The 276,733-nt window shown below is 45.8% G+C and overlaps 10 protein-coding genes across 12 annotated transcripts; 6 read left to right on the top strand and 4 right to left on the bottom strand.

Annotated features, from left to right (window-relative positions):
• Positions 1 to 2,915: 2,915 nt before the first annotated feature.
• BHLHA9 (basic helix-loop-helix family member a9) lies at positions 2,916 to 3,629 on the top strand. The gene has a single exon (XM_036394905.1). It carries the CDS (start codon positions 2,916 to 2,918, stop codon positions 3,627 to 3,629), a length of 714 nt encoding a protein of 237 aa, XP_036250798.1.
• A 2,671-nt stretch (positions 3,630 to 6,300) lies between these two features.
• TRARG1 (trafficking regulator of GLUT4 (SLC2A4) 1) lies at positions 6,301 to 17,481 on the top strand. Its single transcript, XM_036395009.2, has 3 exons — positions 6,301 to 6,759; positions 11,614 to 11,746; positions 12,271 to 17,481. The coding sequence occupies exons 1-3, from the start codon at positions 6,370 to 6,372 to the stop codon at positions 12,276 to 12,278; spliced, it is 531 nt and encodes a 176-aa protein (XP_036250902.1). The 5' UTR covers positions 6,301 to 6,369; the 3' UTR covers positions 12,279 to 17,481.
• A 6,071-nt stretch (positions 17,482 to 23,552) lies between these two features.
• On the bottom strand, positions 23,553 to 52,535 carry GOSR1 (golgi SNAP receptor complex member 1). 2 transcript variants are annotated; one of them, XM_036395158.2, is made up of 9 exons: positions 52,490 to 52,535; positions 52,007 to 52,121; positions 50,306 to 50,393; positions 50,001 to 50,108; positions 48,837 to 48,928; positions 48,604 to 48,678; positions 34,716 to 34,745; positions 29,110 to 29,192; positions 23,553 to 27,559 (listed from the first exon to the last, which is right to left on the bottom strand). In XM_036395158.2, exons 1-9 carry the CDS (start codon positions 52,518 to 52,520, stop codon positions 27,435 to 27,437), a joined length of 747 nt encoding a protein of 248 aa, XP_036251051.2. In that variant the 5' UTR covers positions 52,521 to 52,535; the 3' UTR covers positions 23,553 to 27,434. The 2 variants fall into 2 exon arrangements, with proteins under 2 accessions (XP_036251051.2, XP_036251052.2); XM_036395159.2 differs by having other exon boundaries at positions 52,013 to 52,121.
• Positions 52,536 to 52,913: 378 nt separating this feature from the next.
• On the bottom strand, positions 52,914 to 78,583 carry CPD (carboxypeptidase D). Its single transcript, XM_036395052.1, has 21 exons — positions 77,886 to 78,583; positions 75,554 to 75,801; positions 68,879 to 69,021; positions 67,999 to 68,168; positions 67,076 to 67,443; positions 66,126 to 66,317; positions 65,124 to 65,291; positions 64,022 to 64,131; positions 63,478 to 63,580; positions 62,894 to 63,036; positions 62,196 to 62,365; positions 61,307 to 61,618; positions 59,977 to 60,172; positions 59,610 to 59,745; positions 58,753 to 58,902; positions 58,254 to 58,349; positions 58,097 to 58,161; positions 57,814 to 57,945; positions 57,295 to 57,480; positions 56,895 to 56,994; positions 52,914 to 55,856 (listed from the first exon to the last, which is right to left on the bottom strand). The coding sequence occupies exons 1-21, from the start codon at positions 78,581 to 78,583 to the stop codon at positions 55,630 to 55,632; spliced, it is 4,113 nt and encodes a 1,370-aa protein (XP_036250945.1). The 3' UTR covers positions 52,914 to 55,629.
• Positions 78,584 to 90,037: 11,454 nt separating this feature from the next.
• On the top strand, positions 90,038 to 93,563 carry TMIGD1 (transmembrane and immunoglobulin domain containing 1). Its single transcript, XM_036395249.1, has 5 exons — positions 90,038 to 90,116; positions 91,023 to 91,301; positions 92,093 to 92,371; positions 93,156 to 93,259; positions 93,531 to 93,563. The coding sequence occupies exons 1-5, from the start codon at positions 90,038 to 90,040 to the stop codon at positions 93,561 to 93,563; spliced, it is 774 nt and encodes a 257-aa protein (XP_036251142.1).
• A 1,868-nt stretch (positions 93,564 to 95,431) lies between these two features.
• On the top strand, positions 95,432 to 111,509 carry BLMH (bleomycin hydrolase). Its single transcript, XM_036395247.2, has 12 exons — positions 95,432 to 95,535; positions 95,981 to 96,178; positions 96,562 to 96,671; positions 97,303 to 97,444; positions 98,691 to 98,779; positions 100,074 to 100,166; positions 103,672 to 103,827; positions 104,323 to 104,481; positions 104,579 to 104,646; positions 105,027 to 105,144; positions 106,803 to 106,872; positions 110,525 to 111,509. Exons 1-12 carry the CDS (start codon positions 95,523 to 95,525, stop codon positions 110,674 to 110,676), a joined length of 1,368 nt encoding a protein of 455 aa, XP_036251140.1. The 5' UTR covers positions 95,432 to 95,522; the 3' UTR covers positions 110,677 to 111,509.
• An 11,322-nt stretch (positions 111,510 to 122,831) lies between these two features.
• SLC6A4 (solute carrier family 6 member 4) lies at positions 122,832 to 133,667 on the top strand. The gene is made up of 13 exons (XM_036395389.2): positions 122,832 to 123,288; positions 123,977 to 124,111; positions 124,714 to 124,933; positions 125,330 to 125,468; positions 125,838 to 125,972; positions 127,662 to 127,765; positions 128,457 to 128,584; positions 128,873 to 128,985; positions 129,707 to 129,838; positions 130,829 to 130,928; positions 131,278 to 131,378; positions 132,742 to 132,909; positions 133,577 to 133,667. The coding sequence occupies exons 1-13, from the start codon at positions 122,832 to 122,834 to the stop codon at positions 133,649 to 133,651; spliced, it is 2,007 nt and encodes a 668-aa protein (XP_036251282.1). The 3' UTR covers positions 133,652 to 133,667.
• A 3,571-nt stretch (positions 133,668 to 137,238) lies between these two features.
• NSRP1 (nuclear speckle splicing regulatory protein 1) lies at positions 137,239 to 148,673 on the bottom strand. The gene is given in 8 exon segments (XM_036395296.1): positions 137,239 to 138,166; positions 138,169 to 138,842; positions 140,720 to 140,828; positions 141,397 to 141,604; positions 142,103 to 142,234; positions 142,397 to 142,453; positions 147,426 to 147,513; positions 148,641 to 148,673. Coding segments are annotated over 8 exon segments (1,638 nt in total). The 5' UTR covers positions 148,661 to 148,673; the 3' UTR covers positions 137,239 to 137,816.
• A 993-nt stretch (positions 148,674 to 149,666) lies between these two features.
• Positions 149,667 to 185,284, bottom strand: EFCAB5 (EF-hand calcium binding domain 5). Its single transcript, XM_036395413.2, has 20 exons — positions 185,251 to 185,284; positions 184,234 to 184,308; positions 177,759 to 178,334; positions 173,834 to 173,990; positions 173,504 to 173,567; positions 171,662 to 171,732; positions 168,036 to 168,191; positions 163,256 to 163,355; positions 161,925 to 162,572; positions 160,617 to 160,828; positions 159,231 to 159,387; positions 156,873 to 157,162; positions 156,065 to 156,237; positions 155,112 to 155,340; positions 154,280 to 154,432; positions 153,030 to 153,127; positions 152,015 to 152,268; positions 151,442 to 151,671; positions 151,156 to 151,252; positions 149,667 to 149,845 (listed from the first exon to the last, which is right to left on the bottom strand). The coding sequence occupies exons 3-20, from the start codon at positions 178,322 to 178,324 to the stop codon at positions 149,718 to 149,720; spliced, it is 3,783 nt and encodes a 1,260-aa protein (XP_036251306.1). The 5' UTR covers positions 178,325 to 178,334; positions 184,234 to 184,308; positions 185,251 to 185,284; the 3' UTR covers positions 149,667 to 149,717.
• Positions 185,052 to 276,241, top strand: SSH2 (slingshot protein phosphatase 2). 2 transcript variants are annotated; one of them, XM_036395002.2, is made up of 15 exons: positions 185,052 to 185,281; positions 213,978 to 214,021; positions 243,579 to 243,682; positions 248,333 to 248,397; positions 253,004 to 253,125; positions 255,485 to 255,553; positions 256,312 to 256,377; positions 257,401 to 257,595; positions 259,186 to 259,279; positions 259,375 to 259,503; positions 261,569 to 261,615; positions 262,985 to 263,131; positions 263,711 to 263,911; positions 268,050 to 268,893; positions 270,133 to 276,241. In XM_036395002.2, the coding sequence occupies exons 1-15, from the start codon at positions 185,219 to 185,221 to the stop codon at positions 272,086 to 272,088; spliced, it is 4,146 nt and encodes a 1,381-aa protein (XP_036250895.1). In that variant the 5' UTR covers positions 185,052 to 185,218; the 3' UTR covers positions 272,089 to 276,241. The 2 variants fall into 2 exon arrangements, with proteins under 2 accessions (XP_036250895.1, XP_036250896.1); XM_036395003.2 differs by lacking the exons at positions 185,052 to 185,281; positions 213,978 to 214,021 and adding an exon at positions 225,398 to 225,483.
• Positions 276,242 to 276,733: the final 492 nt, after the last annotated feature.

The raw sequence follows: 276,733 nt of genomic DNA, 5'->3' as shown, positions 1-276,733 counted from the left end.
ACTTTGGGATTCTGTGAAGGCCCGGGTGAGCCTTTTGCCCACTGCCTGCCGCATGTGCTGTGTTTGAGCACGTGCCCATGGCTCACTCCTGCCCCACAGGATGTGGCTTTCTGACCTGTGCCAGGGCAGGGCTGTTCCCTCCTGCTGGAGCAGGGATCTCACCCACAGGCGCCTCCAGGCCTCCCAGTGCCCGTCCCTGCCTCCTCCTGTGCCCTGCAGCGTGGCTGCCTGGGCATGGATGAGTCACCAGCCCGTGTCTCGTGTGCCACCTGGCCGTGCCCCAGCAGGAACAAAGCACCCTATTTATCTGCCCGCGGGCAGTGTCGCAAGAGCCGCCTCCAGGAACGGGCACCTCCCTGCCTGTCCCGCCTCTCATCCCTCCCCTGCCTTGCTCTGGCACATCCATTCCCCCTGGTGCAGCCTTCCCAAGGAGGGTGGATGGTGGTGGAACAGTGCCAGGAGCTGGGCAGCCCCCCCAGCCCATCAGGGTTTGACCTCCAGTGAGCTCCCAGATGGCTCCAGCAGCTCCCACATGGAAGCATCAGCAGTTTGGGGCTGCTGGATGGATGTGGCAGCCAGTCCAGGGCTCCCTGCAGGAGCTGAGGCTCAGCAGCAGTGTCAGGGGTGCACACCCCAAACACAGCTCTCATGGATGAGGGACCCATGAGAGCTGTGACATCGGGCAGGTGCCCAGCACTCAGCAGTGCTCCAGTCCAGAGTGACACAGCTGGGAGGTGGGGAGTGCCCGAGGGCCAAACCCCTTCCTGGAGGCTGGGGACGGCCATGAATGGCCTGATCTATGTGTGGCGACAGATAATTATTGCTCTTTCATCGTCTGTCAGGCAGACGGGCCCAGCAGAGCCTCACAACACGTTTCTGCTCCCCATCTCAGCCCATAAATCTCTCCAGCACACGGTGATAAATCAGCAGGGGCTGGGGGAGCCGGGCGGGGTGGGCGTTCCCGCTGACCTCCCAGCCTGTAATGGGCACCTGGGTCGGAAGCGCCCAGGACGAGGTGGGGATGGCCCAGGGATGTGCTAATTACAGGTGGCATCAGACACTCTGTGATTTATGGTCTGGTCTTGCCCCTTCTGAGAGCTGGGGCTGCATCCCTACAGCCAAGGCTGCCCAGAGACCCAGAAGCCCTGGCAGTGCTTCCCAAGGAGCTCCCAGGGGCTGTGGGTGGGATGGGGGCAGCTTTGGGACTGCTGCCCCTGCCCCGGCACCACCCAGCTGGGACTGGCTTTGTGCCCAGCTCAGCCAGCTCTGTGTCTGCTCTGGACTGCCCCTCCTGAGCTCCAACACCAGCCAAAACATCCCCATGGCAGGGATCTGTCCTGCTCAGCTGGGTTTTAGACAGGCACGTCTCTAGGTGGGTCTGACATCCATGTCCTGCTGGCACTCAAACGTTCCAAACACCCCCTGGCTCCCAAGCTGAGCTCACTGGGTAAATCAGTGATTGGGGAGCCTCCATGCCTGGCAGAGAGACTGGGAGGTGAGAGGGATGCTGGGGGAGAACAAGGGGGTTATAGTGAGCACAGGTGAGTGCTCGAAGATATTTGCAAGCTTCACCTGCCTTTGAAGTCCTGCTGCCTCATCCTTCCCTGTCCCCAAGGCCCTGGCTCCTGATTTATTGGGTTCCTGGAGCAGAGGCACCTAAATTAGCTCCAGCTTCAAAGAGCCAGGAGAGGAGAGGGGCAATAGACAAATAACCCCCCACTAACTGTGGTTATTGATCAAACATGAGCTGGGATGATCAGATAGCAAGGGATGGATCAAGGAGGGAGGGGCACGTTCTCCCAGGGCTCTGCTTTTGCACCATACAACCCCAACAATCTGTCAGAAGCACTTCTGGGCCATTTTTCAAAACATTACCCCTGGCACAGGAAGGCATTTAGCAACTGCTCGCTAATGAGATGATGTGCAAACACACGTGGCTGTCCCCCACTGCTCAGGGGTTGGGGACCTGGCCCTGCCCATGGCCTCCAGACCTACTGCACCTGGCCAGCCCCTCATCCCACCAGCTCGGGATGCAGGAAACAAGGAGCTGCTTTCAGCACCGTCCTCCCCAAGTTAAGTGCCGGGCAGGCCCGGGAGCGCCGGCCCAGACAGCTCTGCCCCCAGGCTGCTGGGAAGGGACCGGAAGGCTCCGGAGGCAGGCAGCACTTTGGCTCTTTTATCACCTGCCCTGATCCCCCCTGCCACATTCCTGCTTCCTGCTCCGCAGGGCAGAGGCGTGCCAAGCCCTGCGCATTCCTGCGGGGGTCTGCTCCTGCTCAGGACCCACCTCAGAGCTCCTCTGCTCCTGCTCAGGACCCACCTCCCCCTGTCCCCACGGCTGCTCTCAGCTCACCAGGACTGTGTTTTCTGCACCAAGCACAAGACTTGCTGCTTTCCTCAGCAATGGCACCATTTCGTGCTTCACTTCCCCTTAGCTGAGAAATAACAGAGGTGCTCAGGACCCGTGAGCAGGGGGAAGGAAGAGCCAGGCTGGTGATGCCCCACAGGGCTCTCTCTGCCTCACAGCACCGCGGAGAGCCCTGGCATGACCTGTGGCAGGGTGAGCCACCTCTGGCCAGCGGAGGAGAGGGCAGAGCAGCACGGGGGAACTCCTGCAGTGCCCAAATTCTCAGCAGACACTGAAGCAGCGTGTGCTTGGTGGAGGTGCTTCCCCCGGGGGCCTGCAGCATCCCACCTGGGCAGCCCAGCGCTGGTGCCTCACGCTCAGAGCAGGGGGCAGGCAGGGCTCTGTCCCTGTGCCTCACCTGCGGCAGGTGAGGAGGGTCGGGGCGGACACGTGACGAGCCCCGCTGAAGGTTTTTAGAGGCGGATTCCTGTCCCTGCAGGAGTGTCACCCACACCCCTCAGGAGGCAGGACCGCAGCAGCGCCTCTCCCGCTGCCCCTCGCCGCTGCCATGGCCGGAGCAGCCGTGGGGAAAGGGCGGCCGGAGCCCGACAGCTCCGAGGAGGAGCTGGACGCTAGGGACGCACCCCAGGCGTGCTACAGGCAGAGTTTGTGGGTGTCCCAAGGCAGGGGAGCAGACGCCAGCCCGGGGGACACGGACGGGGCGAAGGTGAGGAAGAGGAGCAGGCCGGTGCGCTCCAAGGCCAGGAGGATGGCTGCCAACGTCAGGGAGCGTAAGAGGATTCTGGACTACAACCAAGCCTTCAACGCCCTGCGGCTGGCCCTCAAGCACGACCTGGGCGGCAAAAGGCTCTCTAAAATCGCAACGCTCCGGCGAGCCATCAACCGGATCGCGGCTCTGTCGCTGTCCCTGCGCGGCGCCGGGTGCTGCTGGCCCTGCGCCCACCCCGAGTGCCGCGCCCGGGCCGGGCTCCCTGCGCAGGAGCCGGGGCTGAGGGGCAGCCGCCCCCAGCTGCCCTGGGAGCCCCTTCCTGCCGGGGCACGGTGCCCTCCGTCCCCTCTCAGCGCGGCGTTTTCCCCTCAGCGGCAGCTCCATCACCACGAGAGCCCCAAGGAGAATCGCGCCTGTGGCTCCGGCGGGATCCCGCACCCCGGCCAGCAGCGATTCACGGGCAGCCCGCAAGAGCCCCTGGCCGGGGCTGTCTCCTGGCAGCCGGGCTACTGCCAGGGCTGGGGACAGCAGCGGTGCCTCCCCTCGCACTGACCTGCAGGGCCGGGAAGGTAACAGAGCCGAGGGACACATGGGGAGAGCCGGAGGGACCGCAGGGTGAGGGAGGGAAGCGCTGCTGGATGCGCAGCTCAGCTGCGGTGCTGGCGGGCTCCGAGAGCCCCCGACACGCGGTACAGGACCCTGCTGCGTGCCTCCCGTCTGCGGGAAGGCGGGAATTCCTCTGGAAGTGCCGGCTCCGTGTTCCTTGTCGCGGGGTCTCACTGCTGCTGATCGCCGCTGTTATTTATTCCCTCTTGCTTGCTCTGCGAGAAAACACGAGTTGCAAACCCAGCAGCAGGGCAGTGGCTGTTAATATGTGTGGGATGGACAGATGGGCCGTGGGGATGACGCTAAAGCCCCCGGCTGGCGGGTGGCGCGGCTGCCGCCGGTGAAGGAGGGGAGCAGGAGCAGGCAAAGGTTACTGCCCTGGCGCTTTTGACGCTAAGCTCATTGGTACAGACGTTTGTGCCTGGCAGATTTGCGAGGCCGGGAGGGGAGACAGATGTCGGCTTTCATAAACCCACCCATCCAATTGGGGTTTCCTTCTGATGCCAGGGAAGTGGCTCTGCTGGGACGGGCCAACAGCACCATCCCGGGTGGAGGGGAGGAAGGGGGAATTTTACTGAAAAGGTCCCTTTTGTCCCTTCCCTCTGGCTTGGAGAGCTTGGACCAGCTTCGAGGGCTCCCTCCTGCCCAAGGCTCAGCAAACTGGAATTGCTGCAGGAATCAGGCAGGGATTTACAGCCACACACGCCGCAGCTGGCAGGGTTTTGGGCAGGACATTTTGCACCGTGGGGTTCCCACAGTGCTGAGCCCTGCAGAGCTCCTCCAGCCCCTCTGCTCCCACCATTCCAGGGGCAGCCTGAGCTCTCTCCCTGCCCAGGGACACGTGCTGGAACAACCATCCCAACCTGCTGCTGTTGAGTACCTGGATCTCCTCCTCCTTCCTTAATCCCTGGTGGGACAGGGGAGCTGGTCCAGGAGCAGAGGAAAACTGATGGCAGCCAGGAGAGAGAGCTCTTTGCTCAGCAAAGGAGCTTCTTTGAAGTGCTGATGGTGTGAGGCATCCTGGCTCCAGCCTCGGACAGGTGCTCCCCTCGCCAGAAGAAGGCCGGCAGCCACATCCTCTGAAGGAATCCTGCTCCTCCCTGCAGCTCTGGGGGGTTCTCCCTGGAGCAGAGCACGGCCCTGCCCTGCCCTGGCAGCAGCCATCACAAGGGGAGTGAGAGCACAGCAACAGCAGCGTGCAAAGAATGTTTCAGTGACTCCCTGACTCAGGAAGGAACCCTCCTCCCCCCTCCCGAATTTGCATCTCCCTGTTTTTCCCACACCAGCTTTGGTGGTCAGCCCAAGTGAGGCAGATGGAAACAGATGGTCCCAGAGGCAGGAGTGGAAGGGAACCAAAACCCCGTGAGACCCCCCCCGAGCAGGGTCACCCCACTGCTCTCAGATCCACATTCTCAAACTGCAGCTCCTAATTCTGTTTGGAGGCTGTGGGATGGGATAAGGCTCCGGGCAGGGCTGGGCAGCAGGTCCTGGCTGGCAGGAGGCTCTTGGGCACCTCTCGGGGAGGCAGAAGGTGCTGGGTGTGCCCCGTAGATGGCACTCACTGCCAGGGAAACCCCTGGCAAATTTGGAACTGAAGCATAATACACAATGGGTGCAAAACATCCATTTTTTCCGGGCATCCAGGCTCTGAGGGTTGTTTTAGCCCTGCCCTCCCTCCTACCCCTCACATCATCCCTGCTCCCAAGGATGGAGAAGATGGAACTCACACTGCACAGGCACCCTTTCTGCTCTGCAGATCCTGTGTAGGGCCGGGGTGTGCCACTGATCTGGTGTCCCTGTCCCCAGCTGTGGAGTCACCACGGTCACCCACACACAGTGAGGGCAGGGCGAGCTCAGCACAGCGTGCCCAGAGCCTCTCCCAGCCCTGTGCCCGGGGACGATGCTTTCCCAGAGCTGCTGGAGCCAGAGGTGCCACGGGGACCCACACCCTGCCCAGACCCCTTCGGGCAGCCCTGCCCGACCCAGGGCAGCTCCAGCCCCTCTCCGCAGCGACGAGGGGCTCGTGGGTCTGCCCCGTGTCGCATGTCCCCACCTGCCTGCGGAAAGGCTGGCAGCCAGCAGGGACAGACAGCAGGGGCAGCAGGGACAGACAGCAGGGGCAGCAGGGGCAGACAGCAGGGGCAGCAGGGACAGACAGCAGGGGCAGCAGGGACAGACAGCAGGGGCAGCAGGGCTCTGTGTGCCCCGCACGGCGCTGCCCTCGGCGCCCCCCGCGCCTCCGGGGCTGGAGGCGGCCCCGAGCCCCGTGGGCACGGGCGGAGCCCGCTCGGGGCTGGGCTCTCACGTCCCGCTGCAGCGGAGCGGAGCCCGTGCGAGCCCCTGGGAAGAGCTGGGGGTCGGTGGGGCGGGCGGAGCCCTGGGCTGGGCCGGGCTGAAGGCGGCGGGGACTCCCCGGCTCTCTCTGCGCTCCGCCCGCCGCATCCCCGCCAGCGTCCCCGGGGGCCGCGGCGCCGCACGCAGCGGGGCGGGCGGGGGCCGAGCGCGGGAAGGGGGCGAGGGCAGGGGGGGCCGGGGACACCCCGGGGGCGGCGCGCGCCCCGATCCTGCCCCGGGGGCCGAGCCGGAGGAGGGGCCAGCCCGGCTCGGCCTCCCGCGGGGCGGCGGGCCCCGAGCGCAGAGCGGCGGCGGCGGGGCGCTGCCGGAGCCCGCTCCGCTCCGCCGGGCCATGGCCAGCACCGGCTCCGCGCCCGGGGGCCCGGGCCCGGGCTCGGGCACGGCGCTGCCCACCCGCTTCCAGGAGACGGAGAAGCTGCTGTCGGCGACGGAGGGCCGGGAGGAGAAGGGCCTCCGCGGCTCCAAATCCTTCACGGCTGCCTTGCCCGGCGAGACGGAGCGCAACGGGCACGGGCTCGGCTACAAGTCGGTGTCGGTCGGGCACCTGGAGGCGCCGCCGCTGTCGCCGTCCCGGCTGAGCCTGGGCAGAGCCTCGTCCACGGCCACCAGCACGGCGGCCCCGGAGCAGGGCCGCCCTCGGGACTACCTGGTGCTCGCCATCTTCTCCTGCTTCTGCCCCGTCTGGCCCATCAACATCGTGGCCCTCGTCTTCTCCATCATGGTGAGTGCGGGACCCGCCGGGCGCTCGGACCCGCCCGGTTCGCTCCGGCTTCCCCCGCCGCCCCGACGGCCGCCCCGGAGCTGTCCGCGGTGCTGCAGCCCCGGCACCGGCACCGGGAGCCGCTCCGCTCCCGCAGCGCTCGGCCGGGCTGTGCCGCCCCGCTCGGCTCCCGCAGCGCGCTCCGGTGCGGGGCCGGGGGGCGCGGGCGGGCGGAGGCGGGCGGGGAGCGGCGCCGAGCCCGGGGCAGCGCTCGGGGAGGCGGCGGGATGGAGATGGAGATGGAAAAGGAGATGGAGATGGAAAAGGAGGCGGCGGGATGGAGATGGAGAGGGGGTGGGATTCCAGGGCAGGGCTCCGGGAAGCGCGGTCCCTGTCCCCAGGCAGCGCTCCAGGACTCCGCGGGCTTCCCCGGGAAGGAGCTGCGGGCGAGGCACTGACCAGGGACCTCCCTCCGCCCCTCCGAGCCCAGCCCTGCAGCACTGGGGAGACCCTGGCTGGAGGCTGCTGCCTGGCCTCAGGCACTTCAAAGGGACAGGCTGCACCTGCAGCTCCTTTAGTCGCCCCGGAGAAGCAATTTTCCTCCATTAAACATCCCCCACAGCTCAGCAAATACACCAAGAGCCGAGCAGGGGAGAATGAAGCCAGCCCGGCCTCCCACCCATCTCGGGTACAGGTGGCTCAGACAGCACAGCCCTACAAGCAGAGCCACCCCCTTCCCCAGCAGATGCTGCTCTCTTGTACACACCCAGCACCTCCTATGCCTTTGATTTGCAACAAAGGCAAATCTTTTCTTTGAAAACCAGCTCCATTACCTGCTTACCACACAGAAATGCACCGAGGGGCACCTGCAGCCACCGCTTCCCCCCAAAAACCACCAACAACTTGAAGGCAGGCACGGGCACTTGCCACAAAAAGCCCTCTAGGGAGACCAATTTCCATTTTGAGGAGGAATCATCGTTTCTGCCAGTGCCAGCTGTCATCTGCGTAGTACAGTTGTGTGGCACAGCCTGTTTAGGCAGCAGCCAGGGAAGCCAGCCAGCCTCGTCTGGCTTTGCACTGCAAGGAGAGGGAAAGCAGCTGGGTGTTGCATATCCATGGTAATAAACAAGGGCTCTCACGGGGATTTGCCAGCCACATTGGCCTTCATGCAAAACAGATCCTCACACTGTCCCTTGCAGGCGTCAGGGCCTTGGGCCACACCAGGGGGAGAGTTAACAGTGGGAAAAGAGCAGGAGCTGGTTCTTCCTGCCAGGCTGAGAGGGGCTGGGGTGTGGTGGCTGTCACACCCAAGGGAGGCAGGAGCAGCAAGGCAATAAGGTTATTGGGCTGCCCTCTGCTCCCAAGGGCACTGGCAGCATTGCCCAGGGCTCACCCGGAGCTGGGGAAGGGGGGCAGGAGGTGCATTCAGCTGAGGACGAGGTTAATGGCACACAGAGCACACCAGCAGCCACTGCACATCCTCTGGCCCCTGCACTCTCTGTCCTGTGGGTTAATTTATTCCAGCCCTCTCTAGTCCTGCACCATCACCTCCTCCACACACCCACCTGCCAGCCAGGGACCTGGCTGAGGATGAGGAGGGATCCATCCTCCCCTCCCTGAGGAACCAGGGAACATCTGGAGCAGCTCTCAGGGCACGGGTTGATGTTTCACCTGCTTGCAGCAGGGAGGAACTGAGCTTCCCAGTGACTCCCCAGGCTCAGGTTTTCTGTCAGAGTAAAGCCCAGGTGTGCCTGATCATGCCCAGATCTGAGCAGGAACCAGGTTTTTGTGATTCCCATCGCCTGGGGAACCAGGAGGACCTTTCCACAATGTGCTGACATTCCTTTAGCTCTGCAATTGTGCAATTGTGCTTTTCTTTTCTTTTTTTCTTTCCTCAGTCAAAGCTTGTGCACATGAAAGCTTTTTTTTTTTTTTTTTTTTTTTTTTTTTCCTGGGTAATAAGCAGCGTCCAGAGAGGAAAGTAAATGAATGCTTTTGAGCTTAGTGTCTCATAAATCATTTTTCAAAAGCTGCTCTCAGATCCCAACAGGGCCTATGGCCAGAGGTGGAAAAAAACCCTGCTCTACCCCCCCACCCCCCCAGCCCGCCCCTGCTAACACTGATTTCATGGAAATTAATTACCTGGAGGCTTCTCCACAGACTCTTGGATGTGTTTTTCTCCCCAAGTGATGATCTGGCTGCTCTAAAGGGTTGAGGTCACTCCCCAAGAGAGGGCAGTGGGACTGGTGGACAAGCATGTGTCCATGCCCTGGAGTGCAGGGCAAGGCTGGCAACCACACACCCACCCTGCATTCCTGCCCTGAATCCTTTCCTCTTGCCACCAAAGTGCAGCCACCTCGGGGAAAGAATAGAGGAGCCACATCCCAGAGCCCAAAACTCCAAATAAATGAAGGAAAATGAAAAAATCCAGCCAGAACCACCACGTAGTAACATCAAGGGCACTTCTGCACAGCACTTGGTATCCAAAATAAATTCTGTCATTGTCAGAAGATGTGGGAGAAGTCAGACTGTCCTCACCCATCACAGTCATCTGCCTCGCTCTGGAGTTGACTGATGCCTCTCTTGGAATGTTTCCTTCAACAGAAACACCAAGTGTCCAGGATTAATGATTTATTCTGGGTAATTGGTGGAGGACGGCAAAGAGCATCCAAAGCCAGTTCATCAATTGGGAAGGACTGCAGGAAGAGGATGGGATGATTTGTCTTCCCCATCCCTGGGACTAGCACAGGAAAGTAATTGCCTTCATTTGCAACAAGGCCACTTAGGGAAAAAACCCATTTTGGGCAGTAACAGGAACAGACAGCAGTGGGAAACAGGTGAAATTAATAAGTCCTGAGTCACCCAGCCTCACCTGGCCCACAGGGGCTGCAGAGCAGCACCCACTCCCCAGCACCTGCAGATTTTCCAGCTCTGGGCTGGAGCAGGGAGTCCCCTGGCACTCACACAGTGACTCACTCCCCCAGAGCCCTCGAGCTTTTTGGAGATGTTCTGCCTTGGTGCGCCTCGATTAATAAACAAGATGTTAATGTTTTTATGTGGAAAGCAAAACAGGGGATTAGTGATACTAGAGAGCTATAATCAAACTGTTCCACTCTGATTAATAATATATGTACAGTACCAAATTCTTGCTAAACACCCCATGCCAATGCTGATGTGTTTCTCATAATTGTTGAGGATAAATGAGCAGTAATCACTTCCAGAAGCTGTAGTGATAAATATATATATTGAATTTTGCCTGGAAGACAGCTAAAACTGCATATTTTTTTTAGATTGCATATTTGCAATCTAACCCACACCCCGCCAAAATATTGTTGCAAAATTTGTTACAAAAATCAGAGACTGAAAATTGAAATCCCCAGAGCTGGAGCTGTCAGTGAGCGGGGCAGGGATCCTGGGCTCCTGCATCCTCCCCATCTCTCACCACCAACCCATGAGGCTTCATTTTGTCACCTCCTGTTCTGGGATGAAAATAGCTCTTGGCTGCATCCCTTTGCTTTCAGAGTGGGTCTGGCAGAGCTGCTGGTGAGACCAGGAGGAGCAAGGTCCTGAGCACTCCTGTGTCACTGCTGGGGACAGCGATGCCCAGGGTGGCTCCCGAGCGGGGCAGGACGTGGGCAGGGGGGCAGAGGAAGCAGCCACCCCCCTGTCTGAGGCTCTGCTGTGTTATTTTCGTGGTGATAGAAACTCAGAGGAGCACATGGAAACCTCCAAAGCTGTGTTTTTCCTACGGAGCAGCTGCCCATGCACAGCCTGGGCTGGGGATGTTTTGGTGCTGCCAGAGGCAGAAGAATTAAAGCAGGATGAATGGGAAATGGGGCAGCAACATCAAGTGTTGGTTCAGATTCTCTGTGATGTTTTATGATTATTACTGGAGCTGCCCTAGACCTCCCTGCTCTTGTTATTTTTATTTTTTTAACATGAGGCAGGAGATCATTTCCATCACAGCTATTTCTGATACACATTTTTTGAAAAGAAACTGGGGTTGCCTTAATCCACTTCCACCTTTAACTCATTTTAACTAGTACACTTGTTTTTTGTTTATTTTTAATGGAGAATTTCCCCGGTTTTAGCAGCCATGCTCCAAAGGGAGGAGCTGTCACACAGGGCTGTGGCTGCTGCCCCACAGCTTGCCCCAGACCCTCCTGTTCTCCAAGGCAGCTTGGCTGGAGATGGATGGGCCAGGGGAAGAAGCCTTTAACCCATGTCAAACTGTTACATACATGAAAGCAGCCACAAAGGAGGAATATCTGCTTCAAAGCAGTTAAATCATCAATGAAACCCCGCTCCCAGTGAAGTTTGGGAGGTTTTGCCCAACTCCTCCCCTGGACCAAGGATGCTGGGCCTCCCTTCTCCCCCTGTCCCACCTTGCTTCCCTTTCCCCTCACTCCAAGCTTTCCCAACCAGGTGAAAACGTCACCAAGAGGCTTTAAACCCCCTCACCCACTTTTCCTCCCTCCAAACCCCCTTCCCAATGGGTTTTGGGGGTGGCAGGAGGGCACTGCACAAATCTGGGGAGGATTTTTGGTCCCACGGGCCGGGCTGGCAGCAATGCTGACGCACGGTGAGTAATTCCACCACAAACCCTCTCACAGCTGCCCTTCTGCTAAGTGCTGGGTGCTGCCCCAGCCAAGGGCAGGGTGCCCAGGAGATCCTTTCCAGCAGGAGCAGGAGGCCCTGCCCCCAGCAGTGATGCTTCTCCCTCACCAGGAATCCTCATTTTTTTTGCTCGGGAACCAAGTGATTGCCAATTAAAGGAGCAGGAAAGAAAATGGGGCTCAGTTTGGGGTTCTGCAGCCAGGGAGTCACCCCTGGAGCTGCTGCCCCTCTCAAGGGACTCTTTTTGTGTCTCCCCAGTCGAGGAACAGCGGCCAGCAGGGGGACACGGACGGCGCCCGGCGGCTCGGACGCATGGCCAGGCTGCTCAGCATCGTCTCCATCGTGCTGGGGACCATCATCATCGTGCTCTACATTTCACTCAGCATTGGAGGTAACCCTTCCCTCTCCTTCCCTCAGCCCAGCTCCAGCAGGAGCCTCACCTGGCTCCCAGCTCCAGCCCAGGGCATAGGACAGACCTGCCCCTCATTCCCAGCCTGAGTGCAGTGGGAGGGCGCTGACTCCAGCTTGGTTTGGCCATCACCAGCTGCTCAAACATGTAAAAAACACCTCAGAGAATGGGCTCCTTCCAGCAGAAACACACATTGCCCAAATGGCCAGCATGGAAAGCCCTCCCTGTGCTGTCCAAAGTGCCCTGGTGACCACACAAGGTCTCCCTGGTGAAAGGCAAAGCCTGTGGTTGGGTTTAGAAGAGTGGAGTGCTGTAAAAACAGAAAGGTTTCAGGACACAAATCAACCTGCCCAGAAATACAATCCCAAAATGTCTTGGGAACCTCCCAAACACAGCATGATCAGCACAGCTCAGGCAAAAAGGGACCTCAGAAGCACTCAGAAGGAGAGTAAGGGGAGCATCTGCTGCCTGCTGGAAGCTGCCCTAAGCCGCTCTTTCTTTTACAGCTTCCTAGAAGACGTTTCAGCATGCAAATACCTTGAAGAGGAGGAAGACAACTTTCCTTTTGGGGTTTTTACTTTCAGCCTTGCAACAAAACAAAAAAAAATTGTCACAGTGTAGGTGGGCAGCCCTAGACAGTCTGCTCTGGAGCGCCGTCGGAAGGAACGCATGCGTCAATTCACCGCCTCCTGGGAATGAGCCTGGGCCAGGGACGGGATCAAAATCACCCTGAGGAGCAATGGGAGAGGCCACTGAGGAGAGGAGAGGAGAAGGGGGAAATCCACTACCTCATTCGTGCAAGAGGAGGAGAGAGTCTCCAGAAGGAAGCTGGTTTTGGAAGGAAAACACAAGGCGAGAACGGGACGTTTTTGAGGAGTCCTCCTGAGAATTTTGGCACAAGTCACTGGATTTTTTGGGGGGTTGTTGGTTTTTAAATCGTCAAATTCTGTCTCTACAAAAAAAAAAAAAAAAACCAAAACAAAACAACAAAAACAAAGCTCAAACTGCCATCAGGAGCTGAGAGCTGTTCCAGGGAGAAGGAGGAGGGAGAGCAGAGCTGCAGCAGGACCACGGCTCTGCTCCGAACGAAACGCAGCCGCCAAAGCTGGAGGATGTGGTGGGTGCTTTTGTATTTTTGATGAAAAAAAAAAAAAAAGAAAAAAAGAAAAAAAAGAGACAATGACCATTTGCATGCCTTTGGGAATGTTCTCCATGTCTGTTCCTACGAGCTCTTTTATCACTTAGGGCAGATCTCAGAGCTGGCAGAGGAGGATGTTGCTGCATGAGAACCCCGGACTCCTCCTCACCCCCATCCCAAGGTGGGCTTTTTAAAGGAAGGCAAAATCAGGCGTTCCCTGTGAACCCCCGCATTTCTCTGTGCACCCAGAGGGAGGTTGGCACCCCTGGCACTGAGACAAGAGCCTGGCTGATGCCCAGCAGCAGCACCAAGGCACGGAGAGCCCCTTCTACCCGCTCGCCCCCCGATGCCACGGCACGCAGAGGCTTCAGCGTGATCCAGCCCCCAGCACTGCCAGTGCTCACCCCCCCAACCCTCTGGGGCTTCAGCTTAGGGCCTTCCAGGAGATTTTCAGGGGCATGGAGGAGTTTTAGACTCCTGCTCCTCTCCTTGCACCCCTCACACAGCTCTGAAAATCTCCGGTGTCCCCGGAGCTGCCTGGGGGCAGTTCCAGGAGTTGTTGTATTATTTTTTAATGTTTTGTATTTACCACAACAGGAAAACAGACTCTGCTCCTCCCACTCTGTCTGTAGGTACCACAGGCCCTGCCATGTCTTCCACAGCACCTGGCTCCCCCAGCCCATCCCTGTGGCACCCAATCCCCCTGGAGGCTCCATCCAGCCCCAGCCCCTCTCCTCACTGCTGTGGGGACTCCCTGGGGTTGGCCCTCTACCCACCCACCCACCCAGACTATGCAAAGCTCCATTGCCTGTTGTTTCAGCCAGGCTTTGTGACTTCTGGCCACGTCCATTGGCTCCCTGAGTCTCTTTGATCCAAACTTTGGGGACACACGACCAAGAGCTGCACTGCCTGACCCTTCTGTTGTGTCACAACCTGTGACCTGAGAGCATGGACTGACTGAGAAATGCTGTCCTGCAGGGCATTTCTGCTCCCTAACACCCATCTCCTGAAAAACACCCCAAATTTAGAGCAAATTCAATGCTTCCCAGGGCTTGTCTACATGGGGAATCCACCAAAAGAAACCTCACAACATGGTAACTGCTTGGCACTGCCTCCTGCCCCGGGCCCTGAGTGGGCACATGGCTCAGCACAGGGCAGGGGTGGGGTGTAAATCCACGCTGTAGTTACTCTGTAGTAACTAATGTGCAAAGCCACAGGCATCTCTGTGAAAATTCTCCTGTCACCTTCTTGATTGCTCCTCTTTCAAGTGTTTTTTTTTTCCTGTAGATGTTGTTTGAATGCAGGGGGTGAGGAAGCCAAATCCCCCAGACACGCTGTCAACATTTTTCTCTCCACTGAAAGGGATGCCAGGGGCTCACAGCAATAGCACATCACTACAGCACTTTCTTGGGCTCCATTCCCATCCACCCCTTTGCCAGCACTCCATCACAAACTGCTGGCATCTAAAATGGACCAAATCTGCAACTTTTCTTTTGCAATTTATCTTTTGTGAGTTCAGCAAACAGGGACTGCTGAGCATTGCTGGGTGGGAGCTCCCTCCTCCATCCTCTGTCCAGGAACTGCCTCTTTTCCCCCTGAGCCCTTCAGAAACCCTCCCTTGGACGGTCAAACTTTCATTTTATGGCTATTGAAATCCCATCAAAGCCCCCAAATCTTTCCTTCTTTAACTCTTGGACTCAAAAGCTGCTTGCTGGGGAACATGTGGGGGTTTTTTGGAGCTACATAAGGGCAGTGCTGCCTGTCCCTGATTCCCTGCCCTCTGCCCCTGGAGCTGCTGGAATTCAGCTGATGGGAAGAGCCCAGGAAGCTCCTCCTTGGGCAGGAAGGGCCCTTTTTTCAGGGAAAAGTGCTGGAGGCAGTTCTAGGACTTGAGAGCTCTGAGCATTTATTAAGTAAGGATTTAAATGCTCTTTTATCATTTTATAAAGCCTTTCATCTAAAGTGCTTCCCTGCATCCAAAGGATTAAACCCTGCCACCCCCCACGAGGTGGGTTCACATTACTGCTCTAATTGCAGGGATGGCAAATGCTCAGGCACTGAGCAGCTCCCAAACCCACCCCCTTTTCTTCCTCCTCCTTAGCAGAACCATCTATGAACACAGATTTCCTTGGAATCTGGGGTTTGTTTTTTTTTTTTTTTTCAGTGGGATCTAAACAAACTCTGGTTCCAAATGGGATTCTGCAGCCAGAGGAGGGAGGGGGTTTGTGGGGCAGCTGCTCCTTGCCAGGACAATCCCAGGCCAGGGCAGCACAGAGCAGTGGAGGCACCAGGATTCCCCTGGATGCAGGAGGAGGCAGAAGATTTCCCCAGAAACCCCAGGGTGATGATTTGATGATTTACTTGTGCCTCCTGCCTCGTTGGACAGCTCAGGTGATGCTTCTCACCTCGCTGTTAAGTCTAACAAAAGAGAAGAACTTTGACACTTAAATCCCTTTCATTCTAAAATCTTCCTGACTAGATACAATTGTAATACACCCTTGAACTCAGCTTTTTTTTTTTTTTTCTTCTTCTTATCCTGCATATAAATCCAGAGGAAAGCCTCTACAGTTATCCCTGACAAAATATTTACTCTGCTTGTAACCTGCCCCTGCAGTGCTGGAGGAATAAACTCTCCAGGGGCAGCCACAAAGTCCCTTCCCTGCTCCCCCACCACCTTCTCCACACATTTTGCAGCCTGTTTTGCAAAGTTTTTGCCACTTTGCTTTCCCCATCCCCCAGGGTTTTATCCCAGCCCAGCTCCCTCTTTGGCTCTTTTTGGGAGGAATTTGCTCATATTTGTGAAGGAGGGGCTACAGAGCCCCCAGCACTCACCTGGGCAGGGTCACAGCTAAAACAGGCACAAAATCCTGGCCAAATTCTCCTCCCTGGTGAAGGAAAGGTGAGAGCAGGGTGACAACCCAGCCCAGGGAAGCTGAGCTGGTAGGAGGAGAACTCTGAAGGGATGGAGAAGATGGGAAATGTCTCTAAATGTGAGCCGGAGTGGGAGTCACCATCAAGTGTCAGGTCCTGGTGGGATGGAAATCCAGGGGAAGGATTGGAAAGAATGGAAATCCAGGGGAAGGAGTGGAAAGAATGGAAATCCAGGGGAAGGATTGGAAAGAATGGAGATCCAGGGGAAGGATTGGAAAGAATGGAGATCCAGAGGAAGGATTGGAAAAAATGGAGATCCAGAGGAAGGATTGGGAAAAATGGAGATCCAGAGGAAAGATTGGAAAGAATGGAGATCCAGGGGAAGGATCCTCCCAGCAGAGCCTGGGGCTGCTGGCACCTCCCTGGCACTGCTGTCCCTGGTTTCTCTGCCAGGCTTTGGGGCAGAGCTGGGCTCATGGGGTGCCACAGAAGAGCTGCATCAAGGCTGGATTGAAGCTTTAAGCTGCACCAGCCACAAACTTTTCTTGGTTTTGCAGCAGCCCCAGTGAGCCAGGGTCAGGGGAGGTCTGGCCTGAGTCAGTGGGGTCACAGCAGAGCCCTGCAGGCACCAGAGGGATCTGAGCCCCACCAGGGGAAACAAAGCCACCAAAGGACCTCAGAGTTGGCTGTGTTGGGATGGGTTTGCTTTTTCTGGCTGGTGTTTCACCCTGTTCCAGTTTCCTGCTCTGTCCCTGCTCTTTGCTGGTTTTACCGCGCCGTCCCTCAGCATCCCACCCCCAAATTTTCTGTTTAAGGATGGATTTGCTTTTTCTGGCTGGTGTTTCACCCTGTTCCAGTTTCCCCTCGTGGTTTTACCACGTTGTCCCCTCAGCATCCCCATCCCCAGAGCTCTCCTGAGCCCCTCAGCTCTTCCTGCCCCTCCTGTCACCCAGGCAGGTCCTGCTGCAATGAGCTCTCACCTCTGGGCTCAGGGAGGGCTCGGGGAGCTCTGACCCCCCTCCAGCCCACACAGAATTCTCCATGCAGACAAGGGGAGCAGGTCCTGCCTTTTCTATTGAATGGAATCTCAATTTCTGTTCCCTCCGAGCCCGGGGAGAGGCTGCACCCGCTGGGCTGGCCCCACCCTTGCCCTGCTTTGTTACTGTCACAGAGCCGCAGCCAGGGTTGCCCTGCAAGCTGAAATTATTCCGATTTAAGCTCGTTTTCCTTTCAGTATACAGCCTTTAATTTTGGCAAAAACCAGTCAGGTTTGGACTGAAAACCTCCCCTGCTTGGGCACAGTCCCAGGGGGTGTGGGGGGATAGCAGCCTTTTCAAAGTGGGAATATTTGGAAAGCATTTGCTGACACCAGTAGGTAGCAAAATCCCAACCTATAAATTCCCATCCAGGATAAGAAACATCAGAAAGGGAACGTGTGCAGGACTCACCAAGGCAGCCCTGACACCACCTGGGAGCCCTTGGAAGGTGCCAGGGTTTGATCCTTGGCAGGGAAGTGCAGGGTCCATCCCCCCACTGGGAGAGCCACAGCTCACACACAGCATGACCACACCAGGAATTGCAGCTGGGTGCTTCTCTTTGCTGACAAATGTTTCTTTTTCTGCAGGATGGTATGGTATATCTTATATACTTTCTTTGTATTTCTTGGCATGAGAAAAAAAAAAATTAAAATGTAACATGCATGGTCAAAGCTGAACTGGTTTCTTCTGTCTAAATGAGGAAAAAAAAAATAGTCCAAGCTACTCATTCAGTGATTGCTTCACACTCTGAGAGCAACCAGTTGGTATTTTGGGTGCAGTGGGTTGCAAATAATCCGTGCAGGCAAACAGCCTCCCCTTGTAACAGCCCCTAAACCAGGGCTCTTGATGCTCAGAGCCCAGAGAGCAGCTGCTCAAACCTCCCAGGGCCAGCAGCCAGGGTTCATCACTCACCCATGCAGGGCCAGGCTGACACCACACTGCAGCTACTCCTGTTTTACACCAAGGCTGGGTTTGCACAAAGCCTCTGCTCCTCAGCATCTCCCCACCCAGAGGCATCCCTGTCTGCACAGCTGGGGCTGCAGGGCAGCTCTCAAGAGCCACACTTATCTGTCCTGGTGGAGACACAAAATGCAGATATTCAGAAAGCCCAGTGTGAGTTACTCCCCATGATTCAGCAAAGCAAAGAGGGTTTGGGTTGGTGGCACCTGCGGGCAACAAAAGGCACAGGGGGCTCTTGGTGGGGAGAACTTTGAAGGAACAGATGCCATTTGCATCCCAGCACAGGAGTCTGAGGCTGCTTTAAACCATCTTCAGCCTTTTGTGCATTGCTGAAAGCATTCAGCAAGCCAGAAGGCTGAGCAGGGAAAAAAAGGGAAAAAAAAAAGGAAAAAAAAAAAAAAAAAAAAGGCTTTGTCCTGGAGCGGGGGATGAGGAGGAGGAGGAGGATTGGAGGAGGATTTGAATCACACAGCAACCCCCGGGCTGGGCAGAGATTCCCCTCCAGTGCTGAGATTCCCCCGAGCACCCTGACCATGTCACCAGCTGCAGCCCCAGACTTCAAAGGGCAGCCTGGGCTCTGATGTTTCACTGGAACAAGGCAGAGCTGAGTTCTTCAGCTCCTGTTTTATTAATACCCTGCTCTGATGGGCTCATGTATAATAGATCCACACAGGAACAGCAGGAGGTTCATGTCCAATTTCCACGTTGCTTACGTTCTCTGCTGAGCACTCTGGGCTCTCCCTTCACCTCCCTGGGTTTCTCTTCTCTGATGAATCTGAATGAATTTGGGGTTCAGGCAGAGGACAGAAAATTGGCCACCAGTTTCCATGACTTTGTTCCAGTCAGGAGCTAGGAATTAAAAACACAGGGAGAACATTTCCATTTTCTCTCTGGCTCCTAATGCTGGCTGCTGTTGGGAATGAGCAGCTCAGGGATTCCTTGGGCTCTCTCAGAGCCTCTCAGGAAGTCATTTGGGAGGTGATGGAGCCCTGGGCTCAGCAGCCGCAGGGGGAGAGCTCAGGGCTGCAGAGAGGAGCAGTACATGAACATCCTGGCTCTGGTGTGCAGAGGGGCAACCCCCAGCATAGGGCCAAAATGAAAAATTGCACCCCAAATTCTCTCTGCTCACAGAACAGCTTCTTAGCTGCAAAGATTTGTAAAAGATGAAATCAGGACGTATTGTGGACATCTTCAATATTTGAAGCAGCTCACGAAACACACTCCTGGTCGATAACAACAGAAGAGCAGAGAAAAAATGAATTTGTCTTTGTGAGGGTGCTGAAAGGCTCCATCTCCCTATTTCCCTACCCAGATCCAGCCTCTCCTTTTCAGACAGGAGCTGTTCTGCAGCTCTGCATCTTGCACCCAGCCCAAAGCTGTCCCTGCTCCCCAGTGAACACAGTGGGAATGACAAAGCCACAGCTCCACATCCCCACAGAGCCCCTGGACCAGGAATCCAGCTCTGCATGGAATCAGTGGGGCTGGAGAACCCCTCTGGAGACCATCCAGCCCCTCTGAGACCATCCAACTCCTCTGGAGACCATCCAACTCCTCTGGAGACCATCCAGCCCCTCTGAGATCCTCCAACCCAACCCCTCTGAGATCACCCAACCCCTCTGGGATCCTCCAACCCAACCCCTCTGAGATCACCCAACCCTTCCGAGATCCTCCAACCCTTCTGAGATCCTCCAGCCCAGCCCTGCCACGCTCACCACGTCCCCAGGTGCCACCTCTTTGTGCCTTTGAGGCTCCCAGGGATGGGGATTCCACAAGATCCCACATGGTGGATGTTTCTGTGACATCTCAGAGGAATTCTTTAGTCAGACAAGTTTGGTAGACTTTGCACAAGCTTGGGTTAGGTGGTGAGGATTTCGGGTTTGTGTGTTGGAGGAGAGCCTGGTGTGCCCAGGTGAGTGGGAATTGCAGCAGCAGATCTGCTTTAAGTCAGGGCTTTTGCTTTATTGCTGGATCCTTCAGAAGATGAAACATCTCAGAACACCTAAAATAGAGAAATGGGGATTTCTCCATGAGCTCAGCTACCTCGTTTATGGGCTAAAAAAGCCCAACCAACTGACAACTGCTGGCCCTCATTGTTTCCAGCTTAGCTGTGATGTGAGATGCTATTCTTGGTCAAGAGCTGCCAGTGCTTCTGAAGCTTGTGAAGTTGTTTGCTTTAATAGCACACAGCATGAAGCAAAGCAAAGACTTCCCAGCAAAATGCTCCTTCTGCTGAGCTCACTGCATCTCCCTGCCTCCTGGAAATGTTTAATTACAGCCTGAGGATTCCAAAGCCTTTTCTATCAATTATTTGATCTCAGGCACAATTTCATAAAACCCTTGCTTTGTCCTCCTTCCCAGCAAGGATCAATGCAGATGGATCATTTCATCAGCTCCAGATGGGCAGAAAAACAGGCCAGTCCCTGACACCCTGTGCTGTAATTCCTCACTGGTCTGGAGCAGCTGGCCCGGGTATGCAGCAAACAGCAGGAAAACAAAAGAAGCTCCTGTCTTAAAGCAATGCTCTATTTCTACTTTGATTTTTGACTGCAAAACAGAGTGGGTATAAGCTGAATTGTCTTAAAAAATGAGTTAACAGCTCTTCTTCCTTTGCCCAGAACTCCCAGACCAGCAGCACTCACCTCCCAGGGGCTGCAGAAGGAGCTTGGCTGCTGAGCTAAGGAGCCCCATTTCCTCAGCAGGAGTGGGAGAGGCTCATTCCCCTGGGGTGTGGCTGTGGTTAGACCTGAGGATGCTGGTGGTGCTGCAGGATGGGCAACCCTGCCTGCCTGCCATGGCAAAGCTGGCTCCAGGTTTCCCAAGACACACACACACCCCTGAGTGAATGGAAAGGACCAATCCAAAATCCCCACAGCAGAATCCCTCCTTTGCCCTCCCAGGGTGGCACAACTCGGTCTGAAATCACCCTGAACTGTTACAAGAACTGCTCATCCCACTGTGTTTGTTGGTTTTTATTTTAAAACAATTTCACCTAAGCCAAAGCGTAGGCTTGGAAATTATTTACATTTGCTGAAATGTTTGGAAACACAGGAAGAGCTGGCCAGCAGATCCTGCTGTATGGAACACACAAGCTGGAGGTGCAGTTGCTCCCAGTACAAAGACCTATTTGTGCAGAGAGGGCAGACACACACCAGGAATGGTCCCTGCTGGAGCCCAAGCCCTCTCCTGCCTCCTTCCAAACTTATTTCTTTACATAAGCACTGCATGCTTTTATAGACCTGAGTCACAAACCTCCCCACTTCAGTAATATTTTGAAGTAAATTTAGCCCTGGTGATACATGCCTGACCTAGAGGGAACTGCATTTCTAGCACAGCAGGGAAATATCCCCATGTCCCCCCTCCTGCACTTGGGTGTTGTCCCACATCAAGGCTGACCAAGCCCTAGGGTCATTCCAGCCTCCCCTGACACTGAAGTGGGGGACACAGAAGATCCCACCAGCTTCCCACCAGTTTCCAGTGGGGACAAGCTCCTTGCAGGGTCCTGTCACTTTTTAATGTAATAAATTGTGGCTGTGTGTTAAAGCTGGACCTGCCAGGGCCACCCGATCAGCACTTTCCCAGCTACTCACAATTTCTTTTTACACCTGCAACATTCCTGAGCATCCTGCAGAGCCTTTAGAAAAGGCTCCCTTTAAAAAGCTGAAGTTTCAGCAGCATTTCACCCTGGAAGAAGCCAACTCAGCACAGCTCTGGAGCAGGAGGCTCTGTAGCAGATGACATGCCCAGGCACAGGCACCACGAACATCTTGGGGAAGTTTCCACTGTACAGCTGGCAGCTCAATGGGGCTTTGCAACCTGCAGAGAGGAGCTTCTATTTTCAGTGCAGCTTTAGGAAGACAAAGGATGAAGAATATTGTCCCCCACTTCCAAGAACTCTGCATCAGACGGAGGGGTATGGGCAAGGGAGATAAAGAAAAGAAATAAAACATTGAAACCCTCCCTGTTTGCAGCATTTGTGGGAGAGCCCCACGCTGTGCTTGTGCACCTCAGGGGTTATCAGTGAATTTCCTTCAGGTTTGCCTTTGATTGATAAGCTCCAATCACCCTGGACAACCCTTCTGGAGCTCAAAGGATGCATTTTTAAGAAAGAAACGAAAATTATGAAACAAACAAACAAAAAATTCCATGTATTTGAAATGTCTGAACAGGAATGAAGGGAGAATTGGACGGGCAGTGCAGGGAGCAGACAAAGCAGCACAAGATGTAAGATCCGAAGAGCCCCGATGGCAGGAGACCTCTCCAAACCCACAGGGTGCCGAAACCAAGAGAACCAGAAAACAACCCGCAAGGAGAGGGTGGCAAACGCTGCTTCAGGGGTGCAGAGGCTCTGATTTCCAGCCAGGCGCCTCCCGCCTCGCTCTGGAATCTGGGTTAGCAAAGCCTCAGGGTCCCCTTAGGAACAAAGAACAGGGGAAGGGCTGCGCCAGGCGGGGATGGAGCGGGGCAGAGCCGCAGCGAGGGGAGGATGGAGGCGACAGCAGGCTCCGAGTGCTAATGAGCACAGCCCAGCTGCCAAGGCACGGCGCTGGCAGCACGGATTTTCTACCTGGAGATGGTGGATAAAAAGGCTGGCATTCGGGAAACGGCAACACCAACTGTAAACATTGAGGTTTTCTATTAAAACACTCCAAAATCGAGTTCACGGCGCTGTACACCGCCCACGCTCGGTGAAAGGGAGGAAACAAAGGCACTGGTGTGAATTTCTAATGGAGGGCTCTGCTCCCTTTCAGCAGGAAAGCTGCTGGGGGAAGGCTCATCCATAATGCAGGAACAGCCACTGCGCCCAGCCTGCCAGCAAGGACAGCGCTTCCCAACGCGAACCACACTGCTCTGGGAGGGGGATGGTTAAAAATATATATCCTATGCCTGTGCCACTATAAATTATTGACTGTACAGGGAGCAGGAAAAAAGGATTCAGTGCCATTAATAATTTATTTTCTAATCCAAACGAAGATGGAATTTTATGCACCACTTATTACCAGCGCCGCAACTGGAAAAACTCACTGCACTCCCACTGTCTGGAACCAGAACTGCCTTTCCATTTTCAGAAGTTTTTTTGAAGTTTCTCCCTTTAGCTTGAGACATACAGTCAAAGCCTTCCTTGGGAGAGCATCTGGTCACTCCTGAATATTTAGCAGGCATTAAGGATACAGAGATGTATCCCTGCTTTAAGGCAGCGTTTACAGGCACAGCACGACAGCTCTGCAAGGAGAAATCCCTCTCTTCACTCCCAGGTACCACACCACCAGGCAGCTCTGCTGCTCTGAGAATACCAGGTCTGGAGTGGCACTGAAAGATATAGCATCGATTGCAAAAGCATCAGGCACAGGTGGATCCTCCAGGCACAATGCTGCCTGGCTGGAATAACGAGGGAGGTGGACCAGAGCACAGTGGGGCTGGAAAACCTCAGGGTAACAGGGTCCCCTCCGTCCTGAAAACAGAAATTCACAGAGAGAGATCTTCTTTTTAACACTTACCTCTAAAGAAAACCATCCCTGTTCCGCCTGGTGAAGAAACCAAAAAAATAAATCCAGGGCAAACCACCACGAGTATAATCAGCCCCCTCCCAGGCAGGAGAAACACAGCCCCCAAACCATTTTGGGTCAGGAAAGGTTCCATCACACCTGATATTTGATATAAAACCTGAGAACACACTGATTTGTATGTCCAGGGACAATTCCAAAGGGGTGGGATGAATCCCCTCTGCATCTTCCCTGAAGTTTAGGTAGGCAGAGATTGTCAAGGGGAGAGAGAAGCAAGCACCTTTCTTAGAATTCTAATTTATTATTAAATTACATATCAAAGCCTTTTTTTAAAATTTAATACATACAGAGAATGCACAATAGGTGAGAACAAAAATAATTACAGTTACAATAGAAGTTTCAAGAACGTGTATGATAAAGAAAAAAAAAATCAGAAAGTGCAATCAGAAACTCATTTACAAGGTATGGGATGTTTTGTGAGAAAGGGCTTTGTTTTGGGTGTAGAGTGTTTATTGAACTGCTTTCCTCACTCCTTACCACACAGGCCAACAGCTGCTTCTGTACTCAGAACTCGGACATCACCACTGGCTCAAATGTGCAGTGCCAGGAGAGGTGCAGGGCACAGAGGGCACGGGAGATGTAACCTGGGATGTGGCTCAGTTGTGGCTCACTGTGCCTCTCACTGCATTCTCCTGTCCTGCACATTCCACAATCCAACTCTGCTATAAGGAATTTCAGAACTTTCAGAATTTCCTCCTTCAGCACTGACAGCTGTTACCCTCTCCTTCCTGTCTCAAACGAAAGCTTTGGGACAAAACCAGTAAAAACAGGAAAAGGTTATGCCTCAGGTGATCTTGGGAAACAAGTTGCTACATTTAGAGAGTTAAAACTCTCATTTAGTTATGACTAAATGAGCTGCACCATCAGAAGGGGTGGAGCAGCCTCAGCTCCCTGTGCAGCAGTTCTGGGAAAGCAGCACCTCAGGGGACAGAGCAGGACAGCAGTGAACATTGCACCTGATACTTGCACATCACTAAAAATCTACTTTTGCTCTTTCGTTTTCAACATCCAGCAAGGAACTGACTCTTCTCACATTAATCCTAAGACAATGCAATGAAAGGACTTGTGAGCTACAAATGAAAATTCTTATTGATTACTCAGTAATCCAGCAGTAATTTATATCTCACTTTGATATGCAAAACTCCTGAAATTAATACTGGTTAAGAAAAAAACGTTGCCCAGGAAGGTCAAAGCCCTGCCAGTGCCCTGGGGAGAAGCCACAGCTGTGGACACAGTTCTGGGTGTTGCTCAAATGCCACTGCTCTGCTGCAGCACCAGAAACTGAAGATCTGTTGAACAGGTAAAAAATAACCTAAAGAACAGGGATAAAAATATTCCCACTCGTGTGAAGTGCGGCATCAACGTTACCAACACCATCCTTTGTGTTCCAGTGCCTGGCCAGGTTTGGAGAAGCTGCTTATCTGCTGGGAAGAATGAAGCAGAAATTGAAAAAAGAGCGTCTGTGTGTGTGAGACACATCCTGTAAAATACCCTGGATTTCCCCCCTTCATCTCAGTGCTCAGCAATGATTTTCTTAGCACGCTTCTGTTGGGTTGAGTTAGGAAACCGCCACTTTGGCAGGAATTGCAGGAATGAGAATTCTTTAACCACATCTTTTCTCCTCAGAGCAGGAGGAACCACACAGAATGAAAAACTCCAAGAACACATTTAGCAACAGGAGACACACAAACCTGTATTTTGGGATTTGAGGCAGAATGCTACAATGCACTGTGTTCATTTTCCAGTCCACTGTTCTGACCATAGGTCCAGGCTGTTGGAGATGAATTATGAGGCTGATTCTCCTGAAATTGGAAGCCTTTCCCTGGGCCAGATGCAAACACATCCCTCCAGGGAGCACAGCACAACACCCGCTCAACTCTGCCAGATGATGATGAAGGGAAAACTCCAAAGACAATTAAATGTATTCTTCAACACAAAACTGACTCAAAACCAGCACAAACAAAAACCATGGAGGGGCTGCCAACACCGAAACCATTTCCAGTAAAGCTTTATCAGAGATAATTCAGCATATTTCCATTATTTTATACTAAAATATATCAGTTCCTCCATAACATTTTCATAACATGAAAAATCAATTATGTTTACATATTTATTATAATCTACATATTTTCCATAGCAGCTTTTTCACAATAAGATTAAATATATGCACCAAATAATCAGTTAAGTCCAATAAAAAGACTTGTTATAAGATTAAATAAATGAATTTATTTATGGTACTGAAGATCTTATATTGCCAACTATAGAGCAACCAAATCCTACAAATCCTAAACAGATGCACAAGTGCTGATCAGGGTCCCTTAGGGTGGAGGAGGAATCAAAGAAAAGGCAACAGGGAGAGTTTGGTCTCCCAACACACAGATCCATTAATAACCCTCCTTTATCCATCAAGCTTTTTCGTGAACCCCCTTAATAAACACTTAATCTCCAAATGGGAACATTCCCAAATCAACCAAATAATCACCCTTTATTTCCAATACAAGCCCCACAGTTTTACACATCTTAATTCCAAATGCTTCCAAATCCCAATAGCAGGATGGCTGATCAGAAGCCCTTGTTGACTTTTTAGCACAGAGTTATTAAGTCTGCAAAGAAGCCTTTAAATCCAGACATTCTGGGTGTAACAGTGTGGGTTTGCACACTACACAAGTCTCTATTCCCTCCAACTCACAGGCACTATAAAATGAAGTAAAAAATTGTGTCCATCCTGCTGGACTCTGCTCCAGAGGAGAACCTGGGGACTGTGTGACATTTGTGGGTGATGGAATACATGGAATCTGTTAGGAGCACTCTAAGTGGATTGTGAAAAGAGTTAATCAAGTTCTTAGAAAGGTATTTCAGTGCCAAGGCTTGAATTTATTGGGTTATGATATGACAGATGGAAAAGTGTTGTTGAGAGAGCAGAAAAAGCTGCGATCTGGGAAGCTGCAGTACCAAAGCCACTGCAGATGTCAGCTTTGTTTACAGACAAACAACAGGGTTCTTTTTGCCTGTCCAGACCAAGAAAAAGTTTTTCCCCCCAGATAATGGTAAATAACACTTGTTTCACTATTCATCCAGTCAGCTCTTTGCTAGGAGGAGTTATGTCCAAAACCTTTGCTCACAGACACCTTTGCCTCAGCAATAACCATCATCATTTTCATTTCCAATCAACAGTTTAGATCATATCCTTCTTACCTGCACTATCAGAATAACTTCACCTAAATTACAGTATAGGCTTTGTAAACTGCTTATTGTGTCTTTATAAAGATCTTTATGATGCCAGCCAAAATGAAAGTATTTGCACCCAAAAGATTCCTTCAGGTCAACTCATGTTTGGTCACTTTTCAGATGACTGAACACTTGAGTAAACAGCTGCTGGGACACTGTGCTCCCTTTTTACACTGTGGGACTTTGTCAGCCCCTTTAAAGCCACAAGAAATCTTATGATCTCCCTCAGAGGGTACTTTCATATTCATGTTCTGTGCAAAAAGTGAACAGAACCCCCCTTTTTTTTTATTAACTTTGAGGAATTTGTGTGAAGCACAGTTTTCACAGCATGAATTATGCAGAAATAACTAGAATCTCAACCAGGAGTTAAGAAGAATTACAGAACATGTATTTAGTAGTAAAGCAACCTGAAGGCTTAAAGCTGCAATATTCATCTCTCAGGGTGAAATTCAGTACTGGGCTGGGATTAGAGGGAAGGGCCTTCCTGCTGAGCTTCCACACAAGGCAAACTTAATCCTCTCCCACTCCCCAGCCAGCACCAAACCTCCCCAGCACTGCTGAGCACTGGAACTGTTCCCCCAGTCCTGGTTAAGCATCCCATGGGCACTTACCTTGCAGTGAGAAAGGGAATTAAAGACAAACAAATCCCACCAAATTTAACCCAAAGGGAGGTGAACAGCAAGGGAGGAGAAACACTGCAGCTTCAGCCCAAGCCCAGTGTCAGTGGCTACCATCAGAAGCTCCAGACATCCACGCTGACAGCCCCAGCCACCAGCAGGCTGTGCAAGTCTGATGCTTCCCCCAAGTCACTTTTCCTTGGCTGGGAGGAGGGAAGGTGGTGATGAGGTTTGGCAGAGTCCAGGGGGAAGCAGCCATCAATGGAAGGCGTAGAGGAGCAGCAGGATGGTGCAGACGCCGATGACGCCGCCCAGGATGAGGGAATCGCGGCGCTTCCGGAGGTTGATCCTTTGGATCAGGCTGTTCACTGCTGGAAAACGGTCTGGGAGGGCTCTGAGTCAAGGGCACAGCACAAACAGGGATCCACCAACAAGCCCCAAAGGCTCGAAGGGGAAATGCCAACACTGGCACTACTCCCAAGCTGGGGGCAGCAGGAGCAGTAAAGGCTGGTGGACAGGGAGCAGGATTACAACAACTGCACTTCACTGACTGCAGACTAGCAGAGAAAAGGGAACAGCCCAGAGCTCACAGTTACACACAATTCGCTACCTGATCACCTCTGTCACCCTGATTTTTTAAGATTTTCTAAGCCTTCTGATGTTTACATTCTTGTAGCAAACTTTCTCACACACTTTCTGTAAATAACTTATTTTTTTGCATTCTTTTATGGAGAAGGAGAAATTTGATGGACTCTTGGTTTGTCCGTGTCATTGGAGAGGTGGCACTTTCACCCTCCAATGCACTGTCACTTTTGGAAAACTATAAATGTTGGAGTCAGAAAATAAACTTCCCTCTTCTTCACCTTGAGAGCAGTGGTGTGTGCACTTGTGTTGTTTCGTGTCCTATAGCAGCAACCTCAATTACCAGCATTTTAATCTCCAGCATGTGAGGCTTAGTTACTTTTATTAATTGTGTTCAAATGAGAATGAAAAAAAAAATGGGGTGGTTATATAAAACATCTGTGGAATTTCTTCAGTGAGATTCTGTTACTGGTGAAGAGAAAAACCAAAGGAATTTCTTCAATGGGATTCTGCTACTGCTGAAGAGAACAACCAAAGGCATTTGACTGAGAAAATCCTGCACATTGCATGACCCACACACTGTGCAAGCTCTGTAAAACCACAAGGGTGTAAATCTATCTCTTAATGTACAAAATACAACTGCCAACAAGACAATCAGAGCTTCGTGTCTTTGGAATCGAGAATCTTTTTTAAGGCCAAAGCTTCTTGAGATTTTATTGGAATGTTCTTGCCAGCTGCTAAGATCTGTAATGAAATTTCTGGGTTACCAAGATGCATCTTCCAGGATGTCATGTGTCTGACCAAACAGTGCTGACATTGTCCATTGACAGAGGGGAAGGAGTAAGTGGGAAAACCACAAACGTGCCTGACTTGTCAGCGTGGCACAATCCTCAGCCCTGAGACAGAATATGCACAGAAACCAACAAGCCAAAATCTCACAAGAGTGTAAGAGGATGCTCAGACCCTGACTTCTCTTAGCTGTAAACCACAAGAGGCAGTGATGAACACCGAGCTTCAGCTGTTTTGAAAGCAAAAAGCAAAAATGAAACTGTACTTCTAGAACAGCATACAGCAGGGAAGGCCATGAAAAGCTGTTGCAGACCTCTACCTGAAAATTAAATTCTGTTAATTTATATGCAGTGCCAAAATTTGACCAAAACCAATTTTTCACCCCATTTCCCATTAAGATGCTTCAGTCAGGTTATCAGGTGAGCCTGATAAAAACCTGGCCTGTTTGTCACTGCTGACAGCACAGGACACAGAGGCACTGACACTGCTGATGACAGAGTGAAATATTGTACCACAACTCTTCTTAGGCACAGGCAGCACCAATATTTAGGAAAAAGGATACTTGCCAAGGTATTCATCTTGCTTTGTATTGACTTCAACATCCCTCTCTGAGAAGTCATATTTTCTTTTGTTGCCATGGCAATGCTGGGGAAAGAAAGAGGATCAAGTTGTTGGTGCTAAGAATAATCCACAGCTCCCACAAGAGGAGAACAAGCAGGGAATGCTTCTTCAGAGGACAATGAATGGGGTGAAGCAACATGAATGAAACCACAATTTTTTCATTAATCTCTCTCTTTTAGAGTTAAATGATTTCAGTTTTAGATAAACTGTTAACAGTGTGAAACACTGAGATTTCTTGAAACAGGCAAGGTTTGACTTTTCTCCTCCAGCCCCAATGAAAACTGGTATTACCTTACAAGCAACATAGGAATTATGCTCTCATGGCTTAAGCTTTAAATTTAGAAGTTTGTTTCATCCCAAATGATGCTTCCATCACAGCACAGAAAAAAATCAGTTTCTGAAATCTGGTCCTAATTAAGAATATCCCCCATGGTATATAAGTTTTCATTTTCTTTGTTTCTTTACCAATAAAAAACTGAATTTCTCATTTAAAATGCTTTGGAGGTCAGAAAAAAAGCAACTCTGTTCTTAAAAACAAGATATTAAATGAAGATTATAAAGAATTGTTCAGCTGACAAAGCTTGAAGACACAGTGCCTGAGAAAGAAAAATATGGCAAATACTGCTCTCCTTGCTGGCATGTGTTTCAAAAACACATAAAGCAGGACAGAAATACAACAAGGCTTCATAATAACTCAGAAAAGTCACCTCTACTGCTGTTGACTTCATCTACAGGAATAACAATGATTAAAATAAGTCCTTGGATGAGTTTATGAGTCTTAAATGTGGAGGGGAAATGTTCTGGAGGAGTAAAAGTTAAGTGGAAAAAACACAACAGAAAAATATAAAAGGAAACTAAAGCTGTCATTTCAGAGGCAGGAAAATGTGAAATGCTGCTTTTACCTGATACAAACATACAATTTTTCAACGCAGGTATTTTAGTCCTCTAAAGTAAAAAACAACAAACTCACAAAACCACTGAAAATTTGCTGTTAAGAAGAGCACTCAGGGAATTCTGAATTACTAATAATCAAGTTAGGAATTTTTTTTTCTATCTGCACACAGGAAAGTTTGTTCAGTAACCTACAGACTCCTATCTCCCACCCCCACACTGACTTGATATTTGTCCAGATGAGTTTTTAATACAGTGTCTCTCAAAGCACTTCTGAATTAAGTCCCATATTTTTGTAAGATGCATCCAATGACTCATTAAAACATCCATTCATTTACAGAAGTGAAAACACAAAATGATTTCCAGTATATAAAGTGCTCTGAGCCACCTCCAAAATGCCTTTAGAAATAATTACTCAGAGAACACAAGGTTCCTGCTTTGACATCTGGGGAGTGAAACTGTCCATTCCATATGAAAAGGCAGGATGTAAAGGGTTAAGAGATTGACACCAATTTAATTTTTTTTTTATCCAGTATTTTCAAGAATTTAGCTCAAAGGGCTGGGTTTTACTGCAGAGCTCTGAAGGAAAAAAACCTGGGGTAATTACCATTTTTAATATGATATGGTCTAGTAATGAAATGTAATTGTGATATTCATGAACAAGAGTTTAACTGGATTCCAGCTACTATTAACACATCAAAATTCAACCAAAAAGCAATGTTGTTCACATATAATTTGATTATTCAACCCTTGAGCTGGTTTATCTAAGCCTTCAGATCTGTAAAGGAGATTATTAAATCTAAGAAGCAGCAGAAATCAGAGTTCCTGGGGACCAGTCCAGAGATTGGTTTTGTATCTTGAGCACTGCAGATTCCTCATATCCTCCATCAGACAGTTTTGGTTCCATTCCCACCCCTGACATATGTTCATTGACTTGCTGCTGCCATTGCCTCAGTGACAAATGCAGATTTTAAAAAAAATGAATCCCATTCTTGCCATTCACAAGATTGGCCCCATTTAGTCACACCCAGATCTCAGCACCTGGTTCTGCTGGCTCCGGAACTCGTGTGGACCTTTCCCATCAAAAGATGAACATTTCTTACTGGAACAGAGATGACCCCAATTCCACATTTCCCTTGGAAGCCAGCAGGAACTATTCTCAGTGCTGCACTGGCTGGAACTACCAGAGCTGGGTGTAAACCAAGTTTCTAAAACCAGATGGTATCTGGCCTGCTCTCTATATTTAATATTAAAGCCCTGCTCAAGCACAATGCTCAGCATTGCTGCACTACTGGAGAAATCTCTCCCAGCTAAGCCCAAGGTCAGAGCCATAAAACCCCCACCTATCTGTTCCCCAGAGCAGCAGGAGAATCTCAAATTCCTGGGCTTGCAGTCATATTTCCCTCAGAAGTTCTGCCACATTCCAAGTTTGCCCTTGATTGTTCAGCAGTGCCGTGGGTATGAGCGTGGCCAAACTTCCCTCCAAAGCAAACCCAGCTGATATTTGTACTTAGTTTGCTCTTTTCACTGGCATAAAACCCTCAGGGTTATTAACACTTCCAGGCATCATCTCAGATGGACAAGTCCAACATGCACAAATACACTTTTAATGCTGCCTGACTTGGAAGCAAAGGGTTTTGAGTTAAATTAGTGTTTAAGCTCTCATTTCACCCCACACTGCAGCCACATCCATCCAGTGTCACTGAGGGAAATGTAGCAAAAAATCAACTCCTGGCTTCACCCATTGAGACACATCAGTCAAATCTACACTGCTGGAGAACTGAAACAAAACTCTGAAGAAAGAAGTTGTGTTATTAAAAATCAAATAATTCACGTATTACTGGAACTCCTGCTTCATTTTGCATGCCATGAATCATACTTGCTCATTGAAATTCATGACAAGGTCTATGATTAGGGAATGGACTCTGTGACTGTGCATAGAAATGAAAGCTCTGGGTTTAAATTGGTAAAAATTCTGATTGCATCACTTATTCTTTGTCTGGAGATACATTTCTATATTTGTATCTCTAAATATACACGTATGTGTGTGCATCAATGCATACCTGCACTCACAGCCTGGCAAATTCCTTTATATATCCCTTTATATTCCTTTATTTATTCCATTGTTTCCTTTGATGAAGCCTAAGGTGAAAACAGAAGAAACATTCCCCCAGGAATGTAAGTGATTTTGCCTGGACAAGGTGGTTGTGAAATGAGAGAAATCTCCAAACGTGGTTCATGCCTTTAAAAAGTCAACACTCAGTGCATCTGAGCTTTTCCCTTTTATTAAATCCTAATTATTACCTAAAGAGATAGACCAAATACATAAGGAGATCATTTTTAAAAATAAAATTTATGGCTTTGGTCTGGCTTCAGTCCAATCTGCCAATATACAAACATTGATGGATTAGGTCTCAGAAACAGAATTACAACAAAATCCTAAGAACTTGTCACTCTCTACAGGCAAAACTATAAAAAATATTCCAACTGAGCCAACATAAAAACACAAGTTGTTAGAAAACAAGAAATAAATGGTCTGCTATTTTGGAGGAGTGATAATGTTTGAAAATGAAAACCTGAGAACTCCAAACATATTAAGCAAAATCTCTGCTTATATTTAAATCTGGCCAAGAGAAGTGAAGGCTGTTCCAAAAGAACTGCAGTACAAAGTATCACATCCCACTCGCTTCTGGAGAGAAATATGCTGCAGTAAGAACCCATGGCACGTAATTCATTTAAAAATTGATTAAAAGTTTAGTAATAATGACACATCTGGAGTGACAGCCCTGCTCAGAGCTTTGGTTACTGAATCATTTCAGCTCAGGTGCCCATGCACTCCCTGGCACGGATGTTTGCTCTGTGGAGAGCAAGATTCACACTCCTCACTCCTCTGGCTGACAGCAGATCAGAGCAAGGGCTCACAATTAGTGGCTGTAGCTCGTCAACAAAAGCCTCTGCACACACAGAAATGTGCTTCTCAATGTTTGGAATCAGTGCTTAGTAACAAAGCCTAAGGAAGTAAAAGTGTGAAGGAAATAAAACCCGATTTCCTGACTGGCTTAATTAAAAAATGACTAATGAACTGCAGCAGATGTAAACCTTGAAGACAGAGCAGTAGCCAGAATGAGCTAATTACATCTCAAGGAATCTGTCCTCAAACAGCTTCTTCTGCACAATTCCCTCTTTTATTTGGGTTACAATAGATAAAACAATGGGTGAGTTGGGTAAACTCCCATCTGGTAAATTCACTTGGAAGGCAGCAGGATTTGCCATCAATTAATGTCACACCCAAACACTTGCCATTACTGGGGACCACAAGAAAAAAAAAAGAACTCAACAACAATTCACCCTGGTTTTAACAGAGGCAGAATTCAACTCAGATATAAGTGGAATTACATTTCCTACTCCATGTTGTTACCAAACAAGCTCTTTTTGTACCAAAAAACTGTAGAACATTTTTGGCAACAACTCAAGCAAGAATTTACTCCAGATAACAAATTGTGCAAGGTTGAGAGCTTGGAGCTCCTCTGATGACACAGAATCCAGAAGCCAGGCCAATGACATAATTACATGTAATTTTGCAGGATATTAAGAGTAATAAATCACCATATGCTGCTTAATGTTCTGCTTACTTGGAGCTGGCAGCAAAAAAGAAATTCACCAAACACTGAACATTTTTGAGATGGAAAATTAGGGTTACAAGCATGGCAATACAGGAGAGGAAAGGACTAGAACACAAAACAAATACAGCTGGGCTAAGCTGGAGAAATATTTCTGTGAGGCTGTGGTGAAATTGCACCACATTTTCAGGTATTATTGCACTCATCCCTGCACACTGATGTGGTTTAACACACTCTTCCTCCATGTTAATTATCCTGAGCCCACTGTGTCTACTTAAACCAGCCCTTAATGGACACAGCCTTGCTGCACCTCTAATTATTCTTCTTGATCATTTATGTCAGTACATGCATTGTCTGAAAGCATATCTTACTTGCTTTCTTACCTTTTTTTTTCTCTTTTGTTTTAAAGCAATACTCTAAAATTTAAAACCATTAAATTGGGCATTATTACAGTTTGAGTTATTGGTCTGCAAAAGGTTGGCTTGGAAAGGGCACAGATAATAAAATTTGTGTTGCTGCAGTTCTACAATGTCTAGATTAGTTAGAGAAGGTATCATTTAAGTATCCAAACAATGTAAGGAAAGATAAATGTACAACAGCAATAACCTCTCAAGCAGTTGTGGTAAAAGCCCTCACCCATATCAGCTGCACACTGGGTGCTGAATATTCTGAATACATTGAAAGGTTACAGAAATCAGGTTTTACAGGAGTGTCACTGTGACCAGAAATGTCTTGACTACAGGAATAGCCCTCAACAGCTCAGCCTGGGATTCACTCTGCTCCAAAGGTGATTCACCTTTGAGCAGAAATCCAAATTTTCTAAGCTAGGGTGAATAAAATATTTAAGCAACATTCCTATGTCAATATTGAATAGAAAAAACCCAAACCAAACCCAGCAGCAATCCATTGTAATACTGCCAAGGAGCTGGAAACAATGCAGTTACAGTATAAATATAGGGACTGATATATTTAGACACAATTTAATGGAAATGCTGATTGTATGGAAAATAATGACAATTTTTACATTCATTCCTACCTTATTGTTTCTTCTATCAGTCGATCTGAGCTGAAAGCCAAAGGAAAGAAAAAAAAAAAAAACCAAGTTAAAGAAAGTAACAAGCACAAAGTACTACTTTAGATCACTAATCAATGATCCCCATCATCATCATAATAAATTTGCTCTTAGAATGTTTTATTTCTGGATGTTGTTATATTTTACTACTACATAGGTTTGGTTTATATAGAGTTTGGAGAAGATGCACTGGAGGAGCATTTCCTAAGTGTAGCAAGAGCAGCTGCTCAGGAGAACACATAAAACACTGAGAAGACAAGAGAAGGGAAATAGCACTGTGATTTATGGAGGACTGTTTGGAAAGGAGTACTAGAGAAAGGAGCAGCTAATTTTATTGCTTTTTAATCCTGCCCACCCCTTCGAAAAATATCATTAATGATTAAAAAGCTGAGATTGGGTCCATCTCAGAGCCCTGCTCAGGATCAGCTCCCCAAACCCTGGCTGATGCTGGCAGAGCCCTTTGGGGGAACAGCAGCTGGATGAGAGCTGAGCTGATGGACTCAGCACACCCCCCGTGCCACACGCAGCCCTGGTGGCAGTGGCCCTGTCCTGCCTGTCACACATTGATCCAGCCCTGTGCAGCATCCCTGGGAAAGGGCAGCATCCAGCACAGCACAGAGAGGACATTTCACTAAAAAACCCAACACACACCATTAAAAAGAGTAACAAGGACCTTGGAGGAATGCAGCTATTTCTCCTTTTCTGTACTCAACTTTCACACAGCGTTTCCATCACTGCTTTGCAGGCAGTTGTGAAATGTCACAAAAACCCCTCTTGTCACAGCAATCAATATCTCCAGTGTAACCCTGTCATGGAACAGGTGCCTGCATCATTCCCACAGTTCACCCCTACAACTGCTCTGTTTATCTCACAGATTCACACAAATTCTTGGAGAATAATGGTAAAAAAAATCCAGTTTGCAGTTTGAGGAGGAAATCAGCCTGACAGAAAAGCAGCTTGATGCTGTACTGGCTACTGCTTTCAGTAGTAAATCAGAATTGATTGCTTCCAAACTCCAAGATGCCAACAGGGCATGGCCACCTCCATCCTCCACCCTCCTCATTCCAAGTGTTTTGCCAACCCCCAGAGCAGCACAGCTCTGCCTCTGACTCAGCCTGAGCTGCCTGATTTGGAACTTTTCTCCTTCCCACAGGAATTCTGGAGATCCCCCCACAGCTCCAGCTGGAGGAACGTGCTGGGCCACGTGTGTGACCTGCTGGGGAGGGGGACAGGCAAACACAATGACTTTATTCCTCTGTGAAGAGAACTGAAAACACCAAGGTTGCTATTTCAGGCTGTCCATGGCTTGAAATACAGACACAGAACAGAGCACTAAAAATATTTTGCTCAATTTTAAGCTGCCAGGGACTCGACTGGGGCAGCAAACAGAGCCACACTCTCTAAGATTCACATCAGCTGTGAGCATGTTGGTTTAAACAAATAAAATCAGTTTTATTCACTGTGTGGTGTTTATTACACTGGCACAGAGAGGGGAAACACCCAAGCTGTGTACACAGAGCAGTCTCACAGCATCTCCCCATGTCCCCAAGGCAGGCAGAACAGGAAAGCGATGCATTAAAGATTTCTGTAATCACTGAGTCTCCCAGAGACACAATCCAGCTGAGAATGTGCCTTTCATAGATAGTCTCTAACAGACAAGTGTGTTATGTGGGCAGGGCATAATCAGAATAAACTGCAAAACCATTAGAAAACAGCCTCAAAAGCAAGAGCAGTGCAAAAGAATGAATCATTTTAGAAAAGGTTAAATTATTTAAGAAAAAAATTTATCAATGAAAAAGTATTAAAAACCTTGCTGGTAACAGGTTACACTTAAAAAAAAAATTCTGTGGAGGAAGATGTTAGAAGAGCCCTATTAAAAAACCTACCTTAGAAAAATCATTACCAGCTCTTTGTCCATTTAACTGATGAAATGATAGAATTTTTATGCTGATGAACTGAAGATGACAGAGAAGCTGAACACTTTTACAGACCTCAAGTGAACTAGGATGTCCTCCAAGGCTTTTAGAGCACCCAAATTAGGCTTGCCAGTTTGCAGCAGGGACACTCACTGCTTTTTATGCTAGAGAAAGCTGTAGATGGGCAGTTTTATTCCTTAGTCAGACACATAAACACAAAAAGTGACTTAAAAGCTTCAGATTACACGACACTGCTTTATTTTGCTATGTGTATGTATGTTTATACGCACACAAAAATAAACTCTGGGAATGTGGCTACCTGTAAAATGATTATAAAAGTCATAAAAATGTATAAACCAGTAAACACCAGTTCTGAACACCAACACAAACAGGCATGAGCTGCAAATGCCAACACAGGGCATTTAGCAGGCATCTGCAACCTCAAGATCAACTGATGTGGAGTCACCCCAAATATTTAAAAGGATGAGAGGCACAGGAATTTTCTTCAGAATGAAGATGTGTAGGTGAGGGCAGGCTAAAGGAAGCACAGCTTTATTAGCACAGCTTGCAGAGTGTTCTTCCCAGCACAAGAAGAATCAGCTCTTGGGAGGGTTTCCAAACTCATCCCTCCTTCCAATGTGAGCAAACCCCCCAGGAATGGCCGTGACAGTCCCTGACACTCTGGTAAAGGCAGGCACTGTGAGCAGGGACATTTCAGGGATTCTGCTCTGCAGGTTTGGGTTCCTTGGCAAATACAGATTGTAAAGTTCACTCACACCCAAACAGAAGCATCTGTTTCATTCATTTTACAGCTCATAACCACAAAAATAAGTCAGATTTAAGGAAGATCAAGAACACAAAGTACAACAGGGCCCAGAGACACAAGGGAAGTTTGCAGATCTCTGACTATTAATAACCTGTTCTCCACAAATAGAAGCTGTTCTCACAATTAAAAATAATGTTCATTTCCCAGAATAAAAAACTAACATTGAACAAGGCAATTGTGCTTAACTTACATATTCCAAACACTACAAAAAGAAGCTCTTAAATTAAAATCTATTGACTTTGTTCTTCTGCTGTCCAAGCAAAGACAACAAATCCAGTGGACATTTCCTTATGAACATCCAAGCAAAAGATGGTTCTGGGCATTATTAATCTGACTTGCCATCTGTTTCAATAAACTCTGCATTTTCACCTGTCCAGACAGACAAAGCTTTTTAAAAATCCTACAGGAAAGAAAGGCTGGAAGCTGCTGAGGCAATCACCTCCTGTAAGGAATGGCACAAGCCCAGCAGCCATGCATATGGAACAGCCAGGCCTCTGTGCAACTGCTGTCTGCAGAGCATGGCACAGCTTGTCCTTTAAATATGCAGACAGGTAAATTAATCTGAAGGAGAAATTAATTGAAATATGCCCCCATAACAGAAAAGAGTCCTGCTCGCAATATCAGGCTTTTACAACTAAAAGAAAGCATTTTATGTTGTTTGTAAGGCAAATCTCTGTGTCTGTACTTCAGTAAAATTCATTAATACAGATGAATACTTAGTTGAGTAAAACTCATCTGCACACAACTCATCTCACAACATGCTTTAAACCCTTCAGATGAAATTAAGGGCAATATTATCACATAGAATAATTTAAAAGGGAGAGGGAAAACCCTGTAGAATAAACTAATATAGCACTTGATAACTATTTTCTTCCTTTCAGAAAGAGTAACTACAGAAATAATAATTTTACTTTGTTCTTTCTGTAACTGCAAGATAAATCACTAAGTGTCTGCTCTCTCAAACTGCCTCCAATAAATCTTTCAGATTTTCACAGTCCTGGATCACCAGGCAATGTGGAGCTTCCAGGAATGCAAATCCTGCAAAACACACTCTAATACAGATATACAGGTATGAGGCAAATCTGATTTATACACTCAGTTATCTCCATCATCATAATAACAGGATAATAATGAAAAAAACCACTGTGCACACACACAAAACTTCCATCTCCAACTCATTTTTTCTGCTTGCCATCAACATTCCTTATAATATTAAAAATTCATAAAGTCATTAAGCTCTTTAAAAACTTAAGCAGAAGAATGTAAAGCAGAACACTTTTTTTCCCTCCCTGTGATTTTCCAGATTTTGTAAGACTTGTCCCAAGTTTGATTCAATTTAGTTCCAAAGTTGCTGAAGAAGACAAGAATTGGTGTAGAAGTGTATTTATTGACTAAGACCAGTGTATTTGACCATGAAGCATGCATCTCCCACTTCCAGCATGAGAAAACCTGGCTGGCCAAAAACAAAGGCATGAGGCATTTTCAGGGATGAACACTTTCCCCACAGAAACCACTCCAAAAGCAAAGAAAGGTCCCAATACTGACCCAAACTGCTCTCTTTTGTTGGTTTTCTGTGAGTGCTAATTCAAGCACAAATCAGGATGCTAAGGAAATGCAATTTTGCCACATTGTGTGTTGCAGAAGGCAACAATCAAACACAAAACCCAGCACAAATGTGAGCATTAATCAGTGTATAAATTTGCTGAACATCATCACACCTACAAACTCTGAACACCTCAGTGAGCTTATTTCTGCACATCTCAGAAATCACTTTCTGTAAGAATGAGGAATAGCTGCAAAATTGGAAAAGAAAAAAAGCACAATATCACATTGCTTTTCATCAACGCAAGCAGTTTGTTAAATCTAGAATGAAAGGCACTGGAACAGAATCCATTGCTCTAGGCAAGAGTAAACCAACATTGGCTGGTGCTGAATTTCTTTCCAGATGGAAAGAAATTGTACATGAGGGCAAAAAATACACAGAAGGCATCTCTTTTCACTGTAGGGAAAAATCTGCCAAAGGATTTCCAGGAAAATAATCTGGTGAAACCTCCTCCAACTGCAACCCTGTAACACAAATTCAGCTAAAAATCCAACTTCTAGCTACATCACTGAGTAAATACCTCACCAGCTCATCAATTCCAGCCATTTGGATTTTAGATACACCAAGAGAAGCACCTTCTTTGCACCTAACACCTGTAAACACATAACCACTACAAAGATTAGTTGTTCTAACTCAGTTTAAAGGAGGCAAATGAGTACCAAGGGATTTTCTCCATTAAAACAGGGATCCACCTTCACAGGTCTGACAACAACATCTGTTTCTCCTGGATTTCCAAAAGGTAGAGCCTGCACCTCCACTGAACTCCATGGAGTTGTGTGGGAATTATCAGAGTGGAAGAACTGTTTCTCTAAAAGAGGAATTAGCCAAGAAAGCTCTTTGGCATGCAGACGAACTGGGAAAGAGCCTGAGAGCCCCAAGAGGGTGAGCAGCATCAATACTTCTTCCCTTAGAGCAAATCTATAAGGGAATAAGAGCTTCTCAATAACCTGCAGTGTTCAGTTTACCCAAAGAAGTCAGGTAAAAACTTGAAAAATGAGAGCAGCTCCTGCTGTGCACATGAAGGGCAGCAGCTGGTTGAGCACAGACCAGTGCCAGGGTGGCACCACCAGGGTGGTGGGAGAAGTTCTTGGAGAGCCTGACCCTCCCCTATAATTGCTCCATATTACCCATAGGAACAAAGTGAAATGAAGTGAGCAGGGCAGGCCTTACTGTAAGTCATTATCAGCAACCACAAGTGTCAGAACAATTCCAGTAACTTCCTAATGGACTCCATCGGCATTTCCTCAAATTTTACATCTGCACGCTCTGCCAGCAGCCAGGGCAGGGCTGCCTGCATTATTCCCCTGGTTTAAAACATGGAATTTGGATAGGACCTTGAACTAAAGGGAAAACCCCTCCAAAGGAAGCAGCCCAGGCTCTGCTGTGTGCCACTGACCTGACTGCAATGGAGCTCTCCCAGGATAACCTGTCACGGCTGATTTGTTGGGCACACACAGACAGGAGATGCTCAGCTTACAACAAACACAAGCTGTTTGTAATCTGTGCTGTAACAGAATAGATTGGATCACTTTTCTAGCTCAGTGTTTTTTGACTAAAGCTTGGCAAAGCTAAAGAACCATTCTACTATTCACACATTCCTAAGTGACAGGAAACCACAAGGGGGAATGTCTTCTGCAAGAGACCCATCACATAAAAACCTTCATAATTAATATCTTTTTAATTTCCAGTCCAGCTAACATAGAAATGAAGTGAGAGTTATCCTTAGGATGACAACTCAACTTCAATGCAGTATGAAACCCTAAAATCCACGCTGACACACACGTGTTCTGCTCCCTAACTGCATTTTCACCCGCTGTGGTTTTGAGGGTTTTTTTTTGGAGAAGCTCTGTGGCTTTCATGCAGGACTTGGCTGAGGTACCTGATTTACAACTCTCTACCTGCCTGTTAATTAAGTTGCAGAAAATGATTCTTAAAGCTGCACAGTTAACTATGCAACATAACAAACACTTGTGGTTCAAAATGTAAAGTGCACACAACATTTCAACTGTCCACAAGCCAAACCCAGGATGCAATTCATTAATGGGTAAAGATCTCAGCATTTTTCTTCTGACCCAATTTCCCAGGGTTCTCAGGGCTTTTTATCTGAGACTGAACGAGATGCATTCTTCCAGAAGTGCAACTAGACTTGATATAAACAAGTCTCTCAAGTGAGAGGAAAACACTCTGCATCTTTCAAATCACGACAGAACTGAAGTCCTTGAAAAGTTCTGAACAGAACTCTATTATTAGGATAAAATAGGGATGCTTTAAGGGTAATTTGGATCTAGTTCTGCTTAGCATCATGGATTTGATGGAACACAAAGGAATCTGCACAGCAATCATTCAGTAGCCAAGAATGAGAACCTAATTCTGATGCATTAGGAGAGGTTGAAATTAAATAAAAACTCAAGAATGACATTTATGCAGTAGTGTGGTAACTTTCCAGAGATACACTCTGCATATGAGAAAATGGAAATAATCACTATTTAACATATCCATACACATCAAATTGAGTTCAACAGCTTGTTTTTACTGGAGGATCCAATAGCAAATAATGAGCAAGCACTTCTGGCCCTAAAGAATAATGAAGTACACAGCCACACTGACAAAAAAATGACATGCTGCATTAGAATATAAAAGTGATTCTGAGATTGCACAAAAGGAATTCTATAAAACTCCACAATTGTTGGTTCTGTTGAAAAGCTGCACCTGCTTTTCAGAACCAGCCCATGCAGGAAGGATTTCAGCACTCCTGAAAGCCCTAATTTCAATAGACCTTAGAGGGGGGAAGCTGCCCTAGTTAAGAAACAACGTTGAAAGGAAAGCTAAAAACAAATAAAACATGCATCAGTGACTTGTTTATTTCTGAAAGGAACAAAAAAACTTCAGAAGAAACCACAGAGACCTGAAGTCTGAAGTGTGGTTTTATAGCCTTCCCTTTCCCCAGGTTAAGACCAAAGTGCTGTTTCTAAGGGGAAGCCCAGAATCAAGAACCAGAGCAGAGTTTTTGTCCCAGCCACTTTTTTTTTCCCATTATATATTCAGGCAATCTTTCACTCTGTGAGGGTTTGCTCTTTAGCTCCTGCAGACATTCATAAAGACCTACAAGAGTTTCCACAGCCACTCTCTCTGGGGTGCATGGAATTTCATCCCCAAACCATCACTTTTTATACAGATGAAAAGTAAAAATGAGCTTGAAGCTCTTAATGTCAATGTGGTTACATCCTTTGTCACCTGGATAATTCAGTTTTGTACTGGAATTAACACAGGAAATTCCCAAACTAAGTTTTATGCTGTGTCTGGTGGGTTGGATGTTGGTTTTTTTTTTTCATCTGGTGTCCCAATCACTTTAGACATATTGAGGTATAAAAGTGTCACAACAGTCATCAGTGTCAGGGAAATTACTGATTACAGTATTGTTAGAGCAATCCAACTATCAGGAAAGCATGCAAATCATCACTGAGACAGAGAAGCTTTGGTTTAGTCGTTTGGGGTAGAGGTTTTTTTTTAAGTCCTAAATGCAGCGAAGGAAGATTAAAAGAAATAGTTGATTTTACCTTAATGAAGCTCAAACTATTTTTAGAGGAAAAAAACCACCCTCTTAAATCTTGAATTGCTTGGCTGATTTTCATGATCTTTTATTAAGTTATTTATAAATAATAATAATACCCAAGAGAGCATCTTCCTCCATTGCCTGGAAGCTTTGAACCTCCCCAAATTCTCATTAAACTACTTCAATAACTTGCTCATACAGTCACATAATTATGTATAGTGAAGTTTCTCCTTTCCCAGAAGACATGAATTGTCTCCCTCTCCGAACATTATTTACTATTAAATAAGAAAACAGCAAATTATTCTCAGTCTGGGGCAGCAGTTGAGCAGATGATGTGCTCGAGTGTCATATTCAGTCTGGGACTGTGGCAGGGGAAGCTGATCCAGCCACTTCCAGAGTGGCCTCTCCCTCTGCCAGGAGTCTCCAGGAGACAGAGGCTCTGCCAGCAGCCTGGGAGATAAAACCCATTCAAGCCCAGACAGAGATAAGGCTAAAGGAAAGAATCACTGATGCAATCAAGAAAACTCTGCAGCAACAGAATAGGAGACAGAGCAGAAAGACAGACTAGAATTGTATTTTGAAACAGGATTACAGGACAAGCTGTTGTGCATCCTTAAGTAAGCCTTTGCAACACCAAAAATCCTCCTTTGCTCAAATCCCTTCTTTGAAAAGCATTTTCTTTGTGCTGCTGCTCAGACAGAGCACAGAGCCCTGCCCCAAAGCCTGAGTTATTCAGTGGTAGAGCAGTGAGGTGATTACCACAGCCATCCAGCACTGGCACACGCTTTTAATGCAGCAATTTCTCAAACTTATTCCAGAAACAAAGAAAACAAGCCAACAGTGTTTGGGAAAACAGCAGCACACCATTGCCAGAGCTCTTGCAATTAATGGCCAGCAGAGAGATGTTTTAACCTAGATTCCCCAATCCCTCCTTGCACTGTAAATTCCAGTTCAATGGGCAGAGTGCTGCAGCCCCTCTCCAGCCCTGCCCAGCAGGGCTGCACCAAACAGCACCAGATCCAAACCCTCCAAATCAGGCCCATGCAGGGCTCCTCTGTCCTCCCAGGGCAGAGCTGCTTGGGTTTTTTTCGTAACTGCTACAGAACAAAGATCACTCATTCCCAAGTGCTGCTTCAGTTAAAATCCACATTCAAATGAAGAGAATGGAACCACAAGAACACTGCATTCTGCTCTGACAGGAACAAAAAATCAGCTTAATTAAGAGGCAAGTTTGGTAATTAAAAAAAAATAAAATAATAAAGCCCTTACTGGGCCTGACTAAAGTGGAGCTCAGCAGTTGTGAGGCTGCAGAGCAGGCAGGCAGCAGGCACCCAGGGAAGAGCTGATCACATTCCTCCCTCCCTGCTGCTTCCCCAAGCACCTCGGGATGGAAAAAGGAATTGGTGAATGAGCTGGTCCTCCTGCATTCTCTGCTCCCAGGAGAAGATGAAGGAGGTGAAGGGCTGAACTGTGTGCCAGCTGGGGCAGTCACTGCACAGGAGCTGTGTGTGCTCTGCAACTGGAAATTAGGGAGGGGATGGGGAGGGAGGCAAGCACAGTTCTCTGGTCTGAACCCAACCCTGATGTTCCACTGGAATCCACAGGAACCTGAGCAGCAACAGCACAGTGAATGGAAACCAGGGCATGCAGAGCAGAGAACAGGGAGAACAAAAGAAAAAGAAATTCTATTAAGGTAGGAAACTGGCAGATTTCTCCCAAAAAATCAAATCACCTGTAATCAAAAACCCTGCAAGATGTCTCTGGCATTTTGTTGAGCTGATTTCTCTCTGCAAATCAGTGCTGAAGTGAAAATTTGTCAGGAAAGACAATATTTAGAGGAAAAACAGTCAGTAAGTCACTCCTCCATTAAGATCTTGCCTGTACCACCACCAAAGTCTGGAAGCAGTTTTCCTGGTGATTATTCTCTACTCAGTGTGCCCATTTCTGCCCAAACAACAGCAGGAAATTTGAAACAGTTCTGCTGATAACAAAATCCCATAATGAAAGCAATAAAAACGTTCACTACTCCAGAGTACTCCACATACATGAAGCACTGCACAAACATTAATTTCCCCTCATCATCTCAGGTATGTATTATTAATTAGCACCATTACACAACTGCTGCAGGTTCCTGTTGTTTCTTTTGCTCACTTCTCCTATTCCTCTTTTCTCTTTCCCATGCAGCACAAGTCCCTCTGATTTGTTTGCCCTCCTCTTTTTCCTCCTTCAAAAAAAAGTTCCTCACCCACTTACTCTGGCACTTTGACCTTCTCTGTGCCAGTTTTGAGTATTTTAAGACACACAGGGGTGTCTGAACTCTTACAGCAGGTTCATCTCATCTACCTGCATCACTCACACATGAGACTCCAACTAAGAGGATTTATAAAAATTTTTACTGGATAGATTCACAGGCTGCATAGCAACACTCAGCAGAAACATGCAGTCACCTAACAACAATTAAAACCACAGCTAATGAGATCTGCACCACACAGGCACCTGCTTCAGCACCAGCCACTTCTTTTAGCAAGGGATAAATGACTAATTTCTGAGTGCTGGAGCTGAGTAATAAAGTAATAATCACACAGTTGCCCCACAATAACAGAACTGGTGTGTTTTCACCCAGTTTTACAAGGAATTCATTATGGGAAATAACACCTGTAATTTCAATCTAAACTTCTGAAGATTTCTTCAATTTTTACACAAACTCATCAGTACCCCCTGCTATCACTCACCTACAACACAAGGGAGATTTTCACTTGCATACACACACAATATTGCAAATTTCATCAAGGACATTAATTCCTTCTTTGCTGACTTAGACTATAACTCATCAATAACTGCAGAATTTCTCAGGGCAGACTCTAAGTTAACAGAATTGTTTCCTCTGAGGCAGCACTTTTCAGAGCAGTTTTTAAAATGCTAAGCTAGATCTATTAATAAAAATTGTTTTCTTTAGATGGAAAACAGCATTAGAAGAAAAAGGATGACTTGTTTGTACCCCTGGCCAAATGCACACAAACAGAGAAGATAAAATACCTTTAGGGAATGGCACAGACCCAAGAAAACAAGATTTCAAAAATGATCAGCAAACATGACCACACTAGATTGGGTATTTCTTTAAGCATCTGACATGCCAAGAAATCTGAGGTATCGGGTAAAAATATTAACAGGGCATCAGTACTCACCAACATCTGTCTGCCAACCTTATTTTAATTAACAGGAGTGAATTTTTTATTTAAGAAATTAGGTGTTATTGTTCATCTCTCCTGTGCTTGGTAAAGCTATTCTGGAATTACCTGTCTAGAACTCAGACAGGAAACTGAGTGACTTGGACACTTCATGCCTCCTATCCACAGCCAGCAGAACTTGTGGACAAATCTCCTTTCCCAACAAAAAGCTGATTGATAAAATGGACTGAGCAGCAGTGAAGCTTTTGAAGGGAGAAGAACATGAGGTGTTTTGTCTCAGCCTCCCTGGCGTGGGGAGCAGCAGCACAGGGCCCCTGTGCCCCCTGCCCGAGGGGGACTCCAAGGTGGAAATGGCACTGCTGCCAGCAGCACTGACACAGCAGGCAGCCCCTCCCTGGGAAAGGGAGGCCAAATGGACCAGGATCCTCATGGCTTAATGGAGAGCCAGGCACTGGCAGGGCTTGCTCAGTGCTTTTTGCCATTCCCTGCTGCCTAATGTGTGTTGGAACCTTTGATTCATCAGCATCTGGTACTCACGGATTTTTTTTTCACTTCCTCTCCTTTTTTAGGATTCCCTACACGTGTAGCATCAAGAGGATCTCATTTGTGGTGCTCACAATGTGACACAAAAATGAAAGAGGCGGATTTAGGCAAAAAGCAGAAGTTTCTTGTCTCTCCTGTTGCTCCCCAGTGAGACACCCCACAAACAATCCCAGCCTGCAGCTTTTTGAAGAGAATTCATGGAAAACACAGCCCAGAGCAAAGCCCAGTTTGTGTTTATCCTGTCTCACATGGTTGTGCATGAAGGAAAAGGCTGACAGAAGAGTCTGGCACTCAGCACTGGGGCAGCAGCTCACACATTCTGTTATCAGATCATGCAATAAATATGTAATAGGGCAAAGTAGTTAATATAATAAATTAGGCAGGGTCAAGACCAAGCGAATGCTGCAATATCTGACATGAATATGTAATTCCTGTGGCATCATTACACTGCTTTGGAGAATATAATATTACATTGTAAAGTTTATATTCCTGTGTCTGTTTTTCAAGTTCTTTTCATAGATTTCACTCCACTGAAAACATTTGGATTTTTATTCCCGTGTCTTCATGTAAATATATTTATTCATCATCTGCTTCTGTCAATTAGTCTGGCACCAGGATTTACTGCACTACAAATATTCAGCATCATGACTCACACAAAGCTTGTCAATTTATGTTTGGTGTAATTTGCCAGATCCTGGTGATTTCTTGGGACCTTTTCTTAGTTTTTACAGCATTTTGGCATGAATAGCTCATTGACTGCTTTTCTGAAGACAAATATGTTGAAACTCTCTAATAATTTCCTCTGCCAGTATCTTTTTCTGAGCTGATTTTCAATTCAAAAGTTTTGCAAGCTTTGATTTCCTGCCAATGTTGTCTTCTCCTTTTACACTGGATTTCTTCACAGCCCTTACAGTTATCTCCACCTTGCAGAGTATTCCATGATTAGTTTTGGCCCTGTTTACTAAAGATCCCCAACTCACACTTATTTCTGGTTTTCTTTTCCTCAGTGTTGTGGTGGATTTTTTTCAAGTCTTAACATTTTCAAATAATCACCCAGATGGTTTTAAACTATTTCTAAAACTGCCTTAACTTTATTGTTCATGCACTTTAATCCTGTAAACATTCTGCAAAGTTTAGTTTATTTAAAAAACCAAATAATCAATGCCTCAATAAATGTTAGCCTCAAATTCTGAAGACATCTGCCAGAAAATGCTTACAAAATGCTGTAAGTTTTCTGCTCTTCATTTTTGCAAACTTTTCAAAGTAATGGACTCAGGGCAGTATCAGTTTCTTAGAAGGGTATTTTACAACTCCAGAAATATTTTACCATTCTATTTCAATATCATGCTTAATAGAAGTCCTAATTCAAGCTTTCAGTCAATTAATTTTTAAGTTTTAAATACATTACAGAAAACTGAGGATGAATTGGTGATAAGCTACAACTGAAAAAAAAAAATAATTTAATTTCCTGTAGAAGTTTCTTGTGTTGTTTTGGCTATAAGCTTAAACATAAGAAAGCCACATGTAATTATTTATTTATTTGTTTTTTTAAATGCAAGCCTGCCCTCTCGTGTGAGCCTGAGATTTAGCACAACTACAGGCAAAGAGAGGCAGGAAAAGCAGAACCATCTCCTGACTCTCTAAAAACCACAAACCCTCCAGTTCTTTGCTCTCACCGGTGCTCTTTTTGCTGAACGAGGACACACAAAGCAGCTACTCATAACTTAATGTCCTCTCTGCAACAGGAATACCAACAAAGTGCTTTCTATTTGGCTTGTTATCTGCTAACCTAGAATCAATTTACAAATATTCAAGTGCATAGGTAATTTAGGAATTCATCTCTTCCATCACTTTTTGTCTAGAGACAAAAGGAGAAAAGGTTTTTCTCTGTCTGACTGACAAAAAAAAGAAAGGAGAGGGAAACCCAGCCAAATCATGAGAGTTTCTATTTAGTTTCTTAAGCTTTACCCCAGTCAGAATGAAAGGCCTCCACTCCCTTGGGAGGAGGAGGTTTGAGTCAGGAGTGATTTGCAAAAGCCCCTGAAAACAACACAAAACTGGCACTGACAAGATCCTAAAGCCCCAGTCACTGACACTACCATGAGCATTGTCCACCCCACACAGCTCACACTCAGCACAAGCCATAAACATCAAACCAGCTGAGTGACATTCAGATGTTTCACCCCCAGAGGAGTCAGGCAGTAAAGAGGAAACAACACCTACTTGCGGAGGTGCTCGTGCTCCTTCAGGAACAGCTCTGTCCTCCTGTTGTTCACGCCAGAGCCGCTTTTATACGACCTAAAATCCAACAGAACAGAACCTCACTGAGAACTGTGACTTCAAGGAACTTCTTCTGCTTTACTCAGAGCACAGACATGTGAGCTATGCCAAGCATTCTCTGCACTTTCTCCTCTTGAGCACAGTCCCACACCTTTGCTGCAGCAAACACAACTTACTCGATGTCTTTCCGTACTGATCCCAACAGATTCTCCCTTTCTCGTATTGCCAAGAAGTTTGCTTTGGTTTTGTGGAATTCGTGTGTGTAATCCTGTAATAACAAACAGTTATCCCAAAATTAGGGTCCTGAGCAACACAATGCACCCACAGGAGATCCAGCCACCTTTAAAATTGCCAACTGTTCTCTAATACAAAGTGCAAGACCAATTCAGGAATTTAACAGCAAAAATGCTGGAAGTTAATCCAAAATATTCTTAAAATTCACTACTCTTAGAGTAGCTGCTAAATTGGATGGCTGCAGCTACAGCTGTGGAGGGAAATCCACTGCAATTTCTTCTCCCAGTTTCAGATATCCCCACCTTTCTGATTAATTGGCTTGTGTTGAAATTTCCCATCAGAATCCCTAACAAAACCTACTTCTTTGGTGTGGTGAAGATGTTCTTGAGTTTATTCTGTTGGTACACCAGATTAATAAAAGAAGTCTTTTCTGAACAATAAAGATGACTGCTATTTTTAAGATGCAATTTTACATTTTAAACCATTTCAGGCAGGTGGTACTTCTCCAAACACAATTTAACTGGCAGTTGGTGTGCACCAAAACCACTGTAACCATTCATACAAATGCTACTGCTTTTCACACTGTGTATGGACTACACAGATTCCAAGCAGAAATCAAACTGTACATGAGCAGCCAAATAAAATATGCATTTTAAGAGTACTATACCATGAAAACATGGTTAATTTATAGCACTGACTGGTAGCTTTAACCATCACATTTCCTTCATCTCCCTTGAGAAGCTTAGGAGCTTTTACAATCATGTTTTTTGAAGTGTGTGACGTTCCCTTGCACATTGTTACATGACAAGCCACACAGACAAGGTAATTCATTACATTTCCCCTTTTGCTATATAAAACCCACCCACACAAGGCAGCACCCTTTACTGCTCTTTCTCAGCTAAGTTCTAGTCACCAACATGACATAAAAAGCACAATTTTTTCAACTCCGAGTTCAGCAGGTGCCTGGAGAGAAGCGAGATGGAATCAGCGGCATTCACACCTCCTGGTGAGACACTCCAGCGTGCAGTGATACCAGCAGAGATAATAATAATAATTATTTTAGCCAAAGAAAGAGCACAGAGGCAGGGAGGAGGCCCCTTGGTTACCTGCAGGATGTCCCTGTGGCGCTGCAGCGTGTGCATCAGCGCCGCGTTCAGCGATGGCACGCCCGCACTGTTGGAGTACTCTGCCATCTTGTCATTTATCCCAGTCAGCTGCAGGAGGAAAAACACCCCAGAAAATGAGAAATGGCTTATTCTTGCAAGAAAACTACAATGCATAAGCTGAAGGAGGCAGCTAGACATGCACACCTTGTTTAATACCCACACTGGGATTTCCTAATATGCGTCACAGAAATCCGGATTGGGATACTGCCTAAATGATGAAATCAACCCAAAGTAACTCAAGTTACCTTTCCCAGAAGTTGTTCAATTTCCACAGCCATGGTTTCAAACATTCTGTCCTGGCTTGATCCATTTAGTAGAGGAGTTGTGTCAGAGCTAAGGAGAAGAGGAGGAGCAGTTACTGAAAAGTTGCATCATTTCATGAGCGCCAGAAATAAGGAAACTCCAGTGAGAAGGGTTGGAAAGCTCCACTATACCCAGGTTTGCTAGAGATTAAATAAGCTCTGAAAAATTACATTTTCTTATTCTGCTTGGCTTTAACTCTTATCTGAGCAGAAGACACAGTATCACCTGCAGGAAATAAATACCACCTCTCCTGGGAAGAAATGCCTGACACCACGCACCTGTCTGGTACCAGTGTCCTTTTCCCCCCAGCTTTTAACTTGATTTATTTATTTACTGGCAGGAGAGAGCACTGCACTTTTAGCATGTTACTCCAGCAACACAATCACACCTTAATAACACAGTGTTAAGACAACCTGTGACCTATTAAGCAATCACTGTCCCACAGAGCAACACAGGCCTCACCATTTATCACAATTAGCTTCACACACCTTCCCTGCTTGCTTGTAAACTGAAACCACAAGGAAAAGTCACATCTCAGACCAGCCTGCGGATCTGTGGCAACTAACACCCCTCAGAGACTACTCATGGCTCTGGTATTCTGCCTTGAGCAAGAGAGTAAGTTTGGCACAGGACAGCAAAAATAATGAAAACAACTGGACTACATGGCAAGTAACAGCACAGAGACAGAAACAAAAGTGAAACTAGAGCTGTTCAAGAGTAACATTATCATTGCTGAGGTGCTCTCAGGCTTCCAGAACTGTAAATTGAGGGACAATTATAAAATAGATTCAGTTACTAAATTAAATAAAATAGAAAAATATCAACACACATACCTAAAGCAGCAACACTCACAACTGACACAGTTAATAAGCAAAGAAATGGCTGCAAATGGACAGAGAGGTTGATAATTCCTGCTGTTAATAATTCCACCTCTGGCTCACAAGATACACCTGAAGAGTTTTACCACATTAATTCTTCAGTCAAACATAAATGTAATTAAAGCAAACAGAAACTACCCGTGTATATATACAGAGACCACCTGTATATACACATATCTAAAAACATGTGCAGCTCTTATTATTCTCATTAACACTGTCCCTGTCCATGGCGGAGGGGTTGGAACAAAATGATCTTTGAGGTCTCTTCCAACCCAAGCTGGGTTGGAAGCTGAGTGATTATTACTCACCTCAGCAGAAAGACAGGAAGAAATAGCCACTGGTTGTGAAGAGAGGGCTTGCTCCCTGCACAGCTGCTCAGTGCTCCAGTTCCCTTAAAACTGGGATTACCAACAGCACACCAGCCCACCTGGGAGGTGTAAAGCTAAATTCCCCTAATACTGAAGTCCCTGAAAACCTCCTGTTAGTTTAATACAAGAAAAACTCGGAATTAAGCCAGCATAACAAGCATTAAAAAGCTCACTGATCCCACACAGAACAAAATCCAGCTTTCCCCAGTGACCTGTCACCCACAGCCTGACTCACACACCAAAATCACATCCAGAGCAACACCAGCAGCGAGAAGCGCTGAAAGCTCCCCAAGAATCCAAGCCTTGAGAGCCACAGGTGGAACCAGCACTGAGCAAACGATAAAACCGCACCAAGCACCACAGGCAGCGTTTAAAACATAAAGAAACGGGCTAGTACCTATACCTGTCGCGTCTTCCGTCTCGGGAGCTGCTGTAGCTGGTGCAGAGCTTGCTGAAGGAGACCAGCTTCAGGTCCAGCTCGTTCTCCAGCTGCCTCGCTTGCTTCCGGAGATCTGCAGGGCCCGGGGGACAGTCACGGACCCGCCCGGGGACCCCGCACCTCCGCGGCTCCCGTCCCCACAGCAAGAGAAACCCACAGGGGAGAGGGGACCCTCGTGGCCGGGGCAGCCCTCACGCCGATGGGAAGGCGCGGCTGGGCGCCCCCAGCCCCTCACCCGCAGCCCGGGAGGGTCCGGCGGGGCCGCGGGCTTCATTCAGCAGGCACCGGCGCCTCATGGCTGACAGGCCGGCACCGCCCGCGCCCGCTGCCCGCCCGGGAGAGAGCAGAGGGGCCCCGGCGGCGGTCCCGCCCTGCCGTGCCCGGGCCGTGCCCCGGGGGCCCCGCAGCCGCCCCGTGCCCTCCATCCCCCGCCCCACTCGCCTTCCCAGTAGTTGCTGCTCCCCGCCGCCATCTTTGTTGTCCAACGTCAGCGCGGGCCGGGCGGGGCAGAGCGGCCGGGGGGAGCGGGGCGGGCCGGGCCGGGCGGGCCTCCCGCGGCAGCGCCGCGCAGCGGCCGGGCGGGGAAATACCGTGGCCGGGCAGGGAAGCGTCGCTGCCGGTCCCCGTCCCGATCCCGCTCCTCCAGCCCCGATCCCCATCCCAATCCCGCTCCTCCAGCCCCGATGCCCGTCAAAATCCCGCTCCTCCAGCCCCGATCCCCATCCCAACCCGCTCCTCCAGCCCCGATCCCCATCACAACGCCGCTCCTCCAGCCCCTGCCCCATCCCAATCCTGCTCCCCCAGACCCGCTCCCGCTCCCCCAGACCCGCTCCCCGCATTGTAAGGAAGAACGAGAGAACGCACGTGGACATCAAAATAGTTTTATACAGATTATTGATCTCGGTATACAGGTAAAAAACAGGCGGCGGCGGCCGAGGGCAGAGCCAGGCCCAGCCCTGCGCCGCCCCCTCTCCTCCCGCTGCCCGGAACGGCGATTCAAGTCCCTTTGAAAATTACATTTATTTATCTGAAGGCACAAGTGCACGGAGCCACAGCGACAGGGACGGTGCCCGCGGGGACCGGCTCCTCTCGGCCCGGGGCACGGCTGGATGGACGGACAGACGGACGGACCGAGGGCACGGGAGCCGCTCCTGCCTTCCCAAAGTGCCCAGGAACAGCCCCAGGGCTGGCCAAGCTCCAAGCGAGCCAGAGCCAGGCACCTCCCTTGGTCCTGCTGCGTAGAAAAGTCTCACATTTTGCAAAATATCTCAAATCCACTCACCTTAAATATACACACCTACTCCCCACAGCTAATTCTGAATGCATTCTGAGGGAAAGGGCCAGTTCCTAACAGGACTTATTGCTACAGGGACAAAGCAGGGCCAGCTCTGTCCATTACCTGCTGCCAGAGCAAACAAAGCCCAAACGCAGCCCTAAGAGCCATTTGCAAACTCGACTTTAAATAAAACCTACTGTGTCTCTTGTTAAAGGAGGAGCAGTTCAGAGATGAGGCAGGATTAATGCTACTGTGTGCTGGTGTCCTGCAGCCCGTTACAGGTGGAAAAGGGACAAAAAGTGACCAAACCCCATTCTTTGCTCAGCACAGAGATGTTCATGGCTGCTGCACAAGGCAGCAGAGCAGTTCTGCCACAGCAGATGTGGGACAGGAGCACGGGGAGTGCTCAGCATCGTCATCTCCCTGTTGCCAGAACTCCTCCCCAGCCACAGAGGGGAGGTGGAAACACCTTGTGTTTCCTGCAATGGAATTCCCTGTGGAACAGGGAAAGAGGTGCACTGATGTCTCAGGGTTCTCTCTGAATGATGGCCATGAGGTGATGACACAGCACAGCTGCAGCCCCACGTGGCTCTGGAAGGGCATTTCCACAGGAAGGGGTGAAGAAACAGCTTCTGCCCCAGGTGATGTGGCCCATGGGACTTGAGTGGGGCTGTTCCTCCAGAGGAGATCAGTCAGAGCCCTGCAGAGCAGACCCCATTAGATTCTTGGGTGCAACCCCTCCACCCACAGACACCATGTGCAGGTTTCACCAGTGGACAGCCCCAGAGCAGCTCAGGGCAAACTTGAGGCCTAAGGCTCCTGCACCCCAGAAATCAGGTCAGTGGGGCAAGAATTAAAAAAGAAAATGAGCAAGAAAGTAAGTGCCTATTCTAACCCCAGCCTTCTGCCTCTGCAGAAAGCACAGGAACATCAGAGATACATAAAGGCTTTGGAAATCAAACATTTCAACCATTCTTTCCTTCTGGACACCCCTTCTATTCCCCACAAATCTCACATGTGTCTTGGGAAAGTGTACTGCAGCTCCTCTTTCCAACCTCCTGCCAAGTGCTACACAAGAGGATTTGGCTGCTTTTCCCTTCTCCCTCAGCCCTTCCTCACTCCCTGCACCACAGCTGCAGCCACACACACAGGTGGAGCTCCTGCTCCACACTCCAGGGGTGCTGCAGGAGCAGAACAGAACCAAGCCAGCAGAAAATTTGCTGCCTGCCATCACCAGAGCTTGGTGATTAAATGGTACTAGGTGGACAGTGGCAAATGGTGCAGGTTTTCTTCAGAATTTAGCACCAAAGTTGGGCCATGGATACTCCCATGACCTCTCCCTGCTGCTGCAGTAATCCTCAAATACAAAGCAGTGGTCAGATTTCACTGTTTCCTCCTGAATAGTGGTAGATTTGAGCAAAATTGATCAGGTTTTCTACAGATCAGTTAATCAATTTGCTTAGAACAACCTTCCAGCTGCTCTTTCAGGCACTGAGCTATTGGAACATGAACATGAGACCCCAAAGCCAAGCCTATGACACAAACAAAACACAACTAGGGTGATGGGGATAAAGTTTCTTTGCTCCCCAGAAGTGAGGAACAGCAGCATGGCAGAGCTGGCAGGCAGTGGAGCTCTGTCAGGGCTCACTGGAGCTCTGACTCTCTCCAGCTCCCATCAAGAGCAATGTCATCTCCCCCAGCCTTCAGGAGGGGGAAAGTAGTGACACATTAGAGGTGCTCCACAACCACTGCAGGTCACAGCAACCCACGGTGGGAAAAGCTCCAAGGGAACAGCTGAGAAACAAAGGATTTTTTTCTGTTTTGGGCTTTTTCTGAGGGCTGCTCTGCAGAATGTGGAGTCACGTGAAGGACCTGGGTTCCCCCAAGCATGTAGTGGAAAATATGAAATCAAAACAGGTAGAGAGACCTTTTTTGGAGTGTTAAGACCATGACCCCGCACAGGTCTTTGGGCACTTCCCCACCATCTGCTCCCTGTGCTGAGATGCTGGGGAAATGCTAAGAGCTCTGCTGGCCACCCTATTAAAGCTGCCTTTCAAACCACATCATATAAGCCTCCAGATCTTGACCCAAAAATGTAACAAACCACGTCCCTACCTCAGAAACAGCCTCCACCACCCACTGAGTGCCTGTACACAGGAACAGAGCAAACAGAGGGAAGCTGGGAGCTGCCACCCACCCCTCTGGAGGACACATCCTGAAGCTAACATTTCAAAACTGAACCACAGGGATCGCCCCCCACCACCGGGTCTGGTCCATGGGAACCTCCTCTCCTGCCCTAGAGGTGTCAGTGTTTGCTGGAGTACAGTGTTTCTTCCTCAGTGTCTGTTTCATCCTGGAACTCGTGGCTCAGGAGGGATTTCTTGGAGCCAGTGGACATCATGCGGATTTCGTCCTCGTAGTCGTCGTGGTGCTGCCGGAGGCGGTGGAAGCCATCCTTGTGTCTGTTGGACTTGATGGAGCACACACACCAGATGATACAGGCAGTGAGCACCAGGGCAGACATGCTGGCACCTGCCAGAGAGAGGACACCAAAGTTAATGCCACTTTCCCCCACGCTGTGCCTTTCACATTCTCTGAAAAATTCCTTCGCCCAGAGGTTTTCTCCTGAGAAGCTGAAAGGCAGCAAGAGAGGCCTCAGAGAAAAGGAAAACAATTCTTATCTCATTGGCTTCTCTTGTGTTGTGGTCACGTAAAATGTGTTTAGAAATTGTTTACCCAAAGGTGATTGCCTGATTAGATTCCAGCGTGACTTGTTTTGACTCATTGGCCAATTATGGCCAAGCTGTGTTGGGACTCTAGAAAGAGTCACGAGCTTCATTATTATCTTTTAGCATTCAGTATCTTTTCTGTATTCTTTAGTATAGTATAGTATTCTTTAATATAATACAGTATAATAAAGTAATAAATTAGCCTTCTGAGAACATGGAGTCAGATGCATCATCCCTGCCTTCATCAGGGCTCTTTAATTACAATACCATGCCAGAGGCTCCCAGGCTTGCCAGCATCCCTCCTCCCTCCTGCAGTCACAATCACTTTCTTCACTTCATTGTGACCCTGCTCCTTCCTCCTAGGCCATGGAGGACAGGAGAGCAGCTCCCAGAACAGGACACACTCCTTCTGTTTGAAATCTAGGAGATTATCACCAAGGTCTATTACAGACCACTGGGTATGAACTCCCACACACCCCTCCCCAGCAGCTGCCACCTTGAGAAAATAAAATAATCTCTTCATGCTTACCTGTTGTCAACTAAAAAAAGCCTTGAAGAAGCAAGATCTCCCATGCACACAAGCTCTCCCCATTCCAGATATCTCAAAGTACATTTTGGACCCTCCAAATCCCTGCAAAACATTTCATTTCCTCCCTCCCTCCTACCAAGCAGAACCAAGGGCTGTTGGATGAGTTTGCAAGGACAAGAGTGTTTTCAGAAGGGATAGCAGGAGATGGCTTAAACCTGCAGGCTGCTTTCCCAGTTCAGTGGAGAGTCTCTGTCAGCATCAACTGGTACAGAAAGCAAAGCTCAAAGCTTTGATAAAAAAACATCACTGTACCTGCCACAGTTATAACCAGCTCTCTTGGCAGTCCAAAAATCCTGTTTTCTGTGTCAAACACAATGAACACAGAGCTTGGTGCATCATCACGTACAAAGACCTGCAGAAAGACATGAGAGGGTAGATCATCTCAGAGCTTGGGGATCCAGACAAGAGAGACACTTGTCACCTGCCTGGTCCTGCCCTGATCAAAGAAAAGTGCCATGCAAAGAAAAGGCACTCCCAAAACCACCCTGCTGTGCTGAAAAGTTGTTCTCCATCCATCCTGTCAAGGCAGAAAACAGCTCCTGATGGCAGCTAATCAGCAGCTAAACACAGGCACAGCCAGGCAGAGCCCAAACAGGGAAGATTTTATCTGAAAGGGAATGGGGGAACATCTCCAACGCGGACATTCACATACCTTGACATGTTTCTGCTGGTACCCACTGGCTGTTGCATCAATGCTGTGAAAACCTGGAGCCAGGAGCACATGGAAATAGCCACCTTCCTTGGTGTACACCCTCAAGCCTTCATTCAGAACAATGGCAGCTTTAGCAATTGCCCTGCCACTCTTGTCTTGGACAACACCATGCACTCCCTTGTGGACCTGAAACAAAGCATTTCGAACACTTCACATTCAGATCCAAGCTTGCAGTGCTTTTGTAACTAAAATGAGATCTCTAAAATACAGCCCACTTGCCATCCCTGACCCTCACAATAAGTAACAGTGCAAGGCAACACAGCACAGATGTTTAATTCTTGTGCTAAACATCTGTGCCTTGGTCACTTGCTGCTTTCCTCACACAGCCCAAGTCATGAACATCTGTAATTACACAGCACCAACCAAACCACAAAACTCTCCATGCTGTTCTCTTCCTCTCCCCCCTCCCCACCCCTTCACTCCCTGCCAGAATTTCCTCCCAAAGCCTGCAGAGCTCACCTCCACAAGCATGCTAAGGAGAGATTTCCTGTGGTCTGCCCACAGGCCAGGAAGCTGTCCAGCACTGGGGAAGTAGCAGCAGCCGGTATAAACAGTGATCTCAGGACACTGACCAAATGTCACGCTGAAATCCTGCAAAAAACAAAACCACGCTTACAAGGAAAGAGGTAATAAAAAAGCTTTTCAAAGTGCAGCTGGAGGGGGAGAAGCTTTGTCCAGACATCCAGGACAAACATGCTTTTTTATTAGCAGAGATGAGAAGCCCTGTGCCATGCAGCAGTACCTTCATACTTCCCAGGTGACTGTGCCATTCTGAGCCACGGATCACTCCACCAGGAATAGTCTCATCTGTGAGAGCAAAAACACAGCTGTCAGCCAGAGCCTGCCCAGCAGAGTCTGCCACAAGCTGGCAGGGGGTTAAAGGATTCAGCCAAACATACCTGACTTATTTGGACAGCCTGGCTGGCCCAAATGCATCACTGGGTGGTTGTTTGCATACACAGATGCCAAATGCTTTAGTGTTTCTTTGTTCTCCACTGCAACAGGAAAAGTGAGACTTTGAGCATGCAACTCTTGTTCCCTGCAGGGGCAGATTCCCATTTTAGCCCCCTGATCCTGTACTAAACAGAGACACATGTTGTTTCATAAGCATTCCTATTTCCTCTAACAATAAGGGGCAGTATCAAAAGCAGACTTTATACTGGTTCTGGAAAAGGAAAGGTTGAAATACTGCTGTAGGCATAGAAATTGTAAATGTTCTGATCCCTAAGTGAACTCTGTGAGGTTTTATAGATTTACTTACAGCCTGTCAACTCCACACACAAAGGGCTGAACACAAAGGAGGCTACAGAACACCATGAGCACAAAAAGCCCTTACAGCACATGGCCACATGAACCTCTGCAGAGACAGCCTGAGGGGAACCAGGCAGTTGGTCACACCTGACTGTGTTGGCTTGTCATAGGGGTAAGTGACAAGCAGAGATCCTCCATCCAGAGCAACAGAGAGGCTGAAATCATGCTTCAGGATCAAGTTCTCCACAATGGCTTTGGTCTCAGGCTCTCGTGCTGCTGAGTACCGGGTGTAATTGCCTATAAATCAGAACAACAAATAGAAAAGGGAACTAAGAACAGTTTCCTCTGCTGTTTGAGAGGCCAGAAGTACATCCTTTATGTCTGAAATTAGGTCTGCTGCAGGTATGAAAAGGCCTCTGTTAGGTCTCAGCAGATGCAGCTGACTGATCAAGTAAAGCGCCCAGTCCACACTGTGCATGGGGGGGATTCATCTGCAAAGCTAAACAAATGTGCAGCACCACAAATTCCCCAAGCTAGTTCCTTTTGTGTTGCAGAAGGTATTTCATGTGTGTTTTCTCACAGCAATGTCACAGAATTGACATTTTCCTAAGGAAGGAGTTAGGATGATCCCAGCCAAACTTGGGCAGAGAACATTTCCTCCTCAGGAAGGGTGGGCTGATACAGTGCTATGGATACAGTTACATGGAAACCAGAAAAACATGGAAAAAGGAGACTCCTTCTGGGCAGCATGAACAGAGGGCATTTTTTCAGAGATGAAAGAAATCCATTAAGAGTAAGAATACATCAGGTATTATCTGACCTCTCTCCTATTCCTAAATAACTCTGCTTTGTCTCTTGCACATAAGAGACTGCAAACTGCTGTCTGTAAAGAAGATCCAAGCTCTGGAAGCTTCCCAGCAGCTGTGCTGCCTGGAGCACTGCCTTCTTTCCAGGCAGACCCTGTAACCCAATGACCCCAGCCAACCAAGGGGCAGTTGTTTTACTTGTGAAATCTGTGTCCAGATCTCTGCCATGAGCGTTGGTCTGGCCGATCTTCGAGGTGCAGCCTCTCTCCTGCGCGATCTCGCGCCCGTCTGGGTTCAGGGATGGCACAATCACAATGCGGGTCCGGTCTATCAGCTGAGCAAAAGGAGAAACAGCACCAAGTGCAATTAGCAGGGTTCATTTCCCTGCATCTTAAGCTAGGAGCTGCAGTTTGAGTTTCTCATCCTGTGGATCACACACCTCCCTGTTACACACAGAACCACCACAAGCCCCACACCAGTTTTGGCAGGAGTTTCCCCCAGTGAGCACTGTCATCTCAGGCTACAGCTGGAAGGCTCCAAGGAGGTCTTTGGATTGGCCTCTCACCTTTGTGATAGCATCATTCTTCTTGTAGTTCATGCAAAGAAATTCTGCCAGTGTCAGGAGCAGCTCTGTCCCAACGGGAGCGTTTCCGTGAATCCCAGCAACAAAGCGGATCTTGGGCTCCTCAGGCTCAGACTCGTTGGGCTTGTTGGAGATTTCAAGGGACCAGATCTGGCGGAACTCCACACTCTGACCCAAACTGCCAAGAGATGGGAAATGGGAGTGTCAGCTCAGCAAGAGAGCTGCAACTCCAGCCTGACCCCATGGAGAAATCCCAGAGTGGAAAGGATCTGTTGCCAGCCTCCAGCCGGAGGCTGCAAAGGCAAGAGAAACACAACCAGATCAGGGGGGCAGATTTGCAGCAGCCCTGAACAGAATTCACCCTGAACATCAGTTTGAACACCAGCATCTGGGGAAGGGTATCCAGGTCCAGATGTACAGAATATCCAATGCTCCATACATCTCCATACAGCCTATGAGATCATGATAAATGTGGAACTGTTGGATCCTCTGTGCTGCCAGTGGTGGGTTTTGTTTTGTTTCTTTTTTCCCTTCAAGCAGAATACATTTGGACATCAAACTCATTTACAAAGCAGGACAAAAGAGGCCTGTTCCCAGTACTGCAGTAGCTGTTGCTACAGCCATGCAGCTAAGTTGGCAAACTGAGTGCAGGGAAAGCAGGGAACAGGCTCAGGGCTGATGCAACTGCAGGGACAATAGAGGCTACAGATCAGCAAAGCAGCCTTGGCACCAGCAGGGACAGCACATGAGCACATTGTGCCTGGTTACAACAAGCAAATGAGGCCCTGGGACAAAGGGATTTGTGCTTTCTAAAGCTGACAGAGGGTAAGCGTTACAGGTCACAAAGGAAAGCAGAGGATGGCAGCAGCTGGTCTTCTGCAGGAGGGCACAGACCTTGGCCCAGGGCAAGCTCACACAAAAGTGTCTTGCACTACTGAAATAAAATCTGGAGGCACACAATGAAAAAAAGGCCATCTGAGATTTGTAAGTCAAAGCTGGTCATTTTTGCTGGGGACTCTTCAGCAGTGTGGATGGCAGAAAGTATTTAAAGAACAGACAAAGTAGTAAGGAACAGAGATATTTGCAGAATATTGGCAGTCCCAAATATCCCTGGGGAACTAAATCAGGGAAAAACACATGGATGCACCTATGAGGCTCTGCAGCTATTGCTCTGCTACCATGTCCTTACACATGGGGCTCCCTCCACCTCAGAGAGCACAGGGAAGGGAGGGGTGAGCTCCCCATCTCTGCACTGTGTTCATGACTAACAACTTCCCAACGTCCCTAGGCCAGGTTGCTGCTCTGTGTTCACCTGGTGAGGTTTGTGATGTGTGGGTAGTTGAGGTAGAGGCCTCGGAGGAACTCGGAGAGGTCCTTGTAGGGCCGGTATCTGTAGGGAGTCACATCCCTGGAGGAGGTGAGCAGGAGCCGCTCCAGACCATTCTCAGCAGAGAGATCTTTGATCAGGGTCTCAAACTCCTTCTCGTTGGGGTTGCTGGTGTCTGGGGTGTTCAAGACCAGCACCTTCCCCTCTTCCACTTTGCTGTCTGTCCGTGAAAGGGTGAAGTTGACCTGCACTCCACCTTTGCTGTCAACTTCCACCACCTTACTGAGTGGATCATACCTGCCCAGGGAAGAGAAGGCACAAGAAAACATCAGGCATTTGAAACCTTGGACAACAAGCCAGCCCTGTTCCTGACTACACACCCACAGGGGATTGCTACTGCTCCCCTGCCCACAGTAAGAGGCACAGAAATGAGGAGCAAGAACAGCTCAAAGGGATGTGGGGAATGGCAGGAGGACAGGGAACAACTCAGGCCCCAACATGGCAATGAGCTGCTTTTGGCTCAGGTGTTCAGGGTTACATGGCACACTAGCAAGACAACAAGTCAAGCTACTTTAACACAGAATTTTGGCAGCAGTGAGGTGATCAAGTCACTTCTGTGGGCAGCTGCCTGGAAAAGAATTTCCCCTAAAGACAACAAGTTATCCACTCTTAACAAGGGAGGACTGGGATTGTACCCCAGTGCCAGGTGAGCAGTCTGACACCATGGCAGCCTCACACTGCTGTCTCTGCACAGGCCAGAGGGCAGCAGAAACACCCATGCCCACGTGTGCTGTAGGCAGGCAGAGGTGCTGGAACATTCCTGAGTGGGAAGTCAGTCATGCAGCAGTTTGCTCCTCGTCTGGGGCTTGCTCACCCTCGGGCAGATGCTGTGATTTTGTACGTCCCTGGGACCAGCAGGCGCCAGAAGTCTCCATCCTTGTAGGTGGTCACGGGGTGGTTGATGTCAGCCACGCTGATGGTGGCATTGAGGATGCCCCTCTTGTCCACAGCATCCAGCACAAAGCCCCAGACACCCTGGTGAACCTGCACAAAGGAGCTCTGCTGAGTGCCAGCCCCTGCTCTGCCTCCCACCCCTCACATTTTCAGCATTCCCAGAGAAGCAAGATGTTCCAAAAGGGTTCAGGTTGGACTGGCCAGCAGCTGGCATGGACAAAGATCACCCGATGAGTACAATGAGCAATTGTTTAGCTCAGGGTGTCAGCATGGCACTCTCTGCTCCACACCTTTGTTTGCACACCCCAGGTGTGCAGCACCAGCTCCACTTAGATAGGAATAGAATATGAGGGACATTCCAGCCTCGGGAAACTCAAGGTAGTGCTACATAAAAAGCCCCCACCTGCATCCTCTGGATGCTATTTCCATACAGACTTTTGGTATGTTGAGAAGAGAGAGAAGTTGAGACAGGCCCTGATGGGGGTGATTTCTGTAAAGCAGGTAGCCAGGCTGGCCAGGAAGCAGCCAGGAGAGCTGGCCAGATCACCCTGTTCATTCTGACTTGTTTAAAGCAAACCCCAGAGGGAGCTGGCCTGGCCTGAGGTCAAGGCACCTCACCTGTTTCATGAACTGCAGCAGTGAGCGCCGGTTCTGTGCCCAGTACTTTGGCAGCTCCTCAGCCTTGGGGTATTTCACACAGCCCAGCTCAATGGTCACTTCAAAGCAGTTTGTATGTAAGTAATTCCAGTCTTGCATCCCACCTACAACAAGAATGTAAAAGATGTTTTGACTTCTTAAGTACCACAGCTCAAAAAAAAAAAAAAAAAAAAGTCAGATATCAGAGAAAGATGAAGCACAGACTTGAAGGTAAAAGGCTTTTACAGGGCAGGATTCAAGCTTCAAAGGGATGCCAAAAGAGCAGACAAATAAGCTTCCTTCTTGTAAATACCTTTCATGCTAATAAAGTGCTGTAAAATTTTATGAAGCCATTTTGCTAATAGCCAGAGAAACTACACAATAAATTCCTTCCCCTGGGAATAACTTTATTAGGGTACATTATTTAAGAGGTTATAAAAGAAACCTGAGTCCCATTAATCTGAGCTGACCAGTGCAGAGTTCCTGACTGAGCAGACTAAATTATTTAAGCTGCACATGCATTAAGTTGAAGACAAACAGTACAGGAGATTTCAGGTGTGCTTTACCTGGAACGTTGTACCACTGAGCCCCGTTAGTGATGCCATGTGGGAAGTACTCAGTGGGGTACATATCCTTACAAGGGCTTCCCTGGTACATCTTTGCATTTTCCTATAAAACAAGATGCAACATTTGAAGGTGAGCCTGCACTCCACAGCTACAGGCACTCTTGTTCTACCCTTAGTCACACATTCAGGGTTACCAAACACAGATATGTGTCTACCACTGCAGCACTGACTGCACCCACACCCAATCCCAGCCCAGATATCCTTGCTCTCTCCTCCCAGCCCATGAGCAGCATTTTCCATCACCCTTCCAAGTGCCTGCCCAGAGCTCTCCTCCCTCAGTGCCTGCAGACAGAGCATGCTGGGCATCACTCACGGAATGGGAGCTTCCTGCAGGATCCTCCTGCTGTGCCTGCAACACCAGGGGCTCACCCACAGTGCCTGCACCCACCTCCACCAGCTGCCCAGGAGGCTCCCTGGAAGCTGAAAAGGAGTTTCCCAGAAGTCAACCTAGCAGGATGTGCCCATTTTCCTGTTAGTGCTTTACCTTGGAGTAGGCAAGTGCCAGCTTCTGGAACACAGCATCATCTGGGGATTTACTGTAGATGGCTATTCCTTGTTCATCATCATCGAAGGGGTAATTAACCACCAGGGAACCTGCAGGCAAAGCAAGCTTTGGCTCATACTTGGGTGCTTGCCCAGTATGCCTCAGCATAACAGTGGAAATTTTTCTCCAGCAAGTGCCAAGCCTTCTGTTTCTCAAGACTTGGCATTAAACAAAGCATTAAGCCCAGTGGATAGAAGAGACAGAAGCACAGGAAGAGATAACACCACACCTCGTCAGGAAGGAGAGCCAAAGCCACAACAACATCAAGCTTTGGCTCTTACATGAAGGAGGGCTGAACACAACCACATAATAATTGCTTTCACAGAAATGTGGAAGCAAGGGGAAGAATTTCCCAGAACATGCATGGTGCTTTTGACCCAAATGATGCCGTTTTTCAGCTTTCTGGAGTTTGTTGCTGAAGGTTTCCCCAAGGAAGCTGTACTAATAGCACCACAAAGCCCCAGACACCACTGCAGCTGGAGACCTGCCAGCCCCCTCACACCCACGCATGACACTTCTGCGCTACAAACCAAACACAATGGCAACACAGCATCCACCTGCAAGTTACCACAGCTACAAGCCAGCACACAAACTGTCTAGGGAGTAAGCTATAATACACAGAGATTTAATTTAGAACACTCCAAAAGGATAATTAAATTACTGCAAATTTCATAGTTCCGCCATGCGATTCAAGGCAGGGAACCCTCAGGACTGCATTCACTCCATAAATGCTGCAAAGCCCTTAACAGCCACAGCTCTATATCCCATTCCCAGGCCATCTGCTGAGCAATTGCTGACAAGAGAGTCCATCCCCATCTCTCAGATGCTCCCTTCAGAGAAGTGGTTGGGATCTTCCCAGCAGCCGCCTCAAGTCCCTACAGACGTGTCTGGGGACACAATTTTCACCCACTGCTGTTTCCAGTTTCTGCTCCATCTTGCAGCACAAGAGCTCCCCAGTGCACACCTAGAACACCCTGGAGACATCCCTGCAAACTCCCACACAGCCCAGCACAGAGGAAGGGGCTTGGTTTGGATGTGGTACCTCCGTGCAGGTTTGCTGAGAGCACAAAGGGGTAAGACTGGAGCCAGGCCATGACAGCACGAGTTTCTGGCTGGGGAGGGTCTGTCACATGGACAAACTGATCTGGAAAGTTCCTGTTCAGGTCATAGTTGTTGCTGTTGTTTCTGCCAACGGTACCTCCTTTGTCTCCTGAAAATGAAACACAAGTTCAAGCCCTGTGAAGAGGCTTCAACCTCTTATTACAGAGTTTACAAGCAGTTGTTGGTGAAGAGAGCAGAGAGCACAGCAGTGCTGGCCCCCTGCACCCTGGCCCTCCCCAGCAAGTGGCCTGCTCTCTGCAGCAATGCCTGGGGGCCCTTCCAGTGGGTGTTTGCTCAGGCTCTCAGGGCAGTCAGACCAGCAGAAAGGCACTGAACCATGAACAATCTCTGCAGCCGGATGTCACGACCACAGAAACCTCAGAGCTCACCTTCTCAAACCAGCCAGACAAGTTCTTTGTTAAACCCAGGCAGAGCTCTGCTTCCAGAAAGCGATTCTGGACAGGCTCTGTTCTGCCAATCTGCAAGAGCCACGTAGTTCTAAGACTTCCCTGAAGGATGTTTTTGCCAGTTTCAAGCTCATGGTGAAAGTCTGTGTTATCCTTGGACAAGTGCTCTGCAGACAGCCTGGCTCCCACACTGCTTTTACTAAGAGAATGGACCAAAGCACAGCAAGCAAGAGCTGTGTCAAAGAAATGTCTTTTTTCAAAAAAAGCCCTGGATTAGCCACAAACCATCAGGGGACCCAAACAGGGGCAGCTCACAGCGCTGCTGAAGTGTAAGAGCTCTCCCCAACAGCTTCCAGCATCCATCAATCAGCATCCACCCACTCATCCCACAGCACACACCAAGTCCCTTCCCAGCCTCCCTGTGTGGAAAGCACTCCTGCTCCAGCAAGGCTTCCAGATTTCCCAGGGACTCCATGAACCCAAAGGCTTGTTCTGAGAGCTAGGAACCCCACAGATTTTGGCACAGACAGCAGTACCTTCCTGGGACTTCTCATAGCCATCAGGGTTCATGGATGGCATGATGTGGATCCGTGTGCTCTGGACCAAGTCAGTCACTTCAGGATCTGTGCCAAAGTTCTTGCAGAGGTACTCGATGAGGTTCAGGAGAAGCTCTCGCCCCACAACTTCATTCCCGTGCATGTTACCGATGTACTTGAACTCTGGCTCACCTGCAGACACATGGTTACACCACAGAAACAATTATAACCACTATGTTACAGCTTGGAGACACCTCACCACCCTGAGCATTACTCTTGCAAGCTTTGCTGGAGGGCATTTACCTAAAACTCACATTTCTGCTCCCACAATCCCAAAAATAACAATGTCTCATGGAAGTCTCTTTATCCTTCTTCCCTAGAGCTCCATGACCAGCACAGATGTCCCCAGCAAGGCTCTAACACCCACTGCACTCACACTTTTTATAAAGGATACTACAAGGAGCAGCTCAGTCTCTTAGGAGAGGCGCCAGCACTGCCTCTCCCAGTGTAAAGGGTCACTTGCACTTGTGCCACAGACAGCTATTATGAAAAATCCTTTCCTTAGGATTTTTCCTCCTGAGAAGCTGAGAGGGCTCAGGAACAAAATGTAAACAATGGTTATCTGCTGCTGTGGAATGCAACAGGTGGATCAGTGATTGGTCTCATGTGGTTGTTTCTAATTAATGGCCAATCACAGTCAGCTGGCTTAGACTCTCTGTCTGAGACACAAGGCTTTGTTATTCATTTTTTCTTTTTCTATTCTTAGCTAGCCTTCTGATGAAATCCTTTCTTCTATTCTTTTAGTATAGTTTTAAAGTAATATATATAATGAAACAATAAATCAAGCATTCTGAAACATGGAGTCAGATCCTCCTCTCTTCCCTCATCCTCAGACCCCTGTGAACACTGTCACACACTTGTGCCTTGCTAAGGAGGATTTCCCACATCACCTGCTTCATGGACACCAGGGTTGTCAGAGATCTCCATGACGTAGAGCTCCCTCAGCTCCACGGACTTGCCCACGGAGTAGAGGCGGGTGATGCTGGGGTACTCGTTGGCGTAGCGCCGCAGGAAGATCTCCATGTCTGAGAAGTGGTGGTGCCTGAAGTCCACAGGCTGGATGGGCTCATGGGCAGGGGTTGGGTTTGGAGCCTCAGCCTGCACAGGGGTGGGGGTGATGGCAGTGACAGGGGCAGGAGCTGCCGTGAGCTGGGTGACATTAGGAGCTGGTGGCATCACAGTCGGCTGCAAGGAGAAGTTCACTTCTGTGGCATCTCCCTCCTTCACCTCGATGTTCTCTTTGGTCACTGGTGTGTAGCTGTGGAATAAACAACTGGCTTCAGCATGGAGGCTCTGCAGAGCAGAGGCCAGAACTCCCTGCAGTCCCTCCATCACTCCAGCCTGCTCCCCCCAGCCCAAATGCACTGGGATGTTAATGACTGAGAGATTCACAGGGACCAAGCTGATGGGACTCATCCCTCTGCCACCAAACCCAGCTCCACTGCTGGCCTTGCAAGAGTCCACAGGCTCAGCAGGGAAGAAGCCCCAAGTGTATCATAGAAGGCAAGTTACACATCCACACCCAGGCTTGGGACAACACAAACTCCTGTTGGGGTAACCCTACTCCACTTCCTCCCTTTGCACAGAAGTTGCAATTTGATACAAGCAGTCAAACAGAAGTTGACAGGAATTCTGTGCACTCAACAGCACCCTGCTGCAGGAGCAAACACAGCTGCAGCTCTGAGCTGGAACCATTTACTGCTGCAGCTTCCAGCCAAGCCCCTTAAATACATAAGGTGTTTTGGAGGGGGAAATCAAGAGAAGGAACAGGAGCAGCTGGCAGTGTGGGCACAGGCTGCCACAGAGACATTACCCCATCACAAAAGCAGTCACGTTGTAGGTCCCAGGCACCAGCAGCCGGTGGTAATCACCAAACCTCCCTGCTGTGATGTTGTGAGCAATACCAGCAACAGCGATGGTGGCGTTGTCCAGGCCAGCTCCTGTGACTGCATCCTTCACAAAGCCCTTCACACCAATGTGCACCTGAGGAAAACAATGACACGGTCTGGCTGAAGACAGGCAACATTAGGGGACCTGTGTCCTAAGGCAGCAATGCCCCTTCACCCTGCCCCAAATGTAGCAGAGCAGGGCAGCTGCCAGGCAAAGGCACCCAAGGGCTCAGGACTCAGTGTTCAGCCAGACAGGAATTCCAGCATGGACTGGGAAGGCAGCAGGATCTCAGAATTTACCCTCCCTAACAAACTCCCTAATTCATCAACATGGGCAAACTGCAATATGAACACAGCAGCTTTACAGGCCAAATTCAGGTGCCTCTGATCCCAGCCTAAACTGTTACCTACTCAACTCATACAGCATCTGGAGACAGCCTGGCAGAGGGCTCTGCAAGCCAGGCTCTCAGCAGTGAGGATGCTTGTGAACACCACTGGAGATTCATGGCCCTGAGACCAGCCAGTACTTTGCATGACTTACGGAGACCTGCACCAATCAGTCCCTCTAACACTGCACCCCACAAGAGCAAAGCTCTGTCATTGTGGGGCATGTGGGAGCTGGGGCAGAGCCACAGAGAAACACAGCAGCTTTGTAGCCACCAACCTCCAAACAAAGCTGCAGCATCTGTGTTAGCTCACACAGCACACAAAGCCACGAGGGCACCTGAACATGGTGCTCTCAGCCCAGGATTGGCTGCACAGGTTTCACAGCTGCCACCCCACACCCAGCCCAGCCCTCACTACCTTCTCAATGAAAGCCAGGAGAGATTCTCGGTTGTTCTCCCACTCCTTTGGAAGCTCAGAAGTTGGTGGGTATTTGCAGCAGGACAGCTCCAATGTGATCTCAAAGCAGTTGGCCCACACGTAGTTGTAATCCTGCATCCCACCTGAGGAAAGGAGGCAGAGATGTCCCAAGAGCAATGCACACACATCCCACCACAGGATGCCATTTCTCCTGTCCTTCAGCCCCACACAGCATCTCCCCAGGATGCTGCCCCAGCTCCAGAGTGAGCAGCCTAAGGAGAAAAGTCAGGTCACATTATGATGACACCCTGTGCTGTAACTGGAACACTGGGCCACTCAAATCAACCAGGCAGCTCAAAGTGACAGTCCTTTTGTCCCACTGCTCCACCAGCTGAACTCATCAGCACAGCTCTTGGGAGTTCACAGAGGTTCATTTTACATTTCCAGACATGACAAACCCAGTGTGCCAGGGCAGGCACACCAGATTCTGAGCATTCCAGCTGCCAAGTCCTTCCCTGAGCATTCTAAGCTACCTCAAGATTTGTGAGGTCTGCCTGCAAGAGAGGTTACTTCACTCAAAATGAGTTTGAGGTCTTTGATAGAAAAGAATACCAGACTATCAACTTGGAAGCTGGCAGCTCAAATCTGCACACTGGAATCAGTTTCAAGGCCAACTGTTCTCCCAAAAGCCTCTTAGCAAAACAGGTGTCAGACTCGCCCTCCTAAACCCCACCACATGACAGTAGCCAGATGACCACATGAAAGGATTGCTCCCACCACCCATTCAGGCAGTTGTGTCGGTAAGGAAAGACACATCACACCATGTTTCTTGCATGCTGACAAAGTCTTCTGGCTTGCACAAACTTATTTGGTTATAACACAGACAGACTGGTGGGTCACAGCCTTGGCCACCACTTCCTAGACAGCTCCAACCCAACCTGTACAGCAGCACCTGCAACCTCCACACCAACAGAGTGACTCCCACCAGGGTCACCTGGACACAGGGGCCCAGAGTCACGTCTGGATGAGTTGAGGGAGTTGAACTGACCCTCAGAAGTCCCTCTCTCAGAGAACAGCAATGCATTTTCTGCACAGGAGGCAGATGTCAAGCCAGGAGAAAGAAAGCAGAGAGCTGTGGCAGATATCACAGCACCAGCCTGCAGAGCCCCAGCAGGAAGGTCTGTTAGAAATGCAGATTTTGTGCACCCATCCTTTGCTTGGCCCACTGAAGCACTGCATCAGGGCTCTGCCAATAGACCTCATTTCCTTTGAGCAGTTTCCTAATCATCCACAAGCCCCTTGAAGTGAGGGACCCTCCGTGGCACTGGCCAATCAACCAGCCAGAATGGATCAATATCCTGATGCAAATGCACTGCCTGGCACTGGCAGGGGCTGTGTTAATTCCTGGGCAGGAAGAGCTGAAAACCAGCAGCACTTGACCAAGCAGAGGAGGCTTCTAGCAGAGATGGTGGCCCAAAAGGTCACAGTCCACTGCTCTGAATTCAACAGCCCCACTGCAGCTGGGTAAAGCAGGGATGGACTCACAGCATAAAGTAGGATTTAGAACAGGCCCCTGGGAAGATGTGTGGGATGGGACCACAAAGATGTCCCAGTTCCTCTCAGTTCTCCTGGGAGTGTGCTGCTAAGGGAACATGGAGCTTTTATTGTAACAAATCAAATGTCGCTTGCAGCCAGCAGGAGAGCACTGCAGCTTGTGCACGGGCTGACATCAAAACAGGAAAGAGACTTTCCTGCCCAGCACAGGGGGTCACAACGTGCTGCAGGACTTTCTAACTCTCCAACTCAGTTCAAGGGGTTAGAGAAACAAGGACTGTGGGTCTGATCCACCCTCAGCTTCATTCAGCTCCTGTAACCAGGCTCAGAACAGGCAGGCACAGCAGGCTCCTCTCTCACCAGTAAACACCACGCCGAGCCAAACGATTTGCCAGCCCGTAACCATCTGCTCCTAGCAGGACGTTAATGCACTTGAAAACATCCAAAAACGTAAACCAGAGCCATTATGAAACATATTTAGTGCTTCATCTGCCATTCAAGCAAATTTAGGACAGATGCTCACCCATAATAGAGCAGCAACGGACTAAATTAGAGCTTGCTACATCAATTCTGGTAAAATTGTCTCTTGGAGAAAGTAGTACACTGCATTCTTGAAAATTTGGATTGTATCCACTGCACATATTTGGCCTTCACACAGCTCTGTTGCAGAGCAGGACAGTTATTTTTACAGCATGTGGAATTACGTATTTTCCCACATACCATCTGCACAGCCTCCCCTGACTGTGCAGAGACCCAGAGGGGTAAAGAGAGATCAGTACTCAGCCTGCCATGAGCAGGGCACTGCACTCATGGAGCAGAGCAGAAAATACACACCTGAGGGAGAAAACTGCCAGACTACAGAGCTTCTACTCTGTTTGGGTAATATCTGGGATAACCCCTTGGATTTACTTCAGCATTTTAACCACGGGGTGTCTTTTAGCCCACACTGTGAAAAGTTTCAGCCTCCCCACGAAGCACCATTCCCCTTTTATCAGTGAGCAGCTTAGTGGCACAGCAGGTCACAGAAATGCTCAGAACAAACCTCTCTCCTGCTCTGACCCACTCCCTGAGCATCAGGGCTGCACTTCAGGCAGGGATCCCAGGCTCCAGCAGCACAAACACTGCAGAGCTCACACTGACAGGGGGGCCTCTGCTCCCTGCCAAGCTCAAAGCAGGAGAATGCAGCTCTCCAGAGTCAAGCCTGAGGATCCAGATACCATAAATACTCCACATGCCAGGAGAAGCCTGCCAGGCCAGCAAAGAAGGGCTCTATTTTCAAACTGCACTATGGAGAAAACTAATTCCAGCTCTCACTGGAACAGACACCAGCAGATCAGGAACCTGCAGCTAAGTTAAAGCAGAAAAACAATCATGTCTGCTCTGCAGAGAGAGCAGATGGCACCAAGCAAGCTGGAGACATGATTCACTATGTGGCACAAGTTGCTGACTCTGCTCAGAACCGATTATCTCATAGCATGGGACTGAGTGAGCACCAGCAGCAGCACCAAGCAGGCACAAGAATGTTCTGGTCCATTAGCCTGCAATCATTAAAACTCAGAGGAGGTGAGGTTTGGGCCTCCAACTACAGCAGCTGCAAGACCCAGAGCAGCCCAGCCCAGCAGCCTTTTCTCAAAGACAAGGGCAGAGACTCCCCAGGAGCTGCACCAGCAGAGCCCTGCCCAGCAGCTCATGACAGGTGTGAAAGACGCCTTAAGACATTCAAACCATCAAGCCAATACTTCTCTCAAGAAGAAAAAGAATTGCAGCAAGACTTTCATGAAAATTCAAACACAAATACAGCAAATTGTGCAGAAAGACATGGCTGAGAGCTTCTAGAAGAGCTCACTCTGTCTGAGTGCCCTCTGCCATGCCCAGGAAACAGAGGCCACCACAGTGATGCCACACTGTTCTCAGCACTTGTTTTAACTGCACTGAGCTGGATGCCACTCAAAGCTGGTTGGAAGCTCAGTGTGGCTGGTAACCACAATCAAAACAACCAGTAAGCACACAGGTAACCAAAATCCACTTTCAACCTGAGAAGCGCCTCCCAGTGACACCAGAAACACCTCAAACACCTGGACATCAGAGAGACAAACTAGCAAGAAAATATATTTTAGGAAGGGACTGCATGTAAAAACAAACCTTCCAAGGCTGCCCACAAAATATGCTCAATGCTGAATTTAGTTACTGATCTGGATCTCTGAACAACACAAAGGCAAAGCACATCCTGCCCATAGCTGAGAGTGGCTTCTCAACTGCTCTCCATACCCCAGCCCAACTCTGCATGTATTCCCTTGATCTGAACCAGCCACTTGGTAGTTAAAACCCTCAGAGGTTAAAAAGGAAGAGAAAGAGCATGCACACCAGAGATAGCCTCCAAAAGCATCCCAGTCACCAGTGTGCTTATCTACAGCAGCTGGAATGCAGGAGCCAAATTCAGCTGTCTGGCAGAGATCCATCTTCCTCTGTGCACACTTGACCTCAGCAATTACTCCCATGGTTTGTACTTGCCACCTCGATCTGACACATGTAAGAGGCTGTTTGCAAGCTCAAATGGAAGTTAATGGAGCCTGGCACCAGCATAAAACTGAACTGGTAACTGTGGGACAATGAATCCCGTGGCAGTTTGCTCTCCAGCATGTTTGATTTCACATGATAAAATGTGGCAGGAAAATTTCCACCTGTTGAAACACCGTGTTCTCATTTCTTTGTTTTTCCTGGCTTTAGTTCACTTGAAGCCTGCAGGAATCTCTCCTGGCACAACCTGATCTGGAGGCCTCGAGCACGTGCCCTGCACTGCTCACAGAACCAGGAGCTCTGGTTATCCACCTCTAGAGCTCAGCTCAGGGACTGGGATCTCCCCAGCCTCACTTCACCACACATTTCAATTCTGCAATCCCTGGGAAAGGCCTCCTGATCCAAGCACGAGCCTCTGCAGTCCTTGGCACAGAGCTGAGCAACTCAGATGACTCAAAACAGCCTCTGATGGTTTTGCTGCTTCTGTCACAGCACTTACAACTGACTCCCCTCTGCCTGCTCTTCGTCCACTACTAAAAATAAACATTAAAACCTACAGCCCCAAAGGGGTGAACTGACACAACATCAAATTACATGCATGGTATTGGTCAGTTCACCCATGCTCTCCCTAGGTTACATGTTACATGAACCCCTTGGCTCTGGGGGAACTGCTGCTGTCACCCTGAGCAATGTTCCACTCTCAGAGTCCAGTCAGTGCATCCTCCCTGCAATCTCTGCCCATGAGTGCCCTACAGCCATCAGTGCTGAGCCCCAGCCACAGGCTTGTCACAGAGACAGGGTTTATTTCTGCAGAGACTGGGTGCTGGAGGCTATTGGATAGATAGAAACCACAGTGACAGCAGAACAGAGAAATCTGGTCTGCAGTTCACACCTTTTATTTCCTGTGAAAAGAAAACGATGCCATTTCTTTGTACTGAAGGCAAAGCAAAGGCAGCCTTCAAGGTTCACACATCAGTGCCACAGCCACCAACCAGTCTCACAGCCAAAAAGGAGGATGAAAAAGCAGCAGAATCCCTGCAGTGAAAAATGCAGCGCTTTGGGGTCAGGAGAACACAGACCCAAAGCTCTGGAATAACTTTCCTTTCAGAGCACACCCACCCCACTGCATTACAAGGACAGAGCTGCAGTAAAGAAACTTCCCATCCAAGGTGTTTGCCCAGAACAGCCACCACAACAAGGCAGCACAGATCATCCAGGATATCCTGTTCCCTCACAAGCCAAGTCACCAGATTACACAAACTTTCCTCCTGCTGGACTTCTCACAGCAGCAGAATGAACCTTGAGCCTGCAAACAGCAGGGTAGAGGGAAGGAGACAGCTGGTAGAGAAAGAGATCAAACCACATCTTATTTGAACACAACATCTTATTTGCCCAGTGAAATCCTGGGGGATGATTCAACCCCTGCTAAAATTCAAGCCTTCCTCTTCCAGCTCAGAGATGATGTGTTGAGGCCCTATAATGGATCCCTCTCCAGCCTTCCCAAGCAGGCTGGATGCAGAATTAACACAGGACTCTGCTGCAAAGCCTGTGTTCCAGAATGACACTGTCTTACCAGAAATCATTAAGCTGCAAGCTCTCTGAAGGATAAACAGCATTGCCCATCACTGCCTGCTCAGCACTTCTGCATCACCCCTCAGCCACAGCAGAAGGGAAAAAAAAGCAGAGCAGCAAGACAACTGCTTGAGATCATTTCTGCAACTTTTTTGCTGTGTTCTCACCACAGAAGCTGCCGCCCTGCCTGTACAACATCCACCAAGGAGCCACAGCAATGGCTGGAGTAACCTGGGAGCTCTCTCTCCCATGAGAACTTCTCCTCACGTGAATTATTATTTAAATTTTCATCCAAACCAACACACACACAGCAACCCACTGTGAGGCTGAGCCAGGCCTGTAACCTCCACCTGCACAGGCAGAGTGGTGGCACCAGGAGGTCATTTGCTCCTGTTCAGCTCACTACCATGTGCAGCTGCTTCATGGAGGGATCAGGAGCTCTCCTAGAGGCCCCTGCAGGGCAAGTCTCAGATCCCTTCTAGATCTCCCACACTGCTGGATAAGAACAGGTCAGGCAGGCTGTCACCTCCCACACAGGCCTATGAGCAGAGCAGTCCATGGAAAAGCTGCCAAGAACTCCTTGGTTAGCTCGGAACACGTATCTAAATTTTACACAGTTTTACAGTAGGTTATTCTATAATCACAAAATTACAAGCTCAGAGGTTAAAAGAGCTCACAGAACATTGGTATTGGTTTAATACCGTTAAGAATCATTTCCTCTTTCCTGTATCAAAATTTAGCAACTGTCAAGAGACCTACAAGAATTCATTTGGCAAATGAAGCCTCCCACGTGCAGGACAACTCTCCACTACATAAGAGGGTCAGAAAGAACCCTTCAGTTTGCTGTGATCTCTTCCCTACAAACACCTCCCAAGCTGTTACTCATCAGCTAGTGTTCCCACAATGCCACCTCTCTTAATTTCAAGCTGCTAGAACACATTCAAAGCTAAAAACATCACTTAACCCCCAGAGCTTTCCTCTGTGATAATCACCACTGGTCTGGATGGGAGTTCTGAGGTGAGCACAGCTTACCTTCCACGTCGTACCACTGGGCACCATTTGTGATGCCATCTGGGAAGGTCTCTCCCTCCTCTCCAGGGCAGTTGGGTTTGCCAGTTCTCATGATGGGGTGATGTGAAGCATAAGCTTTTGCCAAATATTTGAAGACTTCATCATCAGCTGATTTACTGTAAACTCCTGTGAGCCTGTGCGTGGGCGAGTCATCGTAGGGGTAGCTTGCCACGACAGAGCCACCGTGGAGATTGCCAGAGAGCAGAAACCTGGGGTTGGGAAGGAAAGGGAAGGGACAAAAAGTCAGACTGGAAATATTGCAACAGGAAGTTGGCTACAGCCACCCAACCAGTTATTCTGCTGCTTCCCCACCCAAACCACGCTCTCTGGAGCCCCCAAAGTCTGGTTTGGATTAATGAGGCAAAATGCACACACTGGAAGTGGAATCAGTTCTGAACAGGTTTTTTTTTCTGCAGCCTAAGAGCAAGCCCCCAGACTTGGTGACAGACACAGCAATGTACTCTTGTTAAGCTCTGAGGACACCTGGTATGTGCAACAGAATTAACTCACAATAAAATCTGGATGTGAAACAGAGTTGTTAAAATCTCAAGTCAAAAAATATAGCAGGGCATGCCCCACATCCCACTTCAGTCTGATCACAGGCTGCACAAGCATTTCAATGAATCCCAAAGGTAATTTTCTCTGTTCTCCTCTTCCACCAAACACAGCACTGAGGGGAAAAAGAACTCTCCTGTGCATTTGCTCAAATGGGATTTGGTTTCCAAGCAGAGGTAATGTGACCAATACCTCTACCTTGCTTAAAATAGTGCACACAAATTGCATTACACCCACTATCTCCCTTTTCAATCAAACAGTTCTGTTTACCCATTCATTTTTCTATCAGCAGTTATGTTAGTCTAACAATTACACCAGTATTAACTGGTGCTGCCAGGCAGAGGGACACACAAAGCACCACGTTCTTCCTGTTTCACCCTGTCTGAGGGTGATAGCAAATACAAGTGGGATAGCAAATCCCACCTCACAAACTAAGAGAAAAAAAAATTAAAAAGCTCAAGGAGTTTTCAAAATTATACAAAGAATGCACATGAGTTTACCCAGTAACTAGTTTTGAGCTGAACCAACTCTGGAGGGATTTCAGTGCAAAGTGCTGCACCAGAGCTGTCCTAAAGGATTCTCAGGACAAGCAGTTACTTCTGAAGTTTCTGCAATTCCTTTGCAGCACCCCCCTCATGGGCACTGCCATCCACCAAGTGTTAATGAAGATCATTTGTTCACATAAATGTTATTTCCTAAACATGAGCAAACACTATAGGATGCTGAATGTTTTTTGTGCTGGTTGGAGTCAACCAACAGCCCTATAGTGCACTGTCACCCCCCTCTTCATCTCTTTCTATCCCTACTTTGGGAAGAGGGCCACAGTTCGCTGCAGTGCATTGTGCTTTCTCTGCACAATTTCCCACAGTTGGCTGCATTGACCTTTGTAATCTGGACCTTACAGAGCTCTCTGAAGAGCACATGGCAAATGAAGAATCAGTGCCCAGCTTGGCCACTGCCTTTTCTGAGGCTGCCCCAGATCCTCACACCAGAGCTGGGCTTTAAGGGCACCATCTCCTCTCCTGGGCTGCTGCACTCCAGGCACAGCAGCTTCCCCCTGGGCTACCCCTCAGGATGGAGAGAGACAAACGGGTCAGCAGGGATGCTCAAGGCTCAGCCCCACGTGCTTCAACTGAACACATAGGGAAGGCAGCTGTAGAAACAGGGCCTGTCTTTGGCAATGCTGCTGCACAGAGCATTATTGCTAAATCCAGGGAATTTCCCGTGCAACACAAAGATGAGGGGAAGAAGCCCTGTCCAACACAACTTTGTTAACATGGTCTTAACCCCAAATATTTCCAGCATCCCACAGCTTGTGGAGTAAGCATTATTGGCCCTAAGAGCAAGACCCACTGACAAGCTCACAGCGAAGCAGGTGAGAAGTTTCCAGCCACAAACTCGGCGAGATAAGAGACCTGCAGATGGCCATGGAGGCCGGGACACCTGGGTGTGTGCAGGGCACACGGGGCTGCTGCAGGTCCCTGGCAGCTGCACAAAACCTGGGGCCACCAAATGCTCTCCCCAGCGCAGGATGGTCCCGGCTGCAAGGGAGCAGGCTGGGGATAAACAGGTGGGGAAATTACTTCTCCTTCCCCCACCCAGGCCTTGCTGGGAAGCACTGGAAGGGCTGGAAGCTGGCTGACACCCTCGGGGAGTGAATCCGAGGGTCTCCCATGGCTCGGAGCGGAGCGCCGCGCAGAAGGGGAGCGAACAGAGGGGGAGCCGGGGCAGCGCTCACCTGTTGCGGCGCATCCAGTCGATGAGCGCCTTCACCTCGGGCACGGGCTCCAGGTTGGGCTCGGCGTCCCCGAACTGGTCAGGGAAGCTGCGGTTGAGGTCGCGGCCGCGGCTGTTCTCCCGCCCGCCCTCGGCGCCGCCGCCGCCGCCGCAATCGCCTTCCCGGGCGCGCTCAAAGCCGTCGGGGTTGAGGCTGGGCAGCAGGTACAGGTCGGTGGTGTTGAGCAGGCGGACGATGCGCTCATCGCCGCCGGCCCAGCCCAGCACCAGCTCCCAGGCCAGGCGCAGCAGCAGCGGCCGTGCCAGCGGCTCGTCCCCGTGCATGTTCCCCACGAGCTTCACCTGCGGCCGCCCGGGCAGGGCCGCGCCGCCGGGCGGCTCGTCGGGCCGCTCGGGGCCCAGCCCAGCCGTGAGGCGCAGCACCCACAGCGGCCGCTTCTCCACCGACTGCCCGATGCTGAAGAGCCGCACCAGGCCCGGGGGGGCCGTGGCCTCCAGCGCCCGCAGCGCCTCGCCCAGCTCGGCCGAGTGCAGGTACCGCAGCGCCTCGCCGGGCGCCGCCGCCGCCGCCTCCGCTTTCTTGATGTGGGGGGAGCGGGCCGGGCTCTGCAGCGAGGGCGGCGGCGGCAGCAGCAGCAGCGCGCAGAGGAGCGGCAGCAGCCGCGGCATCGCCCGCAGCCCCCGCGCCGCGCTCGCCATGGCCCCGCGCACGCCCCGGTCCCGCGGCGCCGCTCCGGCTCCGGGCCGAGGGGGGCGGTGGCGCTGCCCCGGGGGGCGGGATCTGTCCCCGTGCTCGCCAATCAGCGGCGGCCAGGGGGAGGAGCCGCCCGGGCGTGGCGGTGAGCGACCAATGAGAGGCGGCGGAGGCGTTACGTCACGGGTGGGTGTTACCGTGCGCCGCGCGCCCCCTGCGGGCCCCGGGCCGGCTCCGGTGCGGGGCTCAGCGGGAGCGGAGCGGAGTCACTCGGGCTCCGGGGGATTCCCAGGGCACGGGGGTTCTGCCCTCCCTCGGGACAATGCGGCCTCTCTCTCTTGGCGCTCGCTGTTTGCCCTCACGAACGCCCTTGCATGAGCTGTTCCACGGCGCTCACCGCTGCGGGAGAGGCGGATCAGCCAACACGGGGTTAGTGCGCTCAGGAGCACAAACAGCAGCACCGGGCGATGCCCCGGTGCCTTGGAGGGGTCACGACAGGCCCCACGTCTCCAGCGGATGAAACCGGAACACAAACCAGGAGCTGGAGAGGAAGGACGGGACTTCGGCTGGGCACGGTGACAAGTTGTGGGTCATGGGGCACAAGGTGTTGCTGCTGGTGCCTCCGTCTTCCCCAGCCCTGAGCGAGCTGCCTGCTCAGATCGGACCTCTGGGGATTAAAGACATTCTAACAGTGTGATGTTTGCATTGCATGTGGCTCTGACTGCACAGCCATGAGTACTTTGGGGCCTTCTCCATCAAATTCCCTTTGTGAGGCAGGTGAGATGATAAGGACTAAAGGCAGGACACCTTGCTCTGCAAGCATCACTTTGCAGTCCATAAAACAATGGAAGTGTCCATTTCCAACAGCAGTTTCCTGCCAATTCCTGTTTAACTTTTCAGTAGTATCTCATGTACGCATCTGCTTCCCAGCTCTGGCATTTCCTGTAGGAAACACCAGCGTCAAATCTAGCACATAAAACTGATTTTCAGGGGAATCATCAGTGGTATGACTCCTTCATCTCATGGCTTTCCAGCATCCTTTGTGCAAGAGATCAGATGATGCAAACTCATGTATGAGCCAAGCATGGTACAGTATCAGAAGGGCCCCAAGGAAAGGAAAACAGGGGTTATCCATCAAAAAGATACCCCAGATAAAATTGAACTGGAAAAGCCAAAAGACCTTGGTCATTGGGATGTTCTTAAACCAAAAAGGAGAAGGAATGTCAAGAAAGAATGGGCTCTCTTGGAAGTGATCACCATTATATAGCTTTAAGTCCTCAGTCTACAAATGGATTGCTCTGGATTTACCCAGAGTAACTGAGCTCATTTCCCTTTTTAGCTGATAAAAGCCCAGTTGTCTGGAACTCCTGCAGGCCAATTGTAAAAGCAGCATGTGGCAGAGGCTGATGAGTCACCAGCTCATTTGCTCAGCAGCCAAGAACAACAAACTCTTCACATTTCCTTGGGCCAGCCCAGGACAGTTCTGACTTCCACATCCCCGGGTGAGCAAATATGCAGGATCTGCCTCCTCCTTCTCTTCCTCCTCCCTTTCCTCTTCCTCTCCCTCCTACTCCTCATCTCTGCCTTGTGCCAGTGCTGTGGCACTCAAAAGGTGGTTACTCAGGAGCTGGGGTTTTTGCCTCACCACACTCCACAGTGCTTCCAACCATGGAGCAGGAATGTGATTTTCTCCTGAAGATCAGCAGCAAACGGTCCCCCATGAACTGGAAAGATGGAGCAGCTCAGTCCTTGCAGATTCCTCACAGAGGGAGCGAGGGATGACCCCACAGCAGGGAAGTTAAAGCTGCTAATATTGTTTGGCAGCACTTCACAAGATCAAATCACTGCTTGGTTTTCCAGCAGAGAGCACTTCCAAGAAATCCCACTGGTGATGAAAGTTCCTAGGTAGACAAAAATATCTGAGGTCCAGGCTGTAGTGCAGCCACAGCAGAACAGAGTGTTGAAAGAGAAGCAGCTCTGGGAATTCTGCTCAGGAATGTCCTGTACTTGCCATCAGCATGAAGCAGGCAGCAGGTTTAGCATCCTCCCTAGTCACGAGTGTGGCTTCAGCTTTCTACAGGATTTCCTGCCCTTGAGCTCCTGCCAAGGTGATCCCAGGGATCTCAGCCGGTTTCCAGCACTCCCAGATGACTTTGCTCCCCTTCCATGGGTGGGTACCCAGCAGGTGGCATCCATGTCCAACACTTGTGCTGGAGCCTCACCTTCCTGAGGGTTTCTCTTCCACTTTATGGATCCCAGCATCTGTTTCTTCGTTAATGCCTCTTTTCCATTAGATTTTATTTTAAAATTTCAAAATATTCATTGATGTAGTGTTTCTTTAGTTATTCTTATTCCATCCCAAGGATAAAGTTCACTCATCATTCCCCTGTGTTCAGTGGCATGGCACATGAACCTTTATATAAAGATCATCAGAAAATAGATTTACTAACAAATTTATGAAAAAATACTTGAGTTCTGTCGATCTCATCAGCGAAAAATATGCTGGATCGAGGCTGGGAGAAATCAGGGCACATCACACCTCCATAATGTTTTTAAAAAACATTGGAAATATAGGCTTTGTGGGATAGACAGAGCTAGGGGATAGACATATAGGATAGTGTATGGGGCAAGGCTTGGGGGGCTGACCCCTGGCCTCTGGCTCATCACTCGACGACTTGGACCGAAACTTCTGGATGGAGGGGATGGGAGGCTGAGTGATTGACAGAGAGCCAGGGTGGGGGTTTGGGGATGATGTCATCCCAGGAGAGGGATAACACAGGTAAAAGGAGGGGGGTACAGTTTGGGATAAACCATTTGGGAAAAATATGGGGATACAAAACAAAATTACTTCAAAGTACTACAAAGTATAAAAATGCACTACTGCAGGTTTGGGCAGCACCAAATAAAATGTAATAAAATGCTTTAAAAATAGAAAAATTAAGAATAAAAATTAAATAAAATTAAAGTAACAAAATTAATTTAAAATAAATGAAAAACAAAATAAAAACTGTAAAGTGCTGTAAAGTGCCGTAAAAGTTCCATAAAAGGTAGTGCTGTAATGCAAGACCCTCAAACACCAGCACAATCACCAGCTTGAGTGGGTCTGGGCAACACCAAAAAAAATAAAAAGCTTTAAAAATAATAAAATTTAAAAAAAAAGTTTTAAAAATAGAAAAATTAAAAATAAAAATTAAAATGAAAAAATAAAATAAAAGCTTTAAAAATAGAAAAATTAAAAATTAAATAAGAAATAAAATTTAAAAAATAAAATAAAAAGCTTTAAAAATAGAAAAATTAAAAATAAAAATTGAATAAAAATAAAATAAAATTAAATTAAAAGCTTTAAAAATAAAACAATTAAAAATAAAAATGAAAAAATAAGATTAGAAAAATAAAAAGCTTTAAAAATAGAAAAATTAAAAATAGAAATTAAATTTAAAAAAATTAGAAAAATAAAATAAAAAGCTTTAAAAATAGAAAAATTTAAGATAAAAATTAAATTAAAAAATCTTTAAAAATAGAAAAATTAAAAATAAAAATTAAATAAAAAATAAAATAAAAAGCTTTAAAAATAGAAAAATTTAAGATCAAAATTAAATAAAAAAATCTTTAAAAATAGAAAAATTAAAAATAAAAATTAAATAAATAATAAAATAAAAAGCTTTAAAAATAGATAAATTAAAAATAAAGATTAAATAAAAATTAAAAATAAAATCAAAAAAATAAAATTAAAAGCTTTAAAAATAGATAAATTAAAAATAAAAATTAAATAAAAAATAAAATTAAAAAAACAAAATAAAAAGCTTTAAAAATATATTAAAAATTAAATAAGAAATTACATTAGAAAAATAAAATAAAAAGCTTTAAAAATAGAAAAATTAAAAATAAAAACTAAATAAAAAATAAAATTAAAAAAGTTAAATAAATGCTTTAAAAATAAAACAATTAAAAGTAAAAAATAAAAAATAAAATTAGAAAAACAAAATAAAAAGCTTAAAAAATAGAAAAATTAAAAATAAAAACTAAATAAAATATAAAATTAGAAAAATAAAAAAAGACCGTCAAAAAAAGAAAAATTAAGAATTAAAAATTAAATAAAAAATAAAATAAAAAGCTTTAAAAATAGATAAATTAAAAATAAAGGTTAAATAAAAATAAAATTAATAAAATAAAAAGCTTTAAAAATAGAAAAATTAAAAATAAAAACTAAATAAAAAATAAAATTAAAAAAGTTAAATAAATGCTTTAAAAATAAAACAATTAAAAATAAAAAATAAAAAATAAAATTAGAAAAACAAAATAAAAAGCTTAAAAAATAGAAAAATTAAAAATAAAAACTAAATAAAATATAAAATTAGAAAAATAAAAAAAGAGCATCAAAAAAAGAAAAATTAAGAATTAAAAATTAAATAAAAAATAAAATAAAAAGCTTTAAAAATAGGTAAATTAAAAATAAAGGTTAAATAAAAATAAAATTAATAAAATAAAAAAAAGCTTTAAAAATAGAAAAATTAAAAATAAAAACTAAATAAAAAATAAAATTAAAAAAATTAAATAAATGCTTTAAAAATAAAACAATTAAAAGTAAAAAATAATAAAAAATTAGAAAAATAAAAGCTTTAAAAATAGAAAAATTAAAAATAAAACTTAAATAAAAAATAAAATTAAAAAAAACCAATAAAAATTAAATAAAAACCGTAAATGATCCATAAAGGATAGTGCCGTAAAGCGCGACTGTCGTAAAACTGCCGTAAATCGCGACTGTCGTAAAAGGTGTCGTAAAGCGCGACTGTCGTAAAAGGTGCCGTAAAGCAACACTGTCGCAAAACTGCCGTAAAGCGCGACTGTCGTAAACGGTGCCGTAAAGCGCGACTGTCGCAAAACTGCCGTAAAGCGCGACTGTCGCAAAAGGTGCCGTAAAGCGCGACTGTCGTAAAAGGTGCCGTAAAGCGCGACTGTCGCAAAAGGTGCCGTAAAGCGCGACTGTCGCAAAACTGCCGTAAAGCGCGACTGTCGTAAAAGGTGCCGTAAAGCGCGACTGTCGCAAAACTGCCGTAAAGCGCGACTGTCGCAAAAGCGGCCGTAAAGCGCGACTGTCGCAAAACTGCCGTAAAGCGCGACTGTCGCAAAGCTGCCGTAAAGCGCGACTGTCGTAAAAGGTGCCGTAAAGCGCGACTGTCGCAAAAGGTGCCGTAAAGCGCGACTGTCGTAAAAGGTGCCGTAAAGCGCGACTGTCGCAAAACTGCCGTAAAGCGCGACTGTCGCAAAAGGTGCCGTAAAGCGCGACTGTCGCAAAACTGCCGTAAAGCGCGACTGTCGCAAAGCTGCCGTAAAGCGCGACTGTCGTAAAAGGTGCCGTAAAGCGCGACTGTCGCAAAAGGTGCCGTAAAGCGCGACTGTCGTAAAAGGTGCCGTAAAGCGCGACTGTCGCAAAACTGCCGTAAAGCGCGACTGTCGCAAAAGCGGCCGTAAAGCGCGACTGTCGCAAAAGGTGCCGTAAAGCGCGACTGTCGTAAAAGGTGCCGTAAAGCGCGACTGTCGCAAAACTGCCGTAAAGCGCGACTGTCGTAAAAGGTGCCGTAAAGCGCGACTGTCGCAAAAGGTGCCGTAAAGCGCGACTGTCGTAAAAGGTGCCGTAAAGCGCGACTGTCGCAAAACTGCCGTAAAGCGCGACTGTCGCAAAAGGTGCCGTAAAGCGCGACTGTCGTGAAAGGTGCCGTAAAGCGCGACTGTCGCAAAACTGCCGTAAAGCGCGACTGTCGTAAAAGGTGCCGTAAAGCGCGACTGTCGCAAAACTGCCGTAAAGCGCGACTGTCGCAAAAGCGGCCGTAAAGCGCGACTGTCGTAAAACTGCCGTAAAGCGCGACTGTCGCAAAGCTGCCGTAAAGCGCGACTGTCGTAAAAGGTGCCGTAAAGCGCGACTGTCGCAAAAGGTGCCGTAAAGCGCGACTGTCGTAAAAGGTGCCGTAAAGCAACACTGTCGCAAAACTGCCGTAAAGCGCGACTGTCGCAAAAGCGGCCGTAAAGCGCGACTGTCGCAAAAGGTGCCGTAAAGCGCGACTGTCGCAAAAGGTGCCGTAAAGCGCGACTGTCGCAAAGCTGCCGTAAATCGCGACTGTCGCAAAAGGTGCCGTAAAGCGCGACTGTCGTAAAACTGCTGTAAAGCGCGACTGTCGCAAACGGTGCCGTAAAGCGCGACTGTCGTAAAACGTGCCGTAAAGCGCGACTGTCGTAAAACTGCCGTAAAGCACGACTGTCATGCTTTATGGCATCACGTTTATGGAACTTTAACAGTACTTTACAGCACTTTACGGATTTGATTTTGTTTTTCATTATTTTTTAATTAATTTTATATTTTAATTTTATTTTTATTTAATTGTTATTTTTAATTTTTCTATTTTTACAGCTTTTTAATTTTTTTAATTTTATTTTTATCTTTAATTTTTAGTTTTAATTTTTCTGTTTTTAAAGGTTTTTATTTTATTGTTTTATTTTATTTTTTATTTAATTTTTAGTTTTAATTTTTCTATTTTTAAAGCATTTATTTTATTTTTTAAATTTTTTTATTTAATGTTTAGTTTTGATTTTTCTCTTTTTAAAGAATTTATTTTCTTTTTTAAATTTTATTTTTATTTAATTTTTATTTTTAATTTTTCTATTTTTAAAGCTTTTTATTTCTTATTTTATTTTTTATTTTAATTTTTGTTTTGGTTTTGATCTTTTTATTTTTAAAGCATTTATTTTATTTTTTTTAATTTAATTTTTATTTTTGATTTTTCTATTTGTAAAGCTTTTTATTTTATTTTTTAATTTTATTTTTTATTTAATTTTTTGTTTTAATTTTTTTATTTTTAAAGCATTTATTTTATTTTTTTATTTAATTTTTTATTTAATTTTTTGGTTTGATTTTTTTATTTTTAAAGCATTTATTTTATTTTGTTAATTTAATTTTTAATTTAATTTGGTTTGATTTTTTTATTTTTAAAGCATTTTTTTAATTTAATTTTTATTTTTGATTTTTCTATTTTTAAAGCTTTTTCATTTTTTAATTTTATTTTTTATTTAATTTTTAGTTTTGATTTTTCTATTTTTAAACCTTTTTATTTTTTTAATTTTGTTTTTTATTTAATTTTTAGTTTTGGTTTTTCTATTTTTAAAGCTTTTTATTTTTTTAATTTTATTTTTTATTTAATTTTTATTTTTGATTTTTCCATTTTTAAAGCTTTTTTTTATTAATTAATTTTTATTTTTGATTTTTCCATTTTTAAAGCTTTTTTTAAATTTTTTTATTTTTTATTTCATTTTTATTTTTAATTTTTCTATTTATAAAGCTTTTTATTTTATTTTATTTGGTGCTGTTCAGACCAACTCAAGCTGGTGATTGTGGTGGTGTTTGAGGGTCTTGCAGTTACCCTGATTAATAGGTAGAGATGATGTTTGGAGGCCACAGTGTTACAGGTAGGGGTTAAACAGTTTTTTAGGGTCTTTCAGGTGATTTTTCAGGGATTTTTAAGGATATTTTAAGGTTTTTTTTTCAGGAGTTTTTTAGGAATTCTCTGGAAATGTTTAGGATACCTTTAGGGCTTTTTCAGGGCTTTTAAAATAATTTTTAGGGTGTTTTAATGACTGTCTTACCGGGGCGCCCCAGCCACCCAAGGCACCCCGTGCCGGCGCCGCGGCGCTCCAGCCCAGCCTCCCGTCAGCGCCGCCCGTGGTTGCTTCCCCTCTCCTGCCGCCGCCGCTGCATGGCGGGCCAAGCCGCGCCTTCCCCACCGCACCCTCCCGCTTCAGAGCTGCTGGATGGCGTGGCTCCGCCGCCTCCTGCAACCACGGACGTCCCGGCGTTTCCTTCCACGGCTGCAGCCGCAGCCCCATTCCCGCAGCTCTGCCGCCTCCCGCACCCCCCGGCCCGCCCGCCGCCATGATGACTACCTGCGCAGCGGTAGTGATGGAACCCATGCATGCGCAGTTGCTACAACCCCAGCACCAATGATATCACTCCGCGCCGACTCATGGAACCACAGCGCTGCTTCTGGGACCAGCCGCACGCATGCGCAGTTCTATCTCCACGGCCCCGCTGCCACCCCCCACTGCTTTCGCCGCAGCTTTGATACAGCGTGGTCCTGGTTCCAAGCTGCTGCATGCCGCTGTCCGGCCACAGCCGCCATCCCTGTGCCCTGTCACGCCACTTCTGCTGCCACTGCGTCTGTACACGGCACCACAGCAGGTGCTTTGATTTCTTTTGCTTTTTCTAGAATGACTTTTCTGTGGTCATCAATTTTCAACAATTTGATATATTAAACTTTCTACAAACACCCCCTTCTTTGGCCAATAAATAGTCTAAAGCCAACCTATTCTGATACCCAACAGTTTTTGCTTGGCTTAGCTGACTTGATATTAACTCCAATGCCTGGGCAGCTCAGATAGTGCTGAGTAAGTTCAAGCAGCATTCCCGGACAGCCTCGGTTCCAGCCCGGTTATCTGGCAAGGAGAGGCACTGGATTTGGTGTTACAGTCATCCTCTAACAATGGAAATGTTGCAAAATACGTAGCACCACATATTAAGATGGGATTAGAAGTGGGGAACCACAAAGAGTAGGAAGACAGGAGCAGCCTTAGAGCAGAGCCTCAGGCACTATTGCAGAAACATGTTTTCTGTAGCAGGGTTACAGCCACGTTACAGCCTTTGTTTGCTTGACAAAACCATAGATACAACCCTGGGTTTCCACATGTCTGTGCAGATCCTGCCATGCCCCCGACTCCAGGAGCAACCATCAACCCTCACAACTGCTGAGGATAAATCAAGATCTCATCTCCACTCTCATCAAGAGTGTGGAGGATTAGGAATTGTGCTTCCTGCTCCTGCAGGCACTGAGGAGATCCACACAGAACCCAACTGCTGGGAAGTCTGGAGTTGGAGGTTAAGAGACCCGCTGGAAAAAAAACTTCTGCTCAATCTCTATCATGTTCTAAATCTTCTCTGCTCAGGTTTCTAAGGCTTGGATTACACCCAGGAATAGACTGGTGCTTATTAATTAATTCCTTTGAGGCTGTTCAGAGTCATATTTAACAACAGTCTTATTCTGGGTTTGTTGGTGCAGCGTTGCCATAAGGATGACAAGCAGGAACCGGTGTGGTGGATTACTGACTCCAGCCCATGGTCTGTCTAATCCAGCCTTGGCAGTGCAGATCCAAGTACCTCAAATGTGAGGGTTGCATCCTTTGCTGTGGAGAGTTATGGAGTTCTTGCCTCCTTGAAGAGGTTCCTCCCAGTCTGAGTCATTAGTGGCTGCTTTGCATTCTGGAACATTAGGTTTATGTCCCTCCAAAAAACATAATGGAAAGGTGGAGAACGCAACCCACAAAACTCTAGACCTCAGTAATTAGACACCCACAAGATTAGTTACACCCTGTATGAAAAGAAAAGTGTAAAAAGCCATTGCGAAAGTAATTCTTACCTGGTCTAAACAGCTGCCTTTCAGTGCCTCTGGCCAGGTAACACCTTGATTTTCTAGTCCCTCTTCCTTCAGCAGATCCTGAGCCCATTGCAAATGAGGACAGTGCCATTGCTCCAGATGAACCTCAGCTCACCTCTCTGCCTGTCATGGACCTGCTGGGACAGAATCTGACCCAGGTCCCCAGGTTGGTGCTGGGTCTCACATCATAACAAACCCTTCCAGAACAGCTGTTGTCTGGCAATCTTCTCCCCTACTGTCATTTCCAAATTAAAAGAAATACTCCCAAACTCCACCCTTTCCTTCTCTACATCCTCACTTACTCCAAACCACCTCCTTCTTCTCCAGAGTCTCAATCAATGCAGTGCAGTGACCAGAGGGAGCACAGACTTCACTTTCCTGCCTTTGGCTCACCTTGTGGTGGGAGCACATGAGCCATTTCCCAGTCCATTCCTTTGAATTCCTCTCTATTTCAACTCAGTTTAATTCCAAACCACAGGGATCACTTTACTCCTAGGAAGAGCATTTGGACTAAAATTTGTACTGGATTGTAAGCCAACATTTAGTTGAATTCTACAAGGACAGGACAGTTTTTTAGAAAGGGGACTGAGAGCTCTCTCTTCAAGGGACTTTTGTACACATATACTTTTTAACCAAGAATGACTCCCTATTGGTTTTAATGGTAAACCCGTAAACACAGAAAGAATTCTTTTAAGAAAAGAAAAGGTGACCCTTGTTTTCAGCAGCCCCACAAATAAGCAGCGCTGTGTGCTCCTGTGCTGTGTGTGCAGGCAGCAGCCCCAGAGCAGGAGCCCTCCCTGCCCATTTCTGTGTCACTGAGCTGGGACACGGCGTCCACAGGCCAAGAAAACACCAAGGACACATCCCAGGCTCCTCCTGCTCATGAAATGCATTTTATGGCTCTGCTGAGCCCATTCCTGATGAGTGATGTGCCTGCAAGGACACTGGCAGCAGTGACAGCACGTTTGGAGGCTGCAAGGACCCCGTGCTTTGTGACCATGTCACCATCACCCTGCTGAGGTGCAAACAGCAACCTCAGACAGATTTCCACATAGCCAGGTGCTTCAGTTGTGCCCTGGACACACAGCCCAGGCACAGCTGTCCCAGCAGAGGGAACAGCAGGGACAGACCCCCTTGCTCTGGGCTGGGGGGGACCCAGGGCAGAGCTAAGCACAAGAGCAGCCTGGGGGTACACACTGGTGAGCAGGACAGTGTCTGCTCTCTCCTCTGCCAACATGCAGTTCAAAGTCTGAATCAGTGAATTTTCTCATTTTCCACTCAAAGGAGGACATGGCAATGGGGCTTTGGGCAGAAAGGGACAAATTGGAGTCTACTCCTGCTCTAGGATTCTCTAGGATAAAATCCCTGTGGCTTGAAATAGTGCTGTGAACACACAGAAAGCTGAGGGGAAAAAAAGGTATTATTTTTGGCTGAAAGTCTTTATGGCTGATGCAGGAACTCTCTCATTAGTTACTCATTGCCTCAGAAAGTCTCATAAAACAGCCAGCAGAGCCCAGCAAATACTTCAGTCTTGTGGGAGCTCAGAAATCCAGGAATTGAACGAGGCCTTGAACCCATTTTATAGACTTACTTCTTACTAAACGATCATAAAATATTAAAATTCAGACCCTATAAATAAGGAGGGAAAAGAACAGTGCATTTCCCAGCAGAAGCAGCCTCTCCAGAGACTCTTCTCAAGGTAAGTCCAGTGCTACCTGATCCAGAGATGGGTTCCCCTGCCTGACAGGTGATCAGGGACAACAGACTCATGTAATGGAGATTAGAGACATAAAACCCCTTGAATCTGCTCTGAACTGGAAAATGCCCTGCAACAATGGACCCAGTTTATTCCCTGGTGACCCTGTGCCTTCTGTGGGGCTCTCCCCGGGGTGTCTGATGGCTGCAGGGATTAACCCCTGCAAGCCCTGGGCAGAGGCAGCAGTGCTGTGACCCTCTCTCCCACAGAGCCAGATCTGCTCAGAGATGGCGCAGAGACGCAGCCTTGCCCTCCCTCACGGAGTGCCCGTCCTTGCTCTTTCCTTCCTGGCATGTGTGGCCACAGGTAAGCAATGGAAAAACCCATCCTGGCTTTGTCCAGGCCCCATCACACCAGTTATTGAAACTGCCCAGGGCTGGGTGATGTGCCACAGCAGCATTTTGAGTGTTCTGGAGATCATCCCCAGAGGACTGTCTGAAAACTGACCTCTGAAAGTAGCAGAGAAAGGAATGGAGAAATGTCAGTGTTTTCCAGGATTATTGTAGCAGGGATGATGAGGCCACAGTTCCAAACCTGCTCTAAGCAGTGGTAAGTGTGATAGGTTTGGAACACCTTCAGACAGGGACCTTCAGACTTCTTTATATTCACAGGACCTTAATACCTTTATAATCTGAGCAATATTTTAATTTATTATTCTATGGCCCAGGCTGCAGTAGCGAGTTTCATCCCATTACAATAATTTATTTCCCATACTGGCTGTTCATTTAGTATGTCCTGAGGTTTGTACCTTTGACAAATTGCAGCTCTGCAACAGCCAGGATACAGCTGAGGAGCTGATTAACTCATTTATACTCCCAAGGGCATCCTGCTCCAACTGAAAAACAGAGTATCAAAGAGTGAGCACAGTGGTGCTGCAGCAGTGATTGGCAGCAGGAGGGTGATGGGATGGGAATGACCTTTGGCTGGGTGTCACAAGTTCTGGCTTCAGACATTTTGTTGTCTCAGGTCAGGCATTGGTGTTCTGGTAGTCAGCTGCAAAAGGCTGATTTTTATTTTAAATAATTGTGGAGGGAGCTTTGAGATGAAGACAGGTTTTTGTCTCAAAAACTAACATTCCACCTGAAAACAGATTGAAACCTGAAAGTCTCATCCCTCCTCCAAGGTCGAAGCACGGAGAAGCGAGCGTGGCAGCTTTTGTGGGAAGAGTATGGCTTAGGATGCTTAAATGTCCTTGTCCTCCTTCTTCTGCAGGTGTGGAACTGTCTGTGAATAACCACGCTGCTGACTTCACCCTGTCTACAGGGCTCAGCCCTGCCATCTCCCTCTCGTGCCTCGTGCACAACAGCAGCCAGGCCGAGGAGCTGCTCTGGTACCGCGGGGCTGGGCAAGTGGATCTGAAGGATGGCAATAAAGTGAACATCAGCAACATCTGCATCTCCCCGGTCAATGAGTCTGACAACGGGGTCACCTTCACGTGCAGGCTGGCACGGGACAAGGCTGTGCAGGTGTCTGTGACCCTGGATGTGCAGTGTGAGTCCCCGTGGTGGGTTCCTGTGTGGAATGGCTGGGGTGGGATGGAGTCCTGGGCAGAGCAGCTCTGTCTGGGCGGTGTTTTGCACCCTTGTACGCTGTCTTCACCAAGAAAAAATGCGTTTAGGAGGAGATAACTCACGTGATAAGACACTCCCTTCCTACAGTGGTGCTTATGGCTGATCTAAGGGCTCTTTTATAGGAGTGGGTGGGTACCTTAAGAAAGATACTCTGGATATGTCCCTGCCTCCACCTAGGTTATTTCCCAAGGATACAAGTCAGGGCAGAGGAAATACTGGAGTGAAAGTCTCTGCCAATGACTGCCCTCCTCACTCCCAGGGATCAGGAAAGGCTGCACTACTGTGATCTGTTAGACCACTGAACAAGGAGCACAAGGGATGTGAGAAGGGAACTTATTTTGTGTTAAATGTGGGCATTCTATGAGGCTGGAGCAAGGTGGGGTCAGTCTCTTCTCCCAGGTAAAAACTGATAAGAGGAAATAGCTTCAAGTTCTACCAGAGGAGGCTTAGATTGGGTATTAAGGAAAATTCCTTTACTGAAAGGGTTATCAAGTCCTGGCACAGGCTGCCCAGAGCAGCAGTGCAGACACCATCCCTGCAGGGATTTAAAAGATGTGTAGATGGGGCACACGGGGACATGGTTTTGTGGTGGCCCTGCAGTGCTGGGTTAATGGCTGGACTCAATTTGAGAAGGCTTTTCCAACCTAAATGGTTCTGTGATTCTATGAGCAGCATTATTAATGTCCTGTTGAATTGCATTCCTGTGAACAGTCCCTCCCCAGCTGAGTGGAGAGGAGACCCTCCAGGTGGAAGAAGAGAAAGATGTTACTCTGACCTGCAACTCCAAATCCAACCCTCAAGGCCAAAGCACCTGGTTAAAGGACAACCAGAGCCTGACCCTGCAGCAAAGTCACCACAAGCTGTACCAGACCAGTGAGGTCTTTCAGCTCTCCATCAGCAAAGTGCAGAAGTCTGACAATGGGACCTACACCTGCCTGGTGGAATCACGCCTGGGAAATGGGACAAGGGATTTCCACCTCATAGTTGAAGGTAGCAAGGCTGCTGCTGATTAATAAGCTTTGCAAATAACTCTCTGTTCTCTTTTGTAATGACAACAGTCCATTTATATTATGCAGTGTAAGTTGAGTGTGGTAAATTCCCTGTGTGGATTTCTGAGGGCACAGCAACAGCAAGGAGCTCTCCCTGCACCTGTGCCTGGGACCACAGCACAGGAAGGGCCTCTCCTGCTCTACCTGTTGTTCAAAAGCATTTGGCAAGTGTGACCTGGGGCAGGATCATCCCACTGCTGCTCTTCCCACGCTGACAGGGCACACTCAAAGCACCTCAGGTCTTGTGTGAAGCATCTTACTGTGACCACAGGATTCTGTCATGCCCAAATTGCTGCTGAAGGCATGAGAAGTTGTGCTCCAGAGGTGACTCCAGGGGCTGGGTGCTCAGGGCTCACACTGGTGGCACTAAATCACCTCTGTCCAGACCCCTTTGATTTCTGTCCTCCTGGCAAAGGGAGGGAAGCAATGTTACCTGTGTCAGTGGTACCTCTGGGCTGCCTTATTTCTGAGCATAACAGTGCCTGGGGGATCTTCTTCAGGAGCTGATGTTTCAATCCTTCTACAGTTCACTAAAACGCAGGCTCAGCTCCCTCCTCTCCAGGGGACTAACACACAGGGTCAGTCTGTGGACAGCAGGAAGAGCAACAGTTAATTCAGCAGTGACAGCTGTGGGAAAAGAAATGTCTTTCCACAATTCTGTGAAATGTTCTGGGTTATGTGACTGCACAAATTTCTCACATATCCAACTTCTTCTTTCCTGACAGATAAAAAACCTGTTTTTCCCAAGGAGGCTGTTATTGCTGCTGTCGTGGTGGTTACAATCACAATACTTTTTGGAATTGTGGCTCGAAAAGATAAATTTCTTAAGGTATGGAAAGCTCTAGTTTCATAGGAAAAAAACAGTATCGTTTGCTGCAGTGCCCTGGTTTTTTTCCTACCTTTTCTATTCTATTTCATAATGTTGCTTTTCACTGTTAGAAAACTGCTACAAACTACCTCCTGCTTTAGAATTACCAGTAGATAAATCAAGTATTAGATATTTCATGTGGAAGGCATTATGTACTTGCAACATTGTAACAATATCCCCACTGACAGGAAACGTGAATGATGACAGGACTGCTTTTTTCTTTTCTTTTCAGTGCTTCAAGAAACCAAAAGAAACAGCTCTGTAAGTATTTGACTGCTTATTCACACTTATTCCAAATGAATTCCTTCTTTAAAATTAAGTTCACTCAGCATAATAAACCCACCGTGCTCTTGCTCTGGCTGGTGAACATCAGCCCTGTCCCAGCAGAGAGGGGTCCCTGGGAACAGGACAGGACACACACAAATCCTGCCCTTCCCCGGCCATCCCAGGGCTCTGGCTGCCCCTGTGTGTAACCATTGGAAGGGAAAAATCCCTAATGTCATATCCTCAGCCTGCTGGCAGCTTTCTGGAGCTGAACACAGCCCTGATGAATTCAACTTACTTGTGGTTCTTTTTTTCTAGGAGGTGATTTTTCGTTTCTTCTGTTCATTTTGCTGCAGGTAAAGAACACCCAGAAAACATCATTTCTAGTGGTCACCCAAAGCCACTGCGTGAGATGATGAGACAAAGCACTGAAACTGCTTTTTTGGGATAAAGTTTATATGTTTTTTCAAAATATAAGTGGTTCTTTACATCTGTTGATTCTAAGCTGCTGCTTAGAGGGTCAGAACTGTTAGAACTGATCACTGGGAACCTTTAATTGGAGCACCCTTCAGGTGGGCGGGCTGCATGAGATGATGCCAGCTCTTTCCCTCCAAGCTTATTCCAACAAGGAATGCATGTGCAGTCAGGCATGTGGTTTGTGGATCAGTCTGCAGAGCAATCTCTACTGCATTGTGATGCTGATGCACACAATAAAGCGAGGTGTTGGGCTGACAGCTGCTTTCTGTGCTGCAGTGCCCTTCCACAGGGCGTTGGGGTGGTAGCCACCAACTCTCTGCCCCTTCCCAATGATCCTGTGGGCATCTCAGCTACTCTTGCCAGGGCAAAAGCTGCCAGGCACTCAGCACTGCTGCTGCACGTCCCATCTCCATGGCTCACCAGGGTCTGGGGCAGCCCCGAGCATTTGATGGCACATGGTGAAGTTCCAGTGTGATTGCTCCAGTGCCATGATGGGTGGAAAACATCTCCATCCATCTCTTCCCCCAACAAATGTGCCACTCAAGCACTTTTCTCAAGGTCCTGGCAAGCTGTTGAGGCCTCATCATGCCTTGGAATAGTCCATTACTAATCCTGTCAATAAATACTGCCTGCTGTAAATCAGTTTGAGACAGTGAAGCACCAGCACTCTTCTCAGAGGAGCGGGCAGTTCCTCAAGAGGAAAATTCAGCAGCTTGATCTGGAATGTGATCCAGACCCTGTCCTTGACTCACCAGTGCTCAGGGAGGTCCCTCAAGGTGCCACAGCGGTGCCACCTCATGTTCCTGGGCACTTGGCCTCAACACCACCAGCTGTGGAGAGCTGTGCCAAACCCTCCTGTTGATCTGCCACAGCACAGGGGGTGACACCGTGCGGACAGAGCTGGGGACAGCGGGATGGGGGTGCTCCGGATGGGTGCCACTCACCCAGGGTGACACCAGCCCTGCAGAGCCTGGCACTGACACGAGCTTGTGCCACAAACAGCCCCCAGCACTGACCCTCTGTGGGGCGGGGAGGCCACGGACTGCAGGAAGCGTGGAAGGTTCTGGAGCCGGGCCCTGTGAGGGGCCAGTGTGAGCGATCTGTGCAAGGGGTCGCTGTGAGGGGCTGGCAAAAGGAGCGGGTGAGAGGGGTCCGTGTGAGGGGCCGGTGTGAGCCATCTGTGTGAGGGGTCCCCGTGAGGGGACAGTGTGAGCGATCCCTGTGAGGGGCTCGCTGTGAGGGGTCGTTATCAGGGATCGCCGCCAGGGATCGCCGCCAGGCACCAATATCTAGCGCCAGCGTGGGTGTTCTCTGTGAGGGGCCGCCCCACCGGCACTAAACGTGTCCCTCGCCTCTCGCCGTCCGCCCTCCCGCCGCCGCTCCCCCCCTCGCCCCCGGCCGCGGCCCCGGGCCCCTCTTCCGGCTTCCGGTGCCGGCGCTATAAGAGCCGCTTCCGCCTCGGGATCGTGCTGCCGGTGCCGCCATGAACGCCCGCGGTGAGGGGGGGCCGGGGGGGGTCCGTCCGTGAGGGGCGGGTGCGGCGGAGGGGGCACAGCGGTACCACAGCGATGGCGGGCGGGTACCGGGGAGCGGGGGATCTTGTCCATGGCGGGGATGGGGGCGGGGGGGGCGGCTCATCGCTACCTTAGCAGCGGGTCAGGGGACGGAAATTCCCGGGGTAGCGAGGGGGTTACCGGCCATTACCGGGGGATGGGAGACTCATGGGCACCTCAGCAATTAGTCGGGCGGTGGGAGAGAAATTACTGGGGGCAGCGAGGCATTCCGGGACCTTACCGGGGCTGTGGGCAGGGAAAACGTGCCCATTGTTACGGGACGAGAGCCTCTCCGTTATCAGCGGCGGATGGGAGAGGCGGGGGGGTGTGTGCGTTACCGGGTGCGGTGCCCGTGCCCCGGCGGTGACCCTGCCCCGCTGTCCCGCAGGGCTGAGCACGGAGAAGGCCGTGGCCTTCACTCGGCGGCTGCGGGCCGAGCCGCAGTTCCTGCTGGCCCAGAACGTGGCCACATGCAACGACCCGCTGGAGGTGTGCCTGCAGCGGCAGGTGGTGCAGGACACGGTGCAGGTGTTCCAGCACGCCGTGCCCGCCGAGGGCAAGCCCGTCACCAACCAGAAGAACTCCGGTGAGGGCGGTCGGGGCCGGGGGCGGTGTTTGGGGGCTGACTCCTAACGCTCCTGGGATTGTGCTCCTGGGAGCGGCTGCTGCTCCAGAGCCCTTTGTCCGGGCTTCTGGGAAAAGTCATTGTCTCAAAATTCCTGCAGCATCCCCTTGAGTTAATAACACACGTTAGACCTGGAGCGTTTGCCTCTTTCTTCTGCATGGTGTAACTGAGAGATGTGCTTGCAATGAAAGATTTCAGAACACCTTCAGAGCTCTTTGGTGTTGCAGAAGCCCAGCCAAAGGCTCGAGGCAGAACTGTGTCATGAATCTCGTGGTTAAAGGAATTGTTGTGCAGCTCCTGAGCACAGGTGTTCCAGTTTAATTCCTGTTCCTTTGATCTCTCAGGGAGATGCTGGATCTTTTCCTGCCTCAACGCAATGCGTCTTCCTTTCATGAAGAAATACAACATTGAAGAGTTTGAGTTCAGCCAGTCCTATCTCTTTTTCTGGGATAAGGTACAGTTGGATAGATTGTTGTAGGATTGCTTATGCAATCAGGTGTTAGTGTTGGGACAGAGCTTCTTTTAGGCTGCATTGTTTTATCGTGTATGAGAAGAAACTTCAAAAGTTCCTTAAAAACGTGTTTTGAATGCAGGTGGTCAAGCACAGTGGGACTTTCAGCTTGAGAAGAAAGTTGTCAAGATGCTGATGTTTTGGAGTATTAGAAGTCTTTTTTTTCAAGAGTTCTGTATGTTTCAGCAGTTACTTGTTGGTAGTTCAGGGGAAACATGACTGTAGCTCTGAGGTTTCAGTTGTGCTCGTGAGCTGTGTGCCTGCTCCTCCCCCTAAGGGAAATTAAACAAATCTAGTGCTAGTTTGGGTCAGGCTTCATTGCATAACTTCTGTTCCCCATTTTCTGTTCCCCTATCCTCAAGCTCTGTGTGAAGTCACTCCTAAATGTTTGCTCTAACAAAGAATTTTATAGGGTAGCCCCTGGAATGCTAGAGGGGAAAATGAGGACTTCGTTGGATGAGCGGAAAGTTGCTTCATCTATTCTGTGCTTGCAAAGAACTGAATACTCAGCAATTAATTAATGCATAATATATCAGACTTAAAAAGGTTGGGGTTGTTTATCTGTGTGTTTCAGGTTGAGCGTTGTTACTACTTTTTAAATGCCTTTGTGGAAACAGCTCAGAAGAAGGAGCCAGTGGAAGGAAGACTGGTGCAGTTCCTGCTCTCCAACCCCACCAATGATGGTGGACAGTGGGATATGCTGGTCAACATTATTGGTGAGAGAACTGGTCACAGGGAGCCCTTCCTGAAACTGCAGCCTGCTTTGAGAAATGGGGAATGGAATAGAATAAAAAATTGAGCTTGAGACCTGTGAATTGGCTAAGGAACATGATGCCATTAACCACTGTATTTTTTTTAATCAAAGACTTTTTTTGGGGCCAGATTATAAATATTGGGCTGAAATCTTGTCTGGCATCACTTTTGCATAGTCCTGTTGATGATAAAAACTCAGATGATCAACAAATAATTAGATAGCCCTGACTTTCAGTTTAATAACAGGGTTCAATCCCCTTTTCTTCATCCAGTCATCAACTCAACCTCATTTATTTATAGCCATGTACAGTTTTTAGAGCACATGGTAAGGGAAAAGCCACTGCTGGACCAGGGTGTGTTTACAAAGCAAAACTACTTGGAATTGCAGCCTGAAGTTGGTGTAAAGATCAGTGAGAAGGAATTGATGTGGAATGTGGCACTGCTGGTCTTACAGAGCTCCAGGAGGAACGGATCCCACGCTGCTGGAGATACTTAATTACACCAGCACTCGCTCTCATTTGTGTTGTGAAACAATGTGACACCTTTGTAAATCAACAAGGCAATAATACAAACTTAGAATCACAAAAGGAATTTGTTTCTTTGAAGCCTGGAGGTTCCTTTTTTCCTCTTCCCATTGCTATAAATACTTAATCAGGGCAGAGATTTTGGCTGCTGCTGTTACATCCAGAGCCTTGCATGGTGAGATCTGTGAGTGGCACCCTAAGGCAGGAAGCCATGAGCTGCTGCTGGTGTTTTATAAATGTTGAGCAGGAAAGGAGACTGGGAAGTCAGTTTTAACCTTAGATAATTTACATGGAGTGATTCACAGGAGGCCCAGTTCTTTAGAAGGTATTTCAGGAGATTAATTTTAAAGTAATGAAGGTTTGTTTTTTTGTTTTTTTTTTTTCCTGGTGAAAAGGACTTTTTAAAGCACTAATTAATTCAGAACTTTTAACTGTTGAGTTAAATAATACTGAGTAGTTCAGGGATTCCACTTACTGGGATCCCTGTGGAATGCATCTCAGAGGTCAAAATTCAGTCACAAATTAATAAGTAAACTTTGGGTACTTGTAACCTTTAAATAAGAGCCTTTCTGTTATAATCTCTGCACAAACCCAAACTCTCTTTATCATTCATATAGGTATGAACAGTAGGAGCATCTACTGTGTGAAAAAGCCTATTGTTAACCTGTAGTTGTATTTCTTTTAGAGAAGTATGGTGTTGTCCCCAAGAAATACTTCCCAGAGTCTCACACCACAGAGGCTACCAGAAGGATGAATGAGATCTTGAATCATAAGGTAAAATTGATTTAGATGATAAAATTTAGGGGAGGGGATGGGAATGAACCTGCTCCAAATGTTCCTAACCACCTGATCCTTACTGGCCAAAGTGTTAAGTGCATTCAGCAACTTAAATTTATTTACAAGCAGTCTAAAGTCTCAGCAAAGTCTGATGTTAATCTTGAAACATGGAGCAGGAAGGTGAGATCATGGAAGAGGTCCATGGTCAGGCTTTAGTAGCTTGAAAGTACCTTTTGTGGTTTTAGTAGCAGTTATTCCTAATCCTCAGATTTCCAAAGATTTCTTGACATGTGGCTGCTAAAATCTGTTTCTGCAAAGCCAGCACATGGTGTCTTAAGTGTCTCTTTCCCACCCTTTCAGTATCTCATCTCCCTGTATGCCAAGGTTTCTAGAAATGACTGCCAAATGTGGTGAAAAAGATGGAGGAAAATAAATGTATTTTAAAAACACTGCATGTTAAGAATCAGCTTTCAGTATAGAAGTGCACAGCTTTGTCTGAAGGAAGGTGTTAACTGACTCCCTGAACAGCAGAAATGAATTAGCCTGGGAAGAGGCTGGTGTAGGTAGCTAGATGAAAAAGGCAATTAAAACATTTTTTACAGTTTGCTGCATTTTTTCCAGTTCATATGCTGCATGCTCAGGGAAAACTGCCTGCTGAAATCCACATTAAAAAATGCAAAATACCTGGTGGAATGAGCTTGGACATTTTCAGTGTTGTTAATGTTGTTCTAATCCTGAGCATGGCAAAGCAGCTGGTCCCGAGGGAGCCCCATCACCATTCCTGGCCTTATGGATGGTGACACTAATGGGAAGCTTGTGCTGCTCTGACTGCAGCTGTGCATGCAGTGGGGAAATGCCCCTTTCTTTTTATCAGCCAAGAGATCAATTATGCATTAGAATTGCAAAATAAATGTGACAGTGTGAGGAAAGTGTGTTCTGTGAGTCACAGACGTGCTGGTGTGTGTGGATGTTGTGGCATCACTTGTGGGACTGAGGGAAATCAAGCTTTAAGAGCTTAATGGCTGCAAGCCTCACATCAGTGGTAGGAAATGGTAATTGAATTGTGACTATTTGTTAATTTTTTGGTTGTATTTTACTTCAACAGCATTCAATTATCTTGTTATTTTTTTAATGACTCAATCTCTAATAAAGCTTCTGAAGGTATTTTCATTATGAAAACATGTTATGAAGAGTAAAATAGGTGTTGAAAACAAGCAGATGGGAAGTCCTGAAAATGATCAGATGACACCTTTCATACCCTTTATAACAAAGTGACTTTCTCTTTAAACAGATGAGAGAATACTGTTTGAGGCTAAGAAATATGGTGGAGAGTGGAGGAAGCAAAGGAGAACTTTGTGCTGCCATGGACATGATGATAGAAGAGGTAAATAAAGTGGTGTGACATGAATCTTGGATCACAGGGCTGGAATGGAGCAGATTCCTTACTTTCATTGTGTGGCTGTTGGATCAGCCAAAACAAGTGCCTCTTGTTGCTTAACAAAATGGTTTTGGAGCTGTTCAAGTGAATTTGTTTTGCAGTGGCTTGTTGCTTACTTCATCCTGAGTTTTTCTAATCCTTCCAGACAAATACTTTGAATCCATAGGTTTCAGAATGATGATATTTTACAGACATTTGCCCCTTGCTGTAGGAAAAGCAGCATTTTGTCCCTTGGGAGATCAAAAGGTTGGCCTGTCTGGCTCTTAGAAACAACAGGAAAGGTTGAAATTTGCATTCTGATGGCTTTGAATGCAAATCTTGTAGCACAAGTGTTGTGCAAGGATTCCCCACAAGAGAGCAGAAAAGAACCACAGAAGGGAGGTGCCTGCACAGGGCTGAGCCCAGCTGAGGGCTCGTCCTGGGGGCAGCAGAGCAATGAATTGCAGCAGGGGTTTGGCTGTGAGCTGACTCCATCGCTGTCAGTGTGTCTGCACTCCCTGAACCGCCTCCTGCTCACACAAACCCACATCATTTTTCTCATTCTGTGCTGCTCATACTTGATTCTTAAACTGCCAAAAATAACTTAAACTTGGGGCTGTTTTAGTGTGACCGAGTACACGCACTTAAAAAAGAATGTATGTAATTTTTTTTCTCAGACATACATTTAACCACTGGGTCACTTGGCATTGTATGTCCTTAGATGAGTCAAGAAATCAAATGTTTTTGTGTTGTGTGTTAGCTTTTTCTGCAATCCACTGAACATCACTGTTAGGCAGTACCTACCTTGGGCTATCTCTGTAGAGTTTTAGTTCCATAGTAATGTGTTGTTTTAGGTTTTGAAACGTCATCTTTGCACTTCATGTAAAATTCTGTAGCTTCTTTTTATCTAATTTTAAGGTCAGGGTAAAAGAAGAAAAGTGATTTGTGTTCCTTGGCTTTCATCAAAACTGTTGTGAAGTTCATGCCTTAAGAATGCTGTGCTTTGAGCCTACCCCAGAATGTTGCAAATTTGCACTTAGTTCAAAGGTGAATTAATGTAATTCACATGCAGTGTGTGTCCGAAAGCCCTTGGGGATTCTGCAGCAAACACCAAAAGCTTCCTAGAGATGGTCATTCTTAGGGCAGGCACACACAGTTCACTGCTAAATGTTTCCTCATTTATTTAGAGCTTCTTGCCCTCTGACAAGAGGTGCTGGAACTGACATGAAAGGTTCTTCACTGATTGCAGTTTGTCTGTTCTGTAAATGGTTGTGCTTCATTCTCTGAGGTTAACACAGCCTTTCCTCCTGCAGTAGGAAAGGTGGTTTGCATGTGTTTGGATGTGTATGAGTGGTGTTGCCTCTGTATTTGTGTGGCAAAGCAGAGCTTGGTTTTGTTCTGGGAGGTTCTATTTGCATAGCAAATCTTGGCTTGCTCCTGCTGGGAGCAGCAGCACTCGAGCTGAAATGGGGCAATTGTTGTGGAACATGGGATTAAATATTCACTCCAGAACTGTATAAACATTCTTATCAAACCAGTGCACAGTGGGTCAGAAGCTGAAATCAGTGCAGTTCATGCAACAGAATTTTTCTTCCTTTGCTGTTCTCTTTGTAGACTCTTCCTTATCAGGAGTGTCCTCGTTTTCCCCTCCTCATTTGTTTTGGGCTTTAGCACAGGCCATTCTATCCTTGCCTTATCTTGCTTCTAGTTGTCACTAGGGCAATGTAAGTCACCTTTTAGTTTAAATATGCCCGTTTTATTTATTGGTAGAGGAAACTTGTGAGATATGAAGAGAGGGCCTGTGTTGGGTGTGGTAGCAAAACAATTGAGGGAGGCCATTCCAGGCTCCAGTGCCTCTGTTCACTGGAGGCTTCTGTCTCCATCATTCTCCTTCCCTCTGGCTTGGTTGCTGCTCTCCTTTTAGGCATTTTTCTGCTTATTTTGTGTTCATGGCCTCATCTCTCAGTGCTTGCAGTTATCTGAGGTAATGTGGGTGTAGCCACAGCAAATGGTACCTTTTGTGCAGTCTGTGCAAAATTAAATATTTATAGTAGTTCAGGGGTTTATATTTGCTCTTTACCATATTTACTGAGAAATGTGTGAGTTCCTGCAGTAGGAGCCTTATGCCCACACCCTTGTTTCAACCTGTAATTAATCTTTTCACTTGTTTTCTTAAATTGCTCGGAGCAAGAACACCTTTATTTAGCAGGAGCATTGCACTCCTTTTGCTGCCAGCACAAAGAGCACATTAACATACAGCCAGTTCCTATGGATCAGCTCCAGAAAGAGTTAAATCAGCTTTGGGAAAGGTATTGTGTCTGTTCTGCTGTGTAAGTGTGAAGACTGCCAGGCTGGGAAGGCTGGCACAGACCACAGGAGCTGGATCCCAGTGCAGAAGGTGCAGCTGAGATTTGATTCCCTCTCCTCTTATTCTAAATAACCTGATGGTTCCTTGCAAGGAAGAGGCTTGTCCTCAGGACATGGACAGAGCTGAAGATCAGTGTCAGCTGAAATAAAACAGATTCAAACCTGTTTAACTGTGATTAAATTCTCTGTCCCCAGAGTACCTGTGGCAGGTCCTGCTCTGTATCTTTAAAGACACTCCTGTGGTTACACTGCCAGTGTTGGCACATTTTCTGATAAGCCCTGTGAGAAAGTACAGTAGTGGTTCTGAAGTGCAGCTTTATATTCTGATGTACAGGGAGGCTGATGACTTGAAATCTGGTCAACTTTTTGTGCTAAAAATCCAAAGATAGCTGTCAGCTGCAAAGGATGTCACAGGCAGCAGGCAGGGAGATGGGATTAAATTGCATAACCTGCCAGCTGAGCCCTAAACAGATGTTAAATGTATTAGATGAGGAGAATATTCTGGGGTTTTGAAAATAAGCAAAGGTCCATCTTTGAAATCCAAATGAACATTACAATAGAAAATGAAAGAGTACAGGGGAAACACTGGGATAAAATGCCCATGTTAAAAGGTCTGGTTTGTCTCTGCATGGGGCAAACTACCTGGTGGAACAGTGATGCTGTTCTTAAGCCTTCAGAGAATAAATTTGATAAAGTTTCTCTGGCAGTGTTGGAGGAGCTTCAGAATTACTGATGAAATGTGTAACAAGGCTGGGAAGTGTCCTGTTTTTGCTTTGGGCTGCTGCATTCCTAGGATAACCTGGAATCAGTAAGCTTCTGTTTTGCCTGGTGGTTTACCTGAGAACATGGAATGTGAGGATGGAGAAAGAAGCTCTGTTGATTTTCCTGAGGCCTTTCAGATTGGTTTTGAACTGCTGAAACACCAAGATTTCAGGAGCTGAATGCAGATAATTGATGTGTGTGTGTGTTCAAAAGTGGCCGTTAAGATCCCATTTCTCCAGCTGGTTCTCACATGGAGTAATGCATGCTCCAGTGGCATTGCTGTGGTAGGAGAGGCACAGCTGCATGTCCCAGCAGGCTCACAGCTGTTTGCTTCTCTGGGCAGGTATTCAGAATAGTGAGCACTTGCCTGGGCAGCCCTCCGGAGACTTTCTGCTGGGAGTTCCGGGACAAGGAGAAGAACTACCACAAGTACGGCCCCATGACCCCGGTGCAGTTCTACAATGAGCATGTGAAGCCTTACTTCAACATGGAGGACAAGGTTGGGCATGCTGAAAACTTTCCAAGGCCTTCTTTATTTTGCTGCTAAGCCATTTATTTTCCACTGTTGCCAGCGTCTGCAGCACCTGGGATGGGCACAGCTTGCCCAAGTCAGTGTGTTTATTCTCCCTGTTGTGCTGTTTGTGCTCTACCCCTCAATTATCTGGGATCTTGTGTTGCAGTCCACAAGGGTTTTGTAATGATAAAATATGCAGTGATCTAATCAGTTGTAATAGGTCATAAGGCAGACATTAGAGAAGGAATAACACACAGAGCTGCTCTGCCACAGTTACGAGGTGAACTTGTGAAACAAAGCAAAAAAAACCCCAACAAACACAACCTTAAGAAACCTCTTATTTCAGCCAAGTGGCTTGTTTGCCAATGGGGCAGACAGCTGGCTGGGACAAAAGCCATTCCCTGAAATCCTTCTAGGTCCAATCTTCAAGGACTTCACCTATGTTTTATCTTATTTTATGACATCTTGGTTTTTTGGCAGATTTGTCTAGTGAATGATCCTCGACCCCAGAACCCCTACAACAGGCTCTACACAGTGGAGTACCTGGGCAACATGGCTGGAGGGAGGAAAACTCTCTACAACAACCAGCCTGTGGAGGTCCTGAAGAAATTGGCTGCAGCATCTATTAAGGATGGCGAGGTGGGTTTGGTTTCTCTTTGTGGGTGGCACAGTGCAGCCCATGCCATGTAAAGCTCCTGGGATTTGGCCCAGGCATGACCCTTCCTTCTCTTTGCAGGCTGTGTGGTTTGGCTGTGATGTGGCAAAGCACTTCTATGGCAAGCTGGGAATCAATGACCTGAATATGTGAGTAGAGAATCAAACCAGGCTGTCATTTGGGATCCTCAGTGAGGACATGAACAGTGCTTTAGTTCTTTCTACATACTTTGGATTATAAACCCCAAAAGAGTATGTTTAAGTAATTCAGCAGCAGAATTTTTTTTTACTTGTTAGTTAAATCTGAATCCTCTTAAGATGCACTATGAGTAGCTGTAAATATTCTTACTTATTTAAATGTCTAATATATGGTGAGAGAAACTCCTAAAGGGATCAGGTTCTGCATTTATTCTGACATTAAAATTGGTTGAACTCGTATGATCCTGGCACAGGACAGTCTCCTGATTCCCTGACTTAGTCAGAACTCCCCCTGCATCCTTTCTCATGTGGTTTATTTGTCTTTCTGCTAGATTTAATCATGAGCTGGTGTTTGGTGTCTCCATCAAGAATATGAACAAAGCCGAACGATTGATCTTTGGGGAGTCCCTGATGACCCATGCCATGGTCCTGACAGCTGTCACTGAGAAGGTAGAGTCTCCCTCCTGGAGTTGTGGTGCTGGCAGGGATGTGTTGGAATATCCTGGGAGCTTCTTTGTGTCCTGGGCTCGCTCAGAGTGTGCCACAACCCCCTGGTGCACAAGGCTGGTTGTTTATTCCCTTTGTGTTGTTTGTGTCTGAGTGTTCAGAACTATAAATATTTAACAAGGAGGAAGAATTTTAGGCATATCAAAGGACTTTTTTCCTTTTACCCACAAACTTGGATTGAACAACCACTGCATGGTTAGTCCAGTCTGGTTTAGAGCCTGAAGCTCCTGTTAAAATGCTGGCAGGAGGCGTTTTGCAGCAGGGTTAATCTCCTGCAGTTCCCTGGCATGTGATCTCTGACCTCTAATTAGGGAAGGGAAATGGTGTCCAGCATAGCTCTGTGGCAAACAGCAGAGCTGAGATGAATCCACAGCTAGATCTGCTCCTGGCACCATAACAAAGCACATAATGAAGTAAAAAGAAGCATTCAAAAACTTACAACTTGAGGTTATCTGCAAAGTTGATGTTTCCATTTATTTCCAGAAGCTGTCATTATTAAAGTTTCTTTGAAGTGATCTCTTCCTGTCCAGCTTGACCTTGGCTTGAGAAATTGCAGCTTGCACAGCACTGAAAGAGTTTGCCTTAGCTGTGGAGTTTTGAGACTTGAGATGGAACTGCTGAGTCATAAGAATGTTCCAATTTCTTTTTACAGCTCAATTTTTTCCTGTTTTCTGCATTCTGAGCTCTTAATGTTTCCACTGTGTATCAGATTGCACAAACACCTCTGTAAATATCGAACTGAAAAACAAGGAAAACTTTGTAGTTGGTACCTAAAAACCTTAACCTGAAGGTGCTTTGAGAATCTGTGTTGTAAAATGTAATATTTTGGATTTACTTACTTTTTATAAAAAAGGCTTTGAAGACTTAAAAAAATCATATTAAAATTTTACAACATCAAGAATTGATGTGATTAAATGCACCTTTAGTTAAAAAGTTACTGTACATGAATGTGCCTTTCCCAATTTCTGAGAGCATCCAGAGTTGACATCCTTGGTCTGGGAGCTCTCCAGTGTCCCATCTTAAGGACTGTTCTCCCTTCTCAAGGGAGAATAGAAGCATTACAACAATAATCCATTCAATATTAAAAAGGGATTTATGGGGTGTTTTTCAGGCTAGTCTTTTGTATTAAAATATTTTAATTGCACAGCACCAGACTTGGAGCTGTGTCTTTCAGCTGGATTCTTCAAGGGTTTGCATTTGCTCTTACCAATGCTGTTCTGAATTCTGACAGTTCCTTCTTCCTTTCCTCTGATTCCCAGTTCAGGCAAGTTGTGCATCCTGTTTAATTTCCCTCACTCTCTGATGGGGGACAGGGACAGCAGCTGAAATTCTGTGAGTCAGTTAAGTCCAAACTAGAATTTAGTTACATTTCAGCTGCCTGATGAAATAAATATTGATTGCAGACTCTTCTTCCCCACATTTTATCTAAGTAGGTAGATGAGTATTTTATAAAATGGCATTTCTGTAGCCATTAGCAAGAAACCATTGGGACTCTGAGGAGTGGAGCTCTGTGTGTTCCTGGTGCTGGGTTTGGAAGGGGTTGCCTGCTCAGGTGTGGCCTCTCCTTCACCACTGACTGTCATGGGCTTATTTTGGCACAGGATGGGCAAGAAGATGCATTTGAAAAATGGAGAGTGGAAAACTCCTGGGGTGAAGACCGTGGCAATAAAGGTAATTTATAGTCATGAGAGCAGAAAGCTGAATGTTTGGAAATAAGGATGTGGCAAGGACAATGAGGCAGCTCTTCCTACGTGGAGTGGAGGGGAACTCCATGATTTTATTATCTCCTGAGTGAGACAGGCCAGATGTGGGCTCAGCCATGGCACAGCCTCAGTGGTGAGTGTGCCAGGCCAGACTCTGTGTCCCCAGGAATAAGTCACTGCTGGCCTGTCACTGTTTCTAAGTGACTGTTTCTGCTGCACATTAATCCCAAATGTTGTGCTTGTAAGATTTGGTGTGGCAGAACTTTCCCAGGATGTCTTGGCTTTCTTCTGGGAATAGATTATTTTTGGAGAACTCTGTTTTAGAATGTGGTCTTATTTATAAGCTTCTCAATAACATGAACAACTCAGAGGAAAACATAGAATATTCTAGGAAGTGTCTTAATTTATGTTGTGCCCTCTTGGTCTTGCAGTAGTTTCTGTTCTGAGTTAACTGTATCCATTCACAGCAAAGTATTCCAATAAAAATCTTCAGACTTGACAAAACAATGAAACTGTTGCTGTCCAGCCTTCAAGGCTCAGCAATATGACAGCAGTGAAATGTTCTTTGCAATGTGGGATTAATTGAAGAAGCCAAATCAATGCTGAGGGGTAACATCAATGGCTCAGGGCAGCAGCTGAACCCTGACACTGCTACAGGTGGTGCCTGCTGGGCTGGGACTGAGCTGTGGCACTTCTGTGCTGCAGCATCCAAACCCACACTCACCTCTCAAGAATGAGGTCTAGAGCTGTGGAAGGAGGAGCTGGTTGTTCCTTTGAAATAAAACAAATAAAACAGGAGCCCAGAGTGACTTGAATAACCCTGCCCTATCTTGTCCCCATGGCATCTGTGTGACTTTGCAGGGTGAGTCACTGTCCCTTATGTGCCTTATGTACCAGGGGACACCCTGCTCTCTGGAAAGTCTTGCTCCCTGACTGTGCTTTGTTTTGCTCTGGGAGTTCCCTGGAAAAGAGCCTTGACAGAAAATCCCATCAGAATTAGGAAGCTTGCCTCTATTTCAGACTGCTTTTTTTCTAGGGAGCTGAATCCCTAAATGATTTTCTTGGGTATGACCAAATGAGCTGCCCTGGAGCAAAAGGCAATGGGACAGGTCCTCCAGGGCTGCTTCCCAAACACTGGGAGAGGTAACTGAGAGTCACAGAACCATTTAGGATGTGGAAAAACCCTTTTAAGGTCCAAAAGAGTCCAACTGTTCACCCAGCACTGCCAAGTCCCCACTGAACCATGGTTCCCAAATGTCACATCTACACAGTATTTGAATCCCTTCAGGGACTGTGACTCAACTTGATGGGGTTTCTTCTCCTTCCTGCCCTGATTTTCCACTCTGCAGTGTCCAGTAGTAGCTGTGTAGGAGGGTGAGGACTCAGAGTTTGCCTGAGCTGTCTTGCAGTGCCACTGAGTCTGTGTCTCACTGTGATAAGAGTTAAGATTTTTATCTTATCTGCCTTGTTAAGGAATTGGGAAGCTGTGCTTGGGTAAGTCCAGCACCAGAAACCAGAGTCCACATCAGTGAGGAGTCAGCCAAGAATGATGCTAAACTTGGCACATCCCAGCTGGGGCCCAGCTGGGTGTGGGGATGGGAGTGAGCCCCAGCTCCCAGGATTTCCTGCACAGGGTGACCAAGGGTCCAGCCTGCAGCAGAGCACCAGGGACTGCACTGGAGCCATTAAACAATGAGCAAAGAAATTACTTTTTTGTGAGGAAAGAGCAGGCTTTTTTCATGTGGGGTTCCCTGTTTTCCCAAGTGCAGTCCAGGGTGCCAGGTGCCACCTGTTTCCCCTGACAGGAATGGTGCAAGACTGGAAAGATTGGGACTCCTGGTTTGGGAATGATGGGATGGAGTCAGTTATATGTTCACACTCCAGAGTGGGCAGAACTGAAATCTTGTGGTACTGCTTGTCCTGGAGAAAGGGAACCCCTGTGACCCAGCCCAGCTTTGCCTCTCCTAAATATTTAGTAATTACATTTATCTGTTGTATAAGTGTTTCTGGAACCCTGTGTGTTCTTCCTCAAGGAATGAGCACAGCTGCTGACAAACAACGCTTGTTTTCTGAGGTAAAAAAGTCACTTTCCAATCAAATATTTCCTTCTAATTTTACTGGCTGTTTTTCAGCCACACAGGCAAGTTTAATTATTCTGAGTAGTCCTTTGTTCTGGAGACACACAGGACGTTATTACCTAACTTTGAACCCAGCTTATCCCATCGGACATCTTTTTTTAAAAGCAAGGAAGAGGAGAGTACTAAATCACACTGTGGAGAGGGGTCCATCTGCTTGTTTTGGCATGAAAAGAGCTTTTTTAGGATGCATCTCCAGCTAGAAGTCAGCAGCCTTTGGGCTTTTCATGTCTTGTATTGGCTGTTGCTCTCCTGCAGGAAGGCATTTCAAGGATTTAACTGGAGGCACCCTGTGTGTGTGTGTGCATCTCTCATCCCAAAGTGCCCTGGGACAGAGGCACTGTTCATTTCCTCTCCCTGGGCAGGAGTTACAGCTCCAAGGCCCTTTGGGGAGTTTCAGGGGGCTCCCAGGTGTGTGTAGGGGGTGTGTGTGTGGGTCTGCACTGCCCAGGCCTCCCCAAAGCTGAGTTATTTGCATGTTCTGCAGTCGTGCTCGGCGCTTCCTCCGGCTCAGACGCCGCGATCCCAATCGGCTCCGAGGGACAGGATGTCAGAGGCAGAGTTCATTAATCCTCTCAGGGTGCAATTACTTGTTGGCTCTTGGGAGTGAGAGGTTTTTGTGTGTCCCAAGAACTCATATCCTGAAGAGAGGATAATCAAGGCAGCTCCCTTTGGCAGTGTTTCCAAAATGGCTTCTAGCTCGGGTTACAGTTGATAGGGGTTTTAATTTATGGGATTATCTGATCTCTTGCTTTAGAAACAAGATGGTGGAGATAGATGCATTTATTGTCCATATTCTTTGGACATTTTCTTGTTTCATTTGATTGTGTGATGATACAATAGAAGGACATGAGAAACTTTATTACATAAAGCCTTCTCATCTCTCTCCTAAATGCTTCCTTTCTCACAGCCACTCTTATTCCCATTTCACCTGGAATAGCTTGTTTCCAGTGGTAGCTCTCTGCTAAAACCTCTGAAGTGACTTCCTTCACTTCCAGTTCAAGGGTGTTCACTGTCATTTTCATATTAAGGGAGACAATTAGGATTTGCTTCAGCCTTAGTGTGATTTAAATGGCTTTGAGAAAAGCAGTGGCTGCCTCTTACTCCAAAAACTAAACCAAGAAAGTTTTCTTGGAACAGGTTGATATTCACCTGAAAAATTCTAAAGCCTCAAATAGAGTCAAATAATGTTACATTCTGTCTTAAAGCTTTGTAATTCCCTTGAGTATTCTCAATGCCCATTTTAACAGAGCAAACATAAATTATGGATGTTCTGGCTCTTGTTTTTCCTGGTGGGCTTCTTGCCTGACCTTTGGGTGCACACAAAGTACATCCTGTATGTTAACTTCCTCGAGATATTTTTTGCTGTGTTTTGAGAGATAACCAGCATGACCAGGCCCTGTTTAATGCATCACTCAGAGGTGAGGCTTGTCTGCGGCAGCTTTCCTGCAGTGGCTCTGAGCTGTGATGCTGTTTTCCCCCCAGGTTACCTGATCATGACCGATGACTGGTTCTCCGAGTACGTGTACGAGGTGGTGGTGGACAAGAAGCACGTGCCCGAGGAGATCCTGGCCGTGATGCAGCAGGAGCCCATCGTGCTGCCAGCCTGGGACCCCATGGGGGCTTTGGCCAAGTGAAGCAGGGAGCATTTGCCTCCCCATGGCCATCAGAAGTAGCTGCAATAGAGAATTCCAGTCGTCGGAAGCCATAGCCAAACAATAACGAGACCGAGCCCTCGGCCTGGTCCCTATTCCTGAAATGTAAGTTAAGGATCCTTGGGAAATAGCGCTTCACTGATCCCAGCTCTCAGACAGGCTGCTCCAAAACTCACAAGGGAAAAGGAAAAAAACCTCACAATGAAAGCAGATGATAAGTGCTGTCAATGGCAGTTTGATTTTACCTTAAATTTTTAATGCGAATCAGCGTAGTAATGTAGTAAAATTACCTTGACTGATGTTTTCCCTAGGAAAAATGGGCATTAAAGGCCCTTTAGAATTAATAGTTAGGTGATTGTTAGAGCAAACATATTGAGATAATTAACCAATTATGGTCTGGCTTGTCCTAGAAAAACTCCCCAAAAATATTTTATATATTTACAGTTTTAGTTTTGCTGAAGTTTTGGAGGGGATGTATGAATTGAAACTGCTAAAAATGACCTTTAGAAAACTTTCTCTTCCAGCAGAATTGGGGAAGGGGAATGGTTTCCTTGAGGTATCCAGTTCCACTTGGTTTTATTCTTCCATTATTGAGCTGGGACTGGATAACCCCCCCAGGGGCCAGTGCTATGTCTGTGTGCACAGGAGCGCTATTTTTCAGTTATTTTAGCAAGAACAACCATAAATATGTTCACAGGTGGAGTTAGTGTCATGCTCAACAGAAAAACCAACGTTTTAATTGCTGCATTTTATTTGGTTGTTTTAAAAAACAAGATGGTGCTATGAAGCTTTTGAATAAACACTTTCTAAAGTGACTGGGACAGTTCTGGTTTCTTTTTTTAAAGAGGTGCATGGAGCTGCTGGAATGGGAAGATGTTGGTGAGCTGCAATGAGGGTGTGGTGCCTCCATCACAGACCTGGTGCAGAAATGGGTACAGAAATGTCAGAAATGGCACTGATGGAGCTGATCCTCCTTTGGGCAGGGGGATGGAGCAGATGATTCTCCAGGGATCCTTTTGGGGTCTCATGCAGAGTCTCCACTTTGTGCTGTCACTTGAGTGAAGGCAAGCAAACAGTTCTTGTACTCCCTGGTGCCTCTGACACGGAGCCAGATCTCTTGGAAAGCTGTGCTATGCACAATATTTTCATTATGACTAATGCATGGGTTGTTTTGGGGGCTTTTTCCTCCTCCAAAAGGTCAGTAATTTTAGTCCTTCAAGATCTTTCTACTTACGACCTTAACACCAGTTCTTCTGTTTCCTCTGTGCTATCTATGAGTATGATATCAGCCAAGGAGAATTAACTTTTTCTCCAGAGTTTAACTGACATTTTTGTTGCTGGTGGTAGCACCGATGAGGATTGAGCTTGATAAACTCAAAACTGATTCCAAGCCAGTTTTTGTTAGTTTCAGTATTTTAAGGTATTGTCCAGCCTGTGCTTATCTCCCCAGTTCTTGCCCAGATATTTCCCTGTACACTTTATACAATAGTACTGTGGTTTTTTTCTTTTCCTTCAAATAAGCACAGAAAATCCACATGGCTGAAACACATTATGGGGAATGAAGCCAATCTGGCAGCAGCACTTGTGCCTTCATGCCCTATGATTTTGTAAGTTCTTTCCATGGTGGAATTGAGAAGGGGAGGGGGAAATGCAGATGCCAAGGTGAGAGCTGTGGTTTTTTTCTCTGGGGGCAGTTGAGGTTTGTGCTGGTGCCACCAAGTCAAGGATATTCCTCTCCCTGTGGGAGGACAGCCATGGAAACTTCGGTAAGGATTGGTGCCTGCAGGCCCTTTTATCCATCAACACCTTCCAGTTGCCTGGTTTTAACCTGTAGTTTGAAATGTGGGCAAAATCTGTGGGTGAAATGATTCCCATGAACTGATTCTGTGCTGATGTGACTTTCACTGGGTCACTCTGCCCTTTTGTCCTGAGGGAGGGCTCACTGATGAGATCAGCAGCCTTGAGATAAGGCTGGAGGCAGCTGGGTGATGATGGAGCTGCCATGAGGAATTCTCAGGGTCCTGCACAGCACAAGGCACATCTGGATCCAAGGAGGCGTGTGGGAGAGACTTCACAGCCAGGGATTGTTCCCAATGGATTGTCCCAGCACTTCTCCTGAGGGTGTGCTGGAGGAACAAGCCACTTAACCCCTGTCAGTGCACAGGAGATGGTTCAGAGATGATAAAAAATTAAACTTTCCAAAGGATGGAATGGAAATAATGTGGGAATAAGCCTGGCTTGCTCATTTGTTGTCAGTCAGCAAAGAAAGCTCTGTGAACTGTAAATCCAGACTATGAAAAAGTTAAGATACAACTGCTAAAAAGATGCTTTGGTTAGAATAAAATAACAATTAGTGCCCACCGTATTTCAATGCTGATTTCTCCCTTAGTTTATATATATATGTATCCTTTGCAAAGCTTTACCTTTAGATTGCTGAGGAACCAGCTGACTTAATAGTTTCCCTTTCCAGTTTGTCAACAAAACCATGCAGTTTTCATGTGAGAATTCAGACAGTTCCCCTGACAGGTGGTAAATATTGACAGATAATATTATGAAAGTCAACTCTCTCAGATTTAATCAAGTGGCAGAAAATAACAACAATTCCTAATGAGGGAACTGAGGAGAGGTTATGTGTAGTGGTGCTTTGTGGGTTCTAGGAATCAGATTTCCCCATTGGAATGTGTTCTTAAAACAGTTGTGGAAATAACAAAACCTCTCCAAAACTCATCCAACTGCCAGATGTGCATCCCAGCAGTGTGGAAAATAGCAGGAAAGGGCAATCAGAATTTCTTTTATCCCAAAGCCAATCATAATATCTTCTAAATGTAGTCTGATTGCTAACTAAGGAAAGATAGGAACAAACAAATATTGCAGGATTTGTTTGGTTTGTGTTATTTGGAAGATTGTTCCAACCCTTTTATTGGCAGTGAATCAGAGCCTCTTGCAGAGCCATTGCTGATCTCACAGTACAGTTGGTACTACTTTTATGAGGTCATTTGAGTGATGATTCCCATCCTTGTGCTGGAATCTGCAGCTGCTTTATCTGTGTGTCTTGTGTAAAGTCCATTTTCTTTCTCTTTTTTTTTCATACTTTCCCTAAATCCTCAAAATTTCACCCACCAATGCCCAGATTTCATGAGAGTCTGGATCTGGTTCAGTTACAGCCCCTGAAAGTTTTTCACTTATGAGATAAATAAGGTGTTACAACATTAAGGAGTTTTGCCTGACATCTCCAGTCTGTTATTTCTATTATGTCCCAAAGGCTCCAGACTGTTTGGCAAGAAATTCAAAACAAAAAAATCCAACACAACAAAACCAAACCCAGTAACTGCTGCAGAAGACAATGAAAAAAACACCTGAACAAAAACGCCTGGGTAAGGCATAAAAGAACCTACTCTAAGCAGAGACTGAGATGGAGAGAAACATCAGACAAAGGTCACAATCCCTCTAAAATTTTTTAAAACCCAAGATACAATTATGTAATGAGCAGAAGGGCTTTCAGTAGAGAGAATTCATTTCTTGCAAGCAGATAGAAAAAGTGAGTGTGGAAAACCCCTTCAATTCTCCCAGCAGTGGTGAGCTGGAAATCTGTATGGAAAGTAAAGGTGCAGATTCCTTGTGCCACCCATCCTCTCAAGAAAGAAAAATTCTGCTCTCCAGAGCCTGGGATCTGATCCACAGCTGGATATTTGCACATTGAACTCTGTGCTGTGACCTGCAGAAAGGTTTGGTGGGTGAGGCATGGCAGGATCTGTCCTTGCAATCCGTCTGGAATAGGACAAAACAGAGGGAAGGTCGTGGAGGAATATCAAAGGCAAGGACACGAACTGGGGGGGTTTTCCTGCCTGCAGCCAAGGGAGGTGATCACCAATCCTGATTATTTTGGAAAGCAGGACACAGGAGGGAAATCCAGCCCAGCAGACCGGAGGTGAGTATTGCTGTTTGCACAAAAAGATCAATGAATTTCTACAGCAAGTGAAGGGAAAAAAAGCTCAATTTGACGAAACGGCCTTAAGACAATGCCCAGGGCAGTAAATGGGAAACAAAGCTGATTTCAGTGCGTCCCTCGTGTGAGGAGCTGCAGTGCCCGAGCTCTCCTTGAGATGGTGCAGGAGCCTCGCCCTGCCCGGCCGCGGCTCCGGCAGGGACCAGGGGACAGCAGAGGAAAGTGCAGATTACAGCTCTTCAGTTTCCAGTTTATTTTCTTTGCAATTGTTTGGAAGAAGTCTCTGAAAACTGGCAACTGCTTACAGCAAAGCTGCTGCTGCTCCAGCAATCAGCTACTCTTACTTATTGCCCCTATTCTGCTTTTCCACCTTTTTTTTTTTCCCCTAAATCTGCCACCTAAACTATGGCATTGACCTGTGATTTATGACCTTTTATAAACAAGTCGTGGAGTGCAGAAATGAAGAAATCCTGGATGAAAAACACTGGAGAAAAAAACGTGTTAGAAGTGGACTGAGGTATTTGAAGTAGTGGTAGGAAGAAAGGAAATTACTTGTTGAGCTTATTGAGGCAGCAAAACACTTGTAAAGAATTTGTGCTTCAAGCTTTAAGAACCAAACTAAACCTTATTTCTTTATTAAAATAATGCAGCTATTCAGGATTATTGAAAAGAAATTATTCTTTTCAAGAATTTAAGAGAATTGAAAAAAATTATTCTTTTCAAGCCCTTTTATTGTGATAATATCCCAGTCCTTCCTATCCCCCTGTAATCTACAGAAATTTCTATTCACTGACTCCCTCAAAACTTCGTTGTGTCCATCCTCATCCCCATGGTGTTATTTATATTTATAACAACACCCAGCAAAGCTGTCCCTTCCCAGGAAAGCTCCCCTTCCTTCTGCCTCTGCCTTCATTGGATCCTGCTCGCCAGAAGAGATCAGAGCAGGCAAATGTAGCCACCCACCTCTAGGAGGAAAACTGAGCTGCAGCCCTGGTGAAACATAAAGTTTATTTGACTAAAGTGACGCAAAAATTCTTAAAGAGCTCTTTGGCAGCAGATTATCTGGCAATCAGACCATGTGAGGGGGACTGGTGTACAAAAAGCTGCCCAGGATGCTGAGGTGGCCACAGGCTGAGGTAAATGTGGCTGAAGGGGACTCGAGCTTGGATCTCTGCGAGGGCAGCGCTTCGGACCCACCCCGCACACAGGTACTTGATCATTTTGTCCTTACACAGCCGTGGCTGAGGCACTTTGACACTTTTATGAAATTCAGACAGGCACAGAGACAGCTGCTCCTCAGAGCTGCCCCCCTGCAGCAGCAGCAGCAGACGCTGGAGTTTCATTAACTTTCCCTCCTCGTTGCATTTCAGTTATAAAATCTGAAATACGACTGACAGGCTAAAATCTGTACTCTGGGTTTTTTGTTTGGTTTTAAATCAGCTTTAAGGTCTTCGACAATTTCTAAAACATTTTTCATCTAACAAAGCTTTGGGGGCAAAAAAAGATACATTGATTTTAGTTTTTGTTTTCCTTGAGTTTTTAAAACTTTTAGTGCCTTTTATTTCTTTCCTGCTGTTCCATGCTCTGCTCTGTCATGTTCAGGCACTTGTCCAGCAGTTATGAATGTTGGGAGTCAAATGCCTGTAGCAGAACAAGTTCTGACAATCTAAACTTAAGAGTTTTGGCAGTCCACATAACTGCATTACAGATGTAAAGTTATTTAAAGCTTACAAAAAAGCATTAAACTATAAGGAAAAATGAAGGGAAGCAGCAGAATCTGAAGGAAAAAGAAGAAAAAAATAGGCAATTTAGGCTGTTATTTATTTTGAAAGGGTGAAGTGAGCTTTATTAACTATATTAGTTATATTTTAAAAGGTAAATGGTTCCAGCACAGTAAATTATTGAACTCAATGGGACAGATTTATTGCAAGTAATAAATCTGAAGTGTATGTCCTATATATATTTATAGTCAATCACGTTTACTGAAACCAACTGGCTTGCTGGGTTAGTTCACTAAGAAATATGGAGTTTAATTAAGGAATGCAATGCAACTGAATATATAAATAGGCAAGGAAAACATGTTTTGATATGTTAAGAAAGCCTGGGGGAAAAGGGATCAGGCATTTAATGGATTTGGATTCTTGAAAATGTTGTGGCATTTTTTTAATGTGGGTTGTCAGACATTTACCAGGCAAGGGCTCAAACACTTGGGCTGCATCTTCTGGTGATTTTGATGGTGAATTAACCATAATTTTCTTGGAGAATACTTTGCAAACCTCTCATACAGCAAGTGGCTGTTGTGACCATTTTCTAATTGGACAGGGTGTGATGAATTTCAGATGGTTAAATTAGGAAAAACTACTCCAAAACTAGAATTTAATAACAACACAAAACTATTCCTACACGTGGAAACGTGCTGTGTGTTTAAGTTCTCTCCTGCTTTCCTCCATGGAAATATAAACTGTTGAGTTTTCATTAGTAACAGCCTAAAGAAATATTAATTCTGTGTCTGGATCTCCTTCCTGATGTTCATGTTTAAACTCTTTTCCCAGCCTGTGTGCTTGCAGCTCTGTATATTACAGAACTGACAGAACACAATGAGCCCTGCCTGTGGGATAAATGTTTCATACAGAACTTGAGTAGAACTTGGAGCCTGAATTCAGGGCTGTAATTTGGAGATAGCCATTAACAAATCCCCTTCAGAGAAACATCATCTGTTACCAAGGGATGGTGCTCCATTTATTTAGTATTTAGCTTGCTGTGGTATGACCCTTCCTTCAAGTTTATATAAATAACTGGAGGAAGAATACAAAGGCAATATCATCCCCTCCAAGCTTATCTGTTTCCTTGCACTACACACAGACACTCTCAAACCAAAAAAATGCATTTCCCCTCCTGTCTGTTCTTTAAATGACTGACACCAGTTTGGCAGCATTCCCACTACAGTACAGCGCCTGTCTTCTCTATACAATTGTAAAGGTAAAAATCTCTCTTTCCTGATGACTTTTTAATTTCAGACTGAGACAGGGACAAGATTGTGATGTAAAACTCCCAGTGCAGGTTTGTATTTCCCCCGAAGCGCTGCTTTCAGAGGAGCCCTTTTCCCATCTCACCCATGTGCAGCCTTATCTGGGAATACAGGAGTTAACCTCTCCTTGTGCCACTCTTTGGGAAGCAGCCTTTGAGGGCTTTCAGGGCCATTGTCTCACCAGCAGAACTTGCTGAGCTCACTCTGCTTTAGTAGGAACTTGAGGGAGCCCTTGGAGCCCTGCAAATATCCACACAAAGGATATTTTGTCCATTTTGTCACCTGCATGCTCAAAGATTCTTCTTAAAATACTCTCAGGTCGCAGTGCTGTGCCACAGTACACAGCTTTTGTAACATTTAAAATCACTGGCAGTAGGATCAAACCTGTTACAATGCACTGGACCATTAATTTCAGTGGGGTTTGACCACTCTATTTTGATTCTCTTCAACTAGGAAAGAATTTCTAAAAAAATCCCCTGAATAAATCATTTTTCAGTTGTGGAGGGATGGTCTAGATATCAGCTTAGATCTGCTTTACACCTAGTGTCCCAATTCTGTGGCTCCCAAGCAGTTTTGATTATCAGGTTTTTAAATCTGAAATACAGAATGTCACACTTCCTAATGAGCTAACAGGAAAGGACATTCTGGGTACTCATTTTTTAAAGAAATCAGTAAAAGTGAACACATTCAACATCAAAAGGCACCAAATTCTTTTTAGCATTACGAACCTAAATATGACTTGTGTATGACACACAGCAGGCAAAATTCACCATAACTGAGAGCAATGCAATTTAACTGGCTGAAATTTTAAATTTTTTAACAAATCCTCACAGTATGGGGACTTCTATTCTGTGATACTTTGATTTAAGGGTTGCTCCTGACCTCTGCAAACTCAGAGGAAAATCATGAAACCTCTCTGGCTCATTTGTGGCTCAGAGGTGAGAACAGGTCCAGGCAAACAGCACAGCCCTCTCCTGCCTGGGGTGAGTGATTCTATCTTGCCATACAAACTTCTTGCTTGATATTTGAGATAAAAGTAATGTCCTTGGACTCTTTCCATTTCTGCACAACTGCCTGGGTGAGCTGCAAGGTGTCAGGTGAGTCAGGCAGCCGTAACTTCAACCATCTCAAATTCTTTGTGATAAATGTGAGATTTAGGTCAGGTTAACAGGAATCATCCCAGGCTTTGATTCTGTTTGCCAACACCCTGGGCTGACTCTTCTTGAGGTTCAAAGCTTCAATTCCCTGCAAGTGCCTGCATGTGAAGGGCTGGAGGGAGGAGGATGGAGGAGCAGGAGAGGGAGGGTGGGACCTGAGTTTTCCTGTAGCCCAGTGAGTGCTGCTTCCCCGCTCCACGGAATTGGCACATGAAATAAGAACATCATTGGTGTGAAGTGATATTTGTACAAACCTATACATTTTGCAGCTGTGAGGATTAAAATGGGAGGCACAGGGAGTGGGTGAGGGCTGGGGACGGCTCTGCAGCCCCACCTCCAATTGCAATTCCTGGTGACTCCAGATTTGCCTCCCTTGCTGATTCTGCTCTTTCCTGCAACCTCAGCCCCATCGCTTTGCTCTCCCAGACACATGAAAAGCCAATTCCTCCTTTAAAAAGTGCCGAGAGCAGGAAAATCCCGTTGTTGTGGTGCTGGGAAGAGTTGTTTACTCTGTGGCAGAGCATGAAAGGCGAGGGATTCCCGCACTGCCAGGAGAGGTCACTGCGAGCCTCCAGAAATAAACAGGAGATGCTCCAACACTAACTTGAAACGGGCTCCAGGCCAGGGATGTTCCTCGAGGATTGCTCTGGCACAGGCAAAAGAACTGGATTTGTGCATCAAGGAATATTGCAGGGATTTTACTTCTGCAGTCTTCAAGTTCATCTCCATGAGGGAGAAAAATAAATATAATTTAATTAATGTCTGACTGATGTGACCTGCGTTGGTGGCTGCAGCAACACGTGTGGGAACACATGTCCTCAGTTATCATCACGATAAATGTTTTCAGCAAAGCTGGGAGAGCTGTGCAGGACTCCAGGGTCACTCCTCTTGAGTCACTCTTTGCTCAGGGAGGGTGACATTCCCAGGGCTGGCACTCTCCACGTGCTCCTGGAGGGAGCTGCCCTGCAGAACAACCCCGGCTCAGGGCACCAGGGCCTCCCAGAGGAGCAAAGTCACAAAGTCTGCCAAGTACAGATCAAAGGGAAACGAAAGCACACAGCTCTGTCTTCTTCCCTTTTTTATCACTTTTTTCTCCTGCTGCTAATTAGGGCTGATAAGGAGCCAAGGTGCAGTTATGTAACAGCAACCTTTGTGACAGCTCAGATTGAAAACAGGTAATAAACTTATTTCTGAGCTCACTGCTGTCATCATTCATTCACCTGAACTGGGGATCTGAGCAGAGAAGTGATGGAGGCTGAGGTGGGCAGAATCCTTCACTATTGGGGTCATTTTCTCCTGGATATCTTCCCTGGTGTCTGAGCATATTTCCCACCCCAAGAGCTCTCTCTGCAGCTCTTTACACTCTTTGTAGTGCTCACAGTGCCTTCAATTATTTTTTTCCTTGATTTGTAGCAAAGCAAAGAAAAATGTACACTCTCCCACAATTTTTTATGGTGTAAGGAAATAATCTGAAACTGTTCTGCTTGTATGTGCCAACTATGCCCCTGTGAATTCCACTCTGTAGCCATGGACTCCATCACTCCAGAGATTTCCCAGGACAGCTGACAAGCTGTAATTCCTTTTTCAGAAAGAAACAGTTCTGATCTCAGCTGGAGCCCCTGAAAATTCACAAGTAATTTTGCATATTTGAGTCTCAAACTACTGAAAATTCAACCAAAGTATTTCAAATAATGTGATTTTTTTTTCCTGTGGTGTGCAGGAGAAGGAGTTTAGGTCTGGATGGACAACAATCCTGGTTGACACAAATCTTGGATATCAACACTATAGTCCTTTACCACCCCTTAGTAAAGAAAGCACTAAAAATGTGCAGAAATAAAGAGTTTTACAAACACAGTGAGAGTTTAAGCCTCAGGTATGAAAAAATCAGTCCCAGGAGATAATGCAGTTAAATCAACATCCTTTACTGTGTTCCCATTTATGGGTGAGGTGTAAAGTCCAGAAGGGCTCAGGTTACTTTTCCATATTTCCATCTGGCATTTACCATGCTCTATACAAGGGGAGGATTGGCTGTGGCCTTCCCTTGGATTTCTCTGTGGCCACCAGGGCTGTTTCCATCTCCGGAACCTCTTTTGGGACACTTGGAAGGTTTTAGACTCCAGAGGCATTCAGGTTTTATAGTCCTGCAGGTAAAAGAGAACCTCCTGTTCTTTGCCCTGGTGTTTTTCTCTGGAACTTGAAAATGTTTCAATCTTTGTGGGTGGTTAATTAACAGCAGCAAAGCACTTGCTCTTGTAAGAATTCACATTAATGATGCACTGCTTGCTGTATGACAAAAAGAGAGACTATTTGGGTAGAGACAAAATGTAAACCTGAAGAACCAAATATTTCTGAAAGTTATAAGCAATATTTTGAAGTGAATTTTATCTCAAAATCATCCTACTGTTTGCTCTGCAGCTCAATAACTTTCCTTCTCTTTCTGCTTGTACTGAGAAATGTTTAGAAAAGGTTTAGCAAACTGTCTTTGCAAAAGATGGAAAGCTGGGGAAAACTTGAGTTTTAATAGCTCTGATAATCAGCAAATTCTAGAAATAAGCAAGTGATATCCCTTCTCTGCTTCAGTTTTTTCCTGCAGTTTTAAGTGAAATAATGCTTATTTTTCTGCTAGGATGTGCCAATGACATTTACTACCGTGATGAAATGTTTTGAAAGGGAAAAATTAGATGTAATAATTTAATCTTGGCATGATGTAGCTTGTGTGACTCTTCGCTAGCAATAAAGCAGGGTTACTGCCCTGGAGAATTTACAGCACAGGGGATCAGCTCCTGTTCCAAGGTTTTCTTGGGTAAAGGCAGCTGGGTGTTTACCTGAACAAATCAGCAGAAAACAAAACATGACCGCCCCCAGAATCACAACTCCTTCTCTGTTATCTTTGTTCTGCAGGAAAAGTTAATTGTGTTATACTTTATTTCAGGATGGTTTATTTCCCTTGAATTCTGTTTTTAGCACACCAGAAGAGGGCAGAGAAGCCAGGGATCCTCCCAGTGCCGGGGTTTTTTTGCTGGCAGTGGGCAGGAGCACAGGAGAAGTGCCCACCACCTTTCCCAGGGCTGGGACCACAGTGTCAGCAGATCCAAACTGAATGAAAGATGCTTTTATTTGCCCAGGGAGTCAGATAAAATCAGGGACAAGTTTTGTCCTTTAGACTCACACGTTAGTTCTTAATGAGAAGAATCAAATTGAAGTTTATGACTTCTTTTTTTTTTCTTATTGGTGTTGACTGAGCCTCAGAAGTTAGTTGATGCAAAACCACTGAGATTTAAATACTTTTCTAAAGTTTCATTTAAGCCTTCCACATCTGCTGCTAAACAAAGCAGACACTGGGATTTCTCAAGAAAGGTGGTTATGAAATGTAATTTTTATATCCATAGTTATCTCATATTTGTTTAATGAATTCTTTTCCCTTCATGCCGGGTGAATCTAGAAATTGCCACAAGATGAGTGGATGAGTTGCAGGATGAACTTAGGAAAATGACAATACAAGTCCCACTAAGCTCTGCCCTCAGTTTGCAAAGTGGGAGTCCAGCAGTGTTCAGAGGAGAAGGTGATACCAGAAGACAGCAGGACTGTGACTGGGTGTGAGGTGTCCAGCAATGCACAAAGTCCAGCAGATCCTCCTGAGAGGGTGTGATCCAGGTACACCAGGTTCTGCTGTCAAAGAGGATGATTTCTTCCTGCCTTTCTCTGGAGAAAATCCCAGATTATCTCCTCTGTGATCCACACTGCATGCTGTAATGGTTAATTACCTCTGCATTTCAATCACAGAATCTGCTGGCTGTAACTTGAAAATTACCAGCACCAGTGAAGCTTGTAATGGATTTTCAACTCTTTCTCATTTCTTAGATGGTGCTCGTGCCTTCAGTCTGATGGATTTAAGCATGGAAGAGGAATTCTAAAAGTGCTGGGAATAAAGGTGTGGGAAGACAAACCCCAAAGGAACGCTGTGGTGCTGCCTGTCTGGAACTGACCAGAACAAATCTCAGCAAAAATGGAAAAAAAGACCACAAGCAATGAGACAGAGCCCCTGACTTCCAAGAAAGATGCCTCAGACTGTAGCAAAGGAGAAGATTGTAAAGAGAACAGACTTGTGGTCAGGAACCCTAAATCTGCCCTGCGGCTGGTGGAGGATGGCAACAAAGTCCACCCGAGCCAGGGGGATAAAGGGGAGGCAGCTCAGATCTCCAATGGTTATTCAGGGGTTCAGAGCTCAGCTCCCTGCAATGGAGAGGTGGAGGATGCCCAGGGCACGGCCCCAGCAGCCACCACCACCACCACCACCACCACGTCCACCACCTGCGGGGCCGAGGCTCAGCAGCAGCTGATGGAGCTGGAGGACAGGGAGACCTGGAGCAAAAAAATTGACTTTCTCCTCTCTGTCATTGGATACGCAGTGGATCTGGGAAATGTCTGGAGATTTCCTTATATCTGCTATCAGAATGGAGGAGGTCAGTGTCCACTCATGTTCATTGTTCCTTAGTGCTGAATTTCTTGGTTTATAAATGGATGATTTAGTGGCTTTTAAAGTATCGTGTGTAACAAATGATCAAGGAGAAATTATTCACTGAAAAACCTAAATATTGGGATAGGATAATCACAGAAAAGCTGTTTAGCACAGCACAACCAAAGCTGGGAACCAGGTAGGTGCAGACCCACACTCCAACACCTCAATCCCTTTCCCAAGGAGCATTTTAAAATCTGATAAACCAACATGTCTAAACCAACTCATGAGGAAGGCTGGGTCTTTGACTCACTGACATAAGAGACAAAATACAAATCTAAAATCTAATCAAGGAGATCTTAGAAAGGACTTTCATCTCTCTGATGTAACAAAGGCATTTTATTGGAGAAATTAATAATTTTATCTATAGGCCATCTCACTGCTGTGAGAGTCAGTGGTGTCTTGGTGAATCCTGTGTTGCAGAAATGTGAGAAGCTTGGGCTGGGTGTTGCTTCTTGTTCACACTGCTGAGAGCTACTCTTATGAGAAATCCCACAGTAATTCAGTGGTGTGCTGGCTAGGGAGGGGATATGCATTTTCTCTGTGAGATAAAAGGAGCTCCTGTTTATGGAGTGCTGGTAATATTGGAGGAGAAGTCTGTGAAGAGTTACAATCATCTGCTTTCTCTCTTGCAGGAGCATTCCTCATTCCTTACACAATCATGGCCCTCTTTGGAGGGATTCCTCTCTTCTATATGGAATTAGCACTAGGACAGTACCACAGGAATGGCTGTATTTCCATTTGGAGAAAAATTTGTCCTATATTCAAAGGTAATAAAGGGAAATGGAACTTTCTGAATAACTGGAAAATCTTCCTATAAAGGTGGCATTTCAGGGGGGGGAAAGAAAATCTCATAAAGCCAAGTAAGACTTGTTCTACACAAGATTTTGGCTTTACAAAGAAAGCTTTCCTAAAACTCCAGGTAAACCTGTACATATGTGTGTACTCTTGGATACACATACACTTTGCAACTCAAATTGATTAGAGAAAGGCTGACCAAGCCTAAAATTAGGAAGAATTAAAGGAACTGTTCTATATCCTCACTTACTTTGGTTCCCAGTGCTGAAGCTCTGATCCTGTCTTTTTATTTACTGAGACTGCAAGATGCCTATTTCTAAATTGTAGAAATTTAGAAACAAATAGAAAATATCTCTTTATAAGAATGTTCTGTCTTGATTAAGGATGCTTTCCTGGAATCAGAGTATTTCTGAAATCACAAGAAATGCCAGTGTTGTAAACACTTGGGAGGGTGTGTGTTCCTCCTGCAGAGCTGCCTTAGACAAACAGTTGTTGATGTGATAACCAATTCCTTTTCTCTTTTTTTTGCCTAAAACTTAGACTGACTGAATGCAATTATTTCCTGTCTCTCCAGGAATTGGCTTTGCCATCTGTATCATAGATCTTTACGTAGCCTCCTACTACAACACCATCATGGCTTGGGCTTTTTACTACCTCATCTCCTCCTTCACGGCGGAGCTGCCCTGGACCAGCTGCACAAACCCCTGGAACACAGGAAACTGCACCAACTACTTCAGCAAGGACAATGTCAGCTGGTCCCTGCACTCCATCTCTCCTGCAGAAGAATTTTATACGTAAGTGCATGTAAGTGAGGATGGTGGTGGTAGCCAGACTGCTGGAACACCAGCAAGGTTTTCCTCAGAGGGCAACAGGGCTGATTGGTGATGGCAGCCTCTTCAAATCACTGGATTTTTGTAGGGGGGTGTAAGCTTAGGGTGCATGGGGTGTGCTCTGTCTTTAGGAGTTTCCCAGCTGCTGTCTGCTGTCACTTATCATCACTGCTGTGCTGTTAATATCAAACTTTTAAGTAAAATAAAATGAATCCGAAATGTCATGACTTGGAAGGCTGCTTATCAAGAACTCAAGATTCCTTGTAATGCTCAGCCCACAGTGTGGGACTGTTAAATGCACATTTAATGTAAGCATTTGTTTAAAAAGTATCTCTGCTGTGTTTTTCTTTGCTCTTGCAGCCGCCAGGTTCTGCAGGTGCACAGGTCCAATGGGCTGGAGGACCTGGGGGGCATTAGCTGGCAGCTGACCCTCTGCCTGCTGCTCATCTTCACCATTGTGTACTTCAGCATCTGGAAAGGGGTCAAAACATCTGGCAAGGTGAATGCAAAAGCTCGACACAGCAGCTTGTCTACAGGCAGTTCTACCTGAGCCAATTAATTGTCAGGGGATCAGCTCAGGTTGTTTTCATGACAGGGATTATGGGCAGATATATTTGGGGAGTACTTGCTGTACAGTGACTGCTACTCTAAGCAATAAAGAAGAAAAATAAGTGACACCACTGTTCTCTGGGCAGGACCAACCCTGCCAGGGAAAGGGTTCAGATGTGCAAATGCCTCTTTACAGACCTGCAGAGAAGCTCACATGAAGATGCTATAAATGCTTAGACGTATAATGTGATTAACTAATTTTTATTATCCCTGCTAACTTTCTCCCCATGGCAAATGCTCTCACCATGTTCCCCCACAGGTGGTTTGGGTGACTGCCACATTCCCTTACATCATCCTCTTCATCCTGCTCGTGAGAGGTGCAACTTTGCCTGGGGCTTGGAGAGGTGTCCTCTACTACCTGAAACCTGACTGGCAGAAGCTCCTGGCCACTGAGGTAAAGAACTTTATAAAAGGGAGATTTGCTTTCAGCCTATCTGTGTGGGTATCACCACAGATGCATAGAGCATGACTGAACAGATGTCTTAGCATGGACTTAAAAGCCTGAGCCCATGCTCTTTCCATAATTATAACGAATTTTAAAGACTAGAGTCCTCCCTCAATTTAGCTTGAGCTACAGGCAGAGCTCCCATACAGAATGAGTGATCTGATTAGAAGAAAACAGGTGACCAAACACTTTTTCACCAGGAAAATGGTGACCAGGCTGACACTGAGTGAGAAGCTGTGAGTGCTCCTACACTGCAACAAAATCCTTCCCCTCTGAGAGTCACCCTGAGAAAAGTGAACTTTTTAAACCCTAACAAGTGGTGGAGCTGCAGTTTTTTGGCTTAAGGAGATGAGTACAGCCCTACAGAGTCCACAGCTGCCCCTATTTAAATAGTGCAGGCTACTGGAGCAGAAACTTCTGTCTCCATCCTGTAACAAGCTTTGGCAGATGAGCCCATGGACACCAACTAAACCCTGGCCCAGTAGCTCATGTAAGTGCCTGTGGAGGAGGAATAAATCAGTCAGGCCTGCATACACCACCAAAATCTGAGAGGAAAGCAGGAATGAGGACAAACTGAGCTAGCCAACAAACCCCAGGCCCTCCAGTGTCTGACCCAGCCTTGAACTCTGTGGATGACAAGCAATCCATCAGGCTCAAGGCTGCGCTCACTCCACTGCCTGTGAAAGTGTCTGGTGAGGAGGGTGATGGAAAAACCCCAATGCAATAAATGCTACAAACACAAAGATTAAAAATTTCCAATGTTTGCAAGTCTGCTGCTGCCCAGCTGATATAGAGAGTTTTGAATGAAGAGGAAATGAAAAGACACCAGTCTCTGATAAAGCAGCATCTCCAATAAGGAACCACATCTTCTGAAAAAGCAATAAAGGGCATTGATATTGTATTGGATGTATCTGGAGTGAGGACAGCAGATTGCAATCTGTGTGCTGGGTGATGACAGAGCTCTGTCTGGGTGATACAGGATGGCCTCACATGATGGGAAAGAATATTAGAAATGAGTTGTAATGAACTCCATGTTTCAATCAAAAGAGAATAAATGAATGAGGACTTTCACCTTCAGAAAGAGAGCTGATATTGTACTTTAGAACATTACTCATTAGGGCTGTGGCCAGTTTTCAAGTACAACAAGCTTTTCATAACAAGATCATCACACTTGCATCTGTCACAGCTACAACAAAGCTGAATTGAGCCCCAAGAACCAGAACTGCATCCACACAGTCAAATGGATTTCCATAAATCCATGGAAAGTCTACATAGGCTGGAGGACACATTGCCAAGCCCTGGGCTATTCCACAGCACACAGAGTTTGGTGGAAGATTTGGAAGACTTCAAAATCATGGGTATAAAGTTCCCTATACACTGCAAAACTTGTGTTAAATTGATTACAGGCAATTGAGTGAATTAGTCTAAGATGCTGGCAGAAGTGCAACAGCCACAACAGCTCTACAACAAACATTCATATTTCAACAGCTCTCTCAACAGAATGTCTGTGAGACCAGGACTAGGACATAGGCAGACCAGTGAAACACCCTTTTGTAGACCTAAGTGATATTCTAAATATACCAAACTCATTCAATCTGTTTCATGGCATTTTTTTCCTTGCCCTTCAATATTTTTCAGGTTTGGGTGGATGCAGCAGCTCAGATTTTTTTCTCCCTGGGACCAGGGTTTGGGGTCCTGTTGGCTTATTCCAGCTACAACAAATTCCACAACAACTGCTACCAGTGAGTTCTACCTTATTCTATAACTAAAATCGAGTAAAAAAAAATATAACTGTGGGTATTTATGAAAAAGAAACAGGGTGTTGGTGAAAGCCACTAAATTGTCAGACCTGTGTACATAGAAATCAGAAGTAACAGAGAACCTGCAATCTCAAGCATTTCTCCTCTGTTGCCTACCTTAAAGTAAGATAATTTTTACTAATTTTACAGCAAGAGGTCTAAAATGTAGAAACCTGCCCCAACAAAATGGACTAAACCCCTGCCAAACCATCACATTGTAGTTATTTAATCTCAGTAGTCAGTTAAAAAATAACTTCATAGTCTCAAGCAGACAGGCAATTTATGTTTTTTCCTTGTTACCTGAAAAAAAAACTACTTCTAACTTCTAAAATAAAATTCTCAATTCTTTAATATTCACATAGTAATTTCTAGTCTTTTAAAAGAGCAGGATAGAGCCAGCATTCAATCCAGTGGCAGACTGATGTTACAGCACCTGTATGGATTTGAGAAGAAAAAGTAGTCATGGGTTGTTGGGTTTTTTTCCTCTTTCTTTCAAATCTGCTGCTCGTTTTTTCCTTGTATTCCCCTAGTTTTTCTAGGAGTTTGTCTAGATTGTAAACCAAGAGGTTGTAAACCCCTTCTGGCAGGTGCAGATGAGTCAGGTCCCTGATGAGAGTTAGGTCTTCTGTTGCAGAGATGCTCTGGTCACCAGCACCGTGAACTGCCTGACTAGCTTTGTGTCTGGGTTTGTCATCTTCACCGTGCTGGGGTACATGGCTGAGATGAGGAATGAAGATGTCTCAGAGGTTGCCAAAGACACAGGTAGGTTAATGTTTCATACACATCTCCAACTGCTTCTCAGATAGAATATATTTGTACATGTACTTCTAGATCGAGAGCAGCCCAAGTGATGAGAAATATTTAACATATTATTCAGGATGCTGAATTTATTTGGCACTGTTACAGCTAAAAAAATTAACCTATAAATACCACATATAAAAGCCAGATTTCAGCTTTGCAGTTTCACAGACCTGGCAAAGCAGCCTGGGGGGAGAAGTTTTCCCCTGGGAGACACCATGTCCTAACAGTGATCCCATCTCTCTGCTCCAGGACCCAGCCTGCTCTTCATCACCTACGCAGAGGCCATTGCAAACATGCCAGCTTCCACCTTCTTTGCCATCATCTTCTTCCTCATGCTGCTCACGCTGGGCTTGGACAGCACGGTGAGCAGCCAGCAGGGGACACAGCCTGGCCCCCTCAGGCACCACAGAAACAGAATTACAAACACTGCACTGGCACTGAGGGGTTTGCAGCAGGACTGGCAGTGCCAGCTGCCTTCTGTAAGACAGCAACTGTTACTCCAATTTTTATCGGAATAGGTTTGAACAAAATCAATTAATTGTCACTGTCATGCTGTGACAATTAACAAGACCCTGAAATGCAAGCAAAGCACTTTGATTTATACGCTCCTGGTTGAATGCAGCCTCCCAGGCTCCTTTCTTCCTTGTAAACTTACAAAGCAATTATGAAAGTCTGGAATTTTTTCACATAATTTGGATTTAAAAGGTGGGAACTGGAGATACACTAAAAAATTGTCATGTGAGTCTGGTTTTACAGGTGGAGAATCAGCTTCTTCCAGCAGGGCTGAACTCAGCTGATTTCACAGTCTTGGTCCTACTGAACCACCTCTCATTTCTGCACATCCTGCTGCCTGTAGCACAGGACTGCCTTTGGATGACAGAGCATCCCCACAGACACCTGAACACTAAATCCCCACCCTAAAGAGTTGTAAAAAGTTAGGAGGAAAGACTTGTCTAAAAACCCCACACCAACTCTAGAGCACAACAAAGCACCAATGTTTCAATGCTCCTTTGAGCACTCAAACATACTTTTGAGCAGGTAACACTGCCCTCTATTTTCCAGTGATTTTTCCCTGCTTTTCAGTTTGCAGGACTAGAGGGAGTGATTACTGGAGTCCTGGATGAATTCCCACATGTCTGGGGCAAACGCAGGGAATTGTTTGTCCTTGGTCTGACCATCGTTTGCTTTTTGGGGTCGCTGGCAACCCTGACATTTGTGAGTATTTCACCCACCCTCAGCCTCCCTCACTGGCAGCTTCCTGCCAATGACACCTTGGAGAGGGCAGTAATTTTTTTTGAAGAGAGTTTCAAGAAATCAGATTGATCCTCCAGGCTGTTTTCTCTATGCATTAGAAATCCATTACTCGGAATAAATGTGAATTATATTTCACTAGGTAATATGTTGCAAAATGATCCTACTGCAACTCATTATGTGCTGCACATCATAAATGGTGCTGCTCATCAGTCAGCAGACAACCAGCCACAATTTTATGTGGTTTATTTCTTATTCCCTAAAGCTCTGTGTTTAAAAATAACATGAACGGTTCTTCACAATGTGTAAAACGTATTTTGAATTAAAAAAAAAAAATCTAGTAATGAATTTCCTGGATCTTCCTCACTGTGTCAAGGCAGAAATCACCATTAGTCACATCCTATTGTTCCCATGGGGCTTGTGGATTTCATTCCCACAACAAGCAATTTTTGAATAATGAGTGTAATGACCACAAGGGAAATAGAAAGAAATACTTGGCTTTCCTGTCATGTTTCACTCCACTTGCTCATTTATGTGTAACTTCCTTCTTATGGGTAGTGTTTGCTGTACAAGGACGCTGAGTTCCTCTGCAAGAAGTCTCCTCCTTCGTGGTTCTAGATCCCAAATGGAAAGAAAGCAAAGCAACACTTTATTTATTTGCTGTTCAGTAGCTATGATCCCTGGGTGAGGAAGAAGAGGGCATGCACAAAGCCATCCTGTAAAATCCCCTTTTTTCACTAAAATCCATCCACAAGTGCCAGCAGATTTTAGCTTCTCTTCATGGCAGCCCCCAGGTGAGGGGTGGCCACAGAGGGTGAGCAGCTCACCAGGGTTTCCCTGGCAGGAACAGCCACAAAGTGACAGAACTGGGTGAATTCCCCACTTGTGAACGTGCTGCTCCAGCAGCAGCAGGGCAGCATCCTGGGCACACTGACAGCTTGATCTCTTTTCCAGGGAGGAGCATATGTGGTGAAGCTGTTTGAGGAATATGCCACGGGTCCAGCTGTCCTGACCGTCGTGTTCCTGGAGGCAGTGGCTGTGTCCTGGTTCTATGGTACCTCCAAACACCCCAACCCAAACTCCTGAGCTCCTGCAGCTCAGCATTGCCTCAGTTTCTGCAGACAACATCACCCATGTCTCCAGAAAAAAGTTTACAAAAGCTTTTTACAGACTCACTGATAACTAAAGCAGTGAGAATTAGTGTTAATTGCTCTCTGACAGCTAAAAGTAACAGGAGGTATAATTCAGAATAATTAAGGATTTAGTAAAATTAAGTTATAGGAACAAAATAGTCTTCTGGGATAGATTCTGAATTTACTTGCTGGGCATAAAAAAGTGTTGAGAGTCTATTTAAGAAAATCTTAGATCTGTTGTCATCCCTGTCCTCCCACTTGTGTCCACAGGCATCACCCAGTTTTGCAACGATGTGAAAGAAATGCTGGGCTCTGCCCCAGGCTGGTACTGGCGAGTTTGCTGGGTTGCAATTAGTCCACTTTTCCTTCTGGTGAGTTTTCTTTAGAGCTTTTTCTTTCCAGCACCAAGAAAATCACCCCTGAACAATGCAGCTCATTCTAAAAGCTTAATTCCAGAATTCTCTCATGAAGTTCTTTAGTAACAATTTTTGTTAAACAAAAAAGGCTCAATTAGTAAAAAACCCAATACAATGCTGTAAGGTCTTGTTACCAAATCACAGTTTTAAGGATTTTTGTAGCTGAATTAGCTGAATAAGTCTGGATTCTGAATAACTCCCCCCACTGCCCTCTGCTAAACAAATTTACTTTGTTTTGTCGCCTTATGTTTACCTCAGCAAATAAAAGCTGTAGCAATAAAAGCTGATGAAACATACTGTCAAAGGAGGAAAACCAAGATAAGTAAATACACTGTCTCAGCAACTGCTGATGGACAACTTTAGAATATTCCACTTTAAATTTCCAGCAGTTAATTGCAACCCTTATAAATCTATAATTCAGAATTGGAAATACTGTCCCAGTGTTTGGCTTGGCAGTGTTATTAATAACATTTGAACATAAAGTGTTCATTTCCTGATTCAAAATTAGTCCATGCTATCTTTTATTCTGACTGGCCTTAGTGGGAGCAGTGCAGGTCAAGATGGAGTTTATGAAGCACAGAATGTAGATTTAAGACCTACAGAGTGAATTCAAAACACTTGTAATGATCAAGGCATAATTAAAAGACCTTGATTTTATTACCCCTAGAAAGAGAAATCTACAAATTAAAATGTCACCACAGTAATTTTTATATTTCTGTCCCCTTTGTAATCCTAAACCAGCAAAATATAGAGGCACAGAGCTCTGGGGATGTGGTTACCAGGCAGAGCTATTTGTACTCCCTGTGGAAACCCACCTAAAATAAGGAAAGCTCAGGATGTAGGAAGTCATTTCTGTATGGAAATTTTTCTGGTAAATCCTGAGTTTCTGATGATACTCTGGAAAAAAAATAGTCAGAGATCCTTCCTGGGACAGTCACAAATATTTTTCCTGGAGTATTCAACTAAAAGTATTTGTTGTTTCCTAAGGAAATTTTCAGTCATGAATGATATGCTCAGGAAGATGATCCAACAGCAGTAACTGAGTTTTTTTCCTTTTCCTGTTCTGACAGAGAGCACTGTAGAGTGGACAGCATCTGCTTTGGGAAGGATCCTCTTGGTGTTTGTTTCATGATTTGTTGTTGATTTGTTTTAAATATACACTCATGTAATTTAGGATTCTTTTTCAGTGTCAACATATTTTTAATCTTGAGTCCTACTCATTTTCTCTTTATTTCAGTGCTGCACTGGAACACAGAATTCCCCAAAGTGCATGCCATGAAAATCCATATATTCACACTTTCCCCTTTTTCTCTTTCAGTTCGTCACTTGCAGCTTTCTGTCCAGCCCTCCTGAGCTGAGGCTTTTTGATTATGATTATCCCTACTGGACCACAGTTGTGGGGTACTGCATAGGAACCTCCTCCATCATCTTCATTCCCATCTACATGATCTATCGCTTGGTCATCACCCCAGGGACACTCAAGGAGGTATCCCTGATGCTCTCTTGCTTCTCTTTGACTGTTAGGAAGGAGGTGATTCCTAAAAATATCATGACTGGCTGTTCTGTTCCTGAATTCTCACAAATCTCCCCAGTTCTTACTGAGGCTGCTGAAAATTTCTTATAAAATGTTACATCAAGTAATTTTTTAAGCTCTGATGAACTGGAGAGTCTTCCTAAAATTCACCCCAGAGACACTCAGAATCCGCCAGTCAAGTAAATGAGGCAGTGAAAGGCTGGTTTCCTGGCGTGTATCTGTAAGAAAAGCTTGTTTTTCTCTCACACATTTAGTAAAATTTCTCTGCCATAAATCTGTAATGACAATACCGAGATTTCTTCTAAGTTTAAATAAATACCAGTTCATAAAGAATAAATTTAGTTGGCTCAGGGTATCCAAGTAGACTGCAAAGTCCTAAAGCATTAATATGACATCTGCCAAGCTTTGATTCCAATTATGTTACAAATAATTTTAAAAATCCTGCTGTGTACTTCTATAGCACTTTCCGTCCTCATAGTGCTAACAGAGGCCTGCAACACTCTTAAGTAGCTCAAGAGGTGTAACTCAAAGTCATACTTTATTATTAATCTCTTTCTAAATGGCTGACATGATTTGTATTGCCTCTAAAATCAATCCATTTCTGATTTCTTTCCAACAGCGTATTCTGAAAAGCATTACTCCAGAAACAGCCACAGAAATTCCCTTCGGAGACATCCGCATGAACGCAGTATAAGCTGACCTGGGTCTGGGGGAGGAAGAGGAGCACAAAATGTCACTTTTCCCCCCTCTCCCACCCAAAGAACCTCCTTTCCAGCTGAGACAACAAACAGAGTTTTCCAGGGAGGCTGCAAGGTGATGCCTCCAGCACATTGATCCAAGCAATTCAAGGACATCTACTGAACTGAGCACTCGCTGAGGAACACGAGGGAACACCCCTGCTCCGGGAGTGGCACCGAGTGCCTGCAGCAGCCCCTCCAGGACGAGCAAGGCACGGCAGGATTAGGTGTAGACCCCCAGTGTGTGGCAGTGCTCCTGTAGCTCCTCCCTCCGTGTGATCGTTCGTACCGGGCAATGTCGTATTCGCTTCTAAGGTTCTCTACTTGCTTCAACTACGTGGGAAAATGCACAAATATTTCTGATAGCCATACATTACTCGAGTAACGCAGGGGTTTATACACTAGGAAAACAAAAAGAGGAAGCTCCCTAGGTTTGTGGTGGAGTAGACAGAGGGAGAGGAAAAATGCTGAGCAGCACAGCTCTGCACACATCAGCACACACAGCTGGTAGCACCGGCCTCATGTTCATTTCCTCTGGTTTGTAGGTGGTAACAATTTCTACTGTTTCTTGCAAAAAAAAATTACAAAAATAATTTTTTGTGATGTTTGAGGCTTCACTATCCTTTAGACCCAATCAAGCCACAAAAACTCATCCTGAGTTACTTGACAAGCCACTTAAGCTGCCAGCACTTACTGTACTGTTTCCATAACCAATCATTGTGCTGGCACAGCTACAGAAACTAAAGACCAACAATGAATCTTTTTGAGTTCTGATGCCAAAAAGTACAACCCTAAAGATCACTTTCTCTGCTTCACTTCCCTTTTTTTTTACAGTTAATTTCACACCTAAAATTTGCTGGAGCCAGCCTGTGGGGTTTTCCTCCTCTTTCCTAGTACAGAAGTAACATTTAGAATAATCCTTTTGGCTGGCTGACAAAAGTACATTTACAACTATCCAAACCTACTCTGAAGGTTTAGTAGCTCATATTCTGATGTGACTGCATTGGGTTTTCAAGCTGAAGAAGAAAAAGAGAGGAATTTTTTTTTTCTTAGCAAGAAGCTGAGTAGAGTTCAGCAGGATTGATTCTCATCAGAACACTTTCTATTAAATTTCAAGGCACTGACACACAAATTACCCCCATGTCCATACAAAGCTCTTTACATGAGAGGCACACAGGTGCTCCCCAAGTGCAGCTGCCCTGGCCCCTGCAGGACATGAGTTGTGCTGCAGTGGGAGTGCAGGCAAACCCAGAAGGGCATCGTTCCTGTACAAACTTGCATTGTATTTTTACTCTGGCACACAGATTATGATGAAAGTAAAATAAAAGAGAGGATAAAAGTCTCTTTTGTATCCTTATAAAGTTGCCAATGTTCCCTGTGCAGCCAGAGCAGGGGCATTAAGGAACCTGTGGGAGCTGACCTGGGTATGAAGCACTCACCAGGTGAGAGGGAAGCAGAAATGCTGTGTTTGCCTTCTGGAAACATTTCCATCACCTCTGCCAAAGCTTTCCCCCCTTCTGTGTACCTGGAGAAAGGCCTCTTCCACTTCCTCTTCTGCTCTGGATAAGGAGTTTTGAGTTCATCTAAGTCTCAATCCCAACTTCCAATGAGGAAATAACTGAAGAGGGACAAGGACTGTTCTTTCAGCACTAGACTCCTGAACTATTTTTAAAAAGGGAATATGCTCTTTAATTGCCACTAGGAAAACAATAAATCTGTCTTCCTGGACAGTTACTCATGTGAAAGTTTTGTAGCTTATGCCTCAAGTGTATTTGAAACCCACTTCCAAAAGTTAAATTTTCTGAGTTCATTAACTGAAAAAACACACATGAAATGTCAATGTAAGATGAATGAGGTATTTGCACATATCCAACAGCAAAGTGTGGGAAATAAAGGAGAAACCCCTACCCTGTTTCTTTCCTCTTCAGACAGGGTTCAGCTAACAAAAAACTTAGTAACTTTAAGACACAGGATAGACACTGGCTCTCTGGGAGGTTTCAGAGAGATTTCCCAAGAAATGTCACATTTTCCAGTGAATTAAGTCAGCCAGGAAGCCCTGATAGTAACACAAGCCCTGAAATGTGAGACCAATGTGCTCTGAGTCCTGAGATACTGAGAGAGGATGAAAACTCTTAGAACTATTTGAAGATACAAAAAGCAATGTAGATTGAAAAGGCTTTTCTCTTTCTGAATAATACAAAGATAAAATACATCCATGTTTTCATTCTATAAATGCTGAACTTGAAAGGCAGTTTAGTCCTCATTACTTTTTTGTTACACGGTGTACTGGTTCAATATCTTGGCAAGTTATGGTAAGTTCATTTTTTAGTATTTCTATTTAGCTGAGTGGTTGAAATATTGAGAAATTAATTTATTTATACAATTCTTTTTTTTAACATACCCACCTGAAAACATGTAAAGCAACCAATATTTATGAGGTAGCTCAGCAAGTAGCCATACCTTAAACACTGGTTTTTTTACAAAAACTACTTAAATTGATACCAAATGAACTGCACTGCAGTTGCAAAGTGTTTTGAGGCAAAAAAATTCCTTCTCTTCAGCTCACTTTCCACCCATCCAGCACAAGTATATCTTACCCTCTGTTCTGAACAGTGAAAAGAAAGTCATGAAACTGGTAAATTAGGACCATCTTTGCCTTTTAAAGAGAATTAAACTGGAGTTTTAGCTGTACAGAACTAAGTATTCCCTCCAACTTGTACATGATGCACCTGTATTAATTTATGCAGCTGTTTAGTTACAAGTGTTGCAAGCTGATTGTAAGTCATCAGTATGTGCCTTGTACTGTAAACTGTTACTGTAATAAATTTAATATTCATAAACCATCTGCAGACGTCTCTTGTGCCTCTCTCTTCTGGGAAGAGCAAAGATAAAAATCTCAATTCTCAGTAACAGCAGAATATCTAGTCCAGCCAGGCCTCTGACAAAAAGCAGAGGATTTCCCTCAGTTTTTGACCCCTGGCCCACTGCTAAACACTTTCATTGCATTCCAACAGAAGAACCAAAGCTCATTACAGTTGTTTACACAGAACAGCAAAACCAAACTGCTCCACACTGGAGTATGTGCTTAGCTACTTGATTAGCTGACATATAAAACTCATTCCAAGCCTTTATCAAGTGGCAGCATTTGCATTTAAATTTACTCACACTTTGTATCATTGCTCAGTCTGCTGAAAAAATCATTAGGGAAACATCAATCTCAAAATCTTTTTTTTAACATAGAAGTACACCTTATTCTAAGATAAAAGTGATAAACTTGCAACAAAAAAAGTGAAAGGAACAATTTAAAAGGTGTTGAAAATGTATTCTAAAAGCTATGACCACTGTCAGACATCCTACTTACCTAGTTGGAAGATAATTTTATTCTTGAATAGGAACCTTTGAACAGAAGGTTCATATGACAAATCTAAAATATCACTTAACAAGTTGATACAACTGTAATACATGAAAACAGACTCATCTACCTTATTCCATGCAAAAAAAAAAATGCAGTAAAATAACCTACACACAAAAAAAGACCCATACATTTGAGCCAAAATGTATCTTACACTTTATTAACTGTTTCTGTACATCAGGTCCCCAGACCAAAACCCACACATAATACAAAATTCATACCTCAATATGCATGTATCTTACACAACTCCACTCTACATACAGAAATCTCCTAGGTCATTATTCAGGCTGGTTTTCTTGCTTTTTCACCCACTTTTACAGGTTTGCTCCCCATTTTGGAGAGCAGCAGTGGGCAATGAGTCCTCCTAAGGGCTGAGAACACCTTTGTTTCAGCAGAGCTCACTGTTTTGGCTGCTGAAAGGAGCAGGGGGATGCATTCTCACCTTACACTGTATAACACTCCCAGGTCTGTCCAAAATCTTCATGTACCACGGACATGCAGGGTGGACAGCCAGCCACATTTAACATTTCAGCTGTACGGACTGACTAAAGGTGTGTGCCAAGAGACCCACTGATCCATTCCAAAAGTGGTTCTCTTAAGGGACACACAAGTTCTCAAAGGAAAGCCAGGAATAAATAGGTAGGATAACCTTTTCTGCACAAGGATCTGCACAGCAGTGGCCTTTCCTCCTGGCTGACTGCCCAGGGCCATCAATCCTCCTCCCTCTCGATGTAGGGTTTGGTGCTGACCCGGGCCATCTGCCGGGCCAGGTACCGGTCCCGTGCTGACATCACCGTCTCCTCGTTGCTCCTTTTGGCAAATTTGCTCAGGGTCTCAGGTGCTTTCTGTGCTTGCTCCTTCTCATCTTTCTCCCCTTCTTCTCCAGCTTTACGTTTCTGCTCAGACATTCCAGAGCTGGAGCTTCCCTTCTCATCCACCTCTCTGTCTTTTCCCTTTCTCTCTTTTCCCAGATTACTCTCTCCACCTTTTTCCAAAGATGTAGGAGTACCTTCTCTTCTCTCTCTGTATTTCTTTTCCTCACTGCCATATTTCTCTCTCTCTCCTTTGTATGATCTTCCCTTTCTCTGTATTTCTCTCCTCTCTCCTTCTCCCTGTCATTATACCTATCTTTATCACTTCTGGTTCTTTCTTTCTCTCGTTCCTTCTCTGAGCCCTTCTCCTCTCTCTCCTTTGCCCTCCTCCATTCTCTGCCATGCCCCTCCCTCTCTTTTCTTTCCTTCCCCCTTTGTTTATCATCTTGATCTTCCCTCCTCCTGTGGTGATCTCTATTAGTGTGATCCCCATGCCTGTGTCGCTCTTCCCTTTCCCTCTGGTGATCCTTTTCATGGGTCCTACTTCTCTCATAATCCTTTTCCCTGTACTGTTCATCACTTCCCCTTTTGCTTAGCCTGCTCTCTCCCCTCTGGTGACTTGTTTGGGCTTTGGTGCATGGCTCTTCCTCCACACTGGATGAGCTTGGTGACCTGGAATGCCTCTGGCTTTTGTGATGTTTCACCTCCTCTTCACTGCTCACAGAGTTCTCCCTTCTTTTCTTCTTTTTCAAATTTACTTTACAATGCTTGTGTCTCTTGTCATCATCACTACTATCAGTTCCTAGGTCGGTATCAGCATCTGGATTATTTTCTTTCTTAGAGGGCTTCACTCTTTGTCTTTCCAGTGGGCTTTTGCTCCTTTCGTTGGGTTCATCCTGAGTGTCAGGTTTCTCTTCCTTTATCCTACATTTTTTACATTAGAAAAGAATAACAACATTAAAAAGCCTGAAATCTGGACTTTTCTACAAACTGACTTCTGGTCAGGACTTAGGCAAGAGATGCTGCTGAAAAGTCTAAGAAAGCAAATCTGTCTGTGGCTCAGGTTCCAGGATTCCAGCACAAAGTGTCCATATCTGTCTCACTGGTGAATGTGAGCTGAGGAGTTTATCTAGAAGAGTTTGACTATGCTAAAATCTGTGCAGCCTTCATTTAAGGAAAAAAAAACATTAACTTGTAAGCCTGTGTAAGCCTGCTGGCAACTTACAGGTTTTCCTACGTGTTTGGTCCTCTATTCACATCAAGTAACTATCCAGAGAAGAAGCAGGTTGTGTGTTTTGTGGACAGAGAGAGGAACATGGTTTTTTGATCCAGTATTTCTGAAGATCTCACTTGTGGCTAGACAGAAATTAGCAACTTTTTACAGCTCAAATGTTCTTACATGCAAAATGCTGACTCAAAATGCTGAGGGGGTTATGCCTTGCCATTCTCTTCTGGCTGATGAGGAAATCCATGTTCACTCACACAAGCCACGTCTCTTCCATTACATCACACAGCTCCAGGAACAGCCTGTGGGGCTCTCTCATGACTCAGCACACCACCAGCGACATTCTGGGTCTGCTGAATGCTTGAAGGCATGGACAGCCTATCAACAACAACTAAAAATTACACTGAAAAGTTTGGTAATTTACTTAGTAATCCAGCTCAAAGGTGGGACTCACTTTAGGGATGCTTCTGAGATCTAAAAATGGAGCTGTTTTCTCTCTGTACCCTGCTGTATCACCATGAATAAAAACAAAATTAAAATATACACCTGAGTTTATTTGAAAGCCTTGCTGGAAACACTACAGGACAATTTGTTTCCCCTGAATTAATTGTATGTGCCACTAAAGGAAGTTTCCTTAATTTGTAAGATTAAAAAACATCATTTCAAATGCTCTCTATACAATACAAAATCACATCATCCTGAAGACTTCATGGAGAACGCCCTTCCTTCAGGCAGCTAAGAAATTTCAGTGATCACGTTCCCCACTTGGGCTAAGAATTTACTTTCTAACAATACAATCTCAGACCTAGAAAATCTTTTGATGAAAGCTGCATTTTATTTGTGATAGCAAACAGTTAACTAGTGACATCCATGCTTTAAACCTCTATCAAATGAAGTTTAACCTGAGTTAATTGTCTCAAATTGTCCAATTGCTGTATACAAAAGATATCCCCTTCATCCACATTTATCCACAGAATGTTACCATGTTAAACACCTAAATAATTCAGTCTCATCTCATTACGTTGCTTTGGAATGTTCACATATTCCGATTTCAAAATACTTCCACTGGATTTCCCATGTATTTGACTCATTTCCTTTTACCACTGTACCAACACTCAATTTAGTCTTCATGCAACTAAATGTGGAGTAAGTACAAAGTGAAGAGACACATTCTTTACAGGCAATTCATAGCATATTCATTTCCTATGAATACTTACTGCTATGCTCACTATTTTACCTCTTGTCTTCCTCATGATTCAAAATGTGTAACTTATACAGATTGCTAAATATTATGTAAACCAAAGAAAATGTAGGTTAGAATAATACCAAGCAGGATTACAATCATAACAGTCCTCTTGATACCTTTCAGACAGCATCCCTGTCCTGCTTGTTTCACGTGTCACTGATGATGATGATCATTAGTTATTTACCAAAAAATTCAGTTCATCAGCTGTATGAAATTACCAGTTTACCTTACCACAGTTTTAGTGCTCTGTCTAATCTTCCAGTGAATACAGAATCACAAATAGCCAGTGCTGGTTTTCATACCTGAAACCCTGCTGGAATCACATCCTACCTGGCTTCACGGAAGCTGCATTTTGGCATCTCTTCTTCCCCCACACGCTGGTTTAAAAGATGTCTGTAGAATCCACTGAGATCCCTCTGTTTGGTCACATCCAGGTATGCTGAAAGAAAGAGAGGTTGGGATTTACAGTGCCACGAATACTCATCACAAACAACTCACAACTGCAATTTCCATCTTGGAGATTTTCAAATCCAAAGTGGAAAAAGCTCAGAGTAACCTGATCTGGCCTCACAGCAGACCATGCTTGGAGCAGGCAGCTGGAACAAGTGACCTTCAGAGGTCCCCTCCAGTCCAATCTAGCTACTGCTCCTACCTCCTGTGCTTCACATCTGCTCCTGATGCTGACCAGAATGTCTGAGGTAAGGACTAGAAACAGCACTGTACCCCAGACTTATGAGTCTTCCTTCAACAACTGACCCTCCCTCAAAAAATAAATCACCAACCAAATGGTACTGACACACAAACAGAGGAGCCTCCTCTGTTCCACAGGTAACACATGCAAAGGAAAGTAACAGACCAAGGTTGATCTGATTCAGGATCTGCTGATCAGGTCCTCTTTGATTTTAATTATCTCAACCCTCACATAGAGACCACCAGAGGAATACATTCTACATCATGTACAAGGCCCTACTTCTTTTTCAGGACAATTATTTCACTATGAATCTCACCCTCGAGAGCTGATTCTCTTCTTTCTCTCTCCTCCTCCTCAGCTCTTTCTTGCAGCTTCTTCTTATAGGCTGAAGTCACAAAAGCCTCTTTGTGTGCAAACTCTCCTCCTTCCATTTCACGCTCTTTCTGAATTTTTCTTTCCATTCGTCTTTCTTGTTCCTTCTTCCTAATCTCGGCTGCTTTGAGGATATTGTGGATGTATCTGGGCTGAGGTAGAAGGGAAAAGTTACCATGCTGAGAGGTAATTGTGGTGGCTGAGAAAACAAATTGGGATTGATGGAGACGTTGAATTAAGTTGGTAATGGAAGAAAACTGTCAGGAGCTACTCTAATGTGTTTTCCCTCTGACTGATAGCTACCCAAAACAAACTGCCATTCCTCTCACACCCCTAACACAGCAGGTTTCCCAGTACCAAGAGAGGCTGCTGTATTCAATCAAAACAGTCATCCCATCTTTGACTAGGAGGTTTTTTACTCTAAATGAAAATAAATGTTTTTTTGATTTTTCATCCCTCTGTCTCCCTAACTGTAACAGCCTTGCCCTTCTTTTAAGGAGTGTGAGCCTTCCTTTGATCCAGAGCCTTACAAGAGCCTTGAAATGAACAAGAATAAGTAACAAGCACTGCTTTGTAGTTTACAAATTAACCACTCATGTTACCCCAAGCAGCCAGAGTTGAACAGACAGGATACATTCTCAGGTACTGACCTTTTTGTCATCATTTCCTGCTAACAATTTGGCACTGCTTTCTTTCTTCTTCTGCTGCATTTCATCATAAATGCTGTCATATTCATATACTGTAGCATCTTCTTCTAAAGCCTTCTGAATCTCCAGTTTAGTCTAAAACAAAAACAGGGAGGAGGAGAAGAAAAGATGTCAAAATGATAATAATGAAATCTTTACTATTTTCAAATAGTTGATTCCTATATTATAATTTAAACAGATCTATAGTATAAACTTACTCATCAGAACATTGGGAGTAAATTAAAAATAGTCCCTTACCTGTTTCATTGCTTGCTTTTTCAATGCCTCTTTTTGAAGACTTTCCCCAACAGTTGGCTGTAGGAAGGATGCATTACAGAAACAAAATTAATTACATTGTCACAGATTCTCTACCATTCTACCAAACAACTATATAATAGTCCAATTACAGACAGGTGTGGTACAGAAAATACTGAATTCTTCCTGCACGTCCATCAGAGATGTAGCATAACAAGCAGAGATACTGACAATCACATGAAAAAAGAAAAACTATTCATAGTTAAATAGAAAATTCTGCAAGGATTTGGTATTTATTTCAAGTCTCATTTGTATCATTAGCTGTGTATTTTCAGAAATAAGAACATAGCTAAACAGCATGTACTTCAAATGTTACTGTTTAATTTCTCAAGATAAGCATGCTACAAAATAGCAATACTAATCTTTCCTAAGAAGAAACAGATCCCTACTGAAAATGTTTTCTAACCATACTGTCTTACAAAAACGCTTTGCATTTTATTTACTTTTTTCTTTTAATTAGTTTTGACCTAAACTACATATCTACCTTTTCTCAACCAATAGATAATAGATAATGTTTATTAAACAGATCCACTATAATGGCAGGACTTGTATCCTTGTTTATGTAATTAAATATCTCTTAATCTTAAAAAGCAGAAATAGGAAGGAAAAATCCTTTTGCATTTTGGCAACTTCCCAAGTCTTGCAACTTTGACTAATACATGTTTTGTGTCACATTTAAAAAAGGCAAAGAGATTCTGTAATTTGTTGTTGCTGATTATTTGGACTAGAATTGGATACAGTCCCTTATTTATTTATGTAGCTGGCTGGTTGGTTGGTTGACTGGGGGAAGTAGAGAGTTGATTATTTAGTTTAAAACCTACAAGAATCCTGGCTTCATTCATCTCATGTTTACCTCTGCTTTCAACACTGAAGAACTCAAGTTCTGAAGAACTAATGTTGAGAAATAATTTACAATGCTGTAGTTAATTTTATAACATACATCTTCTTTTGAAAAGGCTATAAGTGAGTCAGTATAAACCATACACAGCCATTTATATTAGCATAGAACACACATCAGCATTACACAGAAAACCTCCGTCTCCTCCTGGTGCTTGGGAAAGAAGATGGTCCTTTGTTTGACGCACTGAGGGTCACCCTGAAGGTTTCCTCTGTGGGACACTTTTACAACACTGCTTTAACAGAAAGGTACCTCAACAGTGAAGAATCTCCCCTGCACTATTCCAGAAAGCAGGGGCTCAGTGAAAAACAAAACAGATTCTGCAGTTACATTTACAGAACAAGCTCCATTCCACCAAAATATTTGAAACCCTGTTCAGAATGTTCTCCTTGTCTGCCTACATGTAATAAATGCACTGATCTACAAAGATAAGGTAAACACTCACATAATACATAATCCTCATTATTGGACATATGATGGTAAAGAAGTCCATCTGCCATTTCTCCAGACTGGCAGTAAGTTTACAGAAAACAAACACCTTCCCCAGTGGTTTATGGTGGACAATTTCCTGTTGTGCTCTGAGTTCTGACAGATGAGAACTTCCCATCCTTTTGTATTGTTTTACTTATCAACTGCCCATTTATTAAAGGCCTATAAGCTCAGCAATCTGTCTCATACTTTTTCCCTCCCTCTAGTCAAGCTATTCTTCTGAAGCACAAAGCTTATAATTCAATATTTTCTGAAAGGAGAAAACGTTTTAACCCTCTCCTGTGAAAGGACATAGAATCCGTGCAAATCAAGGAACTCTGAGAAATGAGGCTCTCCAGTCCCCCACTGCTACCAGACCATGGAAGACAGCTTGTACACAACTGAGAGTTATTTAAAAAAAAAATCAAACAATGAATTACCCCAATCTGCTAACATTTCTCATGGTTCTCTCAATTTCTTAGCTCCTTCTCACTCTAAAATGAGCCACTTACATGCTCATGTACATGGATTTCAGAGTGAATCCTTATGGCCTGACCTCACAGAGAACTGCACAATGCAAGTACAACCTGCACACGAGACTCCAGTCTTCATGGAGTTAAAAAACAAAAATCACATCAGGCAACAGATTCCTCTCTCAACTCACACACATTATGAGCCATGGCTACTAGCAGAAGATCAAGAGAATGAACATGAAAAACAAGTCATGTACACAGAATTAGCTTTTCTCAGCACTCCATCCTAGTTTCCAGAAACCAGATCAAGGACTTCCTGAACTGAAGGATGCACCTGAACCATTGTTTGCCACCAAGAGCATCCCTTAATTTGACTAATCCATTTCTGAATCCATTTCTATTTCTGGCCATGCCACAGTATCCTGTGGCAAGGAGTTCCACACCTTAACTACCCAACTTCCTTTTGTTTAGATTAAACCAGTTACCTGGTGATTCCATAACACAACCCACTGTTCATATTATGAGAAACAGCAACATCACCTTACTTCTCTGAATTATTCTTGATTTTACATACGTCATCTTGATTCTTTTCCACTTCCACCTTCTCAGAAAACTCTTTCCTAGGAGCCCCTTTACCCAGTCTTACTTTGCATGCAAACTGTTACAAAAGCTCTGGTCAGCACCAACATCAATTACTCAGCAAATCCTTTTAGTCAGACTTTTCCTTTGAAAAGTTGCAAAGGGAATGGAAGCATCCATAAGCAAAACTAAAAATCTGAGTTTACAAGAAGACAGAGTTGTCTGCTTATTTTCAGCTTCTGCCTGCTTAAACACTCCATTTACCTTGTAGGTGGTCACTAAAAACCCACCAAATCCAGCTGATACATTCACAGAACTGTTCACACTGGCTCCACAATTTCCCTCCCAAATTTAGCACCTACTGAGGTCTATTTGCAGTTATTTTTTTTCATCCTGTATTAACAAATGAGTTTGGAAAGACTGAGTATAGTACAGGAACATACACTGGGTAATTCTGGTGCAATCACAAACCAGAAATTTTATCTGCTGTACCACAGAGATAATTTCAACTAAACTCCAAAGGTAAAAAGGAACAATGAACAACAAACTGACAAGGCACCTTTTCCCATTCAACACTGGATTTCCAGAAAATTTCCATCCCAGATGCTCTGTTTCTTATGAACTAACACAAAGTCCATCTCCAGCAACTAACAGCCATTAATGTGCTTAACCACAAAGAAAAAAAATCCAAATTCCTTCAGCACAAGTAGAGGCAAAATCTGAGTGAAAAATGCATAGTAACATTAAAAAAAAAGGGAGCAGAAGTTTGGTATCTAATATATAATCACAGACAAGTCAGGTCTGCAGATTTCCCAGCACAAACTTTATTAGAGTTCAGTTAAAAATACATAATCTCCAGACATTTGAGATGTAGTTCTGACTGATAAAGTCGCAGACAGGAAATGAAACCCCTCCCAAATGCTGCTCCTTATCTTGAGAAGCTCTGAAATCATTACTGAACTAATAAAGTAATTCTGATTTGTAAAAAAAAAACAATCTTCTTTGATAAAGGCAGTTATGAGATTATTACTTTTTGCTGGGTATGTACCATACTGATGAGCACAACAACTTTTAAGAGCTTTTATAAAAGACTGACAGTGAATCTGTGAGCTTTTCTGAAAGGGAGGATACTTGAGATGTTAAGCTAAAAGCTGGCAGACAGCATCATATATTATTTTTACTAGAATTATTAACATTCATTCTTTTGTTTCAATGTTTAGATATTAACAGAAAATGAAGAAGGAAAAAAATACAAGCCATCCCCTAGGGAGGTTCCCAAACCTACCACACAACATTTAATGACAACAGATTAAATGAAATTTATTCCTGGGATCTGGAAAATGTGGGGTCAGATCCTTAATGGAGAGAAAGACACCAAATCCCATCTAAGAGGGGAAGTGCTCCATTACCACCTCCAGCAGCTGAACCTAAAGGAAAGCCTCTCTTTACAGCCACAGGGGAGGAATGCACCTCTGAGGATCACAGCTAAGTGAGGGAAGAGATGGGATTTAAAACACATTTGTGTCCTGTAAGCTGCACTGAGGCAGTTTCATGTTGAGGGTTGAGTGGACATCACTAGAAAGGTCCTCAGCCCTTTCCTGCCCTGTAAATCATGAGCTCAGACACCTTCAACAGCAACATTCCAGATTTTCTAATGGAACCAGGTATACACGGGCTGGGAATTGCTAAATCCAGGCTTTCCGTGACATAAAATTAACAACTGCTAGTTCATTAAAATAAAAACAGATTTTAAAAAGTAAATATTTTGGTGAGTCAGAAATCGACCAAAATTATTTGATGCTTTATTAGCATTGTTTTTCTTGACCACACAAAAGAGCAAGCATGCAGTGAAGCTCTAGGGAGGAAGGAAGATGTTTGTAGCACAAGGTTCTGTAAGAACCCCAGCCCAGCTCATATCCCAGCCTGTTCCTGGGCACTTCCCCTGCTTCCAGCAGCACATCCAGGCGGGATTTACACAGCACACAGTGCCCTCTGCTGGGGCAGGTACAGACAGAGTATTTTGAATCTCATACTTTAAAAGAAATTAAAAATTAAAGATTATAGAAAAGAACACTCTCACACAATATCATACATCTTCTCTTGCTGTAGAACTTTTGGGTTGTACAGCTTTGCTTTTGTTCCCAATATGAACGTCATAAAATCAATTACATCAAATTTGGGTGGAATGAGCTAAAGAATAAAACACACATAACTACCACACTTAGTATTTGAGTGAGACCTGTTGATTACTACTGGTCTTTCTATTTGCAGGCATTCACCAGTGACAGCCAACAAATCTCTTTATAAGCTACAATTAATCCTGGCAAACAGATTGTCACATGTTCTGAATTTCTGGAAGAGCTGACAGAAAGTAAAAAAATATCACTTTCATGTAATGTGTACTAAAGAAAATACAGATCATATTTCACACTCAAATCCAAAATGCTGACACATATCCTAATGACTGCCAAAACCTGATGCAGCCATTAAGGGTTGGACACAAATAAATTTGCAGAATACAGGGTAAATTTCAGAAGAAAACTGTTGAACTGACCTCCTCATCTGACTCATCTGCAAACACCGAGAGCTTCTTTGAAACAAGATTTTTCTGCGGCAACTTTTTGGGCATAATAAGCCCATATCTAGAGGGGGGAAAAAAAAAAGTTACCTTTAGCATTACTTACAACATAGCACATTCCAAACCAAAGATCTGCCATTTACCATTTAAGAAGTAAAAGGTCAGCATCAACATAAGGTATAGAAGTTATATGTGAGCAGCCTTTGCAGCAGAGCACACTGGACACTTCTCATGGAGTTTCTGGATGCAATGATTGTCCTAAATTAGGACACAAATCCCTCCTGTCCAGAGTTCTCCAAGTAATTTTCTTTTCTCTCTCAGAGAAGTTAGATTTTTTTTTAAAATACCAACTGTTTAATCTGAAAGGATTTAGTTTTAGTCTATACCAAGCACTTTCCATGTCTATGTTTGCAGTGCTGTAATTTCATGTTTTGCTGACAATGAGACCACAGGTGCTATGGCAAAGGACAAGATTTACAGTCAGATTAGGTCGCACTCCAATTAATTAACCACACACAAACAACTCTTCTGCTGACAAGGTCCATCTCTCTGCTAAACCCACTTCCTTTGGGTGCTGAGCAACCTCTAAATCGGGGGTTTCTCGCCCAGCTGCCTTTCCCTGAGTCCATCGCTGAGTCAATAGCTCGCCACAGGGTTGCGAACCGACTGAAACACCCCCCATTCTGGGGTACCACACATGGGTACACCCCAGCATTCTGGGGTACCACACATGGGTACACCCCAGCATTCTGGGGTACCACACATGGGTACACCCCAGCATTCTGGGGTACCACACCATTCCTGTGAGCGCTGTTTGCTTCCCTGAACCCGCCCTCAGCTCCGTCTGACCCGGCCGCGGAGGCCGAGCAGCAGCCCCGGCTGTGCCCGAGGGTGGGAGGTGTGAGGGAACATTGAGGAGATTGTCCTCCGTAAGAGTGAAAAACACCCCCAGGCAACACCCCCGCACCCTCAAGCGCCTGCCCGCTGCTCGAGTTCTGCTTGTTTTCAATAAACACAGTTTTAAAGCCAGGCCAACACAGTGAGGCCGTGCGGCGGACACCTGGGACAAGCGAGTCCCTGGGCAAGAGTTTTCCAGCGCTCTCCCCTGCCCTCAGCGCCGGCCCCAGATCCCCTCCGAGCGCTGCCCCCGGCCCGGCGGGGCCCGCCCGCCCCTGCCCTGCCGGCACTCACTGCTTGCCCAGCGCCGCCATCTTGTCGGGCCGCCTCCCCCGCGCAGCCGCTGCCGTTCCGCCGCCGCAGATTCCTCGCGGCCGAGTCCTCCCCACGCACTTTCCCCGCCCGCCCCGGAGACCCTCACGGCACCGTGCCGCGGTCCCGCTCCGGGAAGGAAGTGGGGAGCGGGCGGAGGAGGCCGGAGACGGCGGGGGATTTTTTTAACAGCTCGTTGTCGAGGGGCGAAACTGCCGATCAGGGAAGGGAGATGGCGGCGCTCCCTGAGGGCAGCAGCGCGGGGAGCCGGGGGCGCCTGAGGGCAGCGGCGGGAAAGGTCCCTGAGGAGGGAGAAGCCCTGAGGGGGAAAAGCCCCCGGGACGCTCCTGGGGCCGAGGCTGAGGAGCCACGCTGGTTCCTCCCCCCCATCACCGACCTGGCCCTTGTTTCCCGCTAAAGACTGAAAGAGGAGTTTAATTTCCCAAAATGTTATTAAAAAAGTGATTCTGCCCAAAGGGACGTTATTGGAAAGATTAAATCTCACTGTAGACAGTGCAGTTGCTGTAATCTCAAGCTTTATCCCAATAAGAAAGCTTTTTGTGTTTTATTAATAGTGTTAGGCTTTTCTGCAACGTGTTCAGAAGAACATTACAAAATGCTGATTAACAGCCTTTATTTTAAATTATTCCTAAAAGGTCCTTTAAGGAGACTGAACCTTGAAAATTAATGCTGTATCATTTATGAGCCTTGTAACTTGGGACCCATAAAGATATCCTTTCTTCTCATTTTCCCATCAGAATTAATTTAAAAAACCCGTAAAACTTTTATTAAGCCTTTAAAATTCGGTAGCTATGCTGGCAAAATTCTTCCCTTTAATGTTTTTATTGCTTTTTCTTGGTAATCCTTAACAAACTCCCTATCATCTTAACTAATAATCCCTAACAGATTTAAGCCATTTTAACAACAAATACTAGTGCCTATGCATAAAAAAAAATAAATCAACAGTTAATTTAATAAAATATGTGAAACACCAGAATCACAAGGGTAAGATGAGAAATTAAGAGATTTAATTGGAGGCACAGTAGATGCCAAAAGGGGCTAAGGATGGTTTTGTTCAGTGTGTTGGCTCTTTGTGATCTCCACGAGCGCCAGGCAGGTGTGAAGCCACTGGTACAGGTATTGGGCTGGAGCAGAGTCCTGCTGCCACTCTGCTGCTTGAGGGACACCTGGAACAAACAAACAGCTGGAAATACAACAGGGAAAGTCAAAACTACGAGCAGTGTTGCCACAAGAACAGAAAATCATCCCCTCAGCAGAGTTTACCCTGAATCCAGTAATTCCAGGAATGGTGATGCCTTGTAAAGCACACAACTATATTGTGACAGTGACCTGTCAAGTGCTGACTTTCCACTATAACTTGTCTTATTTTGTGGTGGGTGGACAGTTGTACAAAGTGCTCTGCTATATTTTAATGCTAAACTAGCACTTATATATGGAACATATGGACATTACCTGATGTTCATTTTAAAGGAATTCCCATAACTGTGAGTTATACCTGCATTCACACCCCTGATCTGACACTCCTCTCTCAGAATAGGCTCCATCCTGAGAAACCAACCTCTCCTAGCACATCTGCAGTTTCCAAAGCTACATTCTTTAATCTAATTATATCAGCATCTCTAACTGTCAGAAAACTGGATGCTCTAGGCCTGTTTTGTTCTTTCCAGTGAATTAGTTTAATATATATGAGGAGAACACATGAAAAGGAACTATCACTGCCTCAAGTGTTTACTCTTTATCAGCAGGCAGGGTACAGTTGATAAATATCCCCAGCTAAAGCAATAACTCTTGTCCACATTTGGCTTTTAACAGGCCTCTCAGACTGGTATTAGATCACAAAGAGAGAGATCTTAACGAGAACAAGTAATTTCTCTTACAGAGATATTGCAAATAATAATAACAGCCTCTTGACTGCTCTGGCGCCAAAAAAAGCTCATGTTCATTAAAGGAGAAAAAGAGACTGACAAAGAGCTCCTGTCTATGGCCTGTGAGTACATTGAGCACTTGGCAGATGGTGTTTATGAAGAGAAGGGCTCACACTGTGTGTTCCTGTTTGGAGATGGGTCAGTCCCCAGGGCAGGGCACAGAGGTCTGAAGCAGACTTGCTTGCCAAAAGAACTATCATTCTTCATATATCTTTACATACTACTTGCCAAAAGAACCCTCATTCTTCATGCTTATCGGGAGGTTTACAATGAGGTCACTTGTTCTGGAAGGTTTCAAAGCTGATCTGCTCCCCTTTCCTGAAGGCAGTGAATTTTGAGTCTAAATTCAACAGGTTGATTTCTATTGACCAAAAAAGACTGCTGATATTTCACAATAGATTAAACAACATTACCTGTTGTTTAATCTATTGTGAAATCAAAGTTAATTTCTGAAGTAAGGCCCTTAAAAGCACTCAGCTGAACATTGCCATTGACACAGTTTCATTGTTGAACTGTGCCTGGTAACCTCCCAATGAGTTTATGATATTTACCAATGATGAGGTCCAGCAGCAGCTCTGCTTCAACTTGCACAGATGAAGCAGTTGGATCAAAGCAATAAATCTCCTGAATCAAATTGTCATCGAGTTTCTGCAATGCAGAGAACAAAAAGATTAGGGTGTTTGTGAAAAGCTTACAGAATAAAAGATAGATGAGAAACATATAGGAAATCTATAGGCAATTAATTATTTCACTGCCATTTCCCCCTTGGCAAATTCCACTGCGTCTTCTTGGAGGAGGAATAATAGAAAGCAAACTCTAAAGAATTTGAATTCTCACCAGTTTACACTGACTCCAGCTCTCAATCTCCTCTGAGCCCTTCCAGTCTGGATGCAAAAGCAGCAGCACAGCCTTAACTACCTCGTGTACCAGAGCTGGGGGCTCTGCACAGCTCTTTATTGCATCAAAGCTCTCAGCACCGAGTTTCAGGACACACTCACGCAGCTCCTGCAGCATGAACCGGTGGAACAGAATCCCTGCGTGCCTCACATTTGTCACACGTTCTGCCTCTGCAATCAAAAACAAACCTCTCAAGAAGCTGCTCAGAAACATCTGCTACTGAGGACTTACGTTACTGACTGACAGTTCATGTGCTAGATCCCTGAGGGCAACAAGGTGTCTGCTTCACACCTTTGATTTCAGCACCAAGTATCCTGTGAGCCAGAGTTAAAATCTGCCCATTCTGTTTAACTCCACTCTGCTAAGCTCTGATGCTTGCTCAGGAGTACTTTATATTTACCAAGGATTTGTATTTGTCTTTCCATACTTGTAGGAAGGATACTTTTCAATACAGTTTTACTGAGATTCCTAATTTCACCCGAAAAAACTATCTCCCATCTGTATGCACAATACCCAGCACTTGTGTTGGTTCTCTTTCCTCTAGAGACCTCTGCAGGATCTCTGAGCAGGCAGCTTGGGCCATCTTTAGCATTTTCTGCAGGTCTTTCTGTTCCTGAGGTGGTAATTTCTTGTGCTGGCTGATGCTGATATCAAATATGCCGAGAGTTTGTCTTGATAGGTCATGGAGAGGTACTGCAATGTGGTGTTCTCCATAGATAGAAGTGAGAGTGACCTCTGAACTGTCTGTGCACTTGAACAGGTAATCTCTGAAATGAAATGTGCTAGGGTTTACAATCCTGGTTGTTTTGGTGATTTACTTAGCATATTTAAGATGCCATTCATATCTTGTTGTTAAAATAAAGGTATTACATTACTAAATCATAGTTTATTTCCTTGAACTGAAATTTGCACAGCTCTAAGTAGCATTCAAGGCATGTTCACAAAGGAAAAAATAGCATTAGGAACACGATATTACTTAGTCAAGGTGATTGCTGAAAATCATGAGAATTTAACAAATCTTGCTTTAAAAACAGTTTGCTGTTTCTAACTGCATTGACATTTGTTCTAGACAGTTTTATAAAAAGTAAAAACAGCTGCTGGAACTGCAAATGGCTGTTCAGGCAACTTTGACAACAAGGATGATACGCTTAAAAGACAAGTCTGAGGATCTTGGCAGTGGAAGGAAACAGATAATTGAAGGAAATGAGACTAATACGGCCAGGAAAAAATACAGATTATTCTAAAGAGCAAAATGGCCTGTGTAGGCTGCAATTCTGCAAACCTTGGCAGCTCAGCTGGTAAGCATTAAGTCAGAAGTTTTTACAGCCTGCAGTCAAAGAGAAAATATTCCTCAGCCCTTCACAGTTCAGTGCCCTGTGCACACACAGCAGAAGCCTTGATAGTGAGAGCTGCAGCCAGACACTCCCAGGGCTGCTCTGCCAGGGGCTTCATGTAATGTGGGTCAGCCTGGTGCAGCTTGAGTCAAGGAGCAGAGGGGAGCAGTCCCATTGCAGGTGCTGGAGCCTACCTGAGGAGGTTTTCCTCTCTGAGGAGAACAATGGGAGACCTGTGGATTTCCTTTTGTCCTGTGTTATCTGTAGTGATCATCTTGCACAGAGCATAGTTCTGCCAGAGAGAAAAGAAAGGTTTAGCTGCATCCAAGAAAGGTACAGACATTTTGAAGCTTGGAGAGGGAGGAAATTATTTCTTATAGGAAACTCCCATGTACATTCAAGAGCAATGGGATTGTTTAAAGACATCTCCCAACACTGCTAAGTTTTATTCCCAGAGATGGGTGAAGAATGTGCCCTGGACCTCCCTCAGCCAAACTATTTAATCCACCCCAGGCTCTACACTGAGGAACACCCACAGGCCTAGAGGTTTTCCCATCCTCTTGAGTCGTTTCTCATGTCATGTTTGTGTCAGTGTGTCTTGACACATGAAAAGCACAGAGGGGACCAAGTGACCTGGCTATCAGGCAGCTAACAAGGAAACAGTGCTGAGCCTGGAATGACAACAGAACACTGCCAACATAAACCATGCTTATCAGAGGAAGCAGCTGAATTATGACTGCAGCAGATGTCATACAGACTTTGGGATGACATGGGATCAGTCCTAAATATTGCATATACTTTTTGTCTGCTTAACTCACTGGTACATGAAGTGACAAGCTTCCCAGGGCCTGAGTGCCTGCTGAACAACTGGAACATAACCTGCATGGAGTGGGGCTGCCTTTACAAGCTGGCTAATTGGGAACCAGTCACTTCCTGAGCTGTATTTATATCTTGGCTGCTGACATAAGTTCAGAAGAAAGAGTTAATGTATTAGCTGGAACATTCTCTTGTCCCTATAAAATACCATAAATTTGACATGCAGAGGATCTCCAGAGAGAAGCATTTTCCCTAGTGGAAGTCCCAGACAGCAAAGCTATGGATGGGTGGATGGCTGTGGGGTTCTGCTCTATTGGTTGCTATGCAGCAGTGAGCACTGAAGTAGGAGAATACACCCTTTACACATTGAGAAAGGGTTATACTAGCAGTGCTCTTGAATTCTTTTACATGGAAGGATGAAAAGAATGAAGAGGGATCTCCTTTACAGAGGGAATCTTCCATCTCTACCTTTGTACCCCTTTTGTTGCATGAACAGGCACAAGAATCTTGTGCAGGTTTCAGCTTTAATGATAAAACCACTGGAAGAACACAGGCAGCTGGAGATGGCATTTCCTCTCTAAAGCAGCCTTTGGGCCCCTGATGATTCCAGACCTTTTCTCTGTAGTACCTTGTCTGTGCCAGGTTCCACCATATAGGTTGTGACAGCGTGGATGCTGGGTGTCCTGGGATACAACCAGTCCAGAGCAGTGACAGCCACTTGGAGAACATTTTCCCGCATGCAGATGTGGTGGTAGGCTTTGCTGAATGCATGGCAAACTCCCTGTGAAAGCAGAATCCTCCAAGTGAGCCAGACAATTTCACACAATTTTGGAGAAAAAAGCTGGGGAAATGTTCATGTTGTGACAAATTGCTTTAATCAGAATTTGTAAAGCGGAAAAGTGACTGTGAAATGTCCCTTATCAAATGATGCCCTGAAGTGCTCAGTACCCAGTCACGGCCAAATCCTTAACCAGACAGAGCTGCTTTTTAGTGGAAATAGCCAAATGGACCGGTAAGGTTGGTTTGCTGCGCTCCCTGCTGCCCAGAGGATGCATCCACAATGAGGCTGATCCCAAAGAAATCCGGAGAGCTGTCACTTTTAATTATTCCACCACGTAAAAAGTAAGGTTTTGTGTCATTTTATAGAAATGAACACAAATATGAGATTGAGAGCTTCAGGAAATAAAAACTGCTATCTTTGGGCTTTGCACAAAAGGTCAATTAACATCCTAGTCAGGAAAGATTAAATAAATTATTGATGAAGTGATACCTCATAATAAATTTCAGATAAGATGCTAATCAGCAGGATACTGATAAGGTGCTCTCCTTTTACCATATACTGCAGAAGGGGACCCACAAATATATTTTTAGTTGTACATCTTACATTTTCTCAGAACATGTAAAATTCACAAGTTTTTTTTGCAGCCTGGAGTAACCAACTGCTTTCTGATGGCTCCCACCTCATAGAAAGTGATCTCATGGGTCAGAAAGATGGATGTATGACTCTGGTCCCGAAGAGTGTCAAGTCCTAGAACGCCAAAAACTCTCCAATGAGCATCATGCAGGGGCAGCACCAAGAGTGAACCTTTCTTCTCCTCCTCGTGGTCGTCAGAGCTCCAGAAGTGAATGTTTCCATGGTGCTGAACTCTTGGAACATAGATTGGCTTTCCCTGGTCAATGGCTGCAAAGCTGAAATATAAATTTATGATGAGGTTTGTCAGGAGGAGCAGAAAACCTTTAGTGAAACAGTAAATACTGCAGCTTTGATCTCTCCCTTTTTTCTGGCATCAGAGAAGGAAGGTGTGAGCTCCATACCCTGACCACACTCAGCAATACCACATTTACCACTTGCATCCCAAAGGCAGTGGTAATAAAGAGGCACTTTTCATCCTTAGGACATTTTAAAAACATCAGCTAATGAATGGAATGAAAAGGAATACAGAAGCAAGTAGCAGTTACATTTAATAGGTTAGAGGCAGCAATGTTTAAAGAGACAAATATGTCTGGCTTTTGGAAATGACAAGTGAAGAAGCATGAAAGCTGTTTATAGCATAAACACTAGGGAAGGAAAGGCATTGTTCTCAAAAATATCCTGTGGATATAAACTGGCATAAGGGAATTAATTTTTAAAGAAGAAAATGTAGGCCCAATGCCACAGACATTTGCTAAAGGATGAGATTTATTAGACTGTGAGCTATTCTCCCCAAGGAAAGGAGTGAAATCCCAAACAGAGCAGTTCTAAGCAGACCATGTGGAATATGTATAGGATATTGGATCATTCCACAACAGTCTCTTGGGAGATTTCCTCTCTGGGGTACTCCATCAACCTCAGTTTCCAGAGCATCCCAAACACTGCCCCATACATTCCAAGCAGTTTAGAGGAAAAGGAACAGGTATTTGCAGCTTTCCTTACCTGATTCCTTTCATGTCTCTGTGCAGTACCCGGTTGAGGATGTAGGGAGCATTGTCTGCAGTACAGGCCACGTAGCGCAGGAGAACCTGTCCCTGCTCTGGGGAGAGCTGGTTCTCTTCCAAAAGGGCAATGTATGCACTGATTGTCTTGTTATTCCCGTGGGCTTCCATGTCCTAGCAACCAAATGTTCCCCATTACAGTCTGTACATTAGCCACTGGCACTTAATTAATGCACTTAGCAATTGTTTAATTTTTGCTGAGATGCTGCTCTGGGTCACCGAGTTTGTGTGTCACCCACCCCATGATGTGGCTGTGTCACTGTGACAAGCACAAACACTCAGTATTTTGATTGGCAAGGGAAACTGATTTCCTTTTTCCTGTTGCTAATGGGGAGGAGTAAATAGAAGAATAATCCCTAACTATAATTTGTGCCTAAGAAAAAGTCCTATGGATTTATTCTCCAATAGGAGATTCCTTTTAGGAAAAAAACCAAACAAGTACCGGAGTTGCCACATTTACAAACCTAGAAAATACTGCAAGAACACTTCATCTACACTGTGAGAAGTTTGGCTTTGAGGAGTGCTTTAATGGTGAGAAAAACAGCTAAAGTTGCAGCTGTAAATTAAAAATGAAACTATTTCCACTACAAAATAACCATCTTTTCCTAAACTGACTCTGGTGTGTTTCATCTCAGAAGCTCCAAAACTACAACTATGGATTTCCAGGTCTGCCCTGAATCAGCTCTTCCATAAGTGAGACAAAATTATCCCTGAGATTCCTTCAGTACTGGGAGAGCAAGGATGCCTACCTGGTACAGGGCCTTGATCACTGCTTTGTACACTGGTTCCATGTTTGTTCCGCTGGTCTCAGCCGCTTTCTGGATATCCTGCAGCCATTTCCTCCTGGCTGAGCTTTGCAAGCTCTTGATGTGACTTTGTTCCACACTTGTGGTCAGGAAACTCACCAAGTTATCCATAGTTTCATCCTCATTGCCAGTGAACTTGGAAGCAATTAATTCAAGGAAAATCTGGAATGCCTTTGAGGATAGCTTCCCCACTTTACTGAGCTGTGGGTATCGGGAGCAAAGCTCTTCCTTTGCTAGTAGAAAAAAAAAGAAAATAAGAGGGAAAATTTAGTTGATGAACCAGTTTTGCAAAATAGGAAACAAACAAGACCTAAACAGGCTTTGGGTGGAGTCCGTCCAGCCCTTCCTTCTAAGCTTCTTTTAGATGTCTCCTACATGGAAGTGGGCACACTAACAGGTAATCTCCAGTTTCCAGACTGGATGCATCCTTTTCTCTAGATGCCTGCTTCCCTCCCATGACAAAGAACCCCGCACAGCGCTGGTTTCTCTGCTGGTGCTGCTTCACTCCGCAGCGGGTCTGTCAGAGCTGTCCCAGCGCGGGCAGGCTGTGCCCAGCCCCGGCTCTGGGCTCACGGGGGTGCTCTTGCACAGCCTGAGCAACGTGCAGGCGCTGCCTGGCTCCGGAGCCCCGCGTTCATGCCATCTCTGACTGATGCTCCCATCATTCTTTCTGCATCCTGTTTTCAAATCCTGTTGGACCCGAAGATGTCCCTGCTCATGGCAGGGTGTTGGACTTGATGATCGTTACAGATGCCTTACAAACCAAACCATTTTATCATCATTATCACAGATTTTAGCTGAAGAAGTAGCAAGTACTAACTTGGCCTCAATTATGGTGGGGTCATGATGCTTAACGCTGTCTTATCCAGCCCATCATCTAAGGAACATTCAGTATTCTAATTTAATTTCTGATTTTCTGACAGAACTAGGATGGAGAATTTTTTTGATCATATAAAATATTTGAATTTTTATCACCACTTTCTCCTCACTTTGAAAAAAGGGATGCAGAAAAAAACAGACATGAATTTGAATGTGCTATGATCACTTCTTTCACTACTGAACAATAGCATAATGAATTATTTTCCCCTTTATATCTAATGTTACACTTTTCACTTGCAAGTTCAATCAAATAATTCTACTCACTTTTTACTCTGTGTTTCCACCCAGGAGAAGTGCAATGTCTGTGAACCCTTCCCCCAAACCTGCTTGTCCCACACCCTTGAGACATTAGGTTGGGGCAGCTAGAAATAATTCATGCTGCTGCTAGGTGGTATTGATTTTGCTATTCTCCCCTTCTATTTATTTGTCCTTTAGTTTATGAGCCCTTCATGGAAGGGACTGTGTCCTTCCATATTTCCATGGTATGTTCTGGCATGCTTTGAATGCAAGAGAGCAGTGAACTGCCAGTGTCTCCTGGCTGGACAGCCTGGAGATTATTAACAGTGACATACTGGTGTGCTCCCCACCCCACCAGCTGCCTTCAGTGAGCTAAAGGATAAAGAGATTTTGGTGGTTGCCAAAGTGAGCCATTTTTAGTGATTTGCAGCAGAACAAGCAACATGAAGATGAGCATGGAGATGAAAAAACCAGACCTGTCCACCCAAGCACACAGGTAGAGATGTTCTTAATTGCTAATACAGTGTTTCAGAGCACCTCATGCCCACATGTTAATATGCACAAGGCTGCCAGACAGGTTCAGGTGAACCTGCAGCACTTCTGCTGGACTAAAGTCTTTTCTATCAAGGACCAAATTTGCTAAGTTTATGCAGTGAAATAACCAACAGAGAAGTGATACTCAAAGCTGCTCTGTAATTCCTAAGTGCTGTGTGACAGTGTGAATAACTACAGGCTATTTGAGATCTATAAGGAAAGCTGTTCTCTCCTGTGAGGTACATTCCTGCTGGAAGCACAGCAAAATGTATCTATTAAAAATAGCTGGAGTCCACAGATGGACTGGACTAAAAGTGCAAACATGTCCTCAGGCTTTATGTGTGCTTTTTCACTGACATATCACATGTATACATTGCATGTTACAGCTGAAATAATTTTTCAACTCACTCCAGTGTCATTAAACCATTGGGCTACTTCTCTGCCTGGGAATCTTGCACAGGAGGAGGGGATGGAGCAATGCATTAACAAATAGGTCTGGGTAACTGTTCCTTCCCATTTTACACCTCACAGTGTGTATGCTTATGACTGCTTGCAAAACCAAACTGGTGCTTGCAACAGCCTCATTAGCCCTGTCACTGAATGGTTGAAGGCCTCCTGTGTTGTTCTCACAGAGCAGAGATTTTTCCTTACCCTTCATCAAGGCCTCTTTTCCCTTGTGTCCCTTGAATGTGCTCAGAACAGCAATCACCTCTTCCAGGTCCAGGGACCCACATGCTTTGCTGTCCCACTTTTCAAACAGTGCCTCCAAAAGATGTTTCCTTTGGGCCACGTGAGACATGCGGTGAACCTGCAGCAGAGGAACAGCTGGTGTTTGGTAACTCCTGGACACTGATGCTGGACACTACACAAATGGGGACACTACACAAGTGTAAAAATTCAAAATTCTGCAGTGGTTGTGCCAATCACATAATTCCTATGGGCCAGGCCAAATCTGTACATACACGGCTCAGAGCTAGAGATGAATCATTAAACCTGGGAGATAACTTAGAAACACTAAACACAGGTGACAGTTCAGTTTACCAGGTAGGATCAGCACTGCAGAGAGTTATTTCACAGTGAACAAATTAAGCCTGTGCTGGATTTAAGGTGATGTCAGCTCAGGTAAGTGCAAGTTTCCCAGAACACAAATGTCTCCCCAGCAAGAGCTAACCACAGCCTTGTAGTGACATCAGAGATGTGACAGTTCATATTTCTGTACACTGTTATGTTGCTGGTGCTGCCCTGAAGTGTGTGGGCTCCAAGCAAACACATGTTACCATTTGTCCTCTAAACCCAGCATAGAGGGATAACTGGCTGGAGTGGAATTCACTCAAAAGGCCAAAATCCTGGCAGTGTGTGCTGTGTTCAGTGAGTTCTATGGAGCCGTCAGAGCCAATATCTCATTCAAATTAGGTCAGCAGCACAGAGGGAAACCAGAAGGAGGTCTAAGGAAAACACAGCTAGAAAATGCACCACAAAACAGACCTGAAGTGATATGAGGCACACTGATGCTGGGCATGAGGAAGGAGAATATTTTGTTTACAGCACATGGCAAGAGTACCTTGTAACTTAAAACCAAATAAGCCTGTGCCCATTCACATCCAGCCATGCACATAACAAACCCAAACACACTTGTTTCAAAATCCTCCCCAAACATCCACAACCTTCTATGTACATGCCAGTGCAGTAGGTCAGAGATCAGGTTCTTGGCTATTATAAAGGTGAATAAGCAGAATGGAATGTTTTGGGCTCTTTCACAATTAACTATCAACTGTTGTCTCACTGAGTCCGGCTCTAGGACAGACAGACAACCTCTAACAGGATGAGTCTGTCATCACTTCCAGAGCTGAGGGCTAGGGAGGAAGCATCTAGAATGAAAACAAAGGGGTAAAAGGTCTCCTGAAGGAACAGGGGATGCAAGGCTGCAAGTGGAGAGCTCTGCCAGCATCAGATTAACAGTTGACTTTGCAAAGTGTTTGTGGGCATTTGCTTGGTTTTTGTTTGGACATGAGATCAGCAAAACTTATCAATATTTACTCTTTCTCGTTGTTTAATTTTTTCCTCTTCTGTCTGTTTGTATTCTCTTTTGATAAATGCTGTAAGCCTCTTCACAGTAGGCACAGAAATGTCTTCACCCACAAAATTGTCCATGAGCTGTACAAACTGCGGCAGGGTGAGGCAGCTTGCAGCAAAGCTCTTCATAAAAGAATCCTGATGGTTCTGAATCTCTGCCACACTGGAACCTGAATCTGAAAGGCAGAAAGCACCGTGTGTCACAGGAAGCCAAATGCTGCCCTAAAGCCAACCACGTGGCAGCTATCAACACAGCCCTCAATCCTGCACTTCCTATCCAGGGAAATTACAGCTGAATACAGACTGACTCCATGCTGAGTAAAGGCCTTAATCTGCTTATAGTGCTCTAATAGCAGCTCTGCAGATCCAGTCTGGCATGGATGCCATCCTACAGCCAGGTCAAACCCTGACTGCAGGTGAGCTGGAATTGCTGTTACTCAGCAGGGGGCTGTCTGAGACAAAGACCTCGTTGAGAGACTGCTGTCCCAGACAGACAGGATGCACATCCAAGGACTGACTGAAGGACAGGGTAATGCTGTGCACTGGGAGTTACCACAGAAAGCTGTAGGTCCCAGGGGGCTGTACCATCAGCTTTACATGATGAACCTGTCACTGGATTGTTCAGACAATGCAGGCCTGGTTCTTGCAGTGCTCTAAACCGTGAGACACAAGAGTGTTCCCAGAGTGCTAGCAAGGAGGTTGGCCCTTCTAGGATGTTTAAGAAAATACCTCTTTGAAACACAGTTGTCTGATCACAGCCTTCCTAGAACAAAGGCCTTTGTAGACAATGAAGTAGGATCATCCTTTGGAAACACAGTGAGAGATTCAAATAAAAGGTTTCTGCTAGATGATCTCATAGCTCATCTCCCTATAGGCAGTCACAGTCTAAAAGTTATTTAAGTAATTTCTAGATTTAATGTGCTCAGGTTCCTGTCTTGTTATGGTAATATTACAGAGTCAAACAGAACATAAAGTTTCTCCTTATTATAAAAATACTGCTGCTTCACAGACTCCGTGAATTAAAGTGTCTGCTCAGGGCCTTGAATACAGATCACCAACAAAGTGACTCACCTGCCTCCTGTGAGAGGAATAAGCTCTGAAACCTTGGCAGAAAACACCATGCTGAGAAGATATAGCAAAGCTTATGGTCTTCTCAACTCAGAAATCACTCACATGGTTTTGAAATGGATTTAAAACACCCTGTAGTTAAACCAATCTAAACATATACAAAGAATATGATTAAAGTCTGTCAGAAAAAAGAAAATACTTTACCCTGGTCATGCAGTCTTATCTCTGAGCTTGTCTGTTGGTCAGACTGGCTCTTGTTGCTTGCAGAGGTTTCTTTCACAGCCTGTTGGGAGTCAGTGGCGTCCGTGTCTGTCACAGCTCCCTCTCCTGAGGCTGTGCTTGTACCTTCAGGTGATATCCCTGTAACTCCACTGTCCTCTTGACTAACTTGCCCTTCTGATCCAGGTTCTCTGTCTGAGGTATAATCTTCTGGTTTTGTTTCTGTCTCAGGCTCACTACCCAGGATGGACTCCTCCAGTTTTCCAGATCCAGGTTCTCCATCCAAATCAGTAGCTTCAAGGCCAGTGCTTTCCACTGCTGACACAGCATCCTCACCTTCCTTGCTCACTTCAGGAGCACTTGGCTCTGCTGCTTCATTTTCCTCCTTGGAAATTCCTCCAGTCTCAGTTTCACTCATGTCCATTTCTTCAACAACTTCTTCTGTAACACTGGTGCTCATTCTGTCAGTCTCTTGCCTATCATCATCTATAGATTCATATCCTAAAATCTCTGCCTCAGAAATTTCCGTTTCAGACAAGAACAAACTTTCACTGACTTCCTCACAAACTTCCTGGTCACCAAGGCTTCCCCAGAAATCCATAAGATTAATATCTTGCAGCTCAATTATTGGCCCTAAAACAGAAATAATATGTGTAAGCTGATAGTGTCTACTGGTTTTATCTTCTCTAGTATTGCATAAGAAAATTTAAAGAAAAAAGGTAATGCCAAGTAAATACAAACTGCCAGAAAGTATCTTCTGCAAAGACACATCTCAGGAACACAAAACTTCAGAATAATGTCTTTGCCTGCAGAGATCTACTCTTCTGGCTAAGTATTACACCACTTTTCCTTTGAAATAAATATTTAATCATTCTCTACACTTAGAAGGAGGGATGTAATTCACCTTGCATTTGATCTCAGCAATTAATTAATGTCCAATATCTTTAAAATATTTTACTTTCATGCAGATGATTCCCTCAATTTTTTCTTTTTCTTTCTGGAGGTATTTTAGTGCAAACACAAAATTAACTTCTAATAATCGTTTCAGAAAGAGTCTTTCTTTAATTCTATTTCCCAAAAAGTACCTCAGAATTTTGTAGCAAGGAAAACTTTTGGATGCTGAAGCATTTCTGAACATTGCATCGCAGTTTGCCAAATGTGCTTGCAAATTCTGGTGTATAGGTCACAGCAGTCATTTGGGTCCCTTTTTTGGGCTCTGTTTATTTCTGGTAACTCTTATAAAACATATCTGAACCATCCAGCCTTGTGTGGACTCCCAATGTTTTAACCACAACTGAAACATCCCATGTGCTCACATTCTCTGGGGTTCCACAGTTCCCACTTATGACTCGTGGACCTTCTGTCATAGAAGTGTCTCAGCAGGGCCAGTATTTTTTGTCTATCCAAGACACCAACCTAGATAAAAAGATTACAATTATTGGGTTTCTCCTGTGGTTCTTTGACTTACATCAACATTTGCAGCACTACAAAGGAACCATCAGCCAAGAATTACCTGTGGCTGATAATTATCCATTACCAGAACATCACTACAAATTCCAAAGAAGTTAATTTATTTCATAGAGGAAAAAATTTCTTCTGGGCTGAGCTGGAACTCTCCACACATATTACTTTGCAGGCTCTTCCTTTTCCATGTCCTTGACAAATTACAGTGAGATAATTGTAACTGTTCTGCCAAAGGAGTTCTTCGTGTCGAGATCAAAGCTTCAACACTTCATCCTCTCAGGACAGATATTGATTGCCTGACAGTACCATGGAAGAATTTCCATCTATTATGGGCTGTGCTGTGTTACCTTAGTGACTGCACATTGTAGTTTGGTTTTGTGCCCCTTCATCTCCTTTGAAGTGTGATGTATTGGCCTGGAAACATAATTAGTCCAAAAATCTGAGCTATTATGACAACCTCCCTAATTTCCTTTAAAAATTCATAGACATTTGACCACAGAGGTGAGAGAGGTATCAGCAGTTCCAGTGTAGAGTAAGGTGCAGAGTTTATTAAATCCTTGTTGCTCAGGGTGAGTGTACACAGACGATAAACCCAGGAAAAGGCAATGGAATGGGTCATTTCCAATCAGGAAATTGTGGGGTTTAAAAAGTAAAGCAAACTAAATGATTGCAAGTTTTCCATTTTATGATGTATTCCCATTGTCATTATTTAAATCCTGCCACCTTTGTAATCTCCCTCCCATTAGTGAAATAAAGTAGTTAATTAGGAAACAGATTTACTTAAGTTCATTATTTGTAGTGAATAGCTTTCCATCTGAATTATTGATTTCCTTTTCACATTTTGTTCTTAGATTAAAAACTGCAAAATGTAAATTTCACCAGGCTTTTAATTCCTTGTGAACTTTGCCTGCCCTTAGACTAAAGAAATAAAGGAAGAACTTTGCTGTTCTTTTCTGGAAATTAGCTTAAGATGACTGCATTGTTTATAACCTGAAACTGTAATTCTTGGCAGCAATAGTTAAAAACAGAGGATATGGAAACAACCCAGAGACCCAACACATCTCACCCACTGATGAAGTTAACGCTGGAACTAAGTGAACACATCACATTTGCTGGTACAGCAGCACCCTCCTCTACAAGGAAGGGGTTTTGCCAGTTCTGCAGAAAGGACCAGAAGTGAAATGTAAGAAGCCATCTGGTACAATTTTAGTGCTTCAGTATCTGGTAATTTAATTCTTGCTGGTAAAAAAAAAAATGCTGGGAGTCAGGATTGAATTTCAGCTATGGGTAGGTTTGGAACAACAAATGTCCTCACAGAATTCTGTCCCTAAACTTACAAGATGTAGGTCCTGATTCCCAGTATCTTGACATTAACATACAGATACCTTGCACACCCCTGTGCAAACACTTCTTCTTGTTATTTGTCTTTCAGTTGAATAGATCAGATCATGCTCAGATCCATTTAGGAGATGCACAAACACACAATGTTTTAAAGGTGTTCCCAGATCACTGTGGAATATTTGGATCCTCCATTCAGTATTTCCATTACACACACTTAATTTTCCATTCAAATTTCCTCAGCTGTTACTCGTCATAATCATCTGCTGGTTGCCCTGAACTTTGCAGCACTAAAGCATCATTTTACTTCATTACAATGGGAATAGATGAGTGAAGTATTATTAAAAAGAAAATAAGGATGTTGTTTTGGGATTCAGTTACCTTTTTCTCATATTAAAATAATATTATTGGAGGATTAGGTAACTCAAATTCTTGAAGAGTTTTTTGTTCTTTGGATTCAAAAATTTTATTTTTATATAAAAACAGGTAAATATATAAAAAATAGATAAAATAGCTGAAATTGCCAAATATTAATAGGGATTTATTGAATTATTTAAACATTTCCAATTTACACAGATTTGCCATTTTAGCAGGGGTTCCTGTTATTTCAGGACACTTTTCCTTATGACTTACCCTGAGAGGAAAATGTCACAGTACAGCCACCTATAGAAGAGAGAAGCACTACAACAAGAAACCATTTCCAACTCCTCTCCCCAGCTGTGCTATTTTTCCCAGTTCCTAAATTTAGTAGAAAAGGTGACTTTTCTTTGCACTTGGTGTGTGACTAAGGAGGCTGATGACAGATTCCTGCCCACCTGCCCTTCGTGCTGCACCTTGTGAGCAGGGCAGGTACAGCCTCTCCTCTCCACAACAGAAATCCATCTGTGTTTGTACAGCTGCCCAAAACTCGGGGCAGCTTTAGCGCCCAGGGAATTGAAACATGTTGACCTAATTTTTTTGTCACCTAGATATTGGCAGGTGATGATTCTCAGCTGTTTTCAGCAATGTTCTGTGACCTGTGAGTAATTCCTTTGGCAACACAGACTAAACCAGACTTGCCATTTAATCAGGGCTAGGTCAGTGTTTAACCACTTGATTGTTTTTCTGGAAATGTGATGTGTGTATCCTGAACCCTACAATGAGCTTGTTAGTGAGCAAGAGGGTAGAATAGACACTTAGGGCATGAGAAAGCAGACTTTGTTGTTGCTGTATGGCAAGAAAGATAATCAGGGGTGTCTCAAACTACATTGGCTTGAAAACTAATCTCTGACTAAATTAAATTTAATTTTAAAATCCCTTGTTTAAAACATCCCTGGAAATTAATGAAGAGTTATAAAAAAAACTGATACAAGTGAGCACAGGGACAATAAGTTAAAAATTCACAGAGCCATTGCCTTTTGGGGTATTATAGCAGTGATCCAACTGTGTTCTGCGATTGTCTTGGCAAGTTTCTGCTGCAGTGGATAGTCCAGGCTGTCCTTCTGAGCTGCCATCCTTCTGGATGCATGCATTTGAAATCATAATAATGATCATGTGGATACCTTCTAATTTGACTGTAATTTAAACACTGCTTTCTCAGCTCCCTGGCCCTAATTGCAGCTCATTGAGGCAGCCAGCCACCCTCACCATGCAGACTGGAATAACTGCCTGCTACCAAACAAATGGAAATTAGGAACTGAAACAACTGCTTTGCTGTGCTGTGCAGAATGGGCTCTACAGGTAATGGATCACATTCAAGTGCTAGAAGTCCTTGGGTTACTTTGCATTTTATCTCCCCTGTGGGTACAGTAGAACTTTACAAAAGAAACCAGGCCAAGTTTAAAAGAGCTGCGTGGCCCACACGACACTTTAGTGAACTCAATTTGCAGGGCAGGGCTACCTCGGAGCCTGGAAACCACAACTCTGTGCTCTGATCAGTTTTTTTTCGGCAGCAGTGGCGTCATTGCTGATAGCTGCTCACTCCTGTTGTGTTAGTATTTTTGGCTCTTTGCCTCTGAGATTCCACTGGGATTAGCAGCATAGAGGTGGTGATTACTGCCCACAGAAATAATAGGAAGAAAGTCACTTTAAAACATGAAAGGAAAGAAGGGATCCTTTGGAAATCCGTGGCAAAGACAGACTCAGGTTTCTGTATCCTTGTAGCCAGGAGGATCCATCACAGCCCTTCTTGACAGAGCCTTAGGAAAGTCAAATGTCTCCTAGCTGGGAAGCAGACGCATTTCTTCCCTCATCCTGAAACAGCAGCTTGCCTGCTATTCTCTACAACACACTATTGGTGTTGAAATGAGCCCTGTAATTCCTTTCTCTTGGCAGTAATGACATTATTAGCATGACATTGTACAGCACAGTTCACTCTGGGTAGGCTCTGCAAGCATAGCTGGAGGAGTGCTGGGTGGAATATAAAATTTATGTAGGGGAGAAAACCAAGGTTAGGGCAACTGCTTGCCCTGTAGCAGCCAGCAACTGCCAAACTGAGGGTTCTCATAACAAGTACCACACTTTTTGGATGAAGCCCAAGTTTTTAGCAATAGTTTATGTCATTGATTCTTCAGTTCTTACTATTTACTGGTTTTCTAATGAGTCTAGCACTTTTTTGTTTGCTTTTTAATGGAGATGCAGGTGTACTGAGAGGATGATAGATAGAGTTTAAAGCTGCTGAAAACCAAATTATGGCTTTTGAGTTTCATTTCCAACTCTGTAACTGACTGTATTTTAATTTCCTGTCCATAAACTGTGGCTGAAGTTCACAGTACTGTTCTCAGAGAGGCTATAAAGGTGGATTATTTTGCATTTTAAATTTTAACTATGAGATTTATTGATAGAAACCCTTCCGATCTATAAAGTAATGCAACATAATTAATGCAACATATGTAATTATTGAATTAATGTGCACATTTGTTAAAGTCAATCTACATCAGATTAACTTTGCTGAAATGTGGCTGAATAGATAAATTAGCACTTAAATATTCTGAACGTGCTGTGGAAGCAGGTAACTTTTTAGAATTAAAGGCCATGGTTAATTTCTTCTCCAGAATCACCAAACTTCAGTCCCAAGTCATCAATTTAGGTAATTCAGTTTCTAATTAGCCATCAGTTAATAGGCTGTTGGATGTTTCTGTGTCTAAGAACTATGAATTTAACAACAGTGCAGCAGCTATTGCTCTCTAAAATACTGCTGAGTAAAGACAAAGAGAGGATCTAGAGTTGAGGAAAAGAAAAAGCAAGCAGTGACCCAGAGAAATACCAAACTGGGAGCATGCCCACACTGAAATTAGGCTGAGCTGCTTTGCCTACCTTTCCACGATCACAAACTTGGAAGAGGTCAATAAAAATTTGCCTCCGTGTGTCATGCTTTGTTGCTTCTTGGAAGTCCTCAGCACACTTATGGAGATATTCCACGATTTCTTGGAACTTGTCACTTGAAACATGTTCAGCATAGGAAAGGATAAGCTATAGAGAGAAAGCAGCAGTGGACATGGTTATCTTTCTTCAAGCATTTTCACCTTTAGTTGAACTCCTAAAAATCTATTACGTGGAATCAAATATTTAGGAATTTGTCATTTAATCTGCCATCACAACACAGACTTGGTGCCTACTTCATTCTCCCCTTCAGGAGAAACAATAATCTCCAAACAAGCCTGGCACACTGCAGAAATCTGTATCCTGAACAGTTCCTTTCCTGGTCCAGAGGTCACTTATCAAGGTCAAGCAGAGATGCTGGATCAGATCCCTCCTATGAAAAGTTGTGGCTTAAGCTCCATTTTCTTGTAGAGGATTTAAGTTCTCCATGCTTTTCTGCAGCATTTAGTATTCTTGACTTCACCCCAAAGGAGGCATTTTGAGCCATTACATTCTGCAGGAGTGACAGTCACTCAACTCTCAAATGCCACAAAAGGAGCATTGCCTACAATTTCAGTGTTTAGAGAAGCAGTTGGATACAATAAAAAAAAAAAGGAAGATCCTTTTGGAAATGAGCCTGCTGTCACCCAAGTCCTCTGACACTGGGAATACTCCTGACTTGAGATTGATTTTACGTTCCAGCCTTGGAGACACCTTAACACTTTGGATTTATAGCCATGTGGCTTTTATGAGCAAAAGCAATATGGTCTAAAAATGTGGTGTGCATGACATAAATAATAATGGCCATCAGAACAAACCACAATCCCAGAGCCTGGGCTGAATTATTACAGTAGGTTTCTTGAGCCAGCCACACTAACAGGGAGCTCATACAGTTAAAAGGAGGAATTTCCAAAGCACAGAATGTTTCCCATTATCCCATTTTGAGAGTATGGATACCTGACATAAGTGCTAAAATATCTTGGGCTTGTTGAAATGCCACACAGGCAATAACCAGCTGAAACATTAATATATGTTATTATTATTCATGTCTATATTGTGTAATTTCCAAATATATGGGACAAGTGGAGAAGAGAGGAAGAACAGAAAAAAAGCAATGGCCTGAGGGGTGGCTGGTAGGAAAGAAAAGCTCCCAATGCAATGTGGGTTTTTTCTTCATTTCAGCATAAAAAATGATGTAGTTTGGAGAGAAGGTGGCACATCTGGGGCTATGAGTATCCATAGTATCCAACCAGCTTCTTGGGGTTATTAGAACCCAGAGCCCTGTGACAGAGGAACCTTAAAGGTGAGGCTGTTGGGGTCAGGCAGGTTGGACAAGCAGTTTGTTATTCTGAATGTCACCTTGATGACACATCCAAAGGCTCCTGCACTAATACTGTGCCTAACAGCTTCACAGGACACTGTTTACAAGCACCATGTGGGCAGGAGGCACCATCACAGGCTTAAGCCTTTCTGAGCTGATGTGTAAATTACTGTACACATAATTAACATACATTAATTTGTTATTAACCGAGAGATTTTGACACCTCTCCAAAGAAAGCTGGCACGCCTCCTTCTTGCTACCCAGCGTCCTTGGTATAGTTTGTGACCACATTATCATCAAAAACAATGGATCTGTTCTTGTTCCTACTGATCTCACTAGAAATGGAGAAAGCCTCATACAATCGTGGAAAATAATCTCACCTTTAAAGCCTGATTCTGACCCTGCAAAGACAATGTGAGCATTTCCCTTGGTGTCAATAGCTTTGTGCCAGACTGCTGGGGGTTCTGTGTGTTAGAGCACAAAGCTTGTGAAATAAACCATTAAGAGCTGGTCCCTGGGATTTAAATGCTTTTCATATAAAAGACCCCACGAGGTTGTCACAAAGGATGTAAGAATACAACAGCCACTGTTCTACATTTCTGAAAAAAAAAACCAAAACCAATCCTGAAAAACAATGATGTGTGAGGTCTCTCTACTGAGTTTCTAACAGCCTTTAAGTAACCCAAAGCTGCACTAAATTCAAGGAAGAAAAAAAAGAGTGCCTTTTAATTTTAAGGTCCATTACAAGCAATGCTTTCCACATGGGAAAGGGCCCTGACCAGCATGGAGGAAGATCATCTCTTTCTGGGTTTGGTGGATGATGGAAAGGGGTGAACAAAGGTAAATTGTAGCTGAGGATTAGAAGCAGCCCTGTCCTGATGATGGAACAGTTCCCAAGGGAAGTGATGAAAGCCTCATCAATTGATTCAATTAAAACCAGACTGGAAAAAGAATCAGAGAATATGTTCTGAGAGAACATTCCTGGCAAATCACACAGCCTGACAATCCATGTCTTTCGTGCTTCTGATCTCTGTTGTCATATCTTTAATTGAGTTAAAATAAAGAGTACACAAAGTACATTTTAAACAGTTTTCTAATGCTAATGGAGCATGAATTCATTCAGTGATTATATATATGTACCATAGGGGTTATGGACTGATGCTTCATTGCAGTGACAAAAGCAATTCTCTGGGCTCTCATTATCCACAATAGTCTTCTTAATTAGATGCAATAATTCTGAGGTTAAATTCAAAAATATCTCATTTCATGCTTAAAAAAACCTTCAACAAGTTACCATAAAAATGCATCTCTGTGCAAAATACCAAACATGTGAGTCTCCTGAGAGGGAAGAAGGCACAAAAAATCACACATGGTTGCTTGGAATTAGTCTCTGCACAGCTGCTTTATACTCTGGTTTTAATTATTACAACAGTACCCACTAGCACTGCTGCAATGAGGGCCTGCCATTATTCCTATTCTAAACACCCCTTTTTACAGGTTTAATTACCCAGCCATAAAATCCAGCTCTGTTTCAGGTAAAAATTGCTGGCAAAGCCTTGGCCTGGACAGCTTTCAATAAATAGAGTTTGAAACAATTTGGTTGTTTTCAGCTTGAGGAACAGCAGAGTAATGGGGTGAAACTTCTAACTACATTTATGATTTTGATGAGTTGAAACCACACTTCTGATGTTTCCCAATGACAGCTTTTGAGTTTAAAACTACTTGGTTATGTTTCATGAATATTTATGAGACTTGTTGCAGTTTGTTTATGGCTCAGACAAGTGATAGTTCAGGACAAGGCTTCTCATCCCAGGTCTTCATGGCTTGGTTCATCCTGGTTAATGAAACTTAAGCAGAAATAACAATACTGTGAGGATGTTACTAATTATCCCAGGCTAATGGTTGTAGTGGGACACCAAACCCCCTGTGAGTCTGAATTCCCAAGTGATTCAGGGCTTTGACATTTTAGAAAGGGATGAGGAGGGGTGTCCTAAAAACCACTGCTCCAGGAGTCACTTCCCAACAAGCAGCAAGGCTGCAGCTCTGAGGAAAGCAAAACAGTTCCCTCCAGCTGGCCAGAGTGGAAGTGTGGTGAGAGGATGGAGATGGAATGTGAAATGTCCAGATACAGCCAGTTACCTGGGATGCTGGAGAAGGGAAGCCCTTCACTTACTCCTCCTCTAGGCTCTCTCCAGGGAAATGCTGGCACTTTGTGATAAATGCCACATTCTGAACCAAATGCTCTTATTTCATTTCTCACCTTTGTGAACTTATCTAGGTATACTGGTTTTTCCAATGTGTTCAAGATTTTCAGCTTCCTGTCATGGGTTGCTGGTAAAACAAATGAAGGGATATTGGTTTAGAAAAGCAACAGTTGTGATTTTGCATATTGTACACATATTTTTGCACGATGTGCTGTTACATTAACTTTCTTCTCATGTTGGATGACATTTATTTGAGGTTATCCCACAGTAGCTGAACCATCTGACTGTATACAGAGCATCTAAATCTGCTTGCATTTCTCTTGCTGAGAATCTCCATTTAGCTATTCATAACTGTAGAGTCATATTTATTCTTGACATAAGTTGGTGCAAATTGCAATGATTTTAACAGTACTTACAACTAATTATGTGAGGGAGGAAATGATTTTTGATTTAACAAACAGATAAAACTGCCTTAGAACTCTGGAGACATGGATTCTGCTTTGCAAGAGAAGAATCTGAAAATCATAGTAATTTTCTCAAGAATATGGGAATATTTTTACTGATGATGATATTCAAAAGTATGTTTTGGTCAGCTTCTGGTTGCTATAATGGAACTGACAAGAGACATCAAACATCTATATAGGTTTCTGAATGAGTTCTTTGAAAACAGACATGCTATTTCTGTTGGCATTATTTTTCTGTTCTTTCTTCTAAATATATCAGGAATAATGAGAAAAATCATCATAGAATGCATTTATCTCTTGTTGGTTGATATGTTCCTAAACTGTACATTATCTTTATTGAACTATAAATCAGACTGTAATGTTCTGTTAATGTACATTGAATGCTATTAAGTGAAATAAATTAAGTAATGGAGCCTATTAGGGAAATAGTACAGAGAGCACCCCCAGCATCTGGTGAGCAAATATCTGGGCAGGAAATTCCTCCACAATCTCATGTCCCAGGTTCTGTTTGCACTGGGGAAGCACAGCTCCACAGCAGGAGCACAGGGGCTTTGTTTGGCAGTCACACAACATCCTACCAACATTGGATGATTACTCAGAGGAACAATTCTGTAATACAGACAGGGTGAGTTCCAGGTGTCTGTTGAGAGGTGACTCTAGCAGCAACAGAAACACTCTGGAGTGTCCTGTTTATCATCCCAAATCAGCAAAGACACATTTGTTATCATTCATGATCATTACAGGCTCTCAGTGTAAAGGGCTGGCAGCAGGCTCCTGTCGCCACTTCAGTGTTCCTGGTTCTGTTCAATTATCATCATCTGGGGAGGTCAAGTGTGACCTGTATAAAGTGGACAGGAATTATGGAAATCTTTCTGAGCTGAGTGCTCTGGGCTGTGTGTCACTGCATGCCAGGGACTGGCCAAGGGAGGGGCTTGCTGAGATGATCTATTGGTTGGAGCATTAGGTTAACCTCAGCAATTCCCCTGAAACCATCACAGGTAACAGCACTGCCAGACTTTAAGTTTGTTGATCCCACTTTTGTTCCATATCTACCAGTATGCCAGTATTTCCAAGACCTCCCATGAGACAAACTCAAAAAAGGAGGAGGTTGGTACAGTGACTCTTAAAAAAAGCAGTAAGCACATGGCAATGTGTGGCTAATAAGGGATGTAAGTGGAAAAGGTCTGCATCTGGTCTTTCTATCTCCCTGAAAGATTTTTTAAGCATTTTTCCCTAATTTTCAAGATCATATTAATGAATTACATGGTGGTTCAACCTCTTTCCAATCTATCTGAAGATTTGTGGTTGGCATCCTGATGTAACTACCCTTAGAGATTCTTTCTCTGTTATCAAATCCATTTGCTGTTTGCTCACAGTTCACATCAGAATTCAGATCACAGCAATAAAACTAAGGAAGACACATTGAAAACTTGCCTTTTCTCATATCTTCAGGGATAGAATCAGTGACATCTGGAAAAAACCTCAAGGCACTCTGAACCTAAAAATCAAGGTAATAGCTTGTGTCATGCAGACAACAGTAGACAATTACTAAAATAAATCACCCAGAATAATCAGACATATGGGCTAGTCATGGGTCTTACACACAGGTAAGATTTGTGAACAATGCCCTGTCCCCTGACCCTGTGGTGGCAGAGCCATCACCCATGCTTGTGCCCCATGCTGCCATGCCAGGGCACATGGCACTAGCACAAATGTCCTTTTCATCCTGTCTGCAACAACCACAGCAGGATCTCCCCCGGTTACCAGTGCTGCTGGGATTCTTTCATGGCCATCCACTGTCCACTCCTTGAACAGAGCTGCCAACACCTCCTTTCTCCTTGCTGTCTCCTCAGCCTTCTGTCTTTCCACCTCCTCCCTTTCTTCATGTATCTTCTTTGCCTCAGCCCTCATCTGGACCAGCCTGCAGGACATGGGAACATGGATTAGAAAGAGACCATCACAGGCACACTTAAGAGTGATTAAGCCTACCCTAAAGAACAAAACAAAAGGAAGCAACTCTTTGCTGAAATTCCTGTCTATATGGAAGACATTTAATGAAAAATCATCTGTGCAGCTCTCCTAGTTTTGTGTCATTTCAACAGTGACACATTTTACCTTCACATTTATAATGACATTCATCATTTATTGTGTAGATGTCCTTCAATTTCCTTTCAATTCTAGCAGGGAGACAGGTGCATAATTTGCTACACTTGATTTACCAACAAAATTGCATCAGACTTCATTGTCTCCAAACTCAAGTACCTTTTCACACAAGCACTTCACTGGCAAAGAACAATGTTCAATAAAATTTCTGAAGCAGCCTCACACAATAGAGCCCTCACTGCCTTAGGACAGGGATAATACCTCAGCCTCTCCATCATTTTCAACACATGGAGTTTGCAGGTTTGGACTGCCAGTCAGCTCCCTTTCTTCCTGCTTTTGTTTTCTTTGCTTCTCTGAACACCCAGCCATGTTTTTCCCAATCCTCCATTTCACACAACAAAAGAAGTGAATAAAATTGATCCTGAACTCATCTGCTTTGATTTTGACTTTGTTAATTTATGAAATGGGGAAAAAACCCTTTAGGAAGGTCAAAATGCTTAAAGCCAAATGATCAGTTCATATGGAGAGAACAGCTCCTGTTCATGGAGGCTGCTGGAATCTCTCTGCACTGAGGCAGCTGCTCATCTTCATGGCCTTCACACCCTCTGTAGCTATTCAGAGAAAGGGGAATTGTTCCTCTTTTGTATCTGACAACTCCAAAAATATATTTTGGCTAAGGATTCCTGCTCCCTTCTTCCCCCTGTGTGTCACATGCTGTGAAATGGGCTGATCCTGTCCCTGCCCTCTTCCGTTCCTCTGGGGTCATCCTACAAATTATAACCCATCAATATTTTCTTTAATGAACAGAAAGACCTGTTTTACATGTCACAGCAATACACTTTGATCACAGTCAGTTTTATCACAAGGCCCTTGTTCTTGATGGCCATTTATCACAGAGGTTTCTTAATGAATCTTTTGGTTCCTTAATTGATGGTGGGCATTGCACAAGTGCTGCTGAGGCAGCTCAGCCTCGGGCACTTTGATAGCAGGGGGAGGGTAAAATATTTTCCCAACTTCTGACTCCCTCCCAGAGCTGGAGAGGATAAGAGAAGGAATGCAGCAGGTACCAACCTAAGTGGACAAACAGATTTTTCTCCAATGCAGCAGAAAGAGAAAATCAGACCATTTGTAAAGGTAGCTCCTCCTCTGTCTGCAAACTGGAAGCAGAGCCTGGGCTGTGCTCAGAGCTGCCAAGGTGCTCTGGAGATTAATTTGGGCACTGCCCAGCACAAGTTACATTCTGTGCTGCACCTGCACTGGGCCACAGTTTTGCATTCATTTCTAGGGTCATAAAACCTGGGCAGCTGCATCCTCTGCCTGGTGTCCCTCAGACAATAATGGCAAAACAGGGGTAACAGAACCAGGCACCACCCACTGCAAAGTGAGCTCATTTTGGATCAGACATTTCCAGAAAAGATGAGATGGCAGCGAGGTGACTTCTCCCTGCAGAACCAAACATGTTTCCTCAGGAAGAGAGCTGCCTGCCTCCCACACAGGGAGGGTGACTCAGCCTGAAGGACTCCCATCCCTGGACAAAGGCTCTGTTTCAGGTATCAGTCCATGTGCATAAGGAATTTCTCCCATCTGTTTCCTTCCTGCCTTGACTCCCAGTCAGGTGGCAGTTAAGGAGAAACTGGAGGAAGTCCAAGAGAGCTCACTGAGGATAGAAAAGTGTTAGATGGGAACCTGTGATGAATCCTGCCTCGCCTGAAGGTAATGCCAAGGCTCCCAGGACCTTCATTTGGGCCAGAATTTCATTCCTCACCTTTCTGGTGCTTATGTGAGAGGTGTTAAGCACAGACTGGCATTGCTCTTGTAACAATTCCAGCCTGTTTAAATCCAGTGACTCACATGAGGAGTCTCACTGCTGTGTGGTGCTGTTAAAATCCTGTGTTGCTGTGATTTAAGAATCCCATGCAAATCCCACAATACAGTCATCACAAATATGTAAATCCTGAGCTGCTGTGAATGCAAATCCCATGATACTACTAGCAGTGGATATGCAAAACCTGCTACAGCCATGATTACAGAACCCCCCTGGCAATGCTGTCTATGGAGATATTTATTTCTGTAAGTCTTGATAGTCACTTCCTTTCACTCAGTTCTGAGAGCTACAAATGCAGAACCCGTCTCCAAATGTAAAGATGGGCTTAACAGCCAAGGTCAAGATAACAGGTCATGGGTAGCCAACACTTTGTATTCAACAAAAGTCTACTCCAAAACCCCAGGAGATTTTATGCATTTTAGTTCAATTACTTTTTCGAAATAAAAGAGATATATCCAGGTGTCCCTCTGTGAAGCAACAGGAATGACAAAACTGTTCCCAAAGCAAAGGCGTGGCAAGGCTGACATCCTAAACATCCCCCCAGAACAGCCTGTGCTCGAGTGCAAACTCACTGAAAGACATATTTCCCCAGCTCATTTGTAACAGTGGACCAACATTTAAAAAACAGTAAATAGAACTGAAATTCTTTTATCAGTGACTGTATAAAATTCACTTCTCATGCTGCTTTGTTGTATTCACATCAGGCATGTTCCTACAAACTGCAGCAGTATGTTTAATGGAAATGTGGAGACAGAAGCTCAGATAGAGACTTAACATATCCTTTTAAGCATTATAATACTGGGAACTTCAATTATCTTCATTTAGGGTTTATGCATAAGACATGTCAACATTTGACTTCCCTAATTCCTGACACTGAAACCAATTTTCAAGGTGTATGCACTATTTATGCAAATAGAGAGTCATTCAAACAGAAGTCATTATTCTACAAACACAGATACAGAATAAAGTGATCTAGTAGTGAATAAGTAATTTTGACATTAATCACCATCACCTCTGGATCTTCTATGAACTGAAAAGTTCACATCTATATTTTCCTGAACAGAGCAATGAAAATAAATTATTGTTCATCGAATGCTCTCACATTTTAGCATTTTGTAAGGTGCCATGGAACCCCATTCCAACATTCATTAAGTATTATTCTAAAGCAAACAGCCCAGAAATAAGCAACAGAACAAAATACAAAACAGTTTCTACTTTAAAAGGAAAAACAGAATATAAAAGGAAAGCCTAAATAAAAATCAATCCTGGGTGAAGGAGTTTCTACAATGTGCCAGGACAATGTTGTTGGCTTAGTCAAGAGAAATCATCCTGAAGGAGGAAAAAAAGGTTATGTTTCTATTAAGTTTGGAAGACTAGAGAAGAAACTATCTGAAGAGTCTCCAGACCTTTCATATTAACACCTGTCCCTAAGAGCTGCTGTCATTAAGCTAGACTAGTTTGGAAGCAGTTTGCATTGTTCATGTGTTAAGATAGAGTCTAAGGAGGAATTATATCCTTGTGAAGGGCAGAATATTTCCTTAAACAGGAATAACTAGTGTTTCATTCTGTGTGCCATGTTCTGGCATTAGTCCTGCTTCTCAAGTTTTTATGAGACAAATAAATTCCTGGCACTGCACTCCACAAGGTGTGTTTTGCTCAAGATTGTGCCAGCCAGGCTGCAGGGACACCATTCCTTTTGTAAAACAGAGACCAAGACACCAGCTCTGGCCTCGTGACCAGCCACCCTGTCAGTGCTCTCACCTCTGGGATGTTGTACCTTGCCTCAAAGATTTGAGCTCCTCCGAGACCACCTCCATTTCTCTCAGGTATGGGCCTGGTTTTGTAGGAACACTGTACTGAGGGTTATGCCTCATCAGGTATTCTGCAAGATAATTAATGGGCTTAAATCTGCCTGGTTCTTGGTCTGATACAAGCACATGGTTTCTTTCCACTGCCATTAACAAATTTTCTGTTCCTGGGATTAATGTAGGGAGGAGGTTGTCGAGCAAATAGAGGCGAGTATCGAGTGTCTTCTCCTCCTCATTGTACCACTCTCTGGCCAGGCAGGCCCCAGGTTCTCTCTTCCTCACCTTTGCTTCTTCTGCCTTTTGTGCTTGAACCAACCTCATCTTTGTCTCCTGCAGACTCAGACACCTTTGTTGTACCTTTTCATGAAAACACTCTTTCCAGGAAGTGTAATTATGAGGATGTGGCAGTTCATGACCCCCCTGATTGCCTTCCATCTCTGTTGCAGTCCCATCCTTATGTCCAAGTTCAGGATCTGGTAGATCTGCTGATTGGGCTGATTCTTCTGGCTGAGCAGCCATACCTCAATCACTGTGACACAGAAAAAAAGGAGCTGTTATGTAATGCCAAAAGATGCAGCAGTGCCCTAACAGGTGACACAGGAATAGAGTCTATTGTTAGGCATTAACTAATATTTTTTCTATGTTCCTTTTTTATTCTGTTACTGCTGCTTTGTACTCTTAAATAAATACAGACCCTTTACTTCAAAGATCAGTAAATGATTTATAAAGATTAATTATGTATCACAACAGCCCTTGGAGACAGAGCAACGAAATTAATGTGTTCCTTTCTTAGGGCAGAAGAAACTGAGACACAAAAGGGGAATGATTAATTCCAGGTCACTTAGAGACTCAGAAACCAAGCAGTGAACAGTGCTTGGAACTTGTCCCCCCAGTTCCAACTAGTGGAATCCTTTTACCCCCAGCACATAATTTCTGTTTAGGTCCATTCCCTGCCTCCAGGAAATCCAGTGGATATGAGACAAAGGAAGCAAGTAATGGAAAATTCCAGATACCCAGGAGCAAGATTCCTCTACATGCTTCCTCTGCTTCAGCTTTTCTGAGGCTGTGAAGAACATGAGGAAGCTTGTCCCACAAACTGTTTCACTTCAACTGTGGCAATTATTTTTTGCTCTGGACATTTTGTTAAGGTAACAAGGACACAGGTGCATGGGTCAGCAGAGTTACTACAGAAAGGAGAAACCTACACTATGAATTCTGCGATTAAGTTGCTCACAAGCATTTTATGTTGTAGATCACTCTGTAAAATAATAATCCCTTTACAATTTCAAGAACTTCACTGCTTAAAATGTTCATTCTGTGAAATATCAGGAAGAAACTGAGCTGCTCACAAGGCACAATTTGAAAAACGTCCCTATATATCTCCATGAATAACTGTCTGCATCTGGAATGGGATTAACACACACAGAATGGAGCAGAAGACTGGCTACTACTTGATTCAAAGCATGAAAAATCAGCAGCATGCTGAAAATTCCCCAGCTCAGTGTTAAACAACAGCAAGGGAAGGGTGATATTAAAAAATAATCTAAAACCGTTCCAAATTAGAGATGAAACTCTACTCTGAACTTGTTGCCACTTTACCCTCTTCAAGTTTTTATTTAAAAGTGCTTTTCACTGAGGCCTTTCAGTATCCATAGCAATAGCACTGCTTTTGATATGCACTGCTCTTCCTGTTTAAGCATTTGTAGCTGTTCTGAAGCAGTTCAGCTTTCCAGGAAATGCATAAATGTGATCTACAGCCCTCCTGGCATACAAATTTAATTATGAATATGTTGACCTTCTGGTTCATTAACACTGTTGGAGTACAAATACTGCCTGGATGGGTGGGATGCATCACAGCATTAAATTTCTAGGTTTGTTTTCTCAATGGGCTTGTTGGCATCTTCTAGTAAATTTTTTTCCAAAGGCACATTCCTGCTGGGAATGGGATGGCTCAAGCTGCCTACCTGACCCACAGAGAAGGTTTTAGGTTGGTTGTTGGTTTTGCCACCAAAGGACAAGAGCTGGAAAGGATTTACAATGGTAGAAAGGGAAACCTGTCCACCCTGTGGAACTGTTCCTTGCTCAGGTGAGTTCCTTTCAACAAGCTGTAAAACCAGAGTCCTCGGTTCAAAGCAGGGTGTTAACCAAATGTTCTGGTCACATTCCAAATCAGCTGGTTCTGTTGTGCCAAAATAAACTGTTCTTGTATTTTCAAATACTTATGTTATTTCTTAAACATCCTTTATGAAACCCTCTGCAGTTTCTGTGCAATGTTAAAGTGACAACTGCACTCTGCTTTATGAGGTGGCTGATTCTGAAAGATGATGAATATGTTTTCTACGCTGCTCTCAACCTTTTGTTAGGATGGTTTTGAGGATTAGTAAATATTTATAAAGGATCTCCATGTCTCTGACCAAAACAAAACATGAAACAAGCAGTGTGACTGTTCTGTCTCCATTCCACGGCATCCACGTAACTCCAGGAATGGAAGCAGAGCATGGAGAACTGTGCCCAGTGCTTTAATGCAGTACAGATGGAGAAGACTAAGAGGGTATGGAAGAACAAACAAACAAAAAAAAAAACAACAAAGGAATGCTACAATCAGGTCATGAAACTTGGGATGTGTGGAGGGTTACAGAGACACACAATGGATAAGACTCCATTGGCTCATAACCTTCAGTGATTTTCATTAGTTGAGAATTTGGCCCATAAGGAAGAATTTCTCCACTGAAAGGATGGTCAGGCATTGGAAGGGATGGAGCCACCATCCCTGGAAGTGCTCAGGAAACAACTGGACGTGGCACTCAGTGCCATGGTCACATTGGCAACGCGGCGTTCAGGTCAAATGTTGGATTCAATGATCTTGGAGGTCTTTTCCAAACTTAATCATTCTACAAGTCTATGATTTTTTACAATAATATTGAGAGCTCTCAGGGCCTGTGGCATTCCCAAATGGAGCCCAAATGACAGTGAGCATGGAGCACAGAGGCAAGCTCTAGAAACACCCAGGACATTTGAAGTGTGATATAAAGTTTCCTGTAAGCCTTTGTTCAAGCTGAAGGCAAGATAAGCTTTCCATTATTTAGTAGGATGCCACTTCCCTGGCTCCTTTCCTGTAAGAAAAATATTCTTGCTGGAATCCCTGCAGGTACAAAAAGATTATCTCAGTATTTCCTGTAGAAAACCCAAATGTGCTCAGAAACAATATTCCTATGGTTTCATTGTTATTCTGTCAGAGAATTTTGATGGGCGGGATAAAGCCAGGAATGACTACAGTTTGTTTAGGTAAATATTTTCTAGATGTTTGAGTTATAAAAGTCCTTTCAAAAAGAAAGTTCAATCTCTTTGACATTCTATTGCTCAGAAATAATTTTGCCTTCCCCTCATGTGTTGCATAGAGCATATTTATCTCATCACAAAAAACCCAATACCCTTTTCATTCATGATCTTTTCAATACAATTAAAATTTAAAAACATTTTCTCCTTTGCTTTCTGAAGCTTTGAAGAACTGTTTTTCTTACCTTTGGAGCAGGTATCAAAATAGATCTTATTCCTCTTGCACTCAAAGTGGCCTTGCAAATCAAGAGGGATTTAATATATGCCCATTAACCATTAAAAATCTTGAAGTGAATTAGGGATTTCTCAGACCTGCTGTGGAGCTGGGCTGTGAGTTTTACTCCTCTGTGTGTTTGCAGTTGCTAAGCAATAATCCCAAAGGTTGCTATGTCTTTCCACGTTCAAAATTGCTGTAGGTTGTCTTTTGGCTTTGGCACAGCCCAACAGACTCTTCTGTACTGAACTTAGAACATTGCATCACATGACTGAAAATAAAATAAAATCGAGAAAGGACTATGAATAGCAACAGAGAACATTAAGGGCACAAATAGAGAATCTGCAGGTGCCAGTGACAGGTTGCCTTCAGATTCAAGGTTCACAACGTCCAGAACTGTCTCAAGCCCATTACCAGCTGAAGGGAGGACTGTGTTAACCAGATGTTAGGATCTCAGACATAAAAAGAAATTAATTACAAACTCAATTTAAACATTTTCAGGCTTTCTTTCTTGTGTTGCTTTGAAGTAGCCTTGCAGGAAAGGCACACAAGCATTAACGAGGAGGGAGAGCACGGTGCCATTTTGTCAGACTGCTTTTAAACCTGAATCTAAAGGAATTTGATGAGTCCCCTTTCATAATCTCTCCTATATTCTTTGAAGAATAATATGGCAGGAAAAGGAGAAGGCAAAAGACAAATACATCTACAACAGGCATTCTGCACTCATTTACACGAATGTAAATCAGGTGCCTGTTCAGCAACTCCCTTGGGCTAGGCACGACTTCCAACTGAGAAACTTATGGCAATTTCTGCCAGGAAATGAGCTTTATCTAATGCTGTTTCTTTCTTTGTATTTTATACTGGAAGTGGCAAAACCTTTGGATTGCCTACCTGCAGGAAAACTGAACTGTGACTTTATCTATGGTATTTGTCAAGGTGCAAGGGGCCCTGCCCTCTATTAGTCCCCATTTCATGGGATAGCCTGTAAGAAAGCTTGAAATAGAGGAGGTCAACTTTCATGTGAAAATACACCATAATAAATTATCATTTCTTTGCTATTTATTTGGAGAAACGTATCAGAAGGAAATATGCACATTGCAGTGCATTTCCAAGATGTGTTGAAGTCTAGCATCAATTATGTTAACAAAATGAAGCAGAAAATTAGTGCTCAGGAGTAATTTAAAATGAGGCTTTAAACTGGATTGTGCACTTTTTCCTCAAAGCAGTTTGCTCATGATTAATTCCTGTTATCTCTTCTCCCAGGTGGGCTTGGCTTTGCCCCTTTGCAATTCAGAATTCTGTTGCTATTATGATTAACTTACAAAACTTTTTGAGGATGAAACATAAATTTAAAAAAAAAGGTGATTTTTTTTCAATCCCCAAACAAGAATATACAACTAGAACTTAGAAGGATGGATCAAAACAGCTCTATTTTTATTTTTCTGGAAGTGGAATCCCGTGGGTTAAGCAAACCTTTAATTGTACTCTATCTGACTTGGCTGTTATCCCTTAATGTTTTTGCTAAGCAAAGTGTATCCTTTTATTATGCCACCAAATACTTGCACTGTTGACAAAATAATGGGCTGAATATGTCATCACAGATGTTTTGCTGGAATTGCCTGTTCTATCTTTTTTGTTTTGTTTTGTTTTTCTCTGTAAGATACATTTTGGGAGCACTCTGTTGTCTTTTGCAGCTGATGCCAAGATTATGCAATAAAAGCCCTAACATGTAGTAATAATAAGTTGTGTTAGCCAGGGAAATGTTTGCAGTGTATTAAATAGTCAGTTTTGGAAATGTGTACAAAACCAGCTCATGTACAGCTCCACTTCTTTGAAATGCTACTCTGGGCTGAAGCAGCAGGTGCTGACCACAGTGCTGCCAGCACAGGAAAGAATAAGGCCACAAGCTTCCACTTTGTTTTTTGTACCAACCCTGATACTGTGACCACAGCCTGCCCTCTAATTGCTCTTTTCAATCCCAATACATCTGCCTTATAGCTTCCTCCTCCACATTTAAATTCTGCTGCTAAAAAAAAAAAAACCATTGCACATGCAAATTACACCTTCCTAGAGGCTGGAGAACTGTCACAATTTGTGGTTGTTGTAGCTAATAACTGATATGTCAGACTTTTAGTGAACTGTAGATAGCAACTCCATTGTTTACCTGTGGTAAATGTTTTTTAAAAGTGTTTGCTGTTCAAATACCTGGAAGACCTAGAGGGCATATGAAAATTATACAAAAGTCAACTTTGGAACCTGGTTTAAATAATAATTTCTTGATAGTAATCCCTGCATGACTTGATCAAAATCCAGAATGAAACACCAGTCTCAGGTTTACAATATTCTGGGTACTTTAGTCTTCCATCAATCCTCTCTATCAATGCAGACATACCTGAACATGAGCTGTGGGCCTGAAAGCAGCCCTATATTTGAATATTCACGACCCTGGCTTGTTGTGCAGCCCACTCTAAACTCAGTTTAGTCCAATTTAGGGAGCCTGTCCTCCATCCCTTATCCTCCATCCTCACCCGTCCACCAGGAGGCAAAATGCTCCATTAGCAAGCCTGACTTCTCCACTGCAGCCCAGCCCAGCCCAGCTACAGGAGCCTCCCTGATCATTATTTTAACTGGGGAATAACCTAAAGAGAGACCATGTGGCTTCTCCAGTTCTTAAATTTACAGGCAAAAAGTGCTGTCAGACTGAGGAACAGATTGAAGCAGCATCAGCCATGAATGGAATAATGGATAATAAATGGAATCTATGTGTTGATACACACTTCTGACAGAGTTTGCTCTGTTTAAAGTTTAGAACAGTTTCTGGTTATCATATGTAATGTTATCATTCGATGCCCAAGAGACAATTCTTGATCCCAGTCACCTCCTTCCCATGAATTTTGTAGGTTCTTGATCCAAATTACCTCCTTCTGATGAATTCGGTGGCACCAGGCTGAAACTGCAAAGCAAATGAAGTTTAATAGTACTTGACCCTTTGTTTCAGACCCCCAAACGCCCAACAGTTCTGCATCAGCGAATGTTTGAATGTTTAAGATGTAATCACTAGACTCGGTTTGTGGTGTTTGGGCGTGTTCATTGATGTATGAAGAGGTGTTATATGCTGCTTTCACTATGGAGTTACTATTGCTGCCTAATCCAACGAAAAGCTCCGTTATGTTACCATTAATGCCAACTTTCCCCAGGGGTTGACATACCCACCATCACGGCTCCCGGTGGGATGGGATTCCACAAACCATCACCAGGCAGGAGGCACACTGAGGGCGCCCTGCTGACATAAATTAATAAAAGCCACCTATGAGGCTGAGGGATCCGGGGTGCGATGCCGAAACCCCTTCAGCAGGCGGGGGAAGAATGACGGGGCACCCCAGCTCCCTCAGGAACGGGATGGGGATGCCGGGGCTCCCCTGCCCATCGCAGCCCCCTCAGGGATTGGGGTGAGGCTGTCGAGCCCCTGCAGCCCATCGCAGCCCTCTCACGGACCGGGGTGAGGATGTCGAGCCCCTCCAGACTACCGCAGCCCCCTCAGGGACCGGGGCTGGGAGCGCCGGGACCCCTCAGGAGCCGCCGGCGCCGCGGGGGTTAACGCGGCACGGCCGCCAGGGGGCGGCGCCGCGCGCGCGCTGACAGCCGGCGCGTGCGCGCTGGCGCCTCATTGTGCCCGGCCGGCCCGGCCCCGCCGCGCCTCAGTCGGCGAGAGGCCGCGGGCGCGCGCGGAGCTGCTGCCGCTGCCGCCCCCTGCGGCCGTCGCCGCCGCGCCACCTCCGCTCCGCTTCGCTCCCTTCCCCTGTCCCCGCCATGGAGTGAGGCCCCCGCCGGACGGCCGGACGGGGGGGCCCCGCCGCGCCTCGATGGCTCTGGTCACGGTGCAGCGCTCGCCTACCCCCAGCGCCACCTCCAGCCCCTGCGCCTCGGTGAGTCCCGGCGGGCACTGAGGGCAGCGCGGCGCTCGGCGGCCGTTGGGGTCCGGCGCGCGGCGCTGCGCATGCGCCGCACCCCCTCCGCCTCACCCCCCGTGCCGCCGGTGTCCGGGCCCCGGGCCGGGGGCGATGCGGGCCCGCGGTGCCCGGGAACGGGGCTCACACACCCCCGGGCTGTGGCCTGCTGACAGCCGAGGGGACGGGCGGGGGTCTCGGTGCCCCTCAGCAGGCCCGGGCTGGGGCATGGCAGCTCCCTGCCGGCCCTCGTGGTATCGCAGGGTCCCGGTCATGCCCAGCCCCTCTGTGATGGATGCGGCGGCGCGGGTTTATTCTGTGCGCCCGGTTTATTCTGTGTTCATTGTATGCGGTGGGAGAAGCGGGAAGCGTGTGTGGTAGCGACCTGACATGGTTGGGGCTCCGGCCGTGCTCAGCTGATCTCATCTGACAGCACCCTCTGGGTATCCCCAGTGCCCGGCTCTGCCTTTGCGGGTTTTCTGACCCTTTTTTTAGAACGGTGCATGTAATCTCCATAGGGCTGTGTCAAGCCCAGGAGAGACACAGAAGAGCCAGATTCCAAATCCCTGAGTGAGATGTGCAGCAGGACAGATGTTCCCACATCGATGCCCTGGGTTGGGCAGGCAGCTTTGAAGGCTTCTGCCTTTCCATGCTCTTTAAGCTTGGGACAGGCTGTTGCTTTGTTTGTTGTTTGTATTTCTCTATTATAAACCCCTGCATGTTAACCCTTCAAGCTGCTACCTACCTCCCATGTGCTGTTTCTGATACAGTCAAGGATGACAATGAAAATAGCTTTGCTTTCACTTCTGTACGCTTAGTTCTAAGTTAGCATTTATCCTTAAAAAACCTCATGCATTATCACACTGCTGTTATGCCTGATTTGCAAATGTTTGGAGGAAGAGAATAGTTGAAATCCCAGTGGCTTCCATCCTCAGTGGGGGGGATGAAAAAGCCAACTACTCTGAAAATATTTCTTGTTGTGTTAGGTAACCTCTTCTGAAACTAGATCAGCTGCTTGACAGGTCCTGCCTGCCCCAATGGCATTTTAGCTGTCAGAACACTTAGCTCTTTTTTTCCCCCTCTTTCATTCCCATGTCTCTCCTAAGGTATGTTTACTTAGCAACACAGATTAATTTCACTTATACTTACCTGCTATAAATATTAATGTGCTGCATTACTTCAGAGATTTCTTCCCCCTCTGACTTCTTTACCCTTTCCACTATTCCTTTTCCCATGCATTTATGGCATTGAATGCATCTAGTGAGGATAGATAGGTCTCTCTTGGCATCTTCCTTCTTTCTCCCATTTGGATGCATCTTCCTTCTTTCTCCCACTTGGCTGCATAGACCCTCTCTTTGTTAAATATTTTATATATATATGAACAATTAGTTGTATTCTCTAAAGCTTTTCCATCTGCAACAGCCAGGCTGTTTCCCAACCAATTAAATTAAATTGAAATCGTGCTGATATTTGGATACTACTTAGTTGTTAAATATAAAAACAACTCCCTGTGGAGCCTGATAAATCCAGAGGATGCAGCCTTGGGTGTATGTGTCTATATTCTCTTTGTCCCATGACATGATATGGAGGTGTGTTCTGTACCAGAAATAAGTGTGTGGCATATTCCTGGCCTGGTTTTGGGCTTCGTAATTACTTCTGCTTTCTCAGACTCCTCTTGCAGTGTAAAGTGAACTTGATTTTCATCACAATCTTAACTGCTATTGTTTGAACACTTCTGCATTTCCTGTTGCAGCCTCCTAACCACACATGAGGGCTGGGCTGCCCTTTTAGCCTCTTAGATATCTGGGGTGGGTTGTTTCTCCCGCCTTCTGTTAGAGCTGTGCTCCTCCTTTGCCACAAACTTCTTGTTTCTTAATCAGAACTTTATAATTTCAGATGATTCCCCTTCCTCAGCTGCTGAGGGTTTGTGAGCAGGGCAGACACATTTTTAGTCCTTAGGAAGGTTTCGGTCCTAAGCCTGCCACACTTGCCATTCTCCTGGATCCCTGTCAACTGCAGCAGCAGGACTTGATTCTTTCAGCTTTCAGTGAAATTGTTTCAACCAATCTGTATAAACTGATGGTAGCTTCCTTTGGCTGTCTCCAGGTTACCTCTTCAAATGAAAGCTCATCTTGCTCAATAATTTTATCAGTAGGGTGGGGGTCTGTCCTTGCTGTTTCTGAGCAAAGATTATCTGGTGACTGCTGGAACTTAGCTGCTTCAACTTGTGGGCAAGGGAGAGGCATGTGAGTGTGCAAGCATATGGCTATGTCTAATTCTGTTTCCAGGTCACTAAGAATTTTGAGGACAGAAAAGGATTCTCTTTTTAAATTGCTTGATGTCTTTTTGCTTCAGAGATAAACTTCTCAGGCAAGGAGAAAGGGTGAAATTGGTGTCCTCAAACTGGATTTCTTGCATTAAGTGTGCCCTATAAACTGTTATAATTGGCTCTTACAGATTCAGGGGAATAGCTGATCTGAATCACTCTGAAATTGGATGGCTTTTATTTATAGGTTTTTATCTTGTTCTCATTGCCACAGAGCATCTCATGAGCATTCATTTCAGGGCAGTTCATGCAAAGTGTTGATTATACATTTACAGCCCTCTGGTTGCTTGATGACTTGTAAAATTCCTTTAATTGTCTGTCCAGACTTTTGCTGTTTGTTTTGGCCTTTGGTTATGCAGTCACTCTTGAGAAATAAGACTGCAATCTTCAATCCTCCTTACAGCAGAGCAGTTGTCTTCTGATGTCCATGCTAGCAAAAAGTGGTGGCAGACAGGGCCATGCTACAGTAAAGTACAAAGATGCCATGAGGTCCTTGCTGCTAATGCTGATGTATTGTTCAATGCAGTTCTTGGCTGATAATTACCTGTCTTGAAAGTAATCTGTTGATTCTTGGCCTGATAAAGTATTTTTGATACAAAGTTACCAAAAAATTGTATCTGTAATTTCTGGAAAATGCTATTTTCCTTTGTTTATTATATCTCTTTCCTGAGAAGTGAAGAAGCTGGGCAGGCAATCTGGCCCTGGCTGCTCTCACAGTTCACTTGTCTTCCCTACCCTGAGGGACACAATATGCTTTTATTGGAAGGGACCGACTGACCCCAAAAGAGAGGATACACTGGGTATATATTGTTCTAAAATGCACAGTTTGGGAAAAAAAATATGCTAAAGCAAATTAAAACCTAAACCATTGGACTTCCCCTCCTTAATCCCAGGAGAACAGCTTGAGCAGGAAGTACAGTCCTGGAAATGTGTTTGGGAGTGTCTGTCATGTTGTGCTTGGAAGCTCCTTGCTGGTAGAATGTACAGGAAATATTTTCCCCACTTCTTTATGGGGAAGCTAAATACAACATTTCTCTACCCCTGGTCCTGTAATTGCTGATAAACAATGTGGTAATTGTGAGTTTACTTCATCACTGATAAGTCCAGTCTATCTCACATAGATCTGGAGGAACTAAAATGTAGCTGGGCCATCAGAAGCTTCTCATGAAGTATTTAGTAAAGTTAGGAATGCCTAATATTTAAAGATGCTCTAATCAGTAAAGATTATCTATTGTTTCTTGGTTTTCTCCAGCTGATGTCTTTCAGGCATAGCCAGAGCTCTAAAAACTGAAGGTTTTGGAGGCAGTGGCCCAGAAGAATGAGCTGATTCCTGCTTTAGGCAAACCTTGTAGTGCCCCACAGGTACCTGTTTCCTCTGGTGCCAGCTGTCACCATTTGGGAGATAAAACTGTTTCAGTGAGGTGATCTGTAACTTCCCATCTTTTAAATTTCTACTGAAAGCCCTGTGAGGAAACCAGGAGGCCTCCACCTCTTGCTGGGTGTGATGCTGTTGTTGTTAAAAGATGATTTCTCTCCAGCTGGACAAGACCAGGCTGTTGGAGCACAGATAATTTTTGTGTGTGTAAATGCATTCATGTGTGATGAGACTCTGCTGTTCCTAAAGCAGTTTGATGGTTAAACTGTGACAGAAGACCTGTCCTCTAAAATATCTGCTCTGCTGCCTCTTATATACACCCTGAGCAGGTTTCCTCTAGGATCTGCATGAAATGCAATGTCCCCTTAGAGGTGAGAACAGTATTTGCAGCTGAGAAGGAGGATGATGACAGTGGGATTGGAGCCTCACTGAGAACCACAGAGAAACACTCTTAAAACTTGCAGAGTGCATGGAAAAAATCTTCATTTTAAAAAAGAGATCTAACTCCTTTTGTAGCGTATCTCAATGATAGCTTGATTTCAGTTTTCACCTCTTGAGTTCCAGTGGCACATAAATTCTTGTGTTTTGAAAAGGAGCTTGTAATTTGAAAATGCAAATAGCTTATGATGCTGTAATGAGTCATTATCTGACCAGTATTGATTCTTGCTGTTTAAGAAATAAAAATAAGTTGAAAAGGGCAGGGTACAGTAGGATCTACAGTCATTCTGGGAGCCAATGACATGTTTATTTAAGTGGAAAATGCTATTTTGAGCAGAGACTGCCATCCACAAAGCAGTCTGCTGGAAATATTTTAGTGTAAGAGAGCTGCCTTTATGCAGGGGTAATGCCTGAGGATTTCCAGTTACTGGAAAAAATCCTGAAAGATCTAAAGCTGCAACTCTTCTGTCTTGGGAAATGAAAAAAAAAAAGGAAATAGCCTTTGGGCAGCTTAGCTCAGTGAAGCTGCTCCCTGATCACAGCCTGCAGCTCAGGGTTTCATTCTTCAGTCACAACAAGCCACATCCTCCCAGGGCCAGCTGAAGCAAGGGGGCTCTTTGCAGGCTTTGCAGTCTTCACGTCTGACTCTTGCTGATGCCATTAGCAAGAAGTACAAATGGAGCTGCTGCTTTGTGAGCAGTGCTGCCTTCATATGAGCTCCCCTGCCACTTAAGAGCACTTAGGCTGGTCAGCTGCCTGCTCCAGGTGTTCCAGCTGTTTAGTTCAGTCTGAATTAAAGATACCTCCACTCTGTGCCATTGATTTGCCTGAGTGTCCTTTTAATTTGATTATTAGGTAGTGACAATGAAGCTCATATCTTTTGCATAAAAGGGGAACCTTGGAAGCAGGAGAAGAAAGAGGTGATACTTATTGGAAGTAGTCAGTGATTTAAACAAGGCACACACTGTTTCCTACCTTTTGGCTGGAAGCTGTTCCTCCGGAGTGCTCTGTTTAAAGGGGTAAAAAATTATGAGGGCTAAAAACCATTTTTGCATTTCTGAGTTGGGCCATATAAAATTACTGTCAACCCAACCATCTGCAAAATGTCTTATCACAATACTGCAATACTGCACTGTATGTGCTCGTGTGTTTTAGTCAGCACTTGGGGAGGCTTCTGTATATAGGGGTTTGAATGTGTCAATAGCTTTTTGCCCAAATAGAATTCCTCTGAATATGCATCTTATCAGCGTTGCTCATTGCAGGCTGCTCTGCTCCGTCGCTGTGAGATGAGTCACACCGTTTAACAGCTTGTTGCTTCCATGGTGAGACGCGCCCTTGCTGTGCATGCCAGTGCTCATGGAGCTCCTGGCAAATGCCCTGTGACGTGAACTCCCCATGGCCCCGCGCAGTGGAATGCCCCTGGCACTCGCTGAAACGCCTTGTGCTGCTGTTGGGTGCGCTGCTCCTCCTCCTCTTCCTCCCAGGAGACTCCTAAACTGAGGCTTCGTGGAAATAATGAAGTTATTGCAATGGTGGGGGCTGTTTCAGGGTGAAATTACTGGGGAACTTAAGGGCACAGTGTAAACTTCTTGTATTGAAGTAATCAAAGACATTAGAGTATTTCATCTGGGCTGTTTTGAAAGAAGTGTTTTATCAGGGATCACACTGTCCCTGTACTGAGCTCATAGCAGAGCTCAAGAGGTGGCTTTGAGGCTTGAGCTTTCCACTGCTCTGCCAATGGAGAAGCACAGGAGATCTTGGAGAAGTAAATTCCAGAGATGTTGTCTCAGGAGTTGGACTGCAACTTGTAACTGAATTAAATATCAGAAAAGTGAATTTTAATGTGGAAAGTCAGTCCTGTCCAGGGAACTGTGGCTGTTCTATTCTCATTGGCTGCTACCATGTTCCTTCTGTTTTGATGTACAGAACTATCATATTTAAAATTGCAGCAAGAACTTTTAAGACTTGTTCAACTGGCTTGGTTTAGCTTCAACAGCTGACATCTGAGAATTGTGTACATTAGGATTCTTCAGAAAAAACCCTGAAACAAAACATGTCATGCTTTTCATCTTTTCATTTTACAGGATGATGAGAGGGAGGGATAGGGCATGTGCCTTGCATGTGTAAAGTGCTTTGCTTTCCAAAGGAGAGCTGCTTGGTAGTTAGAGGTAGTCTGACTCTTCTGAGTGGTGCAGGACCAACCCTTTCACTCAGTCCATCTAAAAATGGAGTTTTCCACAGGTCCCTGAAGCTCCTGAATGGACTGCAGGGAGTCAGCTGATGTCTGTGAGCTTCTTCTATAGTAGCAGGTATCCTTTGGAGCCTGCTGTTCCTTGTAGTTCTGAGTCCTGGAGCATCTTCAGTAGGAAACAGGGTGTCACACTGGAAATTTAGCTCATGAGTTGCTGTGGGGCAGGCAGGGAAGTGACTCAGCTCTCTGACCTACAGACAGGAGCTAAACCTAGGTACAAGAGGAAGTGCTAGGTGATGAGATAAAGGTGTTTCTGGAATAAGGATTGATTCTTTTTTTGTTCTTCTTTGTTTCTGTTGTCATTCTTTTTTGTTTTCCTTTCCGAAGTCCTCCTCAACAGTTTTAAATAGTTTAAAGACAAACAGCTCTGGGCATGTTCTTCAGAGATGCTGTAACCACTGCATTTAAATACAGTGCTTCAAGATGTGGTAGGAAACAGCTAGGTGATGTATTGTCTTCCTGAGTGAGTGAAGTGCAAACCTTGAAATGACAGCCTCCCCTTTGCCCTTTAACATTGCAGAATGGTTAACAGCTATTTAATTCACACTTTAACCATTTTTTTTTTTAATGTAACATCTAGTGAGTTTGATTACTGCGAGTTTGCTCTGGTTTTTTTTTCAGCTGAGTTGTGCTTACATGGGGGAGCAAGCTTGTGAATTGAAAAAGTGAAGTGAAACAGGACAACTTAGACCTTTTTGTTCTTGTGGTGTTTCTTCCTCCTTGGTAGTATTTTGGTTCAGCTGCAGTTATTAGAATGTGAAAGCCTGAATTCCACCTCTTAATGAATCTTGAGACAGTAGCTACCCCTGTAGTGTGGATCGAGTTTAATATTCATGAACTTGTCAGTACAGTTGCAGATGGGAATCAAATATTAATATATTATCTCTTGCTTTTAGTGTTTGCCTGCCACTGCATCCCTCAGCACTTGGCTGTGTGGCTGCCTTGGTGCTGGGAGGGAATTGTCCTTCAGTGCAGCTTCTGCTCTGCTCCTGTATCTCAAATTAGAGATTATCAGGGAAAACCAATATGAGCAGAGCATGTTTTCAACCCCCTTCCCAAAAGCTGCCCATAGTTGTAGGATACTTTAAGGCAAGGGAGGTATTACTAGTTAACATTTATAGTATGACTGGAATAGAGTTTGCACAGTCTCAGTGGGTGAAGTGAATATTTTTCACAGAGACTTTACAGATCCCTGGCTTCATCTTGTGCATCATGCTGCAAAGATAACAACTGTGCCACACGCTTCTGCAACCCACACTTCTGGTCCTTGAAGTGGAATTTTTCTCCTTTACACATAAACCAGAAACTGCTCTGGTGGGGAGGAAGCTCTGTTTAACTTAGATCTGTTCATGTTGACCATACATGGCTGAGGCAGTTATTTTGGGGCAGTTTCTATCTGCTTCTCATATGACTGAGGAAGTTCAAGCTTGACTTTGCCTTGAGGAGAAGGGAAAAGTTTGAGAACGTTTTTTTTTAGTATTTGAGGAGAAGATGGCATGAGCCAAAATAAATTTTTAAGCTTGAGCACTTGCTCATGTCTTGGTCCTGAATTTGAGAAGTGCCCCATTTAAAAAGTAAAGTAATAAAAAACCCAACAAAACCAAAACTAAACAGCCCCCTCCTTGCAAACAGCCCCACAAACCCCAACCCAAAATTACTCAGCTTCTTTAAAATTTAAACTTGCAAGTTTGATTTTAGGACAAGTGAGCACAGAAGGCCTTGAGCCGAAGGGAGTACAAGACAGAGAGAGCTTGAGGTGAGGAGCAATCTGTGTCAGAATTTCATTTGCTTGCTGAGAAGTGGGACATCCTGGACATACTCCACCCTCCTTAAACTTCACTTTGGTGGTGAGCATTCTCTGCATGTGCTGTGGGAGATGCTGAAGAACCCTGAAGGGTGAGAGATACCAGCAGGGTTTTGGTGCACATTCTCTTCTGGGGGCAGATGGGGAGTGATTTCCTGGCTGAGTGCTGATGGTTTGTCTGACGTGCAGCCTTGCTCTTTGTGGCTTGGCACAGGTTCAGTGCTCTGTGTGGTGTGGAAGCACGCTGTGTAAAACGTGAGAATTTCCTGCTGTGATAAGGAACCAACAGTTCTTCCAACAGGTGCAGTCTTTAGCTGCAGTCCTGGAGATGTAATAAAAATGTTTGCTGTCATGGGCCTTCAGGATTGTCAATCTCAAACTGAGTCTGGCCTGAACAGTTCAGAAGGCAGAGCTTTGCTTTTGCTTGCGCTGCTATGATAAGAGAATTAGGAGGGGAAGCTGTGTTCAAGAATCTCTAATCCATGATGGTGACTGTGACTGAAATGAATAATCTTATTTTAAAGGGTGCTCTAAACCACTAAAGCTTTATAAATATTAATTTTGTTCATTTGTTTCCTAATAAAAGGCTTTTATTCATGAAATCGCTGTTTATTTATTAACCTGACAAACTAATAGCAAGCTCTCTTCTTTCAGTGTATGCATGTGCCATATCACAATTCTGCTTGTCACTGTAATAAGAACTTCATTCATCTGCCTTAAAATGTCATTGATAACAACCTGGCAGTGGCCCAGCTTGGAGCAAGTTAACTACAAAAGGCTGCATTGTAAACCTTTCTGAGAGTACATGCTACATTAAGTCTAAAATTAAAAAAAAAAAAAGAGAGAAAGAGAAATGTTCAGGCTGGTCCCAGTGTCATACAACTGCCAAATAGCTTCAAACCTCTGGAAAAAAATGGAATTCTGTATGGAGGAATTCTGGCTGAGATGGGTTAGTTTGGAATGAGATGAAGGATGCATTCTGCTCACTTTGAAATCTTTGGGGTACACTGAATTTATAAGCCTCATCTTAAAATGAGAGGGAATGCTTTGCTGAACCACAAGCAGCTAAATGAGAGCTTGGGCATGTAAGGATCTTGTTATTTCCTCTAGTCTTGTCTTTCTGTGACCAGGATAAAAGCTGCAATCTGAAAATAGTCACATGCCTCTGGAGTTAACTGCTAGGAATACTGGGAGTTTGTCTTGGTTATAGAAACCTTCCCTGACCCCATCTGCAGCCTGGGCACCAAAGATGTTTATCCTCCCATAAGTTCACAGAGTGCAAGGAGGGTCTGTCACATGCTGAAGTTCAAATATCTGTGTCTGCCAGCTCCTCTGAGGGTCCTGAGCTGCTCCTTGCTCTGCAGTCCTGTGGATGGGGCTTCACATTCACGGAGGCTTAGGCCTTCCTGCCTTTGACTCTCCTGTTCTTAAAACTATTACAAATTAAATTAGTAGCCTGGGTGAGGGTGAACTGATCTGTCCATGCGGAGTTTGTGAACTTTATGGACAAAAGTTTCCAGGGATCTTTAAAATGGGTCATGTCCTGTGCTGCATGTGAGGGCAGTGGGGTTTGGTACAGCCCCTGACTGACCTAGGCAGTCTCACTGAACAATTTAACAGCTGAGTTGACTGTGAAGCTTTAACACATCTTCATCCAAGGTCTTCTGGGAGCGCTCTAAGCATGCATTAAACACCATGGTTCTCATCCTACACCCCAGACATGGCAAAAGCTCAGGCAATGTAGGGAAGGGCTTGCTCACAACTGATGGGTTTAGAGTTGGGTTTCTTAACTGGAACAAGGACTGCAAGAGTCTTTAAGAACTAAAAACCCAAACCCTGCAATTTCATGCTGCTTCACTTCTGTGGTTTTTGTTTTGTCTCTTTCTTAAGTATAGTGTATGGACAGCGCCATGGGTTAGGGAGCACTTGAGCTTCATCTTCAGAGACTTTTCGTATGTAGCCCTCTGCTGAAGTCAATGGGTGTGGAGGTAAGCGGTGCTTCCTGACAACATCACTGCCACCCACTCTGCAGCCTGATGCACACAGCACTCCTTGTATTTGAGCATTGTTTTTCTCCAAAAAAGTCGCATGCAGTTGCACAATAAAGACACGGCTTATTTGTGTAATGCAAATCTGTTCCTGCTTGTTGGTACAAAGTGCAAGCAGCGAGCATCAAAGTGCGGAGACTTCACAGATCCTGCATGAACACTTGCCACTGAACTGCAGTGACATCCTGCATTATGTCAGAATAAAGGATGACATCACAGTTGGTCTGTGAGTGAATGGGATTTGAACTCAGGGTTGAATGTTGCTGCCTGGAGCATTTGTGCTGCTGATGCTCAACACCCTTTGCTCTGCTACTGTTTGTTTGTTTATGTATTTTTACAGCTGCTGAGTTTAGTTTCGCAAAGGTTAATTATTTTATCAGGAGCCAGTCAGAATGAGAGTTTCCCGTTTCCTTGTCTTTCTGTTGATTTCCTTTCCTGTTGAAACACAACTTTCTCTGTTGGAACAACTCAGTTGCTGCGCTCTTCAGTTTCCGTCTGGTGGTTTGAAGTGTCTGAAATGGCCTGATATTCTCACAGAGCTATTGACAGTGGGGTCTGGTGACTAAATTGTTGTGATAAAACAAAAATTCATTGGTTGATGCTGTTGAAATCCGCTGACTTTTCTATGCTCCTAATAGAAGGCTTTAAAATATCCAGCTGCAGACTGATCCTCTCCAAGCATGTGACACTGACATCAGTCCTAGAAGTGAGGCGTTGAACTGCCTCCAAAAATGAGCTCATCGGGTAATATTCAATGCACTGATTTAGCAAAATATTAATTAATTTGATTACATGATCACCTGTACATACTGTTTGAAAGATGGGAATTCTTTCCAATTTTAGTTGGCACTGTTCTAGATACCAGAGTTACAAAGGTCCTGTTGATAAGACACCATACTCCCACTGTATGCTGGGACCTGGGCTTGGCAGAACCTATCTCTAATTGCCACTAATTTGCTCTAACACTCGGCAGCTTCTTGACTTTTCTTCTCCCTGCATCCCTCCCAATAAACTGCAGGGAATAAGACAAGATTCTATTGTCAAGCCATTCATCCCAGCCACTCATAAAACTTGCTTAATTTTCTTGTGGCTCCCTTGACTTTTTTAAATGGCTGTGTGAAAACACAGCCCTGTGCTTTCCCAGAAGTTTGGGTAGTGGTCCATCTTCATCTTGACCTGCCTGATGCCAAAGCTGAGTGACCATAATGAGATTAAACCCTGGCAGAACAGCCCTGGAGGCTTCCTCCCCTCCTGCAGCTTGAGGTCAGCAGCAGTAGCTGAGACTTCCTCTTACAGCCCACACAAAGGGCATGAATTCGGGCAACACTGGACTCATGGTGACCCCAAATACTTGCCTATTATTTTATAAACTTGAAGAAATTTTGTATTTTCCTTTAATTACAGTAGCAGCACATTCTAGATGCAACTGTCCGAGCACATCAACATGTATCTGATATTTGAAACATGGGCATAAGAGAAACAGTTTGTTAGAAGGGTTCATGTGCATTTGTGCAGAAACAGTTTTGTCTTCCTCCCTCCACCCAGTATTTTCTGCCTGTTACTGCACATTGCAGGATTGTTAGTTTTGGATTCTGTTTCCCTCTGAATGCAAGTCTTTATGGAGCTGCCCATAATGTTGCTCTTTTCTTTCAAGAAACACTGCTGCTAGCTTAAGACAGAGGAAGATGCTGTGTGTTACAGGGCTGTAAACGATGCCTGAATTGCAAACTGTTGTGCAACTGAAGAATGGTATTGTGCAAAACAGAGTGGAAAAACGGCTGCTGGTGAGCACAGAGAGTTGAGGCAACGAGAAGCCCTACTTAGAGAGCAAGAGGAGAAGCTGGGCTTGAAGAACAAGCAGTAGAAAACAAGATAGGAAGGCTCCGTTCCTGCAAGAGTAAATGATCCCTTAGAGCAGCCAAGGAGGCTGTTTGATGTGAACTCTGTGCAAAGTTCAGTGGAGAGTGTGCTCCAATGTCCCAGGCGATGCTGCTTCTTCCTCCTTCTTGTTTACAAGACGCTGGCATGATTTCAGAATCAACTACTAAAACATCCTTGGTGGGAGAAGAATTGGGATGACAAAATACTTCTTTGCATCTAGAAAGTTATTGCTTCAGCAGTAACTGTTGAAGCTGGCTGAGTGGCTGCTGCCTGGTTTTGGTTAATGTCAGGAATTGTGCTGGTGGGAAGTGAGTCCTGGGGTGGGACTCTGCAGTCCCCGTCGTGCCTCAGCACAGTTCTCAGCATACTTCAGATGCTGCCTCTGCAAAATGATGAAATAAACTTCCTCTTTTCCCAGTAAAATGCCTGTGGTACACCCATCATGGAGTTGTTTTTGTCCATCCTCATTTAACAATAACAAGGGTTGTGCAGAAAACATGCAGGGCATGGAAATGGAGAGCTGAGCCCCATCTATCCTCTGCTGCTGAAGGGTGGGAGGAGGTAGGGAAGCATGGAAAAGAGGAAAACAGCTTTGCCTGTGCCTGTTTTGATACTGAAGAGCTCTTACCAGTGATCTGAGAAGGGGGTGGGGAGAGAACCAGATGCTCTTAGGAAGTTCATACCATTGTTAATAATGTAATTCACAGATGGTGGTGAAGGCCTTGAAGAGGCTTTCATGCAGTACTTACGCTCTGTAACAGATCATCTCATAAGGGCTCACAAATAGAGATGACTTAATCCCAAGGATGAGTCTATAGTGATCTGTTTGATGGTAGGCCTGCAGATCACTGCAACCTTTTTAAACAGTTAAGAGCCTTCAGGATCCCTGGATGCTGAGCACTAGAATTGGACCAATCCCTAATTAAATTGTCAGGATAAAGTGTTCGTGTAGCTTTGAGACTTTTCCAATGAAAATGGTTCTTGCAATTAAAAAACAAGTTCCTTTGTCCTGGTGCAGAAATCAATGCAGGTAAAGCACGAACATCAGTTTGTACAATGACAGCTTGTTAAGAGGCAGTTCTGCTTTTATTTCCATTTGTCTGCTTGGAGCTGGAAGCAGAGCTTGTGCGTGTTCTGAATAGCTGTCAATACTTTGTGACAGCTAAGGAGGATTGTGCCTTGCATGTCCTCCTGTTGAAAAAGAAGTCACTCATACCTACCAGCTTTACAGCAAATGAACAGGCTGCTGGTTTTCAGACATGTAGAATCAGGAAAGATTTAGCTCAAGTGCTTGCAATAAAATTCAATATTTGTATGTTTGTGAGAGGGTTATTGATAAGATCTTCACTGGCTGCTGGTCAGCTTTTGCTGTAAGCTGTGTAACTACAAGTATTTATCAGGGACTTGTAAGCAATACTGGCTTGCATGTGTAGCACTAGAAATCAAAAGTTTCAAATAACATGAGAACTGATCTTGGCTTTGTTGTTTGTTGCTGTCTTTTCAAGTGCAGCTTCTCCTTCTCTAAGAGACATTCCCATTGTGGCTTTTATTATTATTAACTTCTTCAAGTTTAAATTGAGTTTAGTAAATTGACTTCTTGTGATGTTTGTCATGTGATGGTTTATGAGCTCTCAAGAATGTGCTCCTGTGACTTAGCCATGTATTTGCCTGTACCAATGCAGGCTGTATCATGTGTTCTTGTTGGTCTTGCATTTTGAGCTAAGTAGTGGAGGGGGTTGGGAGGGAAAAAAAAAAAATATGGGGGGGAACTAATTCAGGGCTAAGCTACCAGAAATTCTCAGACTGCTTAATTTGTGACCTTGTTCCCTAGTTAAATGCAACCCAGGATTTTCTGCCTCTTCCATAGTTTCACAGAAGCGTTTTCTGCATTAAAAGCTGAGTTTTTCTCTTACTACCCTTGTTAAAAACCAGGAAAACCCAATGCTTTGGTAAAAGAAATACCTTGACATCTTGGGAGAAAAGATTTTTTTAATCCTTGATGGGTGGGTGCCTTAACTGAGAAAGTTAGAAACTGTCTTTCTGATCCACATTTTTTGCATATATCAACTGTGGCATCTGTAAAGCAATATCTTTATTACTGCAGTAAAATGAACAAAGTTGAAATGACTGCATCTGTGCCAAGAATTTTTGGTTTCTCCACGATGACCAAAGTTTTTGAGCATTAAAAGTGCTATCAGTGAGTCTCCAGCTCCTTGTCCCACTGCCTGCCTGTGATGTCTGTGTCCAGTGGAAGCAGAGCCCTCCCAGGAGTGAGGACTCACAAGGTTTGTTTTAGGTTTGTTTTAAGAAGCACTTTCCAGCATTGGGCATCCTGTTTATTTTGCTGACATCATGTAATGCTGGTTTTCATTTATATACACACACACACACACACACATACACATACATTTATGTATATATGCTGCTACTGCTGTTGAGTCCTCTGCATTTCCCCCTCTGCATTTGTGTAAATCATGTTTCAGCAGAGCTGTACCTTATACAGTTCCCATACTATGGGGGTTTTTTGTAGTTTTTATGTCTGCGTGGGCTAAGCATTTCTTTAGATTTGAATCCAACATCAAAGTAACATTGGTTTAATACAATGTTTTTATATCACCTTTTTTCCACCAAGTTGGATTTTATTTTCAGCTCTGACTCTCTCATTTTTGCTGCATAATTTGAGACTTTTTGCTTGCTCTTCACATTATTTAAAAAAAAAACCAACCCACACACAAAACTCTGTTTTCCTTAGCTCATACAGTATTTCCACTTGGCTCAGAAGATGTGGATTTGTGAGCTGAGGGAATCCTCGTTTGGCTGGTCACCCAAGCTTTCTTCAAGAGTATTAGAAGGATCTACAGCTTAAGTTCATCAGAGGGATGACCTGCTCTGGCTTTAATGAGATTTATTATACCTGTACCTGTTGGATTCTGTGGTTCTGATCTTCAAAATGATCTGAATAAACCTGTTAGTGAAAGCAAAACCTTTGACAGAAAATTAACTCTACTCAATCTGCCCCGTGTTAAGATTATTGATTTTTGGAATTAAAATAATGTCCGCTGTGGCATTGGCAAGGAACTTCTGTGAGATGTTTGGCAAAATGCTTGTATCCATGCTTCCCTTCTCAACTGCTCCAGTCCCCCTCCTCAGAAAACCACACTGATCAAACCCTGATATCACAGTCCAGGCTTGGAGAGGGTGGAAGAAACAAATCTGGATGTGGGAGTTGATGGATGATTGTGTGTGGATGTTATGGATACAGCTGCATTCCTAACACATGCAGGAGAGATTGGGAGGGGTCGGTCTTGGCCAAACATAAATGTGTGTTCTCCCTAAAACTGCCTTTGTTTTTCATGAAAGCTCAACAGCATTTAGTGATTTGAGTTTTGTTAGCTTAAAGAACCTGAGAGTTCTCTGTTTACTCCAAAATGAGTTTCTGTGAACTTTCAGCTTGTCAAATATCTGTGGTCCCCCAGGGCCTGGAAGGGGATCCAGAGGCTCTGGAGAGAGGTATAGATGTGCACTGGTTATGGTTGAGTGAAGGCAGCCCTGGGGAGCAACACGAGCAGGGAAAGTGGTGTCTGGAATGAGAGTATCTGGGTCAGCCTCCTCCGTTGCTGCAGGACACGTGAGATGCTGCTCTAGTCTGGTTTAACTTCTTTCAGTGTGGTGACTTCCACGGGAGTTCAACACAGCTCTGGAAGATGCAGGTTGACAGGCCTGCAGCAGAGGTGGCCAGTGAACACAGAGATTTGACTTGTTCCATCAAGATTTGGCAAACCTGATGACTGGGTGATCTCTGGAGCTGTGAAGAGGAATGTGGCCTGTCAATAGCAGAACTCATCAACTTTCCTGTGCTGGCACTGGGATTTTGGACATGCAGCACTCAAGTCTGAGACAAATGCATTGCTGGGTGTAACGCCTTTCCTTTTTTTTATTTGTACCTATTAATGGAAGCAGAGAGCATAATGTAATCTTAAAATAGCTCCTCTGTGAATGCAGAAACATTCCACTTCTGACTAATTGGCCATTCAGAATGAGCATTTAAATATGCACCAGAGACTGAGCGGCGGCTTTCCATATCCGCGTGAATGGAGCTGGAGACGTGCTGCACTGCAGAGCTGTGCAGGCTCCTTGCTTTGTCCTCCTACCCCACACTCCTCACTCGGTGTGACTGCTCTGCCCTGGGAGGCAGAATGCATGCCCTGCTTGCTGTCCCTTTGGTTAGGCAGCAAGCTGAGGGGGCTGTTCATATTCTCTGCTCTTGAGACTGAGGATCTTGGAATCACTAGGCTGATAAACAGTCCTCAAAACCAGATTTCTCTTTCTCTTGGTTGTGAATGACCAGGAACACAAAGAGCTTATGGTCTGAGTCCTGGCTCCAGTGCACGCCTTGGAGGGCTTGGCATGCAGCAGGGAGCCCATGTGCAGTGTTTTGACTCTGGCAGGCAGGGCCTGCTGCCCCAGAGCATCTGGCCCAGCTTCACAATGGGAGTAAGACACACAGATACACGTGGGGGCTGTGGGGGCAGGATCCATGTGGTCAATTGTGTCAGTGACCTAAAACCTGTCCCAGCTTAAGGACTTCTCTTGCACACCCACTTGCTGCCTGCCCAGAGGATGGTGCCATGTTACTCAGGGCTCTCTCCCAGGGGAGACGAGTGCCACTGGAAGTGGGTAGGGTCTCACCTGTCAGAAAAGGGCACACTTTCATTTACCCACTTGTCCTGGCTTTCTCTGCACTGTAGGAGTCAAATCCTCTGTGCCCTCACTGGGTGTGTTTTGTTTTTTGCTGGGTCAGACTGTTGATGTTTTGTGCGTAGTGAGACCGTCCTCATGGTCTGCATGTGCTGGGCTGTGTATGGCACTGGCCTCTCCTGGCAGGCTGAGGGTGAGGGCTGGCTCCCTGTCCTAGTGCTGCTCTCACTCTCCTGCCCACGGGCTCAGTGCCAAGGGAGCTGCCTGCGCCAGACCAGCCAGGCAGAGTCTACAGAGGTGATTTTCTTTCGCTGATCTGTGTTGCTTTTCCAAATCCCATATGGCCTATATGGCTGTAATTGTAGCTCATTTAGAGCTGACCTCAAAGGCAAGTTCTCCTTTCCTCCCAAAAAGGAGAGGTTTTCACATAAGGGCTTACTCTGGTTTAAGGCTGCTTTATCTTAGTATAACATAAACCTGTTTCTAGTTATCTTAAGGCAGAAAGCAACTAGAGGATTTGGAATGGACTGGATGATTGATTCCTGCTGATTTAAGCAATCCATAAGGAGTGCCTTTTGCCCTTACCTAGCTAATCTTGATTTCCTTTTCTGGCATAGGCAACAACAAGAACTTTACGCTGTCTTTTGCAGTGGGACAGAGTTCTGGGAAGTGCCATACTCTGAGCATTGGCTTCTGCAGCTCTTCTCTTCAGGTGGTTATTTATGCAAGGCACTAGCCAAAGGGAAAGGAGAGTTTTAACTGGATTAACCTCAAGAAGAGAGTGTGGGGATTTAGGGATTAAGGAACCAAAAGCAGCCAGCAATCAGTGACTTAAAATCTTTGGTAAGAGAGCCAGTCTCTGTAGACAGGGAATACAGTCCTTTCTTACCTGCACAGCATTGAGATAGGCAGTGTTTTTACCTTTGAGATCTTGGAGAGGATGGTCTGAAGGATGTGGTGTTTGTGTAAGATGTTTTCTCTGAAGACTTTTGTATTGATGGGAAATTGTTTACAACTGGCAACTCTTAAAGAAAAAAAACTGGTAAAGGACTGAGTGCTCAGATGAGATCTCAAACCTGGCACAGGGAAGGTTTGTTGGTGGCTTGCTCCAATATAATGAGAACATCTGGTTTCCATAGACTTGTAACTCTTGTAGCTTCATGCACACCCCTTTTACACCTTCTACCCTTGCCTTTAAAGTGTTTCTGTTGTCCCATATATATATTTTTTCCACTGATGCTGTTATGTATCCCCTGCAGGGAAAATCCTGCTAGATTACCGGATTGATAGAAAGATTTGGAGGCGCGGGGGAGATCAACAAAAACCTGTTACTAAGGAGACACGAGTTTTAGCATTGAGTCTCTAATGGCCAGTCTGCCGAAGGGGAAACAGATGGCACAAAGGAGGCTGGGATTATACAGACAAGTACCACAGGGCTGCAAATCTGATACATCCATTGAACTTCCTGGGGTCAGGCAAATCCAGCCTTGTGCCAAGACTAATGTGGTTCCTTTGCCTTTGGCACCGTTTGTGTCCTTCTGTTAAAGGCTGTTCTGGACAGTGGGCTTCTGCCTCAAACATTCCTGCCCCAGGGAACAGCGAGGTTTGGCACAGAGTGAGGGCAGGTGGCTGTATGGAAGTGTGTCCCTTTGACAGGTCAAGCTGTACCTGCTGCCAGTGGTTCTCCCTTCCTGAGAGAGGGAAATAACCAAACATGACCCTGCATTCTGCTTGAGTACAGCTTTTCTCCTGTTACTGATGCACTCGTGTAGAAAAGTGACTTCTATCCTGGAAGAATGGGAGGATGGATGGTGGCCACAGTCGCTCCTGGCTTTTGACACAGCCTGGCCTTTATTACAATATAATGTTTCACAGAGGCTTGAATTTCAAGAGTGATGCTGCCAGCTGTGTGCTGCTTGCTGGGCTCCTGCTTCCCCAGCTCCTGCCTGCTCCGGAGAGACGTGACACGGCACTGCTGCTCTGGACAGAGCAGTGGGTAAATAAGCAAAGGCAGAATTCATCCTGGCTGAGGAGAAACAGTGCTGAGTCGCTTTTGCAAGAGGCTAATTAACATCTGGTTTTGTATTTAACTTTCAGGCTGGCTCTAGAGAATGTTGCAGTAAACAGGACACTTGATTCGTTAATAGTGGGAGAGTGCTAAATGACTACAGTGCTAGAATTAATAGCTTGACAGCATATCCTCTTCTCTTCTCTCCTCCCACAGCAATTTGGACTGATACCCAAATAAACAATAACAAATAGATTTTTGGAGGAGCTGGCTGGGAGAAATAACAAAAGTCAAGGGGCACTCGTTATGCAACATTGTTCTGCTAGTATTTGACTCATCCAGAAAACCCTGTTCTACTCCCTAGCTTCATTTTCCTTTTTCGTTTTTTTTTTTTCTTCAGTCTCTGTTGAGGAGGTGTTATATTTTCTGCCTTTTGGTCCCTCAGAAACTCCCTATACCCTTGGATCTCCAGTTGCTGTAGGCATAGAGTGCTGGAAGAGTGTAGGCAGAACCCTACTGCAGAGAAATAGCGTGTGAGAGCCTCTAAACCAGCTTGGGTCAGGCAAGAAAATTGCTCTGGCTTTAGTTCCAACCACATGAGACTAATACCTGGGTGTATTTTGTGAAGAAGTGAGGGAATCTGAGTAGTTTATAAGTGTTATGTCCCAGTTGTAGCAGCAGTAGTCCCCTGGCAGAAGTGGGGCAGCTGGGAGGCTGCTGTGCGCCCCGGGGATGGCAGATGTGAACAAGGAGTACGCTCTGTACCTTGTGATTCTCTCTGCAGTGTCTTGCCAGGGAATATCTCCAGGCGTTCCTTTCCCTCTGCTCTCCACAGACTCTGCTTTGTGTCCTGCATGCACAGAAAGCTGTCCCAGCAATTCCTTTTGAAGTTTTGCCTGAAACACTCGGGCATTTTTCCTTACCCAAACGGAGGCTAGAGGTGAAGGGACTTTGCTGCCAATTCCTGTTCTGATCTAGAGTCTAAACTCCTGCTGTTAAAGCTCTACCAGCCACTTCTGTTCTAGATATGTCACTGCAATAGAGCAGAGCCTCCCCGGCTGTGCTCCTGCTTGAATCCAGGGTTATGCAATAGCAGCCTGTGAGTGCCAACGCAGATGCTGCTGCATCCAGACACGCTGCACAATGTAGTTGCTTGGATACTCCTTTTTTTTGTTATTTTTCTCACAAGTGCTAGGTAACAATTTGCAACTCATAATTATAACGTTGAACACAGATTCAGGTTAAGCAATGTAAAGAATTAGAAATATTAATGATTTCCTCCCTGCTTTTTAAAGGTTGAGCATTGTGGAATTTGCGAAGATTGAGTGTTGCTCTGTTCTCTTTTCAGAGTCTTTATTTCATCTTCATAAGTGTTAAATAACTTTCCCCTTTGAGAATATCTTTCATCCAGAAAATCATCTCTTAATTATTGATGCAATATGCCAAGATCCCTGAGTGGCCTGGCTGCTGGTGCTTTTATTTTGGGTAGGTCACGAAGATTTCTGCGCTGCTCCTAATTCTCTGTGTTGTGTGTTCCTTACGTCAAGAGGAGATTTGACAGGGACTTGCAGGGATTGGATCTCAGAGGAGCTGAGTGGGTGAGAGTCTCCTGTAGCGTTCTGGCAGGGAGAAGGATGCCTTTGTGTTACAGGCAGCCCCTGGGCTCTGCGGGCTGGTGTGGGGTGAGGGTGCAGCTGAAACACGTCTCAGGGATGGCTGCGTGTGCTTCAGTCTGTGGAATTTGAGGCAAGCTGTCAAAATGAAAAAACTGTGCCTGGTTATGCTGCTGCTGACCAGGAATTAGATTTTTAACAAGAAGGCTGTGCTGGCACAGCTTCATTTTATGGACACATCTATGACATAAGTAGAAGTGGCATCCAAATAGCTCTATTCTTGTTCCATTATAGGAATAATATATTTCATGTATGTTGCAGGTGGATCAGCATTGCTTTAGTGACCCTGCTGTACATTCTGGAAGAGTCAAAGCTCTGGAGTTACAACTTGATCAGAGCCCTAGAATAACTCCCTGATTTTTAATTGAGATAACTCCCGCAGGGATACAAATGAGCGTGCACCAAGGTAAACTAGATGCTAACAGGAAGATGGCTGATTGCAAGACAAAGACCCTTCCCTTTGCCGTGTACCTCCCTTCCTTCCACCCTCCTCCTCCTAAAATAGCCTTTCAGCATGAGTGAAAACCAAATATTTTCCTCTCTTAAAAACACTTTTAAATGCTTGTTTGTGTCAATGGGAAAGTAATTTAACCCAGAAGCTGGTGGTGTGCATCTGCCGTGTCTGATCTATGTCCTTATTCCTTGTAATGCTTTCCTATTGCTCATGGATGGTAAAAGAGTGTCAGCTGCAGTTCCAGGTCTCCAACTTCCCTGCATATGGCTCATTAGCCAGTTTGCTTTTCAGGCTCCTTCAATCTTGTTTAATTCTAGCTGCCACGTTTTTAATGCAGCAGTTGAGGAGAGTCTCTGTCTCCCTCCAGCTGGAAACAGGCCCAGCTTCTGAGGTGAAGGTGTCAACCCTGTGGGTGAGGAGGTGCATGGCCAAGGCTGCTCTGGGAGCTCTGGAGGGCGTTGGGAGGTTGAGTAAGGTCTGTGTTTTAACAGGCAGTGACTGGAGAGGGTCTGAGGTGTGAATGTCCATCGTGTTTAATTGCAGAGGGACAATTTCATGCAGGTGAATGTGTCAGCCTGCATGAGTGGTTAATGAACGGCTGCTCGTTGCGGTGACCTGTGGAGCTGGGATTTCATTTTAATCACAGACTGTTGGCTGGGTAGAAGCCCTGCCCTGGGATTCACCAGTGTACACATGCATATCTTTGACTTGGTCTTAGTCAAACCTTGACGTCAGCGACAGTTTCCAGTATGAAAACTGGAGTTCCAGTGCCTGTGTTTTACAGCCACTGAGTCTTCTCACACTTGGCCCATTACCATGAGCATTTGTTACTGTTCTAGGGAAACAAATGCTCCTAGATTCTAAGATTTCCAGATTACAATGTCACTAGCTTTGCCTAAAAGAAGATTAAGCAGGTACCTTTAGGGTTTTGGTAGGCATTAAATCCAGCAAAGCATCATAATTACATTAAATACCTGTCTTTTCTGTCATACTTGCAGGGTGCTGAAGGGCCTTCTGAAAGTCAGGGGGAAGGTCTATTCAAGGAGACCATAGATCTGCTGGGTTTTTTTCCTTAGTGTCTGTAAGTGGCTAGAAATTATGTACTACTACACAGTTTTAGAGAGAAAAATTATATTAATACATGTTTGATGTAGGGATATTTAAAGTGAATATATATCTGCAATGTATGGGGATTTTATTGTTCCCCTTAGGTGGGTCTCTGATTAAGGCAAAAGCTGTTATACTCCTCATCAGGCAGGCTGATTTCACTGCAGAAATTCAGTTGACAGTAATCTGCTTTTTAATCTTTTCTTGTGGTGTAGTGTAGCAGGCTGTGTCACACTGTATTTCTCATCCTAACTCTTGTTGTACCAGTTGAAGGCTTGTAATTTTTGTCTTGAAGTGTCTGAGTTTTAGTTCTGCAGTTTTTAGTGAGTGCTAATCTAAACAAGGTTTGCATAAATCTCCTTGCTCCAGCGGGAAGATGAAAGCTTTGATAAGGAACTTGTTTTTTTCTCTCTCCCAAGCAGGAGCACAATGTCTTTGACCTAAATATACCAATTACTGACATAGCAAAGTGATACAGAAAACAATCTAGAAGGAATGCCAACCTCTGAATAAACACTTGGCTGCAGAAAGCTACTGCTTATGTGGAGCCTCAAATCCAGAAGACATGTGAGGAGGAAAACAGCATTCATTCAAAACATTTCATGCAAATGGTGAGGGGTGAGAGAGCAATGGCTGGAGAAATGCTTCTTTATCCCTTATCCCTATGGCTCAGGAGAGGTAAAAGCTCTATGCAAAACACAGTGCAGTTCTCCCCTTTCTCGTTTGTGGCCTGGTTTGCTCAGCTTTTTGAAGAACTTTTATGTCAAACCTAAAGGCTTCCTGGGAGTAGCTTCTACTTTAAAATGTGTTTGATGGCAGATAGAAGTATTTCAAAAAGTAGCAGTAAGCTTCCTCTCCGGAGCATGCTAGGTGACTTTATGAATTAGTTTCATAATTTTTATTCGTGATTAAGGCTAACCACCTCCAGAGACTGATGGAGTCTGAAGTGAACTGGTTTTCAGTTCAGCTTTGAGACCTATCCTCTATTAGTGAGTACTTGCACATTGTAACCAAACTGATGGTTTCCAAAATACACTGAGTAAATTGGTTCACACAAACTGCCACAGGTTTCTGGTTCTCCATGTTTCAGCTGTGGAATTTGCAGACTCTGAATGTCCATTTTTTGGTGACCAAGTGACCCTTTTTAGTACCAAACTGCTACTAGACATGGTCAGACTGGAAGTGGTACCTGCTGTGGTTCTGGATCTCCCCTCAAACCCCAGTGAATTTGTCTGTAGTCTTGGGCTTCTTGCAAGAAACAGGGAACCTTTTATCAACCCAGGTTTTGGAGTCAGCCCTCATTTCGTTTTCCCAGGCAGTGTTGTTGCTGGCACTTCAGCCATGCTGCAAATGCAGCATGTGTGGGCTTTTTGCTCACACAGTTTATTTAAGAGATTGATACAACTCAGACTACTGCAGAAAAGTCCCTCTGCTACAGAAATGTGTAATAGATATTTGGCAGTGCGACTCAAACATTTGTCTTGCTTTGTTCCAGCAGATGATTTGAGATTACTGATAGGACCAGCTTTGTGCAAGGTCTGCTGTTGAACAGGAATCTATCAAATATTTCATCTTGGAAGGCATTGAACTTCAGTTCTGTGTGATGTCCATGCACAGATCTTCATCCCATGGACTTCCTAAGCCTCCACTGAGTTGCTTCTTTGGGCATCTGATGCCAGTTCCATGTAGATGCTGGGTACCCCAGGGCATCTCCACTGTCACCACGTGTTTGTGTCAGGAGTTGAGTTGAGCCCTAAGGAATCTGATTGTCCATGGATGCTCTTATCTCTGTGTGCCTTGTGTTGCATTAGAGGAGAGGCTGTGGCTGCAGCAGTGGCACCCTCTGCAAGACTTGACCAGACTGGGTTATCCATGTGTTGGGAAATAGTTGTGGGAGGGTGGCTTTTGTACTGACTTGCTTAATATTTGCTGGCTCATGAGGAGAGCTCCCGTACGGAGAAGCGTGCAGTGCTCTGCGTGGCTACAGCCCAAACAAAGGGACACTGGGACACTGCTGGATGCTGTGAAAGGAGCATTTGCATGGTTTAACCACTGGGTCAGTGCCTGGTTGCACAGCCTCTGATTTGACTGAGGCAGCTGCCTTCTTCCCAGGAAAGGTCATGTTCGGCTCAGAGACACTTAGTGTGTGTCTGAACAACTGGATGGGATAGAGGCAGGGAGCTGAGAGACTGCTCACTTAATTACAGTCCTTTGCTTTGTAGTTCCTCCTTTGGGACTGAGTCCAAAGCTGTCCACATGGTGGACGTTTGACTGTGTTAAGTGAAAAGCTCCTCTGATGGAGTGGATACATCTGAATGTTGCTGTGGATTTGGGGAGGATCTATATTAACTAATTTTCTGTAGTGTCTCAAGTGTTCACCCTACAAGCAAGATGTTGACTTAAGGGGTGAAAACTCTCTAAATTGTTGGTGCTCTTTTGGTATTTGCTAGCTGTGACCACTCACTCCTGATAAAAACACTTCCCAGGCATTGTCTATACAATCAGGTATGTTGGCATAAAATCATACATAGCCAGCAGTTACTAAATGAGAATCCTTTTAAGCTTTGAAAGATGTTTTTTTAGGGTGTAGTCTGTGTGAAATGTTCCTTGGGTAATAGAAATGTAGTGATTATTAGGCGCATGACTTAGGCTAATAATCATATCTTACAGTACAGGAACTTGCTGTGATGTTCCTGATGTTAAATCCAAGCAGACAGCTCCAGTCCCCGTACATAAGAGAGGAGATTGAATCTTGTTTATCATTACATCAGTCTGCAAAAAGGAGATTTATAAGAGCAGAATTGTTTGCGTGACATGGAGTGACTCCCATTGTATAGAACAGAACAGCTCTCCAAAATTTCTCTCCTCTCCCTTGCCCTTTTGATGACAGATAGTTGGCAGTGGATCAAAGCACAAACAGGATTAATGTTTTGCATATTCTGTCCTACATGGCCTGAAAGGAGCAGAGATGGAATTTTTCATCTTTCACTTTAAACTGCATTTAATATCGTGGCCTAGTTTAGAGCTATGCGACTCATTCCTTCCATTTCCCCTGAGGCCTCTGTTTCTGGTCAAGGAAAGCAGGGCATGACTCCCTCTGGAGCTCATCAGTGCTGCTCAGCTTCCTCCTCTGTGCAGCCTGGTGGAGGAGGTTGGTTTGAGGCTGGAGCAATGCAGCATCGGGAATCTCCAAGGAGCATTTGTGGCAGCTGCCATTTCTTGGGTCTGTCACTGTGGTCACATCACGGCTGCAGGGAACCCAGAGCTGGGGCAGCATCCAAAGTTCCTGTCAATACCTGTGCAAAGGCAGCTGTGAAAGCTGGAGTGGTGTCACACCTCCAAATGGCTGCATTCACTTTCCAAGGATGTTGTCCGAGCATGTTCCTTCTCAAAGATGTCCTCAGGAAGGAATGTTTGAGCCGCATCTTGGCTAAATTGTTGTACTGGCAGCAGTACTTCTTCGCCTTTGGAAACAGGCTGGAAATGCCGAGAAAGCGTGGAGGTGCTGGTTTGAGGGCTCTGTCAGTGCTGGAGCCGTGTCAGTGCTGGGGCCATGTCAGTGCTGGGGCCGTGTGAGTCCTGGAGCCGTGTCACTGCTGGAGCCGTGTCAGTGCTGGGGCCATGTCAGTGCTGGGGCCGTGTGAGTCCTGGAGCCGTGTCACTGCTGGGGCCGTGGCAGTGCTGGGGCCGTGGCAGTGCTGGGGCCGTGTCAGTGCTGGAGCCGTGGCAGTGCTGGGGCCGTGGCAGTGCTGGGGCCGTGGCAGTGCTGGGGCCGTGGCAGTGCTGGGGCCGTGGCAGTGCTGGGGCGGTGTCACTGCTGGGGCCGTGGCAGTGCTGGGGCCGTGGCAGTGCTGGAGCGGTGTCAGTGCTGGGGCCGTGTCACTGCTGGGGCCGTGTCAGTGCTGGGGCCGTGTCACTGCTGGGGCTGTGTCACTGCTGGGGCCGTGGCAATGCTGGAGCGGTGGCAGTGCTGGGGCCGTGGCAGTGCTGGGGCCGTGTCACTGCTGGGGCCGTGGCAGTGCTGGAGCGGTGGCAGTGCTGGGGCCGTGGCAGTGCTGGGGCCGTGGCAGTGCTGGAGTGGTGTCAGTGCTGGAGCGGTGTCAGTGCTGGAGCGGTGGCAGTGCTGGGGCCGTGGCAGTGCTGGAGCCGTGTCACTGCTGGAGCGGTGTCACTGCTGGGGCCGTGGCAGTGCTGGGGCCGTGGCAGTGCTGGAGCGGTGTCAGTGCTGGGGCCGTGGCAGTGCTGGGGCCGTGGCAGTGCTGGGGCCGTGGCAGTGCTGGGGCTGTGTCACTGCTGGGGCCGTGGCAGTGCTGGGGCCGTGGCAGTGCTGGGGCCGTGTCACTGCTGGGGCCGTGGCAGTGCTGGGGCCGTGTCCCCTCGGAGCTGCTCCTCCCTCCCCGGAGCGGCACCTGAGCGGGCACAGCGCTGTCCTGCCCTCCCCTCTAGCGGGAGGAGCCGCCACTGCAGCCGCCTGCGCTCCCACGGGCGCCTGGGGATGTTCTGTGCCTGCAGGATTTCACGGCGACCGCAGCACTGCAGCAGCCACCTGGAGTGGAATATGTGAAACACAGGAGCATTGGCTGTATCTTCTTTGAGCCCTGTGTCCATGGATGTCACAGACATCTTTCATGAAAACTCCTTTCCTTAGGATTTTTTCTCCTGAGAAGCTGAGAGGCCTCAGGAACAAAGTGTAAACAATGGTTATCTGCTGCTGTGGAATGCACCAGGTGGATCAGTGATTGGTCTCATGTGGTTGTTTCTAATTAATGGCCAATCACAGTCCAGCTGTCCGGACTTTCTGTCTGAGACACAAGCCTTTGTTATCATTCTTTCTTTTTCTATTCTTAGCTAGACTTCTGATGAAATTCTTTCTTGTATTATTTTAGTATAGTTTTAATATAATATATATCATAAAATACTAAATCAAGCGTTCTGAAACATGGAGTCAGATCCTCGTCTCTTCCCTCATCCTCGGACCTCAGTGAACACGGTCACACATGGATGCATTTGTAGAAGGATGGGGTGAAGGTGGTTCAGATACCTGAATCTGACCACTCTGTAAATCCAGGACCAAACATGAGGTCCAGGGAAGGAATAGGCTGCAGGCTGGTCAGAGTTGCTGATGAGGAGGAGGCTGCTGAAGGTTAGTTTGGTTCCAGACAGCATCCCAGGTACTGGCAATGGGTCTCTTGCTCAAATCACACTTGTCTACAGTTCTGTTTTTGTAGTCAGTTATATTCTGAGTGAATGTGCTCCTCACACAAACCTGCTACATTTATGTCTGGTATCAAAGAGATGTAAGAGTTTCAGCAGAGACAGATGGTGATTAATTGGGCCATGTCTGGCCTCCTCCACACTGAGCTCCTTAGGGCTGAATTTTGAGGGGAGCTAAGATAATGATCTACATATTTCAGGATCTTCTCCTGTCATTTGTGGGACTTATGGCTATGGCACACCAGGCTGGCCAATTGCTGTGACAAGGATTTTTCTTGGCAGGTAGAAATGGCTGTTCATTATAATACTAAAAATGTTTGCATAGCTCGAGTTCCTGAGCAGTACAAACGAGATTTCAAGGGCTCTTTCAGTTGTTTTGCCTTACTGTGGAGTTGGAGGAACTTGTTCTCTAGCTAAATACACACTTTTTATTCAAAAACCCCATCATGTCTTTAGCAATTCTACATGTAATGAAACCTCTTCCCCTCCCTTTTGACCTCTTTCTCTAGCTCCCCCAAGTCAGCTTCTTGTAAACCCACAGGGAACTCAATTGGAACTTGTGTTCTGGCAGGATTGTCAAAGGAGACCTGCAGGAGGGAAGCCCAGATCAACCAAGAACAAAATTATCTTTTTCCTTTCTCTGTCTGAACTCTGGTTTTCATGGGATGCCCCTGCCCTGACAAAACCCTTGGTATGTTTTAAAATGCTTTTTCCCTGTGGACCTGCACAAACATAGTAAGTTCTCACTGATACAACAGATCCTGTACCCTATCTCTAGAGCCTGGCAGTGTATATAAATGCACTGTGAAGCAGAATTAATTGCTGAGATCTCTCTGCTGAGGTATTGCTTTGGGCTGTAGTAGGTAGGCCTAGTAAAATTCCACAGCACATTAGAGTTTGTGCATATTAATATCTCATCTAAAGCAGCATAATATGTCAAATTTCTCCTTTCTGGTCATATCTGTGCTCACTCAGTCTGATTTGTCAGGTTTATTACGTGCTGGTTTTGTGGATTTTTACACTTGACTGCTGACTGGACTATGAATTAATATGATCTCCATAAAGGTAATAAAAACTCAGAGATTTTTGCCCAGAAGTGAACTATGTGTTTGGCTCTTGGCCTGCCATATTTGGCAGGGGTCACTGGAAGTCCATGCAAAAGCATGCAAAATCCTGCAGGGGCAAAAACTCCTGTAACACTGAGTTTTTAAAGGCTTTTGAGAGAACATGAAGTGACAGCTGAGCAGAAAGTGAGTTCCTCTCTAGTGACAGCTGCATGCAGGAGCAGGGAGAGTTCCCCTTGCCTTACACAATCAAACCAGTGAAATGCAAGCCTTTGCTTTCTGCATGTATTAAAATATATTAATGGTTTTTTTTCTCCTTTCCTTATGTATGCAGGAGGCAGACAGCGGGGAAGAAGAATGCCGGTCCCAGCCCAGAAGGTAAGATTGCCACAGGAGTCCTCGAGGATGCCTGGCTCTGTGGAATGTTCCACGGGGCTCTTGCTGTTCCTCTGGCATGTCCTGCAAACACACATCACTTTCTGCCTGTTGTTGATGTTGCACAACCATCCTTAATGAGCCTTACTGAAAAATGGGTTCTAGTAAAGGGTTTGCTGCAGCAGGAAATGGGAAAAGTCAGACTGCACACTAAAAAATAAATATGGGGAACAGTTGGCAGAGATGTCAGTGAATATATTGTCCAAACTGCTGTTTCTGTAGCTCCCTCCAATGTCCTGTGTTGCTTCTCAGGATTTAGTCCACCAGCAGAGTATTCTGAGAGGCATAACCAGACTAATAAACTCTTGTTCTCTGGTTTAAAAGTCCCTGTTGCCATCAAGGGTGATCCTGATCCATACAGGCAACTGCTGCTTAAATAGCACATTCAGGATTTGTGGATATTTGCTGCTGATGCAGGTAGTCAAAATTATTCTCAAAAATTAGGAGACACTGAGAATTTGTAGGGGTTTTTTTTTGTTTAATTGGGATTGTTTTGCAGAGAGGTGTTCACTCTTGTAAATGCTGATTTTAGTTGCTTCAGGAAGAACTTTTCTTGGTAAATATTATTTGTTAAAAAAAAAATTGAAACTCAGCTGATTGAATGGTGACAAGTAATGGTGATTTTTACAATGTAGGTATAGTCTGCAGGGTAAGACTTCTTGGGTTATTGTAAGCTTTATCTCCTTTCCTCTAAGCCATCAAAAAAATTATTTCAGCTGAACCTAATAAAAGCAAAAATTGTATAATCAGGTGACTTCTCCAATGGCAGGAACACTTTCTTGGCTTAAAATGTTGCAGCCAGATTTTGTGAAAGGCTTCAGATTCCCTCCAGAGGGAGTAAAGGGGAAGTGAAGGTGAAATGGTTCTCCCTTTATGAGCTCTCTGGCTGTTACAGTTCTTTGCTTAATGGTGTTTGTGTGAGTAGGTAGCAACAGAAGCCATAATATCTAGCATTTAAAATACTTGAATGAGATCTGGGCTTTGTGTTTTGGGGCCAACTTGGATAAATCTGCAAAAGAAAAAGCTGTCCTGGTTGCACATTCCCATGATTTCACTGTAGTTCTGTGATTCTATGGCTCAGGAAAGGTGACTGCCCTGTTTACTTCAGTCTTCTAGCCCTAAATGATGATTTAAGAATTGCTGAATTTCTTCATTTTACAGCTTTCATGAGTGAGAGGAAAGCTGGAAAGCGCAATTCCCGAAGGCTCAAATTGAACTCAGCTAAACTCCAATTTTTCATTTTACTCTAGGCCTTCCAGCAGTCACAAGATCAACTCATGACTTGATCTCAGTATACATAATGTATTGGAAGGGATGGGAGGTATTTAATTGTTGTGGGCACTTAGCAACCATTGTAGGTTAGGTCTGAAATGAGCATTTTTTTTAATATATTTGAAATAACTTCCTGGGGTAGGAAATGACAACCTGCTGTTGATGTGGTGATCTGAGCTCTGTGACTCCTGTTACTGGGGTCACAGAGCTAACTAAAACCAAACTCCTTCTGGGGGAAAACAAGGGGGTGGGTGTTAAATGTGTTTGATTACAGTAGGATAAAAATAATAGAGTCAAATGGGGTAAGGAGTGAACCTGGAGTCCTGCTGTGGAGGAGCAGCAGATGTCCATAAACAGTTCCTGAGTATATCTAATCCCCAGTTTTCACAAGAACATAGCAAGTAGCAGCTATTAAAAAATACAGGCAGTAAAAAGGCTACAGGCTGAGTTTGGCTTAAAAGGAAAAGTGTGTTTCCAGCTGCAGTGTCACTCAGATAGTGCTGTGGAGTAGCCTGGCATTCCTCACTGCCTGCCTGGGCAGGGCCCGGTTCTCCTGAGGCTTCATTCAGGTGACCTGGCTCCAGGTAGTGGTCAGTGTTTGGGGTGGGATTTTTTTTTTTTTTTGCTGTTTGTAAAATTCTTCTGGTGAGGAGACCTTTTGTCTCCTGCGGTCATGGAAAATGTGTTCCTGTGCTACCTCAGCGTGTCAGGCATCAGGCATGTCCAAACTCATCCTGGAAACTGGACACTGGAGCCAGGAGTACAGCTGTGGTAGGACTAAATGTGTGTTTGCATAAATAAAATAACTTTTCAAAGGTTATTAAATAGGATCTTAGTGCACAAAGGTGTTAATGCTTGCAAGGGAGTTAGTGAAGACCTGAGCATAAGCACATGGACTTGTTTGGTGTCAGAAGATTTTTGCAGTGCTCAGTCTTGACAATCATTGGGTAGAGCCTTCATTTCCATTCCTGTGTCCCCAGGTCTCTGCAGAGCCTGGGGATTGCTGTCTCAGAAATGTTACACTCAGATCCAGCTCAACAGCACTGCTAATCCTGTGGTTAGCAAAATCTAGATAGCTTCTTGTGTTAGGTTTCTGCTGTTTATCTTTCCTCCCTGATGAGGTATGGGATATATACTGAGGTGAGGGGAACATGCAGGATAGCCTGGCAGCAGGACAGCAGGAGGGACAGTGTTTGTTGAGCAGAGACTAGGAAGAGCAGCAGACTACAATGTCCTCCAAAGAGGCAGAGAAATAAATTACAAACAGAAGCTTAAACTTGTAAGTGATCACCATAGTTAAACAAAATGATCTGTCTGTTTGCTGACCTGTGCTTTTTTAATCTAACACCACAGAGCCCTGTGATTGCCTGGACTGAGTCTCACAGAGAAGGAAGAACTGTGTGAAAATGCTGTTCAAACATAAACCTGCTCTACAGAGCATTCAAATGACCTGACAAGTCGGCACTCGACAGCACCATCGTGGACTGAGGAGCTTTCTGCTTTGGGAATTAGCAGAATCTGCTTAAACTTTTGTCCAAAAGATGGAAAGAGCTGTCAGAGTGTAGAAAGAGAGTTCCTGTGGGCTCTGCAGTAATCCTTGGAAGGTGCTTGAAATGGCATTTCCTGTCGAACTCTTTTGTGTTGATGCAAAGAGGAATGATTTTTTTTTTCTACTGAGGAAAGTACTTGGGTATAGTGAACATAGATCTGACTTCTACAAATATTTCTATCCATTATTAAAAACCCCAGCAAGTTAATGCTGCCAATACCTGAAGCTGAACAAATAGGTGAAACCAGCTTGGCTTTTGCAATATTTTTTCTCACACCCAAGCCCTGCTCTGTGTCCAGCTGTAGCAGTGACCATTCATGCAGTTTATGGGTGAGATCCCCAAAGCCCTGACACAGATCCAGGCTCTTGCTCTGGAGTTCCTGATCGAGCCAGTCCCTGTCACTCTTGGCTAGTGGAACCAAGACAGTGCTGCTGCATAAGCAGATGTCCTGAGCAATCTATTTATTACATTTATTACCTTCATAGCTATGTTCTGACATTTTTATTAGGCTGTCTGGAGGCTGTGGAGCTAAACTGGCCTGCACATCCCTCCTGTCCCCTGCTGTCCCCTGCTGCCACACTGAATCCACTCTTAATGGAGCATACATGTTAACGAGCTCTTTGCAGCATCCCGAGGTTGTTAAAATTTACCTAAAACGCACACGTATTGAGCTGTGAGTTGTGTTTACACCCTCTGAGGTATTGACATTCAGGTTTTGTGTGCTCTCTGCCAAGGTTGCAAGGATTCAGCATCTTTGTTTTGCTGACAAACGACATCTCTGGGCCCGGGGCAGGAGCAGTGCTGCAGCTGCATTGGATTTGCTGTCAGGATCTGCCTCTTGCTTTTTTGGGTTTTATGTTTTAAATGGTGCCTCTATTTCCACACCATCATGATTTTACCACTTCTGTGTGCCTTGAAACCACTCTGGTTGCTGAAATGCAGCATTTGAGGCTGCTCAGTAACTGAGCATATAAAATTGGGTGAGCTGTATTGCCTAGTGAGGCTGCCAGGGACTTCAGAGGTATTCTTTGAACTTTTATGGGCTGGCAGTGGGTCAGACTAAGTCCATTTGCTCAGGTAAAGCTGAAGAGCCTGTCGTTCCCTTCAGGTGCCACAGAAAGTGCTTACATCCTGCTTGAAATCTGAGACTTGTTACCTGAAAATGTTCTCAGAAAGTGTTTGTCCTCCCCTCTTCAAGTGGAGGCAAGAGTGTGGTGTTAAATTATAATTTAAAAAGAAAAAAAACCCCACACCTTCTGCAGCACAAGAATGGTTACCTTCTGGTCTGCTTTTTTTTTAGTCGAAATAGTTCCTTCCAGGAGTGGGAAGGAAAGCAAATCAGATTATTGCCATGATAACACTTTGATTTGCCAAGTTGCCTCAAGGTCTCAAGCTGTGAGTAAATACCTTTGTTTTAGGAGCAGAAGACCACAGTCTGATGCAGGAGCTGATGGTTTATAGCAGTATAAAAGTTGCTTTTCAAAGAGTAAGTGGAATAGGTGTGTGTGCTTTCTTCTGCAGGGCAGCAGCTCAATAAACTGTCCAAGGTGTTTGATTCTTAAAATGAGACCTTTTGTACAATATGTGTTAGTCCCTGTGAGAAATGGGGGGTGATCGTGTGATACTGAATTGACTGCACTTCCAAAGGCTCATTCACACCCCACACTGAGCTGTGGGGATCTGCAGCATCCTGTGACTGCTGTGACTTTTGGAGATGTGTGTCATCACCATTTGGTGCTCCTGTCCCTCCTGGTTATCCTTAAACCCTCTCTGGTGTTACCAGAGACGCTTCCAAAGGCCGTGTGCTGAGAGTTCTGGCAACTAAACCTTCCTTGTGCTGCCTCTGCTTGCTGCTGCAGCTGCCAAACAATTACTCTGTTAGTACTTGAACAGTAGCTGGATCTTTATTGGGTGTGCAAGACAGTTTGTTAACTCCATCTTGAGTAAGATGGGGCTCTGTGTGTGCTGTACAGGAAAATGTGTGTTTATCCATGCTGGAGATTACTAAGCTCTTGTAGTATGAACCTTATCTTTAGAATGTGTTTCCTGAATTCATCTTTCTGTCTTTCCTTTCAGTGACAGCTCAGCCTCTCTCTGGCATTTACTACAGCTGCTTGGGGAGAGTGTAATGCTGAGATAAAGAACAGTTCTGGTCATTTGCCAGCTCTGCTGACCACCAGAAAAAGTTCTTTGGGCCAGATTCATTACAGTGGCCATCATTTTTGAATACCAGTTCTTTTATCAGCACACTGTGAGCAAAGGTATTGAACTGGCAGTAAAATTTGGGTTTATTAGATTAGTAACAGGTATCTGCAGGGCTGGTTCACTGCAAGGTCTGTGTTTGTGGTTGCAACGTGTTCAGTCCAGTCTGATGACATACCTGTGGATCACAATAATGTGTGAGATGATTTCAGGTGTGATCTTCAGGCTGAAGGATCGAGCAGAGTAATATCGTTGCACTGCCAAATTACCAGGTAAACACAGGGAGCTAGCTCAAAATCTGAATGCATATGAAAAGTGGTTTTGAATTTGTCATTCTAAGCGTGTGAACGGAGGAGAATGAGGAACAGGGCAAGGACAAGCTGGGAAGTAAAAGGAATGAAGGTGGGTCAGATCCTCCAGCTACCAAAAGGGTCCAGAGTCCAGAACAGCGGCTCCCACACACTTGTGCTCCTTCAGAGGGTCACAGAGGAGGGGCTGACCAGGAGGTGCCTTAAGGATTCCATCCGTGCTTCTGTCTCCTCCTGAGCATCAACCAGGTGCTCTAAGCTAAAGGATTTCTATTCCTTTAGAATAGAAACTGAAATTCCCTTTCCTGGTGAGACACCTTCACAAGACATCAAAGTTAAACATGAATCTTCAGAGTTTTCAGCATTTCGTGGATTTCAGACACTTAAATGTATTTTGATAATCTGAGCCAGGGTTTCTGGACTCATTGCCGTTCAGCTCTTTGGTGTCTTTGCATGAAAAACGTTCCTTTATAAAACTGGGTGAGTGGATGGTTTGACAGTTGGGAGGATTTAGATCTTTCTTCTCCACAGGTCATTGAAATAATACATTACCTACACTGGTGTTTCTTGTTGGGAGCAGACATTGCTGCTTGTGTCCCTTTTCCTGCTCGGGTCCCTTCAGTCATCTTAGCTTCAGGCTCTGTAAAAAAAGGTGTAATTGAGCATTGACCTCTCCGTGTCAGACCCTCGAAGATTTAATGATAAGTAAACTGTACAGTGATTGGATGTGGGGCTGGTGAGGGAAGGGTTTAATGAACTGATAATATTGCAAAATAGGTGTTGAATTCTCAACTAGGCAGCCTAATCATCGATCATGATGGGCAGCTGACCAAAGAGCTTTAAAAGCAGGGGATTGTTCTTTCAGTGATGCTTATCTCCCTACCCCTGTACTTGGCTGATTTCTTTGCTCAAGAACTGGAAACAGAAATACTCTTTGACAGCTTAAATAACCAAATTTAGAATGTGGCTTCCTGTTCTGACTGGTTCTTCAGGATTAAAGTACAGTTTTGCGTGCTTTCCCTGTTCCTGCCTCCCCTTGCCTTTTTTTTCTTTTTTTTTTCTTTTTTTTTCTTTTTTGGTTTTTGTTTGGTTTGGTTTTGTTTTAACTAGATATGGGCTCCTTTATAATTACTTGGTTAAGTTCCCCTGGCTGTGTGTAATCCAGCTGGTGTATGTGAGCCCTGCCTTGGTGGGTGGTATGCCTGTTATCACTGGGACGGCTTTGTGTCTGTGCTGTACTCTATCTCCTTCTGCCTTGCGTGCATTGGCTTGTTTATGATGGCTGCTTCTGAAATCGTTCATATTTTCCTGATAAATTAGACTGCAGAATGCAGAAGGTTTTGTCTCCCATGCCAGAACCATCCAGAAGGCCTCTGACAGATCAGCTTCTCCTCTGAGGTGTGGAGGCAGCAGTAGGAGATGAGTGCTGCTCTCAGCCAGTCAGTCTGTACCTATTTACACGTTTGCTGCACTAATTTAGGGCTCTTCCCAAATAAATCATCTATTTGGACCCTTAATCCACTCACACTCATCTGTCGACTCTGTTCAGTGCTTAAAGCCACATATCCTCCCAGTAAAAGGATGACTTCCCACCAAAAATGCAGGGTCATCAGGTCCCTTGACCCTCAAAGAGCTCAGTGTGGCAGCAAATTTTTCAAGGCTACCCCTTCGGACCCTTTTCCCACCAGAGCTGATGCAGACACAGCCGCCTTTGTGGACAAAGACTGAGTGTAGCTGCCGGTGAGAACAAAAAAGGACTTGGCCCCACCTCTGCACACGGAAATGAACTTGCAACCTCTGCTCCCCAGCGGTGCCTGTGCAAGACTCCCCTGCTCGGCTGTGGGCAGGGACGTGCTGTTTTCAAAACTCGGTGGCTTTTCGTAAATATCACCGGAAACAGCTGTTGAGCAGCACAGAATAAACTTTCCACATGTGCAGTAAAGGTGGCTGAGCAGACACGGCCGTGGCACATCGCTCGGCAGGGAGAGGATGTGCTGGGGGTGAGGGGGAGGTTTGTTTGTCACAGCAGCTTCACGAGTTTTTTTCTCATAATCCCCTGAAAACACTGGGTTTTCAGGGCTGGGTTCTGCATTGTCTTTTCTGTGATACTGATAATAATGATTGAGGGCAAAATTGCTATGTGACAGCCTCCAACTGTCCCCTTTACCTTGAACATGATCAGTGTTACAGCCTTAGTACTTTCCATGTTTGCAGGAACAGAACATTCCTTGCTTTTGCAGAGTACCTGGACTTCAGTCCAAATGGGCTTAATAATGCCCAACCCTTGACACCCACTAGAGTTAGACTATGACAGGATATTTAGTTCATTAGGGTTCTTCAAAGAGAGAGAACTGAGGGGACCAGAGACAATCTCATTGGTAGGTGGACTATGAAATGAAAAGAGGTCATCAGGTCCCCCTTAGTGTAGACTAAAAATTGAAGATGCCTAATAAGACAATCATGCTGCAGATTTAATCATGTTAACACATGAGCAGACACTCAGCAAGCCCCTGTGGGATAGGAGTGGGTGGAACACGATGACACCCACACCTTTGTGTGGTCTGACAAGAAGCAGCAATTCAGCCTGAAGCTGTTGATCTTGGATGGAAACAGAAGCTTGATGAATGCCCTGTTTGCATGTGGACTATGTGCACTGACACGACTGGGTGTCCAGCTCTGAGCACGCCTCCTGCCAGTGTCAGATCTGGGCATGCCACTGCCAAGCCTGACCCGTGCACCGGGGCCTGGGCTGGACTAGGAGCAGCCCTTTAGCAAGTGATAGTCCTGTGCAGGACACAGGATTACTCTGTTAGACCAGTGTGAGATCAAAAACTGCTCAAATGCACCAGGAAGGCGAAACAGCTGAAGGTTCTGTGCAGGCTGCTGTGATTGTGGAGTTTTGCAATGCAGCCACCGGGGAAAATGATGACTGTATGAATAAACAATATGTTGTCAGCCTCGTCTGCCAGACTGAACACTACAAGTCAATAGGAGAGATTTGTGCATGCATGTTCTCCTTACAGCCCCTGAAACTTCTTTCCAGAGGCACCTCTGGTAGCATTCCCTCTGCTTCCCCCTCCTGAAGTGTTTGCTCAGACATCCCTCACACTCTTTGGTTTTTTTTTTCCATTGTGCTTCCAAAACTGGTTCTAGCTGCTGCCTTATTGTAGCAAAGGTTTGGGGATGGGTGTTTTTACAGTGTGTCTCACGTGCAGTATATAACTCCAGTTTATTAGTTCCTGTGGTGTTCAAAGGTTAAATGGGATCCTGCTGCCCCTCAGGCCTGTGGTGTCACGGTGCCTTGCAGGGTTTGCTGCCTGCCCCGCTGGTGCTGGGGCCTCCTGGGGAGGGGGAAATGCTGAGCAGAGCTCAGACAAGCAGTGCCCTTTGCCCTGCAGCAAAGTGTGGCTTGGTGCACAGGGCTGGGCAGCACTTGAGACCCCAGACAGGCGTATTTACATCTTGTCATGCAGTGATTAATGGCTCTGCTCACATGCTCTGCTGCAGCACGGCCGTGATTTAGGCTGCTACCTGTCATCACTGCAATTTTGTGCACTTTAAATTCTTTGTGTATTTGTCCCAGCAGAGTGCACCTGCTTCCAGCCAGCAGCAGTTTCTTGGCTGTCTTGTGACTCGCTGCCTAAACTCCATCTCGTGCATCCCTTTCTTTCTGCCTGCTCCTTGCTCCTGCATGCTGAGAGATCAGTTTACTGGGTCTAAACTTTTACTCGTGTCTAAACATAGGGGCAAATTTGACAAAGAAATAGAGTTGTTCCTTAAGTCTGATGTTAAAAGCAAAGTATGAAAATAACACAGCATTTATTGCTGTTGTCTAGTTGACAACATGGTGATGAGTCAAAGATTTGATTTGGTCTTGGAGGTCTTTTCCAGCCTTAATGATTCTCTGAGTCTCCACAAATGGACAGTGGGAAATGAAATGCTAATCTCACTAACATGTACCTGCAAGCAGTGCCACTTTCAGGCTGGGGTTTCAGTCTTTATAGCAACAAACCCAAGTTCAAATATCTTTTACTAGTGCAGATTTCAAGATACAAACTTATTTGAGGATTTCCTATTTCTGTTCTCTAAAGGTTTGAAAAGAAAAACAATGGGTGATTTCTGTCATCACTTGGTTCCCTGGCATATGGAGATGCAGTGCATGATTGTATTAATCCAGGACTAATTCATTTACAAATCTATTATCCATATATTATGAGTAGCTGCTTGTAGTTAATCACTGCACTTGTTTTCAGCAGGTTTTAAGAGCTTGCCTTGTAATGGTAGTTAAGTGTAAGAAATCTGACGTGTCTGGACAGTATCTAAGTACATTTAGTCTTCTACAATGCTTGAATAAAGCCCTTAAGTTATTAATTAGAATAGAACAGAAGTTCTGGGCTTGTTTTTCAGTCTGTGAATGTGTGGTATGTGTTACTACTGAATATGAGGTTCTTGCCAGTCTCTTGACCTCTGGAAGGATTGAGTTACCCTCCATTTCTTAGTCCTGATTTTTCCATTGCTTCTCACAACTGACTTCATTTCTGCCTAACAAAATTACTTTTTTTGGCATTGCAGCAAGCTGGCACTGCATTTTCTTTACAGCTGTGAGGCACCATTACTGAGCTGCGCTCCTGGCTATATAGGATGACGTTGCTTAAATTATTGCAACCAAACAATACTCTAGCAAAACTTGCAGAATCCCAAATTCCACTGCTTTGCCCTTTTCTCTGCCCATCCCTGAAGTGGAGATGGTCAAGACCTTTCAGACAAGTCTCTTCTTGATCATGTCAAGTCTCCTATCACGACCTGAAGCAGCTGCCATCACACTGTGTTGGTTTTTTTCAACCTCTCTCTGGTTCGCTGAAACTTTTAGTTAATAATTGGAAATAAAGCTGATGAACCTTTTGGCTTCCAGCTCTGCTGCCAGATCACAGGAGCAGCTCTGCAGTTGATGCCTTGGTATTTTTTGCTCTTGAGTAGATGTCATTAACAAGTAGTTGTGTTTAAACTCACATCTTCTCCTGCCAGCTCATTTGTGCCTCCTTGCTGGGCATGTGCCACCCATAGCAGATGACTTAAGACTGGTATATCATGTTCCTCTGTGCCGGGATGTCATGCATTCCTATGGAAACACAAAACTGAGCTTGCTTCCAATCCAAGGCTCCTTGGTTGTTGGCCCGCGCTGCTCGCTGGGTGTAAGGGCTGGAGAATGCCGCTCCGGGATGGGCAGGGCAGGGTGGGATCGAGCTGTCCCCGGCTCTCCCCAGTGGAAAACCGTATGAAATTTCCCTCGAACTGTAACTCCCAGCAGCCAAACGACAAGATTTTTGTTTTAAATAACTTCCTTTCTTCCTTTTCTCGAGGGGCGATGGAGCTAAAGATTAAACAGCACTGAAAGGCAGCTGCTTCTCTTCTCCTTTGGCAGAAAGCAAGTTGTCGCGTCTCTGCATATGAAAGTTACTGCCAAGAACTCTTCCCCCCGTCTCCTGCAGGAGAGAAATTGAGGTCGTTTCCTAAGCACCCGAGTTGTCGCTGCCTGCCTTTTGCAAAACATCGTTTGATGTGCTGCATCAAACCCTGTTGCAGGGCGTGCAGCCTCGCTGGCTGGATCTGAGGGAGAAAAAAGGAGCGGGGGGAAAAGGGAATGGGAAAGGAAAAGCTGGGCGCACCCGCGCGCGGTGCTGTGCCTCATCCCTCGCTGCTGCCCGCCGGGGGAGCCGGCAGGTGAACCCCGGCCCGTGAGCGGGGCGGACCGTCCGCCTGTCCCTGCTCCATGTGTCCCAGTCCTGCGTGTCCGTGCTCCATGTGTCCCTGACCCCTCCCTGTCCCGCGTGTCCCGGTCCCGCGTGTCCCCTCCCTTTCCCCGCGCCGCCACGTGCGGGTGTGGGCGGGGCAGGGGGTGTGTCCTGCCCTGGCCCCGCCCTCGGGCCGCGCCTGCGCGGCGGGGGCGGCGCGGCGGGCGCGGGGCAGAGCGGCGGTGCCGATGCCGCGGGGCAGGGCGGCCGCCGCGGCGGGGAGCGATGATCCCCTACTTCTCCGACAACGCCGTCATCTCCCAGGGCGCCATCGCCCAGCTGTGAGTACCGGTACACACCGCCCAGACTCCCCTTCCCGGTGCCGCTCCGCCTGCCGCGGCTCCCGGCGGCTCCCCCTGCCCGGGCGTGCGCTGCGCTCGCTCCGCTGTCCCCTCTCTCCCCTCTCTCCCCTCTCCCCTCGTCCGTCCCGTTCCCCGTAGTTCGCTCCGCCGCAGATTGCCTCCGGGCAAACTTTCCCCTGGCCGGCACCGCAGTGTGCAAGTGCTGATAAGCGCCGGCAGCGCCCGGCAGCTGCTGCTCCCTCTCCGCTCACTTCCCTGATTATTCTTTTTTTTTCACTACGAGCACTCCGAGTCCCATCCGAGCGCTTCTCTCGGTGTAACACGGGAGCAGCTCGGGGCCGTGCGGGATTCCCCGGCAGGCTGAGCGCTGACAGCGGGCTGCAGACCCCCGGCCCGCACACTTTGGGCTGATCTCAAAGCAGAGATCAGCCCCTTATCTGATCTCGGGTTATCGCAGAGCGGCGGGGGGGGGCTGCGGGGCTGGGCTGTCCCAGGTCGCAGCCGCAGGAGCCGGTCCGAGACCGTACACTCAGCACCTGCGGGTGACAAGGCAGAGACGTGCCCTGCTGCTGCCAGTTGTTAGGCACTGTCAGTCTTGGGCAGCTCTCAAGTGCAGAGTGCCTCCGTGTCCCAACTAAGCCGCATGGAAAATCTCTCCAGCTTCACCCACCCCGCCTTTGATATGCAGATACGAATAATCATTTAATTTATAAACAATTAACAGCCACTGCCTGAGTCGTGGGGTTTAAGTCGTGGAAGGATTAAGGAGGGAAGTGGCAGCTATGGGGTGGTAGATAAGGCGTTCTTCAGAGAGATAGTCGCCGTGATCTAGCCATGCTTGATACTTCTTTAAAGAAACCCACAGATTGTTTTATCTCTTGAAAGCATCATGAAAGGCTTACAGATAAAGTGCTGGGTCCCACCTGGAACTGCGTTCTTGTCGCAAGAAGCTCCTGCTAGAACTGCAGCTGGAAGTCTTTAGTAGATATCTCTGCTTATGCTTCATATGGAAATGAGTCCCCGGACTCTGTGCCTTCTTTTGTGAGCGCTAGCAATCGCTGCTGCAGTTGGTAATCAGTTCAGCTAAGTCTCTGTGAGCCTCTCATACTCAACCCAAAATGTTTGTAATTAGTAATTTTTTCCGTTCGCAGTGTTGCCTGTAAACAATCAGGGCTTTCCCTGCGGTTGCTGATAATGTAGGTTTAACAGAGATGTACCTAAACTGTTCTTCCAAAGCAATGATGCAAACTGGATGTGCCCTGGGCTTTGGGAAGTTGCAGTAATTCTGGAGTTGTGGCGAAAACCCCAACATACTGTGGGCTGAAACATTTCCTTAGAGGTCTAAATGATTTACCGAGCTAGAGTAGGTAGCCAGGTAACAATTTAAGTGCTTTTAAGGTGTTTGTTTTATCCCCTACTCAAACACTTAACCCGGGGCTGGAGACTGTACAGAAAGGGATCAGAAGGAAGGGGAAATGCTGCTCGTCTCTGCTCCCTCCGTCACATGTCGCACGGATCCCTGCAGCAAAGTGCCTCGTGGTGGGTTAAATGGCCACTTGGTTGGAAGGACCACCCTTTCCTTTTCTGGGGAGAGAGATAACGGAGTTATCGGAGTGGAGCTTACAGTGGAGCTTACGCTGTCCTTTGCCTCCTGTGAGGGAAGATTAATAAGCATGAGAATGACAGAGCTTTTGGCCCATGCAGAAGTGTTCTCAGAGGGCTGAGTGCTGGATTAATATTTTGCTAGTGTTCTCAATCAGGATGGTGCTGTGGCTCTCGGGCTGGCCTAGTAAAGGCCAGCATTTAAAGTTTGTGCTCCTAATTAAAATTTCACAAAGGCTGATTAATATTGGATGTCCTTATTTCATCATGGGCAAGACCTAAAAATCCAGATTTAGTTGTTTGCTATGCTAAAAATGTGTTCTCTGTGGAATGGGAAGGGCATTGGTGACCCAACCATTATCAGAAACTTCTGTTTCAGTGTATTCTTTAGTAGATGTATTTGGCTGATCAGCTCTGACTTTCAGAGATCAGCAGAAATTACTCTTGTGTTGACGCTTTTAGTCAGTAATGTAGTCAGCTGGTCTGGGTCTAATTCATTTCAGGTTCACAAGGATTCAAATAATGTCCAGGAGACTTGTGTTTATCAAAATGCTCAGAATTTATAGTTGTAACTTGTTCCAGAAAGTCTTGCTACTCTCACTGAACCTAGGGGGAATTCTGCTGATTTACTAATTTATTTGTGTGTAGGATTCAAAATTTACTTTGGTCTATTAAAACTCTAAGGCAGCTGATAGGAAAGATAGAAAGAAAAAAGCAAAGCTTCAGAGAGTCCGCAAATATCAAAGAGTTTTTATCAAGAAACCTGGAGGAATTGCCATGGATCAGTTCTTCCTGCCTGCAGTCGCTTCCTTTGCCTCTGGCCAAGTTTGAGTAACTCAGTTCATTGCTGGTGTCCCTGCAGTGGCTTTTCCAAGTTTCTCTGTTTTCCAAGTTTCTCTGATAATGCCAGATTCCTCTGTCACCCAGTTTTCCTCTCTATCTCAGCGACAAAGCAGGATGACCCAGCCATCAGGGCACTCACCTGGGGTTTGAGAAAACCCAGCTCTTGCTTTCACTGTGCCACATCCTTCCTGTGTGAGCCTTACCAGGCTGTGTTCAGCGGGGCAGGAAGGTGCAGAGGGATGCTCAGCCTTTGTTCAGAACCTGAGGATTGACCACCTCCCTTGTGCCCACATCCCTCTGGCATTTTGAAGCCTTTTTTGTTGTGTTTAAATACTTTTGACTCTGCCTTGGCTTCCTCTCTGCCAGGCAGCAGTGGGAGCCCTCCCTGGGCACAACTGAGCACATGTTGTAGCACTCCTGTCCTGTTTACTCCTTCATCCTCGAAAACTCAGGAGTCAGATGGACCTAAAAACCCAGACAGGCTCACTGCTTTCCATGGTTCTTGTGCTTGCCTCATACCAGTCTATTTTCTATTATAAGATGTTAATTCAGTTTTTATATGTATTTTAAACTTTGAGGAGAAAAAAGAAGGAGCAGGAGTAGACACTTTCTTCACAGCATTGTGAGTTTATGGTGGAGCTCGTAGGGGGGGAAAAAAATAACCCAAGAAGTTAAACTGAATTATTTTCAGTGATAGGTAGATACAAAATGTCCTTTCAGACCTGCCTTAGCAGCCTGTTGCTCTCTCCCGTAATCAGTTTTCTTCTAAGTGATAGCCTGTGTGCAGAGTGTGAAGAAACAGCACTTCACAGTGTAAGAGGAAGTTCTGAGGCTGTGCAAGTAATTACAAACTGTACAGTAAATGACAGCACTGGGTAATTCAGGCTCATTGTGTTGCCACCTCTGTGCTGTAACCTGCTTGGCCCTTTGTCCTCCCCCACCCCTTTCATTTTCCTCTGTCACACGGCCTTGGCCTTTATGGTGGGAAATTTCATGACCACCTAATCTTGAATTGTGCCAGATGCCAAGTCAGGAACTTGGATAGGTGTGTGGCTGCTGTTGCCATTCTTTGGAGAGCTACTTATTTATTTATTTCTTGTATGGGAAGCCTTACAACCTTTTTATCTCCTTACAATGTTATTGCTGCCAAAACCCTTGACCATTCAGCAATTAGACCCAATCCTCTGAGCAGTATGTTATTGGAAATCTTTAATTGCTTCTGTGCCATTGTAAAGCACTGTAGCTTTGTGAGTATTTTACCATTGTGCTGAGAGTCAATGATATTTAAAAGCCAAGGAGGAGATGCATGGAAACTGCTGCAAAAAGCCTGGAAGATCAGCAGAGTCATTCCAGTTAGCACTGTCAGCTTTGACTGAAGTTGCCTTATGAGCTGAGGGTCGCTCTGGTGGGAAGTGCTTCAAATACAGAAAGTGGTTGATGAGCCCTTCATGTCTTGTAGAGTGTGGCAGGATCAGGGCAGACTGCAGCAGTTGTTTTCTCCATTCAAGTGTGCATTGTGTGCTCTGGGTTTGTGGGGCTGCAGAAGACAGCCTCATACTCCATCAGGGATGTGATGGGAATGTGCAGGCAGGGGAACCTGACCCCTTACCCTTCCTGCCCACCCCTCCACACAGCTGAGCTCACCCTGCACAGTGGATGGGCTTCCTGTTGACAGAGCAGAGTCGTCGGGGATTTCTCATCTTTTTTATTTCTTTGCTGCTTGTGAGGAAACAAATGCAATGCTTAAGAGGCCTCTTACTACCCACTGATTACTGAAAACTGTTCAAATAGGTTGTGGTATTTGCATAAAAGTGGTAATGGTCTGTGCAGGGTTGATCATTAACCAAACCAGGGCTGTATTGTTCATAACTACTTTTCCTGTTTGGCTTTTCCTTTTATTCCCCTGGAAGCTGTGGGTATTTGTCTCACCGATCCTTCCTGGTAAGGGCTGGAAGAGAGACAGAGATGGTTATCAGACATCACATCAAAACCTGAGCCACAAACCAGTGTTTCAAGGACAAACCCCCCACGCCACCACCCTTTTTGAGCAATATGTTTTACTTAGGAAGCCCACGCTGCTGGGCTGCCAAATTAATGTTTTAAAAGGATTTAAATGGTAGAGTTGACTCTGAGATTGTGTTGTCCTGAAACATCTGCAGATGTTCCTGTTTCTGGAAATGCTTGGGATTTTTCTAAAGACCACAAAGCAGAAGGACTCCAGTGAGATTATCAGCAGAAAAAGACCTTTTGGGGCCAGTTAATAGCTGGCTGGGATTTTTTTTTCAGGATTCTACATCCTTGCACCTTTATCACAGAGCCCCTGGTTAAAATATTGCTTCATTGTTTTTAAAACAACTTCAAGCTAACTTTCTTGACAGTTGCTTCTGACTAGTGTTTGTGGGGTCAGAGAAAGTTTAAAATTCTGCATCCCATTCTGCAGTAGGCTCTGAAGAGCTGCTGTCTCCCCTGTATTGGTCTGACAAACAGCATTTAAATTATCAGCCTGTATGGGCTTAAAACTAGTTCAGCAAATATTTTTCTCCAGTGTGTCATATGTAATGTGTACAGAGCAAATCTGCACCTTGAGTTTCCAGCCATGTTGTTTCATAGCAGCTGGTTGAAGACTGAAATTTTCACAAACACATGGAGCAAAACTCACTCCTGTCCTTAATAGTAAACACCTTGTGCCTTTGCTGAAGTATTCCAAAGCCACCTCTTTTCTTTCCATGTGCAGCTTGGCCAGAGCTTGAATCCAGCAGCTTGAGAAGGAGCTGCAGACTGGCAAGAGCTGTTCTGCAGCCACCTAATGCTGGGTTGTGTGGGATTAACCAAGTGTTTTGTGACAGACAGCAGCTTTCTGGTTCAAGGACATCAGCCTGTGGATGAGGGAGGCTGGGGAGAAGAAAAGCCTATAAAGGTAAACTTAAAGGACAAGTCCCAGAGTTGCTGAAGGCTGGGAGTGACATAGGAATCCAACCTGGAGGATCTCTCAATGTAGGATTGGCATTTTTTTGTGATTGGCAACTTGATAAATTTGGGCACTTCTATTATATTGAGGTGACAGGCTCCTTGTTCAGTGCATATTCCTGTTTATCCAGTACTTATCTGCCCCTCATCAACATGGTGTTCAGCTCTTTGGGCTCTCTGATTTACTTGCAATAAGCCATTTAAGCAGAATGCTTTTCCTCAAAACACCTTTGTTATAAGTAGGCTAAATCCAGACTGCTGAACCAGAAATGATTGACTCCTTTTTTTCAAACAAATGATCTTTGTCACTTATTAGCGAACTCTTTCATTTGTTCACACGCTTCTCACAATGGCTTAATGAGCTCCATGCTGTCCCAGCAGGCAGAGCTGGCTCCTGCCCCTCGGGAGTGCCACAGGTTGGGGTCTGGTTGCTTTGTTAAACTTCCAGCTTTTCCCTGGAAGAGCACAGATCTCAGTGACACCTGGCTGCTGCAGTGTGGCTTTAGGGGAGGCACCCAGGTGGATCAGAGGAAGTTCATGTCAAGGTCCGGAGGTGCCTGGGGTGGACTGGGACCCCTGTTGAGTGGAGCTTGGAATTGTCTGTACTGTGGTGTTGTGGTGTATACCGTGCTGGATTTCTTCACTCCCTGGGATTTGTTTGCCAGCATGAAGAGAGTGAATTTGCTTCTCTGAGCCTCTTGTTGTCCTGCAGCCTCTTTTTGTACAGAATCCCAACTGGATGCTTTGGAGAGGGCTGTTACCTGTGGCTTGTGTAGCTGACAGGGCACGGGCAGCTCTGTTCTGGGTGTATTGCTGGTGTTTTGTGAGACTCCAAATGGCAGGTGGGACTGCAGTAGGGTCATTTTGATTAGCAAATGATAAATTTACCTTGGTCAGGTTACAAAGTAAGGGGGAATCCCATTTGCACAATGTGTAGAAAGCTATCATTAGTCTTAATTTTGTCCTCCTGTTAGTTTCCTGCTTGCTTTCTGCAACTCGATACTGAATTAAAATGAACCCAAATTGTGGGAGGAGTTTTACTGGGTTTTTTTGTTTGTTTAGCTTGTTTGGGTTTTTAAAGGGCTCATTGCATGGTGGTGTGTGAAGAGCTTGTCACTGGCTTTGTTGTTGTTATTGTTAGGGTTGGTTTGTTGTTTTTCTTCCCTTTATTTGCTTTGTAAAAGAGATGGAGAAATCAAAAAACAGATGCAAAGTGGAACAGCCGCATTCCTCTGTGGCGCAAAGACTGAAAGACAGTTAGTCTAAATCAAAACAAACAGTTTGTCAGCACCATTTCTTGCCCTCCTGTTGGTTTGCCATGATGAGGAGATTGCAAGAAAGCAAAAGAGGAATATCCATGTGCCTCCATAGCAAGTGGGGGTACCACAAATACCCACCCCAGAGGTGGGGAATGCTGCGTCCAGTGTGTGTGAACAGGACTGGTGTGTGGGGGTGCTGAGCCAGCCCAGGAGCTGCATTTGGGGAAGGGGGGTCAGGAGATGGACCAGGACATCACCCACATTCCCAGCACAGTCCCCGGCAAAACCTTGACACTGCTGTAATCTTCCTGACTCTTTTGTCCTTAGTTCCTTCAAGTACATAATGAAATGTTCTATGAGAGGCTCTCTAGCTTGAAATTAAGCAAATATCTATTCTGGAGCCTTTTTAGAAGCTGTTTAAGAGCCTTTTCCCTGAAGTACACTGTGTTCTTCTTAGAGACTTCGCTGGTTCTGTGGTACATAGCAGTGTTTAGTATTCTGATGGTCTTTCTACTTTAATGTGTGGTTTTTAAAGGGGTTTCTATGCTTTTAGGAAATACGAAGACCTGAGTTAACCACAGAAAATTGGCTGCCAAACTGCTTAAAGTGCTAATTCTGCTGAAATTTAGCACCTGACTTTTGCAGGGATAAACACATCTGGAATCTCTAGTCTTCTGAGTTCAAACTCCTGTAAAATAAAACTTTTATTTAATGTGTTTCCAGTCTGAGTCTCAGTCAGCAAAACTATGCAGGGTTTTTATGTTGAGTTAAAAACTCCTTTATATGCATTTTGAAGTAAAGCATTGACATCCCCCTGCAAGTTGCATGAAGGTGCTAAAAGAATTGGTTAATTTGCAGCTGTGCTGAGAAATCACAAATGCAAAACTGCATGGTGATGCTTCAGAAGGAAGCACTTTGCTGTTTTTCCTTTAATTTACTTTTTTTGTGAGCAGATACCATGAAGAGTGGATGGTTCACACTACTGCTTCCCTGCTTGTATTTAAAGTAGCTGTATAAAAACACTTCAATTCTTAGGAACGTTTTGAAGAAGTTTTCTTGTCTCCTATTTAGAATCTCCCAGTTCCTTTTGCCTCTTAGAGTGCCCTTCGTTTCGGCTTTTATTTAAGTTGGGAGATGCTGTGCTGGTGTTAGACATCCCACAGTCTGTCAGCTTCTGTTTAAAGTGGTGTATGGTGAGTGATTAATGGAAATTATTTGGGGAATAAAGGACTCCTGGTAAGCTGATCCCTATTCAGAGCACCAAAAGAAAAAGCAGAGTCACAAGGGATGTTGTCTCCAGGAAGAACTTGTAACATCCGCGGGGGGAAGAGTTGGATTGGAAAGTGATGCTGAGCTTGCATTTTGAAATGGATCATAATTATATCTCATGGTCTGATTTGGAGAGCTTTTCCTGATGGCTCTGGAGGCTGATTGTCACTTACACCAGCAGGATGCTGGAGTGGTTCTCGTGGCTGCTGTCAGGGTAGGTGTGCTGGGAGTGCTGCTCTGAGCTCCTGGGGACAAGCAGCCTTGTCTCTCCAGGCTGTCACCCCGTTCCCTCAGTGCTGGGTCACTGAACCCAGAGTGAAGCTGGGTTTCTTCTTTGGTTTGCAGCTTTATGTTGAATCTGAAGTTTGTATTGACCTTGCTTTGTGCAAGGAGCTGTCCTTCTAAGTGTTGCCCTGGTTTGAAGGCACGGAATCCATTAAACTATTCCAGCTATAAAATGTTTCTGATCCTTTGTCTTTGATGATTCCTTACTTCTAGCTGATTAAAATTTCAAGTTATTAGTTGCAGCCACATTTAAGTTTGTATTCCCTTAATTGTAGCTTTCCTGTTCCCTAAAATAAAGTCCCTGGTGTATTTGCAAGGGGGAGCAGATCAATGGCCCAGTTACTGGCTGTATCTTCACAACAGGTAAAGCTCCCTGTGACTTCCAGTTTCAAATCAAAACCTATTGAAAGAAACCTGGCACGTGGCAGTTCTCTGTGAAACAGCCCACAAACCATCTCACATCACTGGCTACTGCTGACTGTCCTTTTTGCTAATCTAAAGGGACAGTAGTTCCTAAACCGATTTTACTGTTCCTGCTGGAAACTGTCATTTAGGGATCAAATACCATTGCATGGGGAGGATGCAGTAAGAATGAGAGAAAATTGAAAGTGCTGAGTGCTGCAGAAGTTAAAATACTGAACAAATAACTTCCTTCTATATTTTTATGAGTCAAATCCAACAGCCTCTTGATGATTTTTGATGCTTTTGGTAAACAAGCTTTTGCTTCTTCTTAGCAAGAGGAAAAGGCTTATTATTCAGCATTGATTTCTTTGTGTAGAGACAGAGTGGTCCTTGTTTTGGTGCTCTATTTACAGGGGTCTGTTAATGTATTTACTGAGGGCAGCCAACAAGGCTGTGATCAGAGCCAGGCAGCTTCCCCAGCGTAATTCCTCCATGCCATGCCCTGGTTGGGGTGGTTGCAGAGCCAAGTCCTGGCACAGTTCTGCTTCTCAAGGCAGCAGGAGCTCTGCTCCCTGGCTGACCACAGCCATGCTTGGTGCTGGCCACATCCACTGAGACCAGAAAAACACAGAGCAGCATCCTCCTGAACCAGTCACGTCCTGGGGCTGTGCCTGGGGGAGCTGTGGCTGCTGGGGAGGGAGTGGGGACACAGGGTGCCCTGCCTTGAGTGGGTGCCGGGGCCTTGTCACCTCTGCTCACACCCATCCTGGGGAGGCAGCCAGCACTGGCCATGCTTCAGGCAAGTCAGTGATCTCCTTCCATCTGTAAAGTGCTGGACATTCTTTGGCTAAATATAGGGGAGCCTGGACTTGGCTGTGGCAGGGAGGGACAGTAAGTTGACCTCGGTGTGTCTCCTGTCACTTGTGTTACAGTCGTATTTAAAGCAGATGGGTCCTTCTTGTGGGACACTGCCAGTCAGGCCAAACATGGTCAGGTCTGTGACAGTGACATGCAGGGAGATTGGCATAAAAATTTATTATAAAATATCTCATCTTAAATGCACTTAATCGTAGTGGGGAGAGACCAGGTTGTTAATTAACTGCTGGAGGGTCTGTCAGCTGTCATTTAAGGTTTAAAAAGAATCGTGCTGTGTATGAAGGCAATACTTTCAAACTCTGGTGGCAGAGGAGATTACTGTGTGGTTTAAAGATAATCAACTAGGACTGTGTTAATTAGGAGAGAAAAAAGATAAGTGTGTGTCAATCAGAGGGGTGTTCTTCCTGAAGATTAACTAATCAAAAAGCTGGTGGTTATTTTTCTCTGTTCCTTGATGTGATAGATTATCCTTAGGAACTTTTCTCATGTTGATTTAAGTGTTTCTAAGAACACATTTGTGAAAGCATTTTGTTGGTACCACAGCAGCTGGCTCACTTTGGGCAGGCTGAGCTGGTAGGAGCACGGCATGTGGTGGTAAAACACTGTGGAGTGTTCTCCTGGGTACTGCTGTCCTGCTCCATGAACCCAGTGGTATGCATTAAAAATGCCCAAAGGTTGTTTAAACAGTATATGGCACAAGAAGAATGTCATGTAGAGCTTTCATCTGGGAATGTCTTGACTTGGAGACCTGGAAGCCTTTGGGGACTATCATGTAAAACAAATTCCTTTCATGGTCTCTCTTCCGGTCTGGGTCTCTTGCTTTAAAAAGTGCAAAGAATCAAATTTCTTCTGTAAACACCAAGTGCCCAGATTTCTTAATCAGCATCCTAATTGTGTTAGCCACCCCCTTCCTAGTCTGTGAACTGCCGTGCTCGTGCTTGGACTGCAGGAAGAGCGATTTTGTGCATATCTTCAGTCTCAAATTCCAGAGACATCAGGGCTTTGTTTGCACAACTTGTTTTGCTGTTACTTTTTGGAATCTTTTTCTTTCTCTCTGGATGGATTCTCTGAAGTTGCCTCGGAGGCTGAGCATGGGCCACCAACACATGCTTTGCTGGGACTCCCTCTGTGCTGCATAGCCAGAGAGATGGGCAGTAAAGCTTTTTGCTATTTGTGCTGCATGGAAAATGGGTCCTTTTCAGTCTGCGATAATTTAAATCATCCCTGCTTAATTTCCTTCTTCACTGCCACGGTGATCCCACAGCCTGTGCCCAGGTTCCTATTCCTTGAAATAAATAATTTCCTGGATCTGTCATCAGTGGGGTGTGCCCCCAGTCTGTTTCTCAGTGATGACAACAGCCACAGCCCAGCTCAGCACATCTCCCTCTCCCCAGCCTCAGCACCAGGACATTCCCTCCCTTCCCAGGCTGCTGAGGGCTGGCAGGGGTGATGGGGACAGCGAGGTGGCACAGGGAGGGCTGTGTCAGGGTTACTCAGCAGCAGCAGCCCAGTGAAACCCAACCTGGAGCTGCCAGCGGCAGGCTGGGCACAGGGCTGGGTGCTGAGGTGAGCTGATGTCCCTGCCAGGGCTCTGCCTGCCTTGCCTGGCCTTTGGGAGTTTGTTGAGCTGGTTCATCTCTAGGCCAAGAGTATGTGAGGAGAACAGGAAACCCGCATGGACTTTCACTTCCATCAGACACCGTAAAATGCTGATCAGCTTAAAACAAAACCCAGTCTGCTTTCCTTCGCCTGTAAGGAATAAATCCCAGCCCTGCCTGTGAAGAAATACATTGGATGTGAGTGTGAAACTCAGCCCTGCAGAGCAAGGCTCGGGGCAGGGAGGCAGAGGAATGCTGCAGGTGGTTGGGGTTGTCTCGGCACAGTGCAGCCCTGTCGCAGCTGCGTGGGCTGAAATCTTGGGCTGCAAACAGCAGCTGTTGTTGCTCCCTTCGCCTGCAGCAAGGCTGGGATGAGTTTCTGGCAGGGATCAGTTTCTCAGCCCAAAGCTGTTGTCTTCTGTGCAGTCTCCAAAGGATGCCACTGCTCTCTCCTGCATACCCAAGCTGCCCAAGTTTGCAAAGGTATTTCTGAGCTCATTTCAAATGATCTGGTGGCAGAGGAGCTCTAATGGCATGTCATGGTTGCTTCCAGCAGTGGGTGTGACTTGCAGACTGGTAACTCACTTGGATGTTGAGTGGGTATCAGAGCTCCCCACAGCCTGGTGGGATGACCTGAGGCTGGTTTGATCCTGTCTCTGAAACTGTGTCTGAGTGTGGTTGTTTTGTGCACCTGAAGCAGTTGTTCTTCACTTGCACACACAGCCGTGGTCTTCAGGGTTCCCTTTGGCAAGTTGTACCCTCTCTGAATTCAGCAGAAATTCTCTCCTTGCTTGGAGCAAGGTAAAGAAATTAGTCCTTTGGAATTCAGATTCACACCCATCCATCCTCACCTTTGACTGTCTTCTGGCAAACTGTGAGGTTTTCCTGTTGTCTTAGTTTGGTTTCAGAAGTTGTCCATATTGGAGCCCAAAACAAGGGAAAAGGTGACCTGGTGCTAGTGAGAAGGGACCCGGTAGGTAAGTTCATGTGGATGAGTAACAGTTGGCATTGCAGATCTCTCTGTGATGATGCCTGTCTGTGTCATGGAAGCCGAGTTCTCTCTCCAGGGAGCCCCACCTTGGAGCAGAGGAAGTGCCTGCAGACAGTTCCTGTTTTAAAAAAAAGGCACAAATGCAGATGTTGCTAAAAATGCAGTTTGCGTCAAACCTCTGAGCCCAAGTGGGTTCCCACGCTCAGTTTGTTTTTCTCCTTGGGCTGTTTCTTAAGTTGCAAAAGTGCTGAGTGGTGAGAGATGGCCTTTGGTGGAGAACCACTTCCCTTTTCTCTCCCTGCCCTCGGTGGTGTCACCTCTGCTGACAGTGTCACTGACCCCTTTTCTGTGAGTTGTGGCCCTTGTTTTGCTCTGCACTGAGTTTGTTTCTGTTTTGGGTATCAGAGAAGCCTGCGCTTGTCTGTGTTTGCTGCCAGCTGACCCTGTTAATACAAATGTCAGTGCAGGGCAATCCTGAGTTATCCTTGCCTATTCATTTTCCTTATATGGTTCTGGTGGGTTTTCTTTATTAGTACCTGGTTTTGTGCTTTACACAGCTCTGAGATCTGCCCTCTGTGTGAAGAGAATCAAGCACCTTAATCCCTTGCCTAGGAACAAAAGTTTAAACTGGAAGCCAAACATTGCTTCCCTCTATTAAATTCATTAATACTGTAGGCAGTTATTAAACTAGGTGCATTAAAAAGTAAACAAGGGAAGTAGGGATGTTGTTTATTGAAAAACAAACTACAGTGAAGGTGAAGGAGGCACTTCCCTGGGGAGGGATGCTGGAGGAATGCAATGCTTTTATCTGGTGTGTGAGGGAGAAGTGCCCTGGGCTGCCAGGCTGCACATCATCCAGCTGTGCACCCAGCTGCTGGTGCACCCTTGGCTGTGGGACTGATGCTTTATTAACCAGAACTTTTCTTGTGGGCAGGTGAAGGGTGGGAGGCTGGCAGTGAGAGCTGCCCCCAGAGCAAGTGTGATGCCAGGCCCTGGACCTGCCTGTGGAGAAGGAGAAGCAGCCACTTTGGGAGGGGAGCAGGGAGAGGGAGGGAAGTGGCTTGAGGTGCTGAAAAAATCCGCAGGCTGCAGGGGAATTGCTGCTCCTGCAGTCCTGGCTGCTCCAGAGCTCGCTCACACGTCCCCAGCTGCCCTCTCTCCCTCCTTCCACACCTCAGGCAATGAGCTGAGTATTGGTGCCTGCTGTGCCACTCCTGCCAGCCTTGGAATTTCCTTTTTGTTTGGTTTGAGTTTTGCAGCTGCTGGATTAAGGGAAGATGATGGAGCTGAGCTGGCAGCTGAGGTGTGCAAGGCAGCATTGGCTGCTCATGTTAGGGCAAAATCTGGGGGGCTGTTGAGGGACTGCACAACTCTCTTGTCATAGGGAGCTACAGCTGGAGCCTGACTTGGCATAGAAATCCCATTGCAGCTGCTTCAGAGCTCTTTTCTGCAGGGCTCTGGTTAATAAATACCCACGAAGAGAAATTGTATTTCTGTAAATCATACAGGTAGTGGACTTCCATTCAAATGTGAAGTACCTTGATACTTCATTTCCCCAGCCACCACTTTTCAATCTCCCATTTCATCTAAGGATTAGGGTGAGCAGGGTTGGGAGGATGTGACCACATGCAGTGCCCATGTGCTTTGGGCATGGCTGCGAGGAGGTGACAGCCCAAGGAGGTTTTGGCCTTTGCCACACTGACCTGTCCTGTACGTTGTGTGGGAGGATGTGCATGGAAGGACTTCTCCTGCCGAGCCTGTCAGGGAATGGTGCCAATTTCTGCTTGTGCTACTTGGCAAGTGCCCGACCAAGGGCTGGGCTGGACAGGACAGAGCCTGCTGTAAGGAGCTGCTCTGATGAGTGAGGAGAGCAGACTTTGGAAAGTCATCCTCAGGCTCTCAATAACTTAATTAACTGTTTATTAGGATAAAACATTGCCAGCAGCCATTCAGGTGCCTCCTTGCCTTATTCCTAAAAAGGTTTTCTCTCCTATAATTGTGAAGCAGTTGCAAGAGAAAACAGCAGGGTTCTTTTTGAGTATTTTATACTGAGGACTGAGGGTTTCTCATTGAAATTGGAGAGTGGTGCAGATTCACCTGGCTGGGAGCTGGAGGGCATTGTCCAGGAGGTCATGACAATGCATCCAGTGATTTATCACATCTCTGACACAGCCCCTAAACCAGTAACACTTTCTCTTTTACGTCCTCATACCAGTGTATTTGGTGTTTGTGCTTGCAGTTTATGAATGGAGCTGTGCAGTGTAACATCTGGGAAGGCATTTATTTTTTGTTTGCCATCTATAAGTTCTGTGTGGATCTCATTTTATAGCATAAAGAGAATTTAGTTTGAACCATGCAGTGATTCCCTTGTGCAGGAGGAGCTCAGCCCTGGGCAGCACATCAGGGAGCACAGAATCACTTCTGTTTCCAGCTGTTACTGCTGGTTAGAAACAGAGCCTTCTGAGGGCAGAGTCTGTGCTTTTTATGCAAAAGGCTTTAAATAGTTCTGATGTGACTTGTACAATTTCTACAAAATCTTTTCTGCCTGGGAGAAAAATTGGTACAAGTAGCGATTTCTGTAGAAGTTGCTTAAGTCTTCTGCTTGCACTGGTTCTCTTCCCAGTGAGCAGAGAATTACCAATAGCACACCACTGGTGGCCTTGAGGCTGCTGCCTCACTGCAGAGGTGAACATGGAACAGAAGGGTTTTTTTTCCCCAGCTGTAGTGCTGGGGATTGTGAACTCTTTGATAGGTATGTCCTGAGTAAGTCTTCTCCTGAAAAAACCTGCTGTGCAGTACTGACAACTGATGACAAGCCTGGGGTGCTGATAAAACCCAGCTCAGCTTTGTTACCTGTGCCAAGTTGGCTTCTTGTCTTCTGCTGCTGTCCTGGACTCAACTTCTCCCCTAACCACGTTGAGTGTCTTTTAACACCAGTCTGTTCCAGGAGAGTGTTTCAAAGAGCCCTGAAGCTCCTGTAGGCTCTGGCAAGCCAGATTTTGTGAAGTATTTCAAAGCCCACGTTATGCTTGGAAACCATCGAGCTGTCAGCAGGCTGAAATCAGTAGTGGATGGCAACACTTGTTTAGAGCCTTAATTGCCCTTTTCGCAGCCGTCTTTTCTACCTTTTGTGGTTTTGAAGTGTCTCAGACTGGGGCCTGCTGTTAGTGTCCTACCCAAGGAATCCTTTATATATCAGGGACAGCATCCTAAGGTGATGATCTTGCCCTGAAATGTGATGCTTTAGGTGAAGGTCATGCCAGGGGCTGTCCAAACAGGATGGACCCAAATGGAGCAGCCCTCTGAGTGTGGCACAGAGAATGTCAGGCCAGTGATTGCTTTTTGTTTTTGTCCATGTGGTGCAACACAGGCACCAAAATCAGCATCTGCTGAATTCAGTATTAGAGCTACTTGGACTTTCCCATGACTTTGTTGCCTTTCCTCCCAAGATTTTCTTTACTGCTTGAATCTCAAAGCAAGAGCTTTGTTGTGTGTTTGTGTGTATTATGGGTTTCTTTTCTGGACACTGATGCATCTGGGCTTAGAATTCAGGGTAGACGATGCCAGAGGTGCCAGCAGTGTGCCTTGGCTGCACAGGGAGTGTCCCCACAGCTGGATTTGGCACGAGGCTGTCGTCTCCATGCAGCTGCTGTTCTCCCAGCAGTGCTGATGGCCATCTCCTGCCCTGCTCCTGCCCTCAGGAGGTGCTGCCCCCCCTGCCTGACCTCCTTGTTCCACAAGAATGATCTGCTTTGCCACATTCTTCAGCTGCTCCAGCCCTTTGTATGGGAAATTACTTTCCCTTTCCCTAGTCCTACCAAGTTACACTTAGAGCCCACGGTTAATGGCCCAACACAAGGCTCCCCTGGCCTTAGGAGAGGAGGTGGCCTCCTGGAAGGATGCACCTGATGGGAATCTCTTTAGTTCTGCTGCTCTTTCCTTTCCAGGCTGGTGGCTGAGAGCTGGTGATAAGGGAAAGTGATGGAATTGAGGAGATTTTTAACCTCCTGGCCCTCTTAGCTACATGCTACATTATCCACTAAAAATAGTTGCTAATTCCACCTTCTGGGGGAACCTCAGGCACAGGCTAAAGGATTGCTAATATTAGTGGTTGGCTTTGCTGATAAAATTAACAGTGTGAAAGCTGTCTGTGAGTGCTGAATTCTTTCTCCTCCTCTGCAGCCTAACATCCTTTAATAGTTCTCTTCTGTGGTGAGTTTATAATGGGAGGAGGAGAATTTATTTTTAACATTAATAATACTATTATTATTATTTTAAGTGTCCTTAAGATAACTCGGTGTTTCTCTAGTTCAGGCTGTAAGAAGCTGTGTACCTTGAGAACTTTGAGAGGATTTATTTGTCAACAAAAGCTAGAAAGGCTCAGTCAAAATTTTTACTTTGAGAGTGGTCTAAAGAATATTTTCAGTGTGCCAAATGAACTTACTATTTTTTGGCTTTAGCTTTAATATAAGTAGAGAACTCTCTGATCCCTTTTAATTTAGGATGAGTGATTTTTTCCTTTTCAAAATTCTGTTTTTATTGAAACATCCAGACCATGTTTGACATCTGGTTCAATTTTAGGAAGAAAGTTCTGGGAGAAACTTTGTCACTCAGGAGTGCTGAGGCTATGACAGCACGGTCTAAACATTGGGATGTGCTGCAGCCTTGAGAAAAGCCTTTCTGACTCTGTGCATCTGCTTTTCTAGGGCTTGGAAAACTTCATTTTTTATATCCCTGGCAGCAAAATGGAGAGGTGCCCAGAAATGTGCTTGAGCTTAGAGGGAAATCCAAATTTAACACAAGCTTTTCTAATTATTTTACTTCTAAAAATGTAGTCAGAAAATCTTTTTTTAAAGTAGTCAACCCCAAATAATGCAGGGATTTTTACTCTGTTAATTTCCCAGTCCTCATCCCTTAGAGGAAGGGAATAACTAACTAGGTTTGATATTTGCTTAAGTGGAGAAAAGAATAAAAATTCCTAACCTCTTGCTCAGGACAAGAGTTGTCTTGAAGGACAAGCCAACATCTTTTCAAAGCATGGAGCTGTTGGGATGCACGATGCCAGAGACTCTCCCATCCTGTCTTATCATATTCATCAACCATCCTGTTGACTAGAGAATTGTTTCTGGTTTTCTTCAAAGCCTCTAGGACTGTCTTATCAATTCTGAGCAAAGCAGGAACCCTCGAGTATGCAACAGGATGGCTGCATTGCAGAATCTGGAGCGTGTCTTGCTTTTTCCATGAACCGCTGCATCTGCAGGAAAAGAGCTGGATGATATACTTAAAATACCAGCTGTTCCTCAGTACTTGGGAGTTCTTTATTGCCCCTTTTTACAAACTTCTCTCCTCATGTGACTTTAGAAAGGGCAAAATCAACTCATGAAGTGATGGCCGATTTCAACAGCATTACAGTTTCTTGTTTTCTTGATTTATAGGTCTTTGAGAGTTAATCATCATGCAACTCATAGAGAGTAGTTTTATGATTTCTTAATCTTTTGTGTACACTAATTTTCTTTTGGCTAACTGCTGAAGGGAGACATTTGTTTCTGCAGGGCATCAGCTGTGTCTGAACCACAAAGCTCAGGGTTAACAGAGTCCATAATTACCCAGATGCGTGGGCTTGTTCTGTTCATCACCATTTAGAAATGTGGATCTGTCATCTTGACCTTCAAATCGAAAATGTAGCCATAGGTTAATCCCCTCTGCCTGCTCAGGTTGCACCTCTGCAGGCAGAGTGGCACCAGCATATGTTCTGCTTTTCAGTGTTTCTCTGTTTGTGTTGTTCTCAGTTATGCTTTGAATGTTTGCAGTACGTACATGAGGGAAAGAGTTCTTTACCAGCAGAATGATTTGGTCTAAATCACTTCATTGCAAAAGAACAGAGCATGCATTCAGTGCTTTTAACCTGTCTCATTCATTGCTTTTTTCCTTTTTGAAGACAAGACACTTTTCCTCACTCCCTTTTTGTCTTTTCCCTTGCAGCATCAGCGAAAGCTTCCTCACTGTGAAAGGTGCAGCTCTCTTCCTGCCACGAGGAAATGGGTCATCCACACCCAGGATCAGTCACAGGCGCAACAAACATGCAGGTGAGTGTGGTATCGATGGCTGGGGCTTGTCTGCTCCAGAGTTCACCTTTCTTGAGCTCATTCTCACCTGATGGCACACGTTTGTCTGGCCCACGTGTATTAAGGCCTGACCTGCCAGTCTCAATGCTGATAGGAAAGAAAGTTTTCAAAACTCTGCTGTTCAAACAGGACCCTCAAATGAGTGACATCAGGGCAGCAGTCATGGCATGGTGGAGACTTGAGAATGAGTGCCCCACAAAATATCATCCTGTAATTTTAGTATGAGAAAGGGAGGGGAGGACTGCCTTCCAAAACCTTTGTGCACTGCAGTGAGAAACCTGAGTTTGTGATACAGGGTGAGTAATGGTCCTTCCTAATCTGAAAGGAACTGGTTATGATGGAGGAGAGGGAGGAGGCTTACCAGACTTACCTCTACGTGGGGATGAGGAAACCTCTGAGCAAAGTCAGTGTGACTTCTCAGAGATGTGAGCAGAGTGAGTAATAGAAAGTCAGTTATAATTCCACCTCCTTTATCTGCTGGAAGTTTGATTTGTGTTTTTGCTTTCACTCTCTTTGAAAAGTTGCTCTGAATATCATAACTCAAACATTTCAGGGTAGGGTTTTTTCATTGGCTATATGGTGCTTAATCGCTGGTGGTATTTTACAGGCATCAGATAGTGTGGGGATTTTTCCCTTCCATAAAGCAATTGGCAGGAAACAAAAATAAATTGGGACCTTCAGATGTTTGCAAATGGGACAGAGATAGAAGCAGAAACAGGAGTCAACATGCTTTGCTAGAAGGTGACCAGGAAAAATGTGACTTGGTTTGGTTCCAGGTGTATATCCTTTTGTACTTTGACACCATCAGACTGTCATCCACCTCTGCATCTGTCAGAGTTATGTATGTGATGACTGGCCACCTCAAAATCTGTTTGCAAACATATTTATAGAAAAAGTTTAAGTCAGAAGGCATTTAATTATATACTTCCACTCAAACATAGCACAAGCAGTACCCAAATTGCTTTGGTGAGATGCATTAATTACCAGTTGTCAAAAGAAAATGTTCTGAAACTTAAATTAAAGCTGGCCTTTCTGGTCAAGAATGAAGTGAAATGTCCTTTAGTGTGAAAGTAGAGTGAGCAGTCTTTAAAAAGTTTCTCTCGGCCTGTCTTGGTGTTTAGTCTCTCCAAAGTTCATTGCTGAAGCCCAGAGTCTTCTGGCACTGCTGCCTTGGCTTTGCCTCGCTGAGAAACCCAAAGATTTTCCTGCTGAACCTCTGCAAGGCAGCACAAACAGCTGTTGAGTCTCTCTGCTTGCCTCATTTACTTGCTCCAGCTGATTTGCATGAGGTCTGGAGACCTTGGTGGAAAATAATTGCTTGTCTAATCGGCCCAGAGCTCTTGGAAGCCAGATTGCCAAGGAAGCAAATCCGGTGTGTTGTAATTGCTTACAGCGAGATGTTTGGTGCTGCCGAGGCTGGCTTGCCTAAGGGGTGGGATTTTTGTTCTTAGAAGACTTATTTTATTCCTGTCTCCTCAGTTTACAGGGTGAGATTTAATGAGCCATCAGTGCTTGTCCTTTCCTCGGTTTCCCTGCCTGTCAAGGGATGGGAATGCTCTAGTGGTTTTTTTATGGTGCTTGGAGGTGTCACTGAAGAGAGTCCCTCGTCTGAGTGTGCACCAGATTTCTGTGAATTTTTCTGGTATCAGCAGACCAAGGCACCGGGGGATCAGTGTGTCACCTTCCTGAGCAAAACATCTGTGCCACCAGAATGAAATCAGTGATGTGGAGAGCGTGGCTGGCACAGTGTGTGCAGCTGCCTCCTTTCTGGGACACCGATAATCCATGCTCAGCTTCCATCCCCATGTGCGTCGTGACTTATCTCTGGCACACAAAATTAGAAAGGGGTAGAGAGCAGACAAAACTTTCCAGTATGGAATTGCTGCCTATAGATGCAATAGTATTTCAAGTGGCTCCAAGAGCATTTTCTAGGAAGGCTGACTGACCTTCCTGACCTGCCTTTTTAATTCATCAGAGGCGCTAGAATCCAGCGTGAAGAGTGAATGGGTAACAGGAAATAATTAATGCTCACACCCATTTCTCTAATCACACCTCCATCAATGGGAATCACTGGCAGATTGACTAGATATGGTGCCAGCTGTCCGTATTCCTCTCCCTGGGTGGTCCTGTGCCACCTGGCAAACTTCTGTGGGATGGTGGGCTTGCTTTTCCACAACAAACAAGCCAGAGGAGGCCAGAAAGGGATGTAACTTCCCTGGGGCTTTTGCCATCTCTGGAATACTGCGAATCACTTTTCAGATCCCACCCTTGCCCATGCTTTGCACCTTGCCTGCCAGCTCAAGGAAACAAAAGCATCTGCTCAGCACAGGACAATGTGATAGGAAGCAGCAGCCCTGCCATGACTGCCAGCAAAGCCAGCTCTTCACAGGACAGGATGTGATATCTTTGTGCTGATTCTGGCATGTTAAAGCCTTTCCTTTGGTTTTTCTTAATCCAGGAAGTTTACAAAATGCCTTGTGTGTTTGGGGCTGAAAACCCTGCACGTTGATTAAAGCTGGCCAAGGAAGCAATCCTTTACTTTCCAGCTCTGGAGATCCCAAGGCTGGCAGGGGAACAGGGAGGAGGAGTGTGGTAAACTTTCTGAGGATGAAGGATAATGGAGCTCCTTGGCTGAGCTTTGCAGAAAGGGTTGTCATAGAAACTTCTTCTCTTTAAGTATTGAGATAATCCAGTAGTCCAGGTGATTTTTTTTTTAACTCTGGAAACTTTGGCTTTTAAGAAGTCCCTGAATTGCTGGCAGCAATAAGTGGGAACTGCTACATTTTGGAGAGGGAAAAAGCTGAGGTGAAGCATCTTTCATTTCAGACTAAGACACATGGAAGCTTCATGAGTCAAATACTTGCTGAGCTCTTTCAAGCTGTGGGCAGGAGGTGCAGGGGGACCTTTGCTTGTTGACTGACAGTTCTCAGCAATCCCCACTGTATTATTAGCTGGAACTTGCTGGAACTGAGCAGTGTTGTCAGGATTCTGCACTGGTGTTGACGTGGGGAGATCCTGTCATAGCAGTCCTGGCAGAACAAGCACCTGATGGATGACTTGGCCTTCCTGAGTGCCCTATCTCCATAATTAATTTCTATTTAGGGAGGCTCGTGCCAGCCACTCCCGTGCTGGGAACAATGTCCATGGGCAGGAAGCAGCTTCAGGTGCTTGTGGCCGGTGATACTTGGTGATTTCCCTGGCACTGCTGAGTGCCTCAGTTTTCCCACCCCCAGTTAAAAATTCATTCCCAGAGCATTGACTCATTCTCCATTTGCTGAAATGCAGTTGAAGGAGGAAGGAGGAGCAGAGCAGGGATTGCAGTGTCCTGTGTAACCCACTCCATGCGAGGGTGTCTCTGTCCCATCCAGAGAGGGGCTGCACAGCCCTTCAGCCTTGCTCTTCCACCGTCTATAGAAATCATTTGGAAACCAGGTGCTCTCACTGGGCAGCCTTTCCTGTCTTCTCCTTACCATTTTGGTATTTCTGGATACTGCTCCATGTCCAAGCTTTCCTTATTTCTGAGAGTCTATGAAATAACATGGATTCTGGCACCACTGGTGAATCAGAAAGGGAGGTCAGGGGGATTAACCAACCTTCCTAGAAAAGGTTCTTGTAGCTGATCCTGCTGAATATTTGCTCCTTGCAGTGTTGCCTAAACTCAGCTTCCTGGCTGTGGGGGAGTGGGAGAGGGTGGAAGAGTAAAGGCTTCTCTTCTTGCTGATCTGTGCCACCCACCTGGCAGCCCTGCACTCTCCTTTGTGGGAATGCAGATTAATTTTTCCATGTAATGATTGAAAAACCAGCCCCTTGCAGGAGATGTTGCTGCTGGCTGGTACTCAGGGGATGATGTTGGCTCTCTACATGCCAGGAGCAGTGCTGAGAAGTCAGTGCAGCAGTGCTGACAGAAAATCATCTCTCTTGTCTTTGAAATGCTTGATGTTTTAGGAACTTGTGACACTTTTCTCTTCTTAATAGGGCTTAAAATCACAGTCATGCACTAAATTTAATTCTCCTTTATTTTTCCTCAGCTTCACCAGGAAAGCTGTTGCAAGTGTTTTCTAGGAAAAAAATATAGGTGTTTGATTTTTCAGGTGGCAGTTCTTAGGGGCTTTTGGGTGGGGTTGGTACACAGCCATAGGTGGGCACATGCTGCCCTAAAGCAGGACTAAATCTCATTCCAAGGAGAGTACACTTTTGCCTGGGTAGTATTTCTGCACTGAGTATTAAGCTGGTGTAAAAGCAATGGCAAATTTCTGGTTTGGAGCACGTGGTAGAATGAGATGTCAAACCAGGATGGGGTCCATTTCTAACTAGGTTGACTTGTCTGTCAAAGGAACAAAGAGTAATGAAACACTGTTTATTTCTGAAAAAAACCCACTGAATTTAGCAGGAGAGAACATGGTAACACAGGAACAGGTGAGCACACAGAGCAAAGAGCAGCTGACTAAGAGATGACAAAACTCCCATCTCTGAGTAGGTGGGAGTGACAGTGGCGACACTCCTGGTGACGTGTCAGGTTTCTCAGTGGACATTTGCTCTGGCTGGACAGCCAGGAACTTGCATGTGATTTTGAACTATTTTTGTGCATTCACCTTGCCCTCTTGCCCGCAGGGGATCTCCAGCAGCACCTGCAGGCCATGTTCATCCTGCTCCGCCCAGAAGACAACATCAGACTGGTAGGTTGGCTTTCTGCTTATCTCCTGTGAACCAATGCAAAGGTTAAGCACCACTTGACAAACACACCTGTGTAACTCAGGCAAGCAGTGGTGTGTGTGTGTGTGTGTGTTGGAGTGGTTTCATCAGCAGGTTTGGGGAGCCTTTGCAACCACAAAGGTAGGAAAGCAGCTAGTTGTGAAAGGCCTGCTTTGGTTGTTCAGTGAGACAAATTGTATGGCTAGAAGGTTGTCTTGAAACTAAGTACTGAGTATCTGTGCTCCCAAAAAATATTGTAACAGTTGCCAGAGAGGATGGATAAATGATCTTGGTGTCCTGTTTAAATCAAGAATAGGTGACTTATGTTTGACCAGTGTGAGTGAGCCTGCCCTGTGAGAGTTCAGTTGTGTTCCTCACTCTGCTGTCCTGATTTGTGGCATCCCAAAAGGCCATGGCTGAACAGGTGGGAGCATGCAGGACCCCCGTGTAGCCATGCACCTGCACTGAACCTTGGCCTTCTGCTTTCCTGGGCTGTCGCCTCCTATGAGGATGTAAAACGAGGCATTGCTGTTCACAGCATTGATGCACAGCCCTGAAGAGCTCCAGAAGCCAAATTTAAGCAGTGAGGAATTTGCCTGGGACATGTTGAAGTGTTCTACAAGGCCAGGCATGACTGCAGTGAGTCTGCACCTTTCAGCACTCAGTAGCCTGAAGTTTGTTTCCTGTATTTTCTTGGTGCATCTTAGCAACCTCTGCCCAAAGAAGGACTGCCAGCATCCCAAGTGTTATTCCCACACCTCTGGTTTGCTGAATCCTCCTGAGCTGTGCTGGAGATGGGCTGATTGGATGATTATAGCTTGGAAACAGCCAAGGTTACTCTGGAATGCTTTAGCTTCCCGAATGACCGCAGAAAATAATTTGCCATAAGCAAGCCAAAGGACCTACTCTCCTAAATTTTGCCAGGCACACCTTGCTGTCACTAAAATTTCAGTGAAAGTGATGGGCATGGGGGTTCTCAATGCTTTTCAGAATTCGAGCCAAGGTTAGAACATTGGAAACTATTGAACAGGGCATTGTTCAGCAGTATCACTGGCTACATTGTGTGATTTGGGACAAATTAGCCTTAACAGCTGAATAAGGACTTTGTGGGCTGAGACATAAACCCTTTTGTCCAGAGCTACATTTGGAATGCTGAAATCTTGCATGAGGTTAAGTTCGATAGTCTACTTGAATTTAATTGATTCTTGACGAACGAAGGGTCTGCAGGGCTGCAATGGACTCTCTCATAAAACAGCAGATACAAGTGAGATTTGAAATATAAACACTACTGACAGAAATGCATTCCCTTCATTTTCTTGGCTGCTGTCATTTGGAGGGCTGGCTTCACAGCTCGGGGGCCAGCAGAGGAATCTAATCCTCTAAAAACCTAGACTTAAAATTTGGAACAACTCTTGTTTCTTGGAGCTGTTGGCAGAGGTTTTTAGCCTTCCGTGAGAGCAGGATTAGAGCCATGGTAAGATCAGTAGGAAGGAGGAAAAGGAGTTAAGAATGCAAAGTGATTGAATATGTTCCTGTAGCTTAGCAGAGCTGGGAACTTGAAAGTTGGACACACACTTTTTTTGTCTTCAAATCATTTATCTCCATGAGAAATGTGTTCTTGTATGAAACACCTACTGTTGTGGAGCGTGAAAGGTCAGTATGAACTTCTTGGAATGTGCTGTTCATAAGGGCTGGTGAAATAACACATCATACTTCTGAATGATACAAGAATGCAGCAGAAGATAAAGTTGGCTTGAGTTCAGGTGAGCCTAAAACTTAAGAAGAATGTGGCTGGCCCTGTTTTGACCAGACTACAAATAACCTTCCCAAACTCAGGAGAAAGCTCTGTATAGATGAGCTGGTTGAGAAAGAACTTTCCATCTCATCACAGTCCCTGAAGCCAGGCCATCCTCCCTACAGTAACTGGGATTCCAAATATCTTCATTTAAAAGGCATCAGAGCACTTGGTGTGCTCCTTCTGAGAGGTGAGCATATGAACTAGCACTTCATGGAAAGGTTAGAGCTTCATTTGTGGTTTGATAGGCACGCTGGGGCTCTAATAGCAGCTTTAGAAGTTGGCTGGTTTACAATGTCAATTCTGCTGTTTTAATACTCCATTAAATTTAGCAAAACACATTATCTGCCCAATCATGGTTCTTAGCGCTTTGTGCTAAGGGTGTAAGTGTTGAACCCAGAGATTCACACTAAGCCATGCCCTGTTTCTCTTAACTGGCCTCTGAAAATCCCACCCTGCCAGTGTGTAGCTATGTGACCTTTGCTCACTGTTTGTCTTGCCCTGTTCTAAAGGATCTTGTATCAGGACTTCCCATTACTGCTGGCCAAATTGGTTTAGCAAAGTAAGTTAGATTTTGTTAATCCTCTTGCTGCTGGACTGTCCTCAAGAGAAGCAGAACAGAAACTCCTGTGTGGATGCCCCAGACATGGGGCAGCTGTGTCTGTCTGCTCCCATTTTAGGCAAGTCTGTGCTGATTATTGAGGTTTGGTTCCTAATGTAGATAATTACATTAATCACCAAGACCTTGGTGATTACTTGGTCTTCTAGGTTGAAGAGCACCTTTCTGTTTCCCCACAAGTGGTTAGTTCTAGAAACAGCCATCTTTGGGGGAATTTGCACCTTGAAGGACTGACCACTTTGATCCTCCGTGTTTCCAAAGGAATCCCAGTGACTCAAGAAGCAAGAAGGAAAATAAGGCTGGTTTTAGCATGACTTATCCTAAGGAGATGGGGTGGGGCACAGTCTCTGGCTGTACAGAGCACGGCTGTCTGCTGGCATCAGCATTTGGGTAGTTTCTCTTGGTCTTTGGTCCAACTGGGCAAGTCTGGAAGACTCTGACAGCACTGTCTCCTGCCTGCACTTGCTATTCCACCCCATCACCAGAGCTGCTGCTCCCTGCAATGCCACGCTCAGCATTCCCTGCCACAGAGCACTCTGCAGGGATGGCGAGCTCTGTTCAGCTGCCAGGCACTGGTTTAACCTTGGTTGCAGACTCCACCACGTGTTGTGGTCAAGATTTCCCAGCTGCTGGTGGACAGGAGAGCTCTGAGATCAGAGGGGGCTTCCTCTAAGCTGGGAGGTGCCGCTCTGACCTCAAGGCCGAGTTGTGAACAACTAAAGGAGCATATTGGGAAGAGCAGCCTGCTCCTGAGAGATCTCACACAATAGTTAATTTCTTAGCTTTTTAAGGATGATTGTTTTAACTGGGGTCTCTGAGCCAGGACCTCCTACGAGGGCCCCCAAGAGATGTCTACACAAGCCGCGGCTTGGGAATTTGAGGAATTTGGGTTCAGTTTGTGGAGGATGTCAAACACCACTTCAGACTTCAACCACTGGGTTGCAAGGAATTCAGGACCCAAGTCCTGTTGCAGCAGGCAGAGATCTGTCCACAGCACAGTGCAGGGCTGGGCTGGGACAGCTCCTTCTCCCCCTGTTTGCTCTCTGCAGGCCCTGCTCAAAGTTCAAGCAGCAGTTTAACATTATGGTAAACACTGAGGCCAGACAGAGTCTTGGGGTTGGATTGGACCATCCAAAGTTAAGGTTTAGTGTGCAGAATTCAGACACTTCCTTTCTAGGGATGTCCTAGTTTCTCTGGTTGGGATCCTGTGACTAAAATAGCTGCAAACAGCTCGGAACGGAGTCCAAAAAGTGTTGCAAGTAAAGGCTGCTTGCTGCAAGTGTTGATAAGCAAAACTTTCAGTGCTGGGCTCCCTTCCCCAGGCTTCTCACTAACCAGCAGTCTGTCTGCAAGACTTCCTGAGTCCCTTCAGTTCTCACTTCCTTGTGGCTTCTGGAGGAGCAGCTCACTTCAGTGCAGCCTTCCAGGGGCTTCAGCATTGGTCTGACATTCACAGTTTAAGTTCCACTGCACTCTGAAAGCTCTCAATAATATTTGATTTGGGGGATTTTGGGCTGAACAGCAGTCCTCCTAGAGCTCTTTTGGCACTGGGGTACAAGTGAACAGGGCAGGAGCAACAAGGCACGATGACTTTCACCTTTCCTGGGCAATCTGAACCAGTGAAGGATACAGCTTAGTCATAGGGATATCTTTTCCTGCCAGGTGTAAGGCAGTACGATTGCCAGAAGAATTCAAAGGGCCAGCAGGAAACCATGTATGAATTAGGTCCTGGTTGTCTGTCCAGCTGCCTGGGAAGCTGGTGGAAGGAGACTCGTTGGAGCTGTTGTAGCACACAGCAGTTTAAAGGAAAGCTCTGGTTCTTGGGACAAAGCCCTCTGAAGGTGAAGGTTCAACACCCATCTGTCTCACTGATGGTCCACTGGGCTGGGACCAGTCAGAGGGCTGGCTGTAGGTTGTTCAAAATCAGCCTTGGTGGGACAGAGCAGGGCCTGCAGCCAGGTGTGCAGAGTGCACCAGGAAGGTGCCAGCTGTTGAGGAGGGCACTGTGTGGGAGTGAAGCACTCCTTAGCCAGCTGAGGAGCGTGGGACATCCCTCCCAGTCCAGGCTGCATCACTGCTTCTGTGCCTGCCACTCAGCATGAAAAAGTGCCCTGTAGAGGTCATAATGTGTGTTTTGCTGACTGCACTGCTGATCTCTTCCCCTTCTTTTCTTCAGGCTGTAAGACTGGAAAGTACCTACCAGAACCGCACTAGATACATGGTGGTGGTGTCCACCAATGGCAGACAAGACACGGAGGAGAGCATCGTCCTAGGAATGGATTTCTCTTCCAATGACAGGTACTCAGAGTGTCCAGGTGCTCAGCCCCACACAAGTTAACTCTAGAAATCATTGTCTGGTGTCCTGTGTTTTCTGGGGATAGGCTGCTTCAGCTTTTCTAGCCTAACATTTTTCTTGAGATTCAGAATTGCCTTTTTTTATTTCTTGAGAGGAGGTGGTAATTGTGAAGGGAACAGTGCAGGTCAGCATTTCCCTCATTCCTCCAAGCATCAGGCTTCTGTGAGGATGTTCAGTGCCTCTGAATGCTAAGGTCCCCAAGCCCTGCATCTGCACACCAGAGACAATCTTCATGCAAAGAAAGAAAAAGGTGCAGTTAGAGGAGCTGGACCTCAGCATTCAGGAGAACAGGTAATAAATAAGAGAGGGACTGTCAGGCAGTCCCTTGCCAAGGTCATGGCACAAAGGCCTGATGGCAGTGTCAGGGTTGGTGATGGCAGATCTTGCACACCATGTGCTGTCCCCAGGCAGCAGTGTGTCATCAGGGTTTAGTGCTTCTGCTTCATTCATTTAAATTCCTGCTGACCTTTCCACAAGGCTGCAGAATGTGGCTGGGAAGCAGCTTTTGCTGCTGGAGGGGCTGTAAGCCAGGTGACAGCAACCCAGCAGCTTCAAGGGCAGAAACTTCACATTTAGAAGGGGACAGTGGGCACTTTGGAGAGGGCATGGAGGCACATGACTCTCTTAAAAAGAGTTTTAAGTAAATCTTGGCCTCTATTGGAAGACAATCAGCTGGATATTCAATTTTAGAAGGTTTCATACTCATGCTTACTTCCAGCACAGCTGCTACAGGAATGAGTCTTGCTTTTGACACTAGTTAGAATAAATTACTTCCAGGTAGTTAGTAGGATCACTAGAAACTATTTTTTAACTATTTGGCTAAGAAATTGCCTTCCAAATATTGCCTGCTAGTCACAGCAGCCACCATGCTTGGTTTGGATGCTGAGTTTGGGTGATACCTACTAAAATGGGGGACCAGTTTGATGCTGCCCCTGGCTCCTGTCTCTGCTCATGTGTGCACAGCTGTGACTCAGAGATGCTCTTGCCTTGGGGCAAGAATAACTTGTCCTTGCACAGGTTGCTGTGAGCTTGGGATTCACTGTTGGCTGTGATGTACCAGCGCAGCCACCTTTGATAACTGAGAGCTCACTGGTATTCAGTCTCTAATAACACAGCAGGGTCGTTTTAGCTTTCTGCTGGAGTTCCTGGGCTTCTGGATGGTCACTGTGATCTGCCCTCCCCAAGCCCACTCGGTATTTATAACTCCATGTAGACTTGTTGCTATGGTCTCTGATAAGCGCTCGCTGAACAGTATCACTAAAAATACCCCAGCCACCTTGGGAAGCCTTTTAAAAACACATCTTTCCATGAGCTCATCTCATGTTGTCAACAGAAATAGCTGCATGCTGTCTCCTGGTGCTGGGCACCAGGCATGTGCATTTCCAGGGCTCCCTGTCTGACCCTCCAAAGCCTGGTCTCTCCCTGTTCCCACTCTTCTCTTAAGCTGGAGACTGGCAGATGTACTGGAACTGCTGGAAATCTGGGAGCATAAGAGCAGGAGGCAGTTGAATTCAGTTCTTCAAGATGCTGCTTTGATTATGGAGCAGATTTGCAGCTTTATGAGCTTCAGCTGTTTTCATTTAACGACATGGAGGAGGTTGTGTTGGGTTCCCCCGCCCCTGCCTTTTTCCCATCACTTGGTTTCTGCTTTTAACTTGGCTTTTTGCTCAGCCTTACAGAAATCTTGGGGGACTGTGAGGGCAAACGGAGCAAAGCATCTGAGAGAGGAATGGGATTGTCAAGAGGTGTCTGTATGGCATGGCTGTTGTGCTCATTCTTGAGGGTGAAGAAGGGTCAAGAGTCAGCCACAGGTGATAGGCTGAGATTGCCAACTTGCCATGCTGCCAGTCACCCTGCTATTGCACTGCTCTGCTCCCAGTCCCCAGCAGCTGTGGCTGAGGGACAAACAAGAAAATAAAGCTGTGGATTGCAAAATCAGAGCTAGAACCAAACCTCCTGAGCCTGAGAGGGATTAATCTGTAAAGAAAGCCTTGAGCTGACCAAAGACTGTGAGCCCCCTCTGACCTTCTGCACAAAGTTCAGTTGTTTTGGATCCTGTTTGCTCTTCTCCTGGGTGTGTTAACCCTTTAAGCTTGCTTGAAAGGATAGTGCTGTGCCCTGAATCTGGTTAGTGATCCTTGCCAGGCCCCTGTAGAACAACACTGGCGCTGTTTGTCTCTGAAGCAACAATGGGATTTTTCTTTTTCCTAATGAATACAAAAATATGCAACTATTGCCATGAAATTAGAATAATAACATGGTGCTGTAGTAGATAGACTGACTTTCTCTTTCTCACTGCAGTAGCACTTGTACGATGGGCTTGGTGCTGCCTCTCTGGAGTGACACCTTGATCCACCTGGATGGGGATGGGTGAGTGCCTTTTGTGTTCTGTGTTAATACAACTTAGAACAAGGTGTATGGGGAAGGATTCCAGTGCTTGCAGAGCCCTCACAGGTCCAGCAGCCCTCCTCTGTTGACCTGTATCAGGTTAGTAGGCTCAAAGGCCTTCAGTCACAGTGGTTGTGGCAGGGAACACCAGTAATTGACTTATCTGTGAATAAACACGCACTGAGACAGTGGCTTATGTGTGTGTTTAAGCTGGAGTAAAGGAGCTTTTACTGGAGAGTGGGTGTGTAGTGAAAGCTCCTTAAAGGGATCCTATTATGTGTTCCTCCATCATGCTTGCAGCAGGCAGCACTCAGCCCGACATAAAGCAAGAATGATGTTTCTCTGCCAAATAGACACCTGACTTGCAGACTCCTGTTTGTGCCAGTTACTCAGGCTGTCCAGTGCAGTGCATGGAATGACTTTTCTTTCCTTGGTAGCTGCCCCAGGATCTCTTTAGCTGGACTCTGTTGCTCCCAGCTGTGGCACTGAATTTGTGTTGCCAAGGTAAACAGCACAGCCCAGCACTGTCCCACTGTCTTAGTTTCGTTCCCAAACAGCAGCTGCTTAAAGAAGTTATCTTAGAGCTTTTAGTGTGCTATTTTCATCTGTTTGCTAGCTGAACTCAGCAGTGTATGCTTAGGGCTAGACCTTTGCTGTTCTAATGTGCTAAGACTATCAGTTATTAACTAAAAAGTGACTTTTGGGAGACATTTTTACTTTGCCTTTTTTCTTCTCACCAGAGGGTTCAGCGTATCAACAGATAACAGGGTGCACATATTCAAGCCCGTGTCTGTACAGGCAATGTGGTAAGTACTTACTACAGACTGTCCCAGTGATCCTTTTTCCAGGTGTTTTAGCTGCTTAAGCTCTTAAAAACCAGGTGCTGCTTTAGGTTACTGTGATCTTGGGACCTCCTTGAGCAGCCAGAAGTTTCCTTCAGAGACAGGGAAGGAAGTTTGGTACCAAAGGAAAAAAGAGGTGTGAGTGCTGGTGTACAGCGGCTTTGTCTCAGCTGAGGGCAGGAAGGAATAGGGTAATTTTCCTTGCAAAGAGCTGCTGCTTTGAGCCCAGAGTCACAGTGCCTTGAGTATATGTTTGAAATATTTTGAGATATGTTCATTGTGATAGAGGAAAGAGAAGCTTGCTTGCATTTTTCTTTCCTTTTAGGGTGGTTCATGTAGTGATCATGAAAGTATTTCTGGCTCGAGCTTCTTTGCATTGCAAAAATACATTGCCTGTCAGCGATGCTGCTGTCACCCCAGTGATTTTGACCTGGATCCTTCTGATCCCAGTCAAAGATTTAAAATAAGCTAAAAATAGGAGAGGAGGATTTGTTTCCCAGCAGCAGCTGAAGAAACTTCTGACATCCCTCGTGCAGTGAGAGAGGGCAGACACCTAAACATCTCAGTGCAGTCCTGAGCCCTTGGTTGTGCATGTCTGATTCCTGGGTGTTTCTGCCCTGCACACAGGACAGCTGATGGCACAGTAGGAGCTGTCAGCACCCTGTCTTGGACACAAACTCTGTGCATCTTATTTAGGGCTTGGGTATTTGCAGCAGATTTTGGAACCAGAGACAGGGGTGCCTCTGCCCTCTTGAATTGTGGGCACCTTCACTGCTATCCAGGCTTGTTTTGGCATGCTCCAATTAAGACATGCAAGCTCTGGCAGCGTGTGGGAATCCACAGCCTTGCAGGACAGCCTCGTGCACAGTGCCAGGGGTTTGTACCAACTGATGGGACACGAACAGCATCCTGGATTTGGCTGCTGCTTAGTGCTTGATAGTGCCTGAGGAAGAAATAATAAACTGACAAATGTTGTTCTCTTGCTAGGTCTGCTCTACAGAGTTTGCATAAGGCTTGTGAAGTGGCAAGGAGCAACAATTACTATCCAGGGAGCCTCTTCCTCACGTGGGTCAGTTACTATGAGAGCCACATCAACTCGGACCAGTCGTCAGTCAATGAGTGGAACGCCATGCAGGACGTGCAGTCCCACCGGCCCGACTCGCCTGCCCTCTTCACAGATGTGTAAGTTGGGCTGGCTCTGCTGAGCCACTGCTTGACTGTCCCCAAATAAGGACAGTTTCCACGAGAGATTGCTCTTAATTAGGTATTAATAAGGAGAAGCTTCCTGTTCCATGTAATAAGTGGACTCATGGTTAGGTAAACACCAGCACTCGAAGTTTAGCCCTCCTGGGGCTCCCTTGCATCTCCTCTGTTTTTAGTTTAGTTGTTTACCTTGGGCTTTGCTTGCAGACCTTTGCCTCTGCAAGGTAAGTCCCATGTTACTGGTGAGAGAGGTGTGGTGTACCTCAGCCTTGTCTCTGCTGGTTTTGTCCTCTTGTTCCAGGCCTGGAAGGAACAGGTTTCTCTGGACTTTGCTCTTACACTGGCACGTGTCTGAGCACGTGTTTAGGCTAACATGGTCTTTTTATCCTTACTCAGTTCATTTTGCTGTAAAGTGAAGTGTTTATGTATGGACTTCAGGTAAATGGGTAGACAGTTCAGAAAGGCAAAATTTATAGGCTGTATCAACATTCAAGGTTTACTACCCCTGTCATTAGTAACTGCTGATGGTACTGATACCATATAACCTGAAAGGTAGTGTGTGACCCGATGTGGTGCCAAGTGTGAGGGTTTTCACTTGCCCATTTTATAATTACTTCACTGGCCCCAGCTGCTTTCCCAGAATAATAGTGCCTTTGGTTGATTTATGCTCCCAGATATTTCCTGTTGCTGGAGTCTAGTGAGTGAATAATGATGCTAAGCAGTTGTTCAGCTGTGAACAAGTCTTCACACTTGATTGTTTTTTAATGTACAAGGCGGGTGGCTGAAAAGTTTTGGCAGGCTGACAGATTAATATTTTCTTGTAGCTTTTCATATATAAATTTTATCTAACCCACCCTTTCCCTGGTGGCACCTTGAAATTGAATGATTTCCTTGGGACACTTAAACAGCATTCTCTTAATGGAATCCTGAAATAATGCATGAGATTGAAAGAACCAGGAACTTCCATAATTTTTATTTGTGAACCACCAGTTGAACACTTGTAAGGTCCATGCTCTCCCCAACCTGGCAGCCTTCCAGAGAAAGGGAAAGGTGGTGGGGCATGTCACTGCTGGGTCCCCTCTAAAGATGCTGGGTGAGCCAGCTCCGTGCTGCTGCTCTGCTGCAGCTTCCCCTGGTGTTACTCAGGCTATTTTTGCAGCTGGTGATAAGGCCCCTGGCAGCAGAGGCGGGAGGAATGCAGAGGCTTAGCTGCCCTCGTCTCTCCATGTAGGGAGTTTTGGAGCTGTTACCTTTCCAAGAAAGGTAGGGAGAGGCTTAGATATTGCTCCAGAGGGTATAATGCAGCCTTCCCAATTTAAATTTTACCAAATACCAGGGGTTCTCTGGATGACTACAATGGATTAGGAGCATTCAGTTGGTGGCTTTCATATACAACTGTGAATCTAAACTGGGCTTTACTGTCACCTGAATTCCCTCCAGAGGACATGCCTGGGGGAAGTAGTGTGAGAGTCTGAGGCTCTACAGGGTATGCAGTCTATACCTATTTTAAAAGTGTCATGAATGCAGTTTGTTTTCCCTCCCAGTGACTCTGTTGCTTTCTTCTGACAGCCCAACTGAGCGGGAACGCACGGAACGGCTGATTAAGACCAAATTAAGAGAGATCATGATGCAGAAAGATCTGGAGAACATCACCTCAAAAGAGGTGAGTGGTGAGGGTGCAGCACTGGAAATGCTGTGGTGCAAACTAAAGAGCTCTGTGCTTCACATGACTTCCTTGTGTCCCTCGTACCCATGCAGATCCGCACGGAGCTAGAGATGCAGATGGTGTGTAACCTGCGGGAGTTCAAAGAATTCATTGACAATGAAATGATAGTGATCCTTGGGCAGATGGACAGCCCCACACAGATATTTGATCATGTCTTTTTGGTGAGTCTAACAGTGAACACAAAAGTAAACACTCGTAATACTTTTCACTATGGGTTGGTTGACACAGAGGCCTCTGGAGGCAGTAAAAGGAATTCTGAAGGAAAGGTTGGTTGATCCTGGGATCAATTACTCTTAAGACAGTAATGAACAAGAACAGCTTGGCTTTTTGGCTGTGCTAAACTTTGCCATGCAGCACCAAGCTGTAGAGCCTGTACCTAGTGGATTGAAGGGACAAGGTCTTAATTCTAACAGTTTCTCAGAGCTGTTTCCATTGGTGTAAGACCAGTTTTGTGGCTTTAACTGTCCAGGATACCCACATGCCAAGTTCTTGTGTTTGGGGAAGACATAACATAACAAAGAGGGAGGAGAGCTCTGTGACATCCAGGTGGAATGATGCTCTTTTAACATGGAAAGCTCGGAGTTTGTGTGATCCAGGAGGAGCAGAGTAACATAACAAAGAATCCTGGAGATAAGTCACTTAAGGAAACATAAACATTTTGCTGTTTAATGTTTTGCTTGCTTAGTTGCTGCTGGGGCCTGTTTTAATTACTGCAGCTCCTTCTGGTGAGTCAGCGCTCCGCTGGATTTCCCAGCCCTGGAGCCATGGACACAGGTTTGGTTGGGCTGTCTCGCCTGTGAGGTTGGATCAACTTTAAACAAAGCCATTCCTCTTGGACCAGCTGGTCTTTCCAAATGGAGAGGGCCTCTCCCAGTCTCCGGCTCAGAAGGGATGGTCTCTGTTAGTGTGAGCACTCCCAGGACATCATGTTGGGGTAGAGCCAGGAAACTTGGAAGCACCTAAGATGTAATGGATTTTTTTTTTTGCAGACTATGTGTTATAAGGAGAGAGAGGGACCTGTTACAGGCTTATGGTGCTGGCCAAAAGCTGTTACAGGCAGCTGGATGCACTGCAGGGCTTGGAGTCTTGGCTCTGAGTGCATTTAATAGGGAGAAAACCTTTCAAACAAGGCTTGCAGGCAGCACCAAGAAGAGCTGTGGTTAATGTGTGGAATAAAAGTGTTTGCAGAGCAGCTGCTGTGGTGAGGAGCAGTGCTGCTGGGGCTGGGCACCAGCTTCACCCAGGAGCATGTGTGCTACAAGGCAGGGTTGTGTTGAGAGGGCTCAGAAAGGCAAGGAGCTGTTTCCTTCCAGGTGGAGGCAAGAGCCCTGTGGGATCCCATTTAAGGAGTGCTAAAAGAACTAAGCAGGAAATAAGAGAACTGATGATGTTGGTACTTGTGGATCAAAGGACAGGAGAAAAGGCTTTCACCCCTGCAGCATTGTTCTCCCTACCTGTGGAAACTGATGGTTCCCAGGCCTGAATTAAATTGTTCTTCCTTGACTGAAAGAGAAAACATTAAACTGAGTCTGGGCCCTGGTAAATACAATCAATCATCTTCATCTGAATCATCTTTCCATTTGGGAACCATTTTAGGGCAGGGAAGCAAAGAGCTTGTGCACCTTAAATTTTGAAGGAAGCCTTTACACTAGGAGTGGTTTTGTCCTCAGTCAGGTTTATGTTTGAGCAGGAAGCAAGCAGCTTGGAGGCCCTGTGTGTGCTGCAGAGGAGAGGGTTACCTAGCCAGGGTTAGTTAAGTGTCTTCATTTCTCTACTCACACAGGCTTTGAGCATGGGGAGAAGAGGTGTAACCCAAGTGAGCTTAGGTGTTGCTGCCTTTGATGTTGGAGATGGGTGTTTTGTGTATAAACAGCACCTGGATGGCTCTTAAAATGCAGGCAGCTTCTCCTCTGTGGGGCAGAACTGGCAGCAGCCTCCAGGGAAAGGGTGGGGTGGTCCTGTCTTGCTGAGGTTGATTTGTCAGCAGTTTGCAGGAAGTGCCAACACACAGTGCTGGGCTCCTGTTGGCAGAGCTGCTTCTTGTTTCAGAAGGGATCTGGTGCTGAGCATCAGTCCTGGTTACCATTTGTGTACCCCTGTGCTCAAAGGAGCCCCAGCTCTCCAACCCTTGGCTGGTCAGCTCTGGTTCACTATCCCTCCCTTCACCAGTTGCCTGGCCTTGCCTTCCTTCTGCCTGATTCGTCCCTTTGCATGTTTTCCCTGCAGGGCTCAGAATGGAATGCCTCCAATTTGGAAGACTTGCAGAACAGAGGGTGAGTAGCTTCAGGCCATCAGCTTAAAAGCAAGAGCCTGGCCACACTTTTCTATGCAACAAACTCTATTCCATACCTGCTGCGTAACCTGAGTCTTATTTAGGGGATTGCAGATCCAAACAAGCTCTTGCTTCCTCCAAACTCCTTGTCCCACAAACAGGCACCTTAATGTAAAAGGATTTTACCCTGACCTTGACTAATGTCCCCAAGGCAAACAAAGGAAAGCAGCGAGCTCATAGCTATAAGTAGTAAAAAGCTGCAATTACTGAACTGGATGCTGCATAGTTGGCTCTGTGCCCTCAGCCCCAGCCCATAGTTCTGGACTGATTACAGAGGCACTTAGGACCTCCAGGCTGTGCAGGAAGGAAAATGTGGAGAAGAGCATTTGTTCCTCTGAGTGGGGCCCAGTAGGAAGTAAAGTCCTGTAGGAACCCCACCAATGGGTTCCTCTGTTTCCTGCCCTTTCCACTTTTCAAGTTTAGATTGTCCTTTCTCTAGACCAGGTTGTTATAAGCACCAAGATTGTGCAATTAAATAATTATTCATGGGTTTGGCTTATTTGTGACAAACCAGTGGAAAAAACTAATTGTGCTGGTGAGCTGATAGTGTAATTCTGTACCTCAGAAATTCAGCCTGGCAAAATTGACTCTTCTTGGTGAGCTTGGGGTCTGTTGTGGTTTCCTTGAGTCCAACAGGTCCTACTTGATTGCCAGTGATCTCATACCTGCTTGGGAAAAGGGATGTCACCCTCTTGCAGTTCCCTTGTTCTGCCTGATATCCCAGCATGAGTGCATTTCATAAGCATCTTACGAGTAACCCTCAGGGCTAAAAATACTGAGTGCTGTGTACATAAATACCACATGCTTTCTCTAGCAGTTTCCTTTCCAGAAAATTTAGGGATAAGAAATAAATCCTCCCCAGTGGCTCATTGTCTGTTACATCTCTCTGTAGTTGTTTTATGTGTTTGTTTAGCTCTGGTGTTACTGGGAGGCTTAGTCTCCCATCTTCCTGTGGTTTTGGTGCAGCAGGAGGAGAGATTCAGAGATTCACCAAGGGGTTGGAGAAGGTGTGCAAGCACCAATTGCAGGAGCTCCTGTGGCACAAGTGTTGCTGACATGTAGAACAGAGGTGGTGGGCAGTGTGAGCTGACATTGTGCAGAGGAAGTTTCTATCCATGGATCTCTGTTATCAGGCTCTAAAGTGCCCAGCAAAACCTATTGTCTGTGTTAGCTGCTGCTTCCTTGCATTAATTCCTGATTTCCCAGGAATTTTGTTGAAGAGTGCACTTCCAAATGCCCTTGGCAAAGCAAGGCAAGGCTGCAGTGTAGCAGTGGGACATCTCTTTGAACTGGCTGTGTTTCTCATGCAGGGTACGGTACATTTTGAATGTGACTCGAGAAATAGATAATTTCTTCCCTGGGCTCTTTGAATACCACAATATCAGAGTTTATGATGAAGAAGCTACAGATCTTCTGGCTTACTGGAATGATACCTACAAATTCATCTCCAAGGCAAAGTAAGTCTTTTCAGAAAACACAACAGACACATTTAAAAGATATATACTAAGCATTTTGTTTTCCTGCTGATTTTCTTAACTGATTTTCCTCCTTGCCTACCTAGCATCACAGTATTTCCATTTTGTGGTTTGCAGTAGAAGAGCATCTCTGTGCTGGAGGCTGCTCTGAACTGCTTCATATCTTTCTGGGATGTGTTTCTAAATTTTGTGGTACAGGTTCTCTTTTCGCTTGGAATATGGCTTGATGCCAGTGGGCCATTTGGGCTGAGCTCAAGGGTGCCACACTAGTCGTCAGAGGTTTTCCTGTATCTCTGTGTTTTTCCACTTTGCAATAACATCTTCAGAAGAGCTGTTGTAACAAAATCTCTTAGAAATATTAATAAGACCTTGTTCTTCAATTTCTTTGTGTGTCTTGCTCCAGTTTGTAAATTGGATTATCAGATCACATCCCAGACTCCAGCTGCGGCCACAGCGTTGAAAATATGTTCAATAATTCTCTGGTAAAGAAGTTGCTGTTTTCTTCAGCTTGTCAGATGTTTTCTGTTTAGTGATCCTCCTTTGTTCTTTCTCCCACTTTAGGAAAAATGGTTCTAAGTGCCTGGTGCACTGCAAGATGGGAGTGAGCCGCTCAGCATCCACAGTGATTGCCTATGCCATGAAGGAATACGGCTGGAACCTGGACAGGGCTTACGACTACGTGAAGGAGCGGCGCACGGTCACCAAGCCCAACCCCAGCTTCATGCGGCAGCTGGAGGAGTACCAGGGGATCCTGCTGGCCAGGTGGGTGCAAGGATTGATCCTCATTATCCATGTTGAGGTGTAACACTTCAATGGTTGACTCCATTCTTTCAGGCAGAGCTTGTATTGCTGTGTTGTGCAAGTTTGGGTTCTTAGGAATGGTAGCGCTCTGTTTTCAGGGTTAGCTCAGCCTGGAGAAAATGGCCGTAGCCAGGAGCTGTCAGGAAGCTGTTTGACTTCTAGGATGTTTGGTTTTTGGAAAGTAGCATCCCATGAAGTGTTATCTGAGTGCAGCATTCAGAGCTATGCAGGCTCCAGCAGAGATAAATGATGTCCCTGTTGTTTGTAACATCACTTGGCAGGGAACTCGCTTTGTCTCCTCACAGTTCCCTGTTGAACATGCCCCTCCTCAGCAGCTGGTTTGGTTTTATTTAGATCCCTTTGCTAAGTGTTGGTGTGAGGGGAGGGGACAGGATGTTCTGTGCATTGCAACAGTGGTGTTTATTCCTGCCTAGAGTCCTGAGGCTGGTCTGGAGCTGGGCCTGGGTATGGGCAAGTGTGTTGAAATCCCAAGCCAATCAATCACCTGACTAGCAAAAAGACATCAATATTGCATGTTTCTGGGCTGTGTTAAGCAATGTCTTCACGTGATCAGCAGGAAGGAGGTAGTGATACTCTGTTTTGCCAGGTTATGGTATTTAGTTTGGGATCCTGGTGTGCTTTGCCTGGAAGCAGATCTGCAGCAAACAGTTACCCAATCTGAGCCTTCTGCCACAGGAGGTGATCTTAGCTGGTTTGGACCAAAGTAAATAGTAAATTTCAAAGCTTTTTTGGTGCAACTGGGAGATGTCTGCTTTTTGTAAAATCATTTAGGTTGGAAAATAGCTTTAAGGTAGAGTCCAGCCATTGTTTTATATACTGTTATTTACAACAGCTCTGCCACTCATGTACTGTCTTTAGAGCACACTTCTTACCTCTGTCCCTTCATGTCTATTCTATCCACTTGCAAAGACCTCCATTCCCTTTCATTGTAATAACTTTTTCTTCCTCCTTTGCTCTGCACCTGTTCCCATCAGCCTGACCATCAGCCTGACTGTACAGGCTGGGCCTGGATTCCCAATTGTTGCTGGGCCAGGCCTGGATTCCCAATTTTTACACCAAACCCTTGGTCTGAGCTCCCCTGTCACTGGAGTGTGCTTCCTCTTTCCCTCTCTGCACAAGTAAACAACATCAGGGCTCCTCCCAACTTATTCCCTGACCAGATACACCCACAGGAACTTCATCCACCAATTCGTCCCATCCTTCCTCTCCCCTGCTCCCCAAACCCTGCCTGCCATAGTGACCCTGTTTCTCTCTAAAAAGCAGCCAAGTAGTATCAAGTCTCAGGAGAGCTCACGTGGAATAGACAATTTTAAAAAATAGTGCCCTGCTGGACTGAAACCCCTTGAGACAGACACCACACCTGCCTTGGGTGCCTCATGTGACACCAAACATGCTGCTGGCACCAGTTAGTAAAGGTCAGTGCTTAACTCTGGGCCAGAGGTGACCTGACCAGTGCAGTGTGCATTGAGCAGACTGGGCATTTAGATCTCATTGGTGTAGATTGGATGGAGAAAAAGAAGTTTTTTAGGTGTGAAAAATGCACCAACAGGTTCATATGCACCTGTGAGGAGCTCGGGTGTGGGAGCAGCTGGTATCTCACATCTTCCAGCCCTGAGCCCAGCAGCTGGTTTGGGTAATCTGCCAGTCTGGTAGCTGGTGACATGCCTGCAAAGCCACCCTGTACAAATATTTTGGTTAAGGATTATTTTTCCCTGTCTTTTAGTAATTTATTTTTTGGAGGTATATCTTTCCTGCTGCCACCATTTCTAGCATGTGGCCTCCCTTCCACTGAAGCCCTACCCTGCTCTGCAAGTCCCTGTACAATGGCACAAACAGGATTGCTTGTGAGGCTTTAAAAATGCAAGAGCAGTGTGTTACATCTGTGTAGGATGAAAAAGCCTGCAGCAAATGAAGCTTCACTGAAGCAAGGAATGGCCCCTCTGTGCTGCAGAGACTGTCCCTCTTTATCTCAAAGCTGCTTTTTTCCCTCTGTGTTATTTAGCTTTGCCCTCTGGCTGCATTGTTTATTGCTGCAGTATTCCAGGACAGGTAAATAAAAAAACAAAAACCAAAAAAACCCAACAGATTGACACTCATGTGACTGCTCCAGTTTCAGGGGGAAGGTATGTGAGGGCAGCCATGTGCTCACACTATCCAGTTACGGTTTTGTGCTGGGGTTATAGCAACTGGGATATGTTTTCCAGCTGTAAAATGAAAACCCCCTGCCTGCTTTTAGTCACAACAACAAGTGTGTTTTGCTCTTTGGGACTGTCATACTTCCTGGGGTTAGTTAAACTGTCCCTCCCTCTGTTGATAAACACAGCGAGGCTGAGCCAGGCCTGTTTCTGTTATTAGTTATAGATAAGTTACAGGAAACCAGTGTTTGGGATCTCCTGTGCCTGGTGCAGCTTGTGAATCAACAGCAGTTTTATACCCAAGCCTGGAGAGCTGGTGGGAAGTGTGGGGGCCTCCTGGTCCAAAGCTGGTGTGGGTACAAGCACTGGGAATGTTTCTCAGGAAGGTCAAGAGGCAGCTGTGGGCTCTGGGAAGGGAAGTGGGCTCCTGTTCCCTGACCTGCACCTCATGCAGGCTGTCAGACTGGGGAACTGTCAGGTTGGAAGATAGCACAGCACACCTCTGCCAGTGGTGCTTGACATCTGGTTTGGTCCTCAGATCTGTGCCAGTTGCTCACACTGGAGGGTAATTTTTACTTTCAAAATTAAATGTGCAGCAGAGAGCTGGATCTGAGCACTGAAGTGCCCTCAGGAAACACCAGCAGCTCCGCAGGCTGTGTGAGCAGATATGTCATATGACATTCCATACAGAGCCCAAGCAAGAACCCGCCTCAGGGACAAGCCTGTTTCTGCTGCCAGTGTCAAACTGCTCCAAAACCCACTGGAGATGGAGCATGTGCACCCCAGGACAGTGCCTTTGGCCTCTCATCCTGACCCTCCTCTCCTGTGTCAGGACCTGATTCTGCCCTGTGTCACACGGGAAGGTTGTCACTGATTACAGGGTTGGAAAGCTAAATCTGCAATGGGTTATTTTCCTTAGCTGTTGGGCACCCACAACTGAACTGGCACGTGGTAATTAGGTCAGTACCGTCTGTTAATTAACTTACCGTGGCCACTGGATGTGTCTGTGAGCGCCTGCTCCTGCTAGCAAGGGACTGGAGGGTTTTTGCAAGATCTGCAGCTCCAAGGAGGTTTCTGTGGTTTCTGTGTTCCTCCTAGGGGCAATGGGTGGAAACACAACCCTGTGGCCGTGGCCACTCACAAACCCTGGCAGCCTGGGCTAGCTCTGGCATTTCATGGCAAGAAGTTGCCTGCAGTGCTCTCTGTGAGCCCAGGTGCACGGGTTGGGGTTTTTGGCAGGTGGAGTTGAGGAAGGTGATGCAATGCCACCGGCAGTTATTTGGCCTTTTGATGGTTCAGACTTTCCTAAAGGGGCTTTCCAGGAGCTGGAGGAGTTCTGAGCTTCCTTCCTGTGGAAGGTGGGTGGTAATTTGGGCTGTGTGTTTACTGTTGAGGATGTCTTGTGTGTTTTTGCACACACCCGCCTCTACACATCCCACCCTTTCCCTTGGTTACAAGAGCCAGTTATTGATAACTGAAGTTATTCAGAGAAGGAACCACAAGGGAAATTGGACTTCATGGAAATTGGACTTTATTCAGTGTCCACCACCTGCTTGTGTCCAACACAAGAGGTTCTCTCTCTTCTGGTCACCTCTCACCTGCTAGCAAATGGAAAAGCGCTGGCTGAGAAAAGAGGACCAAATTCTGCAGTCAATTAAACATTGCATTTGAGTGGATGGATCCAGCACTGCTGAGAAATAGGGAGGGGTGTGTGGTGCAGAATGGTGCCATGGAATTTAGCTCCTGGAAAGTGCTCATTACTGGGTCAACTTCTCTAGCAGCAGGTCTGGCCCTGAACTGTTCAGGTGAAGCAGCAGCTGTGGTCAGTGACTCCAGCATTTGGCACAGTTTCTGCTGTAGGTTGTGTCTTCTTACAACAAGGTGGATCTGGCTGTGGTAGGTAGAAGTTACTCACTGTTCTCTTTTGCTCTCCTTCCCTGCAGCAAACAGCGGCACAACAAACTGTGGCGCTCACACTCAGACAGCGACCTCTCGGATCACCACGAGCCCATCTGCAAGGCTGGGCTGGAGCTGAACAAAAAGGAGATCACCACCTCAGCTGACCAGATCTCAGAGGCCAAGACCAATGACAACCAGCAGCCCATGTCTCCCATCTACTCAGCTGAGCTGGACAGGGAGCAGCAGCTCCCAGAGGACACAAACATGATTGAGGACGTGTGTGTGAAGGAGAGAAGGATCCACTTAGAGTTTACTTGCAGAGACTTCCACACTGAACAGATGGAGGACAAGCTGAACTTGAACAATATCAATGGCTGTACAGCAGGGTGCTGTGTAGACTCTGTCCCTTCTGACAACTGCCGTGCTTCTGAGGCCTTAATGCAGCTCCAGCACCCCTTGGAAATAACGGAGTTTCCTGATCTGACAGTGGATGATCTGGAAAAAGATGCCCTTAAGCCTGATATGAACGTGCACTTGGTTCCCATGGAAGAATTCACTTCATGCTTAAAAGACTTCCCCCAATCCCCAAACCAGAATTCCCTAGGTCTCCAACAGAACCCTCAGCCCGAAGTGACAGACCTCAGCACAGACAGGATCGATTTCTTCAGCGCTTTGGAGAAATTCGTGGAGCTCTCCCAGGAGAGCCGGTCCCGGACCTGCTCCCATTCCAGGCCAGAGGAGCAAGGGACTGGGAGGAATGGGGTCTCCAGGGTGCCTGTGCTGGAAGTGCCACCTGCTGCAGATGGGGGTGCAGATGCTCAAAGGAACAGCCCTGGAAACTCTCCTCAGCCATCCGATGACTCCTCCACAGATGAAGAGCAACAAAAGGTTAAAATAACTTGCTCAGGTTTTTTAGGAACTGCTGCTCGGCCCTGTCTCTGGGCTGTTTTCTGCTGTGGGGTGGCTGTGAATGGGATTTTCTAGCCCTGCTTTCAGTGGACACAATGTGTGGAGAGGGATTGCTAGATGCTTCTCCTTTCCTTCCCTTTTAGATACTTGCCCTTTTCTGCACTTTTTCCTTAAACATCAGTTTGCTGGCATTGGCAAGGCCATGAGCCGACCTTGACCTGACCTGCTGTGCTGTTCTCATGAGAAACTTATTTTTGAGTTTTGCATCAGGAGAGCAGAAAGGTGGGACTTGACCCACTAATATAGCCAGACCCTGAGCCCAGCCAACATCCCAAATCTGCACAGATATTTATCTGACTTGAGAAATCCACCAAAGAATGGGGCAAAACTGGCCCTTTTCCCTGGTTGGGAAGCACCAGCATTGGGGTAGTAAATCAAGGCAGGTGTAGAACTTCCACTGCTGGAGGAAGAAATTAACCTGTCCAGGTCTGGAGTGATGGGATTAGGCACGTCATGGCTCACTTCTCCTGGGTAGAGAGATGGTCATGACAAAATTTAGTAACCTCTAAATTTAGGTACCTTTTTCTCGTAATTGCTTTTCAGCCTCCAGGACTCTCACAGGGATTGATGATGTCCGGGGCCATCATTTTCTGGGAGCTTCTCTTATTTAAATTCCATCCTGCATTGCTTGAATCTTTTCCATCTCCATGTGAGGCAGTAAGGCTCTTCCAAATATAATAGGCCAATGCTCTCTCCTCTGATTTAGCAGAGAGTGTGTCTGTGGGGACTGGGAGTCTCCCTGGCCATTTTCCTCTGGGAAATCAGAGCATTTCAATGCTTGGTCGTTATTTTTGCTGTACTTCTGTCTGCTCCATACATGAGCAGAATTTGTCATGTTTTCAGTTCAAAATGGTACTTTTAGCAGTATTAGGATTCTTTTTATTTGTTGGACTTTTCTTCATTTAGAAAAACAAAAAAGCTACCTTTCCTTGGAGTTTGTTGTAGTTAAGGTTCTTAGATCTTAGTCTAAGTGGCAATCCAGCCTGGAGTGTGTTAAATTCAGTCTCAGAGACAGTAAAAAACCTGCATAAGTGATCACTGCCACATGCTTTTTTGCTCCATTGGAGATGCACATCCTTATTTTCTCTAACCTGCTGCTGTTTGTTCCATGTCAGCACAGCTGATGCACTTTGTAATTCTCCTGTTTGTGTGTTGCAGGAGGTCCCTGAGCTGTCTGGTGCAGGTCATCTCACGAGATCCCACTCGGAAAATGCCATTTCTGTGAAGGAAATTATCACAGAGATCGAGTCAATCAACCAGGGAGCAGGACCTGCCCAGCAGAAAGAGGGCTCAGCCAACCTCAGCCAGACACCAAAGAGGAACACGGTGCATGACCTGCCAGTGGAGGTGATTTGGGCATCAGAAAAGTTGGAACAGAGCGAAGGAGCCTGTGCTGGACACCAGGAGAAGGAGAAGGACCCTCTGCCAACTGAGCAGGAAGAAGCCCCATCTCTACAGCTGTCTTCTGGTAGATCAGACCTGGAGGAAAGCAGCTCTGGCGGGGAGCAGCAGGAGCCCCGTGGCTCCACCAAGCCCGAGCCCAAGTGGTGCCCTGGCTCCGTCCGGCGAGCCACGCTGGAGTTCGAGGAGCGCCTGAGGCAGGAGCAGGAGCACCAGCACACGGCCCCAGCCTGCACTTTACCCACCCGCAAGAACTCCAGGAACGACTCCCCTGCTGCCGAGCTCCTGCCCCGGGGGAAGAGCGAGGAGCCGCCCCTGGAGCTGGCTCCGGAGGGGGACAAGGCGCAGGAGGAGCCGCTGCAGCCTCCCGGGGCAGAGCAGCCCATGGGCAGACACCTGCCCGCACCCCTCGGGGCCCCTGCCCGGGAGTCCCTGCCCGCAGAGCCCAGCCCAGGGCAGGAGGCAGCAGCGCAGGAGCACAGGACAGTGATCTCGTTTGATGGGACGGAGGAGCCATCCCTGCCCTCCCTCCTCCCAAAGAGAATTGAAATCATTGAATACACCCTCACGGTCAAGCCTGCGGAGCAGCGCCCCAATACAAGCTGTGAGCAGGGCGGGCTGGCCCCGGCCACCCCGTCTTTGGATGAAAACTTGAACCCCTCGATGTGCTTGGAGAAGGCTCCAGCGGATCCCTCGCCACCGGAGCACGCGGTACGCAAGCAGGCTGCCTTTGCCGTGGGCAGCCCCAGCAAGGAAGGCAGTGGGAGATCTGCTCACCTCAGTGCTGCTTCTCCCTCTGCCCAGGTGACCTGTCCACCTTCAGCCAGCCTCAAGCACTCTCCTTACCCCTGTGTCATTCACCTGGAAGGTGTCACCGAGCAGAGCACTGGTACAGATGATGAGCCGGTCACACCCTGTGGCACCGAGGGAGATGCGACTCTGCCGTTCAGGGACGGTCCCAAACCTCTCTGTGGGGACAGTGCTGGCGTCTCAAGGCAGCTGAGCAGCGAGGACTTCAGCAGGCAGCGTGCTGAAAACATGGACCTTCTGGACATCTCGTTCCTGTGTTACAGCCTCCCCCACAGCTCCAGCAGCCTCAGTGTGGAGGAGCGCTCCAGCAGCCCCGGGCCGGTCAAGCAGCGGGCCAAGGAAATCGAGGCTCGGATCCGGCACGCAGGGCTCACCAGACCCTCCCACATGAAGCGCTCGGCATCCCTGGCCAAACTGGACTGCCTGGAGCTCTCCAAGGACGACTTACACGACAGGGAGTCGGCCTCTTCCAATGCCAACCCCGTGCTTCTCACCTGCGTTGCCCTGGGTCGAGGCTTTTGTGGGGGGAGGTCGGAGAGGGGCTCGGAGAGTGTGTGTGGGAAGCATCGCCTCTCCTCCCCAGAGCCCACAAAGCATTTTGTGGAACAGCTCAGAACAGCTGAGTGCATTGCCCAGAGCATGCCCGTGGAGAGGCCGCTGGCTCAGTACGCCAAAGAGTGCAGCTCCAGCCAGCAGAGTTTGTGCTCCAGTGCAGATCCGACGTGGACTAGCTCCGGGGAGGGCCCTCCGCTGCTCCAGGTGCAGGTCCTGGACTCCTTGTCTCCATCTCAAGCTCTGACTGTTGCCCCACGGCAGCAGCACGGGAGAACTCACCCTCTGAGGAGGCTCAAAAAGACCAATGACAAAAAGCGGACAACCAATCCCCTGTACAACACGATGTGATCCTGGGCCCTTGGCTGTGATTTCTTACCCAGAACATGTGGTGTTGCTTTCACACAAGGGGCAGATGTAATATAAGGAACATGCACTTTATTGGTTAATTTTATATATATTGTCATTTTACTGTTCCTGGCGCATGTAGGTGTGGGTTGGTTCTTCTGTGTGTGACTCTGACTGCAGGACCGTTTGGGTTTTTTTAAGTTTAACTCAGATAACCTCAAATGTTCTTTTTTTGTTGTTGTTGATAGTTTGTTTTAAAAGAACACTTTTATCATGAGAAAATTGATGGTGGCTTGCTTTGGCAAGGTGGAGTTTTTGCTTACAACCAGATCCTAGTTCCTGACTTGAATTTTCCCCATGCCTTGAAATGGTGCTGGGCGGTTGGTGGGGTGAGAGCCCCTGTAAATGTGAAGGTTGTGCCAAGGTCCCTTTGTTTGGCCTTTCTTTTATTCTGCAAACTGGAACTCCACCATGCTGGCAGATCCCTCACACAGCTGCTTCAGGACAAACACCCTGGGCTTAGTTCAGCTGGTGCTCCCCAGTAAGGAGCACACAGGGGTGAATCTTCCCAGTGGATGGGCTCTAATAATCCTGGGCAGCACCAAGACCAGCTCTCCCATCTGCCATGGGGCACACAGAGCTCTCTGCTCTGTGCTGAGGTGGGGCAGAGCTCCTCCAGGAGCTGCCAGGTTCACCTCTACCCCCAAAGCCAGTGTTCTTTTAAAACAAACGTCTCATTAGGGTTTTAACCCTCCCATTACTTGAATACTGCTGTGGGCCTTCCAAGTTCATGGCCATATCATCTGTCCTCTGCCCCAAAGCTGTTCTTGTGCTGCCTGAGTTTCCCTCTCCCCTCTGCCATGCTCACAGGTGTTTCTGGTGGCTCCCAAAACTTGAGCTGTTTTTGTTACATGACATACTGCCCTTAATGCATAGCTTTGTCCTCTCTGCTGTCACTCCTAACTCTAGACCCAGAGGGAAATATTTTCTGGAAGTTTTTTTCTTTTTTTTCTTCTTTTTTTTCTTTTTTTTTTTTTTGCCTAAATTGTATATATGATATTTATATTTTTTTTTTTGTCTTTTCTATGGTTTTTTTTTTTTTTAAAGAAGGGCAAGACTGCATTCTGTAAACTGGAAAACAAACCCACGTGACTCAAACTCAGTGCTGTTCTTTGTGATCTGCACAGACATGGAAGTGGATTTGACATTATAAGCTGTCTTCCCTTTCCAAAAGTGAGCCTGGATGCCAAATGTGTCCCTTCTCCTCCAGTCCTGTGTGAACCCCCATTATCCCACTGTGGGAGGGGCACTGTGTGTCTGTCTGTCCATCTCCTTCCTGCTGGAAGCTGGGTTCCAGGGGTGCCAGTTGGACATGGAAAGCCTTTGGCTGCTCCCAGACATTCTGCAGGTTCTTGTTTCCTGGAGAAACTGTGTGTGAAGGCTCTGCTCCAAATTTCAGCAAATTATTTTGTGGTTTCTGAGCTGTTTGGCTAAATCAAAGCTCCTCATTTCTAGCAGTGTGTTTTAGCAGGTTGTCCCTGTGCTGTAGGAGCAGAGGGAAAGGCCAAGGGGAGCTCTGGGTCCTGTCCACAGTCCTGTGGCAGGTCCTGTCTGAGCTGCTGCTTGGCCGGGGCCCAGACCTGCCCTCTGGGGAGGAGCAAAGCAAAGAGAAGATGCAGAGTGGCTCAGGCTGCTGAAGCCCAGCATGGAGAGGACATGGTGTGGTAGGAGCAGCAGCCAGGCCCATGCCTGGAAAGCAGCCCTGAAGCTGCAGAGCCTTGCAGGCTCAGATGGGACAAACTCCCCTTGAGCTGGAGAGGAGCGCACGGCGCTGGAGTGTGCTGGAGTATTGGGAAGCAGCATCTGCCTGCCCTGGGGAAGGGGTGTGGGGTGTCCTCAGCCTGCAGCTACTTGGCAAGGTAATGCCACCTTGCTGCCCTCCTGCAGCCCCCAGGGTCCTCCTGTGCTGCCTTGCAGCCTGGGCAAGGTCTGTGAGTCTGTCTGTGCTCCAGCAGCCACGAGCACTGTCCCTCCCTTTCCTCAACTCTGGCCGGGGGTTGTTACCCGTGCTGGAGCACAGCCCTGTCCTGGGTCAAGCAGCACGTCTTCCCAGGCCATTTCAGTCACTAGAAGTCACCCAAGCCCCTGGCCCAGGAGGCCAGATACTTCTTTGGGACACTGGAAAACATGTGGCTTCTCCTAGCCTGCTCCAGCTGGCTCTGGAGCCGGGCAGGCACTGTGCAAAGGCCAAGTGGCTCATGTCATCTGCAGAAGGACAGGTTCAGTCCTTGCCTCCCCCACAAACTTCATCAGGCCCCACTGCCCACCATTCTGACCCCAAGGACATGCCTGCCTGCCCCTCCAGGGGTGGAAGGGACTGGTTGCCCCCAGCCTGCCTTGCATTGGAGGGTGCATGCTTGGCTGGCAGCATGTCCTGGTGACAAGGATCTGCTCAGGAGGGAAAAGCCCTGTGTAGAATTTTTTCCCTTGAGAAGGCAGGAGGAGGAAAAGGATCAGGTTTCTTTGCCCAGCTTGATCTCAGGAGAAATGCCCTCTGGCAAGGGTCTTCAATGCAGACCAGAAATGCTGCTTCCTTCCAATGCTCTCGTGTGCTTCGGCTGGGGAGAGCAGCAGAGGGGCAGAGGCCCCTGTAGGGAGGTGCTTTGCTGTCCCCTTGTCCTTGGCTCTGGCCCAGCACAACTGGTTTTTCTCTGAGAAGGCTGTGGGCAGGCAGAGGGAGTCAGGAAAGGTGGTTCTCTTGCAGAGTGATGAAGGCCTTGGAGGTCTGGAGGCTCTGAGCAGGATGGCAGGAAGGGGACGGACTGGAGGGGTATGGACCTCCTTTTCCAGTGTCTGGGCAATGAAGCCACCAAGCCCCTGGCATCAGAGGTCTCTGCTGGGGACGATTGTCTCTTCTCCATGCCGGTGGCTCATGGGAGGTGATGACTCTCCTTGTTCCTGTAGCCACTCCACAAGAGCTTCTTGTGACCTGCTGAGCACCGCAGGGAGCAGCAGCACCTCCAGGGTGCTCAGCAGCTGACAAGCCTCGCTGCGTAGAGGGGGTTTGGGAGAAACGTGTTGTTTTAAGGGCATTTTTGTACAAAGCAACTGTTCTTTGGTCTCTGGCGAAGCCTCTCGGAGGACGCTTTATTGTTTACATTGACTCCTGTACAATATCCCAGCCATGGCTGCCCCGTCCCGGCCGTACTGTAACGTGTGAGCCTTGCACAAACGGGCTGTGTGTGCGTGAAACTGGTTTTACACTGCGTTCTGTTGCACTCGGTGGTGTGTGTGGGTGCTCTGTGTGTGTGTGAGTGTGAGTGTGTGTCTGGTCTGCTTGAGAACTTGTGACCTGTACAAATCTCTCCCCTCCCAGCCCTTTCCTGGGGGCACAGTCCCAGCGGGCAGCAGGAGGTGATGCCCTTCTGGGTCACTCGGATGTTTAAACTGAGCAGGGATTAGCTCAGTGTCCCTCTGCCAGCCAAGGCTTGGTGGAAGGGATCCCACCCCACCACCGGCTGCTCCAGGGACCTCCTGGGAGGAGCGAGCTGGGAATCCGTGGCCGCAGGGGCACCGCACCTGCCGGGGGCTCCAGGAGCCTCGCAGCTCTCTGGCAGGAGGAAGCCATACCCACCACAGGGCCCTGCTCCCTGCACGGTGCGTCCTGCCTTAATTTGGTCCTGGCTCCACACAAACACCCCCACTTCTCCCCAGGGGAGGGGCCCCGAGCCCTTGGCGTGGGGCAGAGGCAGGTGCTGGCCTGGCGCAGCAGGGCCCGGGCTGGGGCAGGGCTCGGTGCCTGTCCAGCAGTGCTGCCAGAGGTGCTAACAGCCTGCCCACGCTGCAGACATCTCTGTTGGCACGAGAGAAGGTGCCAGTGCCTTTTACTTTCCTTTCTAGAGATGTGACGTCCGTGCGCTGGTTTGTAGGGATTGTCCAGGGCCGAGCAGCTGGCGGTGGGGTTGCGAATCAGGGAGGGGAGCGCTTCTGTCTGCCCCTCCTGGATCTTCCTTGGTGGCTGGGATCGTCCCCTTTCCCCCTAAAGACTTTATGACCGATGTGCTCAGCTGTTTTTAAATGTGAACTTGTGCACTGATGTGCAGATTCAATGTTCTTGTTACCGAATGAATAAAAGTTTTATTTTGAAGATGACAAAGGCGTGTGGCTTCCTGTTTGGGACTGGGGCTGAGGGTGAGGGAGTGATCTGTGCTGCTCTGAGAACAGGGTCTGGCAGTGGGGGTCTGGAAAGCCAGAGTGGGGTTGTTCCCTCTTGTGGATGGCCCCATCCTGTCCCAAGTGATGGAGCCATGCTTCCGAGCAAGAGGTATTTCCAGAGGTATTTCCAGACCACACGGCAGTTGCAGGGAAGATTCCAGGGCTCATGTGTTTAGAACTGTCAGGATGCTGCAGGTTCCCTCCTCGCACTGCTGCAGACACAGGAGCTCTGAGGAGGGTTCTCAGTTTAAGCTCCAAGGGGGATGTGAGATTTTAGCTGGACGCTGGACAGCCTGTCTCTGGTTTTGGTTTTGCTCCATTGTGGCAAGAAAGGCAGTGCAAGGGTCTCTGTGGCCTTGCTGTGAGCAAGGGACTTGAGAAAGCCAAACTCCCTGGGCTCAGCCTCACCATCCATGCAGGAGCTTCCCACCAG

The sequence above is a fragment of the Molothrus ater genome, chromosome 21 (genome assembly GCF_012460135.2).
Source record: "Molothrus ater isolate BHLD 08-10-18 breed brown headed cowbird chromosome 21, BPBGC_Mater_1.1, whole genome shotgun sequence".
NCBI classification, from domain to species: domain Eukaryota; kingdom Metazoa; phylum Chordata; class Aves; order Passeriformes; family Icteridae; genus Molothrus; species Molothrus ater.
This window is presented reverse-complemented; position numbering and strand designations above follow the sequence as displayed.

Bases quoted from the DNA above. Each gene is read 5' to 3' on its own strand.
- BHLHA9 (XM_036394905.1), top strand. From the start codon at position 2,916: ATGGCCGGAGCAGCCGTGGGGAAAGGGCGGCCGGAGCCCGACAGCTCC.
- TRARG1 (XM_036395009.2), top strand. From the start codon at position 6,370: ATGGCCAGCACCGGCTCCGCGCCCGGGGGCCCGGGCCCGGGCTCGGGC. The intron at 6,760-11,613 runs GTGAGTGCGGGA...GTGTCTCCCCAG, and splicing joins CCCTCGTCTTCTCCATCATG to TCGAGGAACAGCGGCCAGCA.
- GOSR1 (XM_036395158.2), bottom strand. From the start codon at position 52,520: ATGGCGGCGGGGAGCAGCAACTACTGGGAAG. The intron at 48,929-50,000 runs GTAACCAAGGGG...TTGTTATTACAG, and splicing joins GCCACAGGGACATCCTGCAG to GATTACACACACGAATTCCA. The intron at 48,679-48,836 runs GTAAGTTGTGTT...GTTGGATTTTAG, and splicing joins TCAGTACGGAAAGACATCGA to GTCGTATAAAAGCGGCTCTG.
- CPD (XM_036395052.1), bottom strand. From the start codon at position 78,583: ATGGCGAGCGCGGCGCGGGGGCTGCGGGCGATGCCGCGGCTGCTGCCG. The intron at 75,802-77,885 runs GTGAGCGCTGCC...TCCCAACCCCAG, and splicing joins GACTGGATGCGCCGCAACAG to GTTTCTGCTCTCTGGCAATC. The intron at 59,746-59,976 runs GTGAGAGGCCAA...CCTTTTGCTCAG, and splicing joins AGAATGATGCTATCACAAAG to CTGATAGACCGGACCCGCAT.
- TMIGD1 (XM_036395249.1), top strand. From the start codon at position 90,038: ATGGCGCAGAGACGCAGCCTTGCCCTCCCTCACGGAGTGCCCGTCCTT. The intron at 92,372-93,155 runs GTAGCAAGGCTG...CTTTCCTGACAG, and splicing joins TTTCCACCTCATAGTTGAAG to ATAAAAAACCTGTTTTTCCC. The intron at 93,260-93,530 runs GTATGGAAAGCT...TTTTCTTTTCAG, and splicing joins GAAAAGATAAATTTCTTAAG to TGCTTCAAGAAACCAAAAGA.
- BLMH (XM_036395247.2), top strand. The intron at 103,828-104,322 runs GTTGGGCATGCT...GTTTTTTGGCAG, and splicing joins ACTTCAACATGGAGGACAAG to ATTTGTCTAGTGAATGATCC. The intron at 106,873-110,524 runs GTAATTTATAGT...TTTTCCCCCCAG, and splicing joins TGAAGACCGTGGCAATAAAG to GTTACCTGATCATGACCGAT.
- SLC6A4 (XM_036395389.2), top strand. From the start codon at position 122,832: ATGGAAAAAAAGACCACAAGCAATGAGACAGAGCCCCTGACTTCCAAG. The intron at 127,766-128,456 runs GTGAGTTCTACC...CTTCTGTTGCAG, and splicing joins TTCCACAACAACTGCTACCA to AGATGCTCTGGTCACCAGCA. The intron at 128,585-128,872 runs GTAGGTTAATGT...TCTCTGCTCCAG, and splicing joins AGAGGTTGCCAAAGACACAG to GACCCAGCCTGCTCTTCATC.
- EFCAB5 (XM_036395413.2), bottom strand. From the start codon at position 178,324: ATGGCTGCTCAGCCAGAAGAATCAGCCCAATCAGCAGATCTACCAGAT. The intron at 156,238-156,872 runs GTAGGCATCCTT...TTTGGTTGCTAG, and splicing joins TGATCAAGGCCCTGTACCAG to GACATGGAAGCCCACGGGAA. The intron at 151,253-151,441 runs GTGAGAATTCAA...TCTGCATTGCAG, and splicing joins GCTGGAGTCAGTGTAAACTG to AAACTCGATGACAATTTGAT.
- SSH2 (XM_036395002.2), top strand. From the start codon at position 185,219: ATGGCTCTGGTCACGGTGCAGCGCTCGCCTACCCCCAGCGCCACCTCC. The intron at 261,616-262,984 runs GTGAGTAGCTTC...TTTCTCATGCAG, and splicing joins GAAGACTTGCAGAACAGAGG to GGTACGGTACATTTTGAATG. The intron at 263,132-263,710 runs GTAAGTCTTTTC...CTCCCACTTTAG, and splicing joins AAATTCATCTCCAAGGCAAA to GAAAAATGGTTCTAAGTGCC.